General features: G+C 33.8%; 13 protein-coding genes, 1 long non-coding RNA gene and 3 pseudogenes across 74 annotated transcripts; 5 read left to right on the forward strand and 12 right to left on the reverse strand.

Moving 5' to 3' along the window:
* Nucleotides 1-8,146: 8,146 nt before the first annotated feature.
* LOC126701951 (disease resistance protein RUN1-like) lies at nt 8,147-151,915 on the reverse strand. 37 transcript variants are annotated; one of them, XR_007647566.1, is made up of 14 exons: nt 151,785-151,915; nt 148,697-149,220; nt 146,505-147,606; nt 146,067-146,339; nt 145,167-145,961; nt 144,546-145,068; nt 142,647-142,666; nt 112,224-112,691; nt 109,091-109,182; nt 108,661-108,801; nt 107,987-108,088; nt 45,259-46,204; nt 45,083-45,163; nt 8,147-8,356 (listed from the first exon to the last, which is right to left on the reverse strand). XR_007647566.1 is itself a non-coding variant. In XM_050400412.1 (7 exons), the coding sequence occupies exons 2-7, from the start codon at nt 149,188-149,190 to the stop codon at nt 142,452-142,454; spliced, it is 3,402 nt and encodes a 1,133-aa protein (XP_050256369.1). In that variant the 5' UTR covers nt 149,191-149,220; nt 151,785-151,915; the 3' UTR covers nt 142,225-142,451. The 37 variants fall into 37 exon arrangements, 1 of the variants encoding a protein (XP_050256369.1); XR_007647572.1 differs by lacking the exon at nt 142,647-142,666 and having other exon boundaries at nt 45,259-45,376; nt 46,030-46,098; nt 107,987-108,037; nt 144,526-145,068; XR_007647570.1 differs by lacking the exon at nt 142,647-142,666 and adding an exon at nt 107,813-107,880 and having other exon boundaries at nt 45,259-46,029; nt 107,987-108,037; nt 144,526-145,068.
* LOC126704337 (disease resistance protein RUN1-like) lies at nt 15,491-23,387 on the reverse strand. Its single transcript, XM_050403328.1, has 6 exons — nt 23,312-23,387; nt 20,793-21,316; nt 17,669-18,770; nt 17,236-17,508; nt 16,341-17,135; nt 15,491-16,240 (listed from the first exon to the last, which is right to left on the reverse strand). Exons 2-6 carry the CDS (start codon nt 21,284-21,286, stop codon nt 15,491-15,493), a joined length of 3,414 nt encoding a protein of 1,137 aa, XP_050259285.1. The 5' UTR covers nt 21,287-21,316; nt 23,312-23,387.
* Nucleotides 38,549-45,339, reverse strand: LOC126704338 (uncharacterized). The gene is made up of 6 exons (XM_050403329.1): nt 45,259-45,339; nt 45,083-45,163; nt 39,156-39,326; nt 38,975-39,064; nt 38,688-38,813; nt 38,549-38,596 (listed from the first exon to the last, which is right to left on the reverse strand). Exons 1-6 carry the CDS (start codon nt 45,337-45,339, stop codon nt 38,549-38,551), a joined length of 597 nt encoding a protein of 198 aa, XP_050259286.1.
* LOC126701949 (disease resistance protein RUN1-like) lies at nt 46,884-71,558 on the reverse strand. The gene is made up of 8 exons (XM_050400411.1): nt 71,418-71,558; nt 71,307-71,338; nt 55,533-56,059; nt 53,261-54,383; nt 52,825-53,097; nt 51,921-52,715; nt 50,747-51,807; nt 46,884-47,021 (listed from the first exon to the last, which is right to left on the reverse strand). Exons 3-7 carry the CDS (start codon nt 56,027-56,029, stop codon nt 50,935-50,937), a joined length of 3,561 nt encoding a protein of 1,186 aa, XP_050256368.1. The 5' UTR covers nt 56,030-56,059; nt 71,307-71,338; nt 71,418-71,558; the 3' UTR covers nt 46,884-47,021; nt 50,747-50,934.
* LOC126701965 (uncharacterized) lies at nt 83,529-92,672 on the forward strand. Of its 2 annotated transcripts, none has more exons than XR_007647595.1 (2): nt 83,529-83,936; nt 85,785-86,126. XR_007647595.1 is itself a non-coding variant. In XM_050400447.1 (2 exons), the coding sequence occupies exons 1-2, from the start codon at nt 83,811-83,813 to the stop codon at nt 92,428-92,430; spliced, it is 360 nt and encodes a 119-aa protein (XP_050256404.1). In that variant the 5' UTR covers nt 83,538-83,810; the 3' UTR covers nt 92,431-92,672. The 2 variants fall into 2 exon arrangements, 1 of the variants encoding a protein (XP_050256404.1); XM_050400447.1 differs by lacking the exon at nt 85,785-86,126 and adding an exon at nt 92,197-92,672 and having other exon boundaries at nt 83,538-83,936.
* On the forward strand, nt 121,441-195,262 carry LOC126701953 (uncharacterized). Of its 22 annotated transcripts, none has more exons than XM_050400416.1 (15): nt 179,563-179,746; nt 180,015-180,126; nt 182,783-182,950; nt 183,761-183,925; nt 184,756-184,920; nt 185,771-185,935; nt 186,795-186,959; nt 187,762-187,926; nt 188,742-188,906; nt 189,788-189,952; nt 190,733-190,897; nt 191,757-191,921; nt 192,751-192,906; nt 193,798-193,986; nt 194,857-195,262. In XM_050400416.1, exons 3-15 carry the CDS (start codon nt 182,786-182,788, stop codon nt 194,983-194,985), a joined length of 2,124 nt encoding a protein of 707 aa, XP_050256373.1. In that variant the 5' UTR covers nt 179,563-179,746; nt 180,015-180,126; nt 182,783-182,785; the 3' UTR covers nt 194,986-195,262. The 22 variants fall into 22 exon arrangements, with proteins under 22 accessions (XP_050256382.1, XP_050256393.1, XP_050256373.1 ...); XM_050400427.1 differs by having other exon boundaries at nt 182,783-182,930; XM_050400424.1 differs by lacking the exons at nt 179,563-179,746; nt 180,015-180,126 and adding an exon at nt 181,350-182,002 and having other exon boundaries at nt 189,788-189,811; nt 190,757-190,897.
* On the reverse strand, nt 123,599-167,141 carry LOC126701962 (uncharacterized). Of its 3 annotated transcripts, XM_050400444.1 has the most exons (7): nt 167,052-167,141; nt 127,779-128,112; nt 126,547-126,717; nt 126,367-126,456; nt 126,052-126,171; nt 125,883-125,955; nt 123,599-124,144 (listed from the first exon to the last, which is right to left on the reverse strand). In XM_050400444.1, exons 2-6 carry the CDS (start codon nt 127,950-127,952, stop codon nt 125,908-125,910), a joined length of 603 nt encoding a protein of 200 aa, XP_050256401.1. In that variant the 5' UTR covers nt 127,953-128,112; nt 167,052-167,141; the 3' UTR covers nt 123,599-124,144; nt 125,883-125,907. The 3 variants fall into 3 exon arrangements, with proteins under 3 accessions (XP_050256401.1, XP_050256400.1, XP_050256402.1); XM_050400443.1 differs by lacking the exon at nt 167,052-167,141 and having other exon boundaries at nt 127,779-128,207; XM_050400445.1 differs by lacking the exons at nt 123,599-124,144; nt 125,883-125,955; nt 167,052-167,141 and having other exon boundaries at nt 126,055-126,203; nt 127,779-128,216.
* On the forward strand, nt 129,374-170,956 carry LOC126701961 (uncharacterized; annotated as a pseudogene).
* Nucleotides 157,129-159,364, forward strand: LOC126701967 (uncharacterized). The gene is made up of 2 exons (XR_007647596.1): nt 157,129-157,339; nt 158,341-159,364. It is a non-coding gene; the product is annotated as an uncharacterized LOC126701967 (long non-coding RNA).
* On the reverse strand, nt 162,263-200,376 carry LOC126701963 (uncharacterized; annotated as a pseudogene).
* Nucleotides 173,534-174,796, reverse strand: LOC126701964 (nucleotide pyrophosphatase/phosphodiesterase-like). The gene is made up of 3 exons (XM_050400446.1): nt 174,683-174,796; nt 174,446-174,571; nt 173,534-173,915 (listed from the first exon to the last, which is right to left on the reverse strand). The coding sequence occupies exons 1-3, from the start codon at nt 174,691-174,693 to the stop codon at nt 173,606-173,608; spliced, it is 447 nt and encodes a 148-aa protein (XP_050256403.1). The 5' UTR covers nt 174,694-174,796; the 3' UTR covers nt 173,534-173,605.
* Nucleotides 200,377-202,555: 2,179 nt separating the features above from the next.
* On the forward strand, nt 202,556-208,081 carry LOC126701960 (uncharacterized). Its single transcript, XM_050400442.1, has 7 exons — nt 202,556-203,026; nt 203,117-203,303; nt 204,190-204,440; nt 205,215-205,329; nt 206,527-206,619; nt 206,876-207,019; nt 207,523-208,081. The coding sequence occupies exons 1-7, from the start codon at nt 202,680-202,682 to the stop codon at nt 207,637-207,639; spliced, it is 1,254 nt and encodes a 417-aa protein (XP_050256399.1). The 5' UTR covers nt 202,556-202,679; the 3' UTR covers nt 207,640-208,081.
* Nucleotides 208,082-208,374: 293 nt separating this feature from the next.
* On the reverse strand, nt 208,375-215,517 carry LOC126701955 (probable inactive purple acid phosphatase 27). The gene is made up of 12 exons (XM_050400438.1): nt 214,998-215,517; nt 214,009-214,100; nt 213,548-213,614; nt 213,327-213,446; nt 213,031-213,123; nt 212,699-212,825; nt 212,004-212,085; nt 211,786-211,918; nt 210,464-210,669; nt 210,231-210,356; nt 209,258-209,567; nt 208,375-208,840 (listed from the first exon to the last, which is right to left on the reverse strand). The coding sequence occupies exons 1-12, from the start codon at nt 215,193-215,195 to the stop codon at nt 208,535-208,537; spliced, it is 1,860 nt and encodes a 619-aa protein (XP_050256395.1). The 5' UTR covers nt 215,196-215,517; the 3' UTR covers nt 208,375-208,534.
* Nucleotides 215,518-221,687: 6,170 nt separating this feature from the next.
* Nucleotides 221,688-228,326, reverse strand: LOC126701958 (probable inactive purple acid phosphatase 27). Its single transcript, XM_050400440.1, has 12 exons — nt 228,010-228,326; nt 225,935-226,026; nt 225,671-225,737; nt 225,448-225,570; nt 225,235-225,327; nt 224,817-224,946; nt 224,051-224,132; nt 223,833-223,965; nt 223,411-223,616; nt 223,180-223,305; nt 222,744-223,053; nt 221,688-222,161 (listed from the first exon to the last, which is right to left on the reverse strand). Exons 1-12 carry the CDS (start codon nt 228,193-228,195, stop codon nt 221,856-221,858), a joined length of 1,854 nt encoding a protein of 617 aa, XP_050256397.1. The 5' UTR covers nt 228,196-228,326; the 3' UTR covers nt 221,688-221,855.
* Nucleotides 228,327-232,652: 4,326 nt separating this feature from the next.
* Nucleotides 232,653-241,804, reverse strand: LOC126701959 (probable inactive purple acid phosphatase 27; annotated as a pseudogene).
* A 23,391-nt stretch (nt 241,805-265,195) lies between these two features.
* LOC126704339 (uncharacterized) lies at nt 265,196-267,570 on the reverse strand. Its single transcript, XM_050403330.1, has 5 exons — nt 267,319-267,570; nt 266,778-266,967; nt 266,523-266,693; nt 265,991-266,448; nt 265,196-265,912 (listed from the first exon to the last, which is right to left on the reverse strand). Exons 1-5 carry the CDS (start codon nt 267,568-267,570, stop codon nt 265,397-265,399), a joined length of 1,587 nt encoding a protein of 528 aa, XP_050259287.1. The 3' UTR covers nt 265,196-265,396.
* Nucleotides 267,571-278,861: 11,291 nt separating this feature from the next.
* Nucleotides 278,862-286,295, reverse strand: LOC126701957 (probable inactive purple acid phosphatase 27). Its single transcript, XM_050400439.1, has 12 exons — nt 285,939-286,295; nt 283,864-283,955; nt 283,568-283,634; nt 283,344-283,466; nt 283,112-283,204; nt 282,712-282,844; nt 282,079-282,160; nt 281,856-281,988; nt 281,137-281,342; nt 280,904-281,029; nt 279,954-280,263; nt 278,862-279,335 (listed from the first exon to the last, which is right to left on the reverse strand). Exons 1-12 carry the CDS (start codon nt 286,122-286,124, stop codon nt 279,030-279,032), a joined length of 1,857 nt encoding a protein of 618 aa, XP_050256396.1. The 5' UTR covers nt 286,125-286,295; the 3' UTR covers nt 278,862-279,029.
* Nucleotides 286,296-288,358: the final 2,063 nt, after the last annotated feature.

The raw sequence follows: 288,358 nt of genomic DNA on the forward strand, positions 1-288,358 counted from the left end.
ATAACTTGATGAAGTGATTATGAATTCATTATTATTTTTTTTTAATCACAATTGACCATTTCAACAAATTATAATAAAAATTGTGCAATTATAATTTTTTTTAATCTATTAATTAGTATCTTAGTAAATAAATAAAAACAAGATCACACTAACAAAAAGCTAAAAAGGAATGTTCTCTTTCTTTTTCTTTTTTGGACATATCATCGACCCTTTCAATTAGAATAACCCTTACCTCAAAAAAAAAGTGTTGGATTTTTTTTGGAATAAATGAAAGGTTTATATACCCATTAATTTATTTTTAGAATTAGAAAGGAGGAGAGGGGGGCTTATAATATGGGGCCACATTAGCAAAAAAAAAAAAAAAAAAAAAGGAAAGTTATTTTTTATTTTAGGGCAGATGATCCCTTTCATTCGAATAACCCTTACCCAAAAAAAAAAAAAAAAAGTGTTTTGATTTTTTTTTTTTTTTTAAAGATATAAGTGATAAGGTTTATATATTGTTGGGGGAGGGGGGGGGGGGGTTTGGGTTTTGTGGAGCCTAGTTGTATTTGATCTAGTTGACAACCCAACCCGACCCCACCCAAATAATGTTGCGTGATTTTTTAATGGGAGATTTTCTGAGACTTAGTCCATGGAGCAGAGGTTTGGGTTGAAAAAGTTTTGGCCCATTTTGTAGCCCATTCTGTGAATCCTGTGCACAGGATGTAGAAAACGCAGTTTTGGTGATTAGGGTTTGTTGTTCTCATTTTTGTGAGACTGAAACACTGTACTGCCACACTTTGTGGAGGGGGGTTTGGGTTTTGTAGAGCCTAGTTATATTTGATCCAGTTGACAACCCAACCCGACCGACCCGAATAATGTTGCGTGATTTTTTAATGGGAGATTTTCTAAGGTTTAGTCCATGGAGTGAAGGCTTGGGCTGAAAAAGTTTTGGCCCATTTTGTAGCCCATTGTGAATCCTGTGCACAAGATGTAAAAAACTCAGTTTTGGTGATTAGGGTTTGTTGTTGTCATTTTTGTGAGATTAAAACACTGTGCTGCCGCACTTTATATTTTTCCCTGATAATAGTGAAATATCTGTAGCTCCGTGGACATAGACAAAATTGTCGAACCACCTAAATATTGTCGTGTGCGTGTGATTGTTTTTTCTTTGGTGTGTGTTTTTCTCTATTTTTTTTGTTTCTCATGGGTTGGGAATTTCAAGTTAATTCCCTAAAGGGGGTCATGCAATCAATTTTACTTTTTCTACATACATATATATGTGTGTGTGGAAATAATCATTCTATTTTTTATGTTGAGATTGCTAAAGACTTTTTTTTTTTTTTACTGAATAAAAAGGGAGGACGGAGGCGACCATGTGTGACTTACCCCCTTGGACATAACCATAGGAACACCCCCGCTAAGAAATTTAGATTGGATTATAACTATTATATCTGGAGTGCTATAGATCTCACCTTGAGATTGCTAAAAACTTTATGCATATGTGTCCTTTATGCTGACATTGCTAAAGACTTTGGCATTAACCAATGGCGTTAAAGACCGTGTGGTTTACTTATCATTGTTGATTATGGATACGTACAAACAATTATTATTATTATTTTTTAACACATACGTACAAACAGTCTTTAATCAGCAATTGACATTTAAAATTTATTGGTACGAGTTATGACATTTTAGCGAGTACATTCTTGTGGGTGGATTCTTACCATTCTTGAGGATCATATTTCGAGAAGATTTGGAAATAAAATTGAAAATTAACCAGAACTTTTGTTGCATGTGTTTAGGTAAAGAATTTTTTAAACGAATTTAGATTTATCACTTTTTTTTTTTTTTGAGAAGATATGGTTTTAGATTCAATCACAAACAGTTCTAGATGTTGGTGAAGCATTAGAGGAGATTTCATATTTTAACAAGAAAATTGTAGTTGGAATTTGAGGACTCAAGATCACAAATAAACTTAACTCATTCGCTCAATAAACGAACATAAATAAGATTTTTTTTTTAAAGTCAAATATGAGCTATTAATAATCAATTTGATTCATTTCAACCCTATCAACGATGATTGTGGTGCTTTTAATGAAGAGTTTCAAATTGAGTATTTCTTTATTAACAGTTGATTTCGAATAAAATATTTCTCTACCTAATTAATAAATATTGAAATTTTGAATAACAAGATTGTAAATCCAATAATTCTAGAACTTTTGCAAAAACATGGATTCCTTTTATTCTAAACACAACATCAACACTTTATTACTAGAAAAAAATGAAAGAATTTTGAAAGAATGAAAATTAATCAAACACGTGCCTATGAAAATTTTGTACTTGAAAAAGTTGAACATCAAGAGAAAAAAAAAGGCGTATTCAACACTTCCATATAAGTGGACCTACCAACCACATTCCTATCTGCTTCTTGAACCTCATTTTCTTGTTGACCATCACAAACAAAACAAAAGGTACGCGTTTAGACTGACTAGAAGTGCCGTTTACTCGTATCATAATCTAATTAAAGGCCCTTCTCTTTTTCTCAAAGTCCCTCCTTAATTAATTGACTGAAATGTATTTCTTTGCCTATGTAGATATCAGCCATTGGTGAAAAAAAGCTCATTTATCTTTGATAATGATCTATTGGCTTGCATTGCATCTATGATTATTAAACAATAACAAAGTAAACCACCGACTCTCAGGGCAATATGCAACAAGTCTGCAGATAAATCCAGATCCTATGGACCTATGTTATGTCATCATGAGCTTAGCTAAAATGGAATAGTACATGGAAAGTCAAATAAACCCTTTGCCCTATTATTGTTACTATTTTTAGTTATATTTATAGTATCTTTTGATGCATTTTCATTAATAAAAATAAAAAAGAAAAATAAAAAATTCACGTATATTAACTTATATAAATTCCATTTTTTTTTAATATAGACATGAATATATATCTTAAAATTATTTTTTAATATAAATTTCACTTATTTGGACAAATTAGTGACACTTGACTTGCACATGAGAAAGTAATTGTTCAATACTTCATGAGCAATTTTTTTTTTTTTGTAAGGGGATGATAACAATAATTTACTAAAACTGTATGAAATAATCATAGAACAAACTATATAAACAATTATTTGTTACACCTTCTATACTGTTTGGCCTATATTTCATTTTGGGATGTCCTAAAATAAAATCCTCTTTGAAAAATTAACTCAAACTTTCTAACATGCCCCTTAATTTATTTAAAAATTCAGTACCCCTCTTTCACTAGAGTTTAAACTAATGGGATAGTTTGAAGATTTGTACATTTTTATGCAAAAAAAAACAACACATTAAATGTTGTTTTCTTAGAATATTGGATTTTCTAAACAGCCCAAACAAAATGGAATGGATGAAGTATCTATGATCAAGTAATCAATATTACCTACAGACCCGTCAATAATATTGTACATAGAGAGTAGACACTACCCCTTATCAGAATTTGAAAAGTTCTTCACATCATTGTCCATGTGAACATAGTTCATTTTTCTCGTTGGAGGTACTAATTTCCAATTCGATAATTGTGCCATTAATTTTTTCAACTCAACCCCAAAAATCTAACCAGAACCCCTAGGTTTTCTAAAGCAGGATATTTCTAATTGGCAGATGATATATCTAGATAACTACATTTGCAAAATTATATTCATTATTTCCTAACATGGTCGGTTGTGATTTTGAATTAGTACTTAAAATAAATGGGTTTAAGAGTCAAAAACTATTGTGTTCACACTTGGTCACTTTGACACAATTTACAACTAATTGGTGTAGGACTTTGAACTTGACTAGTGATTGGTTCGAGGTTGCTACACCCCCTACGTGCGACAATAGGCCAATTCTCTAAAAAAATAATCAACCAACTTGAACATCGAGACTTTGGAGAAGAATAAACCTCCAGACTTGATGTTAAATTAAAAGTCCTCACTATTTTATACTAACCAATTAAATTAATTAATTGTTCTGATCATATTTTAAGGTTGATGAATCGTAACCAAATCATAATGACCATTAAGAAACTATTCTATACTAACCAATTAAATTAATTAATTGTTCTGATCATATTTTAAGGTTGATGGATCGTAATCAAACCATAATGACCACTAAGAAACTTTAATGATAATAATAAATCTTATTCGTATACCTAATCATCTAATACTTTAATTATATATAATAGTACTTCTTTTTGAAATCACACAAAACTAGAGGCTCTTTTTTTTTCCTTTATTTCTTTTTGTGCCTTTTCTTTTTTGGTGCAATTGTAACTTATCTCATGGGCAGGGATTGCGGGTCAACGGCTCACTGTTTTGCAAAAGTTCATCTGTTATCAATAATTAAGTCTAGAAGTATGCTCCTTTTTCGCTTGGATCTACTTGCTTAAAAGAGGTTTTAGCACTTTAGCATAAGATTTAGCCATCGACAAAAGTTAATTCAATTAACTCATTATAAATAATAATAGCTTTTAAATATTAAGTTAAGATATACACTTAGATTAGATTAGAATAAAACTCTATCTAAAAAATAATAATAACAAAGTCAAGATATTGATTATTTATTCAAGAGTTAGAGACATTACTAATTCAACTAACTAAAATGGTAGAACTTATACTAATGTAAATTGTTATTTACTTATGAGTTGGTGAATATGAGACAATAGATGAAGCCACATCGAAAAATGCTTAGAATCTAATTGGAAGAGGGGCAACATGGACATTTCCTTTAAGCTCGTAAGAGGGAGCAAAAAGATTCAACATGGTAGCTTAGGCCTACTGGGATGGGGTTGATTGAACGTTGAAGGCACTTCGATAGAGAAGTTAGTATGGCGACATTTTATTTTTGTTTTTGCAATAAATAATGACTTAAGTGGGAAAATTTACATACCTTGTCCTCGTAAATGTGCAAGGTTTTTATATGGAGACTTTATGGTCATTTTGTGTTTATTTTTTGCATAAATCAAACCCTTAAACCTAATTTTCAAAATGCTTGAAGTGAGTTCCTGAGTCAGCTGATTGGATTTTTTTTAGGACAACACACTTAAAGCCACTAGTAAGGCTTTTTTTTTTTAAATAATAATTTTATTTATATTAAATGTGACTGAAAGTGTACGAGACCTAATAAATGTTGATGTAAGATTAGTTTGTAAGGGGCACAACTCTTCTTTTGGGAAAAAAAAAAAAAAAAAAAAAAAAAAAAAAAAAAAACACCCCAATTAGTCTGTCCGTGGGGCGAAATAGAGCATTAACTTTAAACCGTTGGAGAGATCTAACTTCTAAGCATGTCATTACTAGTCAAAAGAATTGATAGGTTCAAAGAAGTGTGGATAGTTGAGATTGAAGCATGTTCAAACCGGGGCTGATTTTGTACTCGACTATCTTACTCGATTGTCGATCGATTGGTCCCGACATTACTAATATTCTCTATATTTTATGCATTTATTTATTTATTTAATTTTGTCGTGTGTGCTATGTTCAAGTAAATATGACAATTGAGTTTAATATTATTAATGGTAAAAAAAAAAAAAGTGACAATATGTCAATATCCTTCAAGGTGAAGTTAGTTATAGAAAACTTTTTATCTTACGAAATCCGTGAGCCCTGTTTTGGGGAGATTCATGTATAGTTGATTTAACATGATATTTGCGCCACAGTTCTAGGTTTGTCAAAATCGTATGAAAAATGATTACTATTGTTATTATTAGCAAATGGGAAGCCAAAAGCTGTAGTTTGAAGTTTCTTCAATAAAAGGATTCGAGTTGCAATTGTTTGACGCTGACCTAGGAGCGTGTAAACAAGATAGGGACGTGTCACTGTTTCGTGTGTCACGAAGCAGAACCAGAAATATCTTTTGTTTTTTTCCAGATAGAAAATTAGAAAGATTTGAGAGTGCATGATGGGGAGGACTATTGAAGTATTGATTGCACAAATTGTTGAATTTCTAAGACATTGTTTTCAAATTTGATTTTTGCTCATATGTTTGACTTCTTTTATACATATTGTGGCTACAATATAATTTATATTAGAATATTATTTCAAAAAATAAAAATTATATTTAGAATATAAATTAACTGCAAGTATGAAATTATGAATTAAAGAATAAGTTGATTGAGCTAAATTGACTTTAGCCTATAAAAATAAAAACTCAATTCAATTTTCATGACGGTCTAAATATAATTTTATACGTATTTTTTCATTATTCTATATTATTCAAAATAATACCCTTTGTCACATCTATAATTAATATCTACTTTTTTAGAATAAAATTTAGTTACAAAATTAATTGAAACTTAAGACTATAACCTTATTTAATAAAATAAACATTATTATATGTTTTGAAAATCTAACTGTTGAATTGCATGTTCTTTACATTTTTAATACACATCAAATTTTGTGTTAATCGGATATTATTTACTATATGATCTATAAGTTTATATTTTATGAATAATTTAAATCTACAAAAACTTGCAATTTAAACAATTTATTAATGACATAGCTATTGATCTTCAATTTTTTAGAAATTTGGCAAGCGTAAAGTATAAAAGAAGAAGATGTAATCTAATGGTGGATTTGTTAAAATTCATCTCTAATAAAAAGATATTGAGCAAGGTTTTAACCTTAGGCTACAATCAATTTTGTAGCTAAATTTTGTCTTTTTTTTTTACTATTTCTAACAATAGTATTATTTTAGATATTTTTTTGTAACTCTTTTTCATTTGTTTAACTTGAATCAAATTACTTTTCATCATTATTGCATTAATCGTTCTACTTTGCAATTACCAAACAATCTCTAATGATTTTTCATTGCCTTTTACTTAATAGGAGCCACACCTATTCTTAAAACATTTTTTTTCCCATTTTGTTTATGAGCATTACTTATATTTTCACTTATTCATTTTATCATTCTCATTTTAGCTACTCATTTTATAAACAAGTTGGTTTTTTACAACCCAATAATCAGTACCCTATATCATGACTAGTCTATCAATTTTTGATCTCTGTATCTTTAACTATCAAGTTATACAATATTTGAGAATAGTAGGGTGTCCATAAGGGTTTGTAATTCTTGTAAGAGCAATGTTGAGTTTTCGGTTTACACAATTAATTTCTTTTATACATCTATCTACAATTCTTTAATTCTTCGAGGCCCACCTTTACTTTAGTAATAATTTTGGGAATCCCATATAGATTTGCCTTGGGAATATTCCTTCCATCCAGATTCCATTTTAGAATTGATTCCACATTTAGTTTCATCCAATGAAACTATATCATTTGCAAAAATCATACACCAAGTAATTTCATCTTGAATCAAAAATTTTATCTAGAAATTATAAGTTAGATTTTTTTGGTTATACAAATGACCATGAAAGCAAGTCATGATAGACCAATCGCCAAACCCCTTGTAACTGAATGGTTTATCTGGTTCTTTCTATGAGAGAAACTTGGATTTGAATCCCCTTTCTTATTTGTAAGAGGAAAGAAAAAAGCCAATAGACAGGTCTTTACTGCCAACAATTTCATAGCATTCAAGTTTAATTCATTTCGTACCAAAACTTGTTGACAGCATTGTTTGTGTAAGCAGAGTTACAAATTAGCAGCGAAATGCAGGCTGAATTGTGACGACTCAAGAAAAAAAAAAAGTAATTTTATCCATGTTTTTTTTCCAAGCAAAAGGTCCTCACAGAATATAACAAAAAATAGCATCTTTTCAATCCCTATTTTCACAACATTTGACAGTGACATTTAGAGAAACTTGTATCAGAACCTTGTAGTTTGTACACTTAAAAGCACAGTTCCACTCATAAATGGGTCCATTTTATGGGGGGTCCTAACAAAGGTTTTGTATTTTGGACAGGGTTTTGTTTTCCCAAGGGATTTTCTAACAAAAGCGGATAGCTTAGCTGCAAACAATTCCTAGTTGGTATACTATTTTCTCATTCAAGTAGTGCCTTTGAATTTTTGAACATGTCAATATCTGCCTAACTTTTAGATGGCACATTATTTGTGACATCAAAACTTTAGAAGAGTCACGCTGCATCATCAACCACTAGGGACTAAAGTAACAACTAGTTTGACATATGGATTATATAATTATATGTAACATGAATGAGAACATTAAGTTCCTCAGAATATTGACAAAAAAACTGCAGTGAAAATTTGATATTAAAAAGGTTAAAAGAATCCAGATTGTATTATATACAATTACAATTACAGCTTTTTATGCCCAAGTACAGTACAATATTCAACGTTCATCTTTCAACTTGTATAACGATAAATGAGGTCCTGGTCATGACTTCCAGATTTGAGGTCGCAGACATTTGATCAAGATCCATTTCCTTGACCTGCAGTACAACAGGTATCAGCATAACTGTTAAATACAAAGCACTATTGGTCCCATGAATTACTGCTGCAATCAATATGTTTTAAGAAAATATTTTTAAGACAAGAAAGAGGATCCAACTAGAACAATTCCATGAATTATTTAGTAGTTAATAAATCTTACATGTACTTTGGTTCAGTGATATAACTCTTGTTTCTCTCATATGGTTTGGAATATATAACATGTAATAATATTGCCTATGGCAGTGAGAGGATTATGTTTCTATACAGAACTTATCCATAATCAGTAATGCGTATAGAAGAAAATGCACTATTCTAAGCATTTTAACTATTGCTTCAGGAACAAACATTTTACTTTTCCTTTCACTTTTCTTATACTCAAGAAGTACAAGAAAAATGCCTAAACAAATAGTACCTGCATGTCATCATTGGTTAATTTCCTTTCTCTTCTTCTTTATAGCTTCTATGAGTGAGTTCTTAGTTTCCAATAGAATGCACACATTTATCTACTATTTTCCATGTGGGAACCAGTTTTTGTCATGGGCTTTCTGGAAAGGTTTACAACGGTATTGGCATACACATTTCAGAATTCCTTATCTATTATATCAAATATTGACCATGTTGAACCAGTCAGTCACCAGATTATAACTGCCCATTCAATCTGCTCAGAATAACTCACAACACCAATCCTTGATCACTTTATCTCTCTCTTCCCCCACCCCTCTCCCCCCAATGATGTGCAAGGAGACCACAGATCAGAGAGCATGTTAGAAGGGGGTGCATTTGGTGAATTGATATCCCTTATTGTGAAGTAAATTCTTGGGTCATAGTTGGGTGATTGAAACCCCCAAGAACACACACACGCACACGCACACGCAAAGTTAATTACTTTATATCTCAGGTAAATTGGCCACTTTCATTCAACACACAGCATATATAGTGAAATCTAATAAAATAAAAACAGATTGAGGCCAAATCATACCACAGTATTCCTATGCATATCATAAACTACACCACATTGGTTTCTAGGGATAAATGCATGTTTTTTGAGGTCTCATCCTGAAAGGAAGATGATAGAACATATTTAGACAACCTCATTTGCACTTTGAAAAATATTTTGTATTGAAGAAACAAAAATCAAGGATGACACTAACCATTTTAGAGAACTGGTCTCTAATGGAGTACTTGGAACTCAGCATCATCTCTCGAATATCTTTAGCTGATTGGAACTTCATGTCCAATTAACCTGAATGAGACTGCAACATTTTGAAGCTGTAAAAAGAGTAGTTACAGTCAATAGGCAGATAATCAAACAGACCATTGAACATATTTTTTGTCATACATGTAAGGTGGTGACAAATATTTAGATGCTTACTAGGTCAATTTTTTCAGAAGATTTGTGCCCTCTCAATCAAATTTCCAAGTTAAGAGGTTATTGAGACATTAACCTTAGTATAAAACAAGCTTAACCATTGTTACACATTTTAAAAATCTTCACACGTGTAAAGATGATACTTTACAATATATAACTCATATACATACAAATCTCCACACGCTTGAGAAAATGCTATTGCAATCAATGCAAAATGAAGTACAAACATATTTAGACACACTGAACACCTAAAACTAATTGCGCACTGACTACAGTCCAAAGATTTGAAGAGGGAAAAAAATAAACAAGGTTGCAGACTGCTTATAAGCTTGTCAAAATCTACCCTACACCATTACAACAAATGTCTTGACCTGCTTTGTTGCAACCTTATTAGAAACCGGATTTCCATAAATCAAGCAAAAATCATTATAATTTGGTTTCAATTTGGTTCTGTTTGAAATTGTTTCTGGAGATTTCAACATAAAGAAACTGTTAGCCACATATAATAGAAACTAACATCTAAGACTGCAATAAGTTGACAACACTCCTTTGTATAAGCATCCCAATCATTGTAAGCTGAGATCATTTGCCATGTTTCATCCCATGTAAACCCTCTCTGTTAAAGGAGTATTCATATCATGGTACTAAACTTCTAGAAAGATTCTTGAGAAGTTTTTTGTCATATTGCAATGCAAATCTTTCATTGAACGACATTTTATCCCTGCTTGATTGTTGAAACTGTAATCATTCTTCTTCTCCTTTATGCATTTCCCAAGCATTACATCATTGAGATATCTGTCCATTAAAAGCTGGGCTAGCACTCCTTTTAGATAAGAAAAAGCATTTCAGAGATGATCAATTCAACCCGGCAACTGATACTTTCTTTTACAAAATAAATGCTGAGGTGTGAATCAAAAAACAAATATACAAATAAATGATGGGGTAGCACTCTTCTTTAACAAGGGTTACATGGATCAACATTATCTACCCTGGTCAATAACAATGTATACCATTTGGATTGATAATTGTATGGGTCCTGTTAAATTAGACTATGGATAGAAATGACAGAAAGGAGACTTGATATTGTAGGTTAAGAATAGAAGAATGAAAAGAAGGAAATATTAGTGGACAATGACATTCTCAAATGATTTGGGAAGATTCACTTCGACATCAAGATCTGCATTGCACGCATTACATACTGAAACACTGTACTTTTGTTAGAAACCTCTGCATCATATATACCGCATAAGATAGCACATAAGAGATATGTTATGCACCTGTATATTATATACACAAGCAACATAAAAAAAACAACAAATTATTTAAAAGAGATAAGAATAGGTAACTGGCAACTCACCTTGGTATAAGAATCCTAGACATAACCACAGCAGTTATCTCCGGTTGAGCAGTCTAACCATTTCAATTCCAATGTTGATGTCCAATTTGTTCTCACATATTCACTATCATCAGAGAAGCAACCATCCTTTTCTTCACCTACTGGAATAATAGAATAGATTAGTGGGAATAGCGATGGATTGAATCAAACATTTCAGAGCTTTATACACCAGCTATGCAAGAAGCATATACCATACTCATCATCGTTGACAAATAGTAATTTATCTAATTGCTATGATTTGGGTACATAAACAATATACACAGCCAGTAATTCTCACTATCTCATTAGAAAATATAAAGAAATTAATAACATGACTGTTATATGTATGTATATCTCTATAATTAAACATGTTTGATAGAATTAAATTTTTATGAAGTATAAGGATGTACTAGCTAGACACCAGAACAGAGTCATGATAATGGAGGGGTTTGGTTGCTTATGACTTTATCTTGTTTTATGCTTGATCTCTAGAACAATAATCCTAAATAATAACTAAATAAATAATTATCTTTGTAACCTAGTTAATCAATACCCAAAATAGGCTCAATATAAGAAAAATACCAATAGCATACATTTCAACGCTAATTATAGCTGCAACATTTATGCATATGCAAGACATGATATAAAGACAAATTTTCAGTCCTTGAATCACATGATATAAGCACACACCAATATATTCAAATTAGTGTAATGACTTGACCTTTGCCTGGCAATCTCCTCCCTGTCCTGAACCCCTTCCCCCTCCTCTACAACTACACCATTTAATCTTATAAATCTAAAACTTCAAAAACAGTTAAAAATTATTTCATGAAGTCCTTAGAAAACTCTATGCATTTGTATAAGTACCATCTGCTAACAAGAATGTTGCTCATGTTAATTTGCGCACATGTCGTCACACCAATTGTCTTTTGCTCCTCAATAATCCCATATTACTAGCTACCATTGTGTTCTAATTCCCAATAACACAAATTCCTGGCTGATATTGCACTCTTATTCCCAACACTTGAAAACATATCTGGAAAACAGACTCCTCCTCACATGTTATTCCCAAAATAAGACCTTTTTGCATCACTTACCTCACTCACCTTAATAACTTTCCTACTGAAAGATCCCAAGCATTCCAAATGCCTTCCAAAAACTAATTGTTATTGCAAATTAAAGCAGAAAAATCAACCGCCACACAACACCTAAGCTTAAATCTTGCACTTTTATGAAAATTTTCAATAGCAACTCCTTTCCATCAAGGAAAATAGTCTCACACTTGTATGTAAATTTTCAAGAATAATTCCTTTCCTTCAACGTAAATAATCAATTTCGTACTTGTATGCAATTTTTCAATAGCAATTCTTACCATCAAGGAAAAAAGATTAACACTTATATAAAAATTTCAATAATAATTCCTTTCCTTCAATGTAAATTCTTTTTGCATGAAATGTGAAATAGTAAATTACTAAAATCTCCTCAAACACAAATTGGAGCTCTATAAACAACTACAAGGATTACAAACTATAAAATCATACATCTCCTTATACCATACATCAAACAAAAATTATATCCAAATTGAGATCCAAGCTACCATAAATATATCTTCTCAACCAGAATCTCTCTCCCACCCCCGCCCCCCAACCTTTCCCCCATTAAAAAGGATATGTAACTTAGATTGTAAATAATCTGGGCCTAACAAATCTAGGAGCCTATGAATCTCAAAAGCCAGTCTGACAAAAATAACTAACAATCTCAAACCAAAGTTTATTAGAATTTAGATAAGGTGATAGACTCCAATTTGTACTTAACAAAATCAGGATCCGTAAAGAATAACAATTAACCTACCTAGTTATGAATTGCTCCCCACATACAGCATTACCCACTCCTTTCAAACCCCTTGCCAAACTCCAATATATTAATATGACTATCACCCTACCACCCCCAACCACAGAATCAAGTCTTAAACAAGTGCTAGGCAAAAATCTAAAAATCAAGATAGATGAAAACTCACCTTAAAATCCATGTGAGGCAGGAGAAGATCAAAGAACATCTCTGGTCTAACTAGAAACAGGAAATATGGTCTAACAAATAAATAATGGCATAGGATATTGAAATTGAAACGTTGAAAGAATTGGATTTTTAATCGGGTTTTAGTCATGGGCTTCTAAATTTTGCAAAATTATGTGACAGATGCTTTCTTTTTTCAGATCATTCCAATATTATCACTAAATGCCACCCTTTGTCTAGAAGCACATTTTCTCAGATGACTTCCCAACTTCTGTATTGCAAGAACCTACCCCAAGCATTGCCAATGTATTTTATGGTTTTGTTCCCTTCTTGATCTATTGGAATTTTGCTTGTCTTTATGCTAGAAACGAGAAGTAATAAAAATAAAGCAGTACATTTGCTTCTTTGCTGTTTGTTATATAGTTGAGCTTACAAATATACTATGTTTCCATTAAGAATCTGTCCTTATTAGGATGGTTGATAAACAAACAAGTGTGTATGAGACAGATGACCTGATATAATTCGATGCCCCTCAAACAAATTTCATCATATACAATAATACATTGGTCCTTAAATATACATAACATATATCTTCTTGTATGTAATTTATATTCTTCTTTATACATGTGCTAGACTGAAAACGTTTGAATTTCTCAAAAATCATTCAAATCAATAAGAAGTAAAAACATAATTATTGAATGAATAGAAGAATAATCACCAACTGCACAAATGCTTGCCCCTAATTTTTTCATTTTTGTTATCTTCTTTGACTGGATCAAGCCAATAAAATTGTCCCAAAGACCTTTTAAAAAAAATTACTTATTTCAAGTCCTCAGCCTTCCGAGGAAAAGGACTTTTATATTTAAAGGCAAGAGTGATAAGATCATATAAATGCCTATAATAGAAAAAATTGGGCAGTAGGTTTGCATAAGAAAAAAGAATTTACATCAAAACAGAGGAAACAAAATTGTATACTTAAAAAATTGTTAGTTCGGAGACTGCAAAGTTTGAATACAGAGAAAGGGTGCAGCCATGAGTTATAAGGTAAAAATCTTCAGCAGAAATGTATTAAAACATGTCTAACTACCAAAAAAGCTGATCCGTGCATAAGATTTCTCACTACATAGAAGCATCATTGCACACTTATTTAAATATCCGAGTAGAGCCAACTATATTTCTGTTTAGTACAACCAAGATAAAATAACTACTGGTCCATTTCACACAAACAATTGGAGGGAAATCAGCATTGGGAAATGGCTTCTACTATGCAAAGGTCTAGGCAGGTGATCATAGCATTAAGTACTAAATTGCCCAAGCTCATTCAAACCCATCTTTTATCACAATCTTCCAATTCAACTGCATTTAAGATAATTAAAATCACGAACCATTCAAATAAAATAAAAACCATTATTTTTCTATATTTTGAAGAGAAAAAAAAGTTGTTCCTAAGATTTTAAGTCACTCGTAGTTAAAATGTTTAGTTCTACCAAATCCTACAGACCCAACACACTTTGTAAAATTGTTTAAACTCTCAAACTTTCAATGCATTGTGTTTGAACAAAGTCTTCTAGCTGAAAATCAGTGGCACCATGACCATTCCATCTATCAAACCTTAAATTTCCAACCACATTCACTCAAACTATCTATTTCAAAACTAATACCAGTGAGCCCCTTCAAAACCCCATAACAAATGCGCTCAACTAATGACCAATAATTCTAATCAGTGCAAGTAATCTCGACTATGGCCAATTAGATTTTGATCTTTGTGAGTCTAAAAAAGTGTAGGCCTTTTGACTTTATTCATCCATTAACTAGATAAATTTAATGCATTTTTCTCAAATAATTTTGAAAACTCTTTTACCATTACAAAAAATTGAATTCAACAACAAATCAAATGACCATCAATTCTGCTTCTTCTTTCTGTTAATGTCCTCTCAAATTGAATTAGCAATTGAATGAATGAGCCTGTGAATTTAGAGAAAGAGAATGGGAAGTCGAATGAAGATGATGCAAATCAATAAGCAAAAGAGGGAGACATACTTTGGCATTTTACAACGTAAAAGAAATCGAATGAAGATGATGCAAAGGAAAACAGTTTCAATGGAATAATAGTACCTGGGCATATTTTTTCAAACTTTGATTAAGAGATTCTCAGTTTCTTTGATGGTGACTATGCATTGAAGCTGATGTCATATTTTATGGAGGGATGGGCCATTGAAGAAGAACTCAAATCAAACACATCACCATCAGTTGAGTCGATACCCAAATTTAGAAAACCCAAAATTAAGTCAAACCCATTAGCTTTATCCATTGGAAGCCTTAAATAAGATGTCAAGGAAAGAAACTAGTGTCATCAGGGATTAGAGGAGGTTGAGGTTATCCTGCATCTGAGTCCGTTGAGACAGGTTGTAGTAATGGTGTGAGCTCAGTGTTGTCAGAGTTGTCATCAACATTTTGAGAGTTGTTACAGATGATAATGGAATTTTGAGGAGGACAAGTGCATTCCACATGTGCCCCCATCCTTGCAATGACAGGTGCACATTTTCCGAATTCACTTGTCCAATGAGAGATTTTACATGAAACCTTAACCTGATTCTGATCACCTTGCAACAAGTCTCCAAATCTCTGCTGCAATTGGCTTTGAGGTACACCGTAAAACCACAAATGATCACACTTTAAACCCTGAAAGATTGGCTGCCGCATGAAAGGTTGCATATGACCATTGATGGAAATGTTGACAACACAAACCCAACTGATTATATCATCACCGAGAGAACCGCACTTATCATTATTTGCATAACTGTCTTTCAACGGAACTAGATGAAAAGCAATACAAAAGGCAAATGTTGGAAATTCTGGACCAACCCAGAATGATATGGAGCTTTCAATGCTTTGATGGTTGAACCACTTTGGAATCTTCTTTTCTGGTACTATAATATTATATCTCTCCCCAAAATCAATCAAATACACATCTAGATTTGAATGTAACTCTTCTTCAATTAGGAAGAACTTGGAGAGGGAGAGTTGGGAAGAGTAATCAATCTGATGTGAATGGGAATCCACAAATACGTTGCCTTTCATAGCTGAACATTTCATATTTGGTGAAAGCTCTAAATTTCTTCCAAACTGCATGCAATTAGTAAATTTGAGTAATTGGAGGTTACCAAAAGTAGTAAAGTATTTGGAAAGGTAACCAAAATTGTTTCTTTATAAGAGAGAGAGGTACCTGAAGGAATAGTTTTCTTAATGATTTTGAATTCAAAGAGATGCAGTTTGACACATACACAGATCTTATACTTTTTGGAAGCTTTGGAATTTTCTTAAGCAACATGGAATCTTCAATTAGAAGAAAATTCAATCCATTGAATCTCATAATGCTATCTTGGAGGTTCAAATTTTCACTCCCTGATAATACACATTTCTTTGAGATGTGGAAACAAGAAGTCAAATTTTTTACAAATTTCAACATTAGAAAACCATATTTTGAAAAGCCACCATAAGAATTGCATAGTGCTTGTCTACCAATCTCCATGTCCTTTGCAAATTGGACATTGCCATGAAGAATGAGTTTGCGAAGATTTTGCAATTTATAGATGCTACTTGGAAGATAACACGAACAGAAATAGGAACCTATATCTAATCGCTCAAGCCCAATGAGATTCCCAAATGATGAAGGAAGCTTTCTAATGGCAGTGTATGCCAAACTTAGGAACTTTAAATTGTCCATTTCTTGTGGAATATCAGGGAACCTCTTAAACCTATTGCACTCGTAAAGAATTAAAAATTTAAGAGACTTCATCATGATGCAGCTTGGAAGAGTTTGAAGTTCAATGCAACCCGTAAGGTCCCAGCTTTCAAGCTTATCAAGACATCCATTAGAGTCATGAACCTTGACTAATTTTATACACTCACGAAGATTCAATTGCTTTATGTTTGGGGTGGCGATCGATAAGTCAGGCAATTCCTCAATGTGTTGACAGGATTGGAAATTCATATATAGCAAGTTTTTACATTGTATCCTCTGTAGAAAAAAAAAATCAAAATTAACTTCAACAAATGTTAAAATATAGTTTAATCATTAAAGAAGTAATAATAAATTATTAAAAAAAAAAAAAGTATACCTTGAGAAGCTTGTACAATATAACCCTACTTTCTGGCATGCTTAGTACGGTGAGCTTTTGAGGACAAAAATTGGATGGTAAGAAAGATAAAGGAAATCCATGCCAATCAAGCACCCTTAATCCATTGGGAATATATTCAAGATCTCCACAAATGTCTACATTACTAGCCATAAGGAACTTGAGATTTTTCATTTTTTCAAGACATTTAGGCTCTAATTGAATCTTTGATGGTTCAGCTGAGCACATCATTAAGCCTCGAATTTTTTTTGACCCCTAGTTAGACAAAGCATTAAGTGAATCACACTATACAATCAAAAGTATAATGACGGTAAACTTAAACAAAAACCAAATAAGCTTAAATTTTCTTCCACATTTAAATGGAATAAAAATCAATACATATGCCTTTTTAAAAATGAATTAAAATGATGCATACCGTATTTTCAGTTAGAACATCAAAAACATCCTCATAATGCCATAGTCTACTACGCTCTCCAGGGAGTTGTGGTGATTCCCTTCGAACAATGTCCTTACCCATTTGTTGTAGCAAGTCATGCATTGACAATTTGTCATATTGATCAATAGTTATTAGACACATATCAATAAGTTTTTGAATTCCATAGGTTGGATGTAAATCGCAAGAATCTAGTACATCCATGACATACTTCCTAGGAAATCCCTTAAAGAAACATGCAATATCAAGAAAAATATCTTGCTCAGCTTCATCCAATCCTTCATAACTTATTTCAAGTACATTTTGAATTTCTTTGTTAGGAATTCTTTTGTACTTATCTATTGCACTTTTCCATTCAGGTTTAGTTCTTCCACACAAATCAGCACCCATTATTACTAGAGCTAATGGAAGTCTCTTGGTATATTGTATAACTTGGTTTGCAAGTTCCCAGTAATCTTTTTTAGGTTTGTTGTTTTGGAAGGCATGCATACTAAAGAGTTCAAGAGCTTCATCTTGATCTAATTCCCTAACCTCGTGCATTGAAAAACATTTTCCAAGAGTAGCTCCCAAGTGTTTGTCTCTTGTTGTTATAATGATTTTGCTTCCAGGAGCAAACCAATCGCATCCTCCAAGCAAATTTTCTATCTGGACCCATTTATCCACATCATCAAGAACTAAGAGAATCCTCTTAAAAGAAAGTCTTTCCATTATCAAATTGACACCTCTAGATTTGTTACCCACTTTTAAATTTCTATCCCTTAAGATCTCTAAAAGAAGTGTCTCCTGTAGTTCGATTACACCATTATTTGTCCCCGATTTTTCTCTAATATTTTCTAGATAACAAAATCCATCAAAATCATCAAAAATTCTATTAAAAATAGATTTTGCAATTGTGGTCTTACCTATTCCACCAGGGCCATAGATCCCTATCATGTGAGCATCAGTTGACTCAATATCTGAAAGAATGGTCTTTACACGATAATTTATTCCAACAGGGTATCGAGCAATAGATAATGGCTTGCGATTTAATTTAGAATTTGAGATCTCTTCAACAATTCCTTGGATAAAATCGGACTCATTGCAACTGTCATTCACATTACATTAAAAAAAAAAAGAGTTAGACCGAAAAATATAAATATGAAGACAAACCATATTTAAGATGTTCGGCGTGTGCATTAAATTTAAAATATTAGCAATTAAAGTAAGTGGCATGTACTAATTTATAAATCAACAACCATCATTATGTTAGCACTTTCTTTTTTGTTGGGAAAGTATGTTATCAAAACATATTAAGTATTAAACCGTCAAGGGAGTAGTACGGTGGTTCATTGGTTCAACAATTGTGTCACTGGCTCAACCGTTAGACAAATATTTAATTTATTTTAAATAAGAATGAATTAAAAAAGATACAAAAAAAATGAAGATACTATAAAAAAATGCAATGGTATTCACTTAGTACATAAATATGTAGGTATAACATAGAATGAAATTAATAGAATACTAGTCACTAACCTGTGCTATGCACGGAAACCTACCTATTTTGTGAGGTAGACTAAAATAATTTTATAAAAAAAATTAAGAAACTACACCATTACATGATTTGCTCTTGTATGATTTCAATTTACATTGTAATTTGATGAAGAAGCCGTTGTTTGAACATGCAATGGCTTACAAAAAATTTGTCAGATGGTTTCAAATATTGCAAAAAAAAAACTCAAAAATTCAAATATTAAACTTTTGAAAGACCAAAAAATATTAAAGAATTAGATAATTCACTACTTATAAATTATTGAAACAAAACAAAATATATATAACTAAATAATAGAGAAATATAAGAGAAAGATGAATTACATTCAAAAAAATAATTTCAATTATTGCAAATTTTTTTATCTTGTAAAAAACGGCTAAAGAGAGTTTGATGGTTCATGTACAAAAATTACTTTATAGAAAATACATGAAAAACCATAAAAAAAAAATATATATATATATATATATATATATATATATTTTAACAAAGTAGGGGAGAAGAAAATAATATGAGAAGAGCTCATACCTCTACTCGGCTTTAAAAAAAAGAAAATATTAAGGTTTGCTTTGCTTTTTAGTGTTCATGATTAACCTCACAAATTTGGAGATAAATTATCAATGTTTGAATTTAAGTTTAAGTTAGACTCGTTAGAGAGATAAAGTTTCATTCCTTGTTAAGTTTAAATTAAACAAAAATAATTTTGTTTAAAAAAAAATGATAATGATGAATTTGAGTTTAAGTTAGACTTGTTAGTGAGATAGAGTATCACTCTTTGTTAAGTTTGGACTAGACAAAAATAATTTTATTTAAATATTATGCTAACGTGGAAAACTGTAAGAGATTCAAAGGATTCGGTTATATATATATATATATATATATATATATATATATATATTATTGTTTAGAAAATTTATTAAATATAGAATTTAACATATACTAGTATATAAAAATGACTAAATAATAGGAAATTTTGAATTGATCAAAATGACTTAAATATTAAAAACCAAACAGATTGAATAAAATCATGCAGTTTAGTATTTTTCTAAAAATCCTGGTGGTTTTTCATGATTTAATCTTTTTTAAAAATAAAAAATATGACAGTTTCCTTCATACCAATCCAGAATTTCATACGATTCACCAGCTTGACATTTCAATCGTCAGTTTGGTACAATTTTGATAACTACAATTTTAACATGAAGTTGCGTGGAAAATCTAGTTAGGTGACAACTGAAACTTACTAAAACTCACTTTAATACTAGAAATAAATTATTGAGGAAGCTTTTAAAAAAATTTAAAATGAATAATATGTCAGTGAAACTCCTATTTAATTGTTAAGGTAATGTACATTTAAATTCTTCTTTCTACCAATTCTCCAAAAAAAATATCATCTTTCTAGGTTTTTTTTTTTTTTTTTGAGAAAATCTTTCTAGTCTACCATTGCGAGCTAGCTTCTATAATAGAAGATATGAAGGGAAAAAAAAAAAAAAAAAAGTAGATTCATAATTTGGCCAAAAATTGGGGGTCAAAACAAACCACTAAAACTCATAAAAAGTACAAAAATTGTCATTGAATACATACCTATGCTGGTAATGCCAACCAGATATATTGGCTACTTCTTGGAGAGCGTTTCTCCATCTTTGTACTTTCTTGTTGTGCTTAATGTTTTTTTCAAATTTAGCTAGAGCATTTCCAAACTTTCCATTTTGGTTACGTACATCTGATGGGTCCACATTGTAAAAAATTGGTCGCACCAATTGGTCATTCTTCTTGCACTCAACAATCTTGGCTAGCTCATCCAAACACCAAGGGGATGATGCATAGTTTTCAGAGAATACAATTATTGATATTGTTGAGTTCTCAATGGTTTTCAAAAGCTCTGTAGAAATTTTTTCTCCCCTTGGGAGCTTATAATCAATGAAGGTGTGAATACCCGCGAAATGCAAAGCCTTATACAAATGGCTAATAAAACCACAACGGGTATCTTCACCTCTGAAACTCAAGAAGACATCAAAGTTTTTGGGTTGGTGGGTGAAAGAGGAAGATGAGGCTCCATTGCTGATCACAAGAGCCATCAAGATTTATGAGCAGACTGTTGTAAAGATCTGGAAGGAAGAGAGAGAAAAATATTAAGGGGTTGTCAATATAACTCAGGAAAGTAAATGACAAATTTGGAAGAGGGTGAATGCAAGCAAGAGGAGCCTTTAAAAGCAGCTTGCTTTCGGTGTGACCAGTAACTCTTTAAACTTTTAAGTGCCATACTGATGCTGCTTTCATTACAATATTATGGAAGTTTCTTTATCAAACTTTTAACTCTGAGAAAATTTCTAAGCACCATACTGGTCATTGCGGTCAAACAGAATTGTAATTTCGTATCTTATTAGTCAATATCCAAAGCGAGCTGTAATATCTAACAAACACTTCCCACTTACCAAAATAGTTCATTTTCTATGTTGGCATTTTAAGAGGGGAAATTCTTGGGAGGAAATGGAAGCTTTTTTTTTGGATGGAGGGGGAGAAGGAATTTAGTAGCTAAAATGTTTGTGTTTGTGTTTTTTTTTTTTTTAATGAAAAAATGCTTGTGTTTGTTTACAAGATTCTGTTATTCATGAATAACAAGAAGAATAGTTAGGTGGAATAGGGATAGCTAACTGGAGATTATTTAATGGTTTTGGTTTTTTTGGGTTTTTTTGGGCCTGTTGGAGTAGTGTACTGAAAAAGTGCAATAGGTGACTTGAAACTATCACGGCCTAAAAGCTTTTAAAAGTGGAGCCACTCAGCACTTGGATAACTAAAATGATTTTTATTTATTTATTTAATAAAGGATTCATGGTTTTCATAATTAAGGATAATATACTATGTTACTAATTTACAAGGCTCCTGACAGCCAAAAAGATGACTCCAAATCTTCAATTCTACTTTCCGTTCCACAAATAAGAACATGTCATACGTGACATATTTAATTAATTCCTTATTTTAGGTAAGTGAAATAAGAAAAGAGGCATAACAATTTCCCAATATTATACACAACTCAAACACAATAAGATAAACATCAACATAGATGTAAAAAATGACATAATCTTAGAAAAACAACAAACAAAAGCATATGATAAGGTTTAACTTATAGAAAAGAAATGATTTAATTGTGGCATAAAGAAACTTTCCAAAAAGCTAAGGACCTTGTACTTGAATTGGCACCTCCTCATACACGAAATGTTTGGAAGTTTAGGAGAGAAAGAGTTCAAACTGTAGGATTAGCAGTATATTGTAATTATCTCTAAAAAAAAACTTGTGGGCGTTTGGAAGGAGAGGATCGGGGTTCAAGTTTCCAGAAGAAAGTTTCACACATATATACACTTAAATTAATGGAATTGAACTCTTGACCATAACCATACACACTCAACTAGGCTTCATGCCCATTATTAAAATATCATAATTTCCATAATAACTTAAACAGAAACAATATATTTACAAAATTTCCTAGAAGAAGGGATATATATATATATATATATATATATATATATATATATATATATATATATATATATGTGTGTATAAAAGATAACAAAAATATAGAGATCAATAATAAGGAAGTAGAAGCAGCCGTTGCCTCACCCTTGGTCTATGCAGCATTGTGGAGCAATTCCTACAAATCCCGCAAATATTGGCAACAATAAAAGCAAATATTGCCACAGATGCGAGAAGCAAGGGTTCTAAGATTTAGAGTTCAAAATCAAATAATACTTGACCATGTACTAATTAACCTCCCTTATAGAAAAGATTTTTTTCATCAATTCTGTTTTTCTTTAATCAAGTGAGAGGGAAAATTTGGTGAAACTGGATACAGCTTTGGTGAGTCTTTTGGCCTTTTTAAAAGGATGGGGGCTGAGGAAGGTAGGACATGTATCTAATCTAGCCAAAGAAATAAATATAATTTTGTGATGATATCTGTCAATCTGCAATCTAATAGAAATCAATGAAATAAAAAATATCAAAGATTTTCAAAAACAATATTCATAAAGCTGATAGCAAATTCACTGATTGAGAATTATTAAGGAAAGAAAAACAAATAAAAAACACGGAGACCGAAATTTCCTTACCTGATCTGAGTTTGTTGAGAGAGAGAGAAATCAGGTTGAAGAAACTGAGGAGAGAACCCGTTTTGTTGAGAAAGAGACTAGAGGAAAAAGTAAAATGGATGCATCTTATATACACAAAATACCATTATACCCTTGAAAATTTCAATATCCCGCCCGCCTCTCCCTTATCCTTCTTTCTTTGACTCTCGCAAACGAGCCAAAGTCTTTCAAAGAAAAGTCAAATCAAATTCCATTAGGTACTTTCTCCTCATGGAAAATAAAACAAAGAACGAGTTTTGTACAATCACAATTCACAACAACTCGCGGTTTTCCTGTTCCGGAAATTCCACACGTTTTTACATCAAAATATCAGATTTGCCACTATCGTCGGCGACGGATGGGTTGCCTTATCAGCGTTCCGTCGAAGAAAAAGTCTCCTTCGAGACCCGCCGAATCCCGCCTTGGAAGACGGATCAATTTTCCGAAATTGGAACCTTGCATTAGGGCCGGGGCCGGGACCGGGGCCGGGGCCGGGTGCGGTGGAGGCGGAGGAGGGGGCGGGTGCGGTGGAGGCGGAGGAGGGTGCGGGGGCGGTGCCGGGCGTGGGTGAGACGGATGAGGGGGCGGGTGCTAGGGCGGGGCCTCGGACATGGGTACACTCTCGGTATAAACCAATAACCCCTCAAAAACCAATATTAGTACTATCTGTGACAACGTTTTTATTTCTTAAATCTTGAATCAAAGAAGTTTAATTCAATGAAACGGACCCTTAAGCTTTGCGTTTTGTGCTATTCTTAATCTAATAAAGAAAACAAAAATTACAATTAATTTTATAATTTAGTTTTTGTTGTTATACCTTTATTTCTCAACATTGTAATCTGCTCAAATAGTTGAATCATAGTTGACACGCATATAATCATCCTCTTGAAGCTTATTACTAGTTGTATTTTGAGGTTAGGGAGGCATAGATGAAGTAAACAAAGATTAGTAATCAACCATCATATTACCCAGCTGGGATTCATTCTCAAGTCTTCTAACCCCCGCTATAAAATTCCTCTTGTTTCTCTGGGTGCCACGGCTATGAAAATATTTGGTGCCCAGCCATAGGTTCGGCTGCAGCTTTCTCTTTTAATTTTTATCAGAGCTTGACTAACATTCCCACAAAGGACCTTTTACTCCAATATTGCAGTTGAGATTGACAAAGATTTGGCTTTTTTTGGGAACCCTCGTCCATTGGAGGACCAGTGATTCTTGCATCCCATAATGAGTGAACCACACCCTCACAGCCTTCATCTTTAAGCCACACTGCTTTGAAACGGAAGGACCGTTCTGGTCTGTAGAATCATGCCTGTTCATCGTCAGAGCAAAGCCATAAAGGCTTGTGATCAGACTAGGAACCTCAATAGAGCAGTCATATACTTGCATATCTATCACAATCTTCACGAGTGAAAGGGTCTCGTCTACAATATGGAATTTTACTTTTAGTGTCACACATGTTTGTACTTTTATCTAGTAATTTTCTTTTTAATTGAGTTGATGCATTCGTAACTTGTAATTTGCCTTCTGGGATTGATTCTTCATGAGCAGGTAAGTGAGCCTGGTAAGCAATTAAATTAGCCTGATGAGCAGCAGGTGCAAAACTTGTGGAGATGGGCTTTGTTGAAGCTGCTGTAAGAAGTGCTCGGAAAGCTGTTAATGGCAATGAAAACTTGTCAAATAAAATGCTGTGCTCTGCAGAGTGTGCACCAGCTGGAAATTATACAAATACAAAGGTTTAATTTGAATCTTTAAATTCCTCACCTAGCCTAGGATTGTCTTTTAATTCCTTGCATGCAATGTTTCTGCAAGCATTTTTATCTTCTGATGTAACTCTATCCATGTGATACTCGCTTTATTGTCGAGCAAATTTTTCCATGAGGTGGAGTCGCCATAATTATCAGTGCCATTGTTGTTTTCAAAATTAAAGAAGAAAGTTTTCTATTCAATACCTTGTGTTTAATCAACTAATGATTTGATAAGAAGCTATATAACTGCTAAACTGTGGGAGTTTTCCCTTAGGAGGAAAAGTTGTCTTATTCGTCCTTGAATTGCATATTGTATATTTTGAAAATCTAACCATTGAATTGCATGCTATTTATATTCTTAAAACACATGTCAAATTTCATGCCAATCGGATGCTACTTACTATTCAATCCATAAACTTATTTTTATATATAATTTTAGATTACAAACTAGAAATTTAAAATTTTTGCAAGTGTGAAGGATATAAAAAGAAAATGTAATTCAATAATACATTTGTCAAAATTCACATCCAATAAAAAAATATTAAATGGAGTTATAACTTTAGTCTACAACTAAATTTATTGCCAAACTTTATTCAAAATGTAATTATGTTAGGCATGAAAAAATTTAGGCTGGTCACATTTTTTTTTACGAATAAAAAAAATCATAATTTTTTTAAAATTTATATATAATAATAATAAATTTTTCCAAGCTAGGATGGCCCTGTGATCACCCTATACCCAACGTGAAGCCGCCCCTGCTATATCCTATAGGAAGTTTTAAAATTTATATATAATAATAATAAATTTTTCCAAGCTAGGGTGGCCCTGTGACCACCCTAGACCCAACGTGAAGCCGCCCCTACTATATCCTATAGGAAGAAGGAGTGAGTATTATCAAGTTTTAGAACTAGAGCTTTTGTAAAATAGAATTATAACTAAAATATATTTGGTGTTTTGAGTGTTTGGGGAATGGTAGTTAATAGTGCAACAAAGTCTTGGACATAGTGGTTTCAATTTACTAAACCGGTAAAGTATATTATCATTGAATAAGAAATCTAAGGTTTAAACTCCATTTACACCAAAACTAAATAATATCTTGACCTGATAATAAAAAGCAATTATCATAGAGCAAATACTATAAATTGAAATTCTATCGAATTTATCCACACTCAAAAAATTGTTATACAAATCATTAACAGTAAATTATAAAGCTTTGTACTAATTCCTCTAAATATCAGCTTTTGTCTTAAAACTGTTTTCAGTTTTTAAAGACCCCTTAAAGCTCTTTAGTAAAATTGCCCCACATTTGGTAATTTCAATTAAAAAAAAAAACATAATATGAAAGGATGCAAGTGTGTCGGTCTCACATATGACTGGGGCTTACATAATATAAAAAGGATGATGATGTAACGAATGCATTGCAACCTTGATTGATAAAGATGGACTCAATTACTAAGTACCATACAATTAACCTAATAAATTGACTTGTATTTTATGATTTAAATTCAAAATGAATATAATTAATCCTTTCATGAGCATCACGCTAAGCCCTTGCCCATCAACGGCAATCATTCAGTTTTTTTTTGCATATGTTATTTATTTATTTATTTATTTTGAAACATTCAGATTTTTTGCTTTTAACCTATAACTAAAAGATAACTTGCACGCTTGATTAAAAGAACTTAACTAGGTCCAATGTTGCGGAACCTCAATAGTTTAATAGTCTTTGGTGGGTCCATCATGTTGCATTTTTCATTGAATTTCACCAACCGAAAAATGTCAATGAAAAAAGTGGGTCACTAACAAACAAACAAAAAAGTTGGCTCAATCAAAGGGTTGCACTAGGATCGCTTGCATTCGGGTATTAATAAATCTACAAGATGAACACAAATTGGTCTGAATTTGTGTTGGGAAAAATTTGATGGATTTCTTGAGGGAACTACGTTCATAATATTTTTACAATATTTTCATAACAAATCATAGATGGTTAGTTGTTATTAGTTCAAATTTGAATTTAGCACTGAGATTACTTTTTTAACCCAGCAATAACAACCTGCCACTTAGGATTTATTTTAAAAATTTTGTAAAAATGTTGTAAACATATCATTTCTCTTTCAATAAATATATATATACTCTACAAGTTGAACATGAATTGGTCTGGATTTGATTAATTGCTTTTCAATAATGAGTAATGCTACATTTACAATATTTTTACAATAATTTCATAACAAATTCAAAATGGTAAGTTGTTATTGGTGCGTAAAAAAGTGATGTCAATAGTGTGCCCTAATTATAACTAGTAACAACTTTTCACATAAAATTTGTTTTGAAAATATTGGAAAAGTAGCATTACTCTTAATTATATACAACAACTTTTAATTTAAAATGACAAGTTGTCATTAATTATTATTTTGTATTTTTTGTATAAGTATCACATACAAAGATAAGTTGAAATGGGAGATTTGAACATTTGTTCTCTTTATAGAGGAAACTAGGCAATATCATTATTAAGTTACAAGACTATTTTTTTCTTAAAAAAAACAAGTTAAAAGACTATTGGTTATTCCTTATTTAGTTAAATATTAGTATCAAACTTTATTACTGACTAAAAAGTATATACACTTCATTTTTTCTATTCTTTAGCTTTGGTTGAGGTCTTATATGTATAGGATAAATTGCCACCCTTATGGTCTGTTTGGATTGAGAGGGAGAGAGGGAGGGGGAGTAGAGTAGAGTAGAGTAAATTTAGTGCAAAATTAGTTTAATTTTAGCAAACTCTACTCTACTCCTCTTCACTCTCCCTCCTTCCTCCCTCCATCTAAACAGACCATTAGTTGTGCTTATATATGATAACTTTTGAATTTATGTTGTTTATTCTCTTGAAATTCCATATATGCTCACATTGGATGAGTTTATATTATTTAAAAAATAAGCTGTCAAAACTCAAAAGTATAAATATACTTAAAATGAATCTTTAAAAAAAGAGAAATGATACTTAGAAAAATCAATTCTTCCTTCAAAAATGGAAAAATCAAATCTTTACAATATGGTACATAAACCGACAGTAAAAATAAACTGTCATTTTAAACTAAAACAATCATACCCTTATCATCCACGTTAGTGCCATTTTCACCTACAAAGTCATTTTTCCTTGATTGATTCTCAAACACCACCTAACTGGTTTCTCCTAAAAAAGTAAAAGTAGTAGATGTAGAATTGTTCTTAACCACATATTGATGTTTTAGGTGAAGGTGAAGGTAGAGGGCAAGTAATGGCCTTAAAAGAAAGAGCAATGTTTATCTATACTCTTTTTTTTTTTTTCTTTTTTTTTTTTTGAGAAGAATGTTTATTAGGTGTCAATGTTCGACTCAATCCGTGAACACAACACGAACCCAACACGAGTTTTTGCGGGTTAGAGTTGTGCCTTGATGGGTTTGGGTCATAAACAGATCAACCCAAAAGCGTCACGATAAAAAACGTGTTATAAGCGGGTCAACTCGCATAACCCATAATAGACACATTTGACACGCCAATTTCTTCGTGTCAACCCGAAATGACCCACTTGACAAAACTTGTTTAACTCGTATAACAAATAAATATTCATTTTATTTTAGATTTGTCAAATACCTTTTATATCCAACATATATTTTAAATGTAAAAATAAAAGTGAGTAATTATAAAAATTTACAAGGAATATAATTGGAAATTGAAACTTTACAAACCTTAGATCGCTAAACCCTACAAACCCTAAATCTTTAAACCTTCTTATAAATATCTATTTTTATTTTATTTTTTTATTTCAACCGTACTATTCACTCTACTATCTTATAGTCACATGCCCAATTCTCAAACTCAAAGTCTCAAACCGGTTATCTCTCTCTCTCTCTCTCTCTCTCTCTCTCTCTCTCTCTCTCTCTCTCTCTCTCTCTCTCTCTCTCTCTCTCTCTCTCTCTCTCTCTCTCTCTCTCTCTCTGGATGATAATCATAGTCATAGTCATAGTCAGGATTAGTTTACTATTTGCTCCAATTATTTCAATATTGATACTTAGCATTTGGTGAGTTCCAAGAATATTATATTTTTGTTGAACTATGTTATTTTTGTTAAACTATGTTATTTTTGTTAAACTATGTTATTTTGAGTTTGGGTTGAAGTGTATGCACTTCTTTTAGAGTGTAAAGAACTTATTTCTAAATGAATGTTATATTTTTGTTGAACTATATTATTTTGAATGTGGATTGAAGATTTGAAGTGTATGCAATGCTTTTGGGATATTAAAAAAAAAAAAAAAATCTAAATGGATGTTATATTAAATATTATACAAGTTGAAATGGGTTGTGTTACATTCGTGTCAACTCAACATGACTCGTTTATTAAGCGTGTCAAATGGGTTGGGTCAAGTCAACCCGCTTTATTAATAGGTCGGGTTAGAGTTGAAAGATTATGACACGATTATTAAATGAGTCGGGTTAGGGTTAAGTCATTTAGTCGAATACCTCTATCTCGACACAACACGAACTCGACACACTAACCCGAATTGATACCCCTCTATGCTATATATAAAAAGATTCCCCCATTTGAAATGGACCTTTATGTGGTTCAAAATTACCCTCATTAATAAATGATAACTTCTCTTAAAAATAGGGTTACAAATGTCAAATAACAAATTTCATTTTGAATTCAAAAAATGAACTCCTAAAATTTAGGATTTTTTTTCCTCTTCAAATTCATCTTTTTATTCCCTAAAATTTAGCATTTTTTATTCATTTTTCATTCAAATAAAAGTAAAACACCCCCAATTTAAATGGCCACTCCACAAGTATAAGTGCTTGTGGGGTGTGGGAGGTAAGGGTTGAGGTTCAAGTCTCTAGGTAGGAGCTTCATACACATATACACTTAAATTAGGCTAGAGTAGAAATTCTATCATGTATTAAAATTAAAAATAAAAGACTAAGAGAACTCCTAAAATTTAGCCTTCTTTCCCATCATATTTATTTTATTTTGAGAAATGATATGTTCACAATATTTTCACAATATTTCTATAACAAATTCTAAGTGACAAGTTATTACTAATTGTTATTGTTGGGACAAAAAAGTAATCTTAGTGTTAAGTTCAAATTTGAACTAATAACAACTAACCACCTATGATTTGTTGTGAAGATGTTGTAAAAATATTTTGGATGTAGCACCTCTATTTTATTTTTCCTATCCAAACTTTTCTCTAAGGGTGTGCAAAAAACTAACGAACCGAAAAAACCGCTTCAAATTGACTGAACCGATGCAAAAATTTTGGTTCGATTTCGGTTTTATTATATAAAAATCCGAAAATTTCGGTTCGATTTTCGGTTGCAAATTTGAATGCACCGAACCAACTAAACTAAACAAAAATATATTATTATATTATATATTATATTAAATATATAATATAAAGTTTGTAAACATGGGCTTCCCCTTGCCAATATTACTCAAGCCCACTGCCCATTAGATAAGTTAGATTAACTAACTAAAATTAAATAATTTAAACTAATTAAGTTAAACAAAAACTAATTGAAAATAAAGAAAATAAAAACCCTACCTTTACCCTACCTACCCCACTTTCATTTACACGGTATCTCCCTCATCTCCCTCTCTCATAGACTCACATAAAGCTTCCATCACTCCCTCTCACACACACCAGCCTCCAGCAGTCGACATTTGCCACCGGCCTCCACACGCCGGCGTCCACAGCTACTCCACATACCCCATAGCCCAAACGTATTCACTGTCACGCCTCACAGCTTCCACTCCACACAAATCTGCCTCTGTTACCGCCTCCACATGCTGGCCTTCACACGCCGGCCCCCCCCACGTGGCTTGATCTTTTCATTCTCACGGTGACCACCTCTCTTTTTAATTTCTTGATAACCCTCTCTTTTTTTGTATTTTGGGTTTTGTTTAAAGTTTAATATTAAATCAATGCTATTTTCTGTGAATCTGTGATTGTGATTTTGAGTTGTTATTTTCTTATTGAAAAATCGATAACCCCATGTGATGTTGAGTTGTTTTTTTTTTCTTTTTGTGACTGTGAGTCTGTGATGTGGACTGAAATCGAAAACCGACTGAAACCGACCGAAATCGAAATACAACTGAAACCGACGGTTTTTCAACTATTTCGGTTGGGAATTTCACAAACTGAAAATTTCTGTTTCGGTTGGCCGGATAAAATATAACCGACCGAACCAAACTGATAGTTTTCTCTATATTACAACACCACTTTCAAACATACGTTCAAAAAAGAAATTATAGTTACTAAGAGCATTCCCATCAGATCTTCTATAAAAAATGTCATTTTGACACATCAAAAACCTACTTTACTATTTTACAACATCATTTTACAACATCTCATTTATCAAATGTTTTATTCTTCACTTCTATATATTAAAATAATATTTACAACATATTAAAATAACACATTAAACTCCTCCCCAATTCCCATCATCATCATCATCATCAACAGCACAACCACCACTGCCACAACAATAGCCACCAACAGCCACTGTCACAACAACACCGACAGCCACCACCGACAACCACCACAATCACCACAATCGCCACAATCACTACAATTACTCACCAAAAAATCCAAAAAATTACCACCACAACCACCACAATCAACCCACAACCACTATAATTACTCACCAATATCAGATCAGCCCAAATTGCAGCCAAAAAAAAAAAAAAAAACCCACAACCAGAGAGAGGCAGAGTGAAAGGGAACAGAGGGGAGAGGGAAGAGAGATTTACCACCACCACCCACCATAACCAAAATCAACCCACAACCGTCGCCACCCACCAATATCAACCCATCACAACCCATGAAAATCAACCCACAACCAGTTGGTGCCGAATCCACCATCAAATCACAACAAAACCAAAAAAAAAAAAAAAAAAAGAACCACTGCCATAGAGATCGGCCTGGTTTGAAGCTCCAGCCGTGGGTTGCTGTGGATGTGGTGGGCTTGTGGCGGTTGGGATGGGTCGGTGTGGCGGTGTTGGTGGTCGGGTTCGTGGGTCATGGCTAGGCGGTGGCTTGGTGAGGTTTGCTACTTGGTGAGATCGACGGCGGCTTGATGAGGACAGCGGCTTGATGAGGACGGTGGTGTGCTCTAGAGAAAGGAAGAAAGGAGAAGCTGAGAGTGAGAATGAGTGAGGAAGAGAGACTCAGGCGGATGGGAGAGAGAAAAGAAAGAATTAAAAAAGATTAAAGTGATGAGAGAGGAGAGAGAAAAGATAATAAAAAATAATAAAATTTATACCATTTTTGTCCCACGCTTTTTTGAGACGTTACTGTTCACGCGTGCCAAATTTTTTGGCATTTAGAACACCTAATGAGAGTGATTTTTTGGTGTTTGGTGTGTCAAATGCCAAATATTTGACATTTGACACACCTGATGAGAGTACTCTAAGATTATCATTTTTATTTGTTTGAAAAAAAATATATATATTTTTAAATTATAATAAATGTAAATTATTAACTTTAAAAAAATAAAAATAAAAGAGTCTCTAAGCACGCTCGTGTTGAGAAGCTAGTTACACATAAGCAAGGTTTTGAAACCTGGACCGAACTGTACGGTCCGACCGAAAAAATCTCGAACCGTTCATCTTTGCGGTTCTTTTAGCTGCAAAAACCGCTCTATGGGATAAAAGCAGGGACCCGTGCGAACTGCGGTCGGACCTCACGGTTTTGAGAACCGTGATCAGCCTGCATCTCACGGTTCCCTGCATCCATTTGAATCTGAACTTTAAAAAAAAAAAAAAAAATACACACACAGAAAAACAAAAGAAAAAGAAACACAATTGTTGCGACACGGCGACGCTCCTCCGACGCACTGACTCGCCGTTCTTTTCTTTTTTTTTTTCGATCCTCAAAGCCACTGTCTCTCCTTTAGCTTTATCCTTGTCTCTAAAAGTTTCTGGAAAAGAGATTATGATTATGATTAGTCTTTCGGTGATGAGGAGTGGAGTCCATGCGAGGCCAACGGGGTTTTTTGAAGAAGAGCTTGGGTATGGAAGAAGAGAAAAAAGAATAGTGGGAATAAGAAGAGTACTCGGCCTGGGTAGAGGAATAAGAGCATTAGACAAGCCTCATCTCTGTTCTCATAGAGAGAGAGAGAGAGAGAGAGAGAGAAAGAAAGGACAGGCTGGTGTTGCTCTCCTCTTGCTGAGCTGTGTGTATTATCTCAACCAAAAATATCACTCATTCCACTCTAACCCTGGCCTGTACATGTACATCTGCTCCCTCTCTCTCTCTCTCTCAGGACCGGAATGCCATTTCAAATTTTTTTAGATTTTCCCTGTCCTTACGTCCTGTGGGATGAACAAATGGAACTGTCAACTAAGTTAAAGGTGTGGTGTAGATCAAACCTTGGGAAATGGAAGGCTTTGGGAAATAAAATAAATAAATAAAAAAAGTTAAAGTTGATGTCCCATCGTGATGTTGCTGTGGAGTGGCAGGCGGAGAAGGGTATCCAAATTCCAAACGTGATGTGTTTGCTTTGGAGTGGTAGGTGAATGGAGGGAATAAATAGAAAAAGAATTTAAATTTGTATTGGGTTAGAAATAGAAAGATTATGTCTTTCATATTTTCACAATAAATTTTAAGTAGTAGGTTATTATTGATTGTTATTGTTAGAACAAAAAAGTAATCTCAATGATATGTTTAAATTTGAACCAACTTATAATTTGTTGTAAAAATATTATGGACGTAGATATTTTAGATTATAAATTAACGTAATGATATTTTTACTTAATATTTTTATAATATTTATACAATAAATTCTTGTATTAGATTAATATTTAAAGTAATGTTAATTCTCTAAATGAATTAGACTATTTTAGTTAATTTTTCTATTTTTTTTATTAATTTAATGTTTTTATATATATTTAAAATAATTATTAAATTAATTATGACGTTATCACGGTTCGACTTCGATTCGACCTCGGTTCAACCTCAAAAACCTTGAACCTCTCCCTTTTACGGTTCAATAAACGACCTAGGTTTAAAAACCTTGCACATAAGTTGTTGTACACATGCCCAAAAAAGTAATTGAAATTGTGACTTGCGATTTCAATCACTTTTTGGAAGGTGCGTAAAACTGCATAAAACAACTTGTTTGCAACACGTTTAACCCTAAAAGAAATTAACGTGGACAGGATCATGTAAAGAAGAAAAGAGATCTGCAACTTGGAACAATAAACAGAAACGCATGTTGTCACATGTATGCATGTATGTTTCCCTTTGCTAAGTGTGGTATTCAAAGTTAAAACGCAGCCAGCCAGAAAATTCATGCTAAGCAACACCATTTTCTTCTTCTTTTAAATTTTCAATTTTGGAAGGCTTATATTATACTAACAAAGAGAGAAATGGGAATGCGAGGAACTTCAAAGGGAACAGAAGAGATTGGAAAGAGGAGAAAAAAGAAGAAGAAAAGTTGAAAACATTAAAATAACAAAGATAGAGAAATGAATTTTTTATTTTTCTTTATAATTGTTTATGACTTTATGTTAAAGTTATGTCTGATCGCAAGCTTCACTGGTGCTTATTTTTTATTTTACATAGACCCCCTTCTGTTGTTGTTGTTGTTTTTTTTCCTTCTTATTTTTAATTTTTGAATGAAAATTGAGCAACTTTGATGTCATTGACATCATTTGGTTAAGTAGCAATTTTCTGGTTTTGGTTTTTTTAATGTTGTAATCTGGTTAGTTGGGGAAAATTTTAAGAAAACAAAGGGAAATGGTTACTGGGTCTTATCCTTGTTGTTCTGGTTTCAGAGAAATGAATAACTGAAAAAGATTCTTGCTGTGGGCAGTGTTAGTTTGGAAAAAGAAAAAAGATTTCTATTTTTATTTTTCTTTCTTACAATTTCTAACAAATCAAAAGGACCTAAAGGAGATTCTGGCAGGAGTTGGTTGGATATTTGTTATATACATTGGTTTCTAGGTACCTTGAAAAGAAGAGGGTGGGGTTCTTTAATTGCATGCTTCAATAGTTCAATGGTTGGGATCTGGGTTTCATTTGTTGAGGTTGCTATGAAATGGGTGTTCAAATAGTCACATTGTTGTTAAACATTCACTATGTTGAGAGTGTTTTATAAGTTGTTGCCGGTTTAGAGATCGTGGATGGGTGTGGCACATAATGAATCCAAACTGATCAAATTTGACGATTTCTATGATTAGTAAATGACTGTGTATGATGAACTGATATTTCTAATAAATATTATCATTTAAATTTATGTAAAATTTTGTGATTACTATTGTAGTTTTTTTTATTTATCTTTGTATTCATAAATATAAGGTAAAAGAAAAAGATGGTAATTTCTGTATCCATCTTTAAATGATTGTTGGTTGTAAATATAGATAATGAAGTTTGCAGAAGTATTTCTCTTGCTGTCTTTGTTTAGTATATCAGCATCAACTTATGAACTTGATTTTCTTTTGACTATTATTACAGGATGGTGCATTGATAATTCAAAAGCCATGAACAGTATTTAGCTATTTGCTTAGTTTCGGCTTAGAGACGCTCACTGAGAATGGTTCCAAAGTTTCAGCTTTCTTAAATTGATGAAGGAGTTTGATAAAAGAAATCCCCCACAATAATACTAATATATATATATATTTTAGAAGAATAATAATAATAATATATTTGATTCGAGATGCAATTTCAGCATCAGCATCTATCACACTACAAAACCCAGAAATTCCATACTCCAATTCATGCTATATACATATAAGAATTGCATGATGGTTGTCTATCATTCTTCAGGCCTTTGGAAATATGACATCACTGTAAAGAGAGAGCCTTTCAATATGTTGTAATTTATAAATACTACTTGAAAGATGTACCAAATGGTTTTCGAGGAGTAAGTTCTCAAGTCCAATAAGATTCGCAAATGATGAAAGCAACTCATAAATACCAGTGTAGTGCTAACTACAGTAAACATTCCATTTTTTGAGAAAAATCGGGGAACTTCTTGAGGCTTGAGCAGCTTGTAAGCGTTAAAGATGCAAGAGATTTCATCATGAGACAACTTCGAAGAATTTGAAGTTTAGTGCAATTGCTAAGTTGCCATATTTCAAGCTTTTCAAGATGCCCAACATAGTCATGACTCATGAACCACTATCCTATGCATGATTCGTTAAAAGATAATTCAGTTCAACAACAAACAGAAAAATTCCAATAAATTCAACCTAAAAACACTGAAAACCCAATGTTGGTGTGGGAATGTTTTCCAAGTGCTTCATATACATAGCTGTGAATCCCACATTGGTTAGGAGAAAACTCACTTATGTGTTTATATGTCATTGTAAGCCACCAATGATACACGCATGCACACCTCCCCTCCCTGTCGCACAAGTCCAAATTAATTTTCCTTCTGCTCTGCTTTGCTCAACCCTCTCTGTTTTGGCTTGCTCTTCCTCTCCCACATATTTTACTAGTGCAAACCACGCTTCAGTTTCAGCTATATATATTCGTGTTTAAGGCATGGTTTCAGCCAAGAGAGCCAATCACACTTGGCTCACACTAAGTTCTACTTTGGGTAGACTTAAAGGTACAACATTGTGAGATCCTTCTAACCTTCTCTCTAATTTTGTTCTTGCTAATTATTTGGGATCTTATTTGCTGAATCAAACTTGTTTTTCAGTGCTATATTTCCAACACTCAACAACGACCAAGTCTATGTTCCAAAATTTTGGGATTGACTATGAATCCTCAAGAGACTATGAAAAAAACAAAAGTGGATTGCAATTGATGTTAAGCATTGAATAACCCCAATTCAGATTGCTTCACACTACACAAATTGTATGAAGTACTCACATGTAACAAAACCATTTTTTTTAAAGCTTTTTTAGTAGGTACTTCACAATTATCAGACTAAAAAATGCTCAAATTAACCTTTCATTGAAAGTGTTGGATTTCAGTTAGTTTAATTAGTAAAATCTTTTGTCACTGAATATGAAATTCAGGGTTTGAATCCTGACTTATACAAAAATACAGTTGGTATCCACATGTTGAAATTCTATTGTATATGTCCCAAAAAAAAAAAAATCATTAATTGAAAATTTATGGACCATAGTTAACAAACTTGACTGAAAGATGGTGACGAAAAAGTATACTCTCAATTTAAAATGAATCAATTTCATAATTAAGATTAAATATTGCAAATATAAACAAATAAATCTTAATCATAAAATAGACCAAGCTAAGATTACATTTACTATGATAATAACAAAAACATCTAAAAAACACAAACAACTATTTTACTATAGTCCCATGAACTACTGTTGCAATCAATATGTTTAGAAAAACTATTTTTAAGACAAGAAAGAGGACCAACTAGAACAATTCCATTAATTATTTAGTAGTTAATAAATCTTACAAGTAGTTTGGTTCAGTGAAAAAACCATGGTTTCATTCATACGGTTTCTCTTATATGGTTTGGAATATAACATGTATACCTTTGCCTATAGCAGTGAGATTATGTTTTTTTTTTTCAGAACTTTTCCAAATGCAGTAACGCTTAAAGAAGAAAATGCACTATTCTAAGCATTTTAACTATTGCCTCAAGAATTTTTATTTTTATTCTTTTAAAAATTATTGCTTCAGGAACAAACTTTTTACATTACGATTCCTAATGTACATTTTGTGCATATGATATCCACACTTTCACACTAGGTGTCCACATTTTACACATGATGAGACCAAATGTGTATGAAGAGTGTATAAAAGGAGTATAAGACAATCAAATCCCTTTACTATTTGATCACTACCGCATGTGATTTCTTTATGGTTTTCTTTTTCTTTTCTTTTACTCTGGGAGTACAAGCAAAATGCCCAAAAAATAGTGCATGTCATCATTGGTTAATTCTTTTTCTCTTCTTTCTGCCATTTAGATGTCGACAGATTATAGCTTCTATGAGTTAGTTCATAGTTTCCAATATAATGTACACATCCTCAAAGCTTGTAACTCAACTGACATTTCCTAGTATTTCTAATGGAAATGTCCAAGGTTCAAATTCTCCCCCCAAACCATCAAAATATATGTGGGAACAAGTTTTTGTCATGAGCTTTCTGGAAAAGTTTACTACAGTGTCAATATAAATTTGTCAAAATTCATTATCTATTATATCAAGGTTAACTATGTTGAACCAGTCAGTCACTAGATTAAACTTCCCGTTCAATCTGCAGAAGGGGTGTTTTTGGTGAATTGATAATTTGATATTCCTTACTATGAAGTAAATTCTTGGGTCATGGTTGGATGATTTGAAAGTCCCCAAGAACACACACACACAAACAAAGAAAGTTCATAGCTTTACGTCTTTCTCAAGTAAAGTAATTTGGCCACTTTCATTCATCATACAGCATATATAGTGAAATCTAATAAAATAAAAACAGATTGTGAGACCAAATCATACCACAGTATCTCGGCAAATCATAAACTACATCACATTGGTTTCTTGGGATAAATGCCTGGTTGAGGTCTCATCCTGAAAGGAAGATGATAGAACATATTTAGACAATCACATTTGCACTTTGAAAAATATTTTGGAATGAAGAAAAAAAAAAATCAAGGATGACACTAATCATGTTAGGCAACTGGTCTCTTATAGAGTACATGGAACTCAGCATCATCTCTAGAGTATCTTGAGCTAATTGGAACTTCATATCCAATTCTCCTGAGTGAGACTGTGCATCATTTTGAAGCTGCAAAAAGAGTAGTAACAGTCAATAGGCGCATAATCACACATACAATTGAGCAATTTTTGTCTTACACTTCCAGTAAGTGTCTATCTAATGTTTATTTCTCACACTCATTCTCAAATTCACCACTAAAAATTCAAATGCAACTGATACTCTTCAGATACCTTCAAATTGATAACAGCCACAGGGTCTATTGATTCAGCATCCTGATTTGCCCTGTCCCATGTCATTGCCTTCAACCGGGGCAAAGTAACCTAGACATTGTTCATTCAGAAATAAAGTCAGATTCTTGTGTGCTATCTAGTAGATCAATGAGGTTGCGTATACCATAATCAAATTTCTAACCTGATCCTTGAGTAAATCATCCCGCCATTCTCGTTGAAACTTTTGTAGCAGAAGCGTCAATAGTCTTTGTAGTTCAGGCAATACTTCAGTGGGAAATAGTTTATGAATGTCATCCTTGCTGACATTCCCGTAAACAAACCTACGGATCAACATGCGAAGACATACCAAAATCTGCAATATAGAACAGTAGAATTATAACCCACACCAGGTGGAATTCGCTAAGAAAGCCTATACCACTTAGAAAACTTGAATCACCTTTTACGTAGATAGTGATAATATAACAAGTAATGTAGATGAACACTTTCAAAATGGCTGCTTTATACAAAGCAACCTTATATCATTCTACGCATGTTTAGTCAAAAGATAATTTAGTTCAACAAAAGACAGCAAGATTCCAATTGAACCTAAAAAAACAAAGAACCCAACACCAAAATTTTGCTATCAAGTATGGATCCTCAACAGACTGTAAACCCAAAAAAAATAAATAAATAAATAAATAAAAAGAAAAGAAAAAGAAGAAGACAGATTGCAAATGAAGTTAAGCACTAAATAGCGAATAATCATGACTCAATTCACATTGCTTCACACAAATTGAATGAAGTACTCGCATTTAACAGAGAGAACAAATAAAAAAAGCCCCAAGAAGTCATTATTAAGTTTAAACATTCAAAACCATTCCTTTCAAGCTTTTTCTAGTAGCTACTATACACATTTCCCATGCACAATTATCGATAGAAAACACTCAAATTAAATTGAATGTTTAAACTTCAATTCCTTTTTCTAGTAGCTTCACACAAATTGAATGAAGTACTCGCATGTAACACAGAGAAAACAATTTTTTTTAAAAAGCCCCAAGAAGTTATCAAGTTTAAACATTCAAAAACATTCCTTTCAAGCCCTTTCAAGTAGCTATTATACACATTCCCACGTGCAACTATCGATTAAAAAAGAAACACTCAAATTAACCCTTCATTGAAAGTTTAGAGTTCTTCTAAGGCCACAACTTCTGTCGAACTATGAATGATTATCTATCACTTTAGCACAAACCCACCAAGCTTTCTCCACAACTGTAGTGCATAGTCATGTCATTTAGATACGAAGAAACAGAATTTTAACAAGAACATAGACCAAAGCTAAGAATAATTTTTTGTTACATCCACTATGACAATAAAAGAAACAAGTTAAAAAAAATAAAGAAATTACAAGACAAGATTGTCAGTTGAATTGAATGTGTGTGTATATTAGTGATACATACAGGGTCGAGGTCGGAATCGTTTTCAAGTTGGAGCATGTAGCGAACGATGTGGCGGTCGGCGGAGTCGTGACCGGTTTTTCATGTTCTCCAAGGGCTTGGAGAATGTATTCTACTTACTCTTTCGAATTCAACCTCATCAATAGCAGCAAGTGACCCCACAAACTGCGCTCCATTCTTTCTTCTAGCTTTGATTAAATGATTAGTTCAACATCATTATTATGTACATTAAGTGATGTCCAATATTAGAAAATAATTAATTAAGTGTCATATGCCCAATAATGGGATGAGTCCAAAATAGTCTATATTCATTATTATGTATATTAAGTGATGTCTAATATTATAAAGTAATTAATTAAGTGTCATATACCCAGTAATGGGATGAGTCCAAAATAGTCTATATCCAGCTGCGGTTTAGTTCATGTTCAATATAATAATGATTTTTAAGTATTAAGCTAAGATATACATTTAGATTAAGTTAAAAGTAAAATTTTATCTAAAAAATAATAATAATAAAGCCAAGATATCGATTATATATTCAAGAGTAAGAGACATTACTAATTCAAGTAACTAAAATGATAGAACCTATACTTATGTAAATTGTTATTTACTTATGAGTTGGTGAATATGAGACAATAGATGAAACCACATCGAAAAATGCTTAGAATCTGATTGGATGAGGGGCAACATGGACATTTCGTTTAAGCTTGTAAGAGGGAGCAAAAAGATTCAACATGGTAGCTTAGGCCTACTTGGATGGGATTGATTGAACGTTGAAGGCACTTCGATGGAGAAGTTAGCATGGCGACATTTTATTTTTATTTTTGCAATAAATAATGACTTGAGTGGGAAAATTTACATACCTTGTCCTTGTAAATGTGCAAGGTTTTTATATGGAGACTTTATAGTCATTTTGTTTTATTTTTTTTGCATAAATCAAACCCTTAAACCTATAAGTTTTCAAAATGCTTGAAGTGATTTCCTGAGTCAGCTGATTGGATATTTTTTTTAGGACAACACACTTCAGGTCACTAGTAAGGCTTTTTTTTTTTTTAATAATAATTTTATTTATTTTAAATGTAACTGTAAGTGTGAGACCTAATAAATGTTGATGTAAGATTAGTTTGTAAGGGGTACAACTCTTCTTTTGAGAAAAAAAAAAAAAAAAAAAAAAAACCCAATTAGTCTGTCCGTGGGCCGAAATAGAGCATTAACTTTAAACCGTTGGAGAGATCTAACTTCTAAGCATGTCATTACTAGTCAAAAGAATTGATAGGTTCAAAGAAGTGTAGATAGTTGAGATTGAAGCATGTCCAAAAGTCGACTATCCTACTCGATTGTTGATCGATCGGTCCCGACATTACTAATATTCTATATATTTTTATGCATTTTTTAGTTATTTAATTTTGTCGTGTGTGCTATGTTCAAGTAAATATGACAATTGAGTTTAATATTATTAATGGTTAAAAAAAAAAAAAATGTGACAATATGTCAATATCCTTCAAGGTGAAGTTAGTTATAGAAAACTTCTTATCTTACGAAATCCGTGAGCCCTGTTTTGGGGATATTCATGTATAGTTGATTTAACATGATATTTGCACCACAATTCTAGGTTTGTCAAAATCGTATGAAAAGTGATTACTATTATTATTATTAGCAAATGGGAAGCCAAAAGCTGTAGTTTGAAGTTTCTTCAATAAAAGGATTCGAGTTGCAATTGTTTGACGCTGACTTAGGAGCGTGTAAACAAGATAGGGACGTGTCACTGTTTCGTGTGTCACGAAACAGAACCAGAAATATCTTTTATTTTTTTAAGATAGAAAATTAGAAAGATTTGAGAGTGCATGATGAGGAGGACTATTGAAGTATTGATTGCACAAATTGTTGAATTTTTAAGACATTGTTTTCAAATTTGTTTTTTGCTCATATGTTTGACTTCTTTTATACACATTGTGGCTACAATATAATTTATATTAGAATATTATTTCAAAAAATAAAAATTATATTTAGAATATAAATTAACTGCAAGTATGAAATTATGAATTAAAGAATAAGTTGATTGAGCTAAATTGGCTTTAGCCTATGAAAATAAAAACTCAATTCACTTTTCATGACTGTCTAAATATAATTTTATACGTATTTTTTTCATTATTCTATATTATTCAAAATAATACCCTTTGTCACATCTATAATTAATATCTATTTTTTTTTAGATATTTTTGTAACTCTTTTTCATTTGTTTAACTTGAATCAAATTACTTTTTATCATTATTACGTTAATTGTTCTACTTTGCACATTACCAAACCATCTCTCATGATTTTTCGTCGCCTTTTCTTTAATAGGAGCCACACCTATCCTTAAAATATATATATATATATATATATATATATATATATTACCTATTGAAGATCGTTACTTATATTTTCACTTATTCATTTTATCATTCTCATTATAGCTACTCATTTTATAAACAAGTTGGTTTTTTACAACCCAATAATCAGTACCCTATATCATGACTAGTCTATCAATTTTTGATCTTTATATCTTTAACTATCAAGTTATACAACTCTATTTTATTTCCATTTGGAATATACCTTACATCCAGATTCCAATTTCCATCCAATAAAACCATATCGTTTGCAAAAATCATACACCATGTAATTTCATCTTTACTCAATAATTTTATCTAGAAATTATAAGTTAGATTTTTTGGTTATACAAATGACCATGAAAGCAAGTCATGATAGACCAATCGCCAAGCCCCTTGTGTTTGAATCGTTTATCTGGTTCTTTCTATGAGAGAAACTTGGATTTGAATCCCCTTTCTTATTTGTAGGAGGAAATAAAAAAGCCAATAGACAGGTCTTTACTGCCAACAATTTTATAGCATTCTAGTTTAATTAATTTCATACCAACACTTGTTGACAGCATTGTTTGTGCAAGCAGAGTTACAAATTAGCAGCGAAATGCAGGCTGAATTGTGATAACTCAAGAAAAAAAAAGTAATTTTATCCATGTTTTTTTTCCTAGCAAAAGGTCCTCACAGAATATAACAAAAAATAGCATCATTTCAATCCATACTTTCACAACATTTGACAGTGACTTTTAGAGCAACTTGTATCAGAACCTTGTAGTTTGTACACTCAAAAACACAGTTCCACTCATAAATGGGTCCATTTTATGGGGGTCCTAACAAAGGTTTTGTATTTTGGACGGTATTGTTTTACCAGGGGATTTTCTAACAAAAGCGGATAGCTTAGCTGCAAACAATTCCTAGTTGGTATACTATTTTCTCATTCAAGTAGTGCCTTTGAATTTTTGAACATGTCAATATCTGCCTAACTTTTAGATGGCACATTATTTGTGACATCAAAACTTTAGAAGAGTCACACTGCATCATCAGCCACTAGGGACTAAAGTAACAACTAGTTTGACATATGGATTATATAATTATATGCAACATGAATGAGAACATTAAATTCCTCAGAATATTGACAAAAAAACCTCAGTGAAAATTTGATATTAAAAAGGTTAAAAGAATCCAGATTGTATTATATACAATTACAATTACAGCTTTTTATGCCCAAATACAGTACAATATTCAACGTTCATCTTTCAACTTTTATAACCATAATGAGGTCCTGGTCATGACTTCCAGATTTGAGGTCGCAGACATTTGATCAAGATCCATTTCCTTGACCTGCAGTACAACAGGTATCAGCATAACTGTTAAATACAAAGCACCATTGGTCCCATGAATTACTGCTGCAATCAATACGTTTTAAGAAAATATTTTTAAGACAAGAAAGAGGATCCAACTAGAACAATTCCATGAATTATTTAGTAGTTAATAAATCTTACATGTACTTTGGTTCAGTGATATAACTCTTGTTTCTCTCATATGGTTTGGAATATATAACATGTAATAATATTGCCTACGGCAGTGAGAGGATTATGTTTCTATACAGAACTTATCCATAATCAGTAATGCGTATAGAAGAAAATGCACTATTCTAAGCATTTTAACTATTGCTTCAAGAACAAACATTTTACATTTCCTTTCACTTTTCTTATACTCAAGAAGTACAAGCAAAATGCCTAAACAAATAGTACCTGCGTGTCATCATTGGTTAATTTCTTTTCTCTTCTTCTTTATAGCTTCTATGAGTGAGTTCTTAGTTTCCAATATAATGCACACATTTATCTACTATTTTCCATGTGGGAACCAGTTTTTTTCATGGGCTTTCTGGAAAGGTTTACAACGGTATCGGCAAACACATTTCAGAATTCCTTATCTATTATATCAAATATTGACTCCGTTGAACCAGTCAGTCACCAGATTACAACTGCCCATTCAATCTGCTCAGAATACCTCACAACATCAATCCTTGATCACTTTCTCTCTCTCTTCCCCCACCCCTCTCTTCCCCCAATGATGTGCAAGGAGACCACAGGTCAGAGAGCATGTTAGAAGGGGGTGCATTTGGTGAATTGATATCCCTTATTGTGAAGTGAATTCTTGGGTCATAGTTGGGTGATTGAAACCCCCAAGAACACACATGCACGCGCAAAGTTGATTGCTTTATATCTCAGGTAAATTGGCCACTTTCATTCAACACACAGCATATATAGTGAAATCTATTAAAATAAAAACAGATTGAGGCCAAATCATACCACAGCATTCCTATGCATATCATAAACTACACCACATTGGTTTCTTTCTTGGGATAAATGCATGTTTTTTGAGGTCTCATCCTGAAAGGAAGATGATAGAACATATTTAGACAACCACATTTGCACTTTGAAAAATATTTTGTATTGAAGAAACAAAAATCAAGGATGACACTAACCATTTTAGAATACTGGTCTCTAATGGAGTACTTGGAACTCAGAATCGTCTCTTGAATAGCTTTAGCTGATTGGAACTTCATGTCCAATTAACCTGAATGAGACTGCATCATTTTGAAGCTGTAAAAAGAGTAGTTACAGTCAATAGGTAGATAATCAAACAGACCATTGAGCATTTTTTTTGTCTTACATGTAAGGTGGTGACAAATATTCAGATGCTTACTAGGTCAATTTTTTCAGAAGATTTGTGCCCTCTCAATGAAATTTCCAAGTTAAGAGGCTATTGAGACATTGTCCTTAGTATAAAACAAGCTTAACCATTGTTATACATCTTAAAAATCTCCACACACTTGTAAAGATGATACTTTACAATATATAACTCATATACTTACAAATCTCCACACGCTTGAGAATATGCTATTGCAATCAATGCAAAATGAAGTAGCACACATATATTTAGACACACTGAACACCTAAAACTAATTGCGCACTGACTAAAGTCCAAAGATTTGAAAGAGGGAAAAAAATAAACAAGGTTGCAGACTGCTTATAATCTTGTCAAAATCTACCCTACACCATTACAACAAATGTCTTGACCTGCTTTGTTACAACCTTATTAGAAGCTGGATTTCCATAAATCAAGCAAAAATCATTATAATTTGGTTTCAATTCGGTTCTGTTTGAAATTGTTTCTGGAGATTTCAACATAAAGAAACTGTTAGCCACATATAATTGAAACTAACATCTAAGACTACAATAAGTTGACAACACACCTTTGTATAAGCATCCCAATCAATGTAAGCTGAGATCATTTGCCATGTTTCATCACATGTAAACCCTCTCTGTTAAAGGAGTTTTCATATCATAGTACTAAACTTCTAGAAAGATTCTTGAGAAGTTTTTTTGTCATATTGCAATGCAAATCTTTCATTGAACGACATTTTATACCTGCTTGATTTTTGAAACTGTAATCATTCTACTTCTCCTTCATGCATTTCCCTAGCATTACATCATTGAGATATTTGTCCATTAAAAGCTGAGGTAGCACTCCTTTTTAGATAAGAAAATGTATTTCAGAGATGATCAATTCAATTTAGCAACTGATACTTTCTTTTACAAAATAAATGCTGAGGTGTGAATCAAAAAAACAAATAAACAAATAAATGATGGGGTAGCACTCTTCTTTAACAAGGGTTACATGGATCAACATTATCTACCCTGGTCAATAACAATGTATACTATTCGGATTGATAATTATATGGGTCCTGTTAAATTAGACTATGGATAGAAATGACAGAAAGGAGACTTGATATTGTAGGTTAAGAATAGAAGAATGAAAAGAACGAAATATTAGTAGACAATGACATTCTTAAATGATTTGGGAAGATTCACTTCGACATCAAGATCTGCATTGCATGCATTACATACTGAAACACTGTACTTTTGTTAGAAACCTCTGTACCATATACACCACATAATTTTTGATAGCACATAAGAGATATGTTTCCATATGCCCAAGCATTAGGATGCACCTGTATATTATATGCACAAGAAACACCAAAAAAATAAAAAATAAATAAAAAATAAAAAATTTAAAAGAGATAAGAATAGGTAACTGGCAACTCACCTTAGTATAAGAATCCTAGACATAAACCACAGCAGTTATCTCCGGTTGAGCAGTCTGATCATTTCAATTCCAATGTTGATGTCCAATTTGTTCTCAGACATTCAATATCATCAGAGAAGCAACCCTCCTTTTCTTCACCTACTGGAATAATAGAATAGATTAGTGGGAATAGCTATGGATTGAATCAAACATTTCAGAGCTTTATACATCAACTATGCAAGAAGTATATACCATACTCGTCATCGTTGACAAATAGTAATTTATCTAATTGCTATGATTTGGGTACATAAACAATATACACAGCCAGTAATTCTCACTATCTCATTAGAAAATATAAAGAAATTAATAACATGACTGTTATATGTATGTCTATCTCTATAATTAAACATGTTTGATAGAATTAAATTTTTATGAAGTATAAGGATGTACTAGCTAGACACCAGAACAGAGTCATGATAATGGAGGGGTTTGGTTGCTTATGACTTTATCTTGTTTTATGCTTGATCTCTAGAACAATAATCCTAATAATAATAAGTGAATAAATAATTATCTTTGTAACCAAGTTAATCAATACCCAAAATAGGCTCAATATAAGAAAAATACCAACAGCATACATTTCGACGCTAATTATAGCTGCAACATTTATGCATATGCAAGACATGATATAAAGACAAATTTTCAGTCCTTGAATCACATGATATAAGCACACACCAATATATTCAAATTAGTGTAATGACTTGACCTTTGTGCGGCAATCTCCTCCCTGTCCTGAACCCCTTCCCCCTCCTCTACAACTACAGCACTTAATCTTATAAATCTAAAACTTCAAAAACAGTTTAAAATCATTTCATGAAGTCCTTAGAAAACTCTATGCATTTGTATAAGTACCATCTGCTAATAAGAATGTTGCTCATGTTAATTTGTGCACATGTCGTCACACCAATTGTCTTTCACTCTTCTCAATAATGCCATATTACTAGCTACCATTGTGCTCTAATTCACAATTATACAAATTCCTGGCTGATATTGCACTCTTATTCCCAACACCTGAAAACATATCTGGAAAACAGACGACTCCTCACGTGTTATTCCCAAAATAAGACCTTTTTGCATCACTTACCTCACTCACCTTAATAACTTTTCTACTGAAAGATCCCAAGCATTCCAAAATCCAAATGCCTTCCAAAAACTAATTGGTATTGCAAATTATAGCGGATAAATCAACCGCCACACAACACCTAAGCTTGAATCTCACACTTCTAAGGAAATTTTCAATAGCAATTCCTTTCCATCAAGGAAAATAGGCTCACACTTGTATGTAAATTTTCAAGAATAATTCCTTTCCTTCAACGTAAATAATCAATTTCGTACTTGTATGCAATTTTTCAATAGCAATTCTTACCATCAAGGAAAATAGATTAACACTTATATGAAAATTTTCAATAATAATTCCTTTCCTTCAACGTAAATTCTTTTTGCATGAAATGTGAAATAATAAACTACTAAAATCTCCTCAAACACAAATTGGAGCTCTGTAAACAACTACAAGGATTACAAACTATAAAATCATACATCTCCTTATACTATACATCAAACAAAAATTATATCCAAATTGAGATCCAAGCTACCATAAATATATCTTCTCAACCAGAATCACTCTACCAACCCCACCCCCCAACCTTTCCCCCATTAAAAAGGATATGTAACTTAGATTGTAAATAATCTGGGCCTCACAAATCTAGGAGCCTATGAATCTCAAAAGCCAGTCTGACCAAAATAACTAACAATCTCAAACCAAAGTTTATTAGAATTTAGATAAGGTGATAGACTCCAATTTGTACTTAATAAAATCAGGATCCATAAAGAATAACAATTAACTTACCTAGTTATGAATTGCTCTCCCATATACAGCATTACTCACTCCTTTCAAACCCCTTGTCAAACTCCAATATATTAATATGACTATCACCCTACCTCCCTCAACCACAGAATCAAGTCTTAAAAATGTGCTAGGCAAAAATCTAAAAATCAAGATAGATGAAAACTCACCTTAAAATCCATGTATGTGAGGTAGGAGAAGATCAAAGAACATCTCTGGTCTAACTGGAAACAGGAATTATGGTCTAACAAGTAAATAATGGCATAGGATTTTGAAATTGAAACGTCATAAGAATTTGATTTTTAATCGGGTTTTAGTCATGGGCTTCTAAATTTTGCAAAATTATGTGACAGATGCTTTCTTTTTTCAGAATATTCCAATATTATCACTAAATGCCACCCTTTGTCTAGAAGCACATTTTCTCAGATGACTCCCAACTTCTGTATTGCAAGAACCTACCCCAAGCATTGCCAATGTATTTTATGGTTTTCTTCCCTTCTTGATCTGTTGGAATTTTGCTTGTCCTTATGCTAGAAACGAGAAGTAATAAAAATAAAGCAGTACATTTGCTTCTTTGCTGTTTGTTATATAGTTGAGCTTACAAATATACTATGTTTCCATTAAGAATCTGTCCTTATTAGGATGGTTGATAAACAAACAAGTGTGAATGAGACAGATGACCTGATATAATTCGATGCCCCTCAAACAAATTTCATCATATACAATAATACATTAGTCCTTAAATATACCATAACATATATCTTCTCGTATGTAATTTAGATTCTTCTTTATACATGTGCTAAACTGAAAACTTTGGAATTTCTCAAAAATCAATGAAATCAGTAAGAAGCAAAATCATAACTATTGAATGAATAGAAGAATAATCACCAACTGCACAAATACTTGCCCCTACTTTTTTTTTTTTTTCTTCTTTGACTGAATCAAGCCAATAACAATGTCCCTTAGACCGTTAAAAAAAAAAAAAAATTACTTATTTCAAGTCCTCAGCCTTCCAAGGCAAAGGACTTTTATATTTAAAGGCAGAAGTGATAAGATCATATAAATGCCTATAATAGAAAAAAATTGGGCAGTAGGTTAGCATAAGAAAAAAGAATTTACATCAAAACAGAGGAAACAAAATTGTATACTTAAAAAAAAATTTAGTTCAGAGACTGCGAAATTTGAATACAAAGAAAGGGTGCAGCATAAGGTAAAAATGTTCAGCAGAAATGTAATAAAAACATGTCCAACTAGCCAAAAAGCTTATCCGTGCATAAGATTTCTCACTACATAGAAGCATCATTGCACGCTTATTTAAATATCCAAGTAGAGCCAACTATATCTCTGTAAGTACAACCAAGATAACTATTGGTCCATTTCACACAAACAACTGCAGGGATATCAGCATTGGGAAATGGCTTCTTCTATGCAAAGGTCTAGGCAGGTGATCATAGCATTAGGTACTAAATTGCCCAAGCTTATTCAAACCCATCTTTTATCACAATCATCTAATTCAGCTGCGTTTAAGATTATTAAAATCATGAACCATTCAAATAAAATAAAAACCATAATTTTTCTATATCTTGAAGGGAAAAAAAATCTGTTCCTGAGATTTTAAGTCTCAAACTTTCAATGCATCGTGTTTGAACAAAGTCTTCTAGCTGAAAATCAATGGCCCCATGACCATTCCATCAATCAAACCTTAAATTTCCAACCACATTCACTCAAACTATCTATTTCAGAACTAATACCAGTGAGCCCCTTCAACACCCCATAACAAATACGCTCAACTAATGACCAAAAATTTATAATCAGCACAAGTACTAGCCTGTGAATTTAGAGAAAGAGAATGGGAAGTGACAAATACCGCCAAAGATGCAAATCAATAGGCAAAAGAGGGAGACATACCCCGGAATTTTACAACATAAAAAGAAATCGAATGAAGATAATGCAAAGGAAAACAGTTTCAATGGAATAATAGTACCTGGGCATATTTTTTCAAACTTTGATTAAGAGATTCTCAGTTTCTTTGATGGTGACTATGGATTGAAGCTGGCTTCATTTTTTATGGAGGGATGGGCCATTGAAGAAGAATCCAAATCAAACACATCACCATTGGTTGAGTCAATACCCAGACCCAAATTTAGAAAACCCAAAATTAAGTCAAACCCATTAGCTTTTATCCTTTGGAAGCCTTAGATAAGATGTCGAGGAAAGACACCTAGTGTCATCAGCGATTAGAGGAGGTTGAGGTTCTCCTGCTCTGCGTCTGCGTCTGTTGAGACTCACATGATTCATATGTGAACCATCGGAAGTGGTGGCAGGATGTAGTAATGGTGCGAACTCAGTGTTGTCAGAGTTGTCATCAACATTTTGAGAGTTGTTATGGATGATAATGGAATTTTGAGGAGGACAAATGCATTTCACATGTGCCCCCATCCCTGCAATGACAGGTGCAAACTTTCCGAATTCACTTGTCCAATGAGAGATTTTACATGAAATCTCAACACGATTTTGATCAGCTTGCAACAAGTCTCCAAATTTCTGCTGCAATTGGCTAGGAGGTACAGCGTAAAACCACAAATGATCACACTTCAGATACTGAAAGTGAAAGATCGGATGCTGCATGAAAGATTGCGCTTGACCATTGATGGAAATGTCAACAGCACAAAACCAACTGATTCTATCATCACGGAGAGAACCGCACTTGTTAGCATAACTGTCTTTCAATGGAACTAGATGAAAAGCAATACAAAAGGCAAATGTTGGAAATTTTGGACCAATCCGGAATAATATGGAACTTTCAATGCTTTGATGGTTGAACCACTCTGGAATATTCCTTTCTGGTACTATAATACTATATCTCTCTCCAAAATCAAACAGATACATATCTGGAGTTGGACGTAACTCTTTTGCAATTAGGATGAACTTGGAGAAGGAGTGCTTGGAAGAGTAATCAATCTGATGTGAATGTGAATCCGCTAATACGTTGCCTTTCTCACGTGAACATATCATATTTGGTGGAAAATCTAAAATTCTTCCAAACTGCATGCAATTAGGAATTTTGAGAAATCAGAAATTTACCAAATCTAGTATAGTATTTGGAAAGGTAAACAAAATTGTTTTTTATTTTTAATATCTTGAAGAGAAGAAGGTACCTGATCGAATAAATTTCTTATTGATTGTGAATTCAACGAGATGCAGTTTGATGCATGCACCGATCTTATACTTTCTGGAAGCTCTGGAATTTCCTTAAGGAACTTAGAATCCTCAATTAGAAGATAACGTAATCCATTGAATCTCATAATGTTATCTTTAAGGTTCGAAGTTTTTCTCCTTGATAATAAACATTTCTTTGAGAGGTGGAAACAAGAAGTCAATTTTTTTAGAAAATTCAACTTCAGAAAACCATATTTTGAAAATCCACCATAAGAATTGCATAGTGCTTGTATACCAATCTGGACATCCTTTGGAAATTGGACACTGCCATAAATAAAGAGTTCATGAAGATGTGGCAATTCATAGATGCTTCTTGGAAGATGACACGTAAAGGAATAGGAACCTATATCTAATCTCTCAAGCCCAGAGAGATTCCTAAATGATGAAGGAAGCTCTCTAATGGCAGTGCATGCCAGACTTAGAAACTTTAAATTTTCCATTTGTTGTGAAATATTAGGAAACCTCTTAACCCTTTTGCATTTATAAAGAATTAAAATTTTAAGAGATTTCATTGGGATGCAGCTTGGAAGAATTTTTAGTCCAATGCAACCCGTGAGGTCCAAACTTTCAAGCTTATCAAGACATCCAATAGAGTCATGAACCTTGACTAAATTTATACATTTACAGAGATTCAATTGCTTTATGTTTGGGGTGGAAATCGATAAGTCGGGTAATTCCCTAATGCATTGGCTGGATTGCAAATTCATATATGTCAAGCTTTTACACTGTATACTCTGTAGACAAAATTAAATCAAAATTAACTTCAACAAATATTAAAATATATTTTAATCATTAATGAAGTAATAATAATTCAATTTTAAAAAATAAAAATAAAAATTATACCTCGAGAAGCTTGGGCAATATAAGATGACTTTCTGGCATGTTAAGAACAACGAGTTTTGGAGGACGAAAATTGGATGGTAAGGAAGATGAAGGAAATCCAGGCCAATCAAGCACCCTTAATCCGTTGGGAAGATATTTAAGATCTCCACAAGTATCTACATTACTAGCCATAAGAAACTTGAGATTTTCCATCTTTTCAAGACATTTAGACTCTAATTGAATCTTTGATGGTTCAGGTGCGCATATCATTATGCCTCGAACTTTTTCCGACCCCTAATTAGACAAAGAATTAAGTGAATCACACTATACAATAAGAAGTATAATGACAGTAAATTTAAACAAAAACCAAAATAATTAATTTAAATTTTCTTCCACATTTAATTGGAAAAAAATTACTTTATATGGCATTCGAAAAATGAACTAAAATGATGCATACCGTATTTTTAGTTAGTACATCAAGAACATCCTCATAACACCATAGTCTACTACGCTCTCCAAGTTTTGGTGATTCCTGTCGAACAATGTCCTTACCCATTTGTTGTAGCAAGTTATGCATTGACAATTTGCCATATTGATCAACAGTTATTAGGCACTTATCAATAAGTTTGCCAATCCCATCTAATGGATATAAATCGCAAGAATCCAATATATCCATGACATACTTCATAAGAAATCCCTTAAAGAAACATGCAACATCAAGGAAAATATCTTGTTCATTTTCATCCAATCCGTCATAACTTATTTTCAATACGTTTTGAATTTCTTTGTTGGGAATTCTTTCATACTTATCTATTGCACTTTTCCATTCAAGTTTAGTTCTTCCACTCAAATTAGCACCCATTACTACTAGAGCTAAAGGAAGTCCCTGGGCATATTGTATAACTTGGTTTGCAAGCTCCGAATAATCTTCTTTGGGTTCTTTACTTTGGAAGACATGCCTACTAAAGAGTTCAAGAGCTTCACCTTGATTTAATTCCTTAACCTCGTGCGTTGAAAAACATTTTCCAAGCGTAGCTTCCAAGTGTTTGTCTCTTGTTGTTATAATGATTTTGCTTCTAGAAGCAAACCAATCACATCCTCCAAGCAAATTTTCTATTTGGACCCTTTTATCTACATCATCAAGAACTAAAAGGATCCTCATTACAGAAAGTCTTTCCTTTATCATATTGATCCCTCTAGATTTGTTACCCACCTTTAAATTTTTATCCCCTAAGATATCAAAAAGAAGTTCCTCTTGTAGTTCAATTACACCATCATTTGTGCCCGATTTTTCTCTAACATTTTCTAGATAACAAAATCCTTCAAAACGACTGCAAATTCTATTAAAAATCTCTTTTGTGATTGTAGTTTTACCTATTCCACCAAGACCATAGATCACTATCATGTGAGCATCATTTGACTCAATATCTGAAAGAATGGTCTTTATACGATTATCTATTCCAACAAGGTATTGAGCAACAAATAATGATGGGTATTGAGCAACAAATAATGATGGGCGATTTAATTTCAACTTTGAAATGTCTTCAACAATTCTTTGGATAAAGTCGAACTCATTGCAACTGTCATTCACATAACATTAAAAAATATATAACGAGTTAGACTAGAAAATAGAAATATGAAGATAAACCATGTTTAAGATGTTTGGTGTGCATTAAATTTGAAATGCTGACAATTAAAGTAAATGACATGTACTAATTTATAAATCTATAACTATCATTATGTTTTTTTTTTTTGAGGGGGAACTATCTATCATTATGTTAGCACCTCTTTTTCGTTAGGAAAGTATTTTTTGGCTCTTTGCGTAGTTATCCAAAAATATTAAGCATTAAACGGTCCAGGGAGTGTATGGTGGTTCATTGGTTCAAAAATTGTGTCACTGGCTCAATTTAGACAAATAATTTATTTATTTTAATTAAGAATAAATCAAAAATCAAAAATAAAATTAAAAAAGAAAAAGAAAAGAAGAGAATATACTATAAAAAGAAAAAAGAAAAGGCAATGGTACTCAATTAGTTCATAAATATGAAGGTATAACATAGATTGAAATTAATACAACATTATTGTTAAGAAAATTTATTTAAATATAGAATTTAACATATGCTTATATATAAAAATGACTAAATAATAGGACATCTTGAATTGATCAAAATGACTTAAAACATTAAAAACAACACGGTTCGAGTAAATTAAATCCTCTGGTTAGGTATTTTTCAAAAAAAAAAAAAAAAACTGGTGGTTTTTCATGGTTTATTTATTATTATTTTTTTAATGTGATAGATTCTTTCATATCAATCCAGAATTTCGTATAATTCATCAGTTTGACGGTTCAATCATCAATCTGGTACGATTAGGGTAACTATACTTTTAACATGAAGTTTCATGGAAATTCTAGTTAGGTGATAACTGAAAATTACTAAATCCCACTTTTTTAATACTAGAAATAAATTATTGAGGAAGTTTTTCAAAAAAATAAAAAATAAATGTATAATATGTGGGTGAAACTCCTATTTAATTGGTAAGTTACTGTACATTTAAATTCTTCCTTTACCAATTCTAAAAAAAACCTTCTTTCTACCATTGTGAGCTAACCTCCATAGTTGAAGATACGAAGAAAAAAAATAGATTCATAATTTGGACAAAAATTAGTGGCCATAACAAACCACTAAAGTCTAAAACTCATAAAAAGTACAAGAAAAATCGATGAATACCTATTATTATAATGCCGACCAGATATATTGGCTACTTCTTGGAGAGCGTTTCTCCATATTTGTACTTTCTTGTTGTCCATGTTTTTTTCATGTTCAGCTAGAGCATCCCCGAATTTTCCATTTTGCTTGCGTATTTCTGATGGGTTCACCTTGTAAAAAACCGGTATCATTAACTCACTATTCTTCTTACACTCAACAATCTTGGCAAGCTCATCCAAACACCAAGTGGAGGATGCATAGTTTTCAGAAAATATGATTATTGACATTGTTGACTTCTCAATGGTTTTGACAAGCTGTGCATAAATTTTTGCTCCCCTTGGGAGATTATCATCAATGAAGGTGTGAATACCCCTCTTACGCAAAGCCTCATATAAATGGCTAATAAAACCATAGCGGGTATCTTCACCTCTGAAACTCAAGAATACATCAAATTTTTCAGGTTGGTGGGTGAAAGATGAAGATGAAGATGAGGCTCCTTTGTTGATCACAAGAGCCATAAGGATTTATGAGCAAATTGTTGTAAAGATCTGAAAGGAGGAGAAAGAAAACTGTGAAGGGGTTGTCAATATTGAAGAATTCTATGAACTGTGCAATCTAGAACAATGAAGATCAAGATTACATTCGTGTATTCCAAGCAAAGCACAGCAAGAACTATAAGAGAAAGAAAGAGGAAAACTGGAAGAGAGAAAATCTTTTATGAAAAATTACATTACTTGCTTGAATGAATATTACAATACAAGAACCAATATATATATAGTTATATAGGTCTATCAGTATGAAATAACTGGAGCTACCACTGTACAAACTCTGATTTGGACAGCCTTCCCTATTTTCCCGCGTCTCTAGTCTGTTTGGTAGAGGTATTTGAGTATTGTTTTTTCAACATAATGTGAAAACTTTGGTTTAAAGAGTATTGTAAAAATACGTATTTAAAGTACTCATAATGCAAAAATATGTGTTGGGTACAATATTTCTAATAACGTCTTTTCAAAAGTGAAAAATATAATTGTGTGCTTGGTATGTATGTGTTTTTTTAAAGGAAGTGATGACATGTAGTCTAATTAGTGGGACTTACAGTTTTTAAAATATTTACAAAAGTGTCATCAAACAACATTGTTTGAAAGCTGAAAATTAGTAAGAAGAGTTTTCTAAATTTAGTGACTAAACTAAGCAATGTAACTCAAACACTCCAATAAAAAAATACCCTTATCAAATGTGTTTTCTTTTTTTTGGCTTACAATTTTTAGTGTTTACACACTTGTTTAAATACCCTAACCAAATAGGCCTACGCACTTTCAACCTTTAATTGATAAGTGAGCAACAACTCTCTCAATGCGACACCGTTTGGGCAATACGTTGAGTTGTCACACGTGCATGTCTGGAAACTTTAAGTTGAGCATGTGAGTCCTTTTAAGGAAACGGTAGCGTTTTGCCCCGTCATGATTAGCATATATGTTGTTGTTTAAATCTTGGCCTGCACTTTTGGTTTTTACCTTTTAACCCTATTTCTATTTTGATTTATACTTTTTTAATATTTTTTATTTTATTATTTTTAGTCCCTATCTAAGAAAAAAAAAAAAAGTTTCATTTTAATCTCTACTTTACTAACTTAAAGAAAATATTCAATGTGACAGATAGAGTGCACTTTTAACATACTAAATACTGACATAATAAATAAAAATAATATTAAAAATGCTGCATCAACTTCTAATTTTTTTTTTTTTTTTTTTTTTTTTTTTTTTAGTTTCTCAAAAAAAAAAAAACTTCTAATTTTTTTTTTTTAAATTGATTTATCAATTTTAACAAAATAATAAAAGAAAACAACTTAATTAAAATTCAAAAAATACATAAATTTAGATCTGGGTTCATTTTCTGCAAGAACAAAATGAATACAAACCCAGATTTAAATATGAGAACACACACCCAAATTTTCTTGCATTTTCTTGTCATTTTTTGTCAACCAAACACAAACACACAAACTGGGCAACTGACCTTTCTTGTCAACCAAACACAAAAAAATAACCACAAACCCAAACTCCAACAAGAATACAAACACAAACCCAGCAATCCATCTCCAGCGAATCCAAAAACCCCAAATGCAAACACAGCAACCAAACACAAACCCAAATCCAACCAAGTCGAGTCCCCCACCCCCCCCTCAAATCTCCTCTCTCTAACACAAATCTGACCCCACCCACCACCTAAACCAGCCGACCACCGCGACTACCAAACACAAACCCAAAAAGTAATATTTTTCTCTTACCCACAATTTTCTTCACTAGCTCCATCCAAACTCACCCATGGAAGCTCAAAGACCAAAACTCAAGCCCTAAACAAAGACCAAAACTCAAGAATCTTAGCTACACAAATTCACCCAAAAACTTAAACAGATTAGTCCAAGCCATTTTTTTCCACTATCAAACAAACTCCCTTGGAACCTGGAGAGAGAAATGCCAGCTTCGACCACAGTTACCAGTATTGCACCCAAATTTACACAACCTGCACGTCGAGAAAGCAGTGAGAGTGAGAGAGAGATCTTTGGCAGCGTGCTACTGCTTCGATTGCAAGCTACGCCTCGAGCAAACAGTGGTGGCGCTCCTTGTAGTGGTGCTCAATTAATATAGAGAGAGAACCCAAATGTGTAAGGGGAAATAGAGAGAGTGAGAGTGATCTTTCTCTTGAAGGAAATAGAAAAATGGGTGGAAGAGCTGTGTGTGCGCGTGGGTATGCGTTGGTTTCAAAGGAATTTATGGGTGTTTCAGTGGGTTTGTGTTCTTGTGATTGAATTTTATGGGCTTGTGTTGATGTTAAGATCTGAATTCACGTGTATTTTGGGTTCTATTTTTTTAAAATTTTGTTTTTTTTTTTATATTGATAAATCAATTTTTTAGAATTAAAGGTTTATGTGGATGCTGATTTGTCTTTTTTTTTTAATTATTATTTTATGTTAACGTGGTATTTATTAAATAAAAAAATAAAATTTATTATTATTATTTTAATCTTCAAGTTGGCATTTAATGTGTCAGCACTGGAAAATTCGTAGGTAGTCTCAGAGTATAGTGAAATGGTGCTCCCTCTTCTCACATTTATGATAGACTCCACCATGAATTTAATGAATGGACCCCATTATGAATGTGAGAGGAGGGAGTATCATTCTCCATACTTTGAGAATACCTAAGAATTACTCGTCAGCACTATACTTTTTTTGCCACGTAAGATTTTCGTTAAGTGAGTAATGGTAAGTTTTAAAATAGAATCATTTTTTTATTTAGAGGCTAAAAATGGTAAAATAAAAAAGTGGAGACCAAAATAGAAATAACGTCAAAATGTAAAGATCAAAAGTGCATTTATGCATTAAATCTCTGTTCTAACAAATATAACTCAGCAGCAGGGGTTACTTGATGCATTTAGGGGCCTAAGGCAAAAACTAACATTAAGGCCTTTTATATATATATATATATATATATGACTTAAAAAATTAAATATTACTTAAACTTTATTATTTTGTTTTATATGCAAAATTATTACTAATTAACATGAGTCAAGTAAATTTTTTTTTTTTTTAGAAAGTTTATAGATACAAAAAAATTTGACATAACTTTTCACATTTATTGATGTGGTAGCTTAATAGTGGTAAGTAAAAGAATTATATTAGTAGTGGACCTAAATGAGAAATAGTAAAAGTTTGCCAACTCAACTATTGTGAAAAATGTTGTGATTTTTTTTTTTTTTTTTGAATTGCTCTCTTTTTTATCTTTTGAGAAGTGCTACATTCACAATATTTTTCACAACAAATTCTAGGTGTTAAATTGTTACTGATTCTAATTTGAACCTAGCTACAACTAGAATTATTTTTTTTACCATCAACAATAGCATATAACAACTTGCTATTTAGGATTTTTGTAAAAATATTGTGGACATAGCTTTTTTTTTTTTTTTTTTTTTTTTTTTTTTTTTCTTGTCTTTCATTTGATAAAAAAATTATTTTATTTGTTAACTAATATTTGGGCTTAATTAATTAAAAAAATAACCCTATTGGTTAAAATTTGGGGGTTTTTTTTTCTACTTGGAGTCTTAGATGACCGTATCAACTGCATCTACTGTAGGGCTAACACTGTTCAAGAGAGTGACTGAAAAATTTGGAAGAGGGTGAATGCAAGCAAAAGGAGCCTTTAAAAGTGGTTTGCTTCCGATGTGACCAGTAACTTTTGAACATTTAAGTGTCATATTGATGCTTTTTTTTCATTGCAATATCATGGAAGCACTCGTCAAACATTTGGAATTTAGTTTTGTTGTGTTTGATGTATTGTTAATGGAAGGAATGAAATAGGCGGACGTTTGAGGATGTAGATAGTTTGGAACACCAACTGTTTGCTTCTTTTAATGGTTCTTTGTTTGACTGGTCTTGGGCATGAAGCTATAAAAAAATATTAGCCTAACAGCAAAAGTTAAGCCTAAGCAACACCCCCAAAACAAAAACACACAACTAGTAGGGGTGTTTACCAAGCCACACAAACTGACCAAAACCGCCTGCAAAATAGCATAACCACACTACACTGCAAGTAACAGTGCACCGCACCACATCGCATGGATAAATATGTAGCAAAACTTTTCCTTAAGAAGTTTTTGAGTTTACAAACTTAATTACAGTGATCAAGAAAACCTACTTAAAATAAAGAAAAATTAGCTCAATAGTTTAAAATTTGACCTAAAAAAGGAAAAAATCAGTTTTAGACTAGGTAGAAAAGGCCCAAATTTTAAAAAATATACCAATTTCAAACCGTTCAAACTGCATCTTATACACCGTACTGCACATATGATCACAAGAATGAAGTGTGGTGCGGTTATGGTTTTGTCTAAACTACACTACAAAGTAGTGTGCTAAAAATGGCCTAAAATCGCACCACAAACACTCCTGTGCGTAAGACACCAAAAAAGAAAAAGGAAAATCTTTAGGATTTTAACTAGCCAAAGAGATCGAACTAACCTAGTAGCAGGAGGATACCCACACACATCTCACAACACGGCAAAACATACAAATAAGGGTACGTTTGGTACACTGAATGTGGATTACAACATGAATGGTAATCTTTATTACCAAGAATAAAAGGTGTTATAATGGAATAATTAAACCTATTCATTAGTTTGATTATGAGTTGTAACATTAGAATAAAACTTATGATCTATTTTAGGAAATATCTCATTCATACAAACATATTTCCTAGAAAATAATATATTTTAAATTTTAGAGAGATGAGTTATTTTTTGATGATTTTTTATTTCCATAATTGTTAGGTGGATATAGAAAGTTTATTTATTTGGAAATATATTAATGTTAGAAATTATTACATCTACTAAGGAATAGCCATTACAACTCTTTTAAAGAGGAATAGTTATTCCTCATTTTAAAAAATAGCTATTCATAAGGAATGACTATTCCCTGTAATAAAAATATAACCAAACTATTGAATAGCTAAACCATAGGAATAACTATTACATTACAGTGCCTATTACAGTCTACCAAACGTGCCCTAATAAAATTAAAAAAACAAGGGGGAAGGCGAAGCAAGATGCTAAAAAAAACAAAACAAAACAAGACCTAACTTACAACTAAGTGAGACCTCAAACTTGGGAGGGGTTGGGCAATGGCAGCACAGCAATAGTAGCAAAAGCAAACCAGCACCACGCCTGACGCCACCACCAGTCCACCGCAACATCACCCAAATTTGGTAATTATATCTAATCTATCTTTTTTTGGATGAGAATATTTTATCCCTTTCATATCTGCATCTCTAGTGCTTGGTTGATTAACTTGATTTGATAATATGAGTTGTGAAGAAAATAGCAAGAGAGGCAGAGATGAGAGAACTCCAGAGAGTCCACACTCCACAATCTTCGAAAATAGAAGAGAGAAGCGGACTCCATATTTCTCTCTCTCTTTAATAAAGCTAAAAGTAATATTTTATTACAAATAATAGTTGTAAGTCTTGTGACTAACACTGTAACACATCACCCATTGGCCATGTGTTGTTTTGTGCATTTGATAGTGTTTTGTCTGTTAGTGTCTTTTAAAAAATGAAAGAGATTTATTATTTTTTGGGTAAATAATTAAAACTTTTGCAATAAAATGAAATATGAGTTTTTGTAGACACAATGATGTTATTCATTGAAAGGGATATCGTTGCGACAATTAGTACAGATTTAATCATAGATGATTTTGAAGATTTAAAAAAAAAAAAAAGACAAGTTCCATTTTCATAAATAATTGTATTGTAATAATTAAAAAGTAATAATTTTGTATATTTGTCTTTATTGATAGTTTATTAATACTAAATGAATGTTTATTTGGAGTTTCATATATATATATATATATATATATTTTTTTTTTTGTTTATAATTCTGCCCTCTAACTCCAAGTTCTGGCTCCGTCCGTATTTGTACCTTTTGACTTCTTTGTACTCCTTTGCATAAACTAGCTTTATTTATACAAATTCTTCTTATTTATTAAAAAAATATTTAATCAATATCAAAAGTGAGTGGTAATATCTATTGAACACTTCCCACTTACCATAATAGTTAATTTTCACTTTTGGCATTTTGAGAGGGGAAATTCTTAGGGGAGATGGAAGCTTTTTTTGGATAGATGGGAAGAAGGAATTTAGTAGCTGAAATGTTTGTGTGTTTGTTTACAATATTAAATAAGTTAAATAAATTGAATAAACTTTTAGGGGGAAAAAAACTCACGCAAACAGACAATTGTGATAATGCTATTTTCAATGATACTAGTTTTTGCAGCACAATGCCCATGCTTGTCATGTTCATTAAAATTATAGAGGAAAGCCTAATAAAAATTAAGAAGTGAAGTAAAATGTTAATTAATCTTCCAGAGTGATGAATAATCAAACAAAATTAATTCTATAATGAAGCATGCAACAAATTGAACAAAATAATTGAAACTTTAAATCCTAAATGCAAGTCTAGGCTGTAAACAATGGCAAAAACGGAATGTAGCAACTTGTAAAAATTAAAACTAAAGAGAATAAAAAAGACGTCATGACCCAAATATTCAAACTAATTAGAGTACATTGCCAATTACACCACTGAAACATTTTATATCCTGAAATTTCAGAATTTAGATTTTACCTCATGAAGTTTGGGAGTGTTTGGATTTTACACTCCTAAATTCTGAAATTTTAGGGTGTAAAATTCAAACATCTCCAAACTTTAGGGGGTAAAATCTAAACACCCTAAAATTAGGGAGGTAAAATCTAAATTCTGAAATATTAGGATATAAAATCCAAACACCTCTAAATTTCAACGGTAAAATCCAAATTCTGAAACTTAAAGGTATAAAATTCAAACACCCCTAGACTTTAGGAGTGTAATTTACAATTATCCAACTAATTACAACAAATAGCAATACTTAGGGTCGACAGCAACGATTGGCATGGACGGCGTGGTGGTGGCAAGATCAAATTGGGTTTGGGTTTGGGTTTGGTTTTTGCTTTGATTTTTTGTTGTGGGTAACCAGAATATAGATCTGATTTTTGTTGTGGTGATTGGGAATATAGCTCTGATTTTTTGGTTTTTGCTTTGCTTTGAACTCTGATTTTCTCTCTTTCTCCCACTCCAATTCTCTCTCAAATTGGGTTTGGGTTTTGGTTTTGCTTTGATTTTTTGTTGTGGGTAGCAGTGCATGTAGTGACCCAAAAGGGGGGGGTCTTGCATTTCATGGAATCCCACATCGCCTAGGGAAGCACATGCGAATGTGTTTATAAGGAATGACATCTCTTTAATATGTAGAGGCCTTTTCCCCCACTATTGCGTGCTTTGAGGGAGAACAAAACCGTGAGGGGCATGGGCCCCAAAGCGGACAATATCTACACAGTTGAGGCGGGGTTGTTACAGATAGTATTAGAGACACTACTTCACAAAGTGGGCCCTAGCGAGAATGTTAGGGATTTAAGTGGGGGAGATTGTAATGCCCCAATTTGATTGATTGTGTGATGTGTGTGGATGTGTGATATGTGTGGGTGTGTGATAAGTCCCACATCTGGTATTTACTGGATTGAACTGGGTTTTATTAACAATTGCATGTGTGATGTGTGTGGGTGTGTGATAAGCCCCACATCTGATATTTACTGGGTTGAACTGGGTTTTATTAACAACTGTAAGAAGCCTCAATTGTGACCAGTCCTTTTGAGGTATAGCGCATATGTGGTTAGAGTTTTTCCTTGGGTCGTTATATATGGTATCAAAGCCGGCCTGGTAACCCCGTGTGGGCTCAAAGACACTACCCCACAAAGTGGACCCTAATGAGGACGTTAGGGATTTAAGTGGGGGAAATTGTGATGCCCCAATATGATTGATTATGTGATGTGTGTGGATGTGTGATGAGTTCCACATCGCGTATTTACTAGGTAGATCTTAGCTTTATTAATAACTACAAGGAACCTCAATTATGACTAGTCCTTTTAAGGTATAGCGCAGATGTAGCTAGCGTTTTTCCTTGGATCGTTATAGTGTATCTATAGGTTCATGGTAGTGGCGTTAGAGGGTTGTTGTGGTGGTAGTGGAGATGGGTTCACTATAGGTTGGTGGTGGTGGCAGCGCCTTTGGGTTTTGTTTGGGTATTTGTTGATTTTTAGTTTAGGTGTTTGGTGATTTTAATGGGTTGTATATAAAAATAAAAATTGGGATTTAGGGTGTACTGTAAAGTGAGTTTTTTTTTTTTTTTTGGTTGAGAAAGTATTGTAAAGTGAGTTGGTATAATAGATAAAACAGGTTTTTAAATGGTAAAATAGCAACTGGTTCCCATCCCTAGATGCTAGTGCTCTAATAATTGGAAAAAATGAAGATTTTCAAGGTGGTCCCATGCATTATCACTATGGTCAAGCCTAATTGACAAATTGGTTTAAACATCATTTTATATATATATATATATATATATATATATATATATATATATATATATATTTATATTTTAATTTATAAAAAACATCATTATAGTTGTCATCTCTCTTCATACTAATGATATAATTTGTGCAAAGTTATAGTAGTTCTCGGCTAGGGTTTAGTGAGAGCGCCTCCAAAACCCAAAACCGTAGTATACTGTTGCCTTTTCATTGAGTAAGGCAATTGTCCCTTTAGTGACCTCTGTTGCTAGAAGGGCATAGTTTGAAGTGTAGTGGAGTGATCGGGTTGCTCTGTTTTAGTATGGAAGAAATTATTAGAAAGTGTGATGGATTATCCCTGTCTGTGAAGGAAGGAAGTAAGGTCTTGCTACCAGGGAAGTAGAGCATGTTCTCGCGGCAAAGTTCTTTATCAAGAGGAATCTGAATATGGATGCGGTGGCTCAAACTTTTCGTCCATTATGGCATACCAGGGAGTGCTTTCAACTGGTTAACTTAGGGAACAATATTATGCTTTTTGAATTTGAGTCAGAAGTTGATGCTGAAAAGGTTTTTCAGGGAGAGCCTTGGTTGTATGACAGACATTTGGTAGTATTTCAGCACTTTGACGGGAAATTAGCTTTGAAAGATCTTGAATTCAAGTTCTGGACTTTTTGGATTCAGATTCATGATTTACCTTTTCAGTTTATGACCCCAGAAACTACAGTGTTAATAGGAGAGTCCATTGGTACTGTGATCAAATCTGCTGACCCTTTGGAGATGAAAGGGGGACCTTTTATGCTAGTAAGGGTAAAGGTGGATGTGTCTCAACCTCTCTGCCGAGGGAGGAAAATTGGGTTGGGAAGACGGTACAGAAGGGTGGGTTGCTTTTCAATACAAGCGTGTTCCTAATTTGTGTTTTTGGTGTGGATTATTAACACATGATGACAAAGATTGTGAAATTTGGCTGAAAAGTAAAGGAAGGCTTGTGGTGGACGATCAACAATATGGACATTGGATGAGAGCCCCTCAATTCAGCATAGGTAAGTGCCAATCCATTGAGGTCAAGGGTTATGAGGAAGGGGTGACCAAAACTCGCTCCAAGGCTGGTCCGTCCTGGTTTAATGTATTTGAAATGGCTACCATCAATCCACAACAGGCCAAGAAGGGTGATATTAGGAGTGACACCACAACAGCCAATGATGAAGGGGTGTCGAGGGGGGTGCATTCCAGTGATTCAAGGAGCTTGGAATTGGTTAGTCTTGTGAACAATGGAGTGCTATTGTCTAGTTCAAAGGAGGCTGGTTTTGAGGTGATACTAGAAGACATTGATAAGGCTATAGCAAAGGATGTTGTAAAACTTGACTCTATCATTGTGGATGCTGCCCAAAATCCTGTGGAGTTTCCTTCAATCCAAACCCAAAATCTCAACAAATCAGGGGTCTCGAAGGCTGTGGAGCCCAAGGCTCATTCTATGCTTTTACAGAATTCAAATATTGTTGTTGTGGAGGAGACTATAGGTTAATTTGCATTAGGTTGGAACGAATCAAATGACTTTCAGAAGGGTGGGAGGAAAGCAAAAGATAAAGGGGTAGAGGCTAAGAAGGGTGGCAAAGTCCTTGAGGCCAAACTTAAGTCTGATGGTGGCTCGGAAAAAGGATGTTGGACTAGATTGTTCAAAAGGGATAGTATGGAGGGGGATCATGGGATGCTGGTGGCAGAAGCGAGGTCAAAGAGAAAATCTAATGGGGTCGAGGCTCATGATGGGGAGAAGGAAAAGAAGCTGAAAGTGGATGAGGAAGCCGGGAATTTGGGTATCCTTTTTGCTAAACATTTAGGAGTGGCGGAGGTTGCTAAGCAGCCCTGTCGAGCCCAATGAGTCAGTTAAGCTGGAACTGTCGAAGGCTTAGGAACCCTCAAAAAGTTAATGCATTGAAGAAGGTTATTAGGTTAGAGAAGCCCAAGTTTGTTTTTCTCATGAAGACGAAGTCTGATGTTGATTAGATTAAGGTGATTAGAGATCGGTGTGGTTTTTAGGAAGGTTGTTTTGTCCCTAGTGTAGGTTCCAATGGAGGTCTGGCTTTGTTTTGGGATTCAAAAGTAAGAATAAAGATATTAGGCTCCTTTTTATCCCATATTGATGCCATTATGAAGGGTGATGGCAACTACAGTCCGTGGCGCTTAACAGGGTTCTATGGCAACCCGAAGACTCCTAAAAGAATGGAATCTTGGCAACTTCTTAATTCCCTCTCTTCGGTTTCCCAATTTTCATGGTTAGTCATTGGAGACTTCAATGAGATTCAGTGTGCTGAAGAAAAGGAAGGGGGATTTACTAGGCCATATCACTATTGGATTTTGTTGGACCCAATTTTACCTGGCTTTATCAGAGGGGGGATGGGTTTAAGATCAGAGAACGCCTTGATTCAGAGAATCAGTGAGACCAGATTTGAGCTTAATTGTTGGCTTGAAAAGGAGAGCTTGATGTGGAAGCAAAGAGCTAAACTACATTGGTTTAAGGAGGGTGATCGTAACACAAGTTATTTTCATGCAAAGGCATCTTCCCGGTTTCAAAAAAACTCTATTGTGGGCATTTTTTATGAGCAAGAGAACTGGGAAGATGATGAATTAGCTGTTGCTAAGGTTTTTGAGGATTACTACTCCAAACTTTTCACTTCCACCTCCCCCACAAATTTTTCAGAAATTTTGGATGCAGTCCAAACCAAGGTTACTTCGGAAATGAATGGGCATCTAGTGAAGGAGTTTCTTCCTTAGGAAGTTCATTGTGTTCTCAAACAAATGTTCCCTTTAAAGGCTCCAAGTCTTGATGGTATGCCGCCTCTCTTTTATCAGCATTTTTGGCCCATGGTGGGAAATATAGTAACTAAAACTGTGCTTGATTTTCTCAATTCTGGTATCCCCCCCCCCCCAAATTTTAATGACACTCAGATTAATCAGCCTAAAAGAGTTACTGAATTTAGGCCTATTAGCTTGTGTAATGTAATCTATAAATTGACTGCTAAAACACTTGTTAATAGGCTAAAGAAAATACTCCCATCTATTATTAGTGAGACTCAGAGTGGTTTTGTTAATAGCAGACTTATTACTAACAATGTTCTAGTTGCTTTTGAAGCTATGCATCATATTAGCCCGTGCAAAACAGGGAAAACAGGAGAAATGGCCTTAAAGCTTGATATGAGCAAAGCCTATTATAGGATGGAATGAGTTTGTTTGGATAAAATTATGGAGAAATTGGGCTTCCACCCTAAATGGCAAAGCTTGATGATGCAATGTATTTCATCAATCACTTATTTTGTCAGAATCAATGGTAAGCTGTGGGGTCATATCACTCCTTCAAGGGGGCTTCGTCAAGGTGACCCGCTATCCCCTTATCTGTTTCTTCTTTGTGCTGAAGGTCTTTCGGTTTTAATTAAAAAAGCATTTTCTAATGGGATTATGGAGGGTGTTTCTGTCTGTAGAGGGGGTCCTATTTTGTTGCATTTATTTTTTGCAGATGACAGTATTATTTTCTGTAAAGCCTCTATTGAGAATTGTGACTCTTTACAGCGTGTTTTGAATGTCTATGAACTGGCTTCAGGTCGACAGTTGAATAGGGCCAAAACTTCCTTATTTTTCAGTAGTAACACTACTCATGAGGTCTAGGAAGAGATAAAGTCCAAGTTTGGTGCTCAAGTAATCAAGCAGCATAAGAAGTACTTGGGTTTACCTTTGCTGGTGGGGAAAAACAGAAAAAATTCTTTTAAGGAGATTAAGGACAAAAACTGGCTAGGAAATTGGCAGGTTGGAAGGAAAAGCTTCTATTTAAGGCGGGGAAAGAAATTTTGATCAAGGTTGTGGCCCAAGCAATACCTACATACTCTATGAACTGTTTTAACATCCCGGACTTGCTCTATGAGGAGATGACGAGCCTGATGCGGAACTTTTGGTGGGGTCAGAAAAAAGATGAGAGGAAGATGGCTTGGATTAGTTGGGATAAACTGTGTACTCCTAAATCTCAAGGGGTATGGGTTTTAAGTAACTTAAACAATTCAATTTAGCTCTTTTGGCCAAGTAAGGGTGGAAACTTCAAGTGGGTAGTGATTCCTTGATGTTCCGGGTCTTTAAAGCTCACTACTTTCCTAACTGTGATTTCATTCATGCCAAGGTGGGTTGCAATCCATCTTTCGCTTGGCAAAGTATTATGGCAGCCCAAAGTATTGTGAGTAATGGGGTTCGTTGGCAGTGGATAATGGGAGGAGCATTTGGATTTGGCAAGATGATGGCTTCCCACTCCTTCGACGTATAAGGTGATCTCTCAAACTTCTTTACTTGGGGTTGAAGCTCGAGTTAGTGAGCTTATTGATCATGACACTTCTTCTTGGAATTCTAAGTTGATCCGAGATGTTTTCTTACCGCATGAGGCTGAGGTAATTTTGGGTTTGGTCCTAAGCTCTCGTTTACCTGAGGATAGGTTGGTTTGGGCTCCATCTTCGAATGGTAGATTCTCAGTCCGAAGTGCCTACATGGTAGCTATGGAAATGAAGGAAGAAGGGTTGAAGGGAACTGTTTCAGATGATTGTAGGCTAAGGCGGTTTTGGAAGACTCTTTGGGGGCTTGATATTCCTCCTAAGGTTTGCCACTTTGCATGGAGAGCTCGTAAGGACATTCTTCCCACCAAAGAGAACTTCATGAGAAGGAAGGTACTATTGGATGGACAATGTGAGGTATGCCATGCGGATGTAGAGTCATCGGGCCATATTTTCTAGGATTGTGCCTTTGTTCAAAAAGTTTGGGAAGTGTCGAAACTGTTTCCATTAAACTCGCGGGTCCACTTTAATTCTTTTATGGATATGTTGTGGTATGGGATTATGGAAGCCGATTGGGTGCAGACCAAGATTGAACGGATTGTTATGGTGGCTTGGGCAGTTTGGACTAATCGGAACAAGTTCAAAGTTGGGGGTGTCAAGAAATCAAGTCAACAGGTGGTTTATGGTGCTTTGGATTTCTTGGCGGAATTCCAGGAATGTGGTTGTGCTGCCTCTGGTCCGAGCACAAAAACCCAAACTAGCTGGACGCCTCCTCCGCCTACCAGGTATAAGATTAATGTTGATGGCACCGTATTTGCTACTCAAAAGTCAACGGGCATTGGTGTAATCTTAGGGACTCAAATGGCTCGGTAATTGGAGCTAGCAATAAGAAGCTTCGATTCCCTCTTAGTGCAATGGAAGTGAAGGCAAAGGCAGTTGAGTTTGGGTTGCAATTTGCTAAGGATTTGCTGATTCAAGACTTCATTTTGGAGGGTGATTCCTTGGTGGTGTTCAATGCCCTTTCAGAGACCTCTTCCTTGCCTTCGTTGATTGCTGATGTGATTTATGGGTCTGTTTCTACCTCCCATGAGTTTCGTCATGTTGATTTTTCTCATGTTTGATGGCAAGGCAATTGTCCAGCCCATCTTCTCACTAAACATACTTTAGGCATTGATGATTTTTCTGTTTGGATAGAAGAGGTTCCTTGTTTTCTTGAGCAAACTCTTTTTAAGGATGTTATGTAGTTTTCTTTGTTTCTTCAGTAATAAAAGTGTTTCTTATCAAAAAAAAAAAAAAAAAAAAAATTGCAAAGTTAATCAATTTACTCTACGCCAACCTAATGGAGTATTAGCCGATGCGTATTTTTAATAACTCAAGTACTCTCAACAACTTTTATTATATGTTAGAAGTTTTCTTTAGAGCATTCCCAGCAAACTCGCCGAAAGCCAAAGCATCATTTTTATCATTTTCAGAATTGAGGAAATCATCAACACCCGTCTTGCGCGTCGGTGCCGGTGTCGAAAAGCCAAAGCATCAAACTCGCTATACCACCCCAAAAAAGTAGCGATGAACAGTACCACGCTACATCGTCAAACCAATTTAATATCATTTTATATTCGGTTCTCTCTCCTTTGACAGAATTGCTCTCCCACTTGTACCTCTCTTTTCTCTCTTCGAATCAGACCACCACGGCAGAGATCGGAGCTCTCTCTTGACGTTGGCCACGGCGGAGCTGGTGGTGGAAGCCGACTTGGTCGTTTTTTGTGAAGGATTGGTTCTGAGTTTTTTTTAATGGGAAACTGATTCTGTGTCAAGACTAATAAGTTTATTGTTTCAACCCAAAAAAAAAAAGACTGTTTATTGTTGTGGATTCGCGCCATAAAGAGCAAGGATGAGTCTGTGTTAAGACTAAGTTTGTTGTCGTCTTCGGCCATAAATCAAACGGTAAACTCATAGACTGTCGTATGGCCGTATATCCAACAACAATGAAACTTGCTCCCAACGTATGTTAGTTTATTCTGATGAGTTTCCGTTGGATTATGGCTTGATATGTGATTGATCTAGTTATGGGTATGTGTTTGATGGAAGTCCTGAGAAAAAACATTGGTGATGGACACAGTGACTTTGAAAAGGAAATTTGGATTTGCTTTGCTCTGTGTTGTTGCTGAAGGTACAGGAAGAAGGTGCTCAGAGAGTCAGAGGGTGGAAAAATGAAATTTATTTATTTTTGGAGGGTGAAAAATTTTGTATTTTGAATATAATAGTGAAACAAATATTAAGGCTGATGATAAAAAATAGAGTTTTTTGAGTTAGTTTAGTTTAAATTACGATGAGAGGTCTCGTTGCAAAGGAATTTTAGAGTTTGAACTTCGGGGACAGTTGTTTTTGAAGAAAACCACTCAATCTAACATATTGCCACAACAACTCGTCTCATCTGAAACAAATAGAGATCCAAGGCATATTCGTTTTAAACCAAAAAAAAAAAAAAAAAAATTGCAAATGAAAAATAGTTTTACACATACAAGGACCTAAAATTTTGTAAAGGGTGAATCAAATCGAATGAAAAATATCCATATTACCTGTGGTCGTAGTGAAAATCGGCGAGAAAGTGCTGGAATTAAAGAAAACACACAAGAATAAATAAAGATAATAAAATCAAAGAGAAAATTAAGCTTATAATTGATTCATACCTATCTTTTCGTGAGCTATACAATTAGAAAGAGAAATGAGGCGTGCTTGGTGCCTTCAAGCTAAGAATGAATGGGTAGTTGCAGTCTTGCAGGTGCAGACAAAGGAAGAGTCCTTGATGCCAACAAACAGAGGAATAAAATAGGAAAAATGAGGAGAGTTGTTGGAGTAGTTATCAATTTATGAGAAGAGTCGGTAACGAAATGATGGGGTGAGATGAGGTGCAACACTGTAATTGATGCAATAATTATCAATTGTGGAAATTAAGAGTTAATAAGAATAAGAATAAGAATAAGAGTCATGCTAACGAATAATAATCTTAATTTATAAATAAATAAATAGGAATAAAAATAAAAAATAGTAAAAAGTTAAAGTACAAAAATTTGCAGTTATTTTTAGTAAACTATTTTAAAGAAAAGTTTTGCTACATATTTATATGCAGCAATTGTTATATGCAGGAGTGGCACCAAAAAGAAACACATGACCCTTTAATGCATATTCATTTTATTTGTTGTTACACTTACATACCCATTTATACAGCAATTGCAAAACCTTTTGCTTTGAGTAAATTTTTTCAATTCCCAATTTTCTAAAATAAATTATTAACATATACTTAGATCTAATTAAAAATAAGTGGGTTCTATTTAGTTTAATTGGTAAAATCTTCAATAGTTGATTAAGAGATCTGGAGTGTTTTAGTCTAATAATAAAGAACTATCATCAAGAGCAATAATAAAGAACTATCATCAAGAGCTTATTAAAAAAAAAAAAAATTCGAAGTCGATAAACGAAGTCAACATAAAAAAAAAAAAAAAAAAAAAAAAAAAAAAAAAAAAAAAAAAAACAAAAACAAAAACGTAACAAAATAACTCCTCACTCTTTTTATATACTGTTTAAGGATGAAAACGTAAAAATGCTCGTATCCCACAAACAAAATTGTAGCTCAGTCCATCGTTTTTTTACACTCATGCCGTTTAATTATTTATAATTCTTTTGTCGTCGTTTTGTTAAACAATCTCTTACTTCATATATATATATATATATATATATATATATATATACTCTCACACTATACTATACTATATACTTGATGGGGGACTTGCAAGGCATGTATTGCTATTTAAAATACTTGTATAAGTGCTTGTATGATAGAAAAATGATCACATATTAGCTAATTAAGTCCAAAATTCAATTAAATTAGGCTATGCAATATTTTCTTTGTATTTAATTCTTATTCTTTTTTTACATATTAAGAGGATGAAGGAAGAGAGTGTGTGATAATTGTTATGTGTGAAGAAAAAGAAATAATTAAGAAATAAAGAAAATTTGATATTTAAAAAAAAAAGTTTAAAATAGATAATATGATGTGAGGTATTTTGAAAAGTGAGTATGTAAAATATAAAAAGCAAATATAAAAAATATGTTATTATGCTAAAATAAACATAAATTTTTACACAAACTAATATGAATTTAAGCCTAAAAAGTACCCACATCAGTTAAGTTAAAATTATGTAAATGGTCACAATAATTATGTACTTTTATATAATTAGAGCATTAGAATCCGAAATTCTAAATAAATTTTTTTTTTTAAAAAAAAACTCATTTTACACACTCAAAAACTACTTTATTTATTTTAACACATCATTTTACAACTCACCCAACATCTAATTTCTTATTTTTCATATCACACCCAACACTATTCATTCATTTATTTATTTTTCCTTCTTTTTCTCTCTCTTCCTCTTAAACCCACATAATCGGCCAAAAACCTAACCATCCACTCCATAATCAACCACTACTAGCCACAAAAACCATCACCACAACCAAAACAACCCACCACCATAACACATAGCACCCACAACCCACAAAACCCAACCCATAGCCACTGATCTAAGCACAACCCACTTACACCGCCACCAATCCAAACACACCCCAACCCAACCCAATGTCACCAATCCAAACACAACCTACTGCCAACCCAAACACAATCCAAAAATCCAATCGTTGAGACGGAAGAAAGGAGTGAGACAAAAGGTGAGAGTTGAAAAATACGAGAGAGGCAAAAGAAAGAAGAGAGAGTCAAAGGATGAGAGGGAGAGAGCCGAGAGACAAGAGATAATCACAAGAGAGATAGTGAATAAAAAAAAGTTTTTGAGTTTACAAACTTAACTACAGTAATTTCTAAATTTAAGATGTTACTGTAGCAAGTTTCTAAAAAAAAGTTAATAATACACACCTGGATAAAGCTAGGATTTTGGTGTTTAGAGGGTAAAATGGCATTTTAGGGGCTTTTACACCCCCAACATGCTAATGCTCTTTGAGCATTCGCATCAGTACGTTTAAAATTTTTAATATATTTTAACATAAAAACCTTCTTTTTTTTTACACAAATACTTTGCAAAAACACCCACAAATTGTTTTACACAAACATTTTGGCCAAATTTTGTTGTTTTTTGGGGCTATTTTTTATGTTATTTAGGCTCATTTTTATTGTTGTTTGAACTTTTATTGTTCTGTTTAAGGAGCTAAGGATTATGTTTGGGAGGGATGTTTATTTGATAAGGTAAGAATCATTGTGACATTTTATTGTGTCCCTAGCATTACTCTTATTTTTATTGAACTCAAATTCTTGAGGTTGTCAAGTCTGTGTGGTAACTGTGGTTAATATTTTTTTTTAAGGTAAAAAAAAAATGCTAATCTAAATATAATTATGTATGTAATTTTATTTTTTTGCTATGTATAACTTCTTCTTTTTTTGGCAAATTAGTCACCCTAGTAATTAGCTTGTAATCTCATAAATATGCATGACTATATTTAAAAATAAATAATTAAATACATAGTTTTTTAATATAAAACAATTCATCATTTAATTACCGTATAAGTTAAATGCTATTGATGGCCATTCTCATATTTTGTTAACTCTTATAAAAACTAATATGTAACTCGTGCTTACATACGGAAATGATAAATTGTAGTGGTACTATTGATGTTAATTTGAGTTATTAAACATATAGGACATAGTTTGATAGAACATTTGGAGGTACTAAACTAGTTTTTTCTTGCAATTTTCATTTACATTAAGTTTCTCATTACATTGCTATTACGTATATAATTTTGAAAATCACTATTAAATATTACATATACAATATTAATTCACAATTATTATATGGTAAATTCTACTAAATATAACACAAAATAATATAATAAATTAGTCAAATAATATCTCCTAAATTGAATAGGGATAGGTGTATGGGATCATTCAGCTTAATTATAGTTTGTTACGTTCAATATCTTGCATACAAAATATCTTAATAGAAACAGTATAAAAAATATGCTCATTAGTTTAAAGAAAAAATAACAACAAAAATCTAAAAAATTTAATTTGTATGTTATAATTGAATTTTCTCTAAACTTTGGTTTTTTAAAAAGCAATATAAATAAATAAATATATATATATATATATATATATATATATATATATATATATTGTGGGTTCCTCGGATGTACTGATTGTCACTACTCCTTCGCTTCAGAGCTTATAAGACAGAAAGTGGGGGAAGATTCTTTCGATGTGGGACTCCAAAGGATGCTGTGTAAAAGCCAAAGGCTCTAAATCAGTACATCCGAGGAACCCACAATAAAAAATAACTGGTGGTACACTACTCCTTCTCTTCAGAGCTTATAAGGCAGAAAATGGAGGAAGATTCTTTCGATGTGGGACTCCAAAGGATGCTGTGTAAAAGCCAAAGGCTCTAAATCAGTACATCCGAGGAACCCACATATATATATATATATATATATATATATATATATATATATATATAACCTAGTTAGTAATGGACCGTACATAATCTTGGTATATTACATAAATGACTTATAAACTTGAGTTTCTTTTAGTTATACAAAAAAAGGGCTTATAAATAAAAAATCATTCAAAAATAATGTTTTTTTTTTAATGGTTTATTTATATTAGACTCCTCATTTTTTTAAAACTCAATTAACTCATTTGGCACAAAAACTATAAAAAATAAATAAATAAATAAATAAAGATTAGATGGCACACATGACACAAAATTAAACTCTAATTGAAATCCAATTTTTATATTGAATTAACTCACTTGACACAAAAATATAAAAACTTAGATTAGATGGGACATGTGGCACAAAATAGACTCTAATTGAATTCCAATTTGAAATCTAATTGAATTTTATCTTATATTTACCTATTAATATATACTAGTGTGTAGCACCGTGCATACTCACGGATACAATTAAAAACAATTACAATTATACAATTCAAAATATACATTTCTTTTAGAAGATATTCAAATTATATATGGTATTAGCTTACACTTTTTTTAAACCATATATTTCTAAAATATGTAATATATATATATATATATATATATATATATATATATAATTCACTTGCCACAAAAATAAAAAACTTAGATGGACACGTGGTGGAAAAATAAACTCCAATTGAAACCTAATTTAGAATCTAATTGGATTTGGACTCTTCAATTTTTACACTCAATAATTCATTTGGCACAAAATTAAAAATTAAATGTGACACATAGCGCAAAATTGAGAATCTAATTAAATTAAAATTTTCAATTTCACCTGGAGTTCCTAGACCATCTTTTGCAAACAAACTCCATTATTTCCAATCTGGCAATCCTTAAATTATCTGTTTTATATACCCCAAGTTTCATGTTGATTTCAAATACATTAATTCCTTTACAAATTAGGAACTATTAGAGATACCTGGCTTGATGAACTCTATTGCATATGCTAATATTGATATGCTTTCTTGTTCAAATGCAAAGAAACCATTAAATGTGTAGTAGTGTTATTTTTCTAAAAATCCTAGTGCAGACCATTGAACTTCTATATTATAGTTTTAGTACTAAAAGGAGTTTAGATAACCCAATGCACCTTTTAGTAGGCTTAACCACCTCCCCTCCCTCTTCCCTCTTCCCCCTTTTGCTAGAACCATTGCCCCCTCTTAAACACACAAAATCTTGAACTAAGCCCCATGAGCTATCTTACAATGCATCATAGAAAAATGATACTTTTATTTGGACCAATCAAACCCAGAACCTAATCAATTTGCTCATTTATCATAATGTCAATATTTGTAAGAGTATTGTGGTAAACAACACCTTTACATGATGAAATAATCTCTGCATAACTGATAAAAAGGGAATAATATCTCTTCTCCATAAATTATAAACTACGCAACTCAGTTAATTGCATATGGTTTTCATCGCCCCAATTAGTTGCACATTACATGCCATCATTCAACAACATCAAAAACATGTCATAGCACTAAAGAAAAACAAGTACTTATTTTGTAGCAATTTGTTATACTCACTATAGAGATATATAAGTTATTTACCTGAGCAAGAACAAAGTCTGCAAACTGTACATTAGATTCCAAGGTCTCTCAAACAACCTATAAATTATTTGAAAGCATGAGTGAGAAGTAGGAAATATGACATGTAAATAATTTTCTTATTTCTTCTACTCAGCCAATTGATAAATCATGGGCAGAAGACAACTTACAGCTATAGACTCTGCCTTTTCTAAATTAAGGTCATGATCAACGTCATCAGTGATAGGCCAAAAATATATTGACCCCTTGTGATGAATTAACCAATTAATTAGCCAAGTTAATTAATTAATCCGATTAACATGCAATACACATGGTAGCACAAACAAATCACCAACTAAGTTAATATGCAGCGGAAAATAAAGTTGACACGGTGATTTGTTTACGAATGGGGAAAACCTTTATGGCAAAAACCCTACCGGGTGATTTTAAGGTCATCACTCTCGAGAATCCACTATTATCACAACAAGCAGTTACAAGTAAAGGATTCCCAGTACCTTATACCAACCTACAGTTGAACCCTTACCCTAATACCCAATTAGACTTGTTCTGTAGTGACAATCTCTCATTTTCAATGCACGGCTCCCAGTATATGACTAATCACCAACTTGAGAAGGATGTTAGTTGCAAAGTTCTTCAGTTTATCAACACGAAGAAAATCACGAAACTCCTTAGTTACAAAACTCTACGGCGTACAAACACAGTAGCTTTTTGAAGAGAAAGATAAACTAGGGCATATGTCTTCAGTCACAATATGCTTGTGAAAAACTTTTGCATCAAGTTGCATCCACTTGCACTAGTTGTGACGGCCCTTAAAATAATCCTTATATATATTTAGGGTTGTGAGAAAAGAAAGCCTAAACATATATACAAGGATTGGAGTGAAATCAGATTTGAAAAACTGATTTTTGTAAATCTCGATAGATAGGGTATCTATCGAGCAGCTGTCGAGCTTCGGGCAAAAGCTGCGTTTTAAACCTCGATAGATGCTATCTGTCGAGCTAGCTGTCGAGTTTTAAAATTTAGCACTTTTTCACTTGTTTCTTGGACAGAATTGCATGGTTTTAACACTTGGACTTGAACTCTTGTTCCTTGAAGCATTAAACACATCCTAAATCTACCCAATTACAAGTAAAGTGCGTTTTGTCATAGGATTAGCCAATTCTAAATGACATATGTTCCTAACATGATTCACATATGTCCTTACAATCAGCATGGCAAAGGTTTTCATATTGGGAAAATACTTGCTCAAAACCCAAACCGCTAATTTAAGTTGCACATGCTCTTTCAATTTCAGCACCAACTTTATGTAGGATATAAAGCAAGCCGGACAACGAACTTGCACATAAGCATACTTTCTAATACAAATTTCCGTACCTCTTAGTTGAAAGCATCTCCAAAATACACAAGAAGGTCCAGGAAACATCTAGTTGCGACTCTCTCACTAAAGACAACACAAAACATGAGTGAAAAATCACAAAACTTTTTGCAACAAAGCAACTCAAACATTTCAAAATACCTAAAACATACCCACCCAAAGCATACCAACCACAAACCAACATATATAAATCCATCAAAAAAACGTTTAAAAAACAAAGACAAAACAACTAAACTCATAATTGCAAGCGGCATCACAATTGAGGAGAGAAATAGAAGATCGGCTTGAAGGTGGTGGTGGCACTCTGATCTCTCTCTCTCTCTCTCTCTCCCTCTTCGCCTTAAGGGCCCTCTCTTCCTCTCAGTGCCTTACGATTGTCTCTCCAACTCTCGATTTCAATATAGATCTCTCTCTCTCTCTCTCTCTCTCTCTCTCTACGCCTTAAGGGCCCTCTCTTCCTCTCAGTGCCTTACGATTGTCTCTCCAACTCTCGATTTCAATATAGATGGTGATACAGTGCATTTCAACGGTCTACAAAATCTGGTCCAAGTTCATTGACTCTTAAGTGTTATTACGTTGGTCTCTTTGGTTTTCACATTTGGCATGAAAATTAAAACTACTAACTTTGACATAATAACTCACTTATAACACAAATTAAGAAGTTAAATTGGGCAAGTGGTGCAAAATTCAGATTTGAATTGAACACCTGGAATAATAGTTATGATGTAGTTCCCACATAAATCTAGACACATGGCACAAAATTGGAGCTCTAGTTTGGAAGTCTAATTTGAGTTTCTCTCAACTTCACCTATTATTATATATATAGACTAGCTTGTAACCCCATGCATATGCATGGATACATTTAAGGCAAAAATGCACTTTTGGTCCCTACGTTTTGAGCCTATTTACAATTTGGTCCCTAAATCGATTTAGCTCCTAGGTCAGTCCCTGATTTTTAAAAATCGTTTTTAAAATAGTCCTTGCCGTCAACCCAGTAACAGAAAATGCTGAGGTATTAAACAGAATGTACTGTTTGCTGATGTGGCTAATAAAATAATAATAAAAAAAATATTTAAAATTTTTTAAATGCCATGTCAGCATTTTCTGAATTAAAAAAAGCCAAGTCCTTTTAATTAAAAAAATAAAAATAATTTATATTTTTCAATTTCAATTTAATTCAAACTAAATAAATAAAGAAAATTTTAAATTTGATTTTATTATTATTATTATTATTATTATTATTATTATTGCTTTCATTATTTTTTAGCTAAGAACACAATAACTTGTTCTTCAAAATCCAAGAACAATCAAACCTAGAACAATGCAATATTTCATACAAAATCCCTATCCTCCACCGAAACCTCCAGAACATGAAAAATTCATCAAACCCAAACCAAAACAACATGAGAAAACCAACCCAGAAAAATCATCAAACCTCCAACCCAGAACTTCATCAAACAACACCCCACCAATCAACAACACCAAATCCGCCATCAACAACACAAAATTCGTCGTCAACAAACCCAAATCCACCATCAACTCGCCATCAACAGCACCGAATCTAACTAGTCGAAGCCCAGTCTGAGTCACGGTCCATTAAACAGTACAAAAAGGACCACCGATCTCCACCCCGATCAAACCCAGAAAAACCCAACCCTCTCCAACAAAAACAACCACCCCAACTACCGATCTCCACCCCGACCAAACCCAGAAAAACCCAGCCCTCTCCAACAAAAACGACCACCCCGACCACCGATCTCCACCCCGACCAACCCAGAAAAACCTAGACCTCTCCAACAAAAACGACCACCCCGACCACCGATATCCACCCTGACCAAACCCAAAAAAACCCAGCCCTCTCCAACCAAACCCAGCCATCTCCATCTCCAACCAAACCCATAATCCAAGATCCATGGATTACCGATCTCCACCTCCATTACCGACCACCCCACGGAAAACTAGAAAAACCCAAAGATTAGAGAGTCAGGTTTAGAGAGAGAGAGAAAGGGATTGAAAGCTTGAACAAAGAAAGATACAAACAAAGATATGCACCAAGAGACAGAGAAAGAGAGGATTTGAAGAAAAAAAAAGGAAAAGAAAAGAAGAAAGATACAAACACAATCACACAAGTACTCACCATATTTATTTATTAAGTTATTTTTATTTTGATTTTTCTTTTTTTAGTTTATCTTAAAAGAAAGAAGAAAATGAAATAGATACAAACACAAACACAAACACAGACACGCCAGCCTAGAATGAGAAGAGGTGTTAACTTAATGTTTGTTTGTTAAGAAAGTTCAAGAAAAATTGAAACTATAAATTGTTTTCTCAATATTTAAAATTGAAAAAGGGTTTTTTTTTTTTTTTTTTTTTTTTTTTGAATTTTTTCAGTTTAATTATTTTGAATTTTTTATTAATTAAAATGCTGACTTGTCATTTTTAAAAGCAAAATAAATTTTTTTAATATTATTTTATTTGCCATGTTAGTGATTAACATGCCACCTATGCACTTTGTTTGCCACCTCAGCATTTTCTGTCACTGGTTTAATGGCAGGGACTATTTTAAAAACGATTTTTAAAAATCAGGGATTGACCTAGGAGCTAAATCAATTTGGGGACCAAATTGTGAATAGGCCCAAAATGTAGGGACTAAAAGTGCATTTTCGCCTACATTTAAAAATATAAAAAGATGCATAGTATAATTCATATATATATAATTTAAATACTATTGATAGTCATTTTTATATTTTGTTAACTCTTTAAAAAAATTCTTGTAAGAATATTATTATGTATAAAATGTATACTTTCCATATATTTTTTTATTACTTCTTAATTTTAGTTATTGTGAAGCACCTTTTTTTTTTATGATTCATTTATTCTAAATTTTTTGATTTTTGTACTAAATAACTCATTTGGATGAATATTTATGATGTGGTTCCACATTTGATTCTAAAATTAGGAAATAAAACCCTCTCTAAAAATAAATAATTTAGAACACGTGGCACAAAATTGGACCATAATTTGAAGTTCTAATTGGACTTTCTCTAAACTTTGCCTATTAATATATATATATACACATATTAGCATGTAACCCATGCAAACGCATTGATACATTTAAAATTAAACATAATTTTTATTATAAATATTTAAATAATTAGTGAAATTATTTTTAAAAAATAGCATGTTACACATGCATACATATGGATACATTTAAAATTAAAAATAATTTTTGTAAGAACCTGGTTTGAACTCCTAGGCCCAAAAAGCCCAAAATAATAAATTTGTAGAGAATAGGTTAGAAAACAGGGCTTTAATGAATTAAGTGGCAAGTAAACAGATCTTGATGACAAAGAAAGGAAGATAACAAATTTACACTAAGGAAAATATCCTCGGCAACGTTCGAGGAGACTGGTTCCTATAAATTACTCTTGAAGTTCTATTACAAGTTTGATTCCTAATTGCTACAGTGTTTTTGTTTTTTTTTTGGATCCCTTCTTCATGGAGGGTTTCTCATGTTATATAGTCTCCTTTCAACGATCTTGGTCCTACACTTGTTGGTCATCTAAGCCACTACTTAAGTGCTTGTGCCATCGGACACCCTCTCTGGTCCTCTGTGAGTTGGGAAGGCCAAGGTAGCACTGTTCTGGGGTCTTCTCCACATAAATGCGGCTAGAAAGTTAGTTGCAAAGTATTCAATGCGGTGGCAGCAGTTTTTTCTTAGATATTTCTAAGCTCCTAGCCTTCTGGTACACTTAAGGTACACGCCCCTATCACTGGAGCTTCCTGGAAGGTTACCTTGAACCTTAGGATACACATTTGAGCCATGCTTAGCCTATCCGTGGAGACATTCCTCCTCCAACCACCCTCCCATTCGTATCTTGCTCGTTAGATTCTAAGCTTAACCCATCCAACACCATTCATTTGTTCTCGGATTATTATACTCTCCGCCAAGACCCAAGGCCCAATCTACCATTTGGGCCCTTAACCCTACAATTTTTATCATAAAAATATAAAATAATTAGTCAAATTATTATTTTTGAAATGCAAATTTAATTAGTCACATATTAAATTCTTAACTAAATTTAATACTACTTCTAATAATTTTTTTTTCTAATTTTTAATAAGATAGAACATGTAGTAATTTTTGTTGTGTAGTGATTTTTAATTTTATTGAGTAGGGCAAGACTTAGATACAGTATTTAGGTACCGTTCCTTAGGTTCCTCTCTTCAAATTCTGCATGTAGATTTTTTCTCATGGAAATGAAGTATATTTTTTAGTTAAGTAGCCATATGGCAGAATTTTAATAAGGGAACCTAAGGAACAACACCTAAAGTACTGTATTTAAATTTTGCCCTATTGAGTATATGTGATTGGTTTTTATTTATTTATAATTTTATAGTTCATTAATATTAGATTCTTAGTATTTTGCATTCATTAACTCACTTAACACAAAGATGAAAAAACTTAAGTGGACACATAACGCAAACTTAAATAGATAATTATGGCCAAAGGCTTTGTAGCTGAATTGGCACATTCTCATGCATAAAATGCTTGTGTTTGGGGGTTTAGGGTTCGAGTTGCAGGGTTAGCAGCATGTTGTAAATTTTTTTTTTTTTTTTAAGAATCCAAACTTGTCGTTATTTTATTAATTAACTGGAAAATTCGCAGATACAAAATGAAAAATATCTGGTGGAACATCCTCCATCCAGATTAAAACAGGAAAAGAAAGCCTTGCTCTCTGAGCTAAGGCATGGGCCACAGTGTTACCCTGCCTCCTAACATAAGAGAAAGATTTGGTTTGTAATAAACCAGTTATAGACTCAATGTCTTTTACAATGTGTCCTATACTATGCAAAGAACTGTTCCCTTCAGCAAGTGCCTTAGTTACAATCTCTGCATCTCCTTCAAAGATGGCATGTGCAAAGCCCAGCTCAAGGGTGAACTGTACTGCTCTCCGTGCTGCTAGGACCTCAAGAACCTCTATGGAAGCTGGTTTGGGGATTTTTTCTGCTAAGGCCGCCATGACATGACCCCTATGGTTTCGGACAACCACACCTATCCCTGCTTGGTCCGATTCTACAAACATAGCCCCATCAAAATTCGTCTTCACCGTTACTCCTTCTGGTGGCTTCCATTTGATGTTTCGTTGTGTCACTGTTTTTACTCCATGTTGTAATTATCTCTAAAAAAAAAAAAAAAAAAAAAGATTATTATCATGTGTTATCTACATAAATTTAGATAAATAGCACAAAATTGAATTTTCCCATTTTGTCTATTAAAAAAAAAATCATATAGAGAGAGAATGTAAGAAATATTATAAGACCCTCAAACGGAAGAAATAATTATCATATGGGACACATACTCAACGTCAGCATACATACCACCCAATAAAAATAAGACACGTGCAAGGGGTAATACCACCATACGCCAAATGGAATTGTCCCCCAAACCATTTCAATAGCCCGCCTGCCGGCTCCCTTTCTCTTGTCTCTCTTTTTGAAGTCAAATATCATTTCAGAAACTTCTCTGTCCCTGTCTCAACAAAAAGCTCAGCTACGTTGTCGGGGATTTCACTCTTTTTTCACTCAAAATCTCGGATGTGCCACTACCGTCAGTGATTGATGGGTAACTGTTGTGAGTCTTGTGACTCTGATGAAGAAGGACCTCCGGTGTCGGGTATCCCCCATGGCGATCCAGGATCTCCGCGGCAAAGACTGAGAGTCGAACAAGTAAAGCAGCGTAGTCAGGTATAAATTAATAACCCAAAAAACCAATCTTAGTAGTTAGAACTTGGAACTATCTGTAACGAAGTTTTTATTTCATGCGTTGACGTCGGTTGAATGTAAAATAAATAAAAAATTGGCACTTTTTGCACATTTAACCCAAAATTCTCCCATATTATACTGTTAATTAAGTTAAACTTGTATAAATTTACATAATTGCTACAATAATGATGTACGTTGTAACTTTGTATTCAATATTTTATTAATTTCTCGCTTTCTCTTGGTCTTCCTTGTTTGTGTCTCTTTTCCAATTCCCCTCACTCTCTTCTCTCTCTATCCCTCTCCTCATTTAAACAAGACAATATTTTTGCAAATCTAACCACCACCGCCACAACCTATTACAATACATGATATTCTAATCATAAAAACAACCCAAAACTAGAGCTGAGTTTTGTCGGGTCAGGTCGGTTTTTTAGCCACCAGCAACCTGACCCAAAATTTCCAGGGAGGAACTTGACCTAATCCCAAAATCTTTATTGCGGATAAATGCAAGTATTTGATGAAGACCTTCAATTGTAATATATGACATCATTCATTACAAAAATTTAAATATTGTGCCAATGTACATCTTAGCAAAACTCAATTACTTATTATTAGAATAATATGATATTCATTATTACTCTTAGAAGTTTTTAGTGAGTAGATACTGCATTTAGCAAGTAGATTCTAAGAAACTATCATAACAAATAAATACTCATATATTAAAATAGTTACTCTAAGTTTAAGTGCATTATTTCATTCTTCTTCAAATAAAAGTTCTATCTTAATTCCCTCATTCAAAGGGGCAACACGTGCCTTACATGTGCCACCCAAACTAGTAGTCATTTATACTACTAGTAACATAATTTTTTGTTTGAGTTTTATCATTTTGTGAATTAAAATATTTTCACATAAATTTTTAAACTCTCTAAATTACTCCTATTTGTTGGTTAAATAATTTTAAATTAAAAACATAAACGGTTAAAAGAGTAACCTATTGTTCCTAAGTTTTTGGCTATTTTCTTTCTCTTTTTTTAAGGCAATTGTTAATAAACCATAGTAAAAAACTTGTAAAACCATTTTTATAAAAAAATTGTCAATATTATTTTATCATTCTCAATAAAATATTTTTAAAAGTAGTTCTTAACACAATTATGACCCAAAAAACTAATAAATTAAAAAGAAAGAGACCCACATAGTACGAAATCAGACTAATGGACTGAGAGACCCACTTAGTACCCGTTTGGATACAGCTGCTAAAGGTAGCGTATGCATCTTGGCTTTTTTTTTTTTTTTTTTTTTTTTGAGAACATGCACTGTGGGACTCATGCAGGAAGAGAAGAGAGGTTTTTTGCTTTTCTAGCGGGTCTCATGCATTGTTCAAAGGACTTAAAAGTATTTTATTAAAAAAAAAACTTTAAAATTGGATCTCACAATATTATTCACATATTTAAAAATTATTTTACTACAATATTTTTAATTTTTAACAAAATAAACTATATCTAAACACAACTTTATTAATCTAATCATGTACTGTGAGAATACAAATAAAAAAGTGTCCGGTTAGTAAATCCCAATAAAAAGTTACAAAAGTCAAAAAGAGCGTAGAGCCTAGGAGTAGGACATGACTGAGAGAGAGAGATATATGAGAGAAATAGAGCAGTTACATACTTGCAAGTCTGTCACCATCTTCACAAGTGAAAGGGTCCTGTCCTCAATATGGAGTTTTTAGTGTCACTCATGTTTGTACTTATAAAGTTATATATGGAATTTTCTTTTTCTTTTTTGGGTCAAATTTTTTCTTTTTAATCGAGTCAATGCATTTGCTATCAGAATCCAAGTAAGGATGAAGTCACCAAGACTAGTGGCAAGAGCAGAGAAGCATCCAGCAACACAAAGGATTAAAGACTTACAGAGTTGGAGATTCTATAACAGAGCATAAACGGCAAGGCTGTATAAGTGAAGATTGATGTATAGACGACTTGTAGTTTAGTCTGTTCAAGTATTCACTTAAGTGTTAGCACGTGGGAAGTTAGTTATTTCTGTAGCTTGCACGTGTAGTGGTTTGTTATTTTTCTGTTAGTTAGTTAGCTTTCGTGTTCACACCTGCATACACTGGTATATATATGTATTGCTTGTATTCGAGAATCAATTAATGAAATATACAGTTTTCAACTTCTGAATCTGTGATATGGTATCAGAGCAAAATTCCTAAATTCCTATAGGATTTTTTTTTTTCGTTTTTCTTTCTTATCTCTCTCAATTTTCCGAGAAAATTTCTCTCTGTTCTTGAGAAAATTTTGTCTTCTGGAAATTGAGGTTGATTCTTCAATCGCCAATTGTCATCTATGGCTTCTACTACAAATACAAATGATTCTACAGATGCTTCCACATCTGTGAATCCATCTTCTTCACCAATGGACAATCCTATGGATAACCCTCTGTTTTTACATCATGTAGAGAATCCAAGTTTAGTCCTCGTTACACAGCCATTGTTAGGTGGTGAAAATTATGCAGCTTGGGCTCGTGCAGTCAGGAAAGCTTTACTCACAAAGAACAAACTAGGGTTTATTGATGGAAGCTTGACTCTTTCATCACCATTGGTATCAACTCCTTCGAATGTGCAAGCATGGATAAGAAGTGATAATATGGTTGGGACATGGCTAACCAATTCAGTCTCACCAAAGCTCCAATCAAGCATCATTTATGAAGATACTGCCCTAGAAATTTGGAATGACTTGAAGAATCGTTTTGCTCAAACGAATGGACCTAGAGTTTTCAATCTTCAAAAGGACATAGCTGAACTTCATCAAGGTGAATTGTCTATCACTGACTTCTTTACTCAACTAAAGGTGTTTTGGGATCAATTACAGAGCCTTAGTCCGTTTCCTACTTGCACATGTGGTAAATGCATTTGCAATGTCAACAAGAAACTCACTGATTTACAAATGAGAGAATCTGTCATGAAATTCCTCATGGGATTGAATGATTCTTTCTCCCAAGTTCGATCTCAGGTTCTGCTTATGGATCCAATTCCATCTCTTAGTAAGGTGTACTCCTTACTAATTCAAGAAGAGACACAAAGATCAGTACCTAATTCAGCTTTTGTCAAGGTTGACTCTACTGCTTTAGCTGCTAAATTGACCAATGAACATCTTGGTTCGTTTCTTGGTGGTACTGTTGGGAGAGGAAAGGAAAGACCAATTTGCACACATTGTGGCAAGACTGGTCACACAGTGGATAAATGCTATAGAAAGCATGGTTTTCCACCAGGTTTCAAGTTCAAGAACAAGCCATTTATGGCTCATCAAGTGTCTTCAGATATGCTAGTTGCCCCTACTCCAATTGCTTCACCAATGCATCATCAATCTGTTTTCACTCCTGAACAGTATCAGCAACTTCATGCTTTATTTGGGGCTTCAACTTCATCCACTCTACCTTCTGCTCCAGTCAGGGATGCTTCAATGGCAAATGTAGCATCATTTTCTACATCTATCACTACTCCAATGTCAGGTATTGACCTATCTCATAGTGTCTTTTCTGCCCAAGTAGTGAATAGAAGGATCTATGATAAATGGACATGGGTGTTAGATACTGGGGCTACTGACCATTTTGTTTGCTCAGTTGATCTATTGACTTCAATCACTAGTACTATACAATCCTTGGTGCATTTGCCTAATGGGGAATCAGCTCAAATCACTCATATTGGCACTGTTGTTCTTTCCACTTCACTTACACTCACTAATGTTCTTTGTGTTCCCTCATTTAGTTTCAATCTATTATCTGTTAGTTCACTCACATTATCTCAGCCTTATTGCCTTGTTTTCCTTTCCAATTACTGTTTTATTCAGGACCTTTTACCTTGGAAAACGATTGGGATGGGCAAGGCTGTTGATGGCTTGTATTTGTTGCAGTGTGACAGTCTCCAACATATTTCTCCTTCTTCCCTTGCTGATTACTTCAGCAGTCATAAGTCTACTGCCTCTTTTTCTCCTTTTTCTGCAGCAACTTCTACAGGTTCTGCATCATCTTCTCTTTGGCATGCCAGATTAGGACATCCTTCAGATATGAAGCTTAAAGCTTTAGGTCCTAGTCTTCCTTCTTTACAATTTCTTTGTAATAAGACTTGTCATATTTGTCCTATGGCCAAGCTTAAACGCTTACCATTTCCTTTCAATAATAAAATATGTGCATGTGCTTTTGATTTAGTTCATATGGATGTTTGGGGCCCTTATTCAGTTCCTACTTTGGATGGTCACAAATATTTCTTGACCATTGTAGATGATGCAACCCGAGCCACTTGGCTTTTTCTTATGAAATCCAAATCTGATGTCAGATCTTTATTTCAATCTTTTTATGCTATGATTGTTACACAATTTAGCCAACATATTAAAGCCATTAGGACTGACAGTGCCAAAGAGTTTGCCATGACTGACTTCCTTAGTTCACATGGCATTATTCATCAAACTAGTTGTGTCTATACCCCACAACAAAACTCTGTTGTAGAGAGAAAACACCAGCATCTACTCTCCATTGCTAGGGCTTTACAGATTCAATCCCAAGTTCCCTTGTCCTTTTGGGGTGATTATGTTTTAACTGCTGCATACCTCATCAATAGGCTTCCTTCTCCCTTGCTACATGATAAAACACCTTTTGAGCTCTTGTTTCATAAGCCTCCTGAGTACAATCATCTCAAAGTCTTTGGCTGTCTGTGTTTTGCCTCTACCATTGTTCATACCAGAAACAAATTCTCCCCAAGGGTAAGAAAATGTGTTTTCCTTGGCTACCCGTGTAATGTCAAAGGTTATAAGCTTTATGACCTTGATTCTCATGTTGTCTTTGTATCCAGGGATGTTCTATTTCATGAATCTGTAATCCCTTTTGTGTCTTCTTCCACTGGTTCCATTCCTCTCAATTCCTTGCCCTTGCCATGTGCTTCACCTGTTCCTCCCTTACATGATGAGGCTTTTCTGTTTCAACCTGCCACTTCTGCCTTTTCTCCTCATTCTATCACTCAAGTTCATCATAATATTGATAATGATTTACTTGATGATGTCCCAGAAGCTCCCCTTGATCCTATTGCAGATCCTATTCCCATTAGAAAGTCTACTAGAACCATTAAAAGACCTTCATACTTACAGGAGTTCCACTGCAATAATGTCACTTCTGTCCAGCCCTTGCCTTCTTCCCACTCAGGTACATCTCATCCTCTTTCTTCTCATGTGTCCTATCAGCATCTTTCTCCCTCCTATAAAACCTTCTGTTGTGCCATTTCTTCACTTGTTGAACCTCAGTTTTACTATCAAGCTGTCTCTGATCCCCAATGGCAGGCTGCCATGGCAGCTGAGATAGTAGCACTTGAGGCTAACCATACTTGGACCTTGACACCCTTACCTCCTGGTAAGAGGTCCATTGGCTGCAAATGGGTGTACAAAATCAAATATAAGGCTGATGGAACCATTGAGAGATACAAAGCTAGGTTGGTGGCTAAGGGCTTCACTCAAAAGGAAGGCATTGATTACTTTGAAACCTTCTCTCCAGTGGCTAAAATGGTGTCTGTCAAGGTTCTTCTTGCTGTTGCTGCCATTAAGGGTTGGTCTCTTAGTCAATTGGATGTCAATAATGCTTTTCTGCATGGAGATTTGGATGAAGAGGTGTATATGGCTCTTCCACAGGGGTTTCACAGCCAGGGGGAGGTTGTTTGTAAGCTTAACAAATCCATTTATGGTCTCAAGCAAGCCTCTAGGCAGTGGTTTGCAAAGTTTTCAAACACTCTAATTCAGCTTGGTTTCATTCAATCCAAGGCTGACTACTCTTTGTTTACTAGAAGACATGACAACATTTTCATGATTCTCTTAGTCTATGTAGATGATGTTTTGATAGCTTGCAATGACAAGGCTGAAGTGGACAAGTTTAAAATCATGCTAGATGATAAGTTCAAGCTTAAGGATTTGGGGAATTTGAAATATTTCCTTGGTTTGGAAGTTGCAAGATCAGACAAAGGAATTGCTCTTTGTCAACGAAAATACACCCTTGAGCTGCTCAATGATGCTGGTTTACTGGGCTGTAAGTGTGCTAAGACTCCCATGGAGCACAACTTAAGACTTAGCAAGTTTGAAGGTGAAGAATTGAAAGATCCCAGCCATTACAGAAGGCTTGTGGGCAGGCTCTTGTACTTAACAATCACAAGGCCTGACATTACATTTGTTGTCCATAAACTCAGTCAGTTTATGTCCAAGCCAAGGAGACCCCATTTGGATGCAGCACATAGAGTGTTGCAGCATTTGAAGGGTGAACCAGGCAAAGGACTTATGTTTTCTTCCAAGACAGACTTGCATTTGAAAGGATTTGCAGATGCAGATTGGGCTGCATGTCCTGACACTAGGAGATCCGTGACTGGCTATAGCATCTTCATTGGTGATTCTTTAGTATCTTGGAAATCCAAGAAGCAGTCCACAGTGTCAAGATCATCAGCTGAGGCTGAATACAGATCCATGGCCGTTGCAACATGTGAACTTGTGTGGATTTTGTATTTTCTCAAAGATATTGGTGTGAATCATGACAAGGAAGCCTTATTGTTCTGTGACAGCCAAGCTGCATTGCACATTGGTTCCAATCCAGTCTTCCATGAGAGGACAAAACATATAGAAATCGATTGTCATGTGGTTAGGAATAAGGTGTTGGAAAGGGTGATTAAGTTGAATCATGTTAGATCAAATTGTCAGTTGGCCGATCTGCTCACTAAAGCTCTGAATTATAATCAATTCTCCATTCTTAGTTGTAAAATGGGGATGATTAATATACATGCTCCTGCTGCTCTTGAGGGGGAGTATCAGAATCCAAGTAAGGATGAAGTCACCAAGACTAGTGGCAAGAGCAGAGAAGCATCCAGCAACACAAAGGATCAAAGACTTACTCACAAAGTTGGAGATTCTATAACAGAGCATAAACGGCAAGGCTGTATAAGTGAAGATTGATGTATAGACGACTTGTAGTTTAGTCTGTTCAAGTATTCACTTAAGTGTTAGCACGTGGGAAGTTAGTTATTTCTGTAGCTTGCACGTGTAGTGGTTTGTTATTTTTCTGTTAGTTAGTTAGCTTTCGTGTTCACACCTGCATACACTGGTATATATATGTATTGCTTGTATTCGAGAATCAATTAATGAAATATACAGTTTTCAACTTCTGAATCTGTGATATTTGCATCTTGTTAATTTGTTTTCATCGGACAATTAGCAATTTAGCATTACTCTGTCTATAATTTTTTATTTGTCTAGAATTTTTCATCTATTTTATACTAAAATTTTTTATTTTTTTATTTTTTTTAATTTTACATAGTCATTTTACAAAAACACCTGTATCATATTATCTTTTATACACTCATTTCCAATATAATATCAATTTTTCATTTATTTTTTATTATTATTCTGTTTTTTCTTTTAATTGGTTTTCCTTTGTTTTCTCATCAAACAAACACAATTTAATCCAAATCACACTCACAGCATCCTTGACAGACACAACCACAGCCTCTCTTCCTCAACCAAAACCCCCACATCCAAATCACAGAAAATTCAAGCCAAGAACCACTAAGCAAACATCCACCAAAATCAATAAATCGGCAAAATTGGTCTGCAAAATTACAATCAGCAAACCACCGAGCAAAACCAATCGCTTGCCTCCGCTAGATCTTGTCAGTCAGTGCCGAAGAGGAAAAATGATTGCTCTGTCATGGGTTTTTGATTGTGAAAAAAAAAAAGAAATATCCAAAGACATGATAAAAGCCTAAGCAAAGCCTAATATTAATATCATCAACCATAGATTGAAAGATAGAAAGAAAGAAACAGAAAGAGATTGAAGAAGAGCTAAACCTGAAGGGAGTTGTGCTTGGGTGTGTGTTGTAGGACTCTGATGTTGATTGCAATTCTCTCTTTGTGGTTAGGATTCTAGGATGAGCAGTTAGATAAACTTTGTATAAAGTCATAGACAAGTGAGAAAGAGAAGAAGCCATAGACAAGGGAGAGAAGACGCACGAGCAAGCAGGGATAGAAAGAGAGAGAGGAAGAGAGAGAAATTAATTAAATAATTATATGCAAATGAACAATAACCATCTATATTTACACTGTTATTATAGTATCTTTTTATTTTTACAAGACTTCAGAAAAACTGATGCTGGTATTTTTTATGTTATGTTGTGTAAATTTCTTCACTTTTTATTTTTTACAATGATTGATGCAATTGCTTTCAGTGGGAGGAATTTGTAGATTGGCTTCGTCGGTGGTGGCAGGGTGATAATGAGTCGTGTGATATTGAGCGGTGTGATAATGAGCATGGTGATAATGAGCAGAGTGATGGTGACCATATTTATGAGCAAAAGGTGCAAATACTTGTGGAGATGGGCTTTGCTGAAGATGATGTAAGAAGAGCTCTAAATGAAAATGGTTGTAATGAATTATTGGCTCTGCTCATGCTTTGCGTATAGAATACGAATACAGAGGCTTAGTTTGAATCTCTAAGTTCCTCATCTAGACTAGGCCCTGATTTTGATGTCTTTTAATTCTTTATATACCATGTTTTTTTTAACCATATCTATCTTCTGATGTAACTCAATCCATGAGAGTGACAACTCACTTATTGTCGAGCAACTTTTGCCGTGGGTAGAGTTACCATAACTATCAGTGCAATTGAAGTGTTCAAAATTGAAGAATTAATGTTTTGTGTTCAGCACCTTGTTTTAATGAACTAATTAATGATTTGAGGAGAAGCTAGATAACAATTTAACTATGGGAGTTTGTTCTTAGGAGAAAAAGTTATCTCATGCATAATATATATGCATCATTTTTTGTGTGTGCACGTTCCTCATATAACTGTGACTTACATAATATAATATAATATAATAGGGATGATGTATAAAATTGTTGCAACTTGCTTGATAAAGATGGACTCAATTACTAAATACTATTATACAAGGATCCCAATAATTGACTTGTAATTTATGATTAGAGTTCAAAATGAATGTAATTAATCCATTCATAAGCATCACGCTAAGCCCTACCCCATCAACGGCGAAAAAACACCATCATTTTGTGTTTTCTTCTTCTTTTTTGTTTTTAATATCTATCATTAAAATGCTCTTCTTTTTTTTTTTTAAGAAACATTCATATATTTTGCTTATACCTAAAAGATAATTTGCACAAATGATTAAAAAAGAACTTGGTCTAATGTTGTGGAACCTTAATGCTATGTTCGGATGTTGGGGGAAGGAGGGGGAGTAGAGTAGAGGGAGGAAAAATAATTTAATTACCTTGTTTGGATGTTTTTTAAGGAAGGAGGGGGAGGGGTTTGAACTATTTTTAACTCCTCATTTTTAATTTCCCTAAATTGGAAAGATTTGGAAGGAGAGTGGACCATAAAAATGTGTGACCAAATGAATTATCAAATTTACTCTTACCATATTAACAAAATTACAAATGAAAAGATTAATTATTCTCCTCCCCCTTAATTTTTAAAATATCCAAATAAGGTAAAGGATAACCATTCCACTCTACTCTCCTCTCCATTGTTCTTCTTCCCTCTACTCCCCTCTACTCTTCTCTCTCTCTCTCTCTCAAAACTTTCAAACATTGCATAGTTTAATAGTTCAAGTCTTTAGGTCCATTATGTTACATTTTTTTATTGAATTTCACCAACCGAAAAAAGACAACGAAAAACACAATCATTTTTTGTCTTTTCTTCTTCTTTTTTTGTTTTTTTTTTTTTGTTTTTTTTGTTTTTAATATCTATCATTAAGATGTTTTGCTTTTTTTTTACATTTTAGAAACATTCATATGTTTTGCTTATAACTAAAAGATAATTTGCACACCTGATTAAAAAAGAACTTGGAACAATGTTGTGGAACCTTAATAGTTTAATAGTTCAAGTCTTTAGGTCTATCATGTTGCATTTTTTATTGAATTTCACCAACCGAAAAAAGACAATGAAAAAAGGGACTCACTTACCAAAAAATAAACTAAAAAATGGCTCAACCAAAGGGTTGCACTGCTTTTGGTGGCTGAACCAAATGCGACTAGAGGTGGGTGAGGCATAATAAATGTTAATATAAGATTAGTTTTAACACACGAAAAAAAAAAAAAAGAACCAATTGGTTCGGCCAAAGGGTGAATTAGAGCATTGACTTTAAACCATTGGAGAGATCTAACAATGTGATTATTGGTCAAAAGAACTGATAGGTGCAAAGAAGTGGAGTGAATAGTTGGGATTGAAACCTAATCATAGTTCGGATTGGGGCTGGTTTTGTAGTCGACTGTCCTACTTGAGTGTCGATCGATTGGACATATTTTTTAGTATTTAATATAATATTGCCGTCTGTGTAATGTTAACCAGTTAAAATAAATAAATATGAAAATTGAGCTTAATATTAATGGTGCCAATAAAAAGTGACAATATGTCAATATCCTCCGAGTTTATTTTGTTATAAACAGCTTTTTATTTTACGGAATCTATGAGCCTTGTTTTTGGGATATTCATGTAATGTTTATTTAACATAATATTTGCACCACAATTCTGGTTTTTGTCAAAAATAAAATGATTTTAGTCAAAACCGTATGAAAAATATTATGTGAAATTATTATCATTAGCAAATGGGAGACCAAAAGTTCACCAAAAAAAAAGGGAGACCGAAAGCTGTACTTTGAAGTTTCAATAAAGAAGTTGCAATTGCTTGAGTTGACCAAGGAGTTTTTTATATTTTTTTATATTTACAAGATAAAAATTTTACTATAATTTAATTTAAGTATATATGTATGTAAAACTCCTTCTTAGATATTTAAATTTCAGCCCTTGACCCAAGAGCTAGAGACAGCAAAATGTGAGCGTGTAAACAAATATAGAGATGCTTTGTGTCACGAAACAAAACTACTAGAAATATCTTCTTCTTTTTTGACATAGAAATATTAAAAAGGTTTGAGAGTGCAAAGATGAAGAGGACGACTATTGACTGCAGAAATTGTTGAATTTCTAAAACTTTTTTTTTTTTATTTTATAAATTTGTTGTTGCTCATATTATATGATATATACTAGGGTGTAGCTCTGTGCATATATATAAGTATAATTAAAAACAATCACAATTACACGTTTCAAATTATACATTTTTTTAAAAGAAAATATTCAAATTATACATGGTATTAGCTTACACCTTTTTAAAATCATACATTTATAAAATATGTAATGATTTTTCATATATATATATATATATATATATATAGAGTTGGGTTCAAGTTACACCTGGTATAACTCCAAGCAATGTTACACCATTTAATAACTTATTATTGTATTAATATTTTGAAAATCCAACTGTTGAATTACATGTTCTATATGTTCTTAATATGTATGCCAATTTTCATATCAATCGAATACTATTTACCATTTGATCCATATACTCATCTTTTATGCATTATTTTAAACTACAGAAATTTGAATTTTAACAATTAATTGATGACATGGTTATTAATTTTTGATCTCCTTGAAATTTTGTAAGCCTGAAGAATATATGAAGATAATGTAATCTAACGATGGATTTGTCAATATTCGCATCCAATTAAAAAATATTGGGTGGTGTAACATTGCTTAGAGTTACACCAAGTGTAACTTGAACCCAACCCATATATATATGTATATATATACATATATATATATATATATATATATGTATATATATATATATATAATTTAGAATTTAATTGGATTTTTAGACTCTTCGGTTTTTGCACTCAATAATTTACTTGCCACAAAAGTTTAAAAATTAGATGGGACGCGTGGCATAAAAATAAAAATTCATTTTAAATCTAATTGAATTTTCTTTGAGTTTTAGTTGTTAATTTTATATATATATATATATATATATATATATATATATATATTTTATGTCTGTCACTACCTTCACAAGTGAAAGGGTCTCGTCTTTGATATGGAATTTTACTTTTAGTGCCACACACATTTGTACTTTTTTGTGTAATTTTCTTTAGGGTTTTACTAAAATATGCCTTTAGAGTATCATTAGTAAACCATTTAATAGAAATTTTTTTATTATAGAAAAATGAAAAAGGGTTTAGCTTTTTTGAAAACTTTTTTGATTTCCTATAAAAGTTTCTTAAAGTGGATGGTTAATGTGTGCCCTTAGAGTTTACATTAACCGGACCCCTTTTCTTTTTTATTTAAGCCAATGCATTTGCAACTTGTAATTAGCTAGGATGTTTGGTTGGATTCCGCAACTTGAGGGAAATTTTTTAAACTAATCTATCATTGATGGTTGAAAATATTTCAAATCTTTGTCAACACACCAAACTATAAAAATGACAGATCGATTAAAAATTTTGGCAATTTTAACTTAATAGATTGGGGGGGTTAGACAGTTTAGTTTAGTCATGTGTTATGCTTATAATAGTTAGTAAAATACGGTATGCGGATATTACAATAAGCATACAGACGTGTATCATTCAACATCTTTCAAGAAAAGTACATTTTAAAAATTTAGCAAAAAATACAAAAATAGGGAAAGAATGGTAGGTATATATTATGAGTATAGTCTGTTTATATTTTAAAAGTTTGGATAAAAAAATGGAAACATTTGTATATTTTTTTGGAGATAAATACAATAAGGAGGGATGTAAATGTAATACTAGTTCTTCTATGACCATATACTTTGTCATAACTTGATGAGATGCGTGATTGTGATTCGTGAATCATCAATTTCATATAGACGTATCACTTTTTTTTTTCCACCTTTCACTAACCCACATGTTAGAGTTATAACAAAAATTATAGCAAAAAAGTTGTATTCATAGATTATTTTTATTAATATATAGTATTTGTTAACATTAGATAAAAGACATTAAGAAAAAAAATAATAAAAAGAAAAGTAAAAGAGAGGAAAATATATTACATTTTTATGATGAACAGGAAAATATATTACATTGAGTAGAAGACAAATCGTTATTATTATTATTATTATTTTGGATTTTACTAACGTGTACCCTTAGAGCATATATTAGTAATTATTCTAGTAAACTTTTTATAGAAAAATGAAAAAGTGATTAATTGTTTTGACAACTTTTTCAATTCCCCATAAATTTTTTTTTTTTTCCAAAATGAATGATTAATTAACCGGACCATTTATTTATAGGTCATGCTAACGAGTGTTCTTAAGGCAGCTATGTCCTTAAAGCGGCTAATTATTGAGTGCTCCCAGAATACCATAAATGCGTATTCTTCTCTCTCACATGAATTGTGGGTTTCACTATAAATTAATTAGTAGGACCTACAGTTATGTGAGAGGAAGAAGTATGCATTTAAGATATTCTCAGAATATTCAATAATTTTCCCCTTAGGGCAATAGTTAATAATCTATTTTAGAAAAAATTTAATATCACTTTTATGAAAAATAAAAAAAGTGTCAAAACATTAATTTTTTTTATTTTCTTATAAAAATTTTCTTTAAATGGATTGTTAACTATTATTCTAAATACATTTATTAGTATTTCTATATATATATTTATTTATTTATAAATATGGGGAAAAGACAAATAGTTTGATGTCAGGAAGGCAGCAGGCTAGGCACAATAAAAATGGACTATAGTAGGAGGAGGGAAAAGTAGAACCACTCACAATGGGAGAGTAGGTAATGTTGGAAAAAAATTGTGTAATTTTTTGTCACTAGATCCACTCTTAGCGGGAGAGTAGGTAATGTAGATGTCGATACACTTTGTTTTTTAATTTGTTGGCATCACTAGCATGTGGAGTTGGAATGGTCTCTCTAGATTAGCACAAACAAAAGACAAAACGTAGTGTCTGATGAAGGTGCATCTTCTAAAATTTCTATATTGACTGCCGTGTAACCGTGTTTGACCCAAAAACGATTGGGTTAAATTTCTACGGTGTCTGATGAAGGAATCTCACCTAGCGATGAGGCAGGTTAATGACATTTGACAGGCACATATTAAATTAGTACATACTTATTAGATTACTCCATGAGAGATAAATTATTAAATACTCCATGATTATTAATAAGCATATATCATATGAGAGAGAAATTATTAAATACTTCACGATTATTAAATATTATCAATTCACACGTCTTTTATTGTAGGTCTTTGTCTTTTATTGTTGTCTAACAGTATTGACAAATATTCCTTTGTTGTCTAGCGTTATTGTCAAATTTTCTGGCCCTTTTTTAAGGGTTTCGTTGGGTGTGTTTGGATAGAACTTATTTTGCTGAAACTGAAAACTGAAAACTGAAAACACTGTAGCAAAATAATTTTTAAATGTGTGAATAGTGCTGTGGGACCCATTTTTAATGAAAAATTGATAAAAAAATGAAATTTGTGGGTCCATGAACAGTGCATATTTGCACTGTTTACTGCAGAAGTCAACATTTGCGGTTACTGTTTATTGAACAGTAACCGCAACGCAACACTCAAAACGCGTGAAAACCAAAAAAAAAAAAAAAAAAAAAAAAAAAGGAACAAACGCAGACGCAAACGTGGAAGAAACGTGGATCCAAACATTGCCGTTATCTAGTACCAATTGCAAATATTCATTTGTTGGAAAAATATTTAATAGTACATACCCCATGAGAGAGAAATTATTAAATACTTGACGGTTATTAAAATATTGTCAACTCGCGCGTTTTTTATCTTCGTTGTTTAGTACCATGGGCAAATATTCATTTGTTGGAAAAATATTGCTTACTCACACGTCTTTTATCTTTGTTGGAAAATTTTGCAAGGGCTTCATTGTCTAGGACTATTGGCAAATACGTCTTTTACCTAGATCCAAGGGCTTGTCTAGCACAATTGGCAAATATTCCTTTGTTGGCCCTTTTCCAAGAGCTTGCTTGTTGTATTTGGGGAGATTCCTTAAATAATCTATATATATCTAAAAATTAAAACATAGAATTTAATGTTGTTGTATTCTTGTTGAGCCACTTCATCAGTCATATCATAGTTTTTTTTTTTTTAATTTCCTTTATGATTTTTTATTTTATTTTATATAAAATAATTAAATATAGTTAATGGACAAACCTGTTAATGCACTTCATTACTATTCCATATGTTACTATTCATTTTTTTTAAATGCAAATATTTGACTATTCAGCTACCCAAATTAATTTCAACTTTTCATTTTCATCTTTCTAATTTCAAGTAATTGAATATTTAAACTTTTCATTTTCCTATTCTAAAAAAAAAAAAAAAACTCTTCTTCTCTTCTTCCAACCTTTCCTCTCTCTCTTTGCCTCTTTATCTCGTTACTACTCTTTACTTTACCGTTAAACTTTTTTCATCATTTCCTCCTTTTTATATTTTAACTCTTCTTTTCTCCATCTTATTTTGTATAAATTAATTTGATATCATTTATTTGATTCAATCTATATTTTTTTCCACACAAAAACTGTGACTACTCTCACTCTATTGCTTGATTTTTGTTCTTTCTTATAACTCTAATTTAGGTTGATGGTTTTTTTTATTTAATTTTTTTGTGTTGTATTTTTAAAATTTCCTATCACAAATCACTCTTATAGCTTCAGTTGAATTTTGGTTTGAGTTAATATTTATTTATTTTTTAATAGAAATTTGAGTTTATATCAAAACAAAATATACATGGGTACGAATTTGAATGTGCCTACCAATGGACTTCCATTGAACAGAGATGTATTCATAATGTTTTTAGCTTCATATACTTCTTTGGTAATGTGAATTTGAGAAAGAGAAAAGGGTAGGCAAATGATATATGGTCTTTTATAATCCCCTATGTCTTGAAGAAAGTGGAGGGGCCTATTAGTCTCCCTTCTACTGGAATTTTGTATAAAAAGTCTTTTGCTATAAGTTCTTTGACTTTTTTGTTATTTTGTAATTGCTCTATAGTCTATACTTTGACAAAAAGTGAATAAAGTTTTTTTAGTATCAAAAAAGTAAAAAAAATATTCAAGGTAGTAATTTTGTATTGTTGCATCTCATGTGTTTGGTAAAAAAATTTTAAAAAATCTTATATGTTTTTCTCAAATCAATTTGTTATTTTTATTTTGGTCATTTTATTACAAATAATTAGCATCTCCACCATCAAATTTTTAGTTAATCTAAACTTTCTTGGTAAGTTTTCACTTTGCTTAGTTGATCATCTTTACTAAAAATGCCAAAAAGAGAATAAGATGAAATATAATTTACTTTATAGCATCATTATGCTATTAATGTTTTTATGTATAGATACTTAAGGAACTTTTTCTTTTTGCATTTTATTTTGTTTTATATTTCCTTTTTATAATATATGATTTATTGATAATGATCTATTGCATAGTTATTTTTATTTACTTTTTCACTTAGTTTCAATTGTGAGGAAGAAAGAGACGTGAATCTATGTTTTTGAGAAAAATATATCTATAAGAGTTAAATCGCATATATCTGTATTGTAATAAGTAAAGTATACATAGTTACAACTTGGTCTAATAGTTCTCACACTATCAATTTTTAAAAAAAAATAAAATTATTGCATTGTGTTTTCATACATATCTCACTATATATAATACCTGACTACAAAATATATTTTGTTACACTACAAAAAATTTCTAATTTAAAACATAATTTCAAATAACACATATTGAATTTTTAATAATATACAATCTAATATATTAATTCAATAATTATCCAATAAAAAATAATCAGATCATATTTTCCCAAATATCGCGTGGGTCTGCAACTAGTTAATATAATATATAGAGACATTTTAATCCAAAATGCCTAAAACCTAATGAATATATGATCAATTATATTATATTAATCATTATTTATTCTTATCATTATTCAATGTGAGATGTCACTCGCACATGTAACCCAATATCATTTACCAAAACTGTATGAAATATTCATAAAAAAGAGTATAAAAACATCTATTTTTATTTATTTATGATCAAGTGCTCAATTTTACTGACAAACTCAACAATAATATTCTACATAGAGAGTAGAAATCACCCCTTGTCACATTTTGAAAAGTTCTTCACATTATTGTCCATGTGAACACATTCACTTTCTCGTTGGCGATTCCAATTTCCAGTTAGATAATGTATTCAACTAAACCTCAAAACTCTATAATCGATTTCTAAGAAAAACTTATGATCCGTTTGGATTTAGGGAAGGAGGGGAGAGTAGAGTCGAGTAAATTTAATCCAAAATTAGCCAATTTTTAGCAACTTTACTTTACTTTACTTTTTTATACTCTCCCTCCTCCCCTCAATCCAAACGGGCCCTTAGAGCAAGGTTATATTCTAATTGGTAGCTGATATATCTAGAAGACCACATTTGCATTCAGCAAAAAAAAAAAAAAGGACCACATTTGCCAAATTATATACATTAACCTAAATGGTTTAAGGGTAAAAAAATTTTGTGCTCACACTTCACATAATTTAGTAATTTACAACTAATTGGTGTAGGACTTTGAATTTGAGTAGTGGTTGGTTCGAGGTTGCTACATCGTACATACGACAAAATGTCTTCATTATTTTATACTAACCAATTGATGTTGGCAATTGTTTGGATTATATTTTAAGGTTGATGTTTATGAATTAGCACTTAAAATAAATGGTTCAAAGGTGAAAAACTTGTGTGTTCACACTTCACATATTTTTGTAATTTACAACTAATTGGTGTAGGACTTGATTTTGACTAGTGATTGGTTTGAGGTTGCTATATACGACAAAAAGTCTATTCTCTAAAAAAATAATTAACCAATCAACCAGCTTGAACATTGAGAAATTGGAGAAGAATAAACATCGAGACTTGATGTTAAGTTAAAAGTCTTCACTATTTTATACCAACCAATTGATGTTCGCAATGGTTTAGATTATATTTTAAGGTTGATGCTTGCGAATTAGCACTTAAAATAAATGGTTTAGGGTCAAAAACCACTGCGTTCACACTTCACACAATTTAGTTGTGGTAGAACAAAGTTCGGCCCATACCAAACTTGGGCCAAGGACCACCAGCCATAGGTTCGTCCCACAATCGAGGGGCTTGAGTTGAATTACTCAAGTCATTGTATTCTCTACAGCATCCCAGCAAACCTCCTATGTCCCCCGAGAAAGAAAAGCAGTGCCTTGGGGGAGTCCATCAACCAAGCGTAAGATACGACGCTAGGTTCAAGTAATGAGAAAATTATGCTAGCGACAGAACAATAGGCCCTACCCTTGACATAAAATTAGACACGTTGGAACATTATTCTAAACTCAAGAGGCCACCGAGGGTCCTAGTCATCGTGGGTGGAGGGACCCACATGCCAACAAGATATCCTCTCATCATTTTGGGTCCACTAATGAAAGGGTATAAAAATGGAAGGAGAGGCCAGACCATGGGGTTGGAACATCTTTGGGGAAAGAGAAACACGAGAGAAAAAGAGGAAAACACTAGTTGGTATTTAGGGAAGGTGATACAACTTGGAACATCTAAGGAGCACCTTAGCTGTTTGAGATCCTCCTTAAGCAGTGATTTTTAGCAGAAATCCACATCATAACTACTTTCATCCACCACCCACAGGTAAACTTCTCTTAGGACCTCCCATTGTGAGCTATACCCAAAACAGTATACAAATTAATTAAGGGTCCAGGCCCAACAAATGCAAAGTTGTTGTGAACCGCACCACCACTTTAGTAATTTACAACTAACCAATAAGTTGCCCATGAGATGCATAGATAATTTTGTGATATTTTATGTAAGACAGTTTTCGATAATGTTGTACATATATTATAAATAAATAATTAACTAAATTAGAGTAATGAAACATATATATTTTAAAATATTAGAAATTAGTTTAGTAGCTTTACTGCATATTTGTATCCTTCTTAAGGTAAGATTTTTTTTTTTTTTTTTAATCGTGAAATAGAAAATAAATGCTAACTCTTTGACCGTCTTCCACTCATCGATAGTGCAACATTAAGATATGGTGTGGGCAACTATATATACATATGTTTTATAGATAATTTAAAATTAATTCATGGTAGAATGCGGTTTTACATTGCGTACCAAATATTCTCTCCACTTAAATACTCAAAACAAAAACTATCCAACCAAATTATCTAAACTTAAATCATATTTGAGCTCCTAATTTAAAAAGAAAAAATATTACCCGTAGGGGTTTTGGCATCTTGATGGTGGTGGGAGGCTAGTATAATAGAGGTGGTAACCCCTCGAATTCCTCTTTCTCTATCTTTCAAATGTTTTATTAGTCTTAGGTCTTTTATATTGATAATATTTTTTATATTGGCAATATATAGTAAAATAATGTGTTTTATTTAATAATCCACAATATTTTTGTGTCTCTCTATCTCTCTCGAGGGTCTTATCTGGTTAGTTATTACTATTATTTATTTTATTTATTTGCTTTTTTAAAAATACTAAAACAATGGGTATGCTAAAAGATATGATGAATAGAGAAATGTGTGGTATAAGTTTAGTCAATTAATGAGATAATAGTAAAATAAATTAATGTGAACTTTTGGGTAACAATAAAAAAAAATTTAATGAAAGAAGTAAAAAAAAAATGCTAAATGTAAAATTAGAGCGCGTCACTTGACAGGGTCTCAAGCACTCTCGCATGAGTTCTCTACTTTTTTATATATATATATATATATATATATATATATATATTGATTGATTGGTGTAGGACTTTGAACTTGACTAGTGATTAGTTCGAGGTTGCTACATCCTACATATGGCAAAATACCAATCAACCAGCTTAAACTTTATTATATATAAAACAGCTTAATCATTGTGACTTGATGTTAAATTAAAGGTCTTCACTATTTTATACTAATTAATTGACGTTTGCAATGGTTCGGATTATGTTTTAAGATTAATGAATCATAATCAAATCATAATGACCATTAAGAAATTATAATAAATCTCAATTTTGCTCATATACGTAATCGTCTAATACTGTAATTATAAACTTCTTTTTCAGTGCAATTGGAACTTATCTTATGGGCAGGGATGGTGAGTAAAGTAGTCAACGGCTCACTGTTTTGCAAAAGATCATCTGCTATCAATATTCAAGTCTAGAAGTATGCTCTTTGTATGCTTGGTTTAGCGTATGCCTTTAGTTCATTCGTTTAGGAAATAATTTAGAAACTTTTTATGTAAAAGAAAACAATTGTTTTTTTTTTTTTTTTTTTTTTTTTTTTTACAATTTTTTATGTTTCCCATAAAAGTAATATCAAAATTTTCCTAAAACGGTTCATTAAAAAATGCCCTAAGAGCACTAATTAACTAGGCAATTATATATATTAAGTTTTAAATCGATGGTGTTAGGTTCATAATAATAGTTATTTAGTATCAAGCTAAGTTATTGATCTTTTATTCGAGAGTATGAGATTGTACTAATTCAACTAACTAAAATGGTAAACTCTTGCTAGTATCTTGGGGCCACCCTTAAGGAATTTTTCCTTGTAATAACCTGGTGTGTGTGGGACGGGGAGACGGTATATGCCCGAAGGAATAGTTAGATACTCGAAAAGATTTGGATACCTTTGTTTGTTTAAAAAAAAAAAAAAAAACTAAAATGGTAGAATCTACAGTTAGCTATTAATGCAACTTCTTTGTTGCATTGATCCTTCTACTTTGCACATGACCAAACCATCTCAAATGATTCTTTTATCTCCTTTTTCTTAATAGGAGCCACACTTATATTTAAACATTTTATTGTTCATTTTGTATTTTTTTTTTTTTTTTGATAAGCTGTTCATTTTGTAAATGATCTTTACTTATATTTCTACTTATTATCATTCTTATTTTAGCTACACTGCCTACACATTTCATTAACATGTTGATTTTTAACAATTTAACAACCCAACATTCAGTGCCCTATATCAACTAGTCTTATATCAATTTTCGATCTCAGTATCCTTAACTATCAAGTTATACAACTCCATTTAATATCTTCTTTTTCAAAACTTACTCCATATATAATATATTAAACCTAAAACCTTTGGATAATATAGCTTCCATCCAGATTACAATTTAGCATTGACCCCAACGTTTAGTTTCATCCAATTAAACTATATCATTTGCAAAAATCATACACCAAGTATTTTCATCTTGAATCAATAAATTGATCCAGAAATTATTAGTTAGATTTTTTGGTCATACAAATGACCATGAAAGCAAGTGATAAACCAATCGATAAATTTCCTCACAGAATGTGACAAAATATAGCATCATTTCAATCCCTACTTGTACCATTAGAAAGAAGGTTATTCTACTAGACTTTCACAACATTTGACAGTGACTGTTAGGGAAACTAGTATCAGAACCTTGTAGTTTGTACACTCAAAACACTCATAAAAATGGGGGATCCTAACAAAGGTTCTGTATTTTGGACAGGGTATTATTTTCCCAAGGGAGTTTCTAACAAATGCGGATAGTTGCAAACAATTCCTAGTTGGTATATTATTTTCTCATTAAAGCAGTGCCTTTGAATTTTTGAACACGTCAATATCTGCCTAACTTTTAGATAGCAAATTATTTGTGACATCAAAACTTTAGAAGAGTCACACTGCAACATCAGCCACTGGGGACTAATGTAACAACTGGTTTGACATATAAATTATACTTAACGTGAAAGAGAACATTAACTTCCTCAGAATATTGACAAAAAAACTGCAGAGAAATTTTGATATTAAAAAAATTAAAAAGAAGCCAGATTGTATTATATACAATTACAGCTTTTTATGCCCAAGTACAGTACAATATTCAATTTTCATCTTTCAACTTGTATAACCATAAATGAGGTCCTGGTCATTACTTCCAGATTTGAGGTCACAGACATATATGAACAAGGATTCAAGATCCATTTCCTTAACCTGCAGAACAACAGGTATCAGCATAACTGTTATATACAAAGCACTATCGGTCCCATGAATTTCTGCTGCAATCAATATGTTTAAATTTTAAAAAAACTATTTTTAAGACAAGAAAGAAGATCCAGCTAGAACAATTCCATGAATTATTTAGTAGTTAATAAATCTGACATGTACTTTGGTTAAGTGATATAACTCTTGTTTCTCTCATATGGTTGGGAATATATAACATGTAATAATATTGCCTACGGCAGTGAGAGGATTATGTTTCTATTCAGAACTGATCCGTAAGCAGTAATGCTTACAGAAGAAAATGCACTATTCTAAGCATTTTAACTATTGCTTCAGGAACAAACATTTTACTTTTCCTATCACTTTTCTTATACTCAAGAAGTACAAGAAAAATGCCTAAACAAATAGTACCTGCATGTCATCATTGGTTAATTTCTTTTCTCTTCTTCTTTATAGCTTCTATGAGTTCTTAGTTTCCAATATAATGCACACATTTATCTACTATTTTCCATGTGGGAACAAGTTTTTGTCATGGGCTTTCTGTAAAGGTTTACTACGGTATAGGCATACACATTTCAGAATTCATTATCTATTATATCAAATATGGACTATGTTGAACCAGTCAGTCACCAGATTGTAACTGCCCATTCAATCTGCTCAGAATACCTCACAACACCAATCCTTGATCACTTTCCCACTCTCTTACCCCACCCCTCTCCCCCCAATGATGTGCATGGAGACCACAGATCAGAGAGCATGTTAGAAGGGGGGCATTTGGTGAATTGATATCCCACAGATCAGAGAGCATGTTAGAAGGGGGTGCATTTGGTGAATTGATATCCCTTATTGTGAAGTAAATTCTTGGATCATAGTTGGGTGATTGAAACCCCCAGGAACACACACACACATGTGCATGGTTGATTACTTTATATCCCAGGTAAATTGGCCACTTTCATTCAACACACAGCATATATAGTGAAATCTAATAAAATAAAAACAGATTGAGGCCAAATCATACCACAGTATTCCTATGCATATCATAAACTACACCACATTGGTTTCTTGGGATAAATGCATGTTTTTTGAGGTCTCATCCTGAAAGGAAGATGATAGAACATATTTAGACAACCGCATTTGCACTTTGAAAAATATTTTATATTGAAGAAACAAAAATCAAGGATGACACTAACCATTTTAGAGAACTGGTCTCTAATGGAGTACTTGAAACTCAGCATTGTCTCTCAAATATCATTAGCTGATTGGAACTTCATGTCCAATTAACCTGAATGGGACTGCATCATTTTGAAGCTGTAAAAAGAGTAGTTACAGTCAATAGGCAGATGATCGAACAGACCATTGAGCATATTTTTTGTCTTACATGTAAGGTGGTGACAAATATTTAGATGCTTACTAGGTCAAATTTTTCAGAAGATTTGTGCCCTCTCAATGAAATTTCCAAGTTAAGAGGTTATTGAGTCATTGTCCTTAGTATAAAACAAGCTTAACCATTGTTATACATCTTAAAAATCTCTACACACTTGTACAGATGATACTTTACAATATATAACTCATATACTTACAAATCTCCACATGCTTGAGAAAATGCTATTGCAATCAATGCAAAATGAAGTAGCACACATATATTTAGACGCAATGAACACCTAAAACTTAGTGCACACTGACTACAGTCCAAAGATTTGAAGAGGGAAAAAAATAAACAAGGTTGCAGACTGCTTATAAGCTTGTCAAAATCTACCCTACACCATTACAACAAATGTCTTGACCTGCTTTGTTACAACCTTATTAGAAGCTGGATTTCCATAAATCAAGCAAAAATCATTATAATTTGGTTTCAATTTGGTTCTGTTTGAAATTGTTTCTGCAGATTTCAACATAAAGAAACTGTTGGCCACATATAATTGAAACTAACATCTAAGACTACAATAAGTTGACAACACACCTTTGTATAAGCACCCAATCATTGTAAGCTGAAATCATTTGCCATGTTTCATCCCATGTAAACCCTCTCTGTTAAAGGAGTTTTCATATCATAGTACTAAACTTCTAGAAAGATTTTTGAGAAGTTTTTTTGTCATATTGCAATGCAAATCTTTCATTGAACGACATTTTATACCTGCTTGATTGTTGAAACTGTAATCATTCTTCTTCTCCTTTATGCATCTCCCTAGCATTACATCATTGAGATATTTGTCCATTAAAAGCTGGGGTAGCACTCCTTTTTAGATAAGAAAAAGTATTTCAGAGATGATCAATTCAATTCGGCAACTGATACTTTCTTTTACAAAATAAATGCTGAGGTGTGAATCAAAAAACAAATAAACAAATAAATGATGGGGTAGCACTCTTCTTTAACAAGGGTTACATAGATCAACATTATCTACCTTGGTCAATAACAATGTATACTATTTGAATTGATAATTATATGGGTCCTGTTAAATTAGACTATGGATAGAAATGACAGAAAGGAGACTTGATATTGTAGGTTAAGAATAGAAGAATGAAAAGAAGGAAATATTAGTAGACAATGACATTCTTAAATGATTTGGGAAGATTCACTTTGACATCAAGATCTGCATTGCATGCATTACATACTGAAACATTGTACTTTTGTTAGAAACCTCTGCACCATGTATAAAGCATAATTTTTGATAGCACATAAGAGATATATTTCTATATGCCCAAGCATTAGGATGCACCTGTATATTATATACACAAGAAACATAAAATAATAAAAAATAAATAAATAAATTATTTAAAAGAGATAAGAATAGGTAACTGGCAACTCACCTTGGTATAAGAATCCTAGACATAAACCACAGCAGTTATCTCCGGTTGAGCAGTCTGGCCATTTCAATTCCAATGTTGATGTCCAATTTGTTCTCAGACATTCACTATCATCAGAGAAGCAACCCTCGTTTTCTTCACCTACTGGAATAATAGAATAGATTAGTGGGAATAGCTATGGATTGAATCAAACATTTCAGAGCTTTATGCATCAACTATGCGAGAAGCATATACCATACTTGTCATCGTTGACAAATAGTAATTTATCTAATTGCTATGATATGGATACATAAACAATATACACAGCCAGTAATTCTCTCTATCTCATTAGAGAACATATAAGGAATTAATAAATGACTGTTATATGGTATGTCTATCTCTATAATTAAACATGTTTGATAGAATTAAATTTTTATGAAGTATAACGACATACTAGCTAGTCACCGGAACAGAGTCATGATAATGGAGGGGTTTGGTTGCTTATGACTTCATCTTGTTTTCTGCTTGATCTCTAGAACAATAATCCTGATAATAATAACTAAATAAATAATTATCTTTGTAACCAAATTAATCAATACCCAAAATAGGCACAATATAAGCAAAATACCAATAGCATACATTTCGACGCTAATTATAGCTGCAACATTTATGCATATGCAAGACATGATATAAAGACAAAAATTTTCATCCCATGAATCACAGGATATAAGCACACAACAATATATTCAAATTAGTGTAATGACTTGACCTTTGCCCGGCAATCTCCTCCCTGTCCTGAACCCCTTCCCCCTCCTCTACAACTACACCATTTAATTTTATAAATCTAAAACTTCAAAAACAGTTTAAAATCATTTCATGGAGTCCTTAGAAAAATCTATGCATTTGTATAAGTACCATCTGCTAACAAGAATGTTGCTCATGTTAATTTGTGCACATGTCGTCACACCAATTGTCTTTCGCTCTTCTCAATAATCCCATATTACTACCTACCATTGTGCTCTAATTCCCAATAATACAAATTCCTGGCTGATATTGCACTCTTATTACCAACACTTGAAAGCATATCTAGAAAACAGACTCCTCCTCACGTGTTATTCCCAAAATAAGACCATTTTGCATCACTTACCTCACTCACCTTAATAACTTTTCTACTGAAAGATCCCAAGCATTCCAAAATCCACATGCCTTCCAAAAACTAATTGGTATTGCAAATTATAGAGGGAAAATCAACCACCACACAACTCCTAAGCTTGAATCTCACACTTTTAAGAAAATTTTCAATAGCAATTCCTTTCCATCAAGGAAAATAGTCTCACACTTGTATGTAAATTTCAAGAATAATTCCTTTCCTTCAACGTAATAATCAATCTCGTACTTGTATGCAATTTTTCAATAGCAATTCTTACCATCAAGGAAAATAGACTAACATTTATATGAAAATTTTCATTCCTTTCCTTCAACGTAAATTCTTTTTGTGAAATAATAAACTACTAAAACACAAATTGGATCTCTATAAACAAATACAAGGATTACAAACTATAAAATCATATCTCCTTATACTATACATCAAACAAAAATTATATCCAAATTGAGATCCAAGCTACCATAAATATCTCTTCTCAACCAGAATCTCTCCCCCCCACCCCCCAACCTTTCCCCCATTAAAAAGGATATGTAACCTAGATTGTAAAATAATTTGGGCCTAACAAATCTAGGAGCCTACGAATCTCAAAAGCCAGTCTGACAAAAATAGCTAACAATTTCAAACCAAACTTTATTAGAATTTACATAAGGTGATAGACTCCAATTTATACATAACAAAATCAGGATCCATATAGAATAACAATAACTTACCTAGTTATGAATTGCTTCCCCATATACAGCATTACCCACTCCTTTCAAACCCCTTGTCAAACTCCAATATATTAATATGACTATCACCCTACCTCCCTCAACCACAGAATCAAGTCTTAAACAAGTGCTAGGCAAAAATCTAAAAATCAAGGTAGATGAAAACTCACCTTAAAATCCATGTATGTGAGGCAGGAGAAGATCAAAGAACATTTCTGGTCTAACTGGAAACAGGAATTATGGTCTAACAAGTAAATAATGGCATAGGGTATTGAAATTGAAACGTCGAAAGAATTGGATTTTTAATCAAGTTTTAGTCATGGGCTTCTAAATTTTGCAAATTATGTGACAGATGCTTTCTCTTTCCAGATCATTCCATTATTTTCACTAAATGCCACCCTTGTCTGGAAGCACATTTTCTGAGTCTCAGATGACTTCCCAACTTCTGTATTGCAAGAACCTACCCCAAGCATTGCCAATGTATTTATGGTTTTCTTCCCTTCTTGATCTGTTGGAATTTTGCTTGTCTTTATGCTAGAAACAATAAGTAATAAAAATAAAGCAGTACATTTGCTTCTTTGCTGATTGTTATATAGTTGAGCTTACAAATATACTATGTTTCCATTAAGAATCTGTCCTTATTAGGATGGTTGATAAACAAACAAGTGTGTATGAGACAGATGACCTGATATAATTTGATGCCCCTCAAACAAATTTCATCATATACAATAATACATTAGTCCTTAAATATACCATAACATATATCTTCTTTTATGTAATTTAGATTCTTCTTTATACATGTGCTAAACTGAAAACTTTTGAATTTCTCAAAAAACAATCAAATTAGTAAGAAGTAAAAACATAAGTATTGAATGAATAGAAGAATAATCAACAACTGCACAAATGCTTGCCCCTAATTTTTTTTTGTTATCTTCTTTGACTGGATCAAGCCAATAAAATTGTCCCTAATACCTTTTTAAAAAAAAAATTACTTATTTCAAGTCCTCAGCCTTCTCAGGCAAAGGACTTTTATATTTAAAGGCAAGAGTGATAAGATCATATAAATGCCTATAATAGAAAAAATTGGGCGGTAGGTTAGCATAAGAAAAAAAGAATTTACATCAAAACAGAGGAAACAAAATTGTATACTAAAAAAATTTGTTAGTTCGGAGACTGCAAAGTTTGAATACAAAGAAAGGGTGCAGCATAAGGTAAAAATCTTCAGCAAAAATGTAATAAAAACATGTCCAACTAGCCAAAAAGCTGATCCGTGCATAAGATTTCTCACTACATAGAAGCATCATTGCATGCTTATTTAAATATCCGAGTAGAGCCAACTATATTTCTGTTAAGTACAACCAAGATAAAATAACTACAGGTCCAATTCACACAAACAACTCAAGGGATATCAGCATTGGGAAATGGCTTCTACTATGCAAAGGTCTAGGTAGGTGATCATTACAAGAAATTGAATTCAACAACAAATCAAATGACCATCAATTCTGCTTCTTCTTTGTGTTAATGTCCTCTCAAATTGAATTAGTAACTGTATGAATGAGCCTGTGAATTTAGAGAAAGAGAATGGGAAGTGACAAATACTGCCAAAGATGCAAATCAATAAGCAAAAGAGGGAGACATACTCCGGCATTTTACAACGTAAAAGAAATCAAATGAAGATGATGCAAAGGAAAACAGTTTCAAGGGAATAATAGTACCTGGGCATATTTTTTCAAAATTTGATTAAGAGATTCTTAGTTTCTTCGATGGTGACTATGGATTGAAGCTGGCGTCATTTTTTATGGAGGGATGGGCCATTGAAGAAGAACTCAAATCAAACACATCACCATCGGTTGAGTCGATACCCAAATTTAGAAAACCCAAAATTAAGTCAAACCCATTAGCTTTATCCACTGGAAGCCTTAAATAAGATGTCAAGGAAAGAAACTAGTGTCATCAAGGATTAGAGGAGGTTCAGGTTATCCCGCGTCTGAGTCCGTTGAGACAGGTTATAGTAGCGGTGCGAGCTCAGTGTTGTCAGAGTTGTCATCAACATTTTGAGAGTTGTTATGGATGATAATGGAATTTTGAGGAGAACAAATGCATTCCACATGTGCCCCCATCCTTGCAATGACAGGTGCAAATTTTCCGAATTCACTTGTCCAATGAGAGATTTTACATGAAACCTCAACATGATTCTAATCACCTTGCAACAAGTCTCCAAATTTCTGCTGCAATTGGCTTTGAGGTACACCGTAAAACCACAAATGATCACACTTCAAACCCTAAAAGATCGGTTGCCGCATGAAAGGTTGCATATGACCATTGATGGAAATGTTGACAACACAAACCCAACTGATTATATCATCACGGAGAGAACCGCACTTATCATTATTTGCATAATTGTCTTTCAACGGAACTAGATGAAAAGCAATACAAAGGCAAATGTTGGAAATTTTGGACCAACCCAAAATGATATGGAGCTTTCAATGCTTTGATGGTTGGACCACTTTGAAATCTTCTTTTCTGGTACTATAATATTATATCTCTCTCCAAAATCAATCAGATACACATCTAGATTTGAACGTAACTCTTCTTCAATTAGGAAGAACTTGGAGAGGGAGAGTTGGGAAGAGTAATCAGTCTGATGTGAAGGGGAATCTACAAATACGTTGCCTTTCACAGCTGAACATTTCATATTTGGTGAAAGCTCTAAATTTCTTCCAAATTGCATGCAATTAGTAAATTTGAGTAATTGGAGTTTACCAAAAGTAGTAAAGTATTTGGAAAGGTAACCAAAATTGTTTCTTTATAAGAGAGAAAGGTACCTGAAGGAATAGTTTTCTTAATGATTTTGAATTCAAAGAGATGCAGTTTGACACATACACAGATCTTATACTTTCTGGAAGCTTTGGAATTTTCTTAAGCAACATGGAATCTTCAATTAGAAGAAAATTCAATCCATTGAATCTCATAATGCTATCTTGGAGGTTCAAATTTTCACTCCCTGATAATAAACATTTCTTTGAGAGGTGGAAACAAGAAGTCAAATTTTTTACAAATTTCAACATCAAAAAACCATATTTTGAAAAGCCACCATAAGAATTGCATAGTGCTTGTCTACCAATCTCCACGTCCTTTGCAAATTGGACATTGCCATGAAGAATGAGTTTGCGAAGATATTACAATTTATATTGGAAGATGACACAAATAGAAATAGGAACCTATATCTAATCACTCAAGCCCAGTGAGATTCCTAAATGATGAAGGAAGCTCTCTAATGGCAGTGTATGCCAGACTTAGGAACTTTAAATTGTCCTTTTTGTGTGGAATATCAAGGAACCTCTCAAACCTATTGCACTCGTAAAGAATTAAAAATTTAAGAGATTTCATCATGATGCAGCTTGGAAGAGTTTGAAGTTCAATGCAACCCGTAAGGTCCCAGCTTTCAAGCTTATCAAGACATCCATTAGAGTCATGAACCTTGACTAATTTCATACACTCACAAAGATTCAATTGCTTTATGTTTGGGGTGGCAATCGATAAGTCAGGCAATTCCCTAATGTATTGACAGGATTGGAAATTCATATATAGCAAGCTTTTACACTGTATCCTCTGTAGGAAAAAAAAAATCAAAATTAACTTCAACAAATGTTAAAATATAGTTTAATCACTAAAGAAGTAATAATAAATTATAAAAAAAAATTAAAAAAAAAATTATACCTCGAGAAGCTTGTACAATATAACCCTACTTTCTAGCATGCTTAGTACGATGAGCTTTTGAGGGCAAAAATTGGATGGTAAGGAAGATAAAGGAAATCCATGCCAATCAAGCGCCCTTAATCCATTGGGAATATATTCAAGATCTCCACAAACGTCTACATTACTAGCCATAAGGAACTTGAGATTTTTCATTTTTTCAAGACATTTAGGCTCTAATTGAATCTTTGATGGTTCAGCTGAGCATATCATTAAGCCTCGAATTTTTTTTTACCCCTAGTTAGACAAAGCATTAAGTGAATCACACTATACAATAAAGAGTATAATGACGGTAAACTTAAACAAAAACCAAACTAATAAACTTAAATTTTCTTCCACATTTAAATGGAATAAAAATCAATAAATATGCCTTTTTAAAAATGAATTAAAATGATGCATACCGTATTTTCAGTTAGTACATCAAGAACATCCTCATAATGCCATAGTCTACTATGTTCTCCAGGTAGTTGTGGTGATTCCCGTCGAACAATGTCCTTACCCATTTGTTGTAGCAAGTCATGCATTGACAATTTGTCATATTGATCAACAGTTATTAGACACATATCAATAAGTTTTTTAATTCCATAGATTGGATGTAAATCACAAGAATCTAGTACATCCATGACATACTTCTTATGAAATCCCTTAAAGAAACATGCAATATCAAGGAAAATATCTTTTTCAGCTTCATCCAATCCTTCATAACTTATTTCAAGTAAATTTTGAATTTCTTTGTTAGGAATTCTTTCATACTTATCTATTGCACTTTTCCATTTAGGTTTAGTTCTTCCACACAAATCAACACCCATTATTAATACTAGAGCTAATGGAAGTCCCTTGGTATATTATATAACTTGGTTTGCAAGTTCCAAGTAATCTTTTTTAGGTTTGTTGCTTTGGAAGGCATGCATACTAAAGAGTTCAAGAGCTTCATCTTGATCTAATTCCTTAACTTCGTGCATTGAAAAACGTTTTCCAAGAGTAGCTACCAAGTGTTTGTTTCTTGTTGTTATAATGATTTTGCTTCCAAAAGCAAACCAATCACATCCTCCAAGCAAATTTTCTATATGGACCCATTTATCCACATCATTGAGAACTAAAAGAATCCTCTTAAAAGAAAGTCTTTCCATTATCATATTGATTCCTCTAGATTTGTTACCCACCTTTAAATTTCTATCTCTTAAGATTTCAAAAATAAGTGTCTCTTGTAGTTTGATTACACCATTATTTGTCCCCAATTTTTCTCTAAAATTTTCTAGATAACAAAATTCATCAAAATGATCACAAATTCTATTAAAAATAGCTTTTGCGATTGTTGTTTTACCTATTCCACCAGGGCCATAGATTCCTATCATGTGAGCATCATTTGACTCAATATCTGAAAGAATGGTCTTTACACAATTATTTATTCCAATAGGGTATCGAGCAATAGATACTGGCTTGCGATTCAATTTAGAATTTGAGATCTCTTCAACAATTTCTTGGATAAATTTGGACTCGCTGCAACTGTCATTCACATAACATTAAAAAGAAAAAAAAAAAAAGAGTTAAACTAGAAAATAGAAATATGAAGACAAACCATATTTAAGATGTTCAGTGTGTACATTAAATTTGAAATATTAGCAATTAAAGTAAGTGGCATGTACTAATTTATAAATCAATAACCATCATTATGGTTTTTTTTTTTTTCTTCTTATGGTGAACCATCATTATGTTAGCACTTTCATTTTTGTTGGGAAAGTATTTTTAGCTTTTAGGCATAGTTATCAAAACATATTAAGTATTAAACAATCAAGGGAGTAGTATGGTGGTTCATTGGTTCAACAATTGTGTCACTATCTCAACGGTTAAACAAATAATTTATTTATTTTAAATAAGAATGAATTAAAAAAAAACAAACAAAAAAAGTGAAGATACTATAAAAAAATGCAATGGTATTCAATTAGTACATAAATATGTGGGTATAACATAGAATGATATTAATAGAATATTATTGTTTAGAAATTTTATTTAAATATATAATTTAACATATGCACGTATATAAAATGGCTAAATAATTGGACATTTTGAATTGATCAAAATGACTTAAATATTAAAAAACAAACAGATTGAATAAAATCATGCAATTTGGTATTTTTCTAAAAATCCTGGTGGATTTTCATGGTTTAATCCTTTTTAAAAATAAAAAAAAAAATGACAGTTTCCTTCATACCAATCCAGATTTTCATACGATTGATCAGCTTGAGAGTTCAATCGTCAGTTTGGTACAATTTTGATAACTATAATTTTAACATTAAGTTGCATGGAAAATCTAGTTAGGTGACAACTGAAACTTACTAAATCTCACTTTTAACACTAAAAATAAATTATTGAGGAAGTTTTCAAGAAAAAATTTAAATGAATAATACGTGGGTGAAACTCTTATTTAATTGGTAAGGTAATGTACATTTAAATTCTTCTTTCTACCAATTCTCCCAAAAAAAAAAAAAAAAAACCATCTTTCTAGTTTCTACCATTGCGAGCTAACTTCTATAGTAGAAGATATGAAGGAAAAGAAAAGTAGATTCATAATTTGGCCAAAAATTTGGGGTCAAAATAAACCACTAAAACTCATAAAAAGTACAAGAATTGTCACTGAACACATACCTTTGCTGGTAATGCCAACCAGATATATTGGCTGCTTCTTGGAGAGCGTTTCTCCATCTTTGTACTTTCTTGTTGTCCTTAATGTTTTTTTTCATGTTTATCTAGAGCTTTTCCAAACTTCCCATTTTGGTTACGTAGTTCTGATGGGTCCACCTTATAAAAAATTGGTCGTACCAATTGGTCATTCTTCTTGCACTCAATAATCTTGGCTAACTCATCCAAACACCAAGTGGATAATGCATAGTTTTCAAAGAATACAATTATTGATACTGTTGAGTTCTCAATGGTTTTCAAGAGCTCTGTAGAAATTTTTTCTCCCCTTAGTAGCTTATCATTGATGAAGGTATGAATACCCCTTAAATGCAAAGCCTCATACAAATGGCTAATAAAACCACAACGGGTATCTTGATCTCTAAAACTCAAGAAGACATCAAAGTTCTTGGATTGGTGGGTGAAAGAGGAAGATGAGGCTTCTTTGTTGATCACAAGAGCCATCAAGATTTATGAGCAGACTGTTGTAAAGATCTGGCAGGAGGAGAAAGAAAACTGTTAAGATGTTGTCAATATAACACAGGAATGTGAATGACAAATTTGGAAAAGAGTGAACGCAAGCAAGAGGAGCCTTTAAAGGCTGCTTGCTTTCGGTGTGACCAGTAACTCTTTAAACTTTTTAAGTGCCAAAATGTTTAGTAGCTAAAATGTTTGTGTTTTGTATTTTTTTTTTAATGAAAAAGTGATTGTGTTTGTCTACAAGATTCTGTTATTCATGAATAATAGGAAGAATAGTTAGGTGAATTGGGATAGTTAATGGAGATTATTTAATGGTTTTGTTTTCATCAATATATATATAATGGTTTTTTTTTTTTTTTTTTTTTTTTTTTTATGGCATGTTGGAGGAGTGTGTACCGAAAATATGCAATAGGATGTGAAATTATCACAGCCCAAAAGCTTTTAAAAGTGGAGCCACTCAGCACTTAGATAACTAAAATGATTTTTATTTATTTATTTAATAAAGGAATCATGGTTTTCATAATTAAGGATAATATATTATGTTAGTAATTTACAAGGCTCCTGACAATAAAAAAAGATGACTCCAAATCTTCTATCTACTTTACGTTCCACAAATAAGAACATGTCATATGTCACATATTTAATTAATTCATTATTTTAGGTAAGTGAAATAAGAAAAAAGGCATAACAATTTCCCAATATTATACCCAACTCAAATACAATAAGATAAACATCAACCTAGATGTAAAAAATGACATAATCTTAGAAAAACAACAAACAAAAGCATATGATAAAGTTTAACTTATAGAAAATAAATGATTTAACTATGGTATAAAGAAACTTTTCAAAAAGCCAAGACCTTGTAGTTAAATTGACACATCTTCATGCACAAATTATTTGAAGGTTTAGGGAGGAAAGAATTCTAGTTATGAAGTTAGCAATATATTGTAATTATCTCTAAAAAAAATTTAAAAAAAAAATTGCAAAAACCACGTGATGGTCATTTTACAAGTACAGGCATTTGTGGGATTTAGGGGGATAAGGGCTGAGAGTTCAAGTCTCTAAAAGAGCGTTTCTTGACATACATATACATTTAGATTAAATTAAAGTAGAATTCTATTGCAAATAAAAATAATAATAAAAACTTTTCAAAAATATTCGTATAGAGCTAAACATAGGATAATCACAAAACATTTTTAAGTGGAAAAACTTATGCTTATTATTATTTTTTTTTTAATACAAGATAAAAATTCTACTCTAGTCTAATTTAAGTGTATATGTGTATAAAGTTTTTTATACAAGATAGAAATTTTACTTTAGTCTAATATAAGTGTATATGTGTATGAAGTTTTTTATATAAAATAGAAATTCTACTTTAGTCTAATCTAAGTGTATATGTGTGTAAAGTTCATCTCCTACAAACTTGAACCCCGGCCCTTGCTCCCAACACCCCACAAATACTTATACTTATGAAGTGACCATTGCACCACTGCACAGTGCAATGGAATTGAACTCTTGGTCATAACCATACACACTCAACTAGGTTTCATTTCCATTATTAAAATATCATAATTTCCGCAATAACTTAAACAGTAACAAAGAAAGAAATGAATATAATATGTGATATCTGTAAATCTGCAATCAAATAGAAATCAATGAAATAAAAAAAATATCAAAGATTTTCAAAAAACAATATTCATAAATCTGATAGCAAATTCACTGATTGAATTATTAAGGAAAGAAAAACATTAAAAAAAAAAATGAAGATCTATGTTTCCTTACCTGATCTGAGTTTGTTTGTTGAGTGTGAGAGACTGAGGAGAGAGCACTTTTTGTTGACAGAGAAGACTCGAGGAAAAAGAATCTAGGAAGGAACACTCTTCGCGTCTGAGACAAGCAATTAAAATGGATGCATTTCAATTTCATGTATGCAAAATACCATTATACCCTTGACATTTCCAATATCCCGCCTCTCCTTTATTATTATTATTTTTTTTTAACTCTCTCAAATGAGTAAAAAAAAAAAAAAGGAAAAAAAAAGTCGAATCAAATTCCAAATTCCATTGGATAAAATTCTACTTTAAAATAAAACAAAGAACGAGTTTTGTACAATCACAATTCATAACAACTCTTCCGGTGCCGGAAATTCCACTTATTTTTACATCAAAATCTCAGTTTTGCCACTACCGTCGGTGACGGATGGGTGTCCTTTTCAGCGATCAGTCGAAGAAGACTCCTGAGAGACCCCCCGAACGCCACATCGGGGGTCCGAAATTTGAACCTTGCGTTACTGTCAGGCACGAGTGTGCAACCAGACGCGGTATAAACCAATAACCCCTCGAAAAACAATCTTAGTACTATCTGTAACAACGTTTTTATTTCTTAAATCTTGAATCAAAAAAGTTCAATACAATTAAGCTTTGCGTTTTGTTATATTCTTAATCTAAAAAAGAAAACAAAAAAAATTACAATTAATTTTATAGTTTAAATTTCGTTGTTACACCTTCATTTCTCAACATTGTAATCTGCTCGAATAGTTGAATCATAGTTGACACTTCGGCTGCTGCTTTCTCTTTTTATTAGAGCTTGCCTAACATTCCCAAAGGACCTTTTACTCCAATTTTTCAGTTGAGATTGACAAAGATTGACTTTTTTGGAACACTTGTCCATTGGAGGACCAGCGATTTGTGCACCCCATACTGAGTGAACCACACCCTCACAGCCTTCATCTTTAAGCCACATTGCTTCGAAACAGTAGGGCCGTTCTGGTCTGCAATAGAATCATACTTGTTCATTGTCAGAGCAAAGCCATATAGGCTTGTGATCGGACGAGGAACCTCGATAGCACAGTCATACTCTTGCATATCTGTCACTATCTTCACTATTGAAAAGGTCTTGTCTTCAATATAGAATTTTACCATTAGTGTGACATGTGTTTGTACTTTTATCTGTAATTTTCTTTTTAATTGAGTCTACGCATTTGTAACTTGCAATTTGTCTTCGGCTATGGCAGCCTGACGAGCAGCAGCTGCAAAAACTTGTAGAGAGGGCCTTAGCTGAAGCTGCTATGAGAAGTGCTCTGGAAGCTGCTGATGGTGATGAAATCTTGGCTATTAAAATGCTTCGCTTTGCAGAGGGTGCACGGGCTGGAAATGATACAAATACAAAGGTTTAGTTTGAATCTCTAAGTTCCTCATCTAGCCTAGGCCTTTCTTTTAATTCCTTGCATGCTATGTTTTAGCAAGCATATCTATCTTCTGATGTAGCTCTATCCATGTGACACTAGCATCTTGTCTAGCAACTTTTGCCATGAGGTGGAGTTGCCATAACTATAGTGCCATTGAAGTTTTCAAAATTAAAGAAGAAAGTTTTATGTTTAGCACCTCATTTTAATCAACTAATAATTTGATAAGAAGCTAGGTAATTGCTAAACTGTGGGAATTTGCCCTTAATTAGGAGGAAAAGCTGTCTCATTCATCACATGTATGCATCCTTTCTCTGTGTGTCGGTCCCACATATGACTGAGGCTTACATAATATAAGAGAAATGATGTATGTAATCGATGCATTGCAACTTTGATTGTTAAAGCTAGACTCAATTACTAAGTTCCATACAAGTAACCTAACAAGTTGACTTGTATTTTATGATTTGAATTCAAAATGAATGTAATTATTCCTTTCATGAGCATCACTTTAAGCCTTGCTCCATCAACGGCGAAAATACAAAATCATGCAGTGGACTATTTTTTTTCTTTTTCTTTTTTTGCATCTGTCATTCAGGAGTTTTTTTTTTTTTTTTTTTTTTTTTTTTTTTTTTAAAGAAACATTCAGATGTTTTGCTTATAACTAAATAAAAGCCTTAAAGGCTTGTGATCAAAAGAGGAACCTCGATAGAGCAGTCATATACTTGCACATCTGTCACTATCTTCACTATTGAAAAGGTCTCATCTTGGGTATGGAATTTTACTATTACTGTCACGTGTTTGTACTTTATCTGTAATTTTCTTTTTAATTGAGTCTATGCATTTGTAACTTGCAATTTGTCTTCAACTATGGCAGCCTGATGAGCAGCAGGTGCAAAAACTTGTGGAGATGGGCTTTGCTGAAGCTGCTGTGAGAAGTGCTCTGGAAGCTGTTAACGGTGATGAAATCTTGGCTATTAAAATGCTTCGCTTTGCAGAGCGTGCACGGGCTGGAAATTATACAAATACAAAGGTTTAGTTTGAATCTCTAAGTTCCTCATCTAGCCCGGGCCTGTCTTTTAATACCTTGTGTGCTATGTTTTTGCAAACATATCTATCTTTTGATGTAACCCTATCCATGACACTCGCTTATTGTTGAGCAACTTTTGCCATGAAGTGGAGTTGCCATAACTATCAATGTCATTGAAGTTTTCCAAATTAAAGAAGAAGGTTTTATGTTCAGCCCCTTGTTTTAATCAACTAATGATTTGATAAGAAACTAGATAGCTGCTAAACTGTGGGAGTTTGCCCTTAGGAGGAAAAGTTGTCTCATTCATCACATATATGCATCATTTCTCTATGTGTTGGTCTCACATATGACAGACTTACATAATATAAGAGGGATGATGTATGTAACCAATGCATTGCAACCTTAATAGATAAATAGAAACATGGAACAATAAACAGAAACACATGTTGTCACATGTATACATGTATGTTTCCCTTTGCTAAGCATGGTATTCAAAGTTCGAACACAGCCAGGAAGAAAATTCATGCTAAGCAACACCATTTTGTTCTTTTAAATTTTCAATTTTGGAAGGCTTATATTATACTAACAAAGAGAGAGATGGAAATGCGAGGAACTTCAAAGGGAACAGAAGAGATTGGAAGAGGAGAAGGAAGAAGAAAAGTTGAAAATTTAAAATAACAAAGATAGAGAAATGGGTTTTTTATTTTTCTTTATAATTGTTTATGTTAAAGTTATGTCTGATTGCAAGCTTCATTGGTGCGTATTTTTTATTTTATTGATAATTCGAAAGCCATGAGCAATATTTTGCTCTTTACTTCCTGGCATGGAAGCGAGACATAGGGCCTGTTTGATTTGAGCAAAGAGAGGTGTATTTTGTATTCATTTTCAGTTTTTGTAGGATTAACCGCTAAAAAACTTGTTTGACTTTGTATTTGTATTCAGTTTTCATTTTTAGTATTAAAAAAAAAAAGTTTGAATACAAAAAATAAATACAACTTTTTGGTGTTCTCATTTTCTTGAAAATGAATACAGTGACATTTTCATAAATAAAAAAAAAAAAATCAAATCTGTGAGCCTCATTATCACTGACTTGTCACATCAAAGAACACGCTCTTTCTCTATTTGTTGGTGGTTGTCATAAAAAAATAAAAATAAAAATAAGATAAAAAAGTGAAGGGGAAGACAAAGTAGAAAATGATACCAACAAAAAAATATATGGAAACAAAAAATGAGTACCAAAAAACAAAAAACAAAAATGAATACAACCTCAACACAAACCAAACAGGCCCATAGATTCAAGTGTTGGCTTAGGGATGCTCACTTAGAATGGGCGCTTGTTTGATTTGAGCGAAAAAGAGATACATTTTGTATTCATTTTCAGTTTTTCGTAGGACCCTCTATTAAAAAACTTTTTTTTAATGAGAATTAAAAAACTTGTTTGGCTTTGTATTTGTATTTAGTTTTCATTTTTAGTATTAAAAAAAAAGGATTTGAATATAAAAAATTAATACAACTTTTTGGTGTTTTTATTGTCTTGAAAATGAATACAGTGGCATTTTCGTAAAAAAAATCAAATTTATGGGTCTTGCTATCATTAACTTGTCACATCAAAGAACACTCTCTATTTGTTAGTGGTTGTCGTAAAAAAAAAGTGAAGGGGAAGACAAAGCAAGAAATGATACCAAACAAAAAAATAGATGGAAACAAAAAATGAGTATAAGATTTGAGTATATAAAATGAGTAGAGAAAATGAAAATAGAAAATAAATACAACCTCAACACAAACCAAACAGGCCTAGCTTTCTTAAATCGATGAAGACTAGCTCTTCCATACTTTTTTTTTCTTTTTAAATTTTCTAAATTCCCTAAGAGTTTGATAAAAGAAATCCCCCACAATAATACTAGTATATTTTATTCGAGATGCAATTTCAGCATAAGCATCTACCACATACTTGGAAGAATTTGAAGTTTAGTGCAATTGATAAGTCCCCATACTTCAAGCTTTTCAAGATGCTTAACAAAGTCATGAACCCCATTCTAGGCATGTTTTGTCAAAAGATAATTCAATTCAACAACAAACAGCAAAATTCCAGTAAATTCAACCTAAAAACATTGAGAACCCAATGTTGGTGTGGGAATGTATTCCAAACACTTTATACATTGTTGTGAATCCCACATTCGTTAGGAGAGAACTCACTTATGTGTTTATATGTCATTGTAAGCCACCATTTATATCTTAAGATAGTGGGCTTTATCCATATCACACACACACACTGCCCCTCCCCGTCGCACAGGTCCAGATTAGTTTTCCTTCTGCTCTGCTTTGCTCTACCCTCTCTGTTATGGTTTGCACACACTTCCAGGTACACTTTAAGGACAATGCTTTCGTAGCGTGATTGTACAACATTGTGAGATCATTCTAACCTTCTTTTTTTCAGTACTATATTTCCAACACCCAACAACGACCAAGTCTATGTTCCAAAATTTTGAGATTGACAATGGATCCTCAAGAGACTATGAAAAAAACAAAAGTCAATTGCAATTGATGTTAAGCACTGAATAACCCCAATTCAGATTGCTTCACACTACACAAATTGTATAAACTATAAAGTACTCACATGTAACAAAACCATTTTTTTATAAGCTTTTTTAGTAGGTACTATACAATTATCAGACAGAAAAATACTTAAATTAACCTTTCATTGAAAGTTGTGAATTTCAATTAGCTTAGTAAAATCTTTTGTTATTGAATATGAAATTTAGGGTTCGAATCCCGGCCTATACAAAAATCTAATTGGTATCCATATGTTGAAATTCTATTGTATAGGTCAAAAAAAAAAAAAAAAAAAAAAAAAACATTAACTTAAAATTTATGGACCATAGTTAACAAACTTGACTGAAAAATGGAGACAAAAAAGTATACTCTCAATTTAAAATGAATGAATTTCATAATTAAGATTAAATATTACAAATATAAACACTAAAATCTTAATCGGAAAATAGACCAAGCTAAGATTACATTTACTATGATAATAACAAAAACATTTTAAAAAAACAAACAACTATTTTACTATAGTCCCATGAACTACTGCTGCAATCAATATGTTTAAAAAAACTATTTTTAAGACAAGAAAGAGGACCAACTAGAACAATTACATTAATTATTTAGTAGTTAACAAATCTAAGATGTAGTATGGTTCAGTGAAATAACTATGGTTTCTCTCATGGTTTCTCTTTTATGGTTTGGAATATAACATGTATACCTTCGCCTATAGCAGTGAGATTATGTTTTTTTTCAGAACTTTTCCAAACACAGTAATGCTCAAAGAAAATGCACTATTCTAATCATTTTAACTATTGCCTCAAGAATTTTTATTTTTATTTTTTTTTTAAATTATTACTTCAGGAACAAACATTTTACATTATGATTCCTAATGTACATTTTGTACATACGATATCCACACTTTCACACTAGGTGTCCACATTTTACACATGATGAGACAAAATGTGTATAAAGAGTGTATAAAAGGTAAAAAGGAGTAGAAGACAATCAAAGCCCTTTACTTTTTCATCACTACCCTTTACTTTTTCATCACTACCGCACATGATTTCTTTATGGTTCTCTTTTTACTTTTCTTTTACTCTAGGAGTACAAGCAAAATGCCCAAATAAATAGTGCATGTCATCATTGGTTAATTCTTTTTCTCTTCTTTCTGCCATTTAGATGTCGACAGATTATAGCTTCTATGAGTTAGTTCTTAGTTTCCAATATAATGTACACATGCCTAGAGCTTGTAACTCAATTGACATTTCCTAGTATTTCCAATGGAAACGTCCAAGGTTCAAATTCTCCCCCCAAACCATCAAAATATATATATATGTGGGGGAACAAGTTTTTGTCATGAGCTTTCTGGAAAGGTTTACTACGGTGTCAACATAAATTTGTCAGAATTCATTATCTATTATATCAAAGGTTGACCATGTTGAACTAGTCAGTCACCGGATTAAACTTCCCATTCAATCTGCAGAAGGGGTGCTTTTGGTGAATTGATAATTTGATATCCCTTACAATGAAGTAAATTCTTGGGTCATGGTTGGGTGATTGACACCCCAAGAACACACACACACAAACAAAGAAAGTTCATAACTTTACGTCTTTCTCAAGTAAAGTAATTTGGCCACTTTCATTCATCACACAGCATATATAGTGAAATCTAATAAAATAAAAACAGATTTTGAGACCAAATCATACCACAGTATCTCATGCATATCATGAACTACATCACATTGGTTTCTTGGGATAAATGCCTCGTTGAGGTCTCATCCTGAAAGGAAGATGATAGAACATATTTAGACAACCACATTTGCACTTTGACAAATATTTAGGAATGAAGAAATAAAAAATCAAAGATGACACTAACCATGTTAGACAACTGGTCTCTTATAGAGTACATGGAACTCAGCATCGTCTCTAGAGTATCTTGAGATAATTGGAACTTCACATCCAATTCTCCTGAGTGAGACTGTGCATCATTTTGAAGCTGCAAAATGAGTAGTAACAGTCCATAGTCACCTAATCACACAGACAATTGAACATATTTTTTATCTTACACTTCCAGTAAGTGTCTATCTAATGTTTATTTCTCACACTCATTCTCAAATTACAAACTAAAGGACACTCATTCTAAGTTCATTCACCGCTAAAAATTCAAATGTAAGAGATACTCTTTAGATACCTTCAAATTGATAACAGCCACAGGGTCTACGGATTCAGCATCTTGATTTGCCATATCCCATGTCATTGCCTTCAACCGGGGCAAAGTAACCTAGACATTGTCCATTCAGAAATAAAGTCAGATTCTTGTGTGCTACCTAGTAGATCAGTGAGGTTGCGTATACCATAATCAAATTTCTACCTGATCCTTGAGTAAATCATCCTGCCATTCTCGTTGAAACTTTTGTAGCAGAAGCGTCAATAGTCTTTGTAGTTCAGGCAATACTTCAGTGGGAAACAGTTTATGAATGTCATCCTTGCTGACATTCTCGTAAACAAACCTACGGATCAACATGCGAAGACATACCAAAAGCTGCAATATAGACCATTTGAATTATAACCCACACCAGGTGGAATTCGCTAAGAAAGCCTATACTACTTAGAAAACTTGAATCACCTTTTATGTAGATAGTGATAATATAACAAGTAATGTAGATGAACACTTTCAAAATGGCTGCTTTATACAAGCAACCTTGTATCATTCTACGCATGTTTAGTCAAAAGATAATTTAGTTCAACAAAAGACAGCAAAATTCCAAATTGAACCTAAGAACACTAAGAACCCAACACCAAAATTTTGGGATCAACCATGGATCCTCAACAAACTGTAAACAAAAAAGATAGATTGCAAATGAAGTTAAGCACTAAACAGTGAATAATCATGACCCAATTCACATTGCTTCACACAAATTGAATGAAGTATTCGCCTGTAACAGAGAGAACAAATAAAAAAAGCCCCGAGAAGTCATTATTAAGTCTAAACATTCAAAACCATTCCTTTCAAGCTTTTTCTAGTAGCTACTATACACATTTCCCACGCACAATTATCGATAAAAAACACTCAAATTAAATTGAACGTTACTTCAATTCCTTTTTCTAATAGCTTCACACAAATTGAATGAAGTACTCGCATGTAACACAGAAGAAAACAAAAAGAAAAAAAAAAGCCCCAAGAAGTTGTTATCAAGTTTAAACATTCAAAAACATTCCTTTCAAGCCTTTTCTAGTAGCTACTATACACATTTCCTACGCACAATTATCAATAAAAAAACACTCAAATTAACCTTTCATTGAAATTTTAAAGTTCTTCTTAAGACCACAAGTTTTGTCAGAGTAAGAATGGTTGCTTATCATTTTCACATACTCCACCACTCATAGTGAGCTACTGACACACTAGTACATTGTCATGTCATATAGATACGAGGAAATAAAATTGTAACAGTAAAATAGACCAAGCTAAGATTTTTTGTTTTTTATTTTTATTACATTCACTATGACAATAACAGCAACATGGTAAAAAAAAAAAAAACACAGAAATTCCAAGACAAGATTTTCAGCTAAATTGAATAGGCGTGTGTACTAGGTGATACATACAGGGTCGAGGTCGGAATCGTTTTCAAGCTGGAGCATGTCGCGGACGATATGGCGGTCGGCGGGGTCGAGACCAGTTTTTCGTGTTCTCCAAAGGGCTTGGAGAATGTATTCAACTGACTCTTTCGAATTCGACCTCATCAATAGCGGCAAGTGACCCCACAAACTACGCTCCATTCTCTCTACTGTGTCGTGTCTTCCTCAACAAAACAACCCTAACTCCCTATTCAAGTTCTTCACTTCAATTCAAAGTTCAAACCTTATTGGCACTAGAAGTAGAAGTGAAAAGCTGCAAGTGAGAGAGAGTTTCCCATGTTCCACTTCCAGTTCCTTCCACCTATTGCGCCTCTGTGCTTTTTACCATTGAAACCGCTTGACTGACTGGAAAGCGATTAGAAAAGGGTCAGTTGTTTTGTTTTTGGGTTGTTGGTGGGTTGGGCTTTGAGTTGGGGTTCAATTGGGCTCAAGATGATTCTTTAAATTTGCTAAGCTGGGGGTTGGATTGGGCTTGACTAATGATATAGATGCAGTGAGGGTTGGTTTGGTAAAGACCTGATGGAGTTGGTACTTGATTACTAATTTATTTGGAAAAAAGAGTTTAGCTTTTAAATATGTTTGGCTATCATGCACCAATCTACTATGTGGTAATTGAACAGCTTATTCACCTCCAATTTTAATTATATGATTTTTTTTAATGAATTATGTGACTTGTTTATATAATACATATAAATAGTTTTATACATTATCACGTAGTGGGTTTGAGGAGGTTCCTCCAAATTGATTTAGAGCTAATTTTTATAAAAATGATGAATAATATCAATAAAAATTTAAAACGAATAATATCAATGAAAATTTAAATAAATTCAAATCAAATATCAAAATTATTAGTACAGGTGAAGACAAACATCATTGAACCTAATTCGTTGGTTCTTCAAGAACACAACCAAGGCCTTGGCTCACCATTTTTCCCAACAAGCTGTCAACGCTACCTTAGGGCATCTTTTGGTTACAAAATTGCTCCTCACATTAAGTTCACACTCCCCATGGTTGATCAGGAACGCTTCCATGACTATTCGATCATTGTTAATTGCATTGGACAAGAAGGGTTTTTAAATATGTTTTATGCTATGTTTTAGTCTTAAAAAGAGTTTTTTTACCTAAAAATAGTGAGGTAGGTAAATATGAGTAACAAAACCAACTTCAAGTGGGTAAAGTGACAAATTTTAAGTTAGTGGTAAACAAAGTGAAATTTGGGCCTAATTTCATATGGTTAATCCCAATTTTCCATAAATTAAAAAAAAAAAAAAACATTTATTACAACAATACTAAAAAGGGATTTTTGACTATTGTGTTCCTATAACGCGATGAAACTTCACACACATATACAATTAATTAAGTTAGAGTAGAATTTTTATCTTAAAAAAAAAAATTTGAAAACCGACACAACAACGTAACATCGCTGGTACAATTACTAGTTGAAGAATTTGAGAAGGCCCTAAAACGACAACAGAACAACGCCGGTACAATTACTAGTAGAACAACGGTTTCCTTTACTTTCCAAGTTAACAAAAAAAGAGAGAGAAGAGGTTCACGGACGAAGGTGGAACTGTGGAAGCAGAACAAAATGGCACCACACGATCTCCACCATCCGTTCAAACGAGCAGCGATCTCCGATCAACAGAGGCGCAAAGAACTCTCCCTACAACACCAAGCACAGTACTGCCGCGACAGCCAACACCAAGCTTGCTGCTTAGCCTCTTTCCTCAACCTCCACTCCGACCTCGAACCCGAACCCGTACCTGAACCCTCAGACTCACCGAAAAAGCTCGACATTCGCCACGCCTCGAAACTGAAAGGCGCCGAAGCTCGTAAGTGGTTCACCTGACAACTCATGCTCCCCGAGTGGATGATCGACGTCCCTGATCAACTCCCCCAGACTGGTCTCTCTCTCTCTCTCTCTCTCTCACTGTTTTCGATGTACACATAAATGTCCACAATTTCATGCGCGATGTTCACATTTAAATTTAAGCTTTGTTTTTTGTTTTTGTTTTTATATGTAGGTATGTGTTTGCGAGGCCAGCAGGGAAGCGATGCTTTGTGGTATCGAGTAAGAACGACAGTGAGTAGGTTAAGAAATGGTTCGATACTGCACCATTTTCCTTCTGCATTGCCTAGTGGAGCTAGGACTAAAGATTCCTCAGGCTTTACTCAGTCATATTCTATATTTGACTGCATTTTTCGTGAGGTAATCGACATATGGATTAGCAAAGTCTTTTACTTAGTAATTGTTAACTCAAGTTTGTTTAGTTTGCTCTTATCTTAACTCGTTAACTGGGTTAACTAGATAGCACAGACACTTCATTTAAGGTGTTTTACCTGTGCGGCGAACACTGGACACTTGACATGCCTATGCATGTCCCAATTGCATCCTTAAAAAAAAATAATAATAATAAATGCAGGACACGACCGGAACATAAGAATAAGAGGCATTGAATACCTCTTGCAAAACAAAGAGAGCATTCATGTTTGAACAATAATTGTGCATTTGAAAGTTGCTAAACATCATTTAATAATCATGAATTTGCTTTATTGTCCGTTATTACTCTTAATTTGATATATATTTAATATTATATGAAAAATAAATGCTTAATAATATATAGAAAATATAAATAAAAAAATATTTAATAATTATTTAATAAATATGTCTTGCCGTATTCGTGTCTAATTTCAAAAATTTCCGTGTCGCATTGTTGTACCCGTACCCGTGTCCGTGCTTCTTAGCTCATTAATGAGTACCTTAAGGGCACATGTTAAGAAATATTAAACGATCATGATAAATCAACAATTGTATCAAAAACATAAGTTAATAATATATTTATTCTTTAATGTAACACTCTCTCACATGTGTGGGTCCAAACTAAAAGTGGAATACAATTTCTAAATGGGGAGGTAGAGTAGAGATAGAATTCAACTTTAGGACTATTTGCTCAGATATCATGATAATATCATGTCTCCCAAATGCTTAAGTTGATAGGGAATGGGTGAATTTAATCCTTTAAAATTATTCTAATAGATCTTTAAAAAAGATAATTCATTAGTTTGCATGCATAATTCATTAATCGAGTATAAAACTTGTTAGCAAAAGCTTTCACAAAATAAATCTGCTGTAACATTTGTTGTTTGATTTTGTGATAATTGGGTTTGTAACTTTGCACTTGGATCAGACTTACTATGTGATAGACATGGCGTGCTGGCGGGAGTACTCACTCTATGACTGCAAGGCTGAGTTTAGATTCCTCTGGTTGAGCTCCAAGCTTGCGGAGATTGGTGCATGTTGTTGAAGTGGGCCGTGTGTGGCTTGAATTGCCACAAGCCCACGTCCACCTATTGAACAAATCCTATTTGTAATAGGATTTTTTACTCCAGCCGACTTTTGACATATATATATATATATATATATATTATGTTTAAGTAGTTGTGTAGCCGTGAGAATATATAGAGAGATTCAAGAAAAATTCCAATTAACCTAGTGAGCAAGCCGCATGAGAGAAAATAGAGAAAAGAGAGGCAGTCAGCTTCTATTTTTATTTTTTCTGTGAGAGAGTGCTAGGGTGTAATTGGGATTTGGGATTTAGGTTTCTTGAGAGTGTTCTTGTGCACTATTGTATTTTTCCTGATAATAGTGAAATTCCTGCAACTCCGTGGACGTAGGCAAATTGTCGAACCACGTAAATATTGTCTTGTGCGTGTGATTATTTTCTTTGACGTGTGTTTTCTCTATTTGTTTTGTTTCTCACAGGTTGGGATTTTAGGTTAAATTCCCTACAACTGGTATCAGAGCCTAGGGTTAGGTTTGAGTGGGAGCAATGGCAGAGGAAGCAGGAAAGGCGTCTGGAATAGAAAAGTTTGATGGCACAGACTTCGCGTATTGGAGGATGCAGATTGAAGATTATCTCTATGGGAGGAAATTGCATCTGCCTCTTTTAGGGACAAAACCTGAGACTATGAAGGCTGATGAATGGGCTCTTCTTGACAGACAGGTACTAGGAGTTATCAGGTTAACTCTGTCTAGGTCTGTTGCACACAATGTTGTAAAGGAGAAAACCACAGTAGATCTGATGAAGGCTTTGTCTGGTATGTATGAAAAGCCGTCAGCAAACAATAAAGTGCACTTGATGAAGAAACTGTTCAATCTAAAGATGGCAGAGAATGCATCAGTAGCACAACATCTGAATGAATTTAACACTATCACAAATCAATTGTCGTCTGTAGAAATTGATTTTGATGATGAGATTCGTGCTCTGATCGTCTTGGCTTCTTTGCCAAACAGTTGGGAGGTAATGAGGATGGCAGTAAGCAATTCTACAGGAAAGGAAAAACTCAAGTACAATGATATACGAGATTTAATTCTGGCTGAGGAGATTCGCAGAAGAGATGCAGGTGAATCCTCAGGATCTGGTTCTGCCCTAAATCTTGAGACAAGAGGCAGAGGTAATAACAGAAATTCAAATCGGGGCAGATCAAAATCCAGAAATTCTAATCGGAACAGAAGTAAATCTAGATCAGGCCAACAAGTACAATGCTGGAATTGTGGGAAAACAGGTCACTTTAGGAATCAATGCAAAAGTCCTAAGAAGAAGAATGAAGATGATTCTGCTAATGCTGTAACAGAAGAGGTACAGGATACATTACTTCTTGCAGTAGACAGTCCACTTGATGATTGGATTTTGGATTCAGGAGCTTCGTTTCATACCACTCCACACCGAGAAATCATACAGAATTATGTTGCAGGTGATTTTGGTAAGGTGTATTTGGCTGATGGTTCAGCCTTGGATGTTGTGGGTATGGGAGATGTTAGAATATTATTGCCCAATGGGTCTGTTTGGTTACTGGAGAAGATTCAACATATTCCTGACCTGAGGAGGAATCTGATTTCTGTTGGACAACTTGATGATGAAGGACATGCAATACTATTTGTTGGTGGTACTTGGAAGGTTACAAAGGGAGTTAAGGTATTGGCTCGTGGAAAGAAGACTGGTACTCTGTACATGACCTCAAGTCCAAGAGACACAATTGCAGTTGCTGATGCAAGTATTGATACAAGCCTATGGCACCGCAGACTTGGTCATATGAGTGAGAAAGGGATGAAGATGCTGCTGTCAAAAGGAAAACTACCAGAATTGAAGTCCATTGATTTTGACATGTGTGAAAGTTGCATCTTAGGAAAGCAGAAAAATGTGAGCTTCTTGAAAACTGGCAGGACACCGAAGGCTGGAAAATTAGAGTTAGTACACACTGATTTGTGGGGGCCTTCTCCAGTTGCATCCCTTGGAGGTTCAAGGTACTACATCACTTTTATTGATGACTCAAGCAGAAAGGTATGGGTTTATTTTCTGAAAAATAAATCTGATGTATTTGAAACCTTTAAGAAGTGGAAGGCCATGGTTGAGACAGAAATAAGTTTGAAAGTAAAATGTTTGAGGTCAGATAATGGAGGAGAGTACATAGATGGAGGGTTCAGTGAGTATTGTGCTGCACAGGGAATTAGGATGGAGAAGACCATTCCTGGGACACCACAGCAGAATGGTGTGGCTGAGCGCATGAACAGAACTCTCAATGAGCGTGCTAGGAGTATGAGGTTGCATGCTGGACTACCAAAAACTTTTTGGGCTGATGCTGTTAGCACTGCAGCTTACCTGATAAATCGAGGACCTTCAGTTCCCATGGAGTTTAGACTTCCTGAGGAGGTTTGGAGCGGTAAAGAGGTAAAGTTTTCACACTTAAAAGTTTTTGGTTGTGTTTCTTATGTTCATATTGATTCTGATGCTCGTAGTAAACTTGATGCAAAGTCTAAAATATGTTTTTTCATTGGCTATGGTGATGAGAAATTTGGCTATAGGTTTTGGGATGAACAAAACAGGAAAATCATCAGAAGTAGAAATGTGATATTTAATAAACAAGTTATGTACAAGGACAGGTCAACTGTAGTGTCAGATGTTACAAAGATAGATCAAAAGAAATCTGAGTTTGTCAACTTAGATGAATTGACTGAAGGTACTGTCCAGAAAAGGGGTGAAGAAGATAAGGAGAATGTAAATTCACAAGTAGATCTGAGTACACCTGTAGCTAAAATCCGCAGATCTTCCAGAAACATTAGACCTCCACAGCGTTATTCACCCACTCTAAATTATCTCCTGTTGACTGATGGTGGTGAGTCAGAGTGTTATGATGAAGCCTTGCAAGATGAGAATTCAAGCAAGTGGGAGTTAGCCATGAAGGATGAGATGGATTCCTTGTTGGGGAATCAGACATGGGAACTGACTGAATTGCCAGTAGGAAAGAAGGTTTTGCACAACAAGTGGGTATACAGAATAAAGAATGAGCATGATGGTAGCAAACGTTACAAGGCCAGATTAGTTGTTAAAGGGTTCCAGCAAAAGGAAGGCATTGACTACACAGAGATATTTTCTCCAGTTGTGAAGATGTCAACAATCAGACTAGTACTGGGAATGGTGGCTGCAGAAAACTTACATCTTGAGCAGTTAGATGTGAAGACAGCATTCCTTCATGGTGACTTGGAGGAAGACCTTTACATGATTCAGCCAGAATGGTTCATTACTCAAGGACAAGAGAATTTAGTTTGCAAACTAAGAAAGAGCTTGTATGGCCTAAAACAAGCTCCTAGACAGTGGTACAAGAAATTTGACAGTTTTATGCACATAATTGGGTTCAAGAGATGTGAAGCTGATCACTGTTGCTATGTTAAGTTTTTTGACAATTCTTACATCATATTATTGTTGTATGTGGATGATATGCTTATTGCAGGGTCTAGCATTGAGGAGATTAATAATCTGAAGAAGCAATTGTCCAAACAGTTTGCAATGAAGGATTTGGGAGCTGCAAAGCAAATCCTTGGTATGAGAATCATTAGAGACAAGGCTAATGGTACATTGAAGCTTTCACAGTCAGAGTATGTGAAGAAAGTTCTCAGCAGGTTCAACATGAATGAAGCTAAACCAGTAAGCACACCCTTGGGTAGTCATTTCAAACTAAGCAAAGAACAGTCACCGAAGGCAGAAGTAGAAAGGGACCATATGAGCAAGGTGCCCTATGCCTCAGCTATTGGCAGCTTGATGTATGCTATGGTGTGTACAAGGCCAGACATTGCACATGCAGTGGGAGTTGTGAGTAGATTCATGAGTAGGCCTGGAAAACAGCATTGGGAGGCAGTCAAGTGGATTCTGAGATATCTGAAGGGTTCATCAGATACATGTCTTTGTTTCACAGGTGCAAGTTTGAAACTGCAGGGTTATGTAGATGTTGATTTTGCTGGTGATATTGATAGTAGAAAGAGTACTACTGGGTTTGTTTTTACTCTGGGTGGTACAGCTATATCATGGGCTTCAAATCTACAGAAGATTGTTACTTTGTCTAGTACAGAAGCTGAGTATGTTGCAGCAACTGAAACTGGAAAGGAGATGATTTGGCTACATGGTTTCTTAGATAAATTGGGTAAGAAGCAGGAGATGGGCATTCTACACAGTGACAGTCAGAGTGCAATCTTTCTTGCCAAGAATTCGGCTTTTCATTCAAAGTCGAAGCACATACAGACAAAATACCACTTTATCCGTTACCTTGTTGAAGATAAGCTGGTAATGCTTGAGAAGATTTGTGGATCTAAGAACCCGGCAGACATGTTGACTAAGGGTGTCACTATTGAGAAGTTGAAGCTGTGCGCAGCTTCAATTGGTCTTCTAACTTGAGGACAAGAGGATGAGTTGCAGGGATGAAGGACTATGTTATGGAGGATTGTGGTTAATGTTTGCAGCTTGTGAGCTTTTAAGGGCTAAGGTGGAGCTGATAGAGGAGTTTGCTCGTGTAGCTTGATCAATTCAAGCCAAGGTGGAGATTTGTTGAAGTGGGCCGTGTGTGGCTTGAATTGCCACAAGCCCATGTCCACCTATTGAACAAATCCTATTTGTAATAGGATTTTTTACTCCAGCCGACTTTTGACATATATATATATATATATATATATATATATATTATGTTTAAGTAGTTGTGTAGCCGTGAGAATATATAGAGAGATTCAAGAAAAATTCCAATTAACCTAGCGAGCAAGCCGCATGAGAGAAAATAGAGAAAAGAGAGGTAGTCAGCTTCTATTCTTATTTTTTCTGTGAGAGAGTGCTAGGGTGTAATTGGGATTTGGGTTTCTTGAGAATGTTCTTGTGCACTATTGTATTTTCCCTGATAATAGTGAAATCCCTGCAAATCCGTGGACGTAGGCAAATTGCCGAACCACGTAAATATTGTCTTGTGCATGTGATTATTTTCTTTGACGTGTGTTTTCTCTATTTGTTTTGTTTCTCACAGGTTGGGATTTTAGGTTAAATTCCCTACACATGTGTCGTGTGACCCGCCTTCACGGTATCATAGATATAGATTTAGCCTGGTCCCAGTGTACAATTGTGACCAGGCTGGTCTATCTGTAGCTTATACTAGTGCAGTCCTTTACGTGAAGGATGGTTTGTTGTTTTTTAATAAGTATGACCTTTTTTTCTATAACGCGGACAATGTTAAATGATTTCAATATTTATTGTTGGATTGGCTGAGTTATTCTTATGAATGTAATTATAGGTTAATTTCAATTAAAAAAAGGAAATAAATAAATAAAATCATAGGTCAATAGTGCTTCTATGAACTGTTTAATATTGTGAAATTGGGTTAGGCTTGCTAAGTTGGTGAGTTACTTGCTTGACTAGGATGAGGAAGTTCTAGTGCATTGCTTGGATATGTATGCTATTTTGTGGTGTCATTAGGGTTTTATTACATGTGAGGTTTGTTGACTCGGGCTGGGATTGATAGGTAAGATGATGTTTTTTCTTTGGTTTATTGTGGATGCATGCACATTGTTTAACCATGCCCCTCATTGTGTTCTTCATGGGTACATGATCATTTTTCTTCATTTTCTGCTTCTTGTTTGATCATGTGACCGGGGCACAAACGTGTGCAAGGGAGCACATTTTTATCATCATGAATGTCCAATCACTTATGGCATGTGTCTCATTGTTGTTTCTCATTTCAATTTTGAACAATTTTTAAATCCATAGTTGCCATATCATTGTATCTACTATGTGTTGCATTTGTTCGGTTATGAATTATAGAATTCCTTTGGGCCCGATGGCACTTCCAATCTCCACAAGTATGGGTTTGTGGGTAACCGAAGTTTGGACATGGACTATTGTGTTGTGTTATGCAAAGCATCAGATGTTTAATATGTGTTCTGAACAGATATTTTCATGACAACTTTTGGGGTTGTCTGTGTAACTCTACATTCACTTTATTGCAATAATTTTTTCCTTTAGTATTAAAATTGTCATATTGCTTTCTCTGTTGTTTTCTATTGCATGTTTCATGTTATATAATGAGCATGATTTTTCCACAAAACAAAACAGGGTACGCCATATAGCCTAGTGGTATGTCTGGCTCCTTGTGGTGTGAACCTAGGTTTGATCCCCCTGCAGCTCAAATTTATTAGAAAACATGATAGGGGAGATGAGGGATTTAAATGGGACAACCATAACTTCGACATACCAGGAAGCAATAGCAGTGAAGAAGGTAGTAGCAATTAGGAAAATATTGAGATTGTGCATGATGAGGAGAAGAAATTTATTCGTGACGGGATAGCTTGGTCCATTTGTGGGTTGTAATAGTATTTTCATTATTTCTAGAATAAGTTGACAACGCACCTTTTTTTTTTTTTATATAGGTAACAACACACCTTTGTACAAGCATCCCAATCATCATTGTAAGCTGAGATCATTTGCCATGTTTAATCCCATGTAAACCCTCTCTGTTAAAGAAGAGTTATTCATATCATAGTACTACTAGAATGAATCTTGAGAAGATTTTTGTCATATTGCAATGCAAATCTTTCATTGAACAACATTTTATACGTGCTGGATTGTTAAAAGTGTAATCTTTCTTCTTCTCCTTAATGCATTTCCCCAGCATTACATCATTGAGATATTTGTCCATTAAAAGCTGAAGTAGCACTCTACTTTTTAAATAAGAAAAATGTATTTCAGAGATGATAAATTTAAATTTATCATCTCTGAAATAAATTTATCATGGATAAATGCTGATCCATGCATAAGATTTAGCCTTCTTACTAAATAAATGCTGAGGTGTGTATAAAAAAAAAATGATGGGGCAGCATTCTCCTTTAGCTAGGGTTACATGGATCAACATTGTCTACCCTAGTCAACAACCATGTAAACTATTTGGATTGATAATTATATGGGTTCTAATAAATTAGACTATGGATAGAAATGACAAAAAGGAGACTTGATATTGTAGGATAAGAAGAGCAGGACGAAAAGAAGGCAATATTAGTAGACGATGACATTCTTAAATGATTTGGGAAGATTGACTTCACCATCAAGATCTGCATTGCATGCATTACATACTGAAACACTACTTTTGTTAGAAACCTCTGCACCATGTATAAAGCATAATTTTTGACGTCCAATTTGTTCTCAGACATTTACTATCAGCAGAGAAGCAACCCTCCTATTCTTCACCTACTGGAATAATGGAATAGATTAATGGGGGTAGCTATTGATTGAATCAAACATTTCAAAGTTTTATGCATCAACTATGCAAGAAGCATATACTATACTCGTCACCGTTGATGAACAGTAATTTATCTAATCGCCATGATTTTGGTGCATAAACAATATACACAGCCAGTAATTCTCACTATCTCATTAGAAAATATAAAGGAATTAATAACATGATTGTTATATGGTATGTCTATCTCTATAATTAAACATGTTTGATAGAATTAAATTTTTATGATGTACAAGACAAACTAGCTAGACACCAAAACAGAGTCATGATAATGGAGGGGTTTGGTAGCTCATAACTTCATGTTGTTTTATGCTTAATCTCTAGAATAATTAGTCGCTAACCCGTGCGATACACGGAAAACCTATTGACTATGAAAAAAAAAATCCAACAATAAAAGAAGAATTTAAATTATCATTTATGCAATGTTGTTGACAATGCCAAACAGCCTTAAAAATAAACTTATAGATCATAAAAATATAATTATAAATTAATATAGTATTGATAACACACCTGATCTTTAATATGTTTAATATAAAACTCTTAATCTAACTTCAAAATAAATTCTACAAAATAGGATTTTTTTTTTTAAATTAAGTTAAGAAAATAGAAAAACCATTAAATTCATGAAAGCAATCTTAGAAGAAAGTGAAAAAATAACAATGCTATTTCCATTCAATGACACATATTGAGAGTATATAGGAACAATAACAAAAGAACTCAAACTTGTGAGCTACTATGAGTAAAAAAATAAATAAATAAAAACCCTTGTGTAGTAGTCTCAATTAATGGCTATTACATACTAGATCTATTTCAACTGAGTTTCAATTCAAGTGTTTATCTAAAATTTTAAAATTTTGATCAATCTTTGGATTGATTTTTTGCATAACTTGGTTAATTGTATAATTACTCTATTTCCACCCTTAGACACCACAGTAAACACACAACTATGATTAAGTTGTCACAAAAGGTTTTTTTATTATTTTTTTTTTATATTCTTTTATATTCTTTTTCAATTAACTGATCTATGAAGGTTTTGGGGTTAAGGTGAAAATTCTAGAGAAATCAACAAATAGTCAAAGGCTTCGATTATATTGTACAGTCACATTATTTCCACCAAAGTTTTAAATTCCATTTTAAAGGTTGTTCTGAATTAGCTACTGGAACGGAATATTTTGGTATTAGTGTGTGCCAGTGCACCATTTTAGGATAACGCATCAAGTATATTTTTAGATATATATATATATATATATAATAAAATTACTATTATTTATTATTATTAAGCTAAAGTTTTCAAATTGATTTCTTCAAAAAAAAAGTTTAAAAAATGATTATATATAAAATTCTAATGAAGGAACATTCAAAATTAAATATGCTATTTGTAAATAAGCAAGCATAAAAGGGTATTTGTAAAACATGCAACTTTCCTGGAAACTTTTCAAAAATTCATCATTCCCAAGCACATGACTCACCGCTCCATATCTCCTCAGCCACTACCCTTCTTCCTTTCTTATTTTTACTTTTTCATTATCACAAAACCTTTTCAAACTCTCTCCTCATCTTTTTTCACCTTCCTTTAATTTAGAGTCTTTAGCCAGAACTCTTAACATTCTCGCCAAATCACAATAGTGTTGAGTACCTCATAACAATCAGACCTACTCATTCCCCATGATCAATTGAGATCAAGTACACGGAATCAAGCAAATCAGCAAATAAGGCTAGCCTAAAAAGAGTATTTCGGCCAAAATGCTGAAATTTCAGATTTTTTTCCCTCTTAGAAGATGTGGGTGGTTTTGGTTTGTATTGGGCTTGTGGTATAAAGGGAGATGGGAATGAAAGGAAGCAGAAAGGTCGATCGGGACAGATGAGTGGTGGGGGAACAGCAAAGAGCTATATTGGGTTTGGCTGTGAATCTACATTTTAGAGGAAGGAGAAAGAAGAGTATCAGGAAAGGGAAAGGCAGAGCATCGGGTTTTAGAAAAGTTTTATTACGTTTTTTGTTTTTTTTTTTTTTTAAATTGTGCTGATGTGGAAAATTGTGAAAGTTTCAAAGGTTTCAATTTTATGTATATATATATATATAGATAATCATAATAATAATAATAATAATAAATAAATAAAGAATTATCTTTGTAATCAAATTAATCAATACCCAAAATAGGCTTAATATAAGCAAAATACCAGTAGCATACATTTTGACTCTAATTATACTTGCAACATTTATGCATATGCAAGACATGATATAAAGAAGTAAATTTTCAGTCCTTGGATCACATGGTATAAAAACACACCAATATCTACAAATTAGTGTAAAGACTCGACCTTTGCACTGCTATCTCCTACCTGTCTTGAACCCCTTCCCCTCCTCTACAACTACACCATTTAATCTTAAACATCTAAAACTTCAAAAAAAGTTTAAAATCATTTTATGAAGTCCTTAAAACTCTGCATTTGTATAAGTACCATCTGTTAACAAGAATGTTGCACATGTTAATTTGGTTTAAAAAAAAAAACTTATTTCAAGTCCTCAACCTTTTTTGCATTTAAAGGCAAGAGAGAGAAGATCATATAAATGCCTATAAAAGAAAACATCGGGCAGCAAGTTAGCATAAGAAAAAAGAATTTACATCAAAATGGCAGCAAGTTAGCATAAGAAAAAAGAATTTACATCAAAATAAAGGAAACAAAATTATATACTAAACAAATTATTAGTTTGGAGACTGCAAAGTTTGAATACAAAGAAAGGGTGTAGCCATGAGTTATAAGGCAAAAATCTTCAGCAGAAATGTATTAAAAGCATGTCCAACTAGCAAAAAAGCTGGTCCATGCATAAGATTTCTCACTACATAGAAGCATCATTGCACGCTTATTTAAATATCCAAGTGGAGCCAACTACATTCCTGTAAGTACAACCAATATAAAATGACTACTGGTCTATTTCACACAAACAACCGGAGGGAAATCAGCATTGAGAAATGGCTTTCTACTATGCAAAGGTCTAGGCAAGTGATCATAGCATTAAGTTCTCAATTGCCCAAGCTTATTCAAACCCATCTTTTATCACAATCATCCAATTCAACTGCATTTAAGACAATTAAAATCATGAACTATTCAAGTAAAATAAAATCCATTATTTTTCTATTTTTTGAAGGGAACAAAATCTATTCCTGAGATTTTAAGTCACTTTGGTTAAATACTTAGTAGTTAGTTCTGCCAAATCCTGCAAACCTAACCACTTTGTAAAATTGTTTTAACTCAAACAACTTTCAATGCACTGTGTTTGAATAGAGTCTTCTAGCTGAAAATCAATGGCACCATGACCATTCCATCAATCAAACCTTAACTTTCCAACAACATTCACTCAAGCTACCTATTTTAGAACTAATACCACTATACCAGTGAGCCCCTTCAACACTCCATAACAAATACGCTCAACTAATGAAAAACAGTTCTAATCTATACAAGTAATCTCTTGACTATGGCAATGAGACAGTTTTTTGTGAGTATTAAAAAGCATAGGCCTTTCGACTTTACTAGTCCATTAACTAGATAAATTTAATGCTTTTTTCTCAAGTAATTTTGAAAACTCTTGTAACCATTACAAGAAATTGAATTCAACAACAAAAAAAATGACCATCAATTCTGCTTTTTCTTTGCATTAATGTCCTCTCAAATTGAATTAGTTTCTGTACATATAAGCCTTTGAATTTAGAGAAAGAGAATGGGAAGTGACAAGCACCACCAAGACGCAAATCAAACAAAGCAAAAGAGGGAGACATACTTCGACATTCAACAATGTAAAGAAATCGAATAGACATGATACAAAGTAAAACAGTTTCAACTTTCAATTAAATAATAGTACCTGGGCATATTTCTTTGAAATTTGATTTAAAAGATTCTCAATTTCTTTAATGTTGGCTATCGATTGAAGATGGTGTCATCTTTTATGGAGGGACAGTCCATTGAAGAACACAAATCAAACCCAAATTTGCTATATCAATTGGAAGCTTAAAATCAGATGTCAAAAAAAGACAACCGGTGTCATCAATGATTAGAGGAGGTTGAGGTTCTCCTGCTTCTAAATCCAGTGGGAGTGGAGAAAGGAGGTAATAAAGGTGCAAGCTTAGAGTTGTCACCAACATTTTTAGGACAAGTACATTCCACATGTGCCCCCATCCTTGCAATGACAGGTGCAAATTTTCTGAATTCACTTGTCCAATGAGAGATTTTACATGAAACCTCAACATGATTCTGATCACCTTGCAACAAGTCTCCAAATTTCTGCTACAACTGGCTATGAGGTACACCGTAAAACCACAAATGATCACACTTTAGACCCTAAAAGATCAGCTGTCGCATGAAAGGTTGCATATTACCATTGATGGAAATGTTGACAACATAAACCCAACTAATTATATCATCACGGAGAGAATCGCACTTATCATTATTTCAAGTCCTTAGCCTTCCAAGGAAAAGGACTTTTGCATTTAAAGGCAAGTGTGAGAAGATCATATAAATGCCTATAAAAGAAAACATCGGGCAGCAGGTTAGCATAAGAAAAGAGAATTTACAACAAAACAGAGGATACAAAATTATATACTAAACAAATTGTTAGTTTGGAGACTGCAAAGTTTGAATACAAAGAAAGGGTGCAGCCATGAGTTATAAGGCAATAATCTTCAGTAGAAATGTATTAAAAACATGTCCAACGAGCAAAAAAACTGATCCATGCATAAGATTTCTCACTACATAGAAGCATCATTGCACTCTTATTTAAATATCCAAGTGGAGCCAGCTACATTTCTGTAAGTACAACAAAGATAAAATAACTACTGGTCCATTTCCCACAAACAACTAGAGGGAAATCAGCATTGAGAAATGGCTTTCTACTATGCAAAGGTCTAGGCAGGTGATCATAGCATTAAGTTCTCAATTGCCCAAGCTTATTCAAACTCTATTATCACAATCATCCAATTCAACTGCATTTAAGACAATTAAAATCATGAACTACTCAAGTAAAATAAAAACAATTATTTATCTATTTTTTGAAGGGAACAAAATCTATTCCTGAGATTTTAAGTCACTCCTAGTTAAATACTTAGTAATTAACTCTGCCAAATCCCGCAGACCTGATCACTTTGTAAAATTGTTTTAGCTCAAACAACTTTCAATGATTGTGTGTGGACAGAGTCTTCTAGCTGAATCAATGGCACCATGACCATTCCATAAATCAAACCTTAACTTTCCAACAACATTCACTCAAGCTATCTATTTTAGAACTAATACCACTATACCAGTGAGCCCCTTCAACATCCTATAACAAATATGCTCAACTAGTGAACAACAATTCTAATCAGTACAAGTAATCTCTTGATTATGGCAATAAGATGGTTCTTTGTGAGTCTTAAAAAGCATAGGCCTCTCAATTTTACTGGTCCATCAACTAGAAAAATTTAATGCTTTTTTCTCAAGTAATTTTGAAAACTCTTGTAACCATTACAAATAAAACGACCATCAATTCTACTTTTTCCTTGCATTAGTGTCCTCTCAAATTGAATTAGTTTCTGTACATATGAGCCTTTGAATTTAGAGAGAGAATGGGAAGTGACAAATACCACCAAAGATGCAAATCAAATAAAGCAAAAGAGGGACACATAATCCGGCATTCAACAATGTAAAGAAATTGAATAGAGATGATGCAAAGGAAAACAGTTTCAACTTTCAATTGAATAATGGTACCTGGGCATATTTCTTTGAAATTTGATTAAGAGATTCTCAGTTTCTTTAATGTTGGCGATCGATTGAAGATGGTGTCATCTTTTATGGAGGGCTGGCCCATTGAAGAACACAAATGAAACCCAAATTTGCTATATCAATTGGAGGCTTATAATCAGATGTCAAAGAAAGACAGCTGGTGTCATCAATGATTAGAGGTGGTTGAGGTTCAACTACGTCTAAGTCCACTGGAAGTGGAGAAAGGAGGTAGTAAAGGTGCGAGCTCAGAGTTGTCACCAACATTTTGAGGAGGACAAGTGCATTCAACATGTGCCCCCATCCTTGCAATGATAGGTGCAAATTTTCCTAATTCACTTGTCCAGTGAGAGATTTTACATGAAACCTCAACATGATTCTCATCACCTTGCAACAAGTCTCCAAATTTCTGCTGCAATTGGCTTTGAGGTACACCGTAAAACCACAAATGATCACACTTCAAACCCTGAAAGATTGGCTGCCGCATGAAAGGTTGCATATGACCATTGATGGAAATGTTGACAACACAAACCCAACTAATTATATCATCACGGAGAGAACCGCACTTATCATTATTTGCATAACTGTCTTTCAATGAAACTAGATGAAAAGCAATACAAAAGGCAAATGTTGGAAATTCTGGACCCACCCAGAATGATATGGAGCTTTCAATGCTTTGATGGTTGAACCACGTTGGAATCTTCTTTTCTGGTACTATAATATTATATCTCTCTCCAAAATCAATCAAATACACATCTAGATTTGAACGTAACTCTTCTTCAATTAGGAAGAACTGGGAGAGGGAGAGCTGGGAAGAATAATCAATCTGATGTGAATGGGAATCCACAAATACATTGCCTTTCACACCTGAACATTTCATATCTGGTGAAAGCTCTAAATTTCTTCCAAACTGCATGCAATTAGTAAATTTCAAAAATTGGAAGTTACCAAAACTAGTAAAGTATTTAGAAAGGTAACCAAAATTGTTTCTTTATAAGAGAGAGGTACCTGAAGAAATAGTTTTCTTAATGATTTTGAATTCAACGAGATGCAGTTTGACACATACACAGATCTTATACTTTCTGGAAGCTTCGGAATTTTCTTAAGGAACATAGAATCCTCAATTAGAAGAAAATCTAATCCATTGAATCTCATAATGCTATCTCGGATGTTCAAATTTTCACTCCCTGATAATAAACATTTCTTTGAGAGGTGGAAACAAGAAGACAAATTTTTTACAAGATTCAACATCAGAAAACCATATTTTGAAAAGCCACCATAAGAATTGCATAGTGCTTGTCTACCTATCTCCACATCCTTTGCAAATTGGACATTGCCATGAAGAATGAGTTTGCGAAGATATTGCAATTTATAGATGCTACTTGGAAGATGACATGAATAGAAATAGGAACCTATATCTAATCGCTCAAGCCCAATGAGATTCCCAAATGATGAAGGAAGCTCTCTAATGGCAGTGTATGCCAGACTTAGGAACTTTAAATTTTCCATTTCTTGTGGAATATTAGGGAACTTCTCAAACCTATTGCACTCGTAAAGAATTAAAAATTTAAGAGATTTCATCTTGATGCAGCTTGGAAGAATTTGAAGTTCAATGCAACCCGTAAGGTCCCAACTTTCAAGCTTATCAAGACATCCATTAGAGTCATGAACCTTGACTAATTTCATACATTCACGAAGATTCAATTGCTTTATGTTTGGGGTGGCGATCGATAAGTCAGGCAACTCCTTAATGCATTGACAGGATTGAAAATTCATATATACCAAGCTTTTACACTGTATCCTCTGTAGAAAAAAAAAAAAAAAAACCAAAATTAACTTCAACAAATGTTAAAATATAGTTCAATCATTAATAAAGTAATTATAAATTATAAATAAATAAAATTATACCTCGAGAAGCTTGTACAATATAACCCTACTTTCTGGCATGTTAAGTACAGTGAGCTTTTGAGGATGAAAATTGGATGGTAAGGAAGATAAAGGAAATCCACGCCAATCAAGCACCCTTAATCCATTGGGAATATTTTCAAGATTTGCACAAATCTCTACATTACTAGCTATAAGAAACTTGAGATTTTTCATCTTTTCAAGACATTTAGGCTCTAATTGAATCTTTGATGGTTCATCTGAGCATATCCTTATGCCTCGAACTTTTTTTGACCCCTAGTTAGACAAAGCATTAAGTGAATCACATTATACAATAAAAAGTATTAATGACGGTAAACTTAAACAAAAACCAAACTAATAAACTTAAATTTTCTTCCACATTTAAACGGAATAAAAACCAATACATATGCCTTTTGAAAAATGAATTAAAATGATGCATACCGTATTTTCAATTAGTACATCAAGAACATCCTCATAATGCCATAGTCTACTACGCTCTCCAGGTAGTTGTGGTGATTCCCGTCGAACAATCTCCTTACCCATTTGTTGCAGCAAGTCATGCATTGACAATTTGTCATATTGATCAACAGTTATTAGACACATATCAATAAGTTTTTGAATTCCATAAATTGGATGTAAATCGCAAGAATCTAGTACATCCATGACATACTTCTTATGAAATCCCTTAAAGAAACATGCAATATCGAGGAAAATATCTTGTTCAGCTTCATCCAATCCTTCATAACTTATTTCGAGTACTTTTTGAATTTCTTTGTTAGGAATTTTTTCATACTTATCGATTGCACTTTTCCATTCAGGTTTAGATCTTCCACACAAATCAGCGCCCATTATTACTAGAGCTAATGGAAGTCCCTTGGTATATTTTATAACTTGGTTTGCAAGTTCCAAATAATCTTTTTTGTGTTTGTTGCTTTGGAAGGCATGCATACTAAAGAGTTCAAGAGCTTCATCTTGATCTAATTCCTTAACCTCGTACGTTGAAAAACATTTTTCAAGAGTAGCTCCCAAGTGTTTGTCTCTTGTTGTTATAATGATTTTGCTTCCAGAAGCAAACCAATCACATCCTCCAAGCAAATTTTCTATTTGGACCCATCTATCCACATCATCGAGAACTAAGAGAATCCTCTTAAAAGAAAGTCTTTCCATTATCATATTGACTCCTCTAGATTTGTTACCCACCTTTAAATTTCTATCCCTTAAGATCTCAAAAAGAAGTTTCTCTTGTAGTTCAATTACACCATTATTTGTCCCAGATTTTTCTCTAACATTTTCTAGATAACAAAATCCATCAAAATGATCACAAATTCTATTAAAAATAGCTTTTGCAATTGTGGTCTTACCTATTCCACCAAGGCCATAGATCCCTATCATGGGAGCATCATTTGACTCAATATCTGAAAGAATGGTCTTTACACGATAATTTATTCCAACAGGGTATCGAGCAATAGATAATGGCTTGCGATTTAATTTAGAATTTGAGATCTCTTCAACAATTCCTTGGATAAATTTGGACTCGCTGCCACTGTCATTCACATTATATCAAAAAAAAAAAAAAAAAGAAGAAGAGTTAGACTAGAAAATAGAAATATGAAGACAAACCATATTTAAGATGTTCGGCGTGTGCATTAAATGTGAAATATTAGCAATTAAAGTAAGTGGCACGGACTAATTTATATATCAGTAACCATCATTATGTAAGCACTTTCTTTTTTGTTGGGAAAGTATTTTTAGCTTTTAGGCATTGTTATCAAAACAATTAAGTATTAAACCGTCAAGGGAGTAGCACGGTGGTTCATTGGTTCAACAATTGTGTCACTGGCTCAACCGTTAGACAAATAATTTATTTATTTTAAATAAGAATGAATTAAAAAAAAATACAAAAAAATGAAGATACTATTAAAAAATGCAATGGTATTCAATTAGTACATAAATATGGAGGTATAACATAGAATGAAATTAATAGAATATTATTGTTTAGAAAATTTATTTAAATATAGAATTTAACATATACTAGTATATAAAAATGACTAAATAATAGGACATTTTGAATTGATCAAAATGACTTAAATATTAAAAACCAAACAGATTGAATAAAATCATGTAGTTTGGTATTTTTCTAAAAATCCTGGTGGTTTTTCATGGTTTAATAATTTTTTAAAATAAAAAATATGACAGTTTCCTTCATACCGATCCAGAATTTCATATGATTCACTAGCTTGACAGTTCAATCATCAGTTTGGTACAATTTTGATAACTATAATTTTAACATGAAGTTGCGTGGAAAATCTAGTTAGGTGACAACTGAAACTTACTAAAACTCACTTTTAATACTAGAAATAAATTATTGAGGAAGCTTTAAAAAAAATTTAAGATGAATAATATGTCGGTGAAACTCCTATTTAATTGGTAAGGTAATGTACATTTAAATTCTTCTTTCTACCAATTCTCCAAAAAAATATATCATCTTTCTAGTTTATACCATTGCGAGCTAACTTCTGTAATAGAAGATATGAGGGAAAAAAAATGTAGATTCATAATTTGGCCAAAAATTGGGGGTCAAAACAAACCACTAAAACTCATAAAAAGTACAAGAATTGTCATTGAATACATACCTATGTTGGTAATGCCAACCAGATATATTGGCTGCTTCTTGGAGAGCGTTTCTCCATCTTTGTACTTTCTTGTTGTGCTTAATGTTTTTTTCATATTTAGCTAGAGCTTTTCCAAACTTTCCATTTTGGTTACGTACATCTGATGGGTCCACATTGTAAAAAATCGGTCGCACCAATTGGTCATTCTTCTTGCACTCAACAATCTTGGCTAGCTCATCCAAACACCAAGTGGATGATGCATAGTTTTCAGAGAATACAATTATTGATATTGTTGAGTTCTCAATAGTTTTCAGAAGCTCTGTAGAAATTTTTTCTCCCCTTTGGAGATTATCATCGATGAAGGTGTGAATACCCCTTAAATGCAAAGCCTCATACAAATGGCTAATAAAACCATCACGGGTATCTTCACCTCTAAAACTCAAGAAGACATCAAAGTTCTTGGGTTGGTGGGTGAAAGAGAAAGATGAGGCTCCTTTGCCGTTCACAAGAGCCATCAAGATTTATGAGCAGACTGTTGTAAAGATCTGGAAGGATGAGAAAGAAAAAAATTAAGGGGTTGTCAATATAACTCAGGAAAGTGAATGACAAATTTGGAAGGAGGTGAATGCAAGCAAGAGGAGCCTTTAAAGGCAGCTTGCTTTCGGTGTGACCAGTAACTCTTTAAACTTTTAAGTGCCCTACTGATGCTGCTTTCATTGCAATATTATGGAAGTTTCTTTATGAAACTTTTAACTCTGAGAAAATTTCTAAGCACCATACTGGTCATTGCGGTCAAACAGAATTGTAATTTCGTATCTTATTAGTCAATATCCAAAGCGAACTGTAATATCTAACAAACACTTCCCACTTACCATAATAGTTAATTTTCTATGTTGGCATTTAAGAGGGGAAATGGCAGTTTTTTTGGGATGGAGGGGGAGAAGGAATTTAGTAGCTAAAATGCTTGTGTTCATTTTCTTTTCTTTTTTAATGTAAAAATGCTTGTGTTTGTTTACAAGATTCTGTTATTCATGAATAATAAGAAGAATAGTTAGGTGGAATTGGGGTAGCTAACTGGAGATTATTTAATAGTTTTTTTTTTTTTTTTTTTTTTTGGGGGCCTGTTGGAGTAGTGTACTGAAAAAGTGCAATAAGTGATGTGAAACTATCACGGCCCAAAAGCTTTTAAAAGTGGAGCCACTCAGCACTTGGATAACTAAAATGATATTTGTTTATTTAATAAAGGATTCATGGTTTTCATAATTAAGGATAGTATACTATGTTACTAATTTACAAAGCTCCTAACAGCCAAAAAGATGACTCCAAATCTTCAGTTCTACTTTACGTTCCACAAATAAGAACATGTCATATGTCACATATTTAATTAATTCCTTATTTTAGGTAAGTGAAATAAGAAAAGAGGCATAACAATTTCCCAATATTATACACAACTCAAACACAATAAGATAAACATCAACATAGATGTAAAAAATGACATAACCTTAGAAAAACAACAAACAAAAGCATATGATAAAGTTTAACTTATAGAAAATAAATGATTTAATTGCGGCATATAGAAACTTTCCAAAAAGCCAAGGAATTTAGTAGCTAAAATGCTTGTGTTCATTTTCTTTTCTTTTTTAATGTAAAAATGCTTGTGTTTGTTTACAAGATTCTGTTATTCATGAATAATAAGAAGAATAGTTAGGTGGAATTGGGATAGCTAACTGGAGATTATTTAATAGTTTTTTTTTTTTTTTTTTTTGGGGCCTGTTGGAGTAGTGTACTGAAAAAGTGCAATAAGTGATGTGAAACTATCACGGCCCAAAAGCTTTTAAAAGTGGAGCCACTCAGCACTTGGATAACTAAAATGATATTTGTTTATTTAATAAAGGATTCATGGTTTTCATAATTAAGGATAGTATACTATGTTACTAATTTACAAAGCTCCTAACAGCCAAAAAGATGACTCCAAATCTTCAGTTCTACTTTACATTCCACAAATAAGAACATGTCATATGTCACATATTTAATTAATTCCTTATTTTAGGTAAGTGAAATAAGAAAAGAGGCATAACAATTTCCCAATATTATACACAACTCAAACACAATAAGATAAACATCAACATAGATGTAAAAAATGACATAACCTTAGAAAAACAACAAAGAAAAGCATATGATAAAGTTTAACTTATAGAAAATAAATGATTTAATTGTGGCATATAGAAACTTTCCAAAAAGCCAAGGACTTTGTAGCTGAATTGGTACCTCCTCATGCACAAAGTGTTTGGAGGTTTAGGGGGAAAGAGTATATTGTAATTATATTGTAATTATCTCTAAAGAAGACTTGTAGGGGGGTTTGGGAAGTAAGTGTCAGGATTCAAGTTTCTAGAGTGAATTTCACACATACACAAATAGATTAATGGAATTGAACTCTCGATCATAACCATACACACTCAACTAGGCTTCATGCCCATTATTAAAATATCATAATTTTCACAATAACTTAAACAGTAACAATATATTTACAAAATTTCCTAGAAGAAGGGATATATATATATATATATATATAAAAGATATCAAAAATATAGAGATCAATAATAAGGGAGTAGAAGTAGCTGTTGCCTCACCCATGGTCTATGTAGCATTGTGGAGCAATTCCTACAAATCCCGCAAGTATTGGCAACAATAAAAGCAAATATTGCTACAGATGCGAGAAACATGGGTTCTAAGATTTGGAGTTCAAATTCAAATAATACTTGACCATGTACTAATTAACCTCCCTTATAGAAAATATTTTTTCATCAATTCTGTTTTTCTTTAATCAAGTGAAAGGGAAAATTTGGTGAAATTGGATATAGCTTTGGTGAGTCTTTTGGGGGCCTTTTTAAGGATTGGGGTTGTGGAAGGGAAGGCATGTATCTAGCCAAAGAAATAGATATAATTTTTTGTGATATCTGTAAATCTGCAATCTAATAGAAATCAATGAAATAAAAAATATCAAAGATTTTCAAAAACAATATTCATAAAGCTGATAGCAAATTCACTGATTGAGAATTATTAAGGAAAGAAAAACAAATAAAACACACGAAGATCGAAATTTCCTTACCTGATCTGAGTTTGTGAGAGAGAGAAATGAGATAGGAGAGACTGAGGAGAGCACCCTTTTTTGATGAGAGAAAGACTTCAGAAAAGACTTGCGGAAAAAGTAACTAGTACACTCTCTCCGCGTCTGTGAGAAATGACCATCAATTAAAATGGATGCATCTCATACATTCAAAATACCGTTATACCCTAAAAAAAGTAACACTCTCTCCTTTCCCATCTCTTTCCTTTTTTACTTTGTCGAACCATCCAAGCACTTTCAAATTTTTATTCCGTTTGAAAAATAAACCCATTTTTTTTTAAATATTATTTTTTCATTATTTTTTCAATATATATATATTTTTATAAAATTTCTTTTTTTAATATTTATTTATTCATTCCCAGTTATTATATTTTTAAGTAAATCCCTTAACCATAATACTTTTTACATTGTTCGACCATATCTATATATAAAAAGTGTCAATGCGCGTAACTACAGTAGCTACAATATTTTCTGGTTTGTTCAATTAACATTGTAGCTACCGTAGCTATAGTTTTTTTTTTTTTTTTAGTCATTGGTTTGTGCTTTTTTTTTTCTTTTAAATATTTATATAAGCTGACATATATATTGTTATACTGACACTAAAAATTTTACAATATTTTCATAATTATTGAGGTGTCCATTTCTTATAAGTTGAAATAAAATAAGAAAATGAGACTATGACCAATTACAATTGAAAATAAATATTTTGTAAAAATGTTATAACACTTGTTGTGTAAATGGGTAGAAGCTGCAGTATTTTTTTGTTTGCTCAATATGTATTGTTTATCACTTCATTAGTTTTTTTTTTTTTTTTTTAGTCATCGGTTTGTGCTCTTTTTTAAAAAAAATTATTTATATAAGTTGGCATATATATTGTTATACTGACATAACAAATTTCATAATATTTTTAGAATTATAGAGGTATCAATTTCTTATAGGTTGAAATAAAATAATAAAATATGAAAATGTAACCAACCACAACTGAAAATAAATATTTTGTGAAAATGTTGTAACACTTGTTGTTATCAAAATATTTTTACAATTCTTGACATCTTAGTTTCTTATAGATCAAATAAAAAAAAAAACCAGGTCCACAACATTTTCAAATTAATTTTACCACAAATCATAGGTAAGCTACTATTGCTAGATAAAAAAATGATATCAATCGTGGTTCCATTTTAAAATCAATAACAACTTGTCATTTAGAATTTGTTATGAAAATATTATGAAGAAGACATTTCTATAAAATTAATAATAATATATTAGACCAAAACTTATCATGGTTGAAAATAAAGACATTGTGAAAATATTATGACAATTTATTGTATTCCTAGATTTCTTTTTTGGTTTAGTCAAATTTGATGAGCAAAAATTCAATGTTTAACGCATAATTTTTTTTTGTTGGTTTTTTGTTTGTTGTTTCCTTTAATGCATAATTTAAAGTGGTTGTTCCAATTGAAAACCAATAACAATTTACTACCTAAAATTTGTTGTGAAAATGTTATGGATATTACATTACTCTTAAATAAAATTATAAAAGATCATATACCAGGGCTCACCATAGGTAAAATAAAGGTATTGAAAAAATATCACGACATTTATTGTGTTCCCGACTCTTTTTTTTTTAGCCAATTTGTTGAGCCAAAATTCATAGTTTTATGGACAGTTTTCTTGGGCCGACCTTTTTTTTTTTTTTTTTTACACATTGGTTAAAGTAAAAAACACATAGTTTTACTAACAAAAAAATAATTATGGAAAAAAGTACTTTCCCCCTTTATATTTGAGGTAGTTTCATCTCCAAACTTTAAAGTTAAATAATTTCCTCTTTTATATTTTGTAGACAAGTATATAGTCCATGTTGTTACTCTCTTAGTTAAACATTAACAAAATCTTATGATTCCTAGAATATTTTATTGTACAATATCTAAAATGCCTCACGAAATTTTAATGTCCCAAAAATCTTCTTTGTGTATTTTGAGTTTTATGTGTTAGTCATACTTAAAAAGTAAAAATAGCGATGTATGGTATTCTATTTGTTACCTAGAGAGTACTTATTTATTAGTGGTTTAAATCTTTTAAATTTATAATTTTATCTCATAGAAACTTCAATGACATATGTTTTTTTTGTTATTTTGTTCTTTTCTTATTTGTTTTCTTCCTTAAAAATGTGTTCATTAAAAATTAAGTAAGCTAAGCATCGTAATTAGACTCATAAAATAAAATAATGAAGAAGGAAGTATGAATAACAAAATATTCATTGCAAATGGTTGTAGATTTTTTTTTTTTTTTTTGAGAAAATAATGATTGTAGATATTTAATTTGATGAAAAGTATCAATTGTAGCATATGTCATCATTTATTGCGAAAATTTAAATATTGTAACAATGTTTTTATCAAACCTAAATTGTTTATTGTTGGAAGATGACGACATTTATTATCATTCTTAGTAGAATTTTTTTGTAAGTAGATATATATTGTCTTTAGTAAATAGATTCTACGAAATGAAAAAGTATTTTATATTAAATAATACCACGCTATTCGTATCAAAATCCAATAAACAAAAGACATGTATACAAAAATAATTACCCACTAACACATGTTTTTCAATTATTGGTAGGTTAGTTATTTTTTACTAACATGTCTCACACTTATTGGATTTTAATACCACTGGTATGATATTATTTGATACCAAATATCTTTTCCTAAGAAATTATCATACTAAGTGCCCGTTTGTTTCCACTTTCCCTGCCCAAAAAGCCCGTTTTGAAAAAAGCCTATATTCAAAGCCCGTTTGGCTGAGACCAAAACGCAACTTTTTGGAAAAATTTGCATTTTGGGTTTGTGAAGAGAATGCGCAAGATGGAAAAGGAGCTCTGAGCTGCATTTTGAAAAAAGTCCATGCACGTTTATCAACTATCCGTTGGACTCTATTGGCAATTACCAAATTACCCTTCAATAAATCAGAAGATGTCCTCATCTTCTTCCTTTGATACACACCCACACAGACGCACAGAACCTGCAAGAGCACCACCACAAAAACGCAGATCCCACCATCCACAACACCATCCAACCATCATCACCCAACCACCACCACCATCACTCGTTAAACCCACCCCCACCAAAACACGTTAAAACAACGAAAACCCAAAATACAATGAAAATCAAACATGATCTACCTAAAATCCACAAAAAATAACTTAAAATTAAACCATCAACTGAAAACCCATAACCCAAACCCAAAATCAAAATCAAAATACAAACTCAATGGTAGCTGAACACTTGAAATCAGATGAGAGAGATTCAACCATGCAAGCTTCAACAGTGAGGGATTTCTCTGAAGTGCATTTTGGTCTGTAGCTAGAAAGTCACGGCTTCTTCTTGACCGATCCAGACCCATCTTCTTTGTCTTCTTCTTCTTTCTTCTTGAAGTGTAGGTACTGGGTACTGCCAGTAATATGTGAAGGAAGTGGTAGGGAGGCTCTGTGTGGCAAGAGAAAAGGGAGAAAGGAGGAAAGAAAAAAGAGGCTCTGTGTGGAATGTTTTGGAGCGTGGAGCAAGAGGTAGGGAAAAAAGAAGAAAGAAGGAAAAAAAGAAAAAAAAAAAAGAGGGGAAAAAAATAAGGAAATACGGATGAAAAGAAAAAAAAAAATAAAGAATAAGAAATTAAAATTGAGAAATGCTATCACAATATTTTTACAATACTTTCACAATAAATCTTAAGTGGTAGGTTATTATTAGCTAATATTGGTGAGAAAAAAATAATTTTTTTAGAAATAGAAAAAAATAATTGTAATAGTACGTTCAAATTAAAATCAATATAAATTATTACAATATTTTCACAATAAATCTTAAGTAGTAGGTTATTATTAGCTAATATTGGTAAAAAAAAAAAAATTCACAATATTTATTTAAGTATGAAATAAACTCTCTTATATATACATTGTCCTTTTTGGTAATTTATCTCTCAAACTATCACTTTTATAAGTGCTAGCCAAACACTCAGTTTTTTCAAAAAATATTTTTTAACATCTTTTACCAAATACTCAACTTTTTGAAAAAACATTTTTTCATTATGCACTTTTTGAAAACTCCACTTTTATCAAAAAGCACTTTTTCAAAAAATCCAACCAAACTCACCCTAAATTGATAGCCATATGTTAAATGGTTATTCTAAATTTAAATACATGGTTTGATACTACTTCAAAAAAAAAAAAATTTCTTAAATTTTCTCACTTAAGGGGCAGCGCGTGCAACCCTTGCTAGTTTTCTTAAAATTTCGGAGAGTACTTGTGTAACACCCCAAATATTTTTTTTTAAAAGCAAATTTTCCAATGAGAATAATATCTAAATTGGAATTTTTTTTAATTAGTGTGGTTAACTATTTTATGGAGGAGTTTTGAATATTTGGGCATGTGATAGTGTAGGGGTAAAATTCCCAAAATCAACAATGGGCCTGGGGCCCCGCACGAAGCCCAATCATGACGCAAAGAGAAAAGGGGGACCAAAAGACTTCTGGCCCAATCCTGTTGAGCCCAATTTGTTTTAAAAGACGTCCGAGGAGGAATGTCTTCTCAGACGCACAAATATGGGCCCAATGTGAGTCCCCTTCACAGTGAAGAACCATCCCAGACAAATGTGGGTAGTAGGATGAGCCTCACATAGCAGGAAAGAGGAAAATGTAAGACGTCCAAGGAGAAGCCACAACTGCCGCATTAAATGCAAGGAAGCTACTTTTTCAGCCGCATTAATGTGGAGAAGACAGACGAACAGTGTTACATTGGCCAGTGCAACTCACAGAAAGATAAGGAAGATGTCCGATGGGACAGACACTCAAGTGAAGGTCCAGATGGTTAACAAGTGTAAGGTCCTTATCAATTTAAGGAGGCTATATAAGAGAAGGAAATCCCCATGAAGAGGGGATCGGAGAATTTAGAGAAAAGAGAGAGAGAGAGAGGTTAAAGAATTCTGTAGTCTGGAACTAGAGCAAGAGGTGCACCTATACGTCTCCTCGGACCGGTATCCTGTGAACTTAAATGGAATATTCTCACGTTCAGACTGTTGCATGGCATATAACTAACTGACATTCACTTCGTCCAGCCCTAGTTCTGTAACCCGCTCTCTACAAATTCATTGTCTAGGGATTTTTGGGCCAGAACCACTTACTTGTTGGGTCTAGGCCCCAAAAACCGCCCCTACAGATAGTATTTAGTTAATTTTGGAATGGGCTAATTTAAATATGGGAGAAACTTTAAGGGTAAAGTTGTAATTTTGATCCCAATATATTTTGGAACAAGTGGTCCACAATGCTCCCATCAACACAACCCCTTTCTCTTATCACCATACGTATGCCCCTTCTCTCTATTGCTCTATTTTCCTATCTCACTCAACCACCGAAGCCCACACAAATACACACTCTAGCTCCCTCTATTTCTCTCACTCCCTCACCGGTAAACCAGCCATCCACCACCACGTTTGGCGGATTTCACTGAAGAACCCCATTAGAAACCCCATACGCTCCATTCTCTCAAAGCTTTAAAGGTAAAACTCTTAATTGTTTGGTAGCTTTTCAGGTTTTTCTAAGATTTCTTTCTAATCTAAGCTACATGAGTGGTATACATGTGATTGAGTACATGGGTTTTTGAATTGGTGGATTTATTTGTTAAATGGTTAAGGGCTTTTACAAATGATGATCATTTGGGGTTTCTTCATGGTTAAAAACTTGGGTTTCCTTGAGCAAATCGTATGAGTTGATTTTGTGAAAGTTTGAGGTCGATTTTTTTTTTTTTTTCGTAAGAGTGTTAACTTTGAATTTCTGAAATTGGAGTGTGAGCATGTGCTTTGTTTTTGCATACCTAGTGTTTGATAAGTTGTTTATATGAGATTTTGGGTTTGATTCCTTGTTCTTAATATGCTTTAAATCTGGTGGTTTTAATGTGGGTGAATTCTCAAATAATTTGGGCTAGTCTTACAACTATAGCAATTTTCTAAAGCTGTCATGACAAATTTGAGTCAGCCTCAAAATGCATGATTTTTAATAAATTACAGAAAAATCATTTTGGGCTAAATTTTCTGTGGTACATTGTATACATATAGGGGAATGTTCCTTTAAAGTTTTGAATTAATCGAATAACGTTTCATTGACAAAACAATTTTTACAAATGGCTGCCCTATTATGTACTGAATCTGAAAGTAAGACTAAAACGTTGAGAAATTGTGGAATTAATCCCATACCTCGATTGATCTTATCTTGGCTTAAATATACTATTTAGTACTCAAAGAGATTCATGAGTATGTTATTTTATCTTATGATGCACATTTTTGCGATAGTGAATTTAAAATGTTTTGGTTGTATAAGCACTATGAGTTTCTTGAATGCTTGTTTGGTTCCTGCTTGGGAAGGGTACTTGTGTTATGATGGGCAAGCTAGACTTTAGGGCCTTTGGTTTGATTTTAGGGTATTGTTACGATTTATGGAGATAAGTGTGATCGTACTTTGTGAAAGACCTTGTTATTGATAGGATTGATCATTATGTTTCTAGGTTCCGATATTCTTGGTGATGGACCTAGTAACTAGATTAGTTGATTTTGTGGTGCCCAGTTGAGGTAAAATTGGTTGGCCTTCCGAGGCAAATAGCTTTTTAATGGGATTTTGAAAAATAACCATGTTATATACATGTTTTTGGGTTGGACACGCTTTTGGAAACTACCAATGGAAATTATATTTTCCTAAAAACTATTGTGTCGTAACCTTAATATATATATATATATATATATATATATATGATTATATATGGAAATGTATCATATTTGGTATTGCATTCGGGGAAATGCATGAATTGTTGATATGGAAAAATGAGCATATTTTATTTAATCTTTGATAAGAAAATCATTGATTTTATGGTGTATTGAAAAATTTATAGATGCTTATCTTGTCTTGTATTATTTGGGAAATTGATAGAAAATCTCTTGACAAGAATGAAGTTGAAAACCTTACAAACTTTGTAGAAGTTATATTATTTAAGGTTTTCTGAAACTACTTGGATATGAACTATGTGTTTCAAAGTAATGTAACTTGCAAGCTTATGTGCTTTTAATATCATGCCATGTGTGATCTCTCGGTGATCACCCGATTTGGTTTCAGTAGTCTTTGTGACAACGGAATCAAATCCAGGTCAGTGCCCTTTCACTTTGGATGACGCATTGTTCCTTGCTGTCCATGGGGGGAAGAGGTTCCTTGCTTGTGTGTGGGTGAGGTTGCTGCCCATGGAGCCAAGAGACCACATGCAAAAGAGGTCCTATTTGATGTGCTCTCTCTGTTGCCCATGGGGGGAGAGAAAAACCTTGAGGGTATGGGTGAGACTGCTGTCCATGGGGCCAAGAGTCTGCATATTAGAGAGGACAATATCATGCCAGTTGTGAATGGGTGGATCCCCTGACTAGTTTATGTGATAGTATGGTATATTTATGATAAATTACCGTATGTTAGATTTTATGGCTTTGGAAATTATATTGTTAGTGCTCACAGATTATAGTATATAGTTTCAAGGTATTTACTTTGAGAAATTTTGTGTTTCATTATTAAATCATTCTTGTCATATATTTATTATTGAAAATGAAACTTGCATTTCCCCAACTCCCATTAAATATGCTACTTATTGGGCTTTAGCTCATCCTACTCTCCAACAGTTTTTCAGATAAATTATCTATACCTCGGGCATGGAGCTTGTTTTATTGGTGGTGATTGGAGCATTATGGTAAGTGAGAGATTTATGCTATGATTGGTTGGTGACTCAATCTTGCAAAGTTCAATGAGATCATAATCAATTCGATTGGAGGTTGGATACTTCAAGTCTGTTAGCCTTGGGTCAGTTGGGTGTGGTAGGCCTAGATTTTCTATTGAGGTTGCATACCTTAGAGAGGATCATGACTTTGTGTTTATTTTATTTGGAACGTTAGATTGTTAAGTGTATTTGGAGACACATGATTGTTAGATTGGCTGAGTTATTCTTACGAATGTGATTATAGGTTAATTTCAATTAAAAAAAGGAAAAAAATAAATAAAATCATAGGTCGATAGTGCCTGTATGAACTGTTTACTATTGTGAAATTTGGTTGGGCTTGCTAAATTGGTGAGTTACTTGCTTGACTAGGATTAGGAAGTTCTAGTGCATTGCTTGGATACGTATGCTATTTTGTGGATCCATTAGGGTTTTATTACATGTGGGGTTTGTTGACTTGGGCTGGGATTGATAGGTAAGATGATGTTTTTTCTCTGGTTTATTGTGGATGCATGCCCCTCATTGTGTTCTTCATGGATACATGATCATTTTTCTTCATTTTCTGCTTTCTTGTTTGATCATGTGACTTGGGCACAAACATGTGCAAGTGAGCACATTTTTGTCATCATGAATGTCCAATCACTTATAGCATGTGTCTCATTGTTGTTGCTCATTTTAATTTTGAACAATTTTTAAATCCATAGATCATTGTACCTACTATGTGTTGTATTTGTTCGGTTATAAATTATAGAATTCCTTTGGGGGCCCGAAGGCACGTCCAATCTCTATAAGTGTGGGGTGGTGGGTAAGGCCAGTGGCGGAGCCACACACAAAGGTGGGGGGGCTAAAATTTTAAAAAATTAATTTATAGTATGTATATTATTTACATTTTAAAAAAGGTAACCTGTAAAAATTGAAGTTGACCCCCCCAAATTTTGAGTTATTTCAATGGTGCTCTTAAAAAAAAAGAAATTATATTAAAATCATATAATTTAAGAGGTTTGACAAATTAAACTATGCAGAAAATGATAAATTTTTGTACATGTCTAATAGAAGAAATACATGACTTTTATATACTCATTAAAATTTAGAAAATGATAAATTCTCTTAGTAAATTAATTTATATACATGTGTGTGTAGAGGTTTGTCTTAACTAATATATTAGCATCACAATTTGGCCCCCCCAAATCAAAATTTCTGGCTCCGCCCCTGGGTAAGGCCATGGGTTCATATCTTGTTGGGTATGTTAGTTAATTACCAAGAAAAAAAAATCCTTTTTTATTTATTAATTCCTAATGCCATTTGCATTTTTTGTTTCTTAGGCATGCCCATTATCAGACTGGAAATGCACCACTAGCATTAGTTTGGAAGGATGAGAATTGTAGTCAATATGTCATTGACACAGATAGCAAAGGACAGGTTCCAAGCCAACAACAGGTATCTCGTCACTGAGTTCTGTCCTATTGCATTGCAGTCTCTAAAACTTAAGAAGTTTGGACATGGACTATTGTGTTGTGTTATGCAAAGCATCAGATGTTTAAAATGTGTGCTGAACAGATATTTTCATGACAACTTTTGGGGTTGTCTGTGTTACTTTGCATTCACTTTGTTTATGGCAATAATTTTTTCCTTAAGTATTAAAATCGTTATTTTGCTTTTCTCTGTTGTTTTCTATTCCATGTTTCATGTTATATAAGGGCATGATTTTTCCACAAAACAAAACAGGGTACGCCACATGGCCTAGTGGTATGTCTGGCTCCTTGTGGTGTGAACCTGGGTTTGAAACCCCTGCAGCTCAAATTACATATCGCTTCATGCAAAAAAAAAAAAAAAAAAAAAAAGTCAACCAAACAGGAGATGATAGATATTAAACTCAATACTATTCTCATATGTATATAATGTTGAACTAATGTTGTTTTGATATCATATTGTTTGTCAGAGTAGAGATCTGTGTACTTTGAAATTCAAAATCCTTGATGTCCTTCTCTCAGCATTCCATTATTAGATGCTTGGATACATAAAAATGTCATATAGTGAACATTAATTAAGAGTTGGTCACATTGAAATTTGAACAGCTAAATTCATGGTGTGGATCAAAGGTACCCATCCACGATCTCTAAACAGGCAACGAATTATAAAACACTCTTTTCATGAATCCAAACCGATCAAATTTGATGATTTCTATGATCAGTAAATGACTATATGTATGATGAACAGATATTTCTAATAAATATTATCATTTAAATTTGTGTAAAATTATGTGATTACTATTGTAGATTTTTTTTTTTTTTTTTTTTAAATTATCTTTGTATAAGGTAAAAGAAGAAGATGGTAGTTTCTGTATCCATCCTTAAATGATTGCTGGTTGTAAAAATAGATAATGAAGTTTGCAGAAGTATTTCTGTGTCTTTGTTTAGTATATCAACATCAATTTATAAACTTGATTTTCCTTTGACTATTATTGCAGGATGGTGCATTGATAATTCGAAAGCCATAAGCAGTATTTTGCTCTTTACTTCCTGGCATGGAAGCGAGATGTGGATTCGAGTTTTGGCTTAGGGACTCTCACTGAGAATGGTTCCAAAGTTTCAGCTTTCTTAAATCGATGAAGACCAGCTCTTCCATACATTTTTTTTTTTTCTTTTTAAATTTTCTAAATTCCCTAAGAGTTTGATAAAAGAAATCCCCCACAATAATACTAATATATTTGATTTGAGATGCAATTTCAGCATAAGCATCTAACACACTACAAAACCCAGAAATTTCAAACTCCAATACATGTTATACACATAAGAATTGCATGGTGGTTGTCTATCAATCTCCAGGCCCTTGGAAATATGACATCGCCTTAAAGAGAGAGCCTTTCAATATGTTGTAATTTATAAATATTACTTGGAAGATGTACCAAATGGTTTTCGAGGAGTAAGTTCTTGAGTCCAATGAGATTTGCAAATGACGAAAGCAACTCACAAATACCAGTGGAGTGTAGTGCTAAATATTGTAAACATTCCATTTCTTGAGAAAAATGGGGGAACTTCTTGAGGCTTGAGCAGCTTGTAAGTGTTAAAGATGCAAGGGATTTCATCATGAAACAACTTGGAAGAATTTGAAGTTTAGTGCAATTGCTGAGTTCCTATACTTCAAGCTTTTCAAGACGCCCAATGGAGTCATGAACCACCATTCGTTAAAAGATAATTCAGTTCAACAACAAACAAAAAATTTCCAGTAAATTCAACCTAAAAACACTGAGAACCCAATGTTGGTGTGGGAACGTGTTCCAAACACTCTATACATTGTTGTGAATCCCACATTGGTTAGGAGAGAACTCACTTATGTTTTTATATGTCGTTGTAAGCCACCGATGATATCTTAAGATAGTAGACTTTTACAGGTAAATGCTTTCGCTGATTCTACAACAATATTGTGAGATCGTTCTATCAAATCAACAACGACCAAGTCTATGTCCCAAAATTTTGGGATTGACTATGGATTCTCAAGAGACTGAAAAAAAATAAGTGGATTGCAATTGATGTTAAGCACTAAATAACCCCAATTCAGATTGCTTCACACTACACCAATTGTATGAAGTACTCACATGTAACAAAATCATTTTTTTAAAAGCTTTTTTAGTAGGTACTATACAATTATCAGACAGAAAAATACTAAAATTAACCTTTCATTGAAAGTTGTGAATTTTTTTTAGCTTAATTAGTAAAATCTTTTATCATTAAGTGCTCGTTTGGATAGCACTTAAGTGCTGCGTCTGCGTTTCCATGCGTTTCCTCAGTTTTTTTTTTTTTTTTTTTTTTTTCTTTTCAGCCGCAATGGTTGACCCAGTCTTCTGTGAACAGTGCACTTGTGCACTGTTCATGGGTCCCACAAACTCCACTTTTTATCAACTTTTTCATTACAAATGGGTCCCACAGCACTATTCACACATTAAAAAATTATTTTGCTACAGTATTTTCAGTTTTCAATTTTCAGTTTCAGCAAAATAAGTTCTATTCAAACAGACCCTAAATATGAAATTTGTGGTTCGAATCCTGGCCTATACAAAAAACCAATTGGTATATCCATATGTTGAAATTCTATCATGTATTTCACAAAAAAAGAAAAAAAAAGACATTAACTGAAAATTTATGGTCCATAGTTAACGAACTTGACTGAAAAATGTTGACGAAAAAGTATACTCTCAATTTAAAATGAATCAATTTTATAATTAAGATTAAATATTACAAATATAAACACTAAAATCTTAACCGTAAAAATAGACCAAGCTAAGATTACATTTACTATGATAATAACAAAAACATTTCAGAAAAGCAAACAACTATTTTACTCTAGTCCCATGAACTACTGCCGCCAATCAATATGTTTGAAAAGAACTATTTTTAAGACAAGAAAGAGGATCAACTAGAACAATTCCATTAATTATTCTGTAGTTAATAAATCTGACATCTAGTTTGGTTCAGTGAAATAACTATGGTTTCTCTCATCTGGTTTGGAATATAACATGTATACCTTTGCCTATAGCAGTGAGATTTTTATTTATTTATTTATTTTATTTTTATTTTAAACTATTGCTTCAGGAACAAACATTTTACACTACAAGTCCTAATGTACATTTTGCACATATAATGTCCACACTTTCACACTAGGTGTCCACATTTTACACATGATGAGACAAAATGTGTATGAAGTGTGTATAAAAGGAGTATAAGACAATCAAAGCCCTTTATTTTTTCGTCACTTCACAACCATGAATACCACCATTACCAACACCATCATCAAAATAAAAAACGCTCCTGCACATGATTTCTTTATGGTTTTCTTTTTACTTTTCTTTTACTCTGGGAGTACAAGCAAAATGGCCAAACAAATAGTGCATGTCATCAATGGTTAATTCTTTTTCTCTTCTTTCTGCCATTTAGATGTTGATAGATTATAGCTTCTATGAGTGAGTTCTTAGTTCCAATATAATGTACACATGCCAAGAGCTTGTAATTCAACTGACACTTTCTGATATTCCCAATAGAGACGTCCAGGGTTCAAATCCTCCCTCCCCAACCATCAAATATATATATATATATATATATATATATATATATATATTTGTGTGTGTGTGTGTGCGTGTGCGCGTGTGTGGGAACAAATTTTAGTCATGAGCTTTCTGGAAAGGTTTACTACAGTGATGGCATAAATTTGTCAAAATTCATTATCTATTATATCAAAGGTTGACTATGTTGAACCAGTCAGTCACCAGATTAAACTTCCCATTCAATCTGCAGAAGGGGTGCTTTTGGTGAATTGATAATTTGATATCCCTTACTATGAAGTAAATTCTTGGGTCATAGTTCCCAAGGAAACACACACAAACAAAGTTCATAACTTTACGTCTTTCTCAATTAAAGTAATTTGGCCACTTTCATTCATCACACAGCATATATAGTGAAATCTAATAAAATAAAAACAGATTTGAGATCAAATCATACCACAGTATCTCATGCATATCATATACTACACCACATTGGTTTCTTGGGATAAATGCCTGGTTGAGGTCTCATCCTGAAAGGAAGATGATAAAGAATATTTAGATAACCACATTTGCACTTTGAAAAATATTTTGGAATGAATAAACAAAAAATTACGGATGACACTAACCATGTTAGACAACTGGTCTCTTATAGAGTACATGGAACTCAACATCGCCTCTAGAGTATCTTGAGCCAATTGGAACTTCACATCCAATTCTCCTGAGTGAGACTGTGCATCATTTTGAAGCTGCAAAATGAGTAGTAACAGTCAATAGTCGCATAATCACACAGACTATTGAACATATTTTTTGTCTTACACTTCCAGTAAGTGTCTATCTAATGTTTATTTCTCATAATCATTCTCAAATTACAAACTAAAGGACACTCATTCTAAGTTCATTCACCACTAAAAATTCAAATGTAAGAGATACTCTTCAGATACCTTCAAATTGATAACAGCCACAAGGTCTACTGATTCAGCATCCTGATTTGTCATATCCCATGTCATTGCCTTCAACCGGGGCAAAGTAACCTAGACATTGTCCGTTCAGAAATAAAGTCAGATTCTTGTGTGTTACCTAGTAGATCAGTGAGGTTGTGTATACCATAATCAAATTTCTAACCTGATCCTTGAGTAAATCGTCCCGCCATTCTAGTTGAAACTTTGTAGCAGAAGCGTCAATAGTCTTTGTAGTTCAGGCAATACTTCTGTAGGAAACAGTTTATGAATGTCATCCTTGCTGAGATTCTCATAAACAAACCTACGGATCAACATGCAAAGACATACCAAAAGCTGCAATATAGAACATCAGAATTATAACCCACACCAGGTGGAATTCGCTAAGAAAGCCTATACCACTTAGAAAACTTGAATCACCTTTTAAGTAGATAGTGATAATATAACATGTAATGTAGATGAACACATTCAAAATGGCTGCTTTATACAAAGCAACCTTGTATCATTTTACGCATGTTTAGTCAAAAGATAATTTAGTTCAACAACAAACAGGAAAATTCCAAATTGAACCTAAAAACACTGGGTACCCAACACCAAAATTTTGGGATCAACTATGGATCCATAACAGACCATGAACAAAAAAAAAAAGTAGATTGCAAATGAAGTTAAGCACTGAATAAGTGAATAATCATGACTGAATTCACATTGCTTCACACAAATGGAATGAAGTACTCGCATGTAACAGATAGAAAGGAATAAAAAAGTCTTTATTAAGTTTAAACATTCAGAACCATTCCTTTCAAGCTTTTTCTAGTAGCTACTATACACATTTCCCATTCAATTATCAGAAAAACACTCAAATTAACCTTTCATTGAAATTTCAGAGTTCTTCTAAGACCACAACTTTTGTCAAGAGACTATGAATGATTGCCTATCAAAGACCCACAACTTCAGCTACTGTCACATTAGTACATTGTCATGTCATTTAGATAGGAAGAAATAAAATTTTAACAGTAAAATAGACCAAGCTAAGAATTTTTTTTTATTACATTCACCATGACAATAACAGCAACATGTTAGAAAAACAACACAGAAATTACAAGACAAGATTTTCAGTTAAATTGAATAGGCGTGTGTACTAGGTGATACATACAGGGTCGATGTCGGAATCGTTCTCAAGCTGGAGCATGTCGCGGACGATGTCGCGGTCGGCGGCGTCGAGACCGGTCTTGCGTGTTCTCCAGAGGGATTGGAGAATGTATTCTACTGACTCTTTCGAATTCCACCTCATCAATAGCGGCAAGTGACCCCACAAACTACGCTCCATTCTCTCTGCTGTGTCTTCCTCAACAAAACAACGCAACTCCCTGTTCAAAATTTTCACTTGAATTCGAAGTTAAAACCTTGTTGGCACTAGAAGTAGAAGTGAAAAGCTGCGAGTGAGAGAGAATTTCCCATGTTCCACTTCCAGTTCCTTCCACCAGCTATTGCGCCTCTGTGCTTTTTACCATTGAAACCGCTTGACTAACTGGAAGCGATTAGAAAGGGTCAGTTGTTTCATTTTTGGGTTTTGGTGGGTTGGACTGTGAGTTGGGGTTCAATTGGGTTCAAGATGATTCTTTAAATTTGCTAAAGATTGGATTGGGCTGGGCTTGGCTAATGATATGGATCCAGTGAGATTGGTTTGGCAAAGATCTGATGGGGTTGATACTTAATTATTACTAATTTATTTGGAAAAAAAGAGTTTCTATCATGCTCCAATCTACTATATGGCAATTGAAAAGATTATTCACCTGCAATTTTAGTTATATAACATTTTTTAATGAATTATGTAACTTGTTTAAATAATACATATAGACAGTCTTATAAATTGTCATGTAGTGAGTTGGAGGAGATTCCTCCAAATTGATTTAGAGTTAAGTTTTGTAAAAATTGATAAACAGTATCGGTGAAAATTTAAATAAATTCAAATCAAATATCCAAATGATCAATATAGACAAAGACAAACATCATTGAACCTAATTCGTTGGTTCTTCAAGAACACAACCAAAACCTTAGCTCAACATTTCCCAACAAGTCATCAACACTGTCTTGGGGCATCTTTTGGCCACAAAATCATTCCCCACATTAAGCTTACACTCCTACGGTTGATCAGGAACACTTCCACAACTATTCAATCATCGTTAATCGTATTGGATAAGAAGTGTTTTTAAACATGTTTTATGTTATGTTTTAGTCTTAAAAAGTGTATGTAACATCTACATAATAAAACTAACTTCGACCGAGTAAAGTGATAAATTTTTAGTTAGGGGCTTAGCCAAGTGAAGTATAGGCCTAATATCGTGTGGTTAATAGTAATTTTTCACCCAAAAAAGGAAAAAGAAAAATTATTACAGCGATACTAAAAAAGATTTTGAAATCGACATCTGGTTGACATGACAATTACTAGTAGCGGTTTCCTTTTACTTTCCAAATTAACCTAAAAAGAAAAAGAAAGAGAGAGAGAGAAGAGGTTCACGGACGAATAAGGTGGAATCAGAACAAAATGTCACCACACGATCTCCGCCGTCCGTTCAAGCGAGCAGCGATCTCCGATCCCAACACCAAGCTCGCTGCTTAGCCTCTTTCCTCTACCCCCACTCCGACCCCGAACAACCCGAACCCGAAACCACACCCGAACCCGAACCCTCGACTCTCCGAAAGAGCTCGAAACTGAAAGGCGCCGAAGCTCGTTGCCTAGTTGCCATATTATTGTACCTACTCTATGTTTTATTTGATCGGCACTTCCAAACTCCATAAGTATGGGGTGGTGGCCCCAAGGCTGTGGGTTCATTTCTTGTTAGGAACAATAGGTATCTTGTCACTGAGTTCTGTCCTATTGCATTTGCAGTCTTTAAAACTTAAGAAGTTTGGACATGGACTATTGTGTTGTGTCATGCAAAGCATCAGATGTTTAAAATGTGCTCTGAACAGATATTTTCATGACACCTTTTGGGATTGTCTGTGTAACTCCGCATTCACTTTGTTTATTGCAATAATCTTTTCCTTCGGTATTAAAATCGTCATTTTTCTTTCTCTGTTGTTTTCTATTGCATGTTTCATATTATATAATGGGCATGATCTTTCCGCGAAACAAAACAGGGTACACCACATGGCCTACTGGTATGTCTGGCTCCTTGTGGTGTGAACCTGGGTTTGAACCCCCTGGGGCTCAAATTACCTATTGCTGCATGCAAAAAAAAAAAGAAAATGTCAGAACCAAACATGGCATGATAGACATTAAAGTCAATTCTATTCTAATATGCATATAATGTTGAACTGATATTGTTTGTTATAAAACAGAGTAGAGATATGCATACTTTGAAATACAAACTCCTTGATGTCCTTCTCACAGCATTCAATTATTAGATGCTTGGATACATAAAAATGTCATATAGTGAACATTAATTAAAACTTGGTCACATTGAAATTTGAACAGCCAAATTCATGGTGTGGATCAAAGGTATTGGTTGGACGGGCTGCCTAGGGAGTTTGAAATTTTAGCCACATGTTAATCTCAGCCATTTAGTTTATACCTTCTTCTGCCCTGCTACGTTGCTTCATACTAAAATGGGTATCATTGATACCATCCTTTCGCTGGTGATATATATATATAAGTTGACTTGGGTTTTGTTCTTTTACCATTTATCTTTAAGTTACTGCTCTGTGATAAGAAATTAATTTGTACCAGCAGTCTGGTGAATGAATTCTGATAAACAGTTCTCAAAATTGGAATATGCATCATGCTAGATGATGACCATCAATGTTCTTTTGAAAGTTTGATCTTGTGGACTAGGTTGAAGAAAATGCCATATAGAAATGTAGACTTCATGGCTAAAAAGATCTTTACATGTCTTCATAAAGCCTGTTGATATGTAAAATGTCTCTAGAGATGTTTACTTATATTAAAAAAAAAAATGTCTCTAGAGATGTATTGTAGTTATTTGTAAAAAAGATGGTTATATATTGTAAGTAGCCGATTATTTATTCATTCTTTGGATCAGGTAGTTTTGGAGCTACAAGATAATGGGAACTTGTCTACTTCAGATGATCCTCCTGTGGTATTTGGCTGCTTGGATTGGGCCTTTATAGATCAGGTTTGTTTATTATAGACTTCAAAATAATGATTAACCATGCTGTAAAATGTGATGAGTGTTGGTGTCAACTGATTCAAATGATTGTTGGTATATACTAAGCTACTGTGATGCATCCTATAAATAGACTAGAAAATTATATGCATATTTACTCGAGTGAATTGCTTTATTTTGTTAAGTGGCATTTTTCTTTTGGTGGGTTTAACAAGCCGATTCCTTACTATGCAGTATATACATATTAAATTTCTCCAATTTTCCAGACAGAGTCACGTTTCGGGAATCTTCTGCGATTTGCTATCGGTGATGGAGAATTGAATTTTGTGGATGGGAAGCTTGAGAAGGCTGATATACATTATCTTGGCAAGCCCAATCGAGCACGTGCTTTTGCAGATAGTTACTCCAAGGTTAGTAGAATTTATACATTTATCTATGTTCTTAACTGGTTAAAGTAGATACATGCAAAGAGAATGCCATATAATTTGTATAAGCAGTATCTTTTAACCCTGAAGGGAGTTGGGATAGTTTCATGACTGACCCGTTTAAGGTAGGTTAAGGGTATCTGCATTGATGGATGCACGGGGAAGGTCCATGTTGCTGTTGTCCTGTTAAGCTTACCTATGCCCTTGTAGTGTCATAAAATTGGGTTCCAATTAAAAGAAAAGAAAAGAAAAGAACAGAATATTTCCTTATTGTATACTGATTAAAAGATGAGAGAAAATTATTTGCTTGCCCTCCTGTGTGATTTGAAGTTGGCACTCATTCCTCCTGTTGGGGTTGTAAATGCCACTATATGTGCAAAGTTAGTGTCTATGTTTTTTTTAAGTTAGTTTCCTGTGCTCTGTGTCTCCTTGCCTTCACATTTTTGACAATCTGACCATATTCATATGAAGCGGTTTCTTAAAAAGGCTTTCTCTTTTAATCGTTTTGTCGTTTACACTTGCAGGTTATGTTCCAGTATATTGCTCGGCATTCTCCTCTAAGAATTGATGATCTGCTAGCATCTATTAACTCATTAAGTGATCAAGAAAACAAACCTTCTGATGTGGAGATGGTTGGTTGATGGTGATTGTCAATGATAGCGATACGAGATTCATTCCTTGGCCTTTGCCTATTATATAGCAAGCTATATATTATGTATGGGATCATTTTGTTGCTTCGTTCTCCCAAAGGCCACTTACCGCAGGAATCATACATGTGTGGAAATGTGAAGAATTTTGCCAATTTAAAGGAGCTGTATTTTGGCAGTGTAAAAAGACTTACGGACAGGATAATAGAGGATTATTTCCCATTGTATAATTCATAGGTCAAATGGGTGTGAACCAAAAATGAAAAAGAAAGGAGAAAAAAAATTTCCTTTTTGTGAAAGAGTTTTGGATATAACAATTGCTTTTTAATTAGAGCACTATCATCAAGTGTGCTAAATGCCAAATATTTGGCATTTGGCACACCAAACAACAAAAATAGGCCCTCATGAGGTGTGCCAAATGCCAAAAAATTTGGCACACCGCTACAGTACCGTCTCAAATATGAGACAGTACGGACTCATGTGCTATAATTTTTTTTCCATATTTTATTCTCTTCTCTCTCTCCGCAGCTCAGTTCTCTCTCTTTCTCTGCTCTCTGGTCTCCGTCTCTCCTCTCCATCTCTCCGTCTCTATGCCTCTTTCTCTCTCTCTCTCTCTTTTTTTTTTTTTTTCCCTGAGAAGGTGATTCCGATCTCAGTTTCATTTTCTTTATCTTTCCGTCTCGACGCCTCTTTCTCTCTCTCTTTTTTTTTTTTTTTCCTGAGAAGGCGATTCCGATCTGAACCTCTGCTCACCGATTGAAACTCGCCGATCTGAAGCTCTGCTCGCCCAGGAGTGGTCGCCGATCTTTGCTCGTCGTCCTCCACAGTCGCCGTTCTTTGCTCGTCGTCCTCCACAGCTCTTGCCGTCGATCTCGTTGCCGATGGTTGGTTGAATTTGGTCATCGTCCTCCACAGCTCTTGCCGCCGATCTCGTTGTCGATGGTTGGTTGAATTTGGTCATTGATTGATCTGTTGGGTTTGGGTTTTGTTGAAGATTTTGAGTTATTTTTTTTATTTTTTTTTTGGTTGAGGTTTTTGGAGTTGAAATTTGTTGGAGGATCTGATGATTGTGGTTGTTGTGGCGGTGGTTGTAGCGGTGGCTGTTGGACCCGGTGGTGACTGGGCTGTGCATTTGTATTTTTGCTGTGTTTTGGATAAATATATTATTTTAATGTGTAGGAAATATTATTTTAATGTATAGAATTGAAGTATAGAACATCTGATAAATGATATGTTGTAAAATGATGTTCTAAAATGATAAAGTGGGTTTTTGGTGTGTTAAAATGACATTTTTTCTGAGAGAGTTAATGAGAATGCTCTTAGGGTCTGTTTGGATACAACTTATTTTTGCTGAAACTGAAAACTGAAAACTAAAAACTGAAAACACTGTAGCAAAATAATTTTTAAATGTGTAAATAGTACCGTGGGACCCATTTTTAATTAAAATTTGGGTAAAAAAAGATGTTTGTGGGTCCCATGAACAGTACACAGGACCCACAAACAGTGCCATTTCAGATCAATATGTGGCCGTCCAAGTACTAGTGGGTCCCGTGCCCCCACGTGAAACCAACTTTAGGTAAAAAAAAAAAAAAAAAAAAAAAAAAAAAAAAGAAAAAAAAGGAGAAAACGTGAATGAGAAAAACGCAACGTGAATAAGCTGAATACAAACATACACTTAGAATCAACAATTCAACATCCTCTCCCTGGGATTTTTTTGTATTATATTCTAATTAATAAAAGGTGATTTGACAACAATATTAATTTTGGAAGAGAACACAATCAACGGGACAAGGAGGTATCACTGATGATTTTTCTTACACTTTTTTTTCTTCTTTGGAACTTTTCAATATTGGTCCAGTGTCAGTTCCAGTCATTGCTTTGAGTTATATGTCTTGGCACAGCAGCCAGTATGATAAAAAGCTATTGAGTCTCTAATAACAACAAAATAAAAAATCATAATTTCTATTGCTTTAACAATTCTTGCTGACAACGTTACATCAATGGAAGGATTGACACTTATGGCATAAGTTTCCTAAAAAATAATATAAAAAAAAAATAAGATTTTTTTTTTTCTGGTTACAAAAAAGGAGAAGAACTTAAGATACAATTCAAGAGGCCAAAGTGGTTGGTTCACAACTGTTATGAACACAGGCCAAGACATCTTTGTATTCCCTTGAGATGGTGAAGGAATCATACACCTTCTCATCGTGACTTTTCTTGTACTCGAAGAGGAGAGAAGAGCAATTAAATGCTGTTAGTTTGACAAAGCCCCAGTCATAGTCTCTGTAAATGCTCCAATTAGGTATTGCTGTGGTGAATTCTGATAAGTGGCTACCTCCTCCTCCAACGACAACATGGATTGTTCCATTCGTGGTGCCTGAGTAACGTGATTTGTCTGAATTAACGCATTGATTCTGCATAGCTAGCATTGAAAACAAATAATTAGAAAAATGGCATGGAAATTATCTCAAACTCGATACTGCTTAATGGTAAAGTATGATTGGCTTAACATATTTAACAGTGCAGTTGGGAATTGCTTAAAGTGTAAATTTGGAAATAAGGAGTAAAGTATCCTCAAAAAGACCAGCTATAGCTAGTACTTTAAGAACTTCTCTAATGCAGCGAAGACATTAATAGTTCAAGATGGAATGCAGCCTCGAATGATGGTATGGCATGAGTTGCATATATTGCTAAATAACTCGTAGTGAAATTTCTGAATTGCATATTAATGTGTTCTTGACAAAAAAAGCTACACATACATGGATGAAGCCACGGAATGTAATCATGTTTGCATGTAATTCATAGAACCTCTCTGTATATATTTTACTAGCCATACCTAGTATATGGGGCATGTTCTTTCATAGTTATGGACATGGCCATAAAATGCAATGTCTACCCTGTACTTCTGCCATAGCTTTTGCAAGCTTTCCCTTCCTATTGGCTCTTCAAATGATCCTTCCTGGGCATACCAACTATTTGAGGAATATACAAGAACACGATGAGCAGCAAAGATTAACCACGGTTGTTTCCTTCTATCTGCGGATGCAAGGCAATGCTCAATGAACTTGTACTGTTCTGTTCCCTCCCTCCAGTCATGCTCACTGTCAGCTATACAGAAGTGGAACATGCCATAATCTGTTGCATAACTGCACATTTAATTAAAATTTTGATATCTCAAATCAAAATTATCTGCTTAATAGAGAACAAAGGAATGGTGGATAAAATGAACCAAACTGATGTGTGGGACAAGGTATGACAGGAATTCAACTCCCCTCCTTATCAGTCTAACCAAACACACCTACAATTCTCGTAGGAACTGGCTATATAAAAATAGACAATAACAATGCTTTGCAAATTTAAATGCCTCAGGAGAATTTGTGTGTGCTGGCACATTTCAATTCTCACACATATCAATATGCCATAAAGGAAAATATGGCTTTGCTCCAAAACATGTGAACCTTAACTTGAGGAAACCAACTGTTGTTAGCTGCTAGGGGTTTGTTCTAAAGCACCAAGTAATGCATATATATATATATGTGTGTGTGTGTGTATTATTGAGAAGGGAGGTTATCCATGTATGTGTGCGTGTGCCTTCCTACATTGTTGAGCCTCATCCTAATATTTCAACATTCTTAGAAATGCGTAAGATAACTTGAAAAATTCATATTCAATTTACCAGAACTTGGCTCTGTTCTCAGCAGGAAAGTAGAACATGGTCTCAGCAAGCACACTGCATTCCCCACCTGAATCCATAATTTCATAGAAGGATCCGCTATTTGGCCAATCACGTTCATGATTACCACTGTAAGATCAAATACAAGATATGTTAACCAATATCATCAAGTAATAAATAAAAAAAATCTAATTTTAGGTGTCAATATACGGACACAAATAATGAACATTTTGTACAAACCTTGCAACCATATATGGGACAGTTGATGCAATGGGCTCCACCTATGATGTGAATTGGTGCCATTGTGAGATGTATCCATTTGCATAAGCAAGATATCCTATATGAAAAACTATGTCAATGTGTTTCAAGTCCTTGATGAGTTGGTCAGTAGTATTCAGTGCACCTGGCTAATAATCACTGTACTCATTTGAACCATCACGCTTAGCCTGAAAGATACAAGAACAGATGAACATTACTTTTTGCCATCTATAATGTGCAAGAAACTCAATTTAGCTAACAACACAGACACGCATAATTGCAAGGGAAGGGCTTGCATTTGAGTCTTAAACTCCAAATATGGGTTCTTAAGCACCTCCTTAGAGCGAGTTCCATTCTAGTTCAAAAACCAGCAAATGACATCTTTCAGAAACTTCTTTTCCACCCATTTTGCAAATTGTCAATATATCATCTGGTGTCCATTTATTTCTTTTTTATATATATATATATTTCTAATCTATTGATTCTATTTGCAAAATGTACAATGAATGTAGAGCTATCAAGGTTGGCAGATTGATTCAAGGTGTAAGCTTAATCTAGTCCTTTGTCTTGGTATATGAATAGTTAAAAGCACATTTAATCATTCTGTATTAGCTATAGTCTAAATGGGAATCAAGAGGTTTTTCTATAGATTTTGGAAGCACAGAATGAATATATGTATACAGATTCATTGGAATCTGTAGCAAATATCATGGATTTTAATCTACCTGGTACCCTGGTCCTAGTACTCAAAGCTAGACACTAATGAGTCAGGGAGTAGAACAGATGTTTGCATTTTATTGAAGCTTCCTCAAGTAAATCCCAAAGGTAACCAACTTTCAAAATCAAGTAAAAGAATGATAATGCATAGTGTTAAATATTAGCATCGCGATGTGTTATACCATGTTGTGTATGCTAGAATGGATGCGGAAGAGGAAGCATATAATAGGAACACCGAGAACACGAGGGTTACGTGATTCAGCCTTGACGGCCTACATCCACGGAGGAATCCCTTAAGGGCTACATCTTTATTGTGTATAAGAGTGTAGTACAATAACCTCCTGTGTTACAATGAACTCTAACATGAGTATATATAGGCGACTAAACCCTAGACTACTAGTACAAGCAGGACTGGGCTTGGGCCTATTACATTGGGCTAATATGTCTAATATATATCTCTAACACCCTCCCTCAAACTCAAGGCGGAAGCTTGATGAAAACTTGAGGTTGGATAAGCATGAGAAGATCACTTGAAGATACCTTGAAGAATGCCTTTAAAGAAACCACAATGAAAAATGTGCCAATTGTCCAATTTCGGAGCTTCAAATGAAGAAACGGAGGCCAAAATTGGAATCTACGCGAAAAACTGAGCAAGATAGGCCCTTTTGGAAATTTTGATTTTTGGTCAAAAGTCAACGCAAAAAAGTCAAAGTCAACTGGTCCAGGTCAAAGTCAACAGTCAAAGTGCTCATGGGTCAGATCCGGGTCGGGTCGGTCCGGGTCAACGGTCAGCTAGGTGACGTGGTGCTGACGGGACGACACTGCTGACGTGGCTGATGACGTGTCGCTGACGTGTACTAGGGCTGACGTGGCCGTGCTTGCGTGGCTGCTGACGTGGATTAATGACGTCATCATATGACGTCAGATGACATCAGCAGAATTGTCGGCGCGTGGCAGGAGCGTGCACTGTTCACCGGCGCGTGACGGAGCAACTAGAAACCCAGGTGGCGCGTGGTAGCGCGTGCAGCTTCGAATGACCACCATATTTTTAGGTTAAGTAGATCGGTGGACGAGGAGGCCGACTGGGCGGCGCGTGCGCCCAGAATACGATCTAGAAGTCAGGATTCTATGGCGGCGCGTGGGAGATTTTCCAGAGGTACGGAGGCGCGTGGAGGCGCGTGGAAAGGCTTCGGGTGATCGGATTTCTGGGTTTTGGTCGCGGGAGATCTTGGAGCACGTCTGTGTTGTTGGTTTCATCAGGCGAAGCTTGAAGTTGCATAGATCTGAGATTGATGTCACGGGTTTGCTTGAGTTTGTGGATCTTGGACACAGCACTGCGCCACGGTGGCTTCGAGATGCCGTGGAGTCTAGATCCAGCAGAGAAGCATGCGTGACTTCTGATGGTGATGTGCATGTGATATTCTTCTTTGCTTGCTAGAGATGTTTTGTTTTATGCCAAGAACGAAGTTTGGCTCTGATACCCTGTTAAATATTAGCATCGCGATGTGTTATACCATGTTGTGTATGCTAGAATGGATGCGGAAGAGGAAGCATATAATAGGAACACCGAGAACACGAGGGTTACGTGGTTCAGCCTTGACGACCTACATCCACGGAGGAATCCCTTAAGGGCTACATCTTTATTGTGTATAAGAGTGTAGTACAATAACCTCCTGTGTTACAATGAACCCTAACATGAGTATATATAGGCGATTAAACCCTAGACTACTAGTACAAGCAGGACTGGGCTTGGGCCTATTACATTGGGCTAATATGTCTAATATATATCTCTAACACATAGAAGGAGAAGCAGCATGACCATGTGATTTCAATCCTAAAACCCAGATGATAAGACGATCCTCCAATTAGGTCAATTTAGGGCATATAATGATATACGTTGCCTACGGCCTCAAGAATTTATTATGTGGGATATAATGAAATATAGAGTGTCTCAAGGCAGTAAAGAATAATCTAATCAAATCAATAACCCGAAGATAGTTATATGCACTAGGAAATTACTATGGTTGAAAGTATGAGCTCATATCTCATCACTTTTGCCTACATTTCTTGTGAGAAGCAAAGATCTTAGTAGATGTTTACATTAACAGATGTCTTGACATTGTAGTTGTAATTTTTGATGCCATGGATTTCTCCTTAGAAAAGGTGACCATTTCGTTCAATGTTTTTTTTCCTTGGATAATACTTAAAAATTCACTCCATCAATACTCAATGCTACCTTCCCCATGTCGCCAAATACCATTACACGTTGTAGGGAGTCCTGTCCAGGATATGGGGATGATTTGAAAGAATAGGATTTGCTCTAGATATATGAACCATTAGATAAGACATGGCCCATCCTGTAAGTGTACCTGAAATACCATCATAATAATCATTAGCAGATATTATCATCACTTAAAGGACACTTCAATTTCAGGGAAATGAATTATGTACATACACAGAGTTTCGCCACAAATTTATTAAAAAACTTGTGTGTATGAAACCAGGATCACGCCAGCCTACTGTCCGTGCAGGTGAACCTACAGAATAACAAGGAATTTTGGTTATGCAACACTTCATACCCCCTTATTGAACTATCATATTGCAATGAAGTCTATGCTTCAACAGTTTGTCCTTAAAGAGTGATAAGAACTCATGCACAACCAATATTTCAAGTGGTTGAAAAAAAAAAAAAAAAAATTTCAGTTGGGAAGAAGAAATAAGCAATTCTGACGATATATATTTTCATGAATTGGCAGGATTTTGAAGCATAAACGTTCTGTTATATTCTAATAAGGCATAGAAACGGGTACAATGAGGTAATATTTATTGAGAAGACTCTATTGGCTTTTCTTTGAAGGCAAAAGGAGATATCAGAGGACTTGGTTTGTCCTGAAATATTATAAGTTCCTCAAGAAACATGGTTCGTTAGCAATCTAGGAACAAGGAAGAGTGTACTTTAAATATGGAAGAATCTTGAAATTTTAAGGACTAAGAGTAAAATTTTTCAGAATCTGTCAAATCCTTCACTGAATTTCATTCTCAAATGCCACTAAAAACTGATGATTGAGTTGCGATAGTTTGGTAATTTAAGTGTTAAGTAATTAATCAAGGACTTTTGTCACAAATAGAAGCTTTCTCTGAGTTGGACTTTGAGTTTGGGTTCAATTGGGCTCAAGATGATTCTTTGATTTTGCTAAGCTTGGGGTTGGACAGGGCTTGACTAATCATATATATCCAGTGAGGATTGGTTTGGTAAAGATTTGATGGGGTTGATACTTGATTACTAATTTATTTAGAAAAAAGAGTTTAGCTTTTAAATATGTTTTGACCTATCATGCTCCAATTTACTATGTGGTAATTGAAGAGATTATTCACTTGCAATTTTAGTTATATAACTATTTTTTAATGAATTATGTGACTTGTTTAAAATATAGATAGTTTTATAAATTGTCACGTAATGAGTTGGAGGAGATTTCTCCAAAATGATTTAGAGTTAATATTTGTAAAAATTGATGAACAGTACTAGTGAAAATTTTAATAAATTCAAATCAAATATCAAAATAATCAGTATAAGTGAAGACAAACATTGTTGAACCTAATTCATTGGTTCTTCAAGAACAAAGCCAAGGCCTTGGCTTGACATTTCCCAACAAGTTGTCGACGCTACCTTGGGGCATCTTTTGGCCACAAAATTGTTCCTCACATTAAGCTTACACTCTCATGGTTGATCAGGAGCACTACCACTACTATTTAGTCATCGTTAATCGCATTAGACGAGAAGAGTTTTTAAATATATTTTATGTTATGTTTTAGTCTTAAAAAGGGTTCTTTTATCTAAAAATAGCGAGGTGGGTAACATTTACATAACAGAACCAACCTCTTGAGTGAGTAAAGTAACAAATTTTAAGTTAATGGTAAGCAAAGTGAAATTTGGGCCTAATGTTGGTTGGTTAATCCTGATTTTCCACCCAAAAAAAAAAAGTATTACAGCGATACTGAGAGGGATTTTTGAAAGTCAACACAACAACATAACAAAATAGCAAAACGACAACGGTTTCCTTTACTTTCCAAATTAATTCCAAAGAGAGAGAAGAGGTTCATGGACGAAGGTGGAAGTGGAATAAAATGTCACCACACGATCTCCACCGTCTGTTCAAACAAGCAGCGATCTCTGATCAACAGAGGCACAGGGAACTCTCCCTACAGCGCCAAGCACAGCACCGCCGCAACGCCGAACATCAAGCTCCCTGCTTGGCCTCTTTACTCAACCTCCACTTCGACCCGAACCTGAACCCGAAACCACACCCGAACCCAATATCTTTATTCTTGGTTTGTATTCTAATTGCTAAACATCTTTTAGTATTCATGAATTTGCTTTATATGAAAAAAAAAAAAAAAAAGGTTAAGTTGATAGAGAATGGGTGAATTTAATACTCTAATAATTATTCTAATAGATCTTTAAAAAAGATAATTTCAATAGTTTGCATGCATAATTCATTGATCGAGTATTAAACCCGTTAGCAAAAGATTTCTCAAAATAAATCTGCTGTAACATTTTTGGTTTGATTTTGTGGTAACTGGGTTTATGACTTTGCAGTCAGATCAGACTTACTATGTGATAGACATGGTGTGCTAGCGGGAGTACTCGCTCTATGACTGCGCGGCTCAGTTTAGGTTCTTTTGGTTGAGCTCCAAGCTTGCGGAGACTGGTGCGTGTGACCCGCCTTCGCAGTATCATAGATACAGAATTAGACTATCTGCAACTTATACTGGTGCAGTCCCTTGTGTGAAGGACGGTTTGTTGTTTTATAAGAAGCATGACCTTTTTTTCTATAGCGTGGACAATGTTAAATGCTTTGAATGTTTATTGTTAGATTGGCTGAGTTATTCTTATGAATGTGATTATTGGTTAATTTCAATTAAAAAAAAAAGGAAAAAATAAATAAAACCATAGGTCGATAGTGCTTGTATGAACTGTTTACTATTGTGAAATTGGGTTGGGCTGTTTACCAAAAAAAAAGAAAAAAAAGAAATTGGGTTGGGCTTGCTAAGTTGGTGAGTTACTTGCTTGACCAGGATTAGGAAGTTCTAGTGCATTGGTTGGATATGTATGCTATTTTGTGGTGCCATTGGGGTTTTATTACATGTGGGGTTTGTTGACTTGGGCTGGGATTGATAGGTAAGATGATGTTTTTTCTCTGGTCTATTGTGGATGTATGCACATTGTTGAACCATGCCCCTCATTGTGTTCTTCATGGGTAGATGATCATTTTTCTTCATTTTTTGCTTTCTTGTTTGATCATGTGACTTGGGCACAAACGTGTGCAAGGGAGCACATTTTTATCATCATGAATGTCCAATCACTTATAGCTTGTGTCTCATTGTTGTTGCTGATTTCAATTTTGAACAATTTTTAAATCCATAGTTGCCATATCATTGTACCTACTATGTGTTGTATTTGTTCGGTTATGAATTATGGGGTTGTGGATAAGGCCCATATCTTGTTGGGTATGTTAGTTAATTACCAAGCAAAAAAACTTTTTATTTATTTATCAATTCCTAATGCCATTTGCATGTTTCCTTGCTTAGGCATGCCCATTATTAGACCGGAAATACACCACTAGCATTAGTTTGGAAGGATGAGAATTTAATACCACATCATTCCTATTAAAATTTAATAAATAAAACATACGTGGGAAAAAATAATTACTCACTAAATTTTCTCACTTTAAGGGAGAGCGCTTTGAACGTGTAACCCATTATGAACTCTTAAAATTTATCAAAATCTCTGTGATTTGTAATGAATTTAGCCCAACCCAAAAGCCTTTTTTTTTTTTTTTTTTCCTCCACACACGTACCCACTTTTCTCCTCCCAATATCTTCATTTTGTTTTTTGAATTTTGCTTTTTCCTTCTTGGCTTTTTTTCCTCCACACACGTATCCCACTCTTCTCCTCCCTATCTTCACCGTATACCCACCCATATACACCCACTCTTTCTCTTTATATTTTTTGTATTTGTTGTATTGCTTCTACCTCTTCGCCCAGCACTAAATTAAATTCATCTCTAGTTCAGAAAGTGAGAGAGATCGCCGGCGGAGATCAATGGCCGTCGAAGAGAGTCGTTCGAAGGATGAGGCACCTACTCTCAGATCAGCGTTCTCTCTTATTTATTTGATTAGTTTTATGAGAAAGATTGGGGTTTGTCTTTGTCTTGACTGTTCATTAGCTAAAAAACCTTTTTGAGTTTTAGAGAGGCCGATACTGTTGGATACTTTTTGAGTCAAGCTTTTAAAGAAAGAAGTCAATTCAAATCCCATTGGATACTTTATCCTCATGGAAAATAAAACAAAGAAGGAGTCTTGTACAATCACAATTCACAACAACTCGCGGTTTTCCGGTGCTGGAAATTCCACTCATTTCTACATCAAAATCTCTGTTTTGCCACTACCTGTCGGTGACGGATGGGTGTCCTTTTCAGCGTTCCGTGGAAGAAAAAGACTCCTGCCAAACGCCGCGTTGGAGAGCGGATCCGGTGTCCGAAATTGGAACCTTGCATTTTTATCGCGAATAGTGCTCCAATCTGGGTATAAACCAATAACCGCTCAAAAAACAATCTTAGTACTAACTGTAACAACGTTTTTATTTCTTAAATCTTGAATAAAAAAAGTTCAATGCAATTAAGCTTTGCGTTTTGTTCTATTCTTAATCTAAAAAAGAAAAGAAAAAATTACAATTAATTTTATAATTTAATTTTCGTTGTTACACCTTTATTTCTCAACATTGTAATCTGCTCGAATAGTTGAATCACCTCTTGAAGCTCAAGCTAAGTTACTTGTTGTCTTTTGAGGTTAGGGTGGCATAGATGAAGTAATTAACCATCATATAAAATTCCTCTTGTTTCTCTGGGTGCCACGGCAGTGAAAATACTTGGTGCCCAGCCATAGATTCGGCTGCTTCTTTCTCTTTTTATCAGAGCTTGCCTAACATTCCCAAAGGAGCTTTTACTCCAATATTTCAGTTGAGATTGACTTTTTTTGGGAACCCTTGTCCATTGGAGGACCAGTGATTCTTGCATCCCATGCTGAGTGAACCACACCCTCACAGCCTTCATCTTTAAGCCACATTGCTTTGAAACGGAGGGCCATTCTGGTCTGTAGAAACTTGCTTGTTCATTGACAGAGCAAAGCCATATAGGCTTGTGATCAGATGAGGAACCTCGATAGAGCAGTCATATACTTGCATATCTGTCACAATTCACATGTGAAAGGGTCTTGTCTACAATATGGAATTTTACTTTTAGTGTCATACGTGTTTGTATTTTTATCTGTAATTTTCTTTTTAATTGAGTCGATGCATTTTTCCAGGACATGCAGACTCTGCAGCGTCATGAACAGCAGGTGCAAAAACTTGTGAAGATGGGCTTTGATGAGGCTGATGTGAGAAGTGCTCTGGAATATGGTAATGAAATCTCGGCTATTAAAATGCTGCGCTTTGCAGAGTGCGCATGGGCTGGTAATGATACAAATACAAAGGTTTAGTCTGAATCTCTAAGTTCCTCATCTCGCCTAGGCCTATCTTTTAATTCCTTGCATGCTATATCTATCTTCTGATGTAGCTTTATCCGTGTGACACTAGCTTATTATCGAGCAATTTTTTCCATGAGGTGGAGTTGCCATAACTATCAATGCCATTGAAAATTTCAAAATTAAAGAATTTTTATGCTTAGCGCCTTGTTTTAATCAACTAATGATTTGATAAGAAGCTAGATAACTGCTATACTGTGGGAGTTTGCCCTTAGGAGGAAAAGTTGTCTCATTCATCACGTTTATGCATCCCTTCTTTGTGTGTCAGTCCCACATATAATGGGGCTTATATATTATAAGAGGGATGATGTTTGTAGCCGATGCATTGAAACCTTGATTGATAAAGCTGGACTTAATTACTAAGTACCATACAAGTAACCTAATAAGTTGACTTGTATTCTATGATTTGAATTCAAAATGAATGTAATTATTCCTTTCATGAGCATCACTTTAAGCCTTGCCCCATCAATGGCGAAAAAACAAAATCATGCAATGGATTTTTTTTTTTTTTTTTTTTTTTTTTTGAGAAACATTCAGATGTTTTGCTTATAACTAAAGAAAAGCCATAAAGGCTTGTGATCAAAAGAGGAACCTCGATAGAGCAATCATATACTTGCATATCTGTCACTATCTTTACTATTGAAAACGTCTCGTCTTTGATATGGAATTTTACTATTAGTGTCACAAGTGTTTGTAATTTTATCTGTAATTTTCTTTTTAATTGAGTCTATGCATTTGTAACTTGCAATTTGCCTTCAGCTATGGCAGCCTGATGAGCAGCAGGTGCAAAAACTTGTGGAGATGGGCTTTGCTGAAGCAGCTGTCGGAAGTGCTCTGGAAGCTGTTAATGGGGATGAAATCTTGGCTATTAAAATGCTTTGCTTTGAAGAGTGTGGACCAGCTGGAATTGATACATATAGAAAGGTTTAGTTTGAATCTCTAAGTTCCTCATCTAGCCTAGGCCTGTCTTTTAATTCCTTGTGTGCTATGTTTTTGCAAGCATATCTATCTTCTGATGTAGCTTTATCTGTGTGACACTAGCTTATTATCGAGCAACTTTTTCCATGAGACGAAGTTGCCATAACTATTAGTGCCATTGAAGTTTTCAAAATTAAAGAAGAAAGTTTTATGTTTAGCGCCTTGTCTTAATCAACTAATGATTTGATAAGAAGCTAGATAACAGCTAAACTGTGGGAGTTTGCCCTTAGCAGGAAAAGTTGTCTCATTCATCACATATATGCATCCTTTTCTCTGTGTCTCGGTCCAACATATGACTGGGGCTTACATAATATAAGAGGGATGATGTTTGTAGCCGATACATTGCCACCTTGATTGATAAAGTTGGACTCAATTACTAAGTACCATACAAGTAACCTAATTAGTTGACTTGTATTTTATGATTTGAATTGAAAATGAATGTAATTATTCCTTTAATGAGCATCACTTTAAGCCTTGCCCCATCAACGGCATAAAAACAAAATCATGTAGTGGACTCTTTTTTTTTTTTTTTTTTTTTTTGGAGAAACATTCAAATGTTTTGCTTATAACTAAATAAAAGCCATAAAGGCTTGTGATCAAAAGAGGAACCTCGATAGAGCAGTCATATACTTGCATATCTGTCACTATCTTCACTATTGAAAAGGTCTTCTCTTCGATATGGAATTCTACTATTAGTGTCACATGTTTTTGTACATTTATCTGTAATTTTCTTTTTAATTGAGTCTATGCATTTGTAACTTGCAATTTGTCTTCAGCTATGGCAGCCTGATGAGCAGCAGGTGCAAAAACTTGCGGAGATGGGCTTTGCTGAAGCAGCTGTGAGAAGTGCTCTGGAAGCTGTTAATGGGGATGAAATCTTGGCTATTAAAATGCTTCGCTTTGCAGACTGTGGACCAGCTGGTATTGAAACATATAGAAAGGTTTAGTTTGAATCTCTAAGTTCGTCATCTAGCATAGGCCTGTCTTTTAATTCCTTGCATGCTATGTTTTTAAAAGCATATCTAACTTCTGATGTAGATTCCTCTGTGTGACACTAGCTTATTATCGAGCAACTTTTTCCATGAGATGGAGTTGCCATAACTATCAGTGCTATTGAAGTTTTCAAAATTAAAGAAAGTTTTGTGTTTAGTGCCTTGTTTTAATCGACCAATGATTTGATAATAAGCTAGATAACAGCTAAACTGTGGGAGTTTGCCCTTAGGAGGAAAAGTTGTCTCATTCATCATGTTTATGCATCCTTTCTCTGTGTGTCGGTCCCACATAGGACTGGGGCTTACATAATATAAGGGGGATGATGTTTGTAGCCAGATGCATTGCAACCTTGATCGATAAAGCTGGACTCAATTACTAAGTACCATACAAGTAACCTAATAAGTTGACTTGTATTTTATGATTTGAATTCAAAATGAATGTAATTATTCCTTTCATGCACATCACTTTAAGCCTTGCCCCATCAACAGTGGAAAAAAAAAATCATGCAGTGGACAATTTTTTTTGCATCTGTCATTCAGGTGTTTTGTTTTGTTTTTCTTTTTGAGAAACATTCAAATGTTTTGCTTACAACTAGAGAAAAGTCATAAAGGCTTGTGATCAAAAGAGGAACCTCGATGGAGCAATCATAGACTTGCATAACTGTCACTATCTTCACTATTGAAAAGTTCTTGTCTTCGATATGGAATTTTACTATTAGTGTCACATGTGTTTGTACTTTTATTTGTAATTTTCTTTTTAATTGAGTGTATGCTTTTGTAACTTGGAATTTGTTTTCAGCTATGGCAGCCTGATGAGCAGCGGGTGCAAAAACTGGTGGAGATGGGCTTTGCTGAAGCTGCTGTGAGATGTTCTCTGGAAGCTGTTAATGGTGATGAAATCTTGGCTATTAAAATGCTTCGCTTTGCAGAGTGTGCACGGGCTGGAAATGATACAAATACAAAGGTTTAGTTTGAATCTCTAAGTTCCACATTGAGCCTAGACCCGTCTTTTAATTCCTTGCATGTTATGTTTTTGCAAGCATATCTATCTTCTGATGTAGCTTTATCCATGTGATAGTAGCTTATTATCGAGCAAATTTTTCCATGATGTGGAGTTGCCATAACTATCAGTGCCATTGAAGATTTAAAAATTAAAGAAGAAAGTTTTATGTTCAGCGCCTTGTTTTAATCATCTAATGATCTGATAAGAAGCTAGATCACAGCTAAACTGTGGGAGTTTCCCCTTTGGAGGAAAAGATGTCTCATTCATCACATATATGCATTCTTTCCCTGTGTGTCGGTCCCACATATGATTGGGGCTTACATAATAATAGGGATGATGTTTGTAGCCGATGCGTTGCAACCTTGATTGATAAAGTTGGACTTAATTACTAAGTACCATACAAATAACCTAATAAGTACACTTGTATTTTATGTTTTGAATTCAATATGAATGTAATTATTCCTTTCATTAGCATCACTTTAAGCCTTGTCCCATCAATGGCGAAAAAACTAATTCATGTAGTGCACTTTTTTATTTTTTTGCATTTGTCATTATAGAGTTTTGTTTTGTTTTTTTTTTTTTTTTGAGAAACATTCAGATGTTTTGCTTATAATTAAAGAAAAGCCATAAAGGCTTGTGATCAAAAGAGGAACCTCAATAGAGTAGTCATATACTTGCATATCTGTCACTATCTTCACTATTGAAAAGGTCTCGTCTTCAAAATGGAATTTTACTATTAGTGTCACGTGTGTTTGTACTTTAATCTGTAATTTTATTTTTAATTGAGTCTATGAATTGGGAACTTGCAATTTGTCTTTAGCTATGGCAGCCTGATGAGCAGCAGGTGCAAAAATATATTGGGATGGGCTTTGCTGAAGCTGCTGTGAGAAGTGCTCTGGAAGCTGTTAATGGTGATGAAATCTTGGCTATTAAAATGCTTCGCTTTGAAGAGTGTGCACGGGCTGGAAATGATACAAATACAAAGGTTTAGTTTGAATCTCTAAGTTCCTCACCTAGCCTAGGCCTGTCTTTTAATTCTTTGCATGCTATGTTTTTACAAGCATATCTATTTTCTTATGTAGCTTTATCCATGTGACACTAGCTTATTATCAAGCAACTTTTTCCATGAGGTGGAGTTGCCATAACTATCAGTGCCATTGATATTGTCAAATTTAAAGAAGAAAGTTTTATGTTCTGCACCTTGTTTTAATCAACTAATGTTTTGATAAGAAGCTAGATAATTGCTAAACTGTGGGAGTTTGCCTTTAGGAGCAACAATTGTCTCATTCATTACATATATGCGTCCTTTCTTTTTGTGTCGGTCCCACATGACTGGGGCTTACATAATATAAGAGGGATGATGTTTGTAGCTGATGTATTGCAACCTTGATTGATAAAGCTTTACACAATTACTAATTACCATATAACTAACCTAATAAGTTGACTTGTATTTTATGATTTGAATTGGAAATGAATGTAATTATTCCATTCATGAGCATCACTTTAAGCCTTGCACTATCTACGGCGAAAAAACAAAATCATGCAATGGTCTTTTTTTTTTTGGAGTAACATTCAGATTTTTGCTTATAACTAATGAAAAGCCATAAAGGATTGTGATCAAAAGGGGAACCTCGACAGAGCAGTCATATCTGTCACTATCTTCACTATTGCAAAGGTCTTGTCTTGGATACGGAATTTTACTATTGGTGTCACATGTGTTTGTACTTTTAACTTTGATTTTCTTTTTAATTGAGTGTATGCATTTGTAACTTGCAATTTGTCTTCAGCTATGGCAGCCTAATGAGCAGCAGGTGCAAAAATATATGGAGATGGGCTTTGCTGAAGCTGCTGTGAGAAGTGCTCTGGAAGCTGTTAATGGCAATGAAATCTTGGCTATTAAAATGCTTTGCTTTGCAGAGTGTGGACCAGCTGGAATTGATACATATAGAAAGGTTTAGTTTGAATCTCTAAGTTCCTCATCTAGCCTAGTCCTGTCTTTTAATTCCTTGCATGCTATGTTTTACAAGAATATCTATCTTTTGATGTAGCTTTATCCATGTGATAGTAGTTTATTATCGAGCAACTTTTTTCGTGAGGTGGAGTTGCCATAACTATCAGTGCCATTGATGTTTTCAAAATTAAAGAAGAAAGTTTTATGTTCAACGCCTTGTTTTAATCAACTAATGATTTGATTAGAAGCTAGATAACTGCTAAATTGTGGGAGTTAGCCCTTAGGAGGAAAAGTTGTCTCATTCATCACATATATGCATCCTTTCTCTGTGTGTTGGTCCCACATATGACTGGGGCTTACATAATATAATAGGGATGATGGTTGTAGCCGATGCATTGCAACCTTAATTGATAAAGCTAGACTCAATTACTAAGTACCATACAAGTAACCTAATAAGTTCCCTTGTATTTTATGTTTTGAATTCAAAATGAATGTAATTATTCCTTTCATGAGCATCACTTTAAGCCTTGCCCCATCAACGGCGAAAAAACAAAATCATGCAGTGGACTTTTTTTTTTTCGAGAAACATTCAGATGTTTTGCTTATAACTAAAGAAAGCCATAAATGGTTGTGATCAAAAGAGGAACCTCGATAGAGCAGTCATATACTTGCATATCTGTCACTATCTTCACTATTGAAAAGGTCTCGTCTAAGATATGGAATTTTACTATTAGTGTCACATGTGTTTGTACTTCTATCTGTAATTTTTTTTTTTTAATTGAGTCTATGCATTTGTAACTTGCAATTTGTCTTCAGCTATGGCAGCCTGATGAGCAGCGGGTGCAAAAACTTGTTGAGATGGGCTTTACTAAAGCTGCTGTGAGAAGTGCTCTGGAAGCTATTAATGGTGATGAAATCTTGGCTATTAAAATGCTTCGCTTCGCAGAGTGTGTGCGGGCTGGAAATGATACAACTACAAAGGTTTAATTTGAATCTCTAAGTTCCTCATCTAGCCTAGGCTTGTCTTTTAATTCCTTGCATGCTATGTTTTTGCTAGCATATCTATCTTTTGTTGTAGATTTATCTGTGTGACAGTAGGTAATTATTTAGCAACTTTTACCTTGAGGTGGAGTTGCAATTACTATCAGTGCCATTGAAGTTTTCAAAATGAAAGAAGAAAATTTGATGTTCAGCGCCTTGTTTTAATCAACTAATGATTTGATAAGAAGCTAGATAAGTGCTAAACTGTGGGAGTTTTCCCTTAGGAGGAAAAGTTGTCTCATTCATCACATATGTGCATCCTTTGTTTGTGTGTTGGTCCCACAAATGACTGGGGCTTACATAATAAGAGGGATGATGTTTGTAGCCTATGCATAGCAACCTTGATTGATAAAGTTGGACTCAATTTCTACGTACCATACAAGTAACCTAATAAGTTGACTTGTAATTTATGATTTGAATTCGAAATGAATGTAATTATTCCTTTCATTAGCATCACTTTAAGCGTTGCCTCATCAACAGCAAAAAAACAGAATCATGCAGTGGATTTTTTTTTGTTTGTTTGTTTGTTTGTTTGCATCTATCATTCAGGAGTTTTGTTTTGTTTTGTTTTTTTGTTTTTTTTTTTGAGCAACACTAAGATGTTTTGCTTATAACTAAAGAAAAGCCATAAAAGCTTGTGATCAAAAGAGGAGCCTCAATAGAGTAGTCATATACTTGCATATCTCTCACTATCTTCACTATTGATAAGGTCTCATTTTCAATATGGAACTTTACTATTAGTGTCCCATGTGTTTGTACTTTTATCTGTAATTTTCTTTTTAATTAAGTCTATGCATTTGTAAATTGCAATTTCTCTTCAGCTATGGCAGCCTGATGAGCAGCGGGTGCAAAAACTTGTGGAGATGGGCTTTGTTGAAGATGCTGTGAGAAGTGCTCTGGAAGCTGTTAATGGTGATGAAACCTTGGCTGTTAAAATGCTTCGCTTTGCAGAGTGTGCACGGGTTGGAAATGATACAAATACAAAGGTTTTAGTTTGAATCTCTAAGTTCCCCATCTAGTCTAGGCCTTTCTTTTTGTTCCTTGCATGCTATGTTTTTGCAAGCATATCTATCTTCTGTTGTAGCTTTAGCCGTGTGACACTAGCTTATTATGGAGCAACTCTTTCCATGAGGTGGAGTTGCCATAACTATCAGTGCCATTAAAATTTTCAAACTTAAAGAAGAAAGTTTTATGTTCAGTGCCATGTTTTAATCAACTAATGATTTGATAAGAAGCTAGATGAGTGCTAAACTGTGGGAGTTTGCCCTTAGGAGGAAAAGTAGTCTCTTTCATCACATATATGCATCATTTTTCTGTATGTCGGTCCCACATATGACTGGTGCTTACATAATATAAGAGGGATGATGTTTATAGCCAATCCATTGCAACCTTGATTGATAAATTTGGATTCAATCACTAAGTACCATACAAGTAGCCGAATAAGTTGACTTGTATTTTATGATTTGAATTCAAAATGAATGTAATTGTTTTTTTGCATTTGTCATTCAGGAGTTCGTTTTTTTTTTTTTTTGAGAAACATTCATATGTTTTGCTTATAGCTAATGAAAAGCCATAAAGGCTTGTGATAAAAAGTGAAACCTCGAGAGAGCAATCATATACTTGCATATCCCTCACTATCTTCACTATTGGAAAGGTCTCCTCTTTGATATGAAATTTTACTATTAGTGTCACATGTGTTTGTGCTTTTATCTGTAATTTTCTTTTTAATTGAGTGTATGCATTTGTAACTTGCAATTTGTCTTCAGTTGTGGCAGCCTGATGAGCAGCAGGTGCAAAAACTTGTGGAGATGGGCTTTGCTGAAGCCACTATGAGAAGTGCTCTGGAAGCTGTTAATGGTGATGAAATCTTGGCCATTAAAATGCTTCGCTTTGCAGAGTTTGGACCAGCTAGAATTAATACATATAGAAAGGTTTAGTTTGAATCTCTAAGTTCCTCATCTAGCTTGGGCCTGTCTTTTAATTTCTTGCATGCTATGTTTTTGCAAGCATATCTGTCTTCTGATCTAGCTTTATCTGTGTGACACTAGCTTATTATTGATCAACTTTTTCCATGTGGTTGAGTTGCCATAGCTATCACTGCCATTGAAGTCAAAATTGGAGAAGAAAGTTTTATGTTTAGAGCCTTGTTTAAATCCACTAATGATTTGATAAGAAGTTAGATAACTGCTAAACTGTGGGAGTATGCCCTTAAGATGAAAGTTGTCTCATTCATCACATATATGCGTCCTTTCTCTGTGTCGGTCTCACATATGACTGGGGCTTACATAATAGAAGAGGGATGATGTTTGTAGCCGATGTGTTACAACCTTAATTGGTAAAGCTGGATTCAATTACTAAGTACCATACAAGTAACCTAATAAGTTGACTTGTATTTTATGATTTGAATTCAAAATGAATGTAATTATTCCTTTCATGAGCATCACTTTAAGCCTTGCCCCATCAATGGCGAAAAGACAATCATGCAGTGGACTTTTTTCTGTTGTTGTTTGCATCTGTCTTTCAGGAGTTTTGTTTTGTTTTTTGTTTTTTTTTTGGAGAAACATTAAGATGTTTTGCTTATAACTAAAGAAAAGCCATAAAGGCTTGTGATCAAAAGAGGAACCTCAAAGGAGCAGTCATATACTTGCATATCTGTCACTATCTTCACTATTGAAAAGGTCTCGTCTTCGATATGAAATTTTACTATTAGAGTCACATGTGTTTGTACTTTTACATGTAATTTTCTTTTTAATTGAGTCTATGCATTTGTAACTTGCAATTTGTCTTCAGCTATGGCGGCCTGATGAGCAGCGGGTGCAAAAACTTGCGGAGATGGGCTTTGCTGAAGCTGTTGTGAGAAGTGCTCTGGAAGCTGTTAATGGTGATGAAATCTTGGCTATTAAAATGCTTCGCTTTGCACAGTTTGCACGGGCTGGAAATTCTACAAATACAAAGGTTTAGTTTGAATCTCAATGTACCTCATCCTGCCTAGGCCTGTCGTTTAATTCCTTGCATGCTATGTTTTTGCAAGCATATCCATCTTCTGATGTAGCTTAATCCGTGTGACACTAGCTTATTATTGAGCAACTTTTTCCATGAGGTGGAGTTGCCATAACTATCAGTGCCATTGAAGTTTTTAAAATTAAAGAAGAAGGTTTTATTTTCAGCGCCTTATTTTAATCAACTAATGATTTGATAAGAAGCTAGAGAACTGCTAAACTGTGGGAGTTTGCCCTTAGGAGGAAAAGTTGTCTCATTCATCATATATATGCATCCTTTCTCTGTGTGTCGGTCTCACATATGACTGGGGCTTATATAATATAAGAGGGATGATGTTTGTCGGCGATGCATTGCAACCTTGATTGATAAAGCTGGAATCAATTACTAAGTACCATACAAGTAACCTAATTAGTTGACTTGTATTTTATGATTTGAATTCCAAATGAATGTAATTATTCCTTTCATGAGCATCACTTTAAGCCTTGCCCCATCAACAGCGAAAAAACAAAATCGTGTAGTGGACTTTTTTTGTTTTTGTTTGCATCTGTCATTCTGGAGTTTTGCTTACTAAAGAAAAGCCCTAAAGGCTTGTGATCAAAAGAGGAACCTTGTTAGAGCTGTCATATAATTGCCATATCTGTCACTATCTTCAATATTGAAAAGGTCTTGTCTTCAATATGGAATTTTACTATTAGTGTCACATGTGTTTGTACTTTTATCTGTTATTTTCTTTTTAATTGAGTCTATGCATTTGTAACTTGCAATTTGTCTTCTGCAATGGCAGCCTGATGAGCAGCGGGTGCAAAAACTTGTGGAGATGGGCTTTGCTGAAGCTGCTGTGAGAAGTGCTCTCGAAGCTGTTAATGGTGTTGAAATCTTGGCTATTAAAATGCTTCGCTTTGCAGAGTGTGCACGGGCTGGAAATGATACAAATACAAAGGTTTAGTTTGAATCTCTAAGTTCCTCACCTAGCCTAGGCTTGTCTTTTAATTCCTTGCATGCTATGTTTTTGCAAGCATATCTATCTTCTGATGTAGCTTTATTCGTGTGACACTAGCTTATTATTGAACTACTTTTTCCATGAGGTGGAGTTGCCATAACTATCTGTGCCATTGAAGTTTTCAAAATTAAAGTAGAAAGTTTTATGTTCAATGCCTTGTTTTAATGAACTAGTGAGTTGATAAGAAGCTAGATAACTGCTAAACTGTGGAAGATTGCCCTTAGGAGGAATAGTTGTCTCATTCATCGCATATATGCATCCTTTCTTTGTGTGTCGGTCCCACATATGACTGGGGCTTACATAATATAAGAGGGATGATGTTTGTAGCCGATGCATTGCAACCTTGATTGATAAAGCTGGACTCAATTTCTAAGTACCATACAAGTAACCTAATAAGTTGACTTGTATTTTATGATTTGAAGAAATGAATGTAATTATTCCTTTCTTGGGCATCACTTTAAGCCTTGCCCCATCAATGGCGAAAAAACAAAATCATGCAGTGGATTTTTTTTTTAGTTTTGTTTGTTTGCATCAGTCATTCAGGAGTTTTGCTTTGTTTTGTTTTGTTTTTGTTTTTGTTTGTTTGTTTTTTTTTTTTTTTTTGAGAATCAAATGTTTTGCTTATAACTAAAGAAAAGGGTTAAGGCTTGTGATAAAAAGAAGAACCTCGATAGAGCAGTCATATACTTGCATATATGTCACTATCTTCACTATTGGAAAGGTCTCGTCTTCGATATGAAATTTTACTATTAGTGTCACGTGTTTTTACTTTTATCTGTAATTTTCTTTTTAATTGAGTCTATGCATTTGTAACGTGCAATTTGTCTTCAGCTATGGCAGCCTGATGAGCAGCAGGTCCAAAAACTTGTGGAGAAGTGCTGTGATGATGCTGCTGGGAGAAGTGCTATGGAAGCTCCTGTGAGAAGTGCTCTGGAAGCTGTTAATGGTGATGAAAAATATGCTATTACAATGCTTCTCTTTGCAGCGCGTGTACAGTCTTCGAACGATATAAAGACAAAGGTTTAGTTTGAATCTCTTAAGTTCCTCATCTAGCCTAGGCCTGTCTTTTAATTCCTTGCATGCTATGTTTTTTCAAGCATATCTATCTTCTGATGTAGCTTTATCTATGTGACTCTAGCTTATTATCGAGCAACTTTTTCCATGAGGTGGAGTTGACACAACTATCACTGCTATTGAAGTTTTCAAAATTATAGATGAAAGTTTTATGTTCGGCGCCTTGTTTTAATCGACTAATGATTTGATAAGAAGCTAGATAACTGCTAAACTGTGGGAGTTTACCCTTAGGAGGAAAAGTTGTCTCATTCATCACATATATGCATCCTTTCTTTGTGTGTCGGTCCCACTGGTGCTTACATAATATAAGAGGGATGATGTTTATAGCCGATGCATTGCAACCTTGATTGATGAAGCTAGACTCGTAATTAAGTACCATACAAGTAGCCTAACAAGTTGACTTGTATTTTCTGATTTGAATTCAAAATGATTGTAATTATTCTTTTCATGAGCATCACTTTAAGCCTTGCCCCATCAACGGCGAAAAAATAAAATCATGTAGTTGACTTTTTTTTTTTTTTTTTTTTTTTTTGCAACTATCATTCTGGCATTTTGTTTTGTTTGTTTGTTTGTTTTTTTCCCTTCTAAGAAACATTCAGATGTTTTGCTTATAACTAAAGAAAAGCCATAATGGTTTGTGATCAAAAGAGGAACCTCGATAGAGCAGTCATATACTTGCTTATCTTTCACTATCTTCTCTATTGAAAATGTCTCGTCTTTGATATGGAATTTTACTATTAGTGTCACATGTGTTTGTACTTTTATCTGTAATTTTCTTTTTGAATTTGTCTTCTGCTTTGGTTGCTTGATGAGCAGGAGGTGCAAAATCTTGTTGCTGTGGAAGTGCTCTTGATGCTGTTTATTATTTGTTTATTTTTTATTTTTTTGCTGAACTCTGAAGCTGTTAATGGAGATGAAATCTTGGCTTTTAAATTGATGAAGTGAATAATCCTCCCATGCAAGTGTCACGTGAGCATGGAAATGGATGTATGGCATTCATCCAAAGTTGTGAACTTATTAGAGACCAAGAAATTCATTCTCAACTCCAATCAGACCTTATCAATCATTTATGGCAATTTCATGGCGAGTTTTTATTGTAATTTCATGTGTTATGTTTGTGAACTTTTTGTGGACTTCATTGCTAGTTTAGTGTTGCTGAAAACTATTTCAAGTGGAGAAGGTGAATTTTATGTTGCATTTATAATATGTTTGCCTTTTGATATGAGTATTGATAGGTTCATAGTTTACTATATGATTTATGTAAATAGTTTACATAGTGTTTTGACAGGTTGATAATTTAGTTCAATTGGAGTAGATATGTGATCATTGATAAATTTTCAATTGCGCCCAACGTGGGGCTCACATGTCAGTGAGAAAAATGTCTCATACACATCAAGCACAAGATACATTCATAGTAGTTGAAGGAAAAAAAAAATTATGAATAACATACATGGTAGGTGAAGGAAAAAAAAATCCAAAAATATGAGTCAGGATTTTCAAAAATATGATTGTTCAATTAAAAAAAAAATTCTCATTAAAAAAATTCGGGTTTTAAAAAATATGTTTGCTACGTTCAAATGATCAAATGAAAATACAGGGAAACAAAGAATAAAGAAAGAATAAAAAAAAAGAATATTTAAATGAAGTGGTAAAAAAATAGAATTTTTGATATTTGATGTATTATAAAGTGAGTTATTAAAATGAATATAGTAACTTTTTAAGATGCTAAATGCTGTATTTTATGACATTTTTTTATGTGAATGCTCTAAACAAAAGCAACTCACAAATACCAGTGGAGTGTAGTGCTAACTACTATAAACATTCCATTTCTTGAGAAAAATCGGGGAACTTCTTGAGGCTTGAGCAGCTTGTAAGTGTTAAAGATGCAAGATATTTCATCATTAGACAACTTGGAAGAATTTGAAGTTTAGTGCAATTGCTAAGTTCCCATACTTCAAGCTTTTCAAGACGCCTGACAGAGTCAAGAATAACCATTCGATGCATGTTTCATCAAAAGGATAGTTCAGTTCAACAACAAACAGCAAAATTCCAGTAAATTCAACTTAAAAACATTGAGAACCCAATGTTGGTGTGGGAATGTGTTCCAAACACTTTATACATGCTGTGAATCCCACATTGGTTAGGAGAGAACTCACTTATGTGTTTATATGTCTTTGTAGGCCACGATTGATATCCTAAGATGGTGGGCTTTATCCATATCACACACATGCACACTGTCCCTCCCGGTCGCACAGGTCCATATTAGTTTTGTTTCGGGTTGAGGTTTTTATTTTTCCTCTTCTCTGCCTCTTTGGTTTAATGGAAAACTAGGCTCTAGCTGGTTTGCTCTTCCATTATGCTCTGCTTTGCTCTACCCTCTCTGTTATGGTTTGCTCCTCCTCTCCCACATATTTTACTAGTGCAAACCACACTTCAGTTTTAGCCATATATATTCATGTTTAAGGCATAGTTTCAGCCAAGAGAGCTAATTACATTGAGTTTTACTCCGGGTAGACTTTAGGGACAATGCTTTCACAAAGTGATTCTACAATATTGTAAGATCGCTCTAACCGTCTCTCTAATTTTGTTCTTGCTAATTATTTGGGATCTTATTTGCTGAATCAAACTTGTTTTTCAGTGCTATATTTCCAACACCCAACAATGACCTAGTTTATGTCCCAAAATTTTGGAATTGACTAAGGATCCTCAAGAGACTATGAAAAAAAAAGTGGATTGCAATTGATGTTAAGCACTAAATAACCCGAATTTAGATTGCTTCACACTACACAAATTGTATGAAGTACTCACATGTAACAAAACCATTTTTTTAAAGCTGTTTTAGTAGGTACTTTACAATTATTAGACAAAAAAAATACTCAAATTAACCTTTCATTGAAAGTTGTGGATTTTAGTTAGCTTAATTAATAAAATATTTTGTCATTGAATATGAAATTTAGGGTTTGAATCCCAGCCTATACAAAAATCAATTGGTTTCCATATGTTGAAATTCTATTGTATATGTCAAAAAAAAAAAAAATTAACTGAAAATTTATGGACCATAGTTAACGAACTTGACTGAAAAATGGTGACAAAAAAGTATACTCTCAATTTAAAATGAATCAATTTCATAATTAAGATTAAATATTACAAATATAAACACTAAAATATTAATCGGAAAATAGACCAAGCTAAGATTACATTGACTATGATAATAACAAAAACATTTTTAAAAAACAAACAACTATTTTACTATAGTCCTCCCATGAACTACTACTGCAATTAATATGTTTAAAAAAACTATTTTTAAGACAAGAAAGAGGACCAACTAGAACAATTCCATTAATTATTTAGTAGTTAATAAATCTGACATCTAGTTTGGTTTAGTGAAATAATTATGGTTTCTCTCATACGGTTTGGAATATAACATGTATATCTTTGCCTATAGTAGTGAGACTATGTTTTTTTTTCAGAACTTTTCCAAACTCAGTAATGCTTAAAGAAGAAAATGCACTATTCTAAGCATTTTAACTATTGCCTAAATAAAAAAAAAAAAAAAAAAAAACCTATTGCTTCAAGAACAAACATTTTACATTCCAATTCCTAATGTACATTTTGTGCATACGATATTCACACTAGGTGTCCACATTTTACACATGATGAGACAAAATGTGAATGAAGAGTGTATAAAAGGAGTATAAGACAATCAAAGCCCTTTACTTTTTCATCACTTCACAACCAACTAGGGTAATTATTGAGTACTTTCGGGGTATCATAAATGCGTACTCTCCCCTCTCACATTACAATGGGTATCACTAATTAAATTTATGGTGAACCCACAGTTCATGTAAGAGGAGGGAGTGCGCTTTATGGTACTTTGGAAGTATTCAATAATTTTCCAACCATGAATACCACCACTACCAACACCATCATTAAAATAAAAAATGCGCCTGCACGTGATTTCTTTATGGTTTTCTTTTTACTTTTCTTTTACTCTGGAAGTACAAGCAAAATGGCCAAACAAATAGTGCATGTCATCAATGGTTAATTCTTTTTCTCTTCTTTCTGCCATATAGATGTCGACAGATTATAGCTTCTATGAGTGAGTTCTTAGTTTCCAATATAATGTACACATGCCAAGAGCTTGTAACTCAACTGACACTTTCGGATATTTCCAATAGAGACATCCAGGTTCAAATCCTCCCTCCCCCAACCATCAATATATATATGTGTGTGGGAACAAGTTTTAGTCATGAGCTTTCTAGATCAGCATAAATTTGTCAGAATTCATTATCTATTATATCAAAGGTTGACTATGTTGAAACAGTCAGTCAACAGAGTAAACTTCCCATTCAATCTGCAAAAGGGGTGCTTTTGATGAATTGATAATTTGATATCCCTTACTATGAAGTAAATTCTTGGGTCATGGTTGGGTGATTAAAACTCCCCAAGAACACACACACAAACAAAGTTCATAACTTTACATCTTTCTCAAGTAAAGTAATTTGGCCACTTTCATTCATCACACAGCATATATAGTGAAATCTAATAAAATAAAAACAGATTTTGAAATCAAATCATACCACAGTATCTCAAGCATATCATAAACTACACACATTGGTTTCTTGGGATAAATGCCTGGTTGAGGTCTCATCCTGAAAGGAAGATGATAGAGCATATTTAGATAACCACATTTGCACTTTGAAAAATATTTTGGAATGAATAAACAAAAAATCAAGGATGACACTAACCATGTTAGACAACTGGTCTCTTATAGAGTACATGGAACTCAGCATCATCTCTAGAGTATCTTGAGCTAATTGGAACTTCTCATCCAATTCTCCCGAGTGAGACTGTGCATCATTTTGAAGCTGCAAAATGAGTAGTAACAGTAAATAGCTGCATAATCACACAGACAATTGAACATATTTTTTGTCTTACACTTCCAGTAAGTGTCTATCTAATGTTTATTTCTCACACTCATTCTCAAATTAGAAAACTTGATCACCTTTTAAGACCTTTTTAAGTAGATAGTGATAATATAACAAGCACTGTAGATGAACACTTTCAAAATGGCTTCTTTATACAAAGTAACCTTGTATCATTCTACGCATGTTTAGTTAAAAGATAATTTAGTTCAACAACAAACAGGAAAATTCCAAATTGAACCTAAATACACTAGGTACCCAACACCAAAATTTTGGGATCAACTATGAATCCACAACAGACCATGAAAAAAAAAAAAAAAAAAAAGTAGATTGCAAATGAAGTTAAGCACTGAATAAGTGAATAATCATGACTGAATTCACATTGCTTCACACAAATTGAATGAAGTACTCGCATGTAACAGATAGAAAGGAAAGAAAAGTCTTTATTAAGTTTAAACATTCAAAACCATTCCTTTCAAGCTTTTTCTAGTAGCTACTATACACATTTCCCACATTCAATTATCAGAAAAACACTCAGATTAACCTTTCATTGAAAATTTAGAGTTCTTCCAAGACCACAACTTTTGTCAAGAGACTATGAATGATTGCCTATCACTTTCACAAAGACCCACCACTCACACGGTCAGCTACTGCCACATTATTACATTGTCATGTCATTTAGATAGGAAGAAATAAAATCTTAACAGCAACATAGACCAAAGCTAAGAAATTTTTTTAATTACATTCACTATGACAATAACAGCAACATGTTAAAAAAAAACACAGAAATTACAAGACAAGATTTTCAGCTAAATTGAAGAGGCGTGTGTACTAGGTGATACATACAGGGTCGAGGTCGGAATCGTTTTCAAGCTGGAGCATGTCGCGGACGATGTGGCGGTCGGCGGGGTCGAGACCAGTTTTTCGTGTTCTCCAAAGGGCTTGGAGAATGTATTCTACTGACCTTTCGAATTCGACCTCATCAATAGCGGCAAGTGACCCCACAAACTGCGCTCCATTCTCTCTACTGTGTCTTCCTCAACAAAACAACCCAACTCCTTATTCAAGTTCTTCACTTCAATTCAAAGTTCAAACCTTGTTGGCACTAGAAGTAGAAGTGAGAAGCTGCTAGTGAGAGAGAGTTTCCCATGTTCCACTTCCAGTTCCTTCCACCTATTGCGCCTCTGTGCTTTTTACCATTGAAACCGCTTGACTGACTGGATAGCAATTAGAAAGGGTCAGTTGTTTTGTTTTTGGGTTGTTGGTGGGTTGGACTTTGAGTTGGGGTTCAATTGGGCTGAAGATGATTCTTTAAATTTGCTAAGCTTGGGGTTGGCCTGGGCTTGACTAATGATGTAGATCCGGTGAGGATTGGTTTGGTAAAGATTTGATGGGGATGATACTTGATTTTTTAACCCACACAGGGAAGGACGAAGAATGTCTTAAAGTAACTTAAAGTAACAGACGATGTATATCTAAAATAGTCTAATTGACAGTGATGTATATCTAAAATGGCCTAACTCTTAAATACACAGTACAGAGTTAGGCCATGTGGTAATTGAAGAGATTCTTCACCTGCAATTTTAGTTATATGACTTTTTTTAATGAATTATGTGACTTGTTTAAATAATACATATAAATTGTTTTATAAATTGCCACGTAATGCGTTGGAGGAGATTCCTCCAAATTGTTTTGGAGTTAATCTTTGTAAAAATTGATGAACAATATAAGTGAAAATTTAAATAAATCCAGATCAAATATCAAAATGATCAGTATAGACGAAGACAAACATCGTTGAATCTAATTCATTGGTTCTTCAAGAACATAACCAAGGCCTTGGCTCAACATTGCCCAACAAGTCATCAACACTACCTTTATCATGCCCTAAACCCAACTATAAAGATAAGCACGTGATAACGGCCACATGCTTATAAAGTAAGCACCCTATAAGTGTGCAAGGCCTTCTCAACAACTAAAATTTATCCTAAAAAATTACATGAAATAAATCTAAAATACCTCAACAATTTCTTTATGAATAGATCTCCAATAATTCGAAAGAAATAAAATCCAACTTCATGTACATAATGCCAAATGGCCAATAGATATAAGACTATTACAAGACCATCTAATCCCAAAATCACTAAACTTCCTTCCCTGCTCACAACACAACAGCAAAACTTCCAAAACTTGCTATTCTTCACAATCTGAAACTAGAGGGGAAAAGGGGAGTGAGTTGACAATTCAATAAGTAACCAAAGTTCTAATAAGTTCTATCAAGCAAATAGATCTGTAAAACAATATGTTGTATATAGATCAAATATTTTAATTTTACAAATAAATCATAGATGGATTAGAAAATAATCAGTTTTTCCATATATCAAAAGTTGTAATTTACAATAAGTTCTAAAAAAACATAAGCAGTTTCAAGGACTTAAAACAATTCAAACAGTTCAAACATAATTCATATTCTTAACAATCTTTATGACTATGGTCATGCTATAACCCGTGATTGGGTATCAGATTCAGATGAAACTAGTTTTGTGCTAATGTATATCCCCCATTAGCTGGGTCCATAAACACGATAGGCTCATGATATCCTAGATAGAACTAGTTTCGGTACTAATGAATAACTCCCATTGGCTGGGTATCAGAGTACCAATGAATAATCCCTATTGGCTGAGTATCGAGTCAAAACATAATCAGATTGTCCAAAATCATATATATCAAATCATAGCTCAAACAAAAATATATCTCATTCAAATACACACACACACACACACACACACACATATATATATAATTATATATTCAGTAGTCAAATATATTTGTGATAATTCTTTATCTCTGCTTTAAATCAATGTAGCTAAAACAATTAAATAAAATTGTAACAATTATAAACAAATTTCAGTAGTTAAAATATAGTAGTATAAGCAAAATAAAATTAATTAGGATAAGATTACTTATCTCAGCTAGCTCACCACAAAAGAATTTCTCCCTAACACTTCCTTTAAAATCCTTAAATAACACCTCAAGTGTGCAATCAATCCTTCTCTACTTGAGTATTTTGGGTAGTTTCCTCTCTCAAAATATTTGTCATTATACGTTGACTTAATTAACTTATATATAGCTTTATTTTCTAAAAACCCCCTTAATAATATTAATTCTAAAAATTTACTCCACAAAAAGATTTACTTAAACACCCCCACTTTTTTTGGGGGGGGGGGGGGGTATTACAACCTTGGGGCATCTTTTGGCCACAAAATTACTCTTCACATTAAGCTCACACTCCTCGTGGTTGATCAAGAACAATTCCACGACTATTTGATCATCATTAATCGCATTGGATAATAAGAGTATTTTAATATGTTTTATGTTATATTTTAGTCTTAAAGGAGTTCTTTTACCTAAAAATAGTGTAAGTATTATCTGCATAATAGAACCAATATCGAGTGGGTAAAGTGACAAATTTTAAATTAACGGTGAGCTAAGTGAAATTTGGACCTCATATCATGTGGCTAATCCTAATTTTTCACCTAAAAGAAAAAATTTATTACAGCGATACTATTAAAGGGATTTTGAAATCGACACCCTGTTGACATGACAACATAACATCGCCGGTACAATTACTAGTAGAACAGCGGTTTCCTTTACTTCCCAAATTAACAAAAAAAGAGAAGAGAAGAGGTTCACGGACGAAGGTGGAAGCAGAACAAAATGGCACCACACGATCTCCGCCGTCCGTTCAAGCGAGCAGCGATCTCCGACCAGCAGAGGCGCAGGGAACTCTCCCTACAGCGCCAAGCACAGCACCGCCGCGACGCCCAACACCAAGCTCGCTGCTTAGCCTCTTTCCTCAACCCCCACTCCGACCCCGAACCCGAACCCGAAACCACACCCGAAACCGAACCCGAACCCGAAACCGAACCCTCAGACTCACCGAAAGAGCTCGACATTCGCCACGCCTCGAAACTGAAAGGCACCGAAGCTCGTAAATGGTTCGCCCGACAACTCATGCTCCCCGAGTGGATGATCGACGTCCCTGATCAACTTCCCCAAGACTGGTCTCTCTCTCTCTTTCTCTCTCACAGTTTTCGATTTACACATAAATGTCCACATTTAAATTCAAGTTTTGTTTTGTTTTTGATATGTAGGTATGTGTTTGCGAGGCCAGCAGGGAAGCGATGCTTTGTGGTGTCGAGCAATGGAACGACTGTGAGTAGGTTGAGAAATGGTTCGATGCTGCACCATTTTCCTTCTGCGTTGCCTAGTGGAGCTAGGACTAAAGATTCCTCAGGCTCTGCTCAGTCTTATTCTATACTCGACTGCATTTTTCATGAGGTATATATATATATACATATGGATTAGCAAAGTCTTTTACTTAGTACTTGTTCAATTGTGAATTGCAATGCACAAGTTTGTTTATTTTTGCTCTTATCTTAACTCGTTATTAAGTACAAATACTTCATTTGGGGTGCTGTACCTGTGTCTACACTTGACACGTGTCCCAGCCATGTGTAAACAAATGTGTAAGACACGGATGGGACACAAGAATAAGAGGCATCAATTACCCTTTTACAAAACAAAGAGATCGTTCACGCTCTGAATAGTAATAGTGCATTTGAAAATTAAATATTTACTTTTAATTTGATACATATATTTAATATTATGTGAAAAATAAATGCTTAATTATGTATAGAAAATAAAAATAAAAATATATTTAATGGGCATGTCTTGCCATATCTGTGTCCTATTTTTTCAAAAATTTCCATGTCCCATGTCCATGTTCTTAGTTTGTTAATGAGTGCCTTAAGAACACATGTTAAGGAATATAAAACGATCTTGATAAATTAGCAATTGTATCAAAAACTTAAGTTGATAATATATTTATTCTTTATTGTAACACTCTCTCATGTGTGGGTCCAAACTGAACATGGAATAGAATTTCTAAACGGGGAGGTAGAGTAGAGATAGGATTCAACTATAGGACCATTTGCTCTGATACCATGATAATATCACGTCTCCCAAATGCTTAAGTTGATTGAGAATGGGTGAATTTAATCCTTTAACTATTATTCTAATAGATATTTAAAAAAGATAATTCATTAGTTTGCATGCATAATTCATTAATCGGGTGTTAAACTTGTTAGCAAAAGCTTTCTCAAAATAAATCTGCCGTAGCATTTGTGGTTTGATTTTGTGATAATTGGGTTTTGTGACTTTGCAGTCGGATCAGACTTACTATGTGATAGACATGGTGTGCTGGCGGGAGTACTCACTCTATGACTGCACGGCTGAGTTTAGGTTCTTTTGGTTGAGCTCCAAGCTTGCGGAGACTGGTGCATGTGACTCACCTTCGCAGTATCATAGATACAGATTTAGTCCAGTTCCGGTGTACAATTGTGACCAGGCTGGTCTATCTGCAGCTTATACTGGTGCAGTCCCTTACGTGAAGGATGGTTTGTTGTTTTATAACAAGTATGACCTTTTTTTTCTATAGCATGGACAATGTTAAATGCTTTGAATGTTTATTGTTAGATTGGCTGAGTTATTCTTATGAATGTGATTATAGGTTAATTTCAATTTAAAAAAAAGGAAAAAATAAATAAAATCATAGGTCGATAGTGCCTGTATGAACTGTTTACTATTGTGAAAATGGGTTGGGCTTGCTAAATTGGTGAGTTACTTGCTTGACTAGGATTAGGAAGTTCTAGTGCATTGCTTGGATATGTATGCTATTTTGTGGTGCCATTAGGGTTTTATTACATGCGGGGTTTGTTGACTTGGGCTGGGATTGATAATTTAGATGCTGTTTTTTCTCTGGTTTATTGTGGATGCATGCACATTGTTGAACCATTCCCCTCATTGTGTTCTTCATGGGTACATGATCATTTTTCTTCATTTTCTGCTTTCTTGTCTGATCATGTGACTTGGGAACAAACGTGTGCAAGGGAGCACATTTTTATCATCATGAATGTCCAATCACTTATAGCATGTGTCTCATTGTTGTTGCTGGTTTCAATTTTGAACAATTTTTAAATCCATAGTTGCCATATCATTGTACCTACCATGTGTTGAATTTGTTCGGTTATGAATAATAGAATTCCTTTGGGGGGCCAATGGCACTTCCAATCTCCATAAGTATGGGGTGGTGGGTTCATATCTTGTTGGGTATGTTAGTTAATTACTAAGAAAAAAAAATCCTTTTTTATTTATTAATTCCTAATGCCATTTGCATTTTTTCTTTCTTAGGCATGCCCATTATCAGACTGGAAATACACCACTAGCATTAGTTTGGAAGGATGAGAATTGTAGTCAATATGTCATTGACACAGATAGCAAAGGACAGGTTCCAAGCCAACAACAGGTATCTTATCACTGAGTTCTGTCCTATTGCATTGCAGTCTCTAAAACTTAAGAAGTTTGGACATGGACTATTGTGTTGTGTTATGCAAAGCATCAGATGTTTAAAATGTGTACTGAACAGATATTTTCATGACAACTTTTGGGGTTGTCTGTGTTACTCTGCATTTACTTTGTTTATGGCAATAATTTTTTCCTTTAGTATTAAAATCGTCATATTGCTTTTCTCTGTTGTTTTCTATTCCATGTTTCATGTTATATAAGGGCATGATTTTTCCACAAAACAAAACAGGGTACACCACATGGTCTAGTGGTATGTCTGGCTCCTTGTGGTGTGAACCTGGGTTTGAAACCCCTGCAGCTCAAATTACCTATCACTTCATGCAAAAAAAAAGAAAAAGAAAAAGAAAAGTCAACCAAACAGGAGATGATAGATAATAAAGTCAATACTATTCTCATATGTATATAATGTTGAACTAATGTTGTTTTGATATCATATTGTTTGTCAGAGTAGAGATATGTGTACTTTGAAATTCAAAATCCTTGATGTCCTTCTCACAGCATTCCATTATTAGATGCTTGGATACATAAAAATGTCATATGGTGAACATTAATTAAGAGTTGGTCACATTGAAATTTGAACAGCTAAATTCATGGTGTGGATCAAAGGTATTGTTTGGATGGGCTGCCTAGGGGAGTTTGAAATTTTAGCCACATGTTAATCTCAACCATTTAGTTTATACCTTCTTCTGCCCTGCTATGGTGCTAGAATGGGCATCATTGATACCATCCTTTTGCTGGTGATATATATATATATATATATATAAAGTTGACTTGGGGTTAGTACTTTGATCATTCATCTTTAAGTTAATGCTTTGCGATAAAAGATTAATTTGTACCAGCAGTGAACTCTGATAAACAGTTCTCGAAATTGGAATATGCATCATGCTAGGTGATGATCATCAATGTTCTTTTGAAAGTTTGATCTTGTGGACTAGGTTGAAGAAATGCCTTATAGAAATGTAGACTTCAAGGTCAAATAGATCTTTACATGTCTTCATAAAGACTGTTGATATGTAAAATGTCTCTAGAGATGTTTACTTATATATATAAAATGTCTCTAGAGACGTATTGTAGTTATTTGTAAAAAAGATGGTTATATATTGTAAGTGGCTGATTATTTATTTATTCTTTGGATCAGGTAGTTTTGGAGCTACAAGATAATGGGAACTTGTCTACATCAGATGATCCTCCTGTAGTATTTGGCTGCTTGGATCGGGCCTTTATAGAACAGGTTTGTTTATTGTAGACTTCAAAATAATGATTAACCATGCTGTATAATGTGATGAGTGTTGGTGCAACTGATTCAAATGATTGTTGGTATGTACTAAGCTACTGAGATGCATCCTATAAATAGACTAGAAAATTTTATGCATATTTACATGAGTGAATTGCTTTATTTTGTTATGTGGCTTTTTTCTTTTGGTGGGTTTAACAAGCTGATTCCTTACTATGTAGTATATACATATTAAATTTCTCCCATATTCCAGACAGAGTCGCGTTCAGGGAATCTCCTGCGATTTGCTATTGGTGATGGAGGATTGAATTTTGTGGATGGGAAGCTTGAGAAGGCAGATTTACATTATCTTGGCAAGCCCAATCGAGCACGTGCTTTTGCAGATAGTTACTCCAAGGTTAGTAGAATTTATACATTTAACTATGTTCTTAACTGGTTGAAGTAGATACATGCAAGGAGAATGCCATATAATTTGTATAAGCGGTACCTTTTAACCCTTAAGGGAGTTGGGATAGTTTCATGACTGACCCGTGGAAGGTAGGTTTAGGGTACCTGCATTGCTGTTGTCCTGTTAAGCTTACCTATGCCCTTGTCGTGTCATAAAATTGGGTTTCAATTAAAAGAAAAGAACAGAAGATTATTTTCTTATTGTATACTGATTAAAAGACGAGAGGGAATTATTTGCTTGCCCTCCTGTGTGATTTGAAGTTGGCACTCATTCCTCCTGTTGGGGTTGTGAATGCCACTATATGTGCAAAGTTAGTGTCTATGTTTTTTTAAAGTTAGTTTCCTGTGCTCTGTGTCTCCTTGCCTTCACATTTTTGACAATCTGACCATATTCACATGAAGCGGTTTCTTAAAAAGGCTCTCTTTTAATCTTTTTGTTGTTTACACTTGCAGGTTATGTTCCAGTATATGGCTCGGCATTCTCCTCTAAGAATTGATGATCTACTAGCATCTATTAACTCATTAAGTGATCAAGAAAACAAACCTTCTGATGTGGAGATGGTTGGTTGATGGTGATTGTCAAAGATAGTGATACGAGTTTCAGTCCTTGGCTTTTGCCTATTAAATAGCAAGCTATATATTATGTATGGGATCATTTAGGCGCTTCATTCTCCCAAAGGCCTCTCCATTAATTGTCGTTCAATACAGAAGCTGGCTCCTATGCATCAGATGTTTGTTGTGGCAGTCATAGCTAGAGAATTTTGGTTGGATCTAGCAGGCTGGTTATATGCTTGTATGTCTTTGTGAGCCACTTACTGCAGAATCATACGTGTGTATGGAAATGTGAAGAATTTTGCCAGATTAAAGTAGCTGTATTTTGGCAGTGCACAAACACTTATGGACAGAGGGGATAGTAGAGGTTTATTTCTCATTGTATAATTCGTAGGTCAAATGGGTGTGTAATGAACCAAAAATGAAAAAGAAAGGAGAAAAAATTGTCCTTTTTGTTAAAGGAGCTTGGATACAACAATTGCTTTTTAATTAGAATCAACATCCTCTTCCTGGTCTTTTTAAAAAAAAAAAAAAAAATTATTTTTTGGTATCATATTCTAATTAATAAAAGGTGATTTGACAACAATATTAGTTTTGGAAGGGAACACAATCAATGGGACAAGGAGGTATCACTGATGATTTTTCTTTCACTTTTTTCTTCTTTTGAACTTTGGTCCAGTATTAGTTCCAGCCATTGCTTTGAGTTATATGTCTTAGCACAGCAGCTGGTATCGAGTCTCTAATAACAACCCCAAAAAAGATGTCATAATTTCTATTGCTTTAACCATTCTTATTGACAATGTTACATCAATGGAAGGATTGATACTTTTGGCATAAGTTTCCTAAAAAATAATAAAAAAATAAGATTTTTTTTCTTTGGTTACAAAAAAGAGAGAGGAATTCAAGATACAATTCAAGAGGCCAAAGTGGTTGGTTCACAACTGTCATGAACACAGGCCAAGACATCTTTGTATTCCCTTGAGATGGTGAAGGAATCGTACACCTTCCCATCACGACTTTTCTTGTACTCAAAGAGGAGAGAAGAACGATTAAATGCTGTTAGTTTGACAAAGCCCCAGTCATAGTCTCTGTAAATACTCCAATTAGGTATTGCTGTGGTGAATTCTGATAAGTGGCTACCTCCCCCTCCAACGACAACATGGATTGTTCCCTTCACGGTGCCTGAGTAATGTGATTTGTCTGAATTAACGCATTGATTCTGCATCGTCAGCATTGATGAAAAATAATTAGAAGAATGGCATGGAAGTGATCTCAAACTCGGTATTGCTTAATGGTAAAGTATGATTGGCTTAACATATTTAACAGTGCAGTTGGGAATTGCTTAAAGTGTAAATTTGGAAAGGAGTAAAGTATCCTCAAAAAGACCAGCTATAGCTAGTACTTTAAGAACTTCTCTAATGCAGGTAAGAAATTAATAGTTCAAGATGGAATGCAGCCTTGAATGATGGTATGGCACGAGTTGCATATATTGCTAAATAACTCAAAGTAAAATTTCTGAATTGCATATATGCGTGCTTGACAAAAAAATCTACACATACATGGATGAAGCCACGGAATGTAATCATGTTTGCATGGAATTCATAGAACCTCTCTGTATATATTTTACTAGCCATACCTGGTAAATGGGGCATGTTCTTTCATAGTTATGGACATGGCCATAAAATGCAATGTCTACCCTGTACTTCTGCCATAGCTTTTGCAAGCTTTCCCTTCCCATTGGCTCTTCAAATGATCCTTCCTGGGCATACCAACTATTTGAGGAATATCCCAGAACACGATGAGCAGCAAAGATTAACCACGGTTGTTTCCTTCTATCTGCAGATGCAAGGCAATGCTCAATGAACTTGTACTGTTCTGTTCCCTCCCTCCAGTCATGCTCACTGTCAGCTATACAGAAGTGAAACATTCCATAATCTGTTGAATACCTGCACATTTAATTAAAATTTTGATATCTCAAATCAAAATTATCTGCTCTATAGAGAACAAAGGATGGTGGATAAAATGAACCAAACTGATGTGTGGGACAAGGTATGACAGGAATTCAACTCCTCTCCTTATCGGTCTAACCAAACACACCTACCATTCTCGTAGGAACTGGCTATATAAAAATAGACAATAACAATGCTTTGCAAATTTAAATGTCTCAGGAGAATTTGTGTGCGCTGGCACATCTCAATTCTCACACATATCAATATGCCATAAAGGAAGATATGGCTTTGCTCCAAAACATGTGAACCTTAACTTGAGGAAACCAACCGTTGTTAGCTGCTAAAGGTGTGTTCTAAATATATATATATATATATATATATAAATATAGCACCAAGTAATATTGTCACCGAGTCACCAAAAGCTTAGTGGATAAGCGCAATGGCAAGGTAATTAGGTGGAGTGACCTTCTGACGAACTATCTGTACTTAATCTACCTTCTTTTGTGTACTAGTTCCGAAGGATTCTCTACATGTATTCTTGAGAAGGGAGGTTATCCATGTATGTGTGTGGGTGCCTTCCTACATTGTTGAGCCTCATCCTAATATTTCAACATTCTTAGAAATGCATAAGATAACTTGAAAAATTCATATTCAATTTACCAGAACTTGGCTCTGTTCTCAGCAGGAAAGTAGAACATGGTCTCAGCAAGCACACCGCATTCCCCACCTGAATCCATATTTTCATAGAAGGATCCGCTATTTGGCCAATCACGTTCATGATTACCACTGCGAGATCAAATACAAGATATGTTAACCAATATCATCAAGTAATTAAAAAAAATCTAATTTCAGGGGACAATATATGGCACAAATAATGAACATTTTGTAGAAACCTTGCAACCATATATGGGACAGTTGATGCAATGGGCTCCACCTGTGATGTGAATTGGTCCCATTGTGAGATGTATCCATTTGCATAAGAAAGATCCCCTATATGAAAAACTATGTCAATGTTTTTCAAGTCCTTGATGAGTTGGTCGGTAGTATTCAATGCACCTGGTTGATAATCACTATACTCATTTGAACCATCACGCTCAGCCTGAAAGATACAAGAACAGATGAACTTAACTTTTTGCCATCTGTAATGTGCAAGAAACTCAATTTAGCTAACAACACAGACACACATAACTGCAAGGGAAGGGCTTGCGTTTGAGTCTTAAACTCCAAACAAGGGTTCTTAAGCACCCTCCCTAATGTGAGTTCCTATCTAGTTCAAAAATCAGCAAATGACATCTTTCAGAAACATCTTTTCCACCCATTTTGCAAATTGTCAATATATCAGCTGGTGTCCATCTATTTTATTTTTATTTTTATAAAAATTTCTGAGCTATTGATTCTATTTGTAAAATGTACAATGAATGTAGAGCTAGCAAGGTTGGCAGATTGATTCAAGGTGTAAGCTTAATCTAGTCCTATATCTTGGTATAAGAATATTTAAAAGCACATTTAATCATTCTGTATTAGCTGTTGTCTAAATGGGACTCAAGAGGTTTTTCTATATATTTTGGAAGCACAGAATGAATAAATGTATATGGATTCATGGAAATCTGTAGCAAATATCATGGCTTTTAATCAACTTGGTCCCCTGGTCCTAGTAATCAAAGCTAGAACACTAAAGAGTCAGGAAGCAGAACAGATGTTTGCATTTTATTGAACCTTCCTTAAGTAAATCCCAAAAGTAAATGACTTTCAAAATCAACTAAAAGAATGATAATGCACAGAAGGAGAAGAAGCATGTGATTTGATTTCAATTCTAAAACCCAGATGATAAGACAATCCTCCAACTACGTCAATTCAGGGCATATAATGATATTTGTTGCCTATGGCCTCAAGAATTTATTATATGGGATAAATAATGAAATATAGTGTCTCAAGGCAATGAGGAAAAATCTAATCAAATCAATAAACCAAAGATAGTTATATGCACTAGGAAACTACTACGGTTGAAAGTATAAGCTCATATCTCATCACTTTGGCCAATATTTCTTGTGAGAAGAAAATATCTTAGTAGATGTTTACATTAACAGACGTCTTGACATTGTAGTTGTAAATTTTTGATGCAATGGATTTCTCCTTACAAAAGGTGACCATTTTGATCAATGTATTTTTCCTTGGTTAAAATTTAAAACTTCATTCCATCAATACTCAATGATACCTTCCCCATGTCGCCAAATACTATTACACGTTGTAGGGAGTCCTGTCCAGGATATGGGGATGATTTGAAAGAATAGGATTTGCTCCAGATATATGAACCATTAGATAAGGCATGGCCCATCCTGTAAGTGTACCTGAAATACCAACATAACAATCATTAGCAGATACTATCATCACTTAAGGATACTTCAATTTCAAGGAAATGAATTATGTACATACACTGAGTTAGGCCACAAATTTATTAAGAAACTTGTGTGTATGAAACCAGGATCACGCCAGCCTACTGTCCGTGCAGGTGAACCTACAGAATAACATGGAATTTTGGTTATGCAACACTGCATACCCACTTAATTGAACTATCATAGTGCAATGAAGTCTGTTTCAACAGTTTGTCCTTAAGAAGGATAAGAACTCATGCACAACCTATATTTCAAGTGGTTGAAAATAAAAACAAATTCAGTTGGGAAGAAGAAATAAGCAATTCTGACAATACATAATTTCATGAATTGGCAGGATTTTGAAGCATAAACATTCTGCTATATTCTAATGAGGAATAGAAATGGGTGCAATGAAGTAATATTTATTGAGAAGACTCTATTGGCTTTTCTTTCAAGGCAAAAGGAGAAATAAGAGGACTTGGTTTGTCCTGAAATATTATGAGTTCTTCAAGAAACATGGTTCATTAGCAATTCAGGAACAAGGAAGTATACTTTAAATACAGAAGAATCTTGAAATATTAAGGACTAAGAGTATAATTTTTCAGAATCTGTCAAATCCTTTACTGAATTTCATTCTCAAATGCCACTAAAAACTGATGATTGAACTAAATGGATAAAGCATTGTATGATCGAAATGCAATTTGTAGTAAAACTAGGCAGTGTTGTGCAATCATGCATAGATGAAATGAATCATACCACACATGCTGTTCTGATCAATTGTCAATGTTCCAGCTGGGGATTGAGTTTGAGTTTCTCCTTTGCCCCATTCAACAAATGGAACAGCTTCATCAATGCTATAGCCACTTGTCCAGGTTACTGTCATCTGCATATCTTAAAAAAATGAGTACAAATTTCTGCTAGTACATGTCCCAACAAGCCCAAACTATACTAAAAAGAGAATACCAAAAAAATAAAGGAACAAAAAATAACAATTTTGTTTTTGGTAAATATATTGTGCAGGAATTGGGACCTAGTATTCAACATTCAACAGAAGAATTTACAGGATCCTTTAATATGAATAAACTTACTTCATTCCAAGACTTCCCTTGAGCAAGGCGTGGATATAAAGGTGCTTTAGGATTGGCAAATGATATAAAATTTGATTCTGCCACCAGTTTAGGCTGTAATTTCAATAACATAATTACTCATTAGTCCACATGAATGAAAATTCGTTAATCTGGAAAGTAAGAGGTAGTAAGTAGCATTGAAAAAGTATGCACCTTCACAAAGATTTAAGGTGAGAAAGATAGAAGACAAACAATAACATTCTGACGATAAGACAAACAAATTTATGAAGCACTAGAACATCAAAATTGTTACACACATTTGACAAACCGCCTGAAAACAATGCAAATGAGAAATCAGCTCGCTGATTGATCAACTGGAACTTCAAAGAAGCTTTGCCAGTTTTTGTGTATGTTCTGGAGGAATTTGCATACTTGTACTGTAACAAAGATACCAAATATCACATAGGTTAGATAAATAAAAATCAAACTTTTTAACATTCTACATCAATCCCAATTCTACAATCCCCATGGTACACACCTTTATTGGGCTTGAACATAAATATGGAGTCTGGTCTTCATCATTCACTGGTGAACAGGTTGATGCGCTGCCATTCCAAAACAAAACTCCTTTAATTTATGCAGTACAACAATAACAACCAAGTCTTAGTTCCAACATTTGGGGTTGGCTATGGCTCGTCAATAGACTAGTGATCACAAGTATTCTTTTTCTGCTATTTAATTCTATCCAAAGTCATACTTTCAATTATGCATTAACAAACCCAAAAAAAAAAAAAAAAAAAAACACAGTTTTTGGCATTATTCCTTTGGACACAACTTCGGTCCTACTACCATAATCTACATCTTGGTGAAAATCTTGAAAAAAATTCACTTCTTGAAAAGCCCAGTTAATAAGTACTATTCTATTCAATCTTGAGTACAGAAAAGAACTAACTAGAGTGCTAGACTGTTCATACTGATATATAGAGAGATGCACATTACTTGAAGTTTGCTGGAGAAAAAACTGCAACCCAATCATCCTCAGATGGATCTGGATTTACAATATTCACAGTCACCCATTCAGTATCCTCACCCTGTAATCATACATAGAAAAACACACATCATACCTCTATATTTGAACATTGAAATAAAAGCTTGAACATGACCAATCTAAGTTCTATGAGATTCACATGATGAATGCTACATAATGTTAACAATTTAAATCCAAAATTTTATGGCTACCTCATCAATGGTTATGGTTGAATTGTCTTGTTTCAAAACACTAAATAATGTTAAGGTTCCAAATTCAAATTCTTAAATGTTAGGGGGCAAAACAAAATGACCCAAAAGTCTAAGGGTACAATTTTCAATTTAGTCAAAAAATTTATACCCTATCAAATCAAGTCTATGGACCATCAATATATCACAATATAAATCATATAACAGGGAAACTAGCAATCACTTTTTCATATGATTGGTATAATCATTGTGCCACTTAAATTGGACAATCTGGTTGAGATTCATTATGCCTATTAATGAGCTATGGAAATCAACATCTTCAATTGAAAAATTGGGGGTAACGTTATCTACCAATCACCTCTTCTAAACCGAGAAAATGTGAGAGTTTTGTACATTAAGTACAACATTTATGCCTATTAATGAGCTAAAGCAAATTACTAAATTCCAAACCCCACATCACTTTCAATCTAATAAGCTCATCTCGTTCTTATATCAAGCAAATCATGATAATATTTGGTCTGACTCTTTGCTACAAAATGATTTGGCAAGTGCAAGAAGAGCTAGCTTTTTTGGAGTTTATTTTAATGACCCACACTAAAAAAAACATTTTCCCATATTTTTATAAAGCACTTTTAGCAAATAAGCAATTAGTAAAGCGAATACAAATGCACGTGATTAACATATATTATCATATGATTATCTTCTATAATCTTTAATTTGCTGTAGGACTACGAAATGAAATTTGTAAGTACCTGTAACCCAAGAACAACTGGGCTAGCTCTAATGGTCACAGATTCACGGAGACCAAGAGTGACCTTGTGCATTGCTATCTTGGACAGTGGCTGCTCGTCAGTCGACCCAACAACGCAAAAAGCTGAGCTAGTTCTCAACCCCAAAAGAAAAAGAACCACAACCCTGAAGAACTTTAGGTAACTAGTCCTCTCTTCCATGTCTGTAATTGAAGTCTAAAAATATTATTCTGACCACTGGACCTTAATATATATAACTTGTACATATAATCTAGATGATCATATGCTATTCTAGATTCCTAGAATTATTCCTGTGTCTTAATTATCTTTCCGTGTTTGACTTTTTTTTTTTTCTTTTTCTACTCCAAAATTTCATTTGGTGTTAAGAAGCAGAGAAAGGTAGGTTGAAGTTTAAGAAAGCAAGAAAGGTTTTTTGGAGTTTAAAGGAAAAACCTTACAAATTGCAAGTGTTACGTAACTTACTTTACGTGGGAATAATGTTTCCTGTTTCCCAGTATTGGTTTTCTTACCCGACAAAGATTTCCTATTTTCTTTGTTATATATATATTTGAAAGGGCTATGTAATTAATTTGAATCAATGATTAAAAAAGAAAAAAAAAGTTAAAGAGAGTTTAGTAACACAATCAGTGAAAAAATTGTGAAATTCTATTTTGTCTTTAGAACAAAAAAAATGGATTAACCTATTAAAAAAAATAGGATCTTGATAGGATTTTTGTATATATTTACTATATAAATATGAAATTTACTTGAACAAAGAATGATAGGTGTCCCATTGATAGTTGAAACAGAGTGTAGAAAATAGATAACACATCATCTAAACAAGGTATTAAATAATTTGGTACCAAAAAAAGAACAACCAGTCAATAGAGGGATAAAGGGAGACCACTACTTTGAAGGGCAATTAAAAAGGCAAGTGGATCCACAGCTATAAGACAAGTGTCATTTTTATAACCACCAAGACCGTGTGATATGGAAAGGGATGAAGTATACAAAGGTCAAATACTTGAAGAAAATTAGAATACAAATATGACACAACCAGACCAATCTTTGATTATCTCTCTTTGATTTATTTACTTAATTATTTTTATAATTTGATAGTTAAAACACAGAGAGAGAGAGAGAGAGAGAGAGAGAGAGAGAGATTTGAATTGAGGAAGTCTTGAAAACATTAGAAGATACTAATTAGTTAAGTTACAAATTTCTTGGTAGCGGCATAGTTTGAAATAATCAATATATATATATTTATATAAAAGTAGAGACTTCATGTGGGAATGCATGAGGTCTTACTATGTGACGCTCTAAACTTCCATTTAGTTTTTTAAACATTTTTCATTAAGTTTTTAAACTATTTCCTAATAACTTATGGTAACTTATTTTTATTATTAGTTATTGGTGTGGGCTGAGGTTGATGATTAGACCAAACAAATGCAATTCTCTAGAAACAAATGACTACCTTCTCAAAATAGACAAAAAGCCTAAGCCCAACCATTATGATTTATGACCCAAGTTTGAACTTTCCACCCACATGTAGCTCAAAACCTACAAGGTTTAACCCACCTCCATAGTTGTGTACATCAAAGATTAAACATTTGTGTCTGCTGTTTATTCTCAAAAAAGGTTAAAGCTCTATGTAGCTAAATTTTGTATTATTAAATGGATTATAAATATTTAAGATAGTAATTAGTATTTAGAGTATAGACTGTGGAGTGATTTATCTTTTTATATAGTACTTTACTTTCAAGAAATAAATTACTGGGTAGTTTTTTTTTTTTTTTTTCCACATCTTTTTTCTTTTGTAAATTTTATATTATTAAGTAGATTATAAATATTTAAGATAATAATTAGTATTTAGAGTGTGGACAGTAGAGTGATTTTTTTTTTCTTTTCGTATGGTACTTTAATTTTAAGAAATCAAGTACTTGGTAAAAATTTTTAAACTTTTTTTTTTTAAATTTTATATTATTATGTAGATTATAAATATTTAAGATAGTAATTAATATTTAGAGCGTGGACTGTAGAGTGATTTATTTTTTATTTTTTATTTTTATTATGTGGTACTTTACTTTGAAAAAATCAAGTACTGGGTAATTTTTTTTTTCTTTTGTAAATTTTATTTTATTAAGTGGATTATAAATATTTAAGATAATAATTAGTTTTTAGAGTGTGGACTGTAGAGTGATTTTTTTTTCTTTTTGTATGGTATACTTTGAAGAAATCAAGTAATGGGTAATTTTTTTTTTCTTTTGTAAATTTTATTTTATTTAGTGGATTATAAATATTTAAAATAGTTATTAGTTTTTAAAGTGTGGACGATGAAGTGATTTATTTTTATTTTTTTATATGGTACTTTACTTTCAAGAAATCAAGTACTGGGTAAATATTTTTTTCACTTTTTTTTTCTTTTGTAAATTTTATATTATTAACTGGATTATAGATATTTAAGATAGTAATTAATATTTAAAATGTGGACTATAGAGTGATTTATCTTTATCTTTTTTATTTTTTGTTTTTATGTGGTATTTTACTTTTAAGAAATCAAGTATTGGGTAAATTTCTTTTTTTTCACTATTTTTTTATTTTGTAAATTTTATATTATTAAGTGGATTATAAATATTTAAGATAGTTATTACTAGTATTTATGGACTGTGGAATGATTTATCTTTTTCTTTTTCTTTTTGTATGGTACTTGGTAATTTTTTTTTCACTTTTTTTGTAAATTTTTTATTATTAAGTGGATTATAAATATTTAAGCTAATTATTAGTATTTAAAGTGTAAACTGTGGAATGATTTTTATTTTTATTTTTATATGGTACTTTACTTTCAAGAAATCAAGTACTAGGTAAATTGTTTTTTCACTTTTTTTTCTTTTGTAAATTTTATATTATTAAGTGGATTATAAATATTTAAGATAGTAATTAGTATGTGTGGACTATAGAATGCTTTATCTTTTTTTTTTTTTTTTTTTGGTACTTTACTTTGAAGAAATCAAGTACTAAGTAAATTTTTTTCACCTTTTTTTTTTTTCATTTGTAAATTTTATTTTATTAAGTGGATTATAAATATTTAAAATAGTAATTAGTTTTTAGAGTGTGAACCGTGGAGTGATTTATTTTATCTTTTTTTTTTTTCTTTTTCTTTTTGTATGGTACTTTACTATGAAGAAATTAAGTACTGAGTAAATTTTTTTTTTTCACTTTTTTTTTGAAAATTTTATTTTATTAAGTGTATTATAAATATTTTATTAAGGAAAAATATAATTTTGTCATGGTAATACACATGTAATCTTAAGTCAATAAACTTGCGTAAGGCACAAGATCATAAGGAGAATCAAGATTTTAATTTTGATTGAAGCTTCATATATATATATATAGAAAAGGAAGTGGTGTCCGAATTTTTTGGCAAGATATTCCACTTCTTATCCATGAGACATCTTGGAAATCTTATAGTCTGATAATATGGTTCATTGAACATGGGACTTTTAGGTTTGTGTCACAGGACCAATAATTCAATGCAGAAGCATATATTTGTTTATTGAAAATAATGATTTAGGACAGGTTATTTTTACAATTGTATCATATAAGCAACCTTATATTTGACCAATCAACCTGTGAGAGCATGATTAGAGCCTTGGAGCCCTTGTTCAAAAAATATGAGTGACTTTTATGTCTCCAGTTAGTGTGTAAGGTACTTAACAAAAGAAATTACAGTGTGAGGAACCTTTTTTTTTTTTTTTTGAAGTGAATACTGTGAGGCACCTACCTAGAAATTATTGTTTGGGGGAATAACTACTTGCATAATCCACTTTCATCCATTTGTAATTTCATTGCATTTTTTTAATAAATAAAATCTATATTCAGTTCATAGTCTGAAACTCTACCCTATAATAGTGTTAACTATTTTAGGGAAAAAAAAAAAAACTCATCCCCATCTTTCAAAGTGTGTATATATATATTTTAAATTTAAGAATTTGACTTAAGCGTGCCATTCATCACAGTAGCTTTTGTTGATTCAATTTCCTTTTTAAAATCTTCTCAATTTTTTTTTTCCTTTTTTTTAAAAAAGATTTCTCAATTTTTTAGTCTTCTATATTTTATAAATATTATTCAAATAAGATAGATTCAACCATTTTCGTCATATAAGAGGAATCAGTCAAGTGAAAAGCATCTGCAACATTTATGCTTTCAAACCATACCGAGTTTATATTTGAAAACCTAAACATATCAATACCCAAGAGTGCTTAAAGAAATCAAAATACTAATGTTTATTTGGACCAATGACTCTATAGTTTGATAATATAATAGTCAAAGAGAAAGACTAGCCGAGTAAAATCTATCAAAGTATACTAAATTTAAAATCTATTAAAGTGTAGCATTTTCCCTCTTTCTTGTGTGTTTGTTTCAAATATATATATATATATATATATAAACTATTATATTTTAGTTTTGTTATACACGTGTGTAACTCATTTTCTAATTATCTTATTAAATCAATGCACCATCATCCTCTTTATTCTCATTTTTTAATTAACAAGTCGCCATCTTGTAATAAATAAAAAAGTCTAAAGATTTTTTGGCTCTTGATGTAAATAAGAATTTTTTATTTTTATTTTTTTACACTCACTCAATTTGAAAAAAAAAAAATTCATAATTTTTTTCACAACTGCTATAACATGTTATGATTGGTGCTACTAAAAGTAGTATTATTGGTAGACTTATGCAGTGGCGGAGCTAGGAGTTCAGTTTAGGGGGGGGCAAAATTAAATAACAAGATTGAAAGTAAAATTAATCTTAATATTATTAATCGATCTTAATAACAAAATAGATATAGAATTATATATTGTTAATGCAATTGTCGTACAAAATCTAATATAATATAAACTCTAATTTATTTTTTCATACATAATTTAATTTGTTCAATTGGAAGATTAGTAAAATACACCTCGATATGATTTTGTTTAGAATTTGAATCTAAATCATTATTATAATTTGGCTTCTCCATAATCTCAATTGATTATAAGTATATATTTCATGTTATTAAAATAAATAAAACAAAAAAAAAATCATAGTTAATAACAATCAAATTAAGAGATTATTCTAAATATATAGAATTTAAACATGTAATTTTATTCCTTAAAATAAATTGAGAAAATAAATCAATATAAAAGAATTATAAAGTTGTATTTTCATTTATGCAAAATTCAGTATTTTTTACTCTATTCTTTAAGTAGTAAGTAGTTAAAATTGGTTCTATAGAAAAAATAAAGTGTTTCAAAATTGAAATTACGAAAAAGTTAAAGTAGAAGAGAAAAAGATTAGGGAACGCTAAGGTTTTAGTTTGATATACAAGCACCTAAATATATTTTTTTATTATGATTATGTGGGAATACCTTATTTGAGGAACAAATTGCCCTAAAAAAAGCACCCCAAGAAAAAATATTTCCAGTGCTTGAGAACATGTGGCAAGGAAAAACAGTATGGGTGTTAAGTAGGACCCACAAAACTTTGTTTTGTTTGAAAAAAGACAAAATAATGTTAGGAAGAGTTGCACCTAATATTGCTTTCTTCTCTAGTCTCTAGGTGTGGAATGTTTGTGTCAAGGTCAAAATACTTGATAACGTATTATTTAGATTGCTACTCTAGATTTTTTTTTTAGGAGGTCAACGGGGGCACTTGCCCCCTCTCGCCCCCCCCCCCCCCCCCCCCCCCCCCCCCTTGCCTCCGCCCCTAGACTTATGTAAAAATGATAATACACTAATTGCAACTTGTCACAACCAAATTACAAAAAAAATTATAATTTTTTTTGTATCTTTAATATTAATCATGGTATATTTATTTGCACCACCTTGTTTAATGCATAATCGTGTTTAAAAACTTGTGTACGCCGATTTGGGCCCCATTTCTCAATGTTTGATCCTTTCAGACTGAAAGTTTCAGTTGAAAGCCCAGTTCGGCCATCTCCATTTCTGTATATTCTTTTGAACCCAATAAAGAAAAGCCCAATGACCTACCCATCACCTTGGGTCTCATAAATAAGTCAATTGTGATTTTATTTTCCATATAAATTTTTAATGGAGTCAATTACATTCTAAAATGATTTTCACTATTGTGTGATTTTAGCCGTTTGTTTTGGAAAATGATCCTTGGAATTTCAACAATTAACTGAAATGGATGATAGTATTAAAAGATGAAAATGGGGGCCATAAAGAAATTAATTTTTTGTTGTCGGTATAATTGTAAAAAAATAGCTATAAAGTCATGCGTTAGATCATTTTTGAGGAACCAAATTCAGTGTTGAAAGTGATATCAAAATAACATATAACTTGCAAAATCCAAATGCAACATATTTTTAGTATTATCATTTTCCTAATAAGTAAGTTATTTCATTATTTTCCCTATTAAATAATTTATTTCATTAATATTGAGGACACATAATTTGTTATAACTTTGTATCACAACTTGTCACATGGTGAGTTGTGATTGGTAAATGTATGATGGTGAGCTATGCGGAAACACATCTTTACCAATTACAACTTGGCATATAGGGAGTTGTGAACAAAGTTGTGGCAAATTATGTGTTCCCAGCATTACTCAATAGTAAGATACATCTTCTCAAAAAAAAAAAAAAAAAAAAAGAAGGGAGATACAATAAATTGTTTTCACAGTGCAAGCGTATTAGCCATGAAAACTGCAGGTCAAACTCATAATTGAGACTCATATGGACTTAGGATGTTGCTTTAGGGAATAGAAATTCATAATTTAGTTTTAACAAAACATTTGCAGCAATGCAAATATGGATGTTTATTACATAAATTTCCTCCAAAGGAAGTTTAAGATAAAAGTTCAAGATGCCCAAGTGCTTGTTCCACAACTGTCGTGTACACATGCCAAGATATCTCTGTACTCTCTATGAATAGTAAAGGAATCATATACCTTTCCATCACTGCTTTTCTTGTACTCGAAAAGAAGAGAGGAGCGATTGAATGCTGTTAGTTTGACAAATCCAAAGTCGAAATCTCTGTATAAACTCCAATTGGGTATCCCTATGAAGGATGTTCCTAGGTGATGCCCTCCCCCGCCAACAACAACATGGATGGTTCCGTTCATGGTGCCCGAATAATGGGACACTTCTGAATTAACACACACATTCTACACCACCAGCATTGATAATACAAGGTTAGAGAAAATGGAATGCAAGTGATCTTAAAAGATATTTGGTAATGTACTATCTGGAAATTCAGAAGAGAAACTGTAATGCTAAGTTAAAGTGTTGGCTAAGAAATGAAAAGCATTGTAGTTAACATTGCTTATTGTGTTAACCTTCTCTTTAGTTGTAATGCATAATTTTGCATAACAATAGGAGTTTACATTAAGTAGTGTAGTTGAGCCTCTGGCATTATTTAGAAAGCCTCAACTATGTCCAAATATTATCCAAAACCCGCAACTATGTCTCTTTTTTTTAATGGCTACCTTGTCCTAAGTGTTCAGACTATGCCAACACCCTTAAAATTAACTCTAAAAAGACATACTAATAGCCTGCGATCAAGCACCTCCAGGCAGTAGTTACTGCATCTATTCAGCAATGCAGAATGCAGCATTTAATGATGGTGTATCATTAGTTGCATAGAGACTAACTCATGGTGAAATCAATTAATTTAGCTAATGTATACATGAGAAAGAGCTACACATGAATGCACATTCAAATTAAATCTAATTTTGCTCTATCCGTACCTGGTAAATGGGGCATGTCCTTTCATAATCATGGACATGGCCATAGAATGCAATATCTACCCTGTACTTCTGCCAAAGCTTCTGCATGTCATCCCTTCCCATGGGCTCTGAAAATGAGCCCTCTTGGCCAAACCAATCATTAGAGGAATACCCAAGGGGACGATGAGCAGCAAAGATCAACCAAGGTTGTTTTCGCCTATCAACTGATGCTAGGCATTTCTCAATGAACTTATACTGTTCTGAACCCTCTCTCCAATCATGCTCAGTGTCAGCTATACAGAAGTGAAACATGCCATAATCTGTTGAATACCTACATATAAATGACAATTATGGTCACAAAACAAAGAATGAAGGATATATTCAATTTTTGTAGACTCTCTATAGTCAAACAATAACAAGGTTTTGCAAATGTAAAGAACATATAAATGCAATTTACCAGAACTTAGCTCTGTTTTCAGCAGGAACATAGTATAAGGTCTCAGCAATCACACCACATTCCCCACCTGAATCTGTACCAGTATAGAAGGAACCTGAATCTGGCCAATCACGTTCATGATTACCACTGCAAGATGATCAATTGAAAGATTCATTAACCAGTTTTATCAAGTAAGGCATATAATCTGATTTTTATTATAGATGGAAATAATTAGTGATCAATTACACAAACCTTGCAACCATATATGGAACAGTAGATGTAATGGGCTCCACCTGTTGCAGGAATTGATCCCAATCTGCGATGTATCCATCTGCATATGCTATATCTCCTATGTGGAATACTATATCATAATTTGGCAGGTCCTTGATGAGTTGGTCTGTAGTGTTAAGTGCTCCCGGATCTTTATTAGCATATTCAGTTGAACCGTCACGTTCTCCCTAAAGCATACAAGAAGAAATGTGATTTTTTCCCAATCCATCATTTACAAGAAACTCAAACATGGCTCAAATTTTTTACATTATACTAATAAAAATTTTGATGGATTTGTATTAATAGTTGGTTTGGTACGTTAAGAGTTTTTTTTTTCCCTCAAAAAATTGTGACTGCTTCATTCAAAATTTTTTTGATTGGTTATTCATTTGAGTTTGTTTTACCTTCCCCATGTCACCAAATATTATAACACGCTGTAATGAGTCCTGTCCAGGATATGGGGAGGATTTGAAAGAATGAGTTTTGCTCCAGATATATGAACCATTAAATAGGATATGACCCATCCTGTAAGAGTACCTGAAATACCATCATAGCAAACTTTAGCATATATTATAAAGACTTTCATAACTCTTCAATGTCAAGAAATAAGTTAAATACGTACACAGTGTTTGGCCACAAGTTTGTTAAGAAACTCGTATGTGTAAAACCAAGATCGCGCCAGCCAACAGTCCGTGCAGGTGCACCTACAGGGTAAGAAGGAAATCTCTTTATGTTACAACATACAATTCACAGAATTTATCCAATAAAAAGTGGGAAGAAAAAAAATTTAGTTGTAAAAATATGTGCTCAGTAATAAAAAATCATACTAAAAACATTGTATCCATTCATAAAGTAGAAATAAGCAAATTATCAATCAAAACATTGTATCCATATATAATTATGAATTGGCAGGATTTTCAAGCATAAACTTTCTATTGTGCTCTAAGAAGGAATGAATGGCCACAATTGCGCACTGGTTATTAAAAATCTGTAGCTTTCTTTGAAGGCAAGAGGACAAATCCCATGTTATGGTGTGTTACCATTTACTTCAAGTCACTTGAGCAACACAGTTGCCAGCAATCCAGGAAAAGGCATGGTACTTTATAGTTTATATTGTGGAAGCACTCTTGGATGGGTAATTAGGATTATAGGTGAAAAGTTTTAAACAACTTAAGAGCTTCAGCATATAGTAGTAATATTAGTTACTGATTGCAAATCTCAAATGCACTTGACAACTGTTGATTGCTTTGTGACAGTTTACTAATGCAAGAAATAAGTGAATAATCAAGAACTTTTATCATCATTAAATCAAGCATAGTGTGATCTAATTGGAATTCATAGTTAAATTATGTAATGGTGAAATCAGGAGTAGGTGAAGTATAACATACCACACATGCTGTTCTGTTCAATCGTCAATGTGCCAGCTGGGGATCGCATATGTGTTTCTCCATGGAGACCCCACTCAACAAATGGAACAGCTTCATCTATGGAATAGCCACTCGTCCATGTTACTGTCATCTGCATACCAGCAAAACATTATTTACATATTTCTTCTTATTAACATATTTTTGCTCATCTGAAATGTGCACATGTCTCAGCAAGGCTAAAAACTATTGTTGATTAACCAAATTTCTAGAGTAAATTCAAGTCATTCACCTTGCAAACATGCTTTGCACATAAATTTACAAGAGAGGGAAAAAACAGAAAAGATTAACAAAGTTATCATATATTGCTTAGGAACTGAGACCTAAAAAAATTATTTCTATCGAAGATTCTAAAGGGAACTTTCAATTAGTGTACACTTACTTCATTCCAGGATTTCCCATTAGCAAGGCGTGCAAATAGAGGTGCTTTAGGATTGGCAAATGAAATGTAATTTGAAACTGACACCAGCTTAGGCTGCAATATTTAATAAAGTGATTACTTATTAGTCACATGATATAGTTATTGACAAATCATGGTGAAAAAGAGTTAAATTGTTATAGAAGTATAGTAAGAGATGCATATGGTTGGACACACATTTGACAAACCGCCTGAAAACAATGCAAAGGAGAAGTCTGCCCTTTGATTGATCAACTGGAACTTCAAAGAAGCTTTGCCCGTTTTGGCATACTTTGAATCGGAGAAATTTGCGTACTTATACTGGAAGAAAAACATTTATGTCACATAGGTTAGAGAAGCAAAAACCAAGATGTTTTATGTGTTACTTTAATCTCAGTTTCAAAATTTACACTGTACACACCTTTATTGGGCTTGTACATAAATATGGAGACTCGGCTTCATCATTTTCTGCTGGACAGGTTGATGAGCTGCCATTTCAAAACAATCAACTTCTAGCTAGACTAATAGAAGATGCAAAATTACTACATAATACTGCTCTCAATGGAATTGTACTAGAAAATTTTTTTAATCCTTGAAGTTAATATAAGTCGTGTTCTATTCAACATTGCTGAGTCCAGAAAACAATTAGCTAGACAGTTCATAGTGACACAAAGGTGTACATTACTTGAATTTTGCAGGAGAAAAAACTGCAACCCAATCATCATTGGAAGGATTTGGATTTACAAGTTCAACGGTCATCCATGCTGTGTCCTCACCCTGTAATCATATATCAAACTACATGTCATTATAACCTTTGTACATGTAAAAACAATGTTATGGTCACAAAAGGTTGAATATATAATCCAAGTTTCAGACAAAATTTACTTACTGATAGAGTGTCGGCAATAGTTATTATGGTCCAAATTATGGGTCATGACATGTTTTCTGGTTTCTATGTCTATCAATGACGCAAATAGCCAAAACAGCAGCCAATTCAACAAGAATATGGATGTAAAAAAAAAAAAAAAAAAAAAAAAAAAAGGCTAGGGACACAAAAAAGTCAATTCACAACTTCCCACGTGACAAGTTGTGATAAAATTTGTAGATTTTTTAGTGTCCTTGGCATTGCTCACTGAAAAACCAAAAAACCTTGTAGTTTCGTGACACAATTTTCCTTTGGAAGAGAACTTAGGTTCAGATCTCTAGTCTTCCACTTGTGAGGAGGGGGGATTTTATATGTGTATTAAATCAAGAACAAAATTTAAGTACAATTCCTTAAGTGTAACACGTTAGGTTCTCCAATCATATTTAATTATGTGACTGCATTATGAGTCATATAGTTTAATTTAATTGTCCTTAAGAGAAAATAACACATCTTATGCTAGTCAATAAAGTCATATGGTTGAATTTAATTAGGGAATTTAAGGTATAGCCCTTAGGGTCCGTTTGGTTGGTTGGAGGAGTAGAAAAGTGAGAGGATGAAAAATTAGTGGAAGGATGGAAAAGTAGGAGGATAAAAAAGATCTGGTTTTCCCTTATATGTGTTTGGTTGGAGGGGTAGAAAGTGGGATGGTGGAAAACTTTTTTGTTTGGTTGGAGAGAAAAATGGGAGGATGAAAAATATAGTTTATATAAATTGACTATTATGTCATTGTTATATAATGTATAAGAAATAGATATATTTACACTAATTAAATAATATAAAAATTAACACATACATATAATATTTATATTACTTTTTTATTATTATTATTATTATTATTATTATAATATATAATTTAAAATTTATGGGCAACAAAAATTGATTATGTAGACTTTATCCACATGACCCTACATAGATTGGGAAGATATTTTCAAAAAAAAAAAAAAAAAAAAAAAAAACTTTATATAACCATTGTTATGTGGGAAGATGTAAAAAAAAGAAAAAGAAAAAGAATGAGGAATATAATTAGGTCACGTTGCTGTGTTGATTAAACAAGGCAAAAAAAAAAAAAAAAAAAATAAGGAATATAATCAGGTCACGTTGCTATGAGAGGGGTAGGTGAAATGAATAAAATGAGGGTATTTGTGTAAATTATATCATTCAGTAATTTTTCCTTCCTATTTTCCTCCAAAATTGGGAGGATAAAAAAATGTGGGCTCGGAGGGATTATTTTCCTCTCTATTTTCTATCTATCTTGTTTTTTCTCTTGAACCAAATAGTGTAAAATGCAATTTTCCACCCTCTTTTCCTCTCCCTATTTTTCATCCTCTTTGTTTTCACCCCAACCAAACATATCCTAAGGAATTGTAACCAAGTTAGAACATATACATAGTTAACAATTAACCTCAACTTTCCACATATAAAATCCTCCCAATTCTTTTCCCATCTGTATGGCTAATTAATTTATGCACAACCAATCGTTCACAAAAATCCAATCCATCTTATATTATTGCATGCAGAGACACACCTACCATACGCAGACATAACAGATATTATAAAAAAAAAAAAAAAAATGTATGTAGCTCAATGTTTGAGCGAGGAGTCGAACTATGATCACATTTTTTATTCTTAATATTACTATTTTAATTTGGTAAGGCGAACGGTCACATTAGGGGTGGGAAAGAGAAGAAGATTATGCATTAGATAAAAATGAGAATACAAATCCTTCATTTCATTCTCAGTGTTCCACTTCATACTTCACCAAACTACAGTATGTTATATGATTAGTAGAGTATAAAATCGAACATTTAGGACAAAGGATATTTAATTAGCGGTACCTTCAAGCCGAGAATGAGCGGGTTCGCTTTGAGGGAGACCGAGTCACTGAGTGCAACAGTGGTCTTATAAATGTCGATCTTGGATAATGGATGCTTATCATATTCATGAACACGGTGAGCCGAAGCCAAGCACCAAAAGAGCACAATGGTAAACAATTTCAGGCAGCTGCGAGAGCTGTCTTCCATGTCTCTCTAACTTTTTCACTTTGTATTATTATGGTTTTGTTAAGAAGTAGAATAACACTGAGTGAAGGAATATATAGAGAGAAGAAAGCAAAGAAACTAAGCTAAAGTAGCAAGAAAACCATGCATTAAAGGTTTAGGCAGTGCATGAGAACTAGAAAAACGATTCTAGGTGTTATTATTATATAGAAGCAAAGCGTCGATCCATAATAATAAAATATACTGTGGAAGTCCACGTGCTTTTATACTGATTCACAAGCTTTTCACAAAGTTTATAGATCTAATCCTTTTGAATAAATTATAACTCATTTTAAATCAATGGGTATGGGGCCTATCAAGAAAAAAAAGGGTACGGGGGAATAATATCTTTATATATATATTTTTTGCTCACAAAGTTTATATTCAAAGGTCCAATTTTCTGGATCGTTGTCTAGCAAAGAAAATTTTTCTTGGTCATATCGAGATCTGCCATGTGCAATCAATTGTTACAATGTTATTTTTTAATTTCTATAGAGCATGCTGAACTCGTTTTTCTATAATATAACTCATCTCTTGTCCTCATTGTTCTCACTTTTTATTTTATTTTTCTCTCAACCAACTCATACACACCTTCAAATTCAAAAAAAAAAAGGCAGAAGATCCTTGCTATAATAATGGAGGTTGGAGAGATTTTTTTCATATGCTCCATATCTATATTTATTTTGTTGGAGTTTCAGCGAAAACGCATTCACACAAACAAGAAATTAGTAACATTACTAAAAGACAATGGTACATACAAATGTGGAAAAAACTCAAACCTCCTAAGTCTCAATCACTAGCTAGATCATTCTCAATGCTTAATTTATTTCAAAATTGAAATAGACTTCTTTGATTTATAGAAATTTACCAACGTTCAAAAACATGAGAATAGGAACACCAATAACAAATCAGATACTAGCTAAAAACAAGGTACAATACTTGATTGGCCTAACAACTCAATCATATACTCCCTAAAGATTGTGAACTACGTACTTTGATATAAACCAAATCAGGATCTGATATGGTCAAGCACCCACGTCCACCATCTCTGCACGTACTGGTTGCATCAGACAACAATGTTAGATGTGGTTCAATTAATTCCTTGAATACATCTTTGGACGACTCCAATTGATTGAGATATTCCACCATATACAATTGCTCTTAATGACCAATTCAAAGTAAAAAAAAAAAAAAAAACTTTCAATCTTTTTTTTTAAAAACAAAAAACTTTTAATTTCAATCATTAAATTTAAAAAGAAAAAAAAAGTAAAGAAGTAAAAAAAATTTGTGAGAAAAATAAGGGTAATAGTACCCCACACAATACCATAGACATTGCATGTGGCACTAGGGTATTGCATAAAATCCTAATCCGCCAAAATCCAATATTATTAACAAAATGGATTACAATTACGCCGCATCAATCCTCGTATGCCATATTCATAAACTCTCATAAATTACTTCACAAACATCACAAATACATACTCAAAATATCTTATATATATACAAATTAATCCAAATCTCATTACATTTAAAACAAACTTTCAATGCTAAATAACAAACTTGACACTCACAAGCCTCAAATTCTAATGCACCCCCCAATGGTGCTTTCATATTAACACAGTAAATAAACTTTTAGCTCACACAAACGAGCATTTTTCAATATTTAAAGAACTACCAAATGGAAGATTCTTGTTTAAAGAAACCCAACATTGAAGGAAAATGTAAGACAATTGGATACATTGAATGATCGAGCAGTATAAGAATGAATCTTATCAAATCAGATGGCTATAGTTTATTTCCGTCAGTCAGATTAAAACTTTCTTTTGTATAGTTTAATAAATTAGGTCCCCATAAAAATATAAGAAAATTAAATACTTGTCTTTTCTCTTGTATTCATTAAATATGTTGTAGAAGGCACCAACAAGAATTTTTTTAGGTTCCCCTACCCATTTTTTTTTTCCATTAAAAAAAAAAATATTTTTTTTCATTGGAGAAGGGACACCAGCAAGAAATTAATCACACATAAGTATATTTTCCAAATATTTTATAAAATCATTTATAATAGCATAGCCCATTGCTCACAAATCACAATTAGCCGTCCTTAATCACGGTTTTTCATTGAAAATTGTGTAAGTTTTATATAATTGGGCCAATTCTACTTTAACCGCCTCTACTTTTTCTCTCTCATTCTATTCAAACTAGCCCTAAATAATTTATAATTTCATATACACTTGCTAGCCTTTTTCTTTGTCTGTTATAAATTAAAATCATGCCAAACTTTAAAGCTTTTTGCTTATTAATTTTCGATATGCCAAATTACATTAGTTTTTTAATCTTTGTCCAGCAAAAAATATTCAGTTCAGTAACAAAAACTACTAAGTATATTGGTTTTTGGTCCCTAAAAAAAGAAAAAAAAAAATACCATGTGCAACTCGGGGTTACTTCTATATTTAAAAATACCATGCAAGATAACGATTGGTTACTTATTTTCATTTTTCTAAGTAACCAATCGTTATCTTGCAATTAAATAGAAAGTTTCAAAGATCATTGCTGTAAACGAGGATTGAGAAATTTTTTCGACTCTATCTATATATATTTATTTGCATCACATGATTCACATCACATGGTCCAGAATGCAAAATTTAAGTTGGTGGGTAGGCATTTTTAAAACGTGTCCATTTTTATGTGAATAAAAAAAAAGTGTTAATTATATATACAAGCACGAATTATTTTATGCTTCCAATATATACATCATTTCTAACAGCATATATCTAATTTTATAGAATTCATCAAAAACTATGATAAGGAGGTTTTATATGTGGAATGCACGAGACACCTTCTCCATAACTACGATCAATTTACGGTAGATTGCACTGACATCTTGGAAATGACCATGATTGTGATTTGTGAGATTTTAGTCATTAGACTATGAGTTTAGCCTGTTTAGGACATTGCTTCTTGGTTATGCAGGACAAAACATGGGAAACGTAGGAGTAATAATAATAATAATAATAATAGAAAAAAAAAGATATCAATTTTTTTGATTACTGTAAAAAACATAGTTATAAAGGCATGGGTTATATCAAATGGGAATATAATATCATTTCTAAGCTATTAAAACCGGTATTAACTCTAGATAAAATATTCTTATACACTCATTTTATATCCACGGTTTTACCTAATATCTATAATTGATGTACTAATGTACACATTTTAAAATAAGAAAGAGTAATGTCCATAATTTAAATATAAAAATGGATGTGAAAAAAATGAATGTGAGAGAATAAAAGCCTTTAAAAGTGAAATCTAAAGAATACAGTAACATGAAAAATCTACAAAACATCAGTTTCTTTGGTAAACAAGTTATTTCATTAGACCAGATAGTAACATACAAGGAATTGTCTACACAATACAAGCATGTTGCATGCTAGTTGTGAAAATTGCAAGTAAAACTCACAATTGAAATTCTTATCTATAAACTGTTAAGAGTTTTGTAATTTAACTGACACTTTTTAGTATTTTTAATGAAAACATTTAAGATTTAATTTCCCATTCCCCTAACTATTGAAAAAAAAAATCCTATAAAATAGGATATTTTAAAAGCATAAAAAGAAACAATATCATTGTTAGAGATATGAAGGCCTAATCCTATTTGTGACTCAAGTTTGTTACTCTAGTCCATGTTCAATGCATTTAGGTTGCATTTGGGATTTGAGAAAAAGTTAACTTATTTTATTTTTTAGCCTTTTTTTTGCTCCTAAAGTGGGTTCTATTGTACTGTTAAGTGGGTTCCATTGCTCCAAAAGTTAGCTTTTAGCCTTTTTTTTTTTTTTTTTTTCTAAATACTTTTACCAAAAAGTTCTCAGTTTCAGTAAAATAAGCGGTTCCCAAACGGATCCTTAATCATGCTTGGACTATAAGCTAGGTAATCATAATTTTATTTTGGACTGCAAACAAAGTAAATCATATTTCTATTTGTAGTACAAATATTGTAACCACGAGTTATTATATATAGGAATTATCTTCTTATAAATACCATTCAATGAGTTTATTGTAAAACATAGAGCTAAATACAAAAGATGTGGCTAACTGGCTATCATGAGTTTTGCAATGTAGATGTAGGCATTCAAAACCGAACCACATTAATTCCCTACTCTCTCTCTCTTTTCTTATTTATTTATTTTTATTCAATTTATTATGATATCAACACTATGTCTTGCCTTTTCGGATATGGTATCATAGTTATATTGTATCTTTTTTAATAATGATACCGTTTGAAGATAAATAAACAAAACAAATAAGAAATGATGGATGGAGTAGAAGCTTAGCAGTAGTAGATATTAATAAATATCTCACAAAACATTTGCATCAATGGAAGCAATGATGCTTATTACAACAAAGGTCATACATAAGTTTCCTCCAAAGGAAATTTTAGATGAAGTTCAAGACGCCCAGGTGGTTGGTCCACAACTGTCGTGTACACAAGCCAAAGCATCTTTGTACTCTCGTTGAATGGTGAAGGAATCATATACCTTTCCATCACTGCTTTTCTTGTACTCGAAGAGGAGAGAAGAGCGATTGAATGCTGTCAGTTTGACAAATCCAAAGTCATAATCTCTGTATAAACTCCAATTGGGTATCCCTTTGAAGTATGATCCTAAGTGGTGTCCTCCCCCTCCAACAACAACATGGATGGTTCCATTCATGGTGCCAGAATAACGGGACTGTTCTGAGTTAACACATATATTCTACACAACCAGCATTGATAATACAAGATTAGAGAAATGGAATGCAAATGATCTTAAACAGAAACTGTAATTCTAAGTTAAAGTGTTGGCTAAGAAATTAAGCACTGTAACTAAGCATCTACATTGTTTAATGTGCTTTATATCCTTCCACTAGTAATGTATGCACAATTTTGCATGACAATAAATTACTTTTACTGATCTACACATGAGAATTAGCTACATATGCATCATGCATGGATATTCATACGACAAGTCTATAGAACCTTCGTATAGCTTGCTTTGTTCATACCTGGTAAATGGGACATGTCCTTTCATAGTTATGGACATGGCCAAAAAATGCAAGATCTACCCTGTATTTTGATGTAGAACAGACAGCACATGCATTCCTGGAACAACAGGGGCGTAGGAAGTCACAATGCAAGATCAAAGGGAGGTGCCAGTAAGGGCCATCAGGGTAACAGTGTCGGAATTGCATGAAATTTGGCAGGTTGAAGGGAAACGGCATTTTGATCCAGATTCATGAACGTCGCCGAAATTTAGGCGAATTCCTTCATTAAGGCCCCGAAAACAATGTTTTTGCTATTTATAGTAATATTTGTTTTTCTTTAATAACTTTTAATTTAAAAGACAGAATAAGGTCCCGTCTGTTTTGGAACGACCCTTAAGGTCAGTAGTTTATGATTTTGCATTTAACTCAATTTTGCCATTTTTGGTAAAATTCGGTATTTTTGTGACCTAATCGCGTAATTAGGGCGAATTAGGGTTTTTAGATGTTTTTCTCAGTATTTATATGTTTTGTAGCCGTCAGTGGCAAATTAGACTATTATCAATAAAAATTCAGACTTGTGTCTATTGTATTCTCTGGTGGATTCCAGACCTATCACCTCGTGTATTCAAGGAACCCCTCGTGGATTCGAGGTTTACTACCAGGAACTAACAGTTTAGTTTCTGTTCCATCAAGAGAGCATTGTGTGTGCTTTCTTTAGGCTTCCGCGATATCATATTTCTGCCAAAGCTTCTGCATGTCTTCTCTTCCCATGGGCTCTGAAAATGAGCCCTCCTAGCCAAACCAATCATTAGAGGAATACCCAAGGGGGCGAGAAGCAGCAAAGATCAACAAGGTTGTTTTCTTCTATCAACTGATGCAAGGCACTTCTCAATGAACATATACTGCTCTGATCCCTCTCTCTAGTCATGCTCAGTGTCAGCTATTCAGAAGTGAAACATGCCATAATTTGTTGAATACCTACATATAAATGACAACTACGGTCACAAAACTTAGAATGAAGGATATACTCCACAACAAACAAATCAATGTAAGAGAAATGGACCAAACTGATTGTTGGACAAGGTTTGACAACTCCTCAATTTTTAGATTCATCAAAAAATAAAAGCACCTTCAATTTTTGTAGGACTCCCTATATTCAAACAATAACAAGTGTTTGCAAATGTAAAGAACATATAAATGCAATTTACCAGAACTTAGCTCTGTTCTCAGCAGGAACATAGTATAAGGTCTCGGCAATCACACCTCATTCCCCACCTGAATCTGTACCAGTATAGAAGCAACCTAAATCCAGCCAATCACGTTCATGATTACCACTGCAGGATGATCTTTGAAAGATTCATTAACCAGTTTTATCAAGTAAGGCATATAATCTGATTTTTATTATAGATGGAAACAAGTAGTGATCAATTACACGAACCTTGCAACCATATATGGAACAGTAGATGCAATGGGCTCTACTTGTTGCAGGAATTGATCCCAATCTGCGAGGTATCCATCTGCATATGCTATATCTCCTATGTGGAATACTATATCATAATTTGGCAAGTCCTTGATGAGTTGGTCTGTAGTGTTAAGCGCACCCGGATCTTTACTACTATTTTCATTTGAACCATCACGTTATCCCTAAAGCATACAAGAAAAAAAAAAAAAAAACATTTATAAGAAACTCAATCTAGCCAAAAACTTAATTTACACACTTAACTATAAGGAAGGAATTTTACGATCCTTAAAACACCTAGCAAGGGTTCTCAAGCACTTGATATAATTCTAGAATTTTTTTCCCCCAAAAACATGTTTTATAATCTTATTGTCCTCTCTCTCTTTCTCTCTCTCTCTATATATATATATATTAATTATGTTAATTGTCTTAAGAGTTTTTTATATAAGCAACAATAGAATATAGAGTTGAAGTTAAGGGCCTGTTTGGGTAAGCCTTTTTCGTCACTCAATTTCCATCACTCATCACTCAATTTTTCACATCCGTTTGCCTTCATCACTCAGTTTCCATCACTCACTATTTTTCACACTATTTGGAGGGCCCACGCCTGACACAGTGCAGCTTTTTTTTTTGTTTTTTGTTTTTTTTTTTCCTCCTGGGTTGGCTATTCGTCCTGGGTTTTTTTTTTTTTTTTTTTTTTTTTTTCACTAAGTTTGGTGAGTCTAGGTACTAAAGAAAAAAAAAAAAAAAGAATAGAACAGAACAGACGAACCAGTAAAAAAAAAAGAAAAAAAAGAAGAGGTACGAACAGCCAATGCCAACCCAGAAAAAAAAAAAAAAGAAAAAAAAAAGAGAAGAAGGAATGAACAGCCAACGCTAACCCAGAAAAAAAAGAAAAAAAAAAGTCAAAAGGTGGTCAAAAGTTGCGGCTGTGGGTCCCTCATGTATGTTTATTTACGGAAATGCCATTGAGTTATGAGTTATGGAAACTGAAAACAGGCTTTTGTTGTTTCAGTTTCCATAACTCATAACTCAAAAATCAGAGAATTGAGTGATGGAAACAGAGTTATGGAAACAGAGTTATCGTTTGGCCAAACAACCTTTTTGCTATGGGTCCCACCATTTTTGAGTTATGAGTTATGGAAACTGATAATTGAGTTGTGGAAATTGCTTACCCAAACAGGCTCTAATAAACTGAAGATAGTTACGGGACTTAAGTTATCTCTACATCAGGGGGCGGACCCTAACTTTTCTAATTTTATAAAATTACCCCTACAGTTTCCTAATTTTTTTAAAAAAAATATATGGTTGGCCCCCCAAACTTCTTAAATATTAGATTTTTACTCCTAAATTTACCTAAAATTTTCCAAAAAAATATGATTAGACTCCCAGACTTTTCATATTTCTTTTATGACACTATTAAATTGGTTCAATTTTATATTTATTATTATTTTGGGCCCCTGTTCATAAAATTCTAGTTCTGCCCCTGCTTTACATGGTTGCAAAAGATCATCAACACATGTTTACAAACTCATATACTATCACTTTTGCCTATTTTCCATTTGAGAGGCAAAGCTGTTAGTAGATTTTAATCTTCAATTTTCTGATATTGCACTAATTAACAGTTTGGTTTGGTACATTGGATTTTAAAAAAAAAAAAAATTTGAGCTTGTTTTACCTTCCCCATGTCGCCAAATATTATAACACGCTGTAAGGAATCCTGTCCTGGATATGGGGATGATTTGAAAGAATAAGCTACTTGAGAACCTATAGACTCTTATTTGAGCTATAGACTCTTATTCAGCTACTTAAAAGAACCTATAGCCGCATTTTAAAAACGCGGCTATAGGTCCGAAGCCTTAGCAGGTTGGGTCTACTGCTGCGTTTCCAAAAACGCAGCTATAGGGCCGAATCCTATAGCTGCGGTTATAAAACGCGGCTGTAGGTCTGGTTTTAGTTGCGGTTTCAAAAAACGCGGCTATAGGCTTTGAGCTGCGGACTTTAGGCCGCGTTTATAAACGCGGCCATAGGAAACGCGGCTAAAAGCCTATAGCCGCGTTTTTTGGGTCTTAAGCTGCGTTTGAAAAACGCAGCTTTAGACCGGTTTTTTTTGTAGTGAGGTTTTGCTCCAGACATATGAACCATTAGATAAGATATGACCCATCCTGTAAGAGTGCCTGAAATACCATCATAACAAACCTTCAGCAAATACCATTAAGTAAGACTTTCAGGACACTTTTATGTCAAGAAATGAGTTAAACACATACACAGTCTTTGGCCACAAATTTGTTAAGAAACTTGTATGTGTGAAACCAGGATCACGCCAGCCAACTGTTCGTGCAGGTGCACCTACAGAGTAATAAGGAAATCTCATCATGCATGAAATGGTACTATGTACATATTATTAATTGAACTGTTATAGTGAAAAAAAAAGTTATAAAAATATTGTATTTAGAGTGATCCAAGCTCATGCTTGGTCAATGTAACACACCTAAAAATAAAAAGTAATCCATAAAGAGGAAATAAGCAAATTAAACAAGACTTTCTAACCATATATAGTTATGAATTGACAGGATTTTAAGTATTATTAATTAAAATTTGGGATCTTTCTTTGAAGCCAAAAGTGTGTCCATACTCCATTTACCATAAGCTACTTGAGAAACACAATTGTTTGCAATCTTGGAAAAGGTACAATACTTCATATATGTATTTCATTGTGGAAGCTCTTTGATACTAACAAGTGTAGGAATATTTTAAAACAACTTGGAAGACTAATAATATAGCAGTAATATTTGTTCAAGATTTCGAGTCTCAAATACGCACTTGAGACCGATGATTGCTTATTGATAATTTACCAATACCAAAAAAAAAAACATTGAATAATGGTGGCACGTTTTAATCAGTACAGCTTTCTCCAAGCCTAGCTAATAAATTAATAAATCATAGTGCGATCAAATTAGAATTCATAATAAAATTATGTAATGTGGTGTACTATGAATTGATGAAATCTATATAATATCTCTTCAAGGCTAGGGTGAAGGATCTAGTTCTGCTCCTACTTAGAGATCCATATGTCATTTTCATCACCTTCAAGAGATAGAGATAATAAACACCCACTTTGATCTAATTTGGTCCATTCGGTCCAGTTCAGTTCACTTCGGTCCACTTTGGTCCATTCTGTCAATTTCGGTCTATTCAGTCCAATTCATTCATTTGGTCCATATTAGTCTATTCCGTCCATTTCGGTCCACTTCAGTCCACTTCAGTTCAATTGGTCCATATCAGTCCACTTTGCTCCATTTCAGGTGAGTATAAACTAAAAATAACTAAAACTATTATATTTATTATCTCTATCTCTTAAAGTTGATGAAAATGACATATGGTTCTTTAAGCGGCAAGAGCGGAATAACTAGACCATTCAACTTGGTCTTGAACACTAATTAGCCGCACAAGGATATGAAAACAGTTGTCCAATATAATTTTTATTTTGAATGAGTATAAACTATAAATAAATAAAATTGTTATCTTTTTTTCCCCATTGATTGTTAGATATGACATAATATTACACGTCAAAATAATTATAATTTCTATGTATTGTGTGCATTTGCGATTAGTATATATAACTTACCACACATGCTGTTCTGTTCAATTGTCAATGTTCCAGCTGGAGATCGTATATTTGTTTCTCCTTTCAAACCCCACTCAACAAATGGTACAGCTTCATCTATGGAATAGCCACTCGTCCAAGTTACTGTCATCTGTACAACATCAAAAAATTATATACCTACATAAATCTACTTATAAAAAAAATTTACACATGTCCCAACAAGCCTAAACTAATAATGCTGATTACCTAAAAATCCATTTTCTATAATAAGACTCTAAATGGAACTATCAATTAGGTAAACTTACTTCATTCCAAGACTTCCCGTGAGCAAGGACATAGAGGTGCTTTAGGATTTGCAAATGATATGAAATTTGAGACTGCAACTAGTTTAGGCTGCATTATTTATTCACACATCATGTGTGGAAGTTAGTTAATTTGGCACAGTAAGAGATTAATGAAGCATAAGAGCAACATAAAAATTAAAAAGTCCTAGACACACATTTGACAAACCGCCTGAAAACAATGCAAAGGAGAAGTCTGCCCTCTGATTGATTAACTGGAACTTCAAAGTAGTTCTGCCTGTTGCTGTACAGTTTGAATCGGAATAATTTGCGTACTTGCACTGTTAGAAAGACATTAATGTCACATAGCTTATGGAGAAGCAAAAACCAAATTGTTTTGTGTTGTTGTTACTTTGTACACACCTTTATCGGGCTTGAACATAAATATGGAGATTGAATTTCTTCATTTTCTATTGAACAAGTTGACGAGCTGCCATTTCAAAACAAGTTTCGTTCAATTTCTAGACTAATAGAAGACTTAACATTCCAACTTAATATTTTTTTCTCCATGGAATTGTTCCATAACATGAAATTGTCAATATCATAAAAGAAGCACAACTAATATGATTTGTGTTCTATTCAACATTGTTTGAGTCTAGAAAAGAACTAGCTAGACGTTTCATACATAGTGACACAAAGATGTACATTACTTGAATATTGCTGGAGAAAAAACAGAAACCCAATCATCCTCGGAGGGATCAGGGTTTACGAGATCCACGTTCACCCAAGCTATGTCCTCACCCTGAAATCATATATCAAACAGCTTGTTACATCACAACACGTAGAATATATAATATCCAAGTGTCTAATTAAATTTAATCACTTCCTAATAGCGTGTAGCCTGTAGTTTTTTATTAGACACATTTAAAAAGTAGGGGTAACATGAATTGAACCACAGTGAATTCTCATTACTCATTTGAACATCTGAGAGGGGTAATTATCATGCCTAATATGGGCCATAACAGCATGATTTCTGGTGTTTATATATGCCTATCAATGACCCAAATAGCCAATTCCACAGGAAGAATGATAGGGGAAGCCTCCTTTTGTGCACTAAACCATTCCAAATGATTGATATGGATAATGAGCAATTAACCTCGTAGTTCCACATATCATAATCCTCGCCAAATTGTTCTTTGGCACGTGTTTAGTTATTTGAGTTATGGACAACCAATCGTTCCCAAAATTCCAATTCAATCTTAATACATACACACACAAAATAAATCCAGTTCAATCGTTCACAAAATATAAAACAATATGCCCACAAAATAAAAAAAAATATGCAACTACATGGTCCCAATGTGCAAAATATAAGCGAAAATTATATCACAGTGTGTATATATATACACACACAATATGATTTGAATCTATAATATTTGCTTCATAATGATTGTTCTTAATTATCAAAATAAGATACAAATTGCTTTCTTTTTGGTGTAAGTAAGATTTGAATCAAAGTCTTTTATACATGCATGGAATGCACTTTTTATTTTTGGATGAATAGCATGGAATGCATTTTTAAGGCAAAAATGAGTGGACTTGCTTTTAATGGAGATCAAGTCATGAAAAAAAAATTTATAACTTAACTGACACTTTTTGATATTTTCAATAGAAATATCTAATATTTCACTCCTCTTACCCCCAACTTTCAAATTATAAAATAAATAAATAAAAATTATAGAGTGCAATAATGGTTTTATAAATGTTTGATCTTGGGGGAGTGCAATAATGGCTTTGTAAAGAAGGAAAAAAAAATCTTTAGCCAAGTAAAACACTAAAACCTAATTGGGCTGATGGAATCTAGGCTTTTATGAATATATGTATAAGCCACCATCCCTTCTGCACTTAACTCATTATATTCTGACAACCATTTTAAAATCAAAGGTGATGAAATATCATTTTTATATTACATTTGAGCTGTCCATGCATGAATCATGATTGTATATCCTTTTTCTTTTCTTTTTTTTTTTTTTTTGATTGGAGATGAAACCATATCCATTCATCCAAAAAAAGAAAGAAAAAGTAGAGACTGATATAATAGCATATGAACCGCCCTTACATGAGTGGAATCAATTTAGACTAAGACGTACACACCTATATATGTTGGAAATGTTTTAAAATTAATTAGGTATGTTCAAAGGTTAAACCCATAATATTTTGTTGTAAAGCCCAAGTCTATGTTGTGGAATTTTACTTGACTGGTGAGGGAGTTTTTGGCAGCAAACAAAACCCTCAATCATCTCATATTTTTTTAGAAAACTAGTCAGCCACACCTTCCCTTTTTTGCAAAAAATACATAGCAGCTTCGTGCACCAATGGGAAAGAAAAACTCCTTTGTTTTTGCATTTTTCTTTTCACTCTAATCATCTTTAGCTACTTCCTTTTTAAGAGCTCTAAGACTATCAAATTCTGCATATATGAGATTAGTTGAAAACAATAAAAACACATATTTCTTTGATACTTTTGCTCCCCTGTTTTTACTGAAAATTTTCACTTGGGCATTTGTGATGAGTTTGAAACTCTGTTTGTGAGTGCACATTAACAGAGTTGTCATTATATCCTAAAAAGCGACTACTTAAACTATTTGCATTGACGGATTCATTCTAATGAAGGCGAAATCACTTCTTAAAGACAGTGGATTTAGTTTCGTGCCTCGGTGATAAGTTTTACTTAATTTTTAATTTTATATGGTTTTGCACTTGTCTATTTTGCTTATAAGTTAATCTGACCATATTTTGTTTTATTGATATATTATTGATATTGCTTTGTAACTTTGTTAATCAATTTGGACAATTTTCCGACTTCCAACACACCTACACATATATACACTCACACATAAAATATAAATCATAAACAAGACCAAAGTAGCTAAAAAATGCAGACTTTCATATAAAAGTGGTACCTGCAAGCCGAGAATGAACGGGTTCGCGTTGATATAGACCGAGTCAGTAGTCACGGAGCTCAAAAGTGGTTTTATAAATGTTGATCATGGACAATGGATGCTTATCGTATTCATGACTACGGTGAGCCGAAGCTAAGCTCAAGCTTGCCAAGCTGCACCAAAAGATAAGCACAATCCTAAAGAATTTCAGGCAGCTGAGAGAGCTGTCCATGTGTTTTACTTCTTTCTATTACTATAGTTTTTGTTAAGAAAGAGCAGATTAGTGAGTGGAGCAGCTAGAGAGAACTGAAGCACAGAAACTTATAAGCTAAACTTGTAAGAAACCATGTATATATTAAAAGTTTAGGTGGTGCATGTGGGATGGGAATAAACTACCATATATATAGAGGAAGCCAAGTATGCGTGTGTGATTTTAAAAGTTTAGGTAGTGCATGTGTGCTTTTGTTCGGTAATGCTTATTTTATTTACAAATTTTAACTTTTATATGTCATTCTCATTATATTCTAGGAGTAACTTCTATTAAAATCAATGGTGAGTATATTTTTGCTTTTTTTTTTTCATACCTAAAATCATTAACAAGCCCCTATGCCCACCAAATTTCATAACAGAATAATAGTAGGAACTCCATTTTATTTTTTCGCAATATAATTAATTCATCTTGATCAAGTAACTTAATTAAAAATCAGTTAATGGTGAATATTTTTGTTTTTTTCTTCTTCTTTTTTTTTTCATACCTAACATCATTAACAACCCCTCTGCCCACAAAATTTCATATCAGAATATATAATAGTAGAAACTCCATTTCATTTTTTCACAATATAATTAATTCATCTTGATCAAGTAACTTATTTTAAAATCAATGGTGAATATATATATATATATATATATATTTATATTTATTTATTTATATTTTAAATTCATACCTAAAATCATTAACAAGCCCGGCCATCTATCCACGAAATTTTCTTAATCAGAATAATGCTAGGAACTCCATTTCATTTTGTCGACATATAACTTTTTGCATCTTGATCAAATAACTCTTTAAAAATCAATGATGGATATCTTTGTTTTTTGTTTCATAAATTTTATATCTAAAATTTGAAACACGATTATAGATGACTGGGACCTCCATCAACAGGCCCCACTTATTTCTTATCAGAATAATAGTAGGAAGTCCCTTTTATCTTGTCACCATATAAATAATGCACATATATTAACTAATTATATCTGAAATTTTGATAGTGTTATTTTTAACGAGATAGGGTTGATTAGGTTATTCTAGTGTTTTTGATAAAAATGATGATGAATTGGTGATGGTTATGATAAGTTGATAACAAGAGGAGGGAGAGTAACAATAACAACACATATTAGATGTATATGTCAAAGATAAGGTTATTAGCTAATGATGGTCTTTGTTAAAATTTGCTTTGACTCTTTAAATTTGCTTTAACTCTCTCTCTCTCTCTCTCTCTCTCTCTCTCTCTCTCTCTCTCTCTCTCTCTCTCTCTCTCTCTCTCTCTCTGTTGAGAAATATAATATAATCAAACAAATAGTTAGCTTACTATTTGATATCATAGCATTTTACACCTTAATAGCTACATAGAGTTCCTAGAGAGAAGAATCCTAGGGAAATCACACTCATGACAAGCTCATTGCCCAAGTTGAAAGATGAATATATTATATCAAGTGGTGTCTTTTCCTTATAAAAAAACTGAGAAAATATTTTGGTTATTTTGACAAAAGACCGTTCTTTTTTGAAAATCTATCATTTCAACTCATTTTTACTTGATTTTTTGAAAAAAATTTTGTTTGTACAACATGTGTAAATACTAATTATTTTCATTCTTTTGTAATATTAGTGAAAGAGCTGTGTGTTGCGTCTGCTATGGATTTTATAGAATATATAATTTATTCGAAATAATAATTAATATTTCATAGATTGAAAAAAAAAAGTTATGTTTTAAAATTTTTTCATAAAAAGTTAATATAGTAAAACTATTATTAAAATCAGTACACGTAGCATTTAATTAAGGTATCTACTTAGTACGACCACAATTTCTAGAATCAAACTTTTATTATATAAAATATAATTTATCTATTAATTATAAATTATAGATATATATTTTAAGTGATATCATCATATGAAGATTAATATAAAATAAAGGAAAGTTAAATAATAAGAATCAATAATTAACAAAAGAAATCTTGTAGAAGAACTTATCAATTGACCATATATATAAACATTTAGAAAAAAAAAACACATAATCCAAATCAAAATTTATTTAGAGAGCCTTTGAAATGAATTGAATAATAGTGAGAGAATTATAGATAATTCACATATCTATACTATTGAATTATATATTATATATACATAGTTCTAAATTAATTCAATAAGTATTAACTAGGGTTACGATGATAGGATGGTTTATAGTATAAATCTACTTGCATTTTCTAATATTAAATATATTTTGTGAAAATAGATAATTGCATTATATAAACATAAGGCTTAATAAGAAGTCTTAATAGAATTAAAATCCTAATCTTGATGTAAATTATACATATAGGATCATATGACAATGTTGATAATTTTCCCATTAAAAAAAAAAAAAAAAACAATTTTGAGAATTTTCTATTTTGAGCGTCAAGAATTAGAAAGAAAATAAAATCAATTATATTAATTTCTCTTTTATATATATATATATATATATATATAAGGGATAAATAAATATAAACACTGCTATTAATTAAAAGTAGTATACGAGGAGTATCTACCAAATACAACCACTACTTCTAATATAATATTTAACTTTTATTATATAATCATTAATTGTACATTGCACCAACATAATATTAATCTTAATAAAATCATTGACATTTTTTTTTTTTGGAGAAAAAATCATTGGCAAAATTGGGGCTTGGTAACTCCATATTATTTATTTATTTGTCACCTTATATATAATGCATATGGACCAAAGAAAAGAATTAGATAATTGTTTGTTCTTTTTATATACTCCTACTTTGTTTGTCCTTTATTCTATTTTGGAATGTCCCAAAATATTGTCCTGTTTCTAAAAATAAAAGTTATTAGTTTACTAATATTCCTATTATACCCCTAAGCCTCATTAAGAATAATTCTTTTATAAAAAAATTGATAAATTTATTTAAGGATAGTTTTGTAAACTTATATATTTTTACAAGGTAGACAAGAAAATAAATGATATTCCCTTAAAAAATTTGACTTTTCAAACAGGACAAATAAATTGAGATGAAGGGAGTATCATTTAATTATGTTGAGGACAAGAAGAACCGTAATAATAATAACAATATTATTATCTTATTTGTACATCAATGATAATGTAACAAATGGCTGTTTAAAATTTTTTAATATTAATTAATAATTGGCCAACCACCACGTTTACTTTTTTTTTTTTTTAATCTTTTTTTTTCAGCAAAAGGTCTCTCTCTCTAATTAAAAACCACTAAAATATTTTAGCTTCAATTATGACAAGGACCATAGTGGAGGACTTGGGGGAGATCAACATTTCAAACTCAAGCATAATGCCACCAATGAGATATAAAGTGATCATCAATTACGCCACATTGGGCAATATCCTCTATCATTTTACACATATCAACAAGATTTCTAAATCTTTCGCATACTATTTTAATTTCCATTGTTGTTAGGAAAGCTAATAGAGTTAGATTCAGATTTACTAGATTTCCTAACGTACTCTACCAATAGGGCTTGTTTGATAATGTTATTTGTATTTTTTAGAAATACGTGTGGGTGAAAAAGTGTGTGAAAATACGTGTAATATTGTTTAAAAATTGAAAATTATTGCTTAAAATGCCATACCAAACGGCCCCAGATTTCTTTAAATCCTAATTACTCTTTTATTATTTAAGGGTCTAGATTCTACCATATTAGCATTCTACTAATAATACTTTTAAAATAATAAAATAATGTTGCAAATAAAACAATTAAGAATATTATTAGTGGAATGCTAACATGGCAAAATCTTGACCATTAAATCGTTAAAGAATGGTTAAGATTTAAGGAAATCTATTCGGTAGAGTACCCTAGAAAATCTGAATTCAATAGAGTTGCCCATAGCCTTGTTGCCTGACCCATTTTTTGTAACGGTGTTGGGTCCTTACCATCTCCAACCTTCCAGCTCACATTTTGTAGATGGACAAATCTTGAGCCTTCCCTTTGTATGTATATATATATATATATATATAACTAAAGTTAAGAGAAAATCCAATTATTGAGTATAAAGCCAAAGAGTCCAAATTCAATTAAATTCTAAATCGAATTTCAATTGGACCTCAATTTTCCGCCATATATCCATTTAAAAAAAAAAAATTTGTGACAAGTGAATTATTTGGTAAAAAAAATCAAGGAGTTTAAATCCAATTAAATTCTAAATCTTATATATATAATGAGAAATTATTCCATATTTTAGAAATGAATGGTTTAAAAATTTAAGTTAATACTATGTATAATTTGAATCTTTTCTTAAAAAAAAATGTATAATTTTGATTGTTCTTAATTATATCCGTGAGTATGTATAAGGCTACACACTAGTTTTAAATAAAACATCACTTATTCAGCACCAACAAAAAAAAAAAAAACTCTTGTGGTATAAATTTTGTGTTTGCAAAAGACTAAAATATAGAAAGAGTCCATTTCTTAAAAAAAAAATGTATAATTTTGATTGTTCTTAATTATATCCGTGAGTATGTATAAGGCTACACACTAGTTTTAAATAAAACATCACTTATTCAGCACCAACAAAAAAAAAAAAAACTCTTGTGGTATAAATTTTGTGTTTGCAAAAGACTAAAATATAGAAAGAGTCCATTTCTAACTTAAAAATTTAGATCCAATTATATTATATAATTTCTTAATATTTTTATTTACCTATAGAAAAACTTTCTAGTCATAGTATAATTTCATATATATCATATAAATAAAGATATAAATAAAGACACACCACTTTGATAATTAGTCACATCTATTCCTACCAACTTATAAGGTCCGTTTTTAATTTTTTATATTGCTTCCCTGATATTCTTTTATTTTTTTTTAATTTTTAATCTGATGCTCCCTGACATTTTTTTTTTTTTTTTTTTTTTTTGATCTGATGCTCCCAGACATTATATTATGCGAAAGCTGGAATAATTTTATTGCCACGTGATGCAAAACATGTCCGATATCCATATGACGTTGAAATATATAAACTAATTATTATTGTCCTCGAGATCATAAAATTGTCGGTGTCGACATGTTGGTTCATCTTTGTGATGTGAGTAAAAGTATGCGACTTTCTCGACTTGTGTGTTATATATATAATATAGCACTATAATGTATAAACAAACAAAGGGGGTTAAGCAAAAAAAAAAAAAAAAAAAAAACAAACAAACAAAGGGGGCATGGTTGGAGGTTGAGCGAGAAAGATCGAGATAAAGACTATAAGATCGATATTATGTGGGGGGACATGAGTACAGAATACTAAAAATTAATACTAATGCATTTACCTAGCCAAAAATAATAATAATAATAATAATAATAATAATAATAATACTAATGAACTATGAAATTAAAAAAAAAAAAAAAAACTAAGCATATATATTCAATAAAAATCATCACACATTTTATCTTATTAAAAATTAGAAAAAAATGCTCATAAATAGTATTAAATTTAGATAAGAATTTTAATATGACTAATTATGTTTATTTTTAAAAAAATTAACTAATTATTTATACGTATGTATGTGTTACATACTTTTTTTAAAATAATAATTTGACTAATTATCTCTCTCTCTCTCTCTCTCTCTCTCTCTCTCTCTCTCTCTCTCTCTCTCTCTCTCTCTATATATATATATATATATATATATTAATAGGTAAAGTTTAGAGAAAGTTCAATTATAATCCAATTTTACGTCATGTGTCTAAATTTATGTGAGGACTACACTATAATTATCCACTTAAGTTTATGTCATGTATTTAATTAAGTTTTTTTTTTTAATCTTTGTGCTAAGTGAGTTAATGAATGCAAAATATTATAAATCTAATATCAATGAACTATAAAATTTAAAAAAAAAAAAAAAACAACAACCAACCACATATACTCAATAAAGATCATCACACATTTTATCTTATTAAAAATTAGAAAAAAAATGATCATAAGTAGTATTAAATTTACGGAAGAATTTTAATATGTGGCTACTTTAAAAAAATTGACTAATGTAAGGGCACATTTTGGATCCTAAGCCTAAAAGATGAAAGGATTGAGGCCCAAATAGCCCAACACAATGAATTTGTAGAGAGTGGGTTGGAAACTAGACTTCAATGAGTTGGACAACAATCATAATGGGTTTTAAATGTCAAGAAAACAAAGACAAACGAGTTTGGTGCAAAGAAAATCTTCCTCGGCAAAGTCTGAGGAGAATGGTTCTTGTATATCTCTCTCTTAGACTTGATTACAATTACAGTTCTTAGTGCTACAATGTTTTCTTTCTATAGATTTTCAGATGATCCTCTTGTAATGGGGTCTTTCTTCTATATATTACCATGCTTTACTTCATCTCAGCCTTTCACATGTAGATCAAGTTGCTGGCTTTGATTCATTGTCCTAACAGCACCTTCCTGAAGTCTTTAGGGGTAGCTGTAAGGTTGAATATTACTATTTAGGTATCACCTCCACATTAATGCGGCCAGTTAATTAGCTGCAGAGTATTTAATGCAGTGGTAGTAACTTTCTCTAAGATATTTTTTAACTTCCCTTTATCCTATTCCCTCCTAATGTTTATCCTTGCTAGTAGAATTGCCTTGAGTGTTGCTCTTGATGGTAGGTCAACCCTTATGACTTTTACTCTGTTAAGCTGAAGATGCATTTCTCCTTGGACTACCTTCCCAAACCCTCATGACCAGAATCCTTCCATAACTCACTGATTTGTACTTCTTTGCTAACGTCTACCTGTCCTTAGACTGTTAAAAGTCCTTGGACAAATCCCACGACCCAATATACATTCTTGGACCTTTCATCCCTACAGCTAATAATTTGAATAATTATTTATATTTTTTTAATTAAAATTGTGTTCAATTTTAAATGCATTCATGCGTTTGCATGAGTTACATGCTAGTATATATATAAAGCCAAAATTGAGAGAAATTCCCAATAAATCTCAAATTAGAGTATAATTTGATGCCAAGTTTCCCATCCAATTCTCTTAATTTTTGTGCAACTATTTACTGCACCATAAAATCAAATTTTAATCTTCCTCATTTTTTGTGCCAAATGAGTCATTGAGTGAGAACCATAAAATCAAAATCTGTAAACTTAAAAAAAAAAAAAAAAAAAAAAAAAAAAAAAAAAAAAAAATTCAGATTATTGTTGTTGTTGTGGTTGGACAAACTAAAATTGAGAATTTCATAGGAAACAATTTAAATGACTTCTTTTTTCATTTGTTTCAAATAAATAAATATATTTTATTAGTAGTTATTTTAACTTTTCAAATATACAAACATTATATATATTATTTATAAACTTATAAAGACTTAAATACACATTTAGTTATGCTTATTTGTAAATATATCACATGCATATGCATGAGGTTACAAGTTAGTTACATTTATGTTTATAACCATGCGTGTCCTTTTTTGTGTATGTATATGTAAGGGTACAAAACATATAATTGTGGAAAATATGAAATTAAATGTCAATATAAACATAAATATGAACATAACTGAAACATGAATAAGTATATAATAAAATAATAAAAATGAAAACTATCCATTATGTATTATGAGTAAGTAAATAATTGGATTTACATGTTTTCACTGGAGTAGATAATTGAATTTATTATTTATAAGATTATTGTTAACTAGGCCCCCCCCCCCCCCCCACCCCCCTCCCCAAAAAAAATATTTTTGCTCTGCCACTGATTCACAACACAACTTTTAATGTCAATCACAATATCATTTTCTACACGATTGTTTTAGAAAATTTTCAATCACAAAATTAAACACACAATGCTTGATAATAAAAATATTGTAATTTTTTTTTAATGATAGTTGGTGTAGGGGCGGTTTTTGGGGCCCAGGCCCAGCAAGTAAGTGGTTCTGGCCCAAAAGTCCCCAGACAATGAATTTGTAAAGAGCGGGTTATAGAACTAGGGCTAGACGAAGTGAATGTCAGTTAGATGTATATCATGCAGCACATTGAACGTGAGAATATTCTATTTTAGTTCGCAGGATATCGATCCGAAGAGACGTGTAAGTGCACCTCTTGCTCTGATTACAGACTACAGAGTTCTTTCACTTCTCTCTCTCTCTCTCTGTCTCTCTCTTTTTCAATCTCCCATCCCCTCTTCATGGGGATTTCCTTCTCTTATATAGCACCCCCAAATTGATAAGGACCCTACACTTGTTAACAATCTGGGCTTTCACTTGAGTGCCTGTCCCATCGGACATCCACCCTATCTTTCTGTGAGTTGCACTGGCCAAGATAACACTATTCACCTGTCTTCTTTACATTAATGCGGCTGGAAAAGTAGCTCCCTTGCATTTAATGCGGCAGCTGTGGTTGCCCCTGAACGTTTGACATTTTCCTCTTGCTTGGGATGGTTCCTCACTGTGTGTAGGGTGTATGTTGGGCTCCCATTTGGTGTGTCCGAGGAGGCATTCCTCCTCGGACGCCCCTTAAATAAGTCCGGCCCAACAGGATTGGGCTGGAAACCTTCTGGCCCCGTTTTCCCCTCTTGTCATGGCTAGACTCCGCGCGGATCTCAAAGCCTACTGTTGACTTGTAAATTTCACCCCTACAGTTGGCATTTTTTTTTTCTTCTTCTAAATATTGTAATACCAACGTAGCTTGCAATAGAAATAGTCGAAACCAAAGGACTAGCTTAATCCTTTAGTTTTTAATTATTCATAATCCTTTAGAAAGTTTTAACCTATATATATATATATATATATATATCACTACTGAAATTCTAGAGTTTAGCAGATGCCAAAACCACAATTTTTTTAATTTAAAAACCAAAGCTGTAATTAAGAATACCAAAAATAATGCATGGTAATTTAGTAATTCTATCAAAAACTTATATTGTTTGAAAAATTGTGAATTTAAGCACCTAATTATTATTCTAACACTCTTGTATATATTGATCCATATTCACTTTAATAAGTATAGACATGATTCAAATATATAACAACTTAGTATGATATTGAGATAAATTACCAATTGTACCCTTAAGTTGGTAAAAAAAAAAAAAAAAAAGTAAGATTAATCCCTTAATCATTATTCTAACAAAACTAAAAACTCAAAAAACAATTAAAAAAAATTATAACAAACCAAAATAGAAAATACATAAATTCTTCCAAATCAAGGGTGATGCTCTTGACCCATGCATTTTAGCATTGTCTTCATTGCCTCAACTAGATAATTGACCGACATAGGATTCTATATAATTTTTAGAATTCTGTACTGTCTTTTAACAGGATTCTTCGGTGTTAAATATTAGCAACGCGATGTGATATATCATGTTATGTATGCTAGAGTGGATGCGGAAGGGGAAGCATAGAGGAGGAGCACTGAGAACACGAGGATTACGTGGTTCAGCCTTACGGCCTACATCCACGGAGGAATCCCTTAAGGGCTACATCTTTATTGTATGAGAGTGTAGTACAATAATGTCCTGTGTTACAATGAACCCTAACATGAGTATATATAGGTGACTAAACCCTAGACTAATAGACTTTTAGTACAAGTAGGAGACTTGACTTGCACACAAAGTAGAATTAGGGTTGGGCCTATTACATTGGGCTAATATGAATAATATATATCTCTAACACCCTCCCTCAAACTCAAGGCGGAAGCTCGATGAAGACTTGAGGTTGGATAAGCATGAGAAGATCACTTGGAGATGCCATGAAGAATGCCTTCGAAGAAACCACAATGAAGAATGTGCCAAATGTCCAATTTCGGAGCCTCAAACGAAGAAACGGAGCCCAAAATCGGAATCTACGCGAAAAACTGAGCAAGGTAGGCCTTTTTGGAAATTTTGACTTTTGGTCAAAGGTCAACGCAAAAGTCAAAGTCAACTTGTTCAGGTCAAAGTCAACAGTCAAAGTGCTCACGGGTCAGATCCGGGTGGTCCGGGTCGGGTCGGTCCGGGTCAACGACGTGGTGCTGACGAGACGACGCTGCTGACGTGGCTGATGACGTGTCGCTGACGTGTACTATGGCTGACGTGGCCGTGCTTGCGTGGCTGCTGACGTGGATATATGACGTCATTTGGTGACGTCAGATGACGTCAGCAATCAGTTTTCCGGCGCGTGGAATGCGTGTGACAGCGTCACCGGCGCGTGGAGGAGAAGCCAGAAACCCAGGTGGCGCGTGGAGGCGCGTGCAGCGGCAGTTGAAGACGATATTTCTTCCGTAGGTAGATCGGTGGTCGACATGGCCGATTGGACGGCGCGTGTGGCAAAAGGATGAGCTGAAGTGATGAATCTGAGACGGCGCGTGGGAATTTTCCGGAGGCTTCTGCGGCGCGTGGAGGCGCGTGGCAAGGATTTGGGTGACCGGATTTCTGGGTTTTTGTCGCGAGAGATCTTGGAACACGTCTGTGGTGTTGGTTTCGTCAGGCGAGGCTTGGATTTGTGCAGATCTGATAAGTTAAGTCACGGTTTGCTTGAGTTTGTGGATCTTGGACACAGCACTGCACCACGGTGGCTGCGAGATGCCGTGGAGTCTAGATCCAGCAGAGAAGCATGCGTGACTTCTGATGGTGGTATGCACGTGAGAATCTTCTTTGCTGTGTAGAGATGTTTGTTTGATGCCAAGAACGAAGTTTGGCTCTGATACCATGTTAAATATTAGCAACGCGATGTGATATATCATGTTATGTATGCTAGAGTGGATGCGGAAGGGGAAGCATAGAGGAGGAGCACTGAGAACACGAGGATTACGTGGTTCAGCCTTACGGCCTACATCCACGGAGGAATCCCTTAAGGGCTACATCTTTATTGTATGAGAGTGTAGTACAATAATGTCCTGTGTTACAATGAACCCTAACATGAGTATATATAGGTGACTAAACCCTAGACTAATAGACTTCTAGTACAAGTAGGAGACTTGACTTGCACACAAAGTAGAATTAGGGTTGGGCCTATTACATTGGGCTAATATGAATAATATATATCTCTAACAGGTCTACTACTTTCCCCTTTTCATCATTCCCTTGCAACTCAATGACTCCTTTGAAAAGTTTGAGTTATTTATTACACTACACTCTACAACAGCTGCAAGCAAAATTAATAGAAAAATATATAGAGGAAAGTACCTTGAAATTAGCTTTGTTAAATGAATCTAACAGGTGCAGCTTAGCAATCTCTTCATTTTGGGGGGATTCTTGATTTTTCTCCAACTATGTGAAGCTTGATGAGTAAGTTTAGGGTCGACACAATGCAGGCCCCTAGTGCTGTAGCTATTCCATATGTCAATTTTTTATTATTATTATTTTTTAAATTTTGGTTCAAATATTTAGCACTTACTAGTACATGTGTAATGAATTGTAGTGGTACTATTGATATTAATTTGGTTATTAAACATATAGGACATTGGTTCGACCAAGACATTTAGAGGTACTAAAATGGTTTTTTCTTACATTTTTATGATATTAACTACCCTAAGTTTCTCATTACACTACTACTATATATATAATTTTGAAAATTACTATTAAATGCTACATATACAATATCAATTTAGAATCATTGTCCATGAAATTCTACTAAATACAACACAGATAAAAGAATAAATTGGCCTAATAGTATCTCCTAAATTGAATGAGGATAGGTGCATGGGATGGTTCAACTCATTTATAATTTATCACGTTCAAGATCTTCACATACAAAGTATCTGAATAGAAACAGTATAAAAATATACTTATTAGTTTAGTGAAAAAATTAACAAAAATCTAAATAATTTAATTTGTATAGAAAGCTAAAAAAAGCAAAATCCAATTTTGATTCAAATTGAATTTTCTCTAAGTTTTGGTTATATATATATATATATATATAGTAATGGTTCGTACATAGTAATGGTATATCACATAAGTGGCTTATAAATTTGAATTATTTTTAGTTACACAAAAAATGGCTCATAAATATAAAATCATTCAAACTCTCTCTTTCTCTAATTTTATACATAGAGTTAGATATATGATTATATTTTTTTTTTATGGTTTATTTATATTGGACTCCTCATTTTTTACACTGAATTAACTTACTTGACACAAAAATTGAAAAAATTAGATTATATAGGACATGTGGCACATAATTTATAAACTCTAATTAAATTTTTTTTTTTTTTTTTTTACATTGAATTAACTTATTACTTGGCACAAAAATTTAAAAATATAGATTAGATGGGACATGTAGCGCAGATTTAAACTTTAATTGAATTACAATTTGAAATCTAATTGGATTCGGCTTTAAATAATAATAATAACAATAATAATAGATGAAGCTGAGAGAAACTCAATTTAGAATTCAAAATTAGAGTTCTAATTTTGTACCATGTGCCATAAATTATTTATTCTTAAAGAGTTTTGTAGGGACACGATTATTGGACGGCCCAAGAATAACGTTGGGCTCGCACATGAAAGATCCCTCACAATATGATTTGTAGAGAGTGGGCTTAAAAGGCTTGCCTTTGGTCGCTGGGCAACGGTCTGGTCCTGATTTTAGGGGGGCTCATGTAGAAGGGAGTTTGGTCTGAACATCCAAGCCCTACGACGATGTAGCCTGAAGGGTTGGACTCCTCGGAATTGGTCCGAGGAGCATTAAGTTCTTCCCCGTTCTTCTCCTCTTTCCCCCCCCCCCCCCTCACTCCTTTGGCTTTAGTTTCCTTTTATACTCGTTTCCCTCCACTCTCTAGGGTCCACGTGTAGAGTTATATTTATGGTCCTGATACTTGTCCCATCAGCCCATCCCTAAAGTCGTTGGGGGTGGTTGTAAAGGCTGAAAAGCAGGATTCCTTTAGTTGCAGAACACTTAATGCATTGGCAGCAGCTTTTTCTTGGATATTTACATGCTTCCTTTTGTCCTTTTCCTTCTTAATCCTTATCCTCTTTCGTGGAGTGCGTCACTTTCTGATGGCTAACTGTCCCCTTTTCTCCTCGGCCTGGCCTGTCCGAGGAGGAGTTTTTCCTTGGGCTGGGCCTTGGGCCTTGATGTATAATGGGCTTGGGCCCTGAATTCTCAGGCCCCACAATAGCCCCTCAAAATCCTACTGCCCGATCGTTTAGTTGGGGAGTAGGGTTTTGGTGACGTTGGGCCCACCTCGTGACTTGTTCAAGTTCCGCGCCTTATTGCCGCTTGTGCCCTTTCATTTGCTCGGGAGATGTGCCGAATTAGGGGGCCTTGCTTTATTCTTCATCCGCGCAGCGCCCTTTGTCATTTCAGTATTCGAGGTGCGCTTTCACGAGGACCTTTAAATCTTGTGGTGGAGGATGGTGTTGGAAGTTGTGCCAGAGCTGCCTTGTCTGCAGCGTTTCTTGGGAATCTGCTCAAATTAAATCAAAGGACACTTCCTTACCCGTTATATAAGTAGGACGGGTGGTTGTTTTCCTGGCATGTAAACTCTTCTGCTCCCTTCAGAATCATAACCCTTTCTCCATAACTAGTTCCCACCTCCAGTGTCGTCTCCCCTTAGTGCAACATGTTTGAGGCTTGGGTGGCGGTGGAGGGACTTCACCCGCCGCAGAGGCTCCGGACCCTTCCAAGACTTAAGGTGATGTGGTCTGGGCAGGGGAGGCACAGATTTAAGGTGTCCTCTCGCTTGGATATGGTGGGGGCGGTATCTCCCCTCTCTTTTAGTAAAAATCCGAAGCAGGTTCTGGTCACACCAGATTTCTGGTGTGTCAGAAGAAAGGTTTTCCGCCATCAGCGCCGTCTGCGGTACCGCAGGCGTGGTTCCGTGGAGGCTCATCAACCTCCGGTTCCCTGCACCTTTTCTTCAACGGTGCCGGCCCGAAGTCGGGCTCTTTTGCTACCTGAGTTATAGGCATGTAAAAGTATTGAGGAATGGTTTCTCCTGAACAACGTCTTGAAGCAGCAGCCAACTTCTCCTCTGTGCTACTTCCTCGGCTTTATCTTTACTCTTTTGTATTTTTCTTTTCGCTTATATAGTTAGCTTTAATATAAGCTTATTCCAGCTTTTCATTGTATGCTGTACTATTTCTTTGTCTTAATAAAAGAGGAATTCATTTACTTGTTTTGAGTATTTTTTTTTTTTTTTTTTTTTTTTTTTTTTTTTTTACAACAATTACTTTGTGAATGTGTGTGCTCCGTGTGTGTTTCTCTTCAGTAATACTTAGAGCAGAAAACCTGGAAACATAATCCGACTAACCCTAGCTTACCGACATTACCAGGCATAATAACGATAATTCACAGTAAATTAAACTTAGGAAACTAACCGAGATAACAGCTGAATATTCCGTAATACGTGCAAGGAGACCGTCCGAGAACAATAAATTCTGAATAATTCATCCGAGTGGGTAACTGAATCAGTAAGGGACTCCGATTGTGTTTTTGGTAACATATCGCTCCATATTGCATCAATCCTTTTGGTGCCGAGGATCCTAGAGCAGACTTGGGAATCCCTGCAGTCTAGGGATTAATCCAATTGTTAATGGAGAGTTCTCTTCAGATGGGTTCTGAGGTCCATGCATCGTAGTTTTTCCTTGGAGTACTTGGTTTCCCCATAGGCTTGAGTCTGAGGACCATGCAAGGCCTTGGTTCTGTCCAAAACTTTAGAGTTTTTCTTTTTTGTACTTGGTTTCCCCATAGGCTTGAGTTCGAGGACCATGCAAGGCCTTTGTTCTATCCAAAACTTTGTACCTTTTCTTTCGAGTACTTGGTTTCCCCATAGGCTTGAGTCCGAGGACCATGCAAGGCCTTGGTTCTGTCCAAAACTTTGTAGTTTTTCTTTCGAGTACTTGGTTTCGCCATAGGCTTGAGTCCGAGGACCATGCAAGGCCTTGGTTCTGTCTAAAACTTTATAGTTTTTCTTTTTTGTACTTGGTTTCCCCATAGGCTTGAGTCCGAGGACCATGCAAGGCCTTGGTTCTATCCAAAACTTGTAGTTTTTCTTTCGAGTACTTGGTTTCCCCATAGGCTTGAGTCCGAGGACCATGCAAGGCCTTGGTTCTGTCCAAAACTTTGTAGTTTTTCTTTCGAGTACTTGGTTTCCCCATAGGCTTGAGTCCGAGGACCATGCAAGGCCTTGGTTCTGTCCAAAACTTTATATTTTTTCGTTTGAGTACTTGGTTTCCCCATAGGCTTGAGTCCGAGGACCATGCAAGGCCTTGGTTCTGTCCAAAACTTGTGTTTTTTCGTTTGAGTACTTGGTTTCCCCATAGGCTTGAGTCCGAGGACCATGCAAGGCCTTGGTTCTGTCCAAAACTTGTAGTTTTTCTTTCGAGTACTTGGTTTCCCCATAGGCTTGAGTCCGAGGACCATGCAAGGCCTTGGTTCTGTCCAAAACTTGTAGTTTCTTTTTTGTGTTTATTTGTTTTTCGAAGGTCAGCCCCTAGACCATGGCGGGGAGAGTTGGCTTGAGGCCGGAAGCCCCTAGAGCTGCCCGCGCCGTTGGCACTGCAGGGCGTAGCCCCTAGCAGAAGTTTATGTCGGAGCAACGACTGCATGTCGCCGGAGATGGAGGAAACCCCGCGAATCTCTGTTTGCTAGAGAGTTGACTCACACGCCACCTGCGCCAACGCAAAAGCCTTCCCACAGACGGCGCCAATTGTAGGGACACGATTATTGGACGGCCCAAGAATAACGTTGGGCTCGCACATGAAAGATCCCTCACAATATGATTTGTAGAGAGTGGACTTAAAAGGCTTGCCTTTGGTCGCTGGGCAACGGTCTGGTCCTGATTTTAGGGGGGCTCATGTAGAAGGGAGTTCGGTCTGAACATCCAAGCCCTACGACGATGTAGCCTGAAGGGTTGGACTCCTCGGAATTGGTCCGAGGAGCATTAAGTTCTTCCCCGTTCTTCTCCTCTTTCCCCCCCCCCCCTCACTCCTTTGGCTTTAGTTTCCTTTTATACTCGTTTCCTTCCACTCTCTAGGGTCCACGTGTAGAGTTATATTTATGGTCCTGATACTTGTCCCATCAGCCCATCCTTAAAGTCGTTGGGGGTGGTTGTAAAGGCTGAAAAGCAGGGTTCCTTTAGTTGTAGAACACTTAATGCATTGGCAGCAGCTTTTTCTTGGATATTTACATGCTTCCTTTTGTCCTTTTCCTTCTTAATCCTTATCCTCTTTCGTGGAGTGTGTCACTTTCTGATGGCTAACTGTCCCCTTTTCTCCTCGGCCTGGCCTGTCCGAGGAGGAGTTTTTCCTTGGGCTGGGCCTTGGGCTGGGCCTTGGGCCTTGATGTATAATGGGCTTGGGCCCTGAATTCTCAGGCCCCACAAGTTTTATTTCTTAATTTTAGAATCAAATGTGGAATCGCATCATAAATATTCATCTAAGTGAGTTATTAAGTACAAAAACCAAAGCGTTTAGAATAAATTAATCGTAAAAAAAAAAGTACTTCACAATAATTTAAAAAAAAAATGAACAATTTACATTTTATACCTAATAATATCCTTACAAATTTTTTTAAAGAGTTAAAAAAAATAAATATGAATATTAATAATATTTAAATTATATTAATATATATAGGAATTATATTATACATTTTATTGTATATTTTTAAGTGTATCCATGCATATATATGAGATTATAAGCTAGTATATATATATATATATATATATATATATATATTCTTAAAGAGTTTTATTTCTTAATATTAGAATCAAATGTGGGACCGCATCATAAATATTCATCCAAGTGAGTTATTAAGTACAAAAAACAAAGAGTCAAGAATTAATTAATCGTAAAAAAAAAAAAAAAAAAAAGTGCTTCACAATAATTTTTTTTAAAAAAATGAACAATTTACATTTTATACCTAATAATATCCTTACAAAATTTTTTAAAGAGTTAACAAAATATAAAAATGAATATTAATAATATTTAAATTATATCTGATGGTGTCACGAATAATCCCAAGTCCATGATTCGTCCATATGTATCGTCCAACGACAGAAGCAACAGCAAGCGTGCCAGCAACCCTCGTCCGTATATGGACGAGCTTAATATCTCTAAGATCTACTTGTCATTTATGAACGACAAGCCTTCCTAGATGATCTCGTCCGTCTTTCACTAAAAGTGGACGAGATCATCCTGGAGGTCTCGTCCATCCTTGCTAAGGATGGACTAAAAGTGGACGAGCTCCTCATGAAGGTCTCGTCCATTCTCGCTATGGATGGACGAGTTCCTTGGCTCATCCCACCTTAGTAACTTCCACAGCGGTTACTCCCAATTCTCCGGACTCCTCGACACTGGGAACGGTTACCAAATAGATAACCGTTCCACACACTATATAAGGCTTCTTCGATGAAGGAAAAAGGTATTCAGACATTTTCTTACTTTTAAGAGAATACTTCTTCGTTACAGAGAGTTTCAAGTAACTAACTTGATCATCGGAGGATTTTTGGCCGGTCATCACCGGTCCCTTCTGATTCTGTGTCTTTGGTATTACAGGAGATAGCCCGAAGATCAACGTTCAAGTCTTATCAACCCACTGATAACCAAGGAATCATCAGTTGGCGCCGTCTGTGGGGAACGATTGTTTCACAGTTTGTTTCTTCGTGACAAAGGGTTGATGGTTCGGACTAGATCACGGGCTACTAGCCCAGGCCGTCAGGGTAGCAGCAACCCGCATCGCGACCGCCAGTCTGCGCCGGTCATGCAGTCATCTGCCCACCAACAAGCACAATCTATGGCAAACGCTATGGCGGAGTTGACTCGCCAAAACCAAGAATTGCGAATGGAGATTAATATGAGGAGGCAAACACAAGAAGAACGTGAAGGAAGACAAACAGATAGTCACGGTGGAAGAGAGAACACCGAAGTTGGAAGTCAGTTCAGAGGCACCACTTCACGAACGGTACCATACTTGAAGGAAGAAATGGACCAAATGAAGAGAGTTATGGAGGAAATGAAGGAGAATATGAAAAAGGCGAATCCGATAGAAGACTTGGTTCACAGGACAGATTCTCCCTTTACGGCTTCCATCAACGGTCACCCACTACCATCAAAGTTCAAGTTGCCTTCTCTGGATTCATATGATGGAACACGTGACCCGTTTGATCACATAGCCACTTTCAAGACCACCATGCATCTTCAAGGAGTGCCTGATGAAATAATGTGTAGGGCCTTCCCAACCACCCTTAAGGGTTCGGCGCGAGTTTGGTTTAGCAAACTACCTCCGAATTCGGTGAGTTCTTTTGAAGAGTTGAGTAAGTTATTTGTTAACAATTTCATTGGAGGACAAAGGCACAAGCGTTCCTCGTCCAGTTTGTTGACAATAGAGCAGGGAGAGAACGAGAGCCTTCGGTCATTTATCACCCGTTTTAACAGAGAAGCTCTCAGTGTGGACGAAGCAGATGATAAGCTTCTACTGGCAGCCTTCCACAATGGGGTGAATTCAGATCTGTTCATACACAAGCTCTATGAAAAAGAACCCCAGTCCATGGCCGAACTCGTCCATTCGGCTCAGAATTTTATGAATGCAGAAGATGCAATCATTGCTAAGAAGAGGAAGAGGTCCGAGAGAATGGACGCAAATCCCAGTCGTCAGCATGAGCAAGGTACTCGTCCAAAGAAGGGACGGATGGAGGAAAGGAGAGATCGAGAAAGTAAGAAGCCAGGCCCTCCAGTACGGAACCAGCAGTATACCCCTTTAAACGCCCCACTTGAGCAAGTCCTTATGCAAATCAAGGATGATCCTTCCCTGAGGTGGCCAGAGAAGATGAAGGGTGATCCCAACAAGCGCAACAGGAACAAGTATTGTCGCTTCCATAGGGATCATGGTCATGACACGGACGAGTGTTTTGACTTGAAGCAGCAAATTGAAAATCTCATAAGGCAAGGGAAGTTAAGGGGTTTCCTTGGACGAGACCAGAGGGACGAGAAACAGAAGGGAAAGATGGAAGATTCATCGCGACCACCACTTGGGGAGATAAGAGTCATCATTGGGGGAAGTACAACTGGCCAGTCGTCCAAATCTAAGAAAGCTTACTTGAAGGTAGTACAAAGCGTCCAGCTTTCTGGACGGTCACCAGTAGCAAGATCCACGGACGAGCGGGCAATTACTTTCACGGACGAGGACGCTGACAGAATTCATCACCCTCATGATGATGCCCTCGTCATCTCCTTACTAATTGCAAACTACACAACCAGAAGAGTACTTGTGGACAATGGAAGCTCAGCAGACATTTTATATTATCCAGCTTTTCAGCAGATGAGATTAGGACGAGACCAGCTCCGTCCAGTGAATTCCCCCCTAGTAGGCTTTGGTGGGATGAAGGTGCAACCAGTGGGTACCATTTCCTTATCTGTGATAGTGGGGGCATATCCACGACAGATTACCAAGGATGTGAACTTCCTTGTGGTAGACTGTCCATCCTCTTACAATGCCATCATTGGGAGGCCCACTTTGAATAGTTGGAAAGCTGTTACCTCTACTTACCACTTATCAGTCAAGTTTCCAACAGAACACGGGGTAGGACAGGTACAAGGTGACCAACTGGCAGCAAGAGAGTGTTACTTGGCCATGCTGGCCATGGATGAACAAGTTCAAGCAATGAACATTGAAGAAAAGAGGGTTGTGGCAGAACCTACTGAAGCATTGGAAGATATTCCCTTGGATGAAAATAACCCTGAGAGGTGGACCAGGGTTGGAGCAGATTTAGAAGAGAAGATTAAGACGGACCTCGTCCAATTTTTGAAGAACAACATCGACGTGTTTGCGTGGAGTCATGATGATATGCCGGGCATAGACCCTAGTGTCATTACCCACCGTTTGAATGTATGTCCTTCCTCCAAGCCTGTGCGGCAAAAGAAGAGGGTGTTTGCCCCAGAAAGAGATAGTGCAATCAAGGACGAGGTCCAAAAGCTGATGGTAGCAAAGTTCATTCGGGAAGTGTACTACCCGGATTGGTTGGCCAATGTAGTAATGGTCAAAAAAGCAAATGGAAAGTGGAGAATGTGCGTTGACTTCACTGATCTGAATAAGGCTTGCCCCAAGGACAGCTATCCGTTACCGCGCATTGACCAGTTAGTAGACTCAACTGCAGGCCACAAATTGCTTAGCTTCATGGATGCCTTTTCAGGATACAATCAGATAAGAATGGACGAGGCTGATCAAGAGAAGACATCTTTTGTCACCAGTCAAGGTTTATTCTGCTATAAGGTGATGCCGTTTGGTTTAAAGAATGCAGGGGCGACATATCAGAGGTTGGTCAACCACATGTTCCGTCCGCAGATTGGGCGGAATGTGGAAGTCTATGTAGATGACATGCTGGTGAAAAGTCAAGACGAAGAAAGACATCTAGACGACCTGCGGGAGACATTTGAGACATTGAGGCGGTATCACATGAAGCTGAATCCAAGCAAATGTGCTTTTGGAGTATCATCAGGGAAATTCCTTGGCTTTATGGTATCCCACAGGGGAATTGAAGCAAATCCAGATAAAATTCAAGCAATACTGGACATGAAGCCACCGCAAAATACTAAGGAAATCCAATCCCTCACTGGACGAGTCGCTGCGCTTAACAGGTTTGTCTCTAAAGCTACTGATAAATGTTTGCCGTTTTTTAAGGTTCTCAAAAAAGCATTCGAATGGACCGACGAGTGTCAGAGAGCTTTCGAAGATTTGAAGGTATACCTTACCAGGGCACCGTTGCTAAGTCCATCAGTGGAAGGAGAGGAACTGTATTTGTACCTAGCGGTAACCCCGTATGCTGTGAGCTCAGCATTGATAAGAGAGGAAGATAAAGTCCAAAGACCTGTGTATTATACAAGCAAGGCATTGAAAGGAGCGGAAGGACGATATCCACAAATGGAGAAGTTGGCCTTCGCACTGATCACAGCTTCAAGGAAGCTGAGGCATTATTTCCAAGCACATGTCATTAATGTTATGACAGATCATCCTCTCAAAAAAGCAATGAATAGACTGGAAGCTGCAGGACGATTAATCCAGTGGGCTGTGGAGCTAAGTGAGTTCGATATCAGATATCAACCAAGGCATGCCATAAAAGCTCAAGCCTTAGCAGATTTTATCGCAGAGTTTACCCCGAGTCATAATGAGGCAGAGGAGAGCGAGAGATGGATCGTCCATGTGGATGGTTCGTCTACACGGCATGCAGGAGGAATTGGTGTGGTCCTGCAGTCCCCAGAGGGAGACAAACTGAAACATAAAGTCCGTCTACAGTATCAAGCGACAAACAATGAAGTTGAATATGAAGCCCTCCTCAAAGGGCTAGAATTGGCGAAGTCCGTGGAAGCCAAGTCCATACGTGTTATGGGAGATTCCCAACTGATCATGGGGCAAGTGAATGGGATGTATGAGGCGAAGGAAGGACGAATGAAGAAATACCTTAGTAGGGTGATGCGCCTTGTGAAAAAGTTCGAAAAAGCTGACTTCGTTCAAATCCCCAGGGAGGAGAACGTGGAAGCTGATACTATAGCAAAAGAGGCCTCAGCAGATGAATCATTAGAGAAGTCAGATGAAGTTCAGTATATGCCGAGTATAGATGCCCAGGAAGTACAGCAGGTGGATGACAGAGAAAGTTGGATGACTCCCATTATATCATATTTGAAAGACGGACGACTACCAGAAGAAAAGGACGAGGTCAGAAAGGTGAGGGTGAGATCAGCTAGATACGTCCTTATGAATGAAGTGCTATACAAGAGAGGCTTCTCTCAACCTTACCTTAGGTGCCTTGCTCCGGACGAAGCGAACTACGTGCTGAGAGAAGTTCACGAAGGGGCATGTGGCAATCACTCGGGAGCCAGATCACTTGTCCACAAGGTCGTCCGTGCAGGATATTACTGGCCGAACATGCAAGCTGATGCAAAAGCATACGTTAAAGTCTGCGACCAGTGCCAGCGATTTAGCAATGTCCCCAGGCAACCGTCGGAATACCTCACCCCAATGGTAGCACCGTGGCCCTTTGCACAATGGGGATTGGACATTTTGGGTCCCTTCCCTTTGGGAGTAAGACAGATGAAGTTTTTAGTTGTGGGCATCGATTACTTCACCAAATGGGTGGAGGCAGAACCGTTGGCACATATCACACAACAGAACGTTAAGAACTTCGTGTGGAAGAACATTGTTTACAGATTTGGAGTGCCGAAGGTATTGGTGTCTGACAACGGACGGCAGTTTGACAATGCACTCTTCAAGGACTTTTGCTTACACTTTGGAATTCAGAACCATTACTCCTCGCCTGCACACCCCCAAGCCAACGGCCAAGCTGAAGTAGCAAACCGATCCTTGTTGAAAATCATCAAGACTTGGCTTGAGGGGGCAAAGGGAATATGGCCAGATGAATTACCAGGAGTTTTATGGGCATACAGGACCACTGTAAGGACCCCTACAGGGGAGACCCCTTTCAAGTTGGCCTATGGAAGCGATGCAGTCATACCTGCAGAAGTGCATATGGCTAATCACAGGGTGATGACGTATCAAGACAAGGATAATGAGGACCAGCTTCGTCTGAACCTCGATCTAATTGACGAGGTAAGGGCAAACGCAGAATACAGGGCAGCAAAGTATAAGAACCTCATGGCTAAGCAGTATGATGCGATGGTGAAGCCTAGGCGTTTCAATATAGGAGATCTCGTCCTGAGAAAGGTCTCTTTGTCAACCAAGAACCCAGCACATGGGAAGTTGGGCCCAAACTGGGAAGGACCCTATAGAGTAATTAACTGTAAAAGGCAAGGATCCTACTACCTGGAGGCCCTGGACGGGAGAAAGTTGGAACATCCTTGGAATGTGGAGCACCTGAGGAGGTACTACCAGTAAGAATGAACCTATGGACGAGATTGGGTCTTGTCTGTCTACTAGCGTACTACTATAAGTGATGCTGTTTGATACTACTATGTTTGGTATTGTTTGTGTGTGAAGTTTGAAACTATGATTTACTTTTTATAGTTGTGTTGTGGTTATGGACGAAGTCATGAAGTATGTATTTATTAAATAAAAAGGCATCAGTGTGTATGTGCCTTGTCTGTAAACAATATTTATGTTATGTACAAAATGTTGTGTGAATTCTCCATGATATTGTCGTCCAATTCAATCCTCAAGAGGGTTGAAAGATCCAAGACGAGCAAAATCTCTGGACGCAGAGATGTAACGTCTAAATTTTCTTGAATAAAAGAAACCACATCCATACTCGTCCAACTCATGGACGAGGTAAAGCCAACTAAAACAATCCAAATTCTGGACGAGACAAAAAGTTGGCAAAATAGGTAGATGGTATGTAAAAATTAGTTTGCAAGTCGTAAGACGAATCAAGCTAATTAAAAATACTACCTGCTAAGACGAGTCAGACTACATGAAAAATATGTATTCTCGACATGGACAAGCTAGGAGTAAAATAGCTTAGCAGCACCCGTCCATGCAAAGAAAATGAAATCACTCGTCCATGTAAAGAAGATGAAATCACTCGTCCATGCAAAGAAAATAAAACTTCATTCAAAGGGTGGACATCCTACGTCCAAAAACCCTTGATTAGTTCGAAAAGCAGAAATAGTATACTTAACAAACTCGTCCTAAAACCATGGACGAGTATAATGTATTCTTGTTACATAAATAAAAGTCCAAAAACAAAGGACCAAACACAAAAGTTACAAAACAAAAAAAGAAAAGTTATAAAGGTTAAAGTCTCGTCCTAAGAAGGGGGAGCATTCACAGCAGGCTCGTCCTGAGGAGGCTGAGTACTGGCGTCGTCTTCCACGTTGACGTCATCAGAGCCAGTCTGGAGGAGAGAGCTTGTGGCAGCAGCAAGGTTAAGCTTGATTGTGCTGAAGTCAACTTCAGGAAAGTTTTCTACAGCGTCCATTCTGAAATCTTCAAAACCAGCTGCATAATTGCGATCCAAAGTGTCTGTATACTCTTTGGACGACTTGAACTCAGCCACAGCGTCCTCTCTTGCCTTGGAAAGACGAGCATTCAACTCATTGTTCATCTGTTGTAAGTGATCAATGCGCGTCTCTTTCTCCAATGCATCCGTCCTTAGCTCCTCAATCAATTTGTTACGCTCTGTGACCTCGTCCTTAGCTTTTTCAGCAAACCCAGCCCATTTCTTACAGTCAGCGTTCACCTCCAGAATCCTCGTCTCCAACAAGACTCTCGTCTTGTCCAGCTCCGTCGCCTGTCTAGACGCTGCTATAAACTTCGACATGGCCTGTGAACAGAGAACAACATAGAATGATTAAATGAGGAAAATTTAATAACTAAACAAGGACGAGGGATACTGGCATACCTTGAAAAGGTCATGGACGCCTGAATGCTCAAATTCCTTCAAGCCCATGTTATAGCACATGTTTATATCCTCGTCCTTGACGGCCATCTGGAACCGTTCCCAAGCCAGGTCTTCATTTGCAATAATATTCATAGAAGGCTGGGACGAGCCAGGCGTGGTAGGTCTGGCCACAGGAGTTCTGGGAGGAGTCTTGGATGGGGTGGACTCAACTGGAGTGGACGAGTCCACGTCAACTATTTGGAAGGCAGGCTGAGACGAGGGTGGTTTGGACTTGACAACCTTGGACGAGCCTTGTTTAACCCTTTTATCTCTTCGACTGGGGAGCCCTTCCAGGTCAATGTTCTTAGGCAAGAACTTTCTTTTGTCCCCAGCCGTTGGACGATCCTGGGCTTGACCCTCAGGACGTTTCCCCTCTCCTGCGATCTCTTTTCCTCGGTTCTCTTTCATTGTTGACATTCCTAGGACGAGATGAACAAATGAGGAATGTATACATAAAAAAGAAAAAGAAAGGAAGGTTAAGTTAAAAACTTACTTTTTCGCACAGTGACTTCGTGGGCTATAGCTTCGTCTGAAGGCTCGGGACCTAAACCCCACTTGGCCAGACGCCTAAGCGTGACAAGGGAATGGAAGCTCCTGTCTGCGTGTAGACGGGCCCTATGGACGCGGTCACGGTGAAATTTACTCAAGGACGGACGTTTGGCAGCTACAAAACAATGAACAAACAAAGGTTAGAAATTGTAAATGTACTAAATAGAAGAATAAAAGTAGACGAGGGGAAGGGACGTACCTTCTGGACGAAGGTTCCCCAGGTCCCCAGTGTAAGGAGGAAAGGGATCCCTGCCAACGTCCACAGGGTTCCCTGCCCAGAAGCCTGAAATAAAAATAAACTCCGTCTTCCACTTCCTATCAGACGAAGCTAGGGACTTGATCAACCTACAATCATTCCCTCTAGCAGTAAATTGGTAAAAACCTTCGGACTGACTTATGGCAGAAGGTTTATAACAATAAAGGAACTCGTCCACTGTAAGAGGACGGTCCCTACCAAAAACTTCCCTCCACAAAATTTGCATGGAGATAATTAATCTCCATGCGTTGGGATTGAATTGACAAACACCTAGACCTAATTTGACTAGTAACTCCCTAGCAAAGGCATTTAAAGGAAACCTAAGGCCACCTAAGAAGTAAGATTCATAGACGCCTATTCCAAAACGGGGCTCACAACACCACTCTCCATGGACGGGTAGCCTAGGGTTAAACTCGTCTGGGATTTGATACCAGGACCTAAGGTTACCTAACCTTTGTTCGTCCGTCTTAGAATGGACGCCTACAGCGCAACTGAAGACGGTCTCTACCTCGTCCGTAGGATTGGACGGAGAACCAGCTTGAGAACCAGAAGCTCTCCTAAGCTGTTCTTGGACGACTTCAATAGGGAGCCCAGGGGCCCCAGAAGAGTAGTTCTCGTCCGTGCTTCCTCCACTCTCATCACTAGCACTGCTAGAGCTAGACCTATCACTAGTATCATCACAATACTCGTCTATAACCTTATTAAGGCTATCTGTAGACGAGGAAGCAACAGACATCCCTAACAAGAAACTTAAACCTAAAGACGAGAAAAAGAAGAGTACCTGGCTCTAGACGGAAGAAGACTCTAGACGCAGAGAACTCCTAGATGAGGCTCTAGACGATGGATGTCAAGGAAGAAAATTTCTGGAATGAGGAGGGTCAAGGGAGGCATTCCACTATTTATAGGATGCTGACCTGGGTAATCGAAACGACCCAACCAATACAGAAGCAACACGTGGCATCTACCTTGGAAAAATAAATCGACGGAATCAGTCTCTAATAAGAAAAGGACACGTGGCACAGTAATTATAAACCAATTGTGTCCAAGAACGTTTCAACCTTTTGGACGACTCACATGGACGAGGGGGCAACTGATGGTGTCACGAATAATCCCAAGTCCATGATTCGTCCATATGTATCGTCCAACGACAGAAGCAACAGCAAGCGTGCCAACAACCCTCGTCCGTATATGGACGAGCTTAATATCTCTAAGATCTACTTGTCATTTATGAACGACAAGCCTTCCTAGATGATCTCGTCCGTCTTTCACTAAAAGTGGACGAGATCATCCTGGAGGTCTCGTCCATCCTTGCTAAGGATGGACTAAAAGTGGACGAGCTCCTCATGAAGGTCTCGTCCATTCTCGCTATGGATGGACGAGTTCCTTGGCTCGTCCCACCTTAGTAACTTCCACAGCGGTTACTCCCAATTCTCCGGACTCCTCGACACTGGGAACGGTTACCAAATAGATAACCGTTCCACACACTATATAAGGCTTCTTCGATGAAGGAAAAAGGTATTCAGACATTTTCTTACTTTTAAGAGAATACTTCTTCGTTACAGAGAGTTTCAAGTAACTAACTTGATCATCGGAGGATTTTTGGCCGGTCATCACCGGTCCCTTCTGATTCTGTGTCTTTGGTATTACAGGAGATAGCCCGAAGATCAATGTTCAAGTCTTATCAACCCACTGATAACCAAGGAATCATCAATATCTATCTATATATATGAATTATATTATGCATCTTATTGTATATCTTTAAGTGTATCCATGCATATGTATTGGATTACAAGCTAGTGTGTGTGTGTGTATATATATATATATATATGGGTAAAGTTTAGAGAAAACTAATTAGATTTATAATTGAAGTTGAATTTTATGCCACGTGTCATAAATTATTTATTTTTAAAGAGTTTTATTTCTTAATTTTGGAGCCAAATATGAGACCACATTATAAATATTCATTTAAGTGAGTTATTGAGTACAAAACCCAAAGAATCTAGAATTAATGAACTGCGAAAATAAGAAAAAAAAAGTGCTTCACAATATCAAAAATTAATTAATAAAAAAAATTAAAAATATATGGACAATGTACATTTTCTACCTAATAATATTCTTATAAGTTTTTTTGAAGAGTTAACAAAATATAAGAATGACTATATAATAATAGTATTTAAATTATATACAAGAATTATATTATGTATCTTAATGTATTTCTTTTAAGTATATTCATACATATGTGTGAGGTTACAAGCTAGTTTGTATATTTTGCTAAAACTCAAAGGAAATCCAATTAGATTTTAATTGGATTCTCAATTTTGCGCCACATGTCCTATTTAATTTTTAATTTTATGCTAAGTGAATTATTGAGTGTAAAAATTAGAGAGTCCAAGCCCAATTAAATTCTAAATTGGATTTCAATTGGAGTCAAATTTTTCACCACATGTATCTAAGTTTTTAATTTTTATGGCAAGTAAATTATTGAGTACAAAAATCGAAAAGTCTAAAACCAATGAAATTTTAAATCATATATATATATATATATATATGAGACACCATGACATATTTTAAAAATGTATGGTCTAAAAAAGAATGTAAGCTAATAGCATGTATCAATTGAATATTTTCTAAAAAAATGTATAATTTGAACGCGTGCATATGTATGAGGCTACACACTGGTCTACATATATGTGTGTGTGTCTATATATATATGCTTTTTAAAGCCAAAGTTTAGAGAAATTAAATTTAATTAGAATCAAAATTGGATTTTGCATTTGTTAGCTTTTCATACAAATTAATTATTTTTATTTTTGCTGTTATTTTTTCTTTGAACTAATGAACGTATTTTTTTATACTGTTTCTATTCAGATATATTTTACGTGAAGATATTGAACATAACAAACTGTAATTGAATTGAACAATTTCATGCACTTATCTCCATTCAATTTAGGAGATACTATTTGACAAATTTATTATTTTTATTTTGTGTTGTATTTAGTAGAATTTCACATACAATAATTGTGAATTGATATTGTATATGTAGTATAAAATAGTGATTTTCAAAATTATATACGTAATAGCAATGTAATGAGAAATTTGGCGTAATCAATATCATGAAAATTACAAAGAAAAGTTATTTTAGTACATCCAAATGTCCTAGTCGAACTATTTCTTATATGTTTAATAAGCCAAACCAACATCAATAGCACTACTACAATTTATCATTCCCGTGCATAAGCATAGGTTACATTTAGAAATTTATGGTTTAAAAAAGATGTAAGCTAATACTATATATATATAATTAATTTGAAATTTTTCTTTAAAAAAATGTATAATTTGAATCATGTAATTATGATTATTTTTAATTATATTTGTGCATATGTATAGGGATTACACACTAGTTTAAGGAAAGTTCTAACACCACTCTCGTGAAAAATATAAAAAGCTATTCATTTTTCTTTTTCTCATAAAAGTTGATCCTCATTTCATTTTATTTTATTAAAAATAAATCATTTTTGCGAATTGTCTAAAGTTTACTCAAAAGTGGGGCATGAACGTAGACTAAAATTTCAGGATGCCAATTATATAGGCATTCAAAACTGGTTGGGACAAATATTATTATTGTGGACACAGTTGCAACTTACAGGACGCCCCGAGTGGGTTAAAATTCTAAAAATAAATATTTTTCAACTTTACCCGAAAGTTGTGATTTTTGAAAAATATAAGGAATCCCCACTATTTTTTGTGGAAAATAAAGCAAAAAAACAAAAACTATTTTATTTATTAATAACCTCATGGATAAAAGAAATAGTCTAATTTATACTAAGGATAAGTTTGGAGGTTAGGTTATGTCATGAGAAGTTTGAATAAATATTAAAAGAGGGGCAAGGATTTGTTAAAAGAAGTTTGCATGCAGTAACTCTTGCAAAATATATACATGTCAAGTGACCATTTGGTGAAAAATCCAATCTTAACAAGAAAGTTTTCATTTGAATATAAGTCTAGATAGATGTTTAAGGTATTGACATGTGTGCATTTTTGCTGGAGTTGTTGCAAGAAATTAGTTTGTAGCAAATCTTTTCCCTCAAAAGTGTGTAAATATTAGTTGAATGGTTTGTTCAATTTTTTAGCTTTTAAGGAAAAAAATTAAACTGATATAAGTATGAAAAAGAACATCTATAATTCGATTAAAATTTGTGCAAACACTCTAAATAAACAACAATTTATAAATTAGAAAATTTGAGTAAAAGTATATTATGCATAGTGATAGTTTTTAGACCCCTTAAAACATAATTGATTTAACCTAGGTAATTAGCCAAGTTGTTACTTAGTCCAATTTAACAAGTTTAGATTATCACAATCACAAAGATCATATCATGCAAAGCAGCGGAAAGATAAATAACACAAGATATGATCACCCAGGAAACCAAACCGGTAAAAACCTCGGGAGGATTTAACCTAACTATCCTCAAGGTAAACTTGAATCCACTATCTTGAAAGAATCGAAGTTCATATAATAAGACTTACAAGCCCCCACGCTTGACTTCTTATTGCTACCAACCAGTAGAACTTACTGACACGACCACGTGCAAGCTCCGAATCCATGGACTCCTTCTTTCTTGGATTCACCACCAGATACAAGCATACCCGCATGTGTTTTCTTTAAGTTTCAATGGCAGCAACCGAGTTGATCATCAAGGTGTAGAAAAATATATTCTTCTTGAAAACCCTAAGTTTGTGTAAAGGAAAGCTCCTCTAGATCTCACAAGAGATTTACACAAACAGCAATATGAGCAACACTAAAACGTGGCTAGGGTTTGCCTTTTATACTTAGGACAAATTAGAAAACCCTAAAACGTTTTAAACAACTAGGACTGAGTTGGAAATCTACAGAAAAAAAACATTCTGCCCGAGATTCGATCGATCGAGCCTAAGCTTCGATCGATCGAGCCAGGCCGAAATGCATAATTCTTTCTGCATTAGCTCGATTCCAACTTTGCATAAAATACACAACTTTGAGCAAGACTAAAACACTTCCAAACACATTGTTTTGATCATGGTTTGCCAACAATACACATTAGAGTTCTAAATACATAAATACCTAAGTCTTTTAGAATCTAACAAACTCCCCCTTTGGTAATCCGTGACAAAACACAACTAGAAGCTCAAAGTTTACAAAATAAAAGCCCTTTACACAAATAATGCTCATAAAACAAATTCAATTCTAACTACTATCCATCAGTTGCAGGTGTAGACAACAGCTCAATTGAATCAACCTGTATATTTCCTGAAACACTAAACAAAATGCATAACCGCATGTGTGGAAAAAAAATACAAGTAAACAAATTAAATTCTTGATTTCAAATAACACACAATAAAGACATATATCAATGAATAACTCATAAATATAAATCAATAAACAGTTTAAAAACAAGAAACATATAAGGTACCAAAAAAAATAACACTCCCCCTAACATGAATATCCCATCAAAAACATGGCAAGAGTTAAAAAGGTAAAATACAATGTGAAGCACCTAGATACAATCTAAACTCCATAAGCTCCAACCAACAAAATACTCTCTCCCTGAAAACAAAAACTCTACAAATGTACTCCCCCTTTTTGTGACAGAGTGCCAAAGGGCAAACAAAATCCATCATCAAAAGGGTGGTGGTGTGGAAGAGCGTCTAAACTGTGCCAACTTCGCACGCAAGGCACGAATCTCATCGAGCACGTCCACCAAAATCTGTCCATGAGCCACCTGAACGGTCAAGACATGATCCAACGTACGTTGAATGTCTGAATCATCCGAAGTAGTTGGTGGAGGAACATCAGCATCAGCAGCAGCAGCACCAGACGTCTTAGCAGCATCAGAACCTGTAGAAGAGGGAGGAGGGGGAACATCACTAGATAACGCATCTCTAGGATGCGAAGGATCCAACGTACGTTGAATGTCTGAATCATCCGAAGTAGTTGGTGGAGGAACATCAGCATCAGCAGCAGCAGCACCAGACGTCTCAGCAGCATCAGAACCTGTAGAAGAGGGAGGAGGGGGAACATCACTAGATAACGCATCTCTAGGATGCGAAGGAGCAACTCTCAAGTGAGCAGCCCTCTGTCTAAGAAAGGTGGCACCTATGGGAGCAACGACATGAACAGGCTCACCAGAAGGGAAACCATCTAGACCCAAAAACAGCAGAATCCTATGAATGAAAATAGGATAAATAAGCGCATGCCCTATGGCAGAACTCCTATGAACCTCGTTCAAAGAACGAAGGAACAGATGAGGGAAACTGATAGACGCACCAGAAACGAACGCATACAAAAACACACATCGCTCTAGAGGGATGGTGTGGAGATGAGAAATAGGCCACAACGAATGACACACTATCCTAAAGAAAAGATAGGCAGTCTCGGTAAGCTCAGTGGACGTGATCCGAGGATTAGAACCCCACTGGATAGATGACCCAGTGATGTATGACATGACAACATCTAAGGGAGGAGACTTATCATAGGGATAGTCAGGCTCCCGAACAACCGAAACCCCAAGAGCCTCAGCCACTACCCGAGGGGTAATGGTGAACTCAACACCTCGTATCCAACTTCTAACAAGTGTGTTGGAATCATAGACGTGGCAAGAGAGGTTTGAGAAGAACTCTCTAATCAGGGCAGTGGGAGGTGGATGATCTATCTCTAAGAGAGGCAACCAACCTCTAGACTCAAAGTTAGCCCTAATGGCTGGATCAATTTCATTTAAAATCATAGCACGCTCAACCCAAATCTTACACTTACTGTTCAAAGTCTCAAAGGCCTCTCTGCTTCTATCATTCCTAAACACCTCACTTCTAGAGAGAGACTCAGAGGAAGTGGAAGGGGTCCTATGGGCTCTAGTTTTCCTAGGCATGGTGTTAGGATAAGGACCAAAACACAAAGTAAAGGAACAAAAACACAAAAAAATACCAAGGGCAGACTGTAAGTTAGCACATAAAAAAATATAGAACAAAAACTATATGATGCATAAACACTTTAAATGGCATGATGTATGTCCTAATGCAGTGCAATTAAGTTCAAATTCACAAAATTGGCTTGAGCATAGAGTTTTTAACACAAAAACCCCAAAATTTTGAAAAACCACTCGATCAATTTGAAAGATATTGACTAATTGATCATCATACAAGATAGATTTTAGAAAATAATAACCAATTACATCAATTGAACAAGCCAATTTCATCAATTTAGCCAAATTTGAACAAAATCCCCAATTCAGGTTAATTACAAGCCCTAGAATTTTCAATTTTTCACAAAGCTCCAAATTGATCAAATTAACCAACATATATCATGAATATAACAATATAGGAGCAAAACCCAATGATCAATTTCAGAAAAAGAGGATTGATTCAACAAAAATCCCAATAGTGAAAAGTTCCGAAAATCCCCTTAAAATGCATGAGTTTATGCATGAAAACATGAAAATAAATCCAAAAGGAAGGGTATAAGGGTCTTACCGGCCTTGGGAGAGAAAAACCTTGCAAAAAGTTTGGCCGAAAACGACAAAAAATCCTTAGTGGAGCCTTGCCAAGTCGGAGAGAGAGAGGAAAGTTTGAAAAAGTTTGAAAAGTAAGTTTGAAATAGTCCAATCTGAGTTTTAAAAAAAACTTGATTCACGAGTTTCGATTGATCGAAAAACAGTTTCGATCGATCGAAACAGACAGAGACTTGATAAAACAATTTTAAAAAATTTCGATTGATCGAAAATCAGTTTCGATCGATCGAAATAGACAGAGGCTCTCTAAAACATATTTTAAAAAATTTCGATTGATCGAAAAATAGAATGGATCAATTGAAATGGGCAAAGGCTCACTAATTTTGAGGAAAAACACAGTTTTTGAAAAAAAATTCAAAAACAACTCAAAGCATTGAAATTGAAGAATAAAATGCATGAGTATGTGATAATGTGATTTTCAAAAACAAGAATTTAAGCCCAAAATTCCCAAAATCAAAATTTCTTGCATTCTCTATAAATTTTCAAGCATCAAATTGATTTTGCACAAAATTCAAAGTATTTTCAAAACTTGGTTGGTCAGACCATAAACACACACAATAACATGTACAATATTTAGCAAAGAGTAACTTGTGTAGTGTGTGCAACTAGCAAAAACTTGAGATACATGTGATGTGATATGTGAATAGGAATCAATCACAAAGTCTACAAAATTCATCACAAAGAATTTAAAAGAGACTATCACCTAAAAAGTTACATCATATAACTCCCACATCTCCTAGATCATAAGCTTTCAATCATGTAAGTTTCTTGATTTTATACCTCATAATATACACACCAATTTTAAGTCATGTGATTTTGGCATCAAGCCTAATAGTACACACTAATTTTAAGTATTAAGCAATTTAAATCGAGGCTTCACCTTAAGTTCTTTTTGTGCATATGCTACATTTTTTCGAACACGAAATCTTATGATATGCACTAAGGTGTTCATGATTGGCTAGTGAACAGTGGTGAGATGGTTATTTATGCCTTTCTCTAAAAGTTCAAGTCCGACAGTAAAAAACATGTGACTTCAAGATTAAGACAGAGTAATCAAAAACCATAAACATCTTTCTCACACAACATGCACTACAAAGTTTCAACTAGTAAAGTGCAATAAGTAAGCTCATCAAAGCTAAACAAGGTACAAAAGACATGTTATGTGAAAATAAATTGACTAACCTTGTTCTCAAAAACCAAGAAGAATGGTACAAAACACACTTTGCTTCCTTTTTCTCTTTTTCCTTTTTTTTTTTTTTTTTTTTTTTTTTTTTTTTTTAATTTATATAAAAAAAAACACCTAGAATGAAATGCATGAATGTTATACAATGCAAATCCTAAAAAAAAAAAAAAACCAAAGAACAATGGTCACAGAGGGTAGAACAATGAAGCACAAGGACCATGTCAGAAAGACTCAGTTAGTTCGAGTCTTTTGCATCCAAAACCTTTTAGATGCACCATGAGCATTGGAGTTCTTATTCACATGGGAATGATTACCAACTCCAGGATTGAAATAAAGATTTAAAACATTTACCAATTCACCAATAAGTACCATAGGATCTTGTGCTTGAGGCACAGGTACTTTTGGTTTGTTTGCTCTCTTTGCAGCTTGCAGCTTGTAATAGTTTGGATGTATGTGTCCAGACTTTCCACAAAAGTGACAAACCCATGCAGGCTTATCATGTGTCTTGTCCTTAGATAGGGTAGGCTTCTTAGGCTTGGACTCTTTCAGATCAACCCTAATCTTCCTAGATGATGAAATTTCTATGGGTTTGACAACCTCACTCACAGGGGTTTTGACAGTTTCACTCACAATCTTACTTACAGAAGGTTTAGAAGAAGAAGAAGGGACAAAGTTTCTGGAATGGGGAGCAGACACAAAGATACTTTCAACATAACCTAAACCAGATTTGTCAGAAGGAGACTTTTGAACACTCAACATTTGATCAAATTTAGAACTAGCAGATCTAGCAACAGATAAATCAAGTTCCAAATATTTAACTTTATCAAGAAAAAGCATATTCTCAGTTTTCACATTGTTCAAAAGTTCCTTAGCATCAAACAATTTTACAAGCAAATTCTTCTTATCAAGCTCAAGAGATTCAATTTTCTTCAGGCCAAGTTCAACATTCATAGCATCCTTTGCAGCAACTTTGCAAAATTTATTATAGGCTTCTTGAAGATCTGCATCTTCAGAGAGTTCCCCATCAGAAGGGTTCTCTTTAACAGATATGCTCTCATTGACTACATCAATAACAATGAAAGTAATGAAGTTTCCATCCTCATTACAATCAGACTCATTATTAGAAACTTCACCATCACTAAGGGTTACAGCCATAGCCTTACCCTTAGACTTCAAATAGGTAGGACATTCAGATTTCATGTGACCATACCCTTGACGTCCAAAACACTGAGAACCCAAAGAATTATCAGAAGATTGACCTACTTTTTCTCTAGGTTTATCATTATTGTTAACCTTAGTGGGATCATACTTCCTAAAGTTTCTAGGTTCAGCAGTGTTCGTGCCTCTTGCCTTTCTGTTATTATTTCTGAGAAAGTTTTTAAAATTCTTGGGAAGGTAAGCAGTCTCTGTAGCAGAGAGCTCATCATCAAATCCACCACCTTCAACATCATCAACTGACTTAAGAGCCATTGATTTAGATTTGGTAGTTTTGGGTAGATCCAACTCATAAGATTGGAGAGATCCTACAAGTTCATCAACAGGGATGGAGTCCACATCCTTGCTTTCAGTAATGGCAGTCACCTTGGGTCTAAAGTCTTCAGTTAAAGATCTAAGAATCTTCCTAACAATTTTAGGTTGATTATAGATTTCACCCAAGTTAAAAGCAGAATTAACAATATCATTCAATTTAGTATAGAATTCATCAAAAGATTCATCATCAGACATCCTAATGCTTTCAAATTTAGAAATCAATTGTTGCAATTTATTGATTTTTACAGCCTTTGTGCCTTCATGCACAGTTTGGAGGATATTCCAAGTAGTATGAGCAACCTCAACATTAGAGATTCTCTTAAATTCCTCTATAGAAACAGCGTTAAAGATAGTATTCATAGTCTTGCTATTGAACGCAGCTGCTTCTTTTTGAGAAGTTTCCCACTCACTAACAGGAGTAGTAGGCTTCTCCCATCCGTATTCAACGGAGTTCCAAACTTTTTTATCAATCGATTTTAGGAATGCTTTCATCCTTACTTTCCAATAAGCATAATTATTCTCATCAAAGTGAGGAGGAATAACTAGAGAGTGTCCGTGTTCCATGACAACATGGGTCAATGATCAGCTCAGTGATCAAAAGATCAACAACAAGAAAGCAACTCGCTTTGATACCACTTGATAGTTTTTAGACCCCTTAAAATACAATTGATTTAACCTAGGTAATTAGCTAAGTTGTTACTTAGTCCAATTTAACAAATCTATGTTATCATAATTACAAAGATCATATCATGCAAAACAGTGGAAAGATAAATAATACAAGATATGATCACCCAGGAAATCAAACTGGTAAAAACCTAGGGAGGATTTAACCTAACTATCCTCAAGGTAAACTTAAATCCACTATCTTGAAAGAATCGAAGTTCATACAATAAGACTTACAAGCCCCCACGCTCGACTTCTTATTGCTACCAACCAGTAGAACTTACTGATACGACTACGTGCAAACTCCGAATCCACGGACTCCTTATTTCTTGGATTCACTATCAGATACAAGCACACCTGCTTGTGTTTTCTTTAAATTTCAATAGCAGCAACCGAGTTGATCATCAAAGTGTAGAAAAATATCTTCTCCTTGAAAACCCTAAGTTTGTATAAAGGAAAGCTTCTCTAAATCTCACAAGAGATTTGCACAAATAGCAATATGAGCAACACTAAAACGTGGTTAGGATTTGCCTTTTATACTTAGAACAAATTAGAAAACCCTAAAGCGTTTTAAATAACTAGTGCTGAGTTGGAAATCTACAGAAAAAAACATTCTGCCCGAGATTCGATCGATCGAGCCTAAACTTCGATCGATTAAGCCAGGCCGAAATGCATAATTCTTTCTGCATTAGCTCGATTCCAATTTTACATAAAATACACAACTTTGAGCAAGACTAAAACACTTCCAAACACATTGTTTTGATCATGGTTTGCCAACAATACACATTAGAGTTCTAAATACATAAATACCTAAGTCTTTTAGAACCTAACACATAGCATATATTGGAATACATAGAATGACAATATTTTTTTGCATATATTTCATGAGATAGTGGGTGCATTCGTATAAGTTGTTGAAAATTTGTGTTTTATGTTTGAAATGAGTGATTGTAAAAAAGTTACGAAGAGTTTTTGATTGCAAAACAGAATTTTGAGTTTAAAAATGCTCTTTTATTCTTTCAAAATGTCTAACCAAATGGACTAGTGACCACAATGTTAAGTGTGGAAAAGTAGACAGAAAGGGGAAGGAATCATGGATGGAGTAGAAACTAGCACGAATAGATATTAATATATTTCACAAAACATTTGCATCAATGCAAAGCAATGATGCTTATTAACAAGCATCATACATAAGTTTCCTCCAAAAAGGAATTTTAAGATTAAAAGTTCTAACATAATTAATACATAAGTTTCCTTCGAAGGGATTTAGGATAAAGCTCAAGACGCCAAGGTGGATGGTCCACAACTGTCATGGACACAAGAAATGACATCTTTGTACTCTCTATTAATGGTGAAGGAATCATATACCTCTCCATCTCTGCTTTTCTTGTACTCAAAGAGGAGAGAAGAGCGATTGAATGCTGTCATTTTGACAAATCCCCAGTCAGCATCTCTGTATAAACTCCAATTGGGTATTGTGTCAAAGAATGATCCTAGGTGGTGCCCTCCACCTCCAACAACAACATGGATGGTTCCATTCATGGTACCCGAATAATGGGATTCTTCTGAATTAACACATACATTCTACATCACCAGCATTAATAAAACATTATTAGAGAAAATTGCATGCAAGTGATCTTAAAATTTAATCGTTAGTGCACTATCTTGAAACTCAAAAGAGAAAGATATTATAGTACAGCGGGACATATATGCGCATTGCTCAATGTGTAATCCTTCTTGTAACGTACGAAAATTTTTCATGACCATAGAAGCTTATATTAAGTAGTGAAATTGACTGTTTGAAACTATGTAAAAAGTCCTAAAATGGTTTCCAAAATGTCCAAATATTATCCAAAAACCTTGACTACGATTTTAAATGTCTACGTTGTTCTGAGGTGCTCAAACTAAACCAAGACTCATTAAAGTTAACCTTTAAAAATCTACTAATATATATGCAGTGACTAAGCATTTCCAGGATGCATTAACTACATGCATTAAACAATATGCATACGGTAGCATTCAATGATGGTGTGCCATGAGCTTCATAGACACTATCTCATGGTGAAATAAATTAATTTTACTAAGTAATGTATACATGAGAGTGAGTTACATATGAATGCATATTCATAGGCACCTAAGGCACGTAAGTTTGTTTACATTGAGAGTCTAAGGAACCTCCATATTAGGTTGCTCTATCCATACCTGGTAAATGGGGCATGTCCTTTCATAGGCATGGACGTGGCCATAGAAAGCGATATCAACCCTGTACTTCTGCCAAAGCCTCTGCAAGTCATCTCTTCCCATGGGCTCTTCAAATGAGCCTTCTTCGCCAAACCAATCATTAGAGGAATACCCAAGGGGACGATGAGCAACAAAGATTAACCAAGGTTGCTTTCGTCTATCAACTGATGCAAGGCATTGCTCAAGGAACCTATATTGTTCTGAACCCTTTCTCCAGTCATGCTCACTATCAGCTACACAAAAGTGGAACATGCCATAATCCGTTGAATACCTGCATGTTAATGGAAATTGTGGTCACAAAAACATAGAATGACAAACACACTCTACAACAAAGTAATCTGTGTTAGAGAAAGTGGACCAAACTAACTATTGAACAAGGTTTGACAAAATGTTCAACTCATCCTGTCCTTTAAATCTAACCAAACTCATAGCAATGGGTTGCAAATGTATATGATTCATTTCTTGATGTAGCTCACTCGAAGTAGGACTCAATAACACACTCCCATGCAATACTGTAAAAATCTCACTTTGATACAACATGTTAAAACTCGAGGAATTGCGCTATATAGTAACATGTGGGCTAAAGGACCAGTCTCAATTAGGTTCCTCATAATGGCTTTTGTAGCTTATATCAACTTAGTGAGCTCCCAAATTTGAGACTCAGCACATACCTAGGTAACACTGTCACAATGCCACAATACAAGCTGAGCTATTTCATGTGCACTTCAAATTAACTGGATCACCAATCTGACCAAAGCGTAGCAAGTGGTCGAATGTCATGCCCAAGTGCTTGGGTGAAGTTATTCTTTTATGCACTAGTAATAGCAAAAAATGATTTCTCCGTAATCAGCATACGAATAATGTTTATTTGTGTGTGACTCTGCTATCTGTATTGGTGAAGCTCATCTTACCAGAACTTAGCTCTGTTCTCTGCAGGAACGTAGTATAAGGTCTCTGCAATCACACCACATTCCCCACCTGAATCTGTACTTGTATAGAAAGAACCTGAATCTGGCCAATCACGTTCATGATTACCACTGCAAGATAATCAACTAAAAATTTATTAATGGACATTTTCATCAGGTAATACCTAAAATCTAAATCTTAATATAGATGAAAATAAGTAATGATCAGTTAAACAAACCTGGCAACCATATATGGAACAGCCGATGCAATGGGCTCCACCTGTGCTGTGAATTGGTCCCAATCTGCAACATATCCATCTGCATATGATATATCTCCTATGTGGAAAACTATATCATAATTTGGCAAGTCCTTGATGAGTTGGTCAGTAGTGTTAAGTGCACCCGGATCTTTACTACTGTATTCATTTGAGCCATCACGTTCTCCCTAAAATGAAATAGGAAGAAATATGAATCTTTTTCCCATCAATCATGTCACAACAAACTCAATTTGGCCAATAATACACACTCATACAAAAACTTTGCCTTAATTCCTAGGAAGACAGAGAAGTTGTATGGTCATATGAATTCAGCTATGACAAGAACCCAAATTATCGGGAAAAAAAAAAAAAATCATGTCTTCTTAGGAGAAATGACGATTTTTTTTTTTTTGTTAATTGTCTCAAGAGGAAAATCTAATGAAGAAAATAAACTGAAGATAGTAACAAGCCTTAGGTTCTATGGTTAAAATACTCTTTAACATTAACTCATATCTCATCACTTTTGCCTATATTTCAATGGAGAATCTAAGTTATTAGTTGATGTTTTAATCTATAAATCTCTATAAAAAAAGTACTAATAGGTTGGTTTGGAGCATTGGAATTTTTTTTCTTCCAAAAGGTGATTACTTACTTCATTCAATTATTATTTTCTATTGTTTATTCTTTTGTGTAGGTTTTACCTTCCCCATGTCACCAAATATTATAACACGTTGTAAGGAGTCTTGTCCAGGATATGGGGATGATTTGAAAGTATAGTTTTTGCCCCAAACATATGAACCATTAGATAAGATATGACCCATCCTGTAGGAGTACCTGAAATCCATCATATATAACAACCTTTAGCAAATATCATTAATACTTTCAAGAAGACTTTTATGTCATGGAAATGAGTTAACTACATACACAGTGTTTGGCCACAAATTTGTCAAGAAACTTGTATGTGTGAAACCAAGATCATGCCAGCCAACTGTTCGTGCAGGCGCACCTGCAAAGCAATAAGGAAATCTCATCACGAAACAGCATTATATACCATGAATTGAAAAGAAATTTGTGTCCACAGTGATAAAAGCTCATCCTCGATCTGTGTAACATACCTAGAAATTAAAATAAAGAACGATCCATTTGTAAAGAGGTAAAGAATGATCCATTTGTAAAGAGAAATAAACAAATTAGTGATCAAGACTTTCTAACCATATATGGTTATGAATAAGCAGGTTAAGGATAAATCCTAGGATTTGTTGTGTCTTCACTCTTCAACCATTAAAATTCACTTGACAAACTCAATTGTTTGCAATATAGGACAAGACACAGTATACGTACTTGATGACTGATGATTGCTTGTTGATAGTTTACTATTTCAAGGAAAAAAAAAAAAAAAAGTGAATAATCAGAGGCTTTTTTCACCACTAAAAGCTTTATCTAAAACTAAAAAGTTAAATGGATCAAGTATAGTGTGATCAAATAACAAATTGGAATTCATAAGTAAAATTGTGTAATGTGGTGCAATTGTGGGTATATGAAATATGTTTAACATACCACACATGCTGTTTTGTTCAACTGTCAATGTTCCAGCAGGGGACCGTGTACGTGTTTCTTCTCCCTTCAAACCCCACTCAACAAATGGAACAGCTTCATCTATGGAATAGCCACTTGTCCAAGTTACTGTCATCTGCATAACATCAAATAATTATATATGTATTGTATGTTCATCTGCTCATATATAACCTAAACTAGAGTTGATTAATCAAAGAACGACATTTTTGACAATCACTAGAGGGTTTGGGCCTTTATTTTACGACATTCTCCTTGCAAGCAAGCTTTATGTAGTAATTTAAAAGAGAAAAAAAAAATTAACATTTTTGAGGAATTGAGACATGAAAATATAATTTGTATTAGAAGTTTTTAAAGAGAACCATCAATATTAGTGTAAACTTACTTCATTCCATAACTTTCCATGAGCTAGGCGTGCATATAAAGGTGCTTTTGGATTGGAAAATGTTATGACATTTGAAACTGCGACCAACACAGGCTGCAACACAATCCACATATATATGATAGTATCATTGACATATCATCAGTGAAATTACTTAATGTGGACAGTATAAGATAGAGATGCAGATAGGCATATTCATGAAGAATAAGAAAAGTAGAAAGAGTCCTTGACACACATTTGACAAACCGCCTGAAAAAAATGCAAAGGAGAAATCTGCCCGTTGATTGATCAATTGGAACTTCAAAGTATTGTTGCCTGTTTGGTTATAGTTTGCATTGGAGAAATTTGCGTACTTGTACTGGAAGAAAGACATTCATGTCACAAAGGTTAGAGAAGCGAAAAAACAAGATGCTCTATGTGTTACTTAAATCTCACTTTCAATCTTTACACTATATGCACCTTTATCGGGCTTGTACATAAATATGGAGACTGGAATTCATCATTTTCCACTGAACAAGTTGATGAGCTGCCATTTCAAAATAAATTCCTTCAATTTCTAGACTAATTAATAGAAGATTCAAAATTAATATATTTATATATATATATATATATATATATATAATACTATATTCTCCATGAACTTGTCCTGGAACAATGTCTTAGTTACTATATATATCAAAGTTGTGTTCTATTCAAAATTGCCTGAGTCCAGAAAAAAAGGTGTAGGTAGATAATGATACAAAGATTAACATTACTTGAAATTTGCAGGAGAATAAACTGCAACCCAATCATCATCGGAAGGATCAGGGTTTACAAGATCCACAGTAACCCATGCTGTATCCTCACCCTGTACAATCATATATCAAACCAATATCAGAATAATTAGGATTTGATTTCAACCAGAACAAAATTCACAACCAACATCTAGCATACTTTTTTTTTAATCACTTTTGAACCTTAAAAAACATTGATAAAAATAGAAAATATTTTATTTTTATTTATTTTCAATAAGCAAGGGGATTTTTGTTCACAATATTACAAACACATTATATTTCACAATATTTTAGATTAAAATTTGTGATCAGTGTAACGTTACTTTTACGTTGAACCATTATTAACATCAATTTATTCATTTTTACATAAGGCATGTAGTTGTTAAAAAATTGTTAAATTTCTTTATGTATCAAGACTTATTATTTTTTTGTGTGATAAGGGCCATGATTCCATCCTTGCATCTACACATGTGAAGTAAATATTTTTTTTAAATGTAAAAATTTGTGTGAGAATTTTTACATTTTTTTATTTGTTAATTAATGTGAGCCGACACATTTGCAACACAATAAGGGGGAAAAACGACTTGTTAAAAGTGAGTAAAAATGAAGCATTGTTTATATAAGTAGGTGCATGTTTTTATACCAATAAGTCTGATGAAACGAAAAAATTTTATAATATTTCTTATGACTGTCTATGTGGTATATTACAATTGTTATAAAATAAAATAGTATTAGTGCTGATTGTGAAAAAAATAGTATAATAAATTAACTTTTGCGTCTCTAATTCTGCTATTTTATAAATGTTGTCTTTGATGTGGATGCTTGTCAAATTCACATAGGAGGGCCAAAGCCAAGGTCAAGGAGGAATTGAGAGAAGAGAAGAATAGAAACTCAGCTTTAAGTTGTAAACGAAACCATGGATTAAGGTTTAGGCAGCCCATGTGAAGGAATAAACAAACCTGATTGCTTAACCGACATGTTACTATATCATACTTTTTCTTTTTATTAATAAGTTACACATGCGTAATTTTAAAGTTGACTAGTGTACACTTTGGCTGTTAAATTTTTGTGTTGCTTTTATTTTGTTCATTCACATTGCAAAATTTTTATTTTTATTATTCACAACTGATTTCATTTTCACACTGGTCCTTTTATTATATTTGATAGTAATATTCCCTACAAAAAAAATGAACTCCCTATATTTCAAAGTATTTTAGAGCTAGTATTTCATGAATTAATTAAATATCGCAATGATCAAATTACTGACAAAAATAGATGAGTATGATCAATATAAAAACAAAATCAAACACAAATTATCAAAATGAAAAACTTTAAACCTAAAGGGTTAAAATAAAAATAGCCTTAAACTTTAAAGGCTAAAAGTGTATTTTATAGTCTATAGTCTTTATAGTTTAAATTTGGGTAAAATACAATCTATTCTCCTGAAGGTCAGACTAATATGTCAATCAAGATCAAGACATTTCAAAACTGATCAATGTGTTTTCTAATCATCATGACAAATAGTAGACAAATGAGTAATGGTTTAGAAATCAAATTAAAATTTTTTGAAATATCTTGAACACAGCTAATTTTAGCATAAATCTCAAAATAGTGAAATATTTTATCCTTTAAACTTTAAATTAAGGTCTCAATCATTATTTTATTTTATTTTTTAAGGAAAATGCCATTTTAGTCAACCTATTCATCGACAATGTGAGTTATTGTCACACTTCTTTCCTGACAATCAATGGATTCATTTCTTTCTAGGATGATAAGTACTCCTAAAAGATTTGTGTTTCTATCAAATGACGTGTAGGATTCATTTATTTTGACACCTCCCCACTGTATTAATATTTAGCTTAGCTTGAAAGAAAGAAAAAAAAAATTTATCTAAAGTTTAAAATGATTATATTTAATTCTTGACAAATGCCATTTTACCACCGGGTGAGTTAAGCCAAATAGTACCAAACGGAGCCTCAGTTCAAACCCCGAGAGAGGGTGGGGGTATTTTCATAATAATATATTTATACAGATGCTTGATTTAGTGTTGGGTATACCTTGGAGCCGACAATGAGTGGTGTCGCTGTAATGATGACCGAGTCACGGAATCCAAGAGTGGTTTTATAAACGTTGAACTTGGATAGTGGATGCTTGTCATATTCATGAACACGGTGAGCCGAAACCAAGCTCAAGCAAAAAAGCACAATCGTAAAGAGCTTCAGGCAATGAGACCCGTCTTCCATTTTTTTTTTTGAACTTTTTTTTTCTTATAGTTATGTTGTGAAAGTGGTAGAAGTAGTAAATAAAGTAAAGGAATATTAGAGACTAAGAGAAGGAGAAGCTAGCAAAGAAACTACTCGATCAGCTGAAGTGTTGATCGAGACCCATGCATTTATGGCTGTGGATGTGAGAAGAAATGAACGATATCGAAGGGTTTATAAAGAGATGGAGCGACTTGTCGGTGTGTGATTATAATTTCGTCTGTGGCCTTCTACATGCGTTCTCTTTGTCAGATTCCACTAAAGCTTTTTGTCGTACTGCAGTAAAACCTATTATTTTTTTACCCCCATCAATTTTACACTTTACCGGTGCATTTAGTATGGATTATTTTTGTCAGGTTATTTTACTATTAGATTTATTCTTGTTATTATTTATGAATTTTATTGTATTTTTTAGTATTATTTATAGGTCTCATTGTATTATTTCAGTTAACTTTTACCTTTATATACAGTATTTTCAGCAAAAAATTTACAGTTTTAGTTAAATAAGCTATTTTCAAACGGACATGTGTACATTTGGCATTGATTATTTTTGCCAGCTTATTTTTGCTAGTATTTATGAATCTCACTGTACTTTTTTATGAGTCTTATTGTATTTTTTAGTATTATTTATAGGTCTCACTGTATTATTTCAGTTAACTTTTACTTTTATATACAGTATTTTCAGCAAAAAATTTACAGTTTTAGTTAAATAAGCTATTTCCAAACGGACATGTGTACATTTGGCATTGATTATTTTTGCCAGCTTATTTTTGCTAGTATTTATGAATCTCACTGTATTTTTTTATATTATTTATGGGTCTTACTGTACTATTTTAATTAATTTTTACATTTATCTACAATACTTTCGGTAAAAGGTTTTTCGTTTCAATTATATAAGTTGTTCAATGAAATTTCTGATATATTGTTTTTAACGAAATGAGTTTTTTGCAAAAAGAAAGTAAATAAAAATAAAATAATGTACTTGCAAAAATATATGTACATACACTGTTATTTTTAAATTAACATGTTTTGTTTATCCTATGGAAAAAAAAAAAAAAAAAATGAACATCCTGACTAAAGAATGTTAGGAATTTAGATTCAATAAAAGTAACATTTTTGCAAATCTTAGATGAAAAACTATTACTAGTTTTAAATTTGGTCACCATAATTAAACATCTTTTTTTAGTCATAAATAATAGGTTCTTATATAAAATTTGTTGTAAAATTGTTATAGAAATATTATGGATGTAACATTTTTCTCAAAAAAAAATCTTGATTCCAAACATAGTCCTTAACCGTTTAAAAAAAAAAATCAAATAACAATAAGAATATGCCAAACAACAACAATGTACAAAATATTCAACAAAAATAAATAAATATATAAAACCATGCAAGAAAATAAAAATAAAACCACTAACAATTCATAACTCATTCAACCCATTCCGTAAAAATTACTCATAATTTTTTTTTCTCTAAAAAATGGTACCAAGAGAGATACTATAAATTAAATGGTGAGTTCTACTTGTTGGTGCCTATAGCTCTGCTTTTCTTGGCTTGCAGTTGCAGTAGGCATCATCTGTTCCTTTCTACCTCATTCTCTTTTTGTCTCACTTTCTCCATTCTTCTCTTCTTTATCATCATTTCAAATCTCCTTTGATCACTTTAATTTCGGCATTATCAAGTCTCTTTTTATCTATCATTAGTTACTTTTTGTTTTTCATTTTGTTAATTAGTATAAAGAAATTGTAAAACTTCATGCATTTGCATTTTTATGATAACGATATATTCAAGTTCTCTTTTTGTTAGATTTTGTATAATTTAAGGTCTTAATGACTATGCTGAAAATAATCCTGGAGTTACCATTGAAATGAAAATCATCTCCATTTTATAGGATGCTAAGACCAATTTAGTAAAATATTTTCTTGTTGTTATGTGATAAATATTTGTTGCAATTCAAAAATGTTTTATTCTTAATGTTTTTGGTAGTAGCCTATAGAATTTATTTTAGAAAAGATTTTCATAAACTCATTGTTCTAAAATGGAAGTTTTAACTGGATTAGACTCCATAGTTTTTTTCCCCTTTGATTGGAGATTTTCCTCCTAAAAATTTGGCATCTTGATTGGGGATTGTTACTAATTGGTTAATGATTATTATGCTTGCTAAATTTATTTGAAGTGCTCGTTCAATTTGCACAACGAGAAAATGAAGGAAATAA

This window comes from Quercus robur, chromosome 10 (assembly GCF_932294415.1).
Source record: "Quercus robur chromosome 10, dhQueRobu3.1, whole genome shotgun sequence".
Classification (NCBI taxonomy): Eukaryota; Viridiplantae; Streptophyta; class Magnoliopsida; order Fagales; family Fagaceae; genus Quercus; species Quercus robur.

What these genes read in the sequence shown, in the direction of transcription:
- LOC126704337 (XM_050403328.1), bottom strand. Translation starts at nt 21,286, where the DNA reads ATGGCTCTTGTGATCAGCAATGGAGCCTCATCTTCCTCTTTCACCCAC. An exon ending in GGTTGGCATTACCAGCATAG is followed by an intron (nt 18,771 to 20,792) that starts GTATGTATTCAA and finishes TGTGAATGACAG; the next exon opens with TTGCAATGAGTCCGATTTTA. An exon ending in TATTGTACAAGCTTCTCAAG is followed by an intron (nt 17,136 to 17,235) that starts GTATACTTTTTT and finishes TTTTTTCTACAG; the next exon opens with AGGATACAATGTAAAAACTT.
- LOC126704338 (XM_050403329.1), bottom strand. Translation starts at nt 45,339, where the DNA reads ATGAAGTTCCAATCAGCTAAAGCTATTCAAGAGACGATTCTGAGTTCC. An exon ending in TGGCTGTTATCAATTTGAAG is followed by an intron (nt 38,814 to 38,974) that starts GTATCTGAAGAG and finishes CTCTTTTTGCAG; the next exon opens with CTTCAAAATGATGCACAGTC. An exon ending in AGTTGCCTAACATGATTAGT is followed by an intron (nt 38,597 to 38,687) that starts GTCATCCTTGAT and finishes TCTTCCTTTCAG; the next exon opens with GATGAGACCTCAACCAGGCA.
- LOC126701949 (XM_050400411.1), bottom strand. Translation starts at nt 56,029, where the DNA reads ATGGCTCTTGTGATCAACAAAGGAGCCTCATCTTCATCTTCATCTTTC. An exon ending in GGTCGGCATTATAATAATAG is followed by an intron (nt 54,384 to 55,532) that starts GTATTCATCGAT and finishes TGTGAATGACAG; the next exon opens with TTGCAATGAGTTCGACTTTA. An exon ending in TATTGCCCAAGCTTCTCGAG is followed by an intron (nt 52,716 to 52,824) that starts GTATAATTTTTA and finishes TTTTGTCTACAG; the next exon opens with AGTATACAGTGTAAAAGCTT.
- LOC126701965 (XM_050400447.1), top strand. Translation starts at nt 83,811, where the DNA reads ATGGGTAACTGTTGTGAGTCTTGTGACTCTGATGAAGAAGGACCTCCG. An exon ending in AAGTAAAGCAGCGTAGTCAG is followed by an intron (nt 83,937 to 92,196) that starts GTATAAATTAAT and finishes AATTGCTTTCAG; the next exon opens with TGGGAGGAATTTGTAGATTG.
- LOC126701962 (XM_050400444.1), bottom strand. Translation starts at nt 127,952, where the DNA reads ATGGAGCGTAGTTTGTGGGGTCACTTGCCGCTATTGATGAGGTCGAAT. An exon ending in TGGCTGTTATCAATTTGAAG is followed by an intron (nt 126,172 to 126,366) that starts GTATCTAAAGAG and finishes CTCATTTTGCAG; the next exon opens with CTTCAAAATGATGCACAGTC. An exon ending in GAGACCAGTTGTCTAACATG is followed by an intron (nt 125,956 to 126,051) that starts GTTAGTGTCATC and finishes TCTTCCTTTCAG; the next exon opens with GATGAGACCTCAACGAGGCA.
- LOC126701951 (XM_050400412.1), bottom strand. Translation starts at nt 149,190, where the DNA reads ATGGCTCTTGTGAACGGCAAAGGAGCCTCATCTTTCTCTTTCACCCAC. An exon ending in ATGTACTAATTGAAAATACG is followed by an intron (nt 146,340 to 146,504) that starts GTATGCATCATT and finishes TTGTCTAACTAG; the next exon opens with GGGTCAAAAAAAGTTCGAGG. An exon ending in TATTGTACAAGCTTCTCGAG is followed by an intron (nt 145,962 to 146,066) that starts GTATAATTTTAT and finishes TTTTTTCTACAG; the next exon opens with AGGATACAGTGTAAAAGCTT.
- LOC126701964 (XM_050400446.1), bottom strand. An exon ending in GAGAACAGAGCCAAGTTCTG is followed by an intron (nt 173,916 to 174,445) that starts GTAAATTGAATA and finishes TTAAATGTGCAG; the next exon opens with TTATGCAACAGATTATGGCA.
- LOC126701953 (XM_050400415.1), top strand. Translation starts at nt 181,880, where the DNA reads ATGGGTGTCCTTTTCAGCGTTCCGTGGAAGAAAAAGACTCCTGCCAAA. An exon ending in CGAATAGTGCTCCAATCTGG is followed by an intron (nt 182,003 to 182,782) that starts GTATAAACCAAT and finishes GCATTTTTCCAG; the next exon opens with GACATGCAGACTCTGCAGCG. An exon ending in GAAATGATACAACTACAAAG is followed by an intron (nt 188,907 to 189,787) that starts GTTTAATTTGAA and finishes ATTTCTCTTCAG; the next exon opens with CTATGGCAGCCTGATGAGCA.
- LOC126701960 (XM_050400442.1), top strand. Translation starts at nt 202,680, where the DNA reads ATGGCACCACACGATCTCCGCCGTCCGTTCAAGCGAGCAGCGATCTCC. An exon ending in AGGTTCCAAGCCAACAACAG is followed by an intron (nt 205,330 to 206,526) that starts GTATCTTATCAC and finishes TCTTTGGATCAG; the next exon opens with GTAGTTTTGGAGCTACAAGA. An exon ending in ATCGGGCCTTTATAGAACAG is followed by an intron (nt 206,620 to 206,875) that starts GTTTGTTTATTG and finishes CCCATATTCCAG; the next exon opens with ACAGAGTCGCGTTCAGGGAA.
- LOC126701955 (XM_050400438.1), bottom strand. Translation starts at nt 215,195, where the DNA reads ATGGAAGAGAGGACTAGTTACCTAAAGTTCTTCAGGGTTGTGGTTCTT. An exon ending in TTTCAGGCGGTTTGTCAAAT is followed by an intron (nt 213,124 to 213,326) that starts GTGTGTAACAAT and finishes TTGAAATTACAG; the next exon opens with CCTAAACTGGTGGCAGAATC. An exon ending in GAGAACAGAGCCAAGTTCTG is followed by an intron (nt 209,568 to 210,230) that starts GTAAATTGAATA and finishes TTAAATGTGCAG; the next exon opens with GTATTCAACAGATTATGGAA.
- LOC126701958 (XM_050400440.1), bottom strand. Translation starts at nt 228,195, where the DNA reads ATGGAAGACAGCTCTCGCAGCTGCCTGAAATTGTTTACCATTGTGCTC. An exon ending in TTTCAGGCGGTTTGTCAAAT is followed by an intron (nt 225,328 to 225,447) that starts GTGTGTCCAACC and finishes TAAATATTGCAG; the next exon opens with CCTAAGCTGGTGTCAGTTTC. An exon ending in TATTTGGTGACATGGGGAAG is followed by an intron (nt 223,617 to 223,832) that starts GTAAAACAAACT and finishes TGTATGCTTTAG; the next exon opens with GGAGAACGTGACGGTTCAAC.
- LOC126704339 (XM_050403330.1), bottom strand. Translation starts at nt 267,570, where the DNA reads ATGTCTGTTGCTTCCTCGTCTACAGATAGCCTTAATAAGGTTATAGAC. An exon ending in AGACCGTCTTCAGTTGCGCT is followed by an intron (nt 266,968 to 267,318) that starts GTAGGCGTCCAT and finishes GCCATAAGTCAG; the next exon opens with TCCGAAGGTTTTTACCAATT. An exon ending in GGGGAACCTTCGTCCAGAAG is followed by an intron (nt 266,694 to 266,777) that starts GTACGTCCCTTC and finishes ATTGTTTTGTAG; the next exon opens with CTGCCAAACGTCCGTCCTTG.
- LOC126701957 (XM_050400439.1), bottom strand. Translation starts at nt 286,124, where the DNA reads ATGGAAGACGGGTCTCATTGCCTGAAGCTCTTTACGATTGTGCTTTTT. An exon ending in TATGTACAAGCCCGATAAAG is followed by an intron (nt 283,467 to 283,567) that starts GTGCATATAGTG and finishes TCTTTCTTCCAG; the next exon opens with TACAAGTACGCAAATTTCTC. An exon ending in AATTTGTGGCCAAACACTGT is followed by an intron (nt 281,989 to 282,078) that starts GTATGTAGTTAA and finishes GATGGATTTCAG; the next exon opens with GTACTCCTACAGGATGGGTC.